The following is a 288,358-nucleotide window of genomic DNA, read 5'->3' as shown; positions in this document are numbered from 1 at the left end:
TGTATTGTTTTTTTAATTTATTGTCTCAATAAACCCTGTACTCAAAGAACGCATATATTGAATGATGTTGTAATATCAAAAATCTGTAATGTCAGCAAGAAAGAGTGTAATGTTAAGAAAAAAGAAAAATAAATCAAAACCTATGAAGTTATTATCAGCTCAAAGGCCCACAACCGTTGACAAATGATAGGGCCTTTAGGAAACTTCTTTTACCACAACACCAAGTAGTACACTACTTGTTGTATTGTTGAGGATATGTGGAAGAGAAAAACCAACTAGTAGGTTTAAGTTGTTGTCAATGTTGTATTTTTATTTCGATAAGGTGGTAGGTTCACTGGTATTCTTACTAAATAAAATTTAATAAATTAGTGCATAAAAGGATATGTACATACACACAAACATACACACATATGTCAATGATGAGGGTATTGAAGACACAATAATTAAGATTCGTTAAGAGAAAAAGGAAATAAATCAATTGAAAAGGAGAGCAGCATCTTTAAAAAGGACAGTATTAGTGTTCTGTGCAAAGATGAACATGATTGTCTCTGTCATTAAAATGGAATTTCTGATATCAATGGGTTATGGAATCTCAGGGCAACTTAACCCAAAAAGTTGCATTTAACTACCAGAAGTAAGATAAACATGGTTACTATAATAGGCAGTATCTATGTATCTGTAGTTAAAATATTTCACACAGGAATCATCAGAAATGACAAAATTATTATGGGAAACTTTAGTCCAGAGCAGTTGGACAGCACATTAAAGCACTGGCTCTTTGTGTAACCCAAACCAAATTCCATTTATAGGGAAGCCTGAATTGAGTCATCGTGATCAAAAGTGATATCTTCTCAATCAATTCCTTTGCTAAGTTAGAACAGAGATCTAAAATCAATTAATCAGAGGGAGAAGGTAATCTTTGAAAGGACCATTGATGTCTCAAGCCAAGTCATCTCATAATTATTTCTAAAGGGGGCCAATGTAATTTATTTGTAAACTATGCCACTGGAGAAAGAGAATTGTCTGTAATATTGGAGAATAAGAGGATAGTGACTCTAGATAATTCTTGTCACTTTTGTGCAGATAAATGTAGTCCTATGCTCAGTATGGGGACTTATGGGAATTACGTAGAAAACAGATTTGAGTTAAAGACATTTCCAAAAGGCTCAACAATTTTATTTAATATTTATTTCCTTGGAACCAAAATGTATAACTGTAATAGTTGCACTTAAAACTTGGCTGGAAAAAATACAAGGTGCTTTAATTATTTTGGGGGGAGGGAGCTACAGACACTACTCCCAATCTCTACTATAGAACAGAAACTATATTTCTCCTTGATATTCAGATAGTTATCTCAGCTGGTATAATAATTCTTTTATTTTTCTGCTAATTTGATGTTATGATGAGTCTCAATAGGCATGATGTAGGTCTTTATGTCATGATCGATGTCTAATTCAAACTTTAGTATATCTTTATTTCAACATACCATCGTGTCCTGGTCATGGAAATAAACAAAAATGACAGATACTATGCTAAGTTTACATTTAGAGTACCTAGATATCCCAGTTTTCCAAGGACTAGTCATCTCTAGTACATTACCCCGCAATCTATCTAATTTAACATTTGTCCTGGATTTTTCAATTTATGAAAGTTTTATTAATAGTAACATAAACATAATTATAAATGAGCTTAAGACTATAACTTCAATAAAATAAAAACAATAAAAGTTTTACAGAATTAAAAACATACTGAGAGTTGAATATTTAAAACAAATCTACAAACATCAACTTAAAGAAAATGGACCAAGATTGTGGTGTAATAATTACTTTTATTTTAGACTCCTGGTTGAGTTTTGAGTATTTATGGTCTAGGATGGTCTACATTGCAGAAAACAGAAAATACGGCAACTTCAGGAATATATAGTAGTCTACTTTGATGAGATAATTAAATTAAATTAGAAAAAAAAAGAAGTTATATACAATTCGAGGGGATATTTGTATTCAAGAAAGATGGTGCAAAATTTTAGCCACAGTTGGAAGTTAATTGAAGCACAAAGTACAACTGTCAACACAGAGTTAGGAAAAGTTTGGCTCTCTGTTCATGTTATGGAAGCATGGGATTAAAGATTTAAGAGCATCTATATATGTCATTCTTTGCATGAACTCTGGCATTCTTGAAATGGGTTGTGGCAATGATGAGTTTCTGTTAAAATTTTTAGGAGCAGAGAATATTTATATGAAAAAGTTAGATTATTAATGATAGATTATTAAAAGTTAAATTATTAAAGTTAGATTATTATTAATACAAGTTATAATTGATATAATGGTTTGAGTGCCTATGTGATTTACTGGGGATAAGATATATTTGAGTTACATTATATATCTTTATTTTCAAATAATTTTATCACACTTATTTTTTAAATTACATTAACAACATTTATATTATGAAACATATATATATTCAAGAATAACTTATGGATGAACCTTCTGAGTGGTAGATTAAGATATGACACTATTTTAGAAATGAGGTAGCCATATATATAGATATATATTCACTCCGAAATATAAACAGAAGGAAATACATGCTAAGCAAAGCAGGATTATTAATACAGAAAGTGTTAAAGTAGGAGAAGAAAGTCCCTCAAATAATACCAAACTGCTACACAAATACTTAAAATAATATTTTCACTTCCACAAGAAGTTTCCTATTATATGGCCATTTAGGCATACAGTAGTCTATTTAGACTGGATAATTAAACTTGTAAGTTGAAAAGAGAAAAAAAAGACATAAACAATCTTGGGAAATAAATATTTGTATTTTCTATAGGTTCAAAGAACCTTTGTCATTGTGAGCCAACCAGTTCTTATTCCTCTTTCTTCCAGTAGAGAAATGTTTTTCTTCTGGGAAACCATCCCATTCCCTACTCTCAGTCTTCACTGAGATTGAGGTTAAATCTTCCACTAGAGTAATAGGCATTTGAATCAAGAATAGATCAGCAGCATCTCATAATTCCTTGGCCTCACTGACTGGTTCAGGAAAGAGAGCAATTTATTGAATCTACCAATTAAATTTATTGATAATAGTAAAATGCACAAAATTTACCATAAAGTTGAAATTGATCTCTCATTCTAGCCACCTCTCTTGTGCTTTATAACTCCTTTTTTTCTCTTTAACTAACCAGTCTAATTTTAGCGGCATTTGAGAAATATATTGTAGATTTTGTTCCCATTCAAGACATGCTGTGTTGGATGTCTTTTCTCTCACTCTGTAACCGTTGATACTTACTGTCCCTTAAAGCAATACCTCTTATCTAAGCACAAGGCTTTTTGCCAACTTTGATATGAATATTTTGACATTTCAATTAAATGTTTCTCAGGTTCTTAATATATGGATTACAAATATTAATTTTCTAAGTTCTTGAGGTTTTTCTTCATTTTTCTCATTTCATGAAAAAAGCTAAAAACAGATAAGTCAAAACTTACTTTTCTAGATCACAATAAAATCATTTTTACTTTTGCAGTTTAGTAGAAATCTAACATTTTACCTATTTTAAAATATTAGTATGGTTATTTTTATAGCTTTATTATGTTTTTCTATTTTTCTCAACATTTATAGTTTTATTTCAGTTCAAACTTTATAGCAGTTCTTCTTTCTCTCTTATTTATTACTTATATTATAGAAACATATATATCTATTTATAGTGGTTTTACAATGTTTTTTAAAATTGTTCTACTGTAGGCCTATTATTTTCTATTCTCATTTTTTTCCTTTACCTCACTACTATTTTCTCTTTTCTATTATTTTCTACTTAGAAGAACATAAGTATATTAAATCAAGTGTATGCATTGTGATAAAATGAGAAAATCCCCACATTATTTTATGCATTCGTTTATTAACTGATAATAGTAGAGTCTCTTTTACTATGCTCTTTGTGTCCTTGGCCGCTGGGCAAATTCTTTTACAAGATATACAGTTGGAAGTCAGGTTGGTTGATGAATTTTGTTTCTACATTGGTTCTTAGTGTCTGACAAAATTTATTGGCCCAAGATGGAATTTATACATTCTTGGTCTACCTGAGTTGTGTAAACACTAAGTATATCATGGAAATGGAAAGCTACAATATGAAATCTGCCCTGGAAATAGGGTTCTTTCTGTCTCTATAAATGTTCTGTGTAGTAACTATATACCTTGAAATAGAAATCTGTGCTTCTGCCACAAGGTAGAAATTTGAAATATGTAGAAAATAAAAAGTAATTGAAGAAAATTTTGGCATGTGACAAAATGTAGAATCATGAAAAGAAGAATATAACAATTGTCAGTTCAGTACTGTTTTTACATCTCTTAATTGTTAATATAACATGAGTTAAGAATTAATATTTGTGTTTCCTAGACATTCTATATGCTGTGGCAGAGCAAACCATAACATATACCAATCCAGCTAATTAATTCTACTAATAAAAATATCTTTCAGATTTTGGCAATAAGCTAATTAAAAACTTGATTTTCAGTGTTATTGTACAAATTTATCTGTTTTCATCATCATGTGGTATTTCAGTCACTTCCATTTGGAAGAAACTTGCATCAGGTCCCAAAAGCCAGGTGACATTTCAAAACTGAAATCTCACTGATTAAAACAAAAGAACAAACAAACAAAAATGGAACAAAGCAGAGAAAAACAAAACCTTCTAGTTCAATGTAATGTAAATTCAACTCAGGTTAACATAAATTATAGTCAATCAATACTTATTGTTCCCCAACTCAACAGAACTCAGAGTAGTTTAATACCAATTTGTGCATAAAATACATACTTATATTCATACATCCTAATAAGATAAAAAGGAATATCATATGATTAGACACATTATTTACTTTCTTGTCTTTCTTTCAGGAAATTTCCTTCCTTCCTTCCTTCCTTTTTTCTTTATTTTTACTGGCAAAGTCCATTATTATTTTATCTTCCCACAATGCCTTCTCTGAAAGATCCTTTTCTCATAATCTTGCTGAGTATCCTGTGGGCAACTTGACACAATTTCCTGACAAACGCTGTTTAACCTAAAGATGAATGTTTAACTCAAAACGGAAACAAAAGACACTTGTTGCCAAAAGCTACCATTAATAATAAGCACTTTGAGAGACATGCATGGATGTGACCATAGAGCTAGAAAAGAAGCAGATTAAGAAAGACAGCAGAGGGCGCAAGTCAAGTAGCCTCAAAGATAAAGAGACAGAAGTGAGAGAACACTAATTTTAGTTTCTGAAGTTCTCCAGGTCCTTGAATCACTATATCATAAAGCCAGACTGAACTATTGCTCTTGGATTATTTGTGACACTAAGGTCATTGTTCCAACACATTTTCTATTTCTCTTAAACTCACTTGAGTGAGTTTTGGTTTCTGGTAAACAAAGAACTTCATAGAAAGGCAATAACAGTATTTTTATAAATAATATTTTATTTATATAAGTATTGCACATTAATAGGAAAAAAACCTTATTCCGATTCCTTTGTATTGCTTACTGACCAGTGATTAATGATTTTTGCTCTCACTCATCTCATAACACTCCATGTTCGTCAACTTAGCACTCCCACTACGCAGTGTTGTCTACTTTAAGATGTCACTCTCATATATATTTTGCTATAAAATATTCATTTTAATTTTTTATATAATAATGTAAATTTAGAATGTATCTAAAGTAAATTTATGAAATGAATAAATTGAGCTTCGATAAGTGATCTTTGTTTTCATATATTTTATTTGAATACCTGTATTTATATTATAATCAAAATTTGCAATACATTTTTATAACTTAAACTATTGTGAAAAAAATCAAAATTCTACTCAATAGTGTTTTACTGCTGAGAAAACATGAGATCAAATTGTTTCCGTTTGGGGATTATGAAAAAGTTTTTCATTTATTTATGTAGGATAGTAGCTCAAGAGAAGCCGGGCTTATATGATGGAGGGTTGGGAAAATGAAGGGGAATGAAAATTAAAGGTTGATTGTGGGCACATTGCTTATACTTTATAAAAATTATTACATATTACATTTTATCTCTAAAATATCATGCATGTTCATTTCTTTCAACCTTAAGCTATCATTTCACACATGAATAAACTGAGCTTTAGAAAATGTAATTTACTTTATATAGATGACAGAATTCATTATTAACAGAACACAGTCTATCCTTTGTCCAGGGTTTTTTACTTTGTAATTTTATTGTAACCTGAACAAAATAAATAAATCATATTTCTACTTTCCACATTTTCCTGTCCATAATGTTACAATCTATTATTAATTTTATGTGTCCGTGACTTATAGTTTTCATGTAGTATAGAAAAAAAGTTGCCTTGTGATTCATCATGCAGTGCATGAAAATGAAAATATTTTATCATATTTGTATTATTTATTATTTTGTTATTACTATAAAGTCAGGAAAAATGTATCTACAGCACTTTAATACTATTGAAAAGCTAAAAATCATCACAATAGAAAAGATAATTATGTATTCTTGCTATATGATACTAACAGAATATCATTTTGGAATTACAAGGCACAGAGAACATATAAGTATAAGTATCAAATTGTTCAGTTCCTAGAAGTTTATTGCGTTTTTGCAAGCATCAAATCAATATGTTTCTTCTTTCAAATCTACTAATTTATGGTAATCTCTATTGCTAGCAGGCTTTCAGAATATCTTTACATACTAAATGTATTTAAATAATATTAGAACAAAGTTATTTCATCATTAAAGTAAGGGACTTTTTAAATAACAAAAATAAAGTACTTTTCTTTTTTTCTAGTAAGTGCAGTTTAAAATATTTCTTAAGATATAATCCTTCAAGAGGGAAAATGGATTCAATGTTCAAATGAAAAGAAACATGGTGAAATTCAAGCTCTTAAATTCTCAGAGCTCAAGATAGTTTATAGTTTACATGGAAGAAAGTGTATCATTTCTTCATTTTCAATGACCATTATTCTTTTGTAATTAGTCCAGAAGCTGTGTATATTTCCAAAGATTGTGACTCTCTGGCAAAAAAAAAAAAAAAAAAAAAAGAAAGAAAGAAAAAGAAAGAAAGAAAGAAAAGAAAAAAAAGAGAAAGAAAAAAAAAAAAGAAAGAAAAGAAAAGAAAGAAAAGAAAAGAAAAGAAAAGAAAAGAAAAGAAAAAAGAAAAGAAAAGAAAAGGAATTAAAGGAAGGACCTGACCCTTGGCAACATGTCATTGTCATAGCATTCTTTAGTGTTGGCTCAGATGGATTTCTTTATTGCCCAAATCTCAGCTTAGTTTCTTCTCAGCCAAATGTAAAATTCACATTTTGACATTCTCCAGTGGGAATCCTGATTGTGGCAAATAAAAAAGAATGTACTGGAAGTTTCCTCCCGGATTAAAGAGTTTCCTTGGTATGCAGATTCTGACAATCTCATCTCTCCATCTACTTCAGGACCACGGGAAGATATACTTTGGTTACAGGATGAAAGAGGGATAAGTGATTGATTGATTGATTGATTGATTGACAGAAAGAAGGACATAAATTAATATAGTATAAATATAACTAAAGCCAGAGGTTTTGTTGTTAAAAAAAAATTCAGCTTAGAAAATATGTAGATATTAATCAACTCAAGAGATTTTTACCTAGATTTTCTAAGGTAAATGATGATGCTCTTTAGAACCAAGTTACCTCATTTCCATTACCTCCAATATCAGTTCATCTAAGTATATAAGTTTTCCCCCTGATCACAGTATAGTGTAAAATCACAAAGGGATTTTTATTGCTAGTTTATCCTGTGTAAATAAATAAGTAATTAAGAGAGGCCCACAATACGGCAGGCATCATGGGAAGCAAAGAAAGACATGTTCAGTCACTAATTTTGAGCAGCAATAATGCAGTTAAGTTCTGAAGCATAAAGTAAAATAAATATATTCTGAGTAGTCCAGACGATCTCCTGTTCTCCCTGCTTATATAATAAGACTAAAGAGCTATACAGAGACTATAAATTCACAAAGATTCAGCATTATTTTCTTCCCATGAAATTTTTCCACAAATATGGGCCATAACTGATCACTGAGGACAAATAAGTTATGACGATCATGAGTTTTAAATGGCTTAACATAAATTACAAAAGGATAATTTTATTTCAAATTAAAAGATAACTTAAAAGGTTAGAAGAGTATAGCTCTCTTCTCATGAAAAAGTTTTTTGTTTTTTTTTTCTTTGATAGTCAATAAAGTGGTGTTTTTAGAGCGCAGCAACAATTTTTCATTTATTTCTGATTATTATTAAAAATCATGATTTTTAAATTTCTGAAGTAAATTAATTTATAGGGACAGTTTTTCGTATTTGAGTACTCTTGCTCAATTATATTACTGAGTACTCAGAATTTCCCTAAGGTCGTACCCATTTTACATCTTGCTGATATTCATTCAGGATGTTAGTAAGAGACTTAGGTGGGATGTGAGGATGGAAGCTAAGTTGGAGAGGTGATACAGTCAGAATCTACACATCAAGAAATATGACTTTGAAGGCTTTACTAAGAAACTTCAAAATTATTCCCATATTCCTCTCAAAAGAATTAGTGTTTATTTGTCTTCTATACAAAGGAAAGAGAGACAGAAACATTATTACAATCAACGAAGAACAGGAAAACTTGTAGGTGACCAAAAAGGCTCTTACCTTTTTAAATTCACTTCATTGTCTGAACTCAGTTAACCTAGAAGATGAAAAGGGGGTGAAATGTGTGTCACAGATACAGACAATACACTACCCTCCAAGCTGAGGAAAGGAGAGAAATAATAAAATAAAAGACTGCACTCCTTTCATCAATTCTCACTGTTGGAGAGAAGGAATCATATTTAAAATTTATATGAGATTAGAGTTTATAACTAGAATCAACTGAGATTTTTGACATAACTAACAACACCTGAAAAATCATGGTATTTTCTTGAAATATTGTAAGATTCTTCTACACAATAAGGAAGCAAAAGTACTCATAACAGAGATGGGGTAAGTTTGGAAAAATAAAAATGTTTTTGTTTGTGTGTCTAGCCCAAAAATTCAGACAGTTCAATAAATTGCTATAAAATTATTCCAAAAGAAATTCAGTGAACGATTTTCTGTTTTAAATCCACAGATATTTGAAATGAATTATGTACATTCTTTGAACTAGGTTTTAAAAATATTGTTTCTTCATTCATGGAGACAGTTTAATATAAGGGGCATTTAATTAGAAGTTGAAAAACTTGCATTCTAACTATAGTTTTTTCAAGTAACTGTGTGCTCTTTGATAACATTCGACCTTCCTTAGTCTCAGTTTCCATATCTTAAAAAAATAAGAATATTTAGTGTAAGACATTTTTATTGTTAATATTTTATAATTCAAAATAATTTATCTAATGGATAGCTAATGATGTTGGAGAAATAAAAACAGTAAGTAATTATAAAAGTAATGATCATTAATTTTAATTATATAGTTTTATTAATTTTTTTATAAATAGGGATAAGAAAACATAGTTTAAAATTTATGGAAATTCAAGTTAATCACTAAATATTTTGTTTGGTTAATGTATAGATATTGCCTCTCTAGTTACAGAAAAAAAAAAGAAATATAAAATAATTTCTCACATAAAAAGAAGAAATTATAACTACCTAAGCATAATTGAGAAATCCAAAAAACATATTTGAGTTAGTAAATATTATAAGTCATATCATCAACAAGCAGATTGAGATTACTTCAAAATAGGTTGTATGACAACAGATATAAAAATTTGTGAATAAAATACTTTAGAGTAATTATAGAAGGCATCAAAGGAGATAAAGATCTGTGATAATTTGATATAGACTAAGATGAGTAAAGTAAAACATTCCAAGAACAAAAGCATGAAGTTAGGAAGCTAGAGATATGCTAAGTGAGTGTCTTTTTCTTATTGTTTAATAGCTTGGGCAGTTCTGGTCCCAGTCATGATGGAAAAATAGGTGTCAGGACTTGCCCTTCTATCATAAACAAAGATAACACCAACCACATTATATAAAACAACTGTTTTAGGCCTCAGATAAGGAACATATCAGGTCTGCTATTCCTTTGATATACCAAACACATAAACTGAGACACTTGGAGTGTGGTTTTCTGCCTCACGCAACAGCCCAGGGAAATGGAATCCTGGCGGAGATCAGCTATTTCACTGGCAGAAGAAACATCATATTAGAGTTTGGGAGTCTGGAGATGGTTCGAATTTGCAAATCAGGGTTCTAGAGAAAAGAGAGCAAACAGAAGAACAGTACCAGACAGAAATCTGCATAGAAGTCTGTGTAACTGTTGGGCCAAATTCCTAGCTGTGTATATACAGAGTGAGACACTGAGGCCTCACAGCTCATGGAGGACTGTGAGACAAGTGGACATTCTATAGTTCACACTGTCCTGGGAGACATGGCAGTTTCAACCTTCCAGTGTTTAGAGATCTCACTAAATCTCGCTGAAGCAGATGAGATTACAAAAAGGCGATGCCTTTGAAGGGAGTTAATCTTGCTACATATGTATGTTATTATTTCATTGTTAACTAAATAATTTTAACAAAATTCTGACTTTTTAAAAATGCATTGGGAGTCGTTTCTTCATTTTTTCAATTTCATCAGTGACTTAGATGTCAATCAATCTTTGTCTTTTTTGAAATACCTTGAGGATAGTATATGAACATTTGAAAATCCTCACTTTACTTTAAATTCAGATATCTTTTTTAAAAAATGTAATGTTGCTCAAAAAATTATCTTTTTTCTTAAACATTTTGCTGTGTATACATTTTACCAAATCTACAGTATTGTTGTCATTTATCTGTTATCTCTATTTGCACTAAATTAGTGATTTATTTGTATCTTGGCTGTAAGGCAAAGAAGTCTTATATATACTTCTTTGCCTTACAGCCAAGATACAAATTTGCAGCATCTCCACACACCAGTGTACCAAACTGTAGATTAAATCAACATTATGATTTTACTTTAATCGGCCCTGGATCTATTCTTAAAATATAATTATTATTTGCAGCTTTTATCTTAATCCTTGGGTTTGAAAAATGGATTCTGTCCTTATTTACAAACCGAGCTTATATCTGCACCCTTAGCAGAACCTCCTTTGCCTTCCACCTGTTACCAACCCTCACACCTAAAGTCAGTAAGTAAATTTGGCAAATTTTATTCCACACTTTAATACTCCTCTCTACAAAGTTTTCTGAGAACAAGAAATAGCATACAAGTTAAGGAGTTTGGTCACTTTTATAGTGTTATGAGCTGTGTGAGCATGCATCTAAAAATTCTCTCAACAGTAATTCCTTTTTCTAGTCTTCTCAAGTTGTGAACCATTTCACTTTGTCTATGTAGACATAATTCAAATTAAGTAAAACTTTGCTTCTTTGTGATAAAGATATGCATCTATTTTTGACAATAAAATGAACACAATACTTCATACCTACAATTTAACTTGAAATTGGAATATAATTCCATAGAATTGTATATGAATAAATTTTGGAACACAATGTATCTTTAGGGAATAGTATGTTTTCTTCCAATATAAAATTGAAGTACCAAGAATGGATGCAAAATGTTGTAAAATTTGTAGTCTCTTTTCTATATCTTATTTTTCTCTAATAGAATGTCAGCAATTTTCTTTAACTCATCTTTGTACCACCAGCATGTAGTCCAGAACCTAAGCAAAAAGAAAAAGAGCGAATATTTGTTAGGAATTGTACAGGGCAATGAATAAAGTGCTCTGGAAGTAACTTTAACTAGATGTAGGCTTTAAGAAAATTACTTAATCTTATTTTGTGTCAAATTTATCACCTGTAAAACAATAATAATAATAGAACCTCTACCAGTAGTTTAGAGAAAATGTAAAGAATTTACCAAAGTGATTGCTGAGCAGAGAGTTTGGCATATAGAAAGTCCCCAAAATATATACCGATTATACTACACTTAATATAATACTAAAAATTTTACATATATTATTTTATTTGCTTTTTACAACTTTTACATAAGACATAGGACCAGAAATTAACTAGAGAAGGCTGACCCTAAAGCCTGTGGTATAATAACTATATTACATCCCAGTTTACTGTAACTGGCAGATTAAATGATTTAATAGATACAAACTTATAAGATTTCTTATGATGTAAAACAGAATCCATTTATTCCAACACCATCTACTTATTTAATATCCGCTACTTTGAAAGTACAGGACCCATGGAGACAAATGTGATTAAAATTTACTGTGGAAGATGCAAATCCATAAAACATAAAGCTGCCAAACAAAACTTTTCTTTTCTAGGATTCTGGTTGAGAGAGGGTATATACAAAGCCAAAGCAATATCAATGTATCAGTTTTATTTATTTATTTATTTTACAGCAGAAAACAAAAGCTTTATTAGGAGAGATAGTACCCTTCCAGATGTGGAAGCAAGCCTGAGCAAGAGAAGAGTGGCTCAAAGGCCCTATCACTTTTATTAATGGCCATCTAGTAAGAACAGAATTAGAGAATGAAGTTGAGGCTATTAACTTCCACTTTAAAATCAAATCACATGTCTAGTTGCAGTTAAATAAGATCATGGTGGATCCAAGTATCTCCAGAAGGATGTCCCCGAATGGAAGAGAAGCAGGGCCAAAACACCTCCTGTATAAAATGTTAAAGAAAGTAAGAAAAACACTTTCTGGGAACTATCACCCTAAAAAATGGTAAATGTGCATTATTTAAATTGTATGTTTCGCTAATCTATGGGAAGCAAAAGTGAAGAATGCATAAGGAAAACAGACATAATTCCCCTAATGGTACTCTCAATGAGAAAAGTGGCGACATCTGAACTTCTACAGAAATGTGAAAGGGAGAAATTAACATCCATCTTACAACATTCTGATAAGCTTTCAATTACTTTTTCAGGAAGGGCTGCTATATAAGGTATCAGATGAAGGAGAGATCTTGGTGAACTGTGGTGAAGTAAACTGGCTCTGTAGTGTACACTGGAAATTGATTTGAAATACACACATTAGGATAAAAGGGGAGAATATCAAAGTATAAATAAATCTAACATGTTTAGAATAGAAATGGTAAGATTAATTTGGTTTAACAACTTCTTTATGTGAGAAGCAGTTGGAAAAAATAGTACACATAGCAGTCATTTTGGACCAGGCCTCCAATGTCAAAATAAGGAAATTATTTGTATGCAATATAATAACCGTAAAGATTTTGCAGGGACACATGACATATGGGAAAAAATATACATATGTGTTAATCTGACAAAATTAGGAACACAGAAAGGAGAAATTGGGGACAGAAGGATTACTTAAGGATCTATTGGAAAAACACAAGTCCATGATATACACCTTACAAATATGAGATTTGATATGGGTTTCAAATAATCATGTATTTAGAAAATTGATAATAAATAAAACAGATATGAAAAGTGAAAACTAAAATGGAATAGTTTCTTAACACAAAGATTAATTATTTATCTTAAATATAAAGAAAACTTTAATATTATTAAAAAATACATTTTAGTATTTTTCCAGTGTGTTATTAATTGAACAAGATCTTCAGAAAGTCAGGAGAATTCTGGAAAAATCAAAATATGTTATCAGTGACAGTAGCAAGGTTGTCTATATATTATCATTTATTCTCTAATCATCTTTATCCAGTTGGTTGTCTGATTAGACGAATGAGAGGACATCTGCTTCATTGTTTAATGATCATCATCTTCTTTTCCAGTTTGCAAAAAAACACAAAAACAAAACAAAACAAAACCTAGTGGGCATTATGTTAAGTGAAATATGGTGTCAGATAGGTACTAGACTTATTGGAGTAATCACTTCATAAGTTCTACAAATGTCTAACCACTATGTTGTATGCCTGAAACTAATATAACAGAGTAAAATATTTAAGGAAATCAAAGAAAATATTTTTAAAAAATGTGAGTTAGGCAGGAATTTTGTATTCACCTAAACCGATTGTCAAAGATAAGGTACACAGATAAATTGCTATGAACATATAAATTATAAGAAAGATATCAAAGTGTGGAGGGGGAATTGTAAATTAAAATATACCTTAAAAATAACAGCTAAAATCTCTAGAGTTTAGTTTCACATTCAAATAGTAAAACTATCAAAAATATAAGAATTGATTAAAAAAGACAGAGTGGTGATTACTTATATAGAAAGGGAAGTATATGATATTGAGACAGGTTATAGGTAAGCTCCTCACAAATGGTTGACAAAGTTTTATTTCTTGAAGTGATATTGATTAGGCTAGTATTCACTTGATAAAAATCTAATAAACTATATTTTACTTTGTATATTTTTTCCAGATGTGTGCTTTATCAATAATAAAAAATTAATATCCAGTAATATATTACTATGTCAGTGATTATATATAATAACCTTATTAATTAATTAAAAATCAACATCTAAAGAAGATTTTTTGTACTTGTACATAATGTAAAAGCTAGAGCTATTTTATCACTCTAATTATTTGAGTTAGGAAATATTCCATTAAACATTTTAAAAATCTTGCATATATAAAATTTTAAAGCATATTTTTATTAACTATAAATTTTTTTCTGTAATTTAACATTATTTCTAAGTGTACCTTTTATGCATTGACTGAGTATTAAATTATTCACCATGAATACAATTTCTATGATAGAATATTTTGGTTTGGGGCTAGCTATCATCCTTAATTCCTTTTTGGAAATACTTTCTGTCTTTCCACTCTCACATAAACAAGGAGGGCCTTTTTCCCTGGCACCAACTAAATGTGATATACATTTAGCTAAGCCAAGAACCCAGTATCTCTAGCCAGTGTTTTTATTAGAAGAATACCAAATGACAGAGTCTTAGTAAATTTAAACTGAACTAGCTACTGGTCACCATGGTTATTTCAGGAATAGACATATTACCCACTTCGCAAGCAAAATAAACCATGAAAATTATATAATATGCTAAAATAGAAACTCTCTAGCTTTGCTAGTTTTATGTTTAGGAAGATTTACAATTGAGACTGAGGGCAACAATTTATTTGATGCTAGAGAAAAGCCAACATGAACAGAAGCACGAGATAAAGGAAAAGAACTGTTTCTGATGACAGTGTTTGACATCTAAATTAAGACAGAACTGAAGACATTGCAATTCTTAGATTTATATTTGAATATGATTATTCTTTTTTTTTTTTTGCTTAAATCAATTTGAGTTGAATTTTGTGACAAATTCGCTAAATTTGCCATATTCCATCCAAATAATGACATGTCCAAATAACATAATTGTTTGTTATGACACTTCTCCTTCATTGTGTTTGAACATATCAGGGAAAATTGATAAAAAAAAAAAAACATTTACATATAATATTGTACAAATACTGTAGTAGATAAATAAAATTTGACAAAAATCATTGCTACAGTTAGAATCCTACATACTTATTTATTCAAAAAGTGTTATGGTCTTTACTGTGTGTAGAGAGCTGTAGGTATGAAACATGTGATCCATGTGAGACCAATCTAACCTGAAGGAATATAACAGGAAGAGATATAAAGTTGAAGAAAATAAAATTCTTGTTTTCAAGAAACTTGTGAATACACACACACACACACTATGAAAACATAAATTTGTAATTGTTACTTGCCTACCTCCTTTATTCAACTATCTCATCTTTTCATCTTCTGCTACTACCATGAAGACACCCTAAAATCCAATTTCTATGTATCGTTCAGGTATGGCACCATATGTCGTTGGTTGGGTTCTCAAGAAGCAGAACTTGAGATGAAAATTTTTTTCAAATGATTTAAAGGGACACTCTCAGAAGAAGTGAAGTGAATGAAACAAGATAGATCAAGGGGAGAAAAGCTAAGCAAGAATGAGTTCTTAGCTAGGGCCTAATTAGCTTACACCATCTGGAAGTTATGGAGCACGATGTTTACCATAAAGTTACTCTTCCCAGGTAGCAACAAATCCATACCCTATATGTTACTCAGCCATGGGCAGAGGAGGTTTATCTAGCTCCACCAGTGAGGGTGGGAATAGCTTCCAGGGGTAAACATTTAGTAAGTCGCAGGGGCTAATTCACTGAGAAAAGGACAGCTGAGCTTCAAGTTGCCATTACCCAACTTTTGCAGCAACTAGGGATGGATATCGTGACCAAAATGGATCTAGCAAGGTACCACCGGTGTCCACTTCTCCATATCCATCCAGTTTAATATGGTCGTAGGCATGTTATTTCTCCCTGCTTAGGCTAGATATCAAAGTGTGCTGTGCCTGAGAAAGGTGACCACTACTCACTTGTTGCTTATAAAACACTTTAATTATGCCTCTATGATCACTTATCACAGTGCAATATAATAAACTTGCTTACAGATATGTCAACCTCAGTCTGAGAATTATTAAAGATAATAATTAAGACTAATTAATCTTTGTGTCCTCAGTGCCAATTACAGTGATGTAATCATATGTGATTATCAATTGCACGTAGGTTAATTTTGAATTGTTCGGAAGAGCCGACAAAATGACAAAGACAAAGCTGAAATTTTGGATACATAGACGAGCTGACAAAGAATGCTTTAGAGCTGAGTTAAGAGTAAGTAAACTATTGATTAGATAGGTGACCTCAAAGTACTTTCAACTCTCTAAGCCTCCTATTTTTAATGTAAAAAAGAGAGATAATAAATATTGCTATGGTCCAGTTTTCAGGACTAATTGAGATAATGTACATAAAAAGCATAGCACAGTGACCAATAAATTTTTGAAAAGTGTTGAACGTGTGCTAGGTATCATTTAATTTTCATTACCGAGGATTTTACTGAAATTCATAATGATTGCAAAAATTTTTTAAATGTCAAAATTCATGCTGAAATTTAAGTTTATTTTTAAAGAGTCAACAGAAAAAGGGTAAAAAATGTTTGAACCAAATTTGATGTTTTCTGTATCTGTGCTTTATTAGATATACAAACTCATGGCACATGATAGAATGTGTTATAGATGTTGCTGCTTTTCCTGCAGTTACTGGTATCATTTTTATATATACCCTCTTATTGCTGGGGATAGAATTTATCCTGGCTGAAGTCAGTTTACTACATTAATGTCATCATGTTATTGGTCCCCAAAGGAAAATTTCATGTTTTAATCTCAAATAGCTCTATCAGTTTATAAAAAATATTTAAGGAGTGACAGAAAACATGAAAAAGAAAGTACATTGCATAATAAAGCCCTAACTCCAGCAGCTTTCTTAATTAATTCAATTTCTTTAATCAATTTTCCCACAAGATTGTGCTCACTACAGCAATGTTTCACTCTGCTAGAAGATTAGCAAAACCATCAGATTATTCCTGAGATGGTTTTTTGATTGTTGTTAGAACCTAAAAATATGGTTTCAAGAAATAAGTTCCCTCTCCTAAATTATTCTAAGAACATTTAAGATATTAATTATTATAATATATTCATTTTCTTCTGAAATCTGAACAAAGAAACACCACCAGAAATTTAAACGTCTAATTACAGACAAACCGATTTTATCACACTTTGTCTTTTAGACCTATTTTCATATGCTGTATTTTTTCTCTACAGCTTCTTAATCAAAATTTTGAAATATTTTGGATTAAAGGTTTGATTAATATGTATAATTCAGAGAATGTTAAAGACTGCCTAGTTTTCCATTTTCATTAAATGCTATAAATGAATTAAAAATAGAGTAAAAATGTGTTGAATTAAACTACAGTTGGTTGGTCTAAAGTACTATAAAGTGTATGTGTGTGTGTGTGTGTGTGTGTGTGTGTGTGTGTGTGTGTGTGTGTGTCCTCGATCAGATACAAGGAATCTAGAAATACCACTATCAATTGAACTTGAAAAAAATGCATGTCTTCTTGTTTGGTCTATGCATCATATCTTACTCCCCCTTTGATTGTTGCTGTATATCCAGTACATAGAGGAGAACTTGGCTCTCATAAGTTGTTCATTGAATACTTGTTGACTGATTGACTCACAGACGACCTAATACAACGTTTTCATGTAAATAAAAACTGAAATTGTCAATGAACCATTCACATTTTTTTTATTTAATCTACCTGTTTGTCCATGTAGATTTTCAAAATCCATTGCTTAATACCCCTTTGTTTAATACCCTGTATCATGTCAATATTTATTTTGGCCTTTTGCAAACTTTATCATAGCAAAAAAAAAATTTGGTTCATTCATTCATTTATTCATTCACTCTGCTCACAAGTACCTATTGAATAGTTATTAGTTGCCTAACACTATGCTAAATGCTGGGGGAAAGATTACATAATTCTAAATATTTGCAATAAAAACAGAGAAATATCAAACCATTAACTAGTAATCTTCGCAATTTAAAAATTAATACAGGCAATTTGGGTGAACTAATTGACAACTCTCATTACATAATCACATATACTGAAGTATTAATATCATAATCCTGCCTTCAAAATGCAACAAAGAGCAGAGTAGATGCAGTAGAACAGCTTCAGAGTGCTTATTCCCATGCTTATATCTCCCTTACATGATTCAATCATATTAAGCACTCTAAAACAACAAGTATTGAAAGATATTTTTGAAGGCCCAATTTTTACATGTGGGCACAATTAAAGTACTAAATTTACCAATTTTGCCTTTCCTATAATTTCCTTTCAATTCTCAAGATTCATATTTTTTTTTTTATCTACCCTTTCAAGTTATTTCTGAGTACTTTTTATTTCCCTGGCTCTGTTCTGAGATATATTTCCCAGATCCATTGTTAACAAGATCTACAAATTTTTTGCTGTCAGTCTCCTTATATTTTGAGAAGACAAAATAAAGTTAAAATGGAACAATTTCAGGTCAAAATAAATACCATGGAGAAAAACGCAATTCAAACAGTTGATGTTACAGGATGGTGGAAAGGCTACTTAGATAGCAAGGATGACTTTGGTGAGGAGCTAACATTTGACCAAAGGCGTAAATAATGTGAGTGGGAGCATTATTTGCTGGGAATATAATGTGCATAGGTCTTAAGGTAGAAATGAACTGAAATAAAATAGAGGAAAAATGCCCATGAGCGAGAGAAGGGAGACTTAGGGAGGACAAGAGCTAGATACAAAAGAGTTCTTTTGGTTGTTATTAGACCTTCATTTATTCACTTTCCATAAACTAGGCAAGCACCAAATATATAATATTCTTCCCCCTTTAAAAAATCATTCCCAGTATTTGTTTCCTTAAACATCAAGCTTGTTTCTAAATAGTACTAAAATACTTGCATGTAAATTAAGGGCTTCTTTTTCACTGGTCTGATTAGCTCCAAGGCCAGTCAGAGGAATAAGTCTAAAGTCTAAAGTTATTCCTGGATCAAGAAACTTCTTTTCCTTAGAGATTTAAAATTTAGTAATATATATATATATATATATATATATATATATATATATATATATAAGTATTTATCTGGATAGATTATCCTAAGCAATGTAAAGTTATATATAAACAACTCACTTTAAAATAAAATGTCTTGCCCATTCGATACCTATAGTAAGATAATGTGGTTTTATTTATTTATTTTTATTCTTTACTTTTTTGCAAGAGGAGAAAATTATTAAATATTTTTTAGGGAAATTCTCTAATCTTATAATGTCCTTTTCCAGCCTCCAAGTTAGATGTTCACAATGGAACTTTATAGAATATTCTGTTGCATAAAGAAAAGCATTTCTATCTCTTTGACCACTTTCACATTGGACAACTATTAGTTAATTATGTAAATAGAGTCCTTTTACTGAATACTAACAAACCAGAATATCTTTGAGGACCCTATCATGCATGGCTTTAATGCTGATATTATAAGATTAAATTCAAACAGAAAAAAGGAAAAAAAACTTCCATGTGGAAATGAAGACATCTCATCCCCTACCAACCCCTGCCTTCCTTTCTTAGAATATTTAGACACTTGTAAATGTAAGTTCTTTCTCTGTGAAATGTGTGTGTGTGTGTGTGTGTGTGTGTGTGTGTGTGTGTGTGTGTATGCGCGTGCGTGTGTGTTTAAAGCTGAGTTTTAGGACCCAGGAATGTCTTTCTGAAGGACCTGGGCGCTATATCTTTGGAACGTAATCATTAAGGTAGATAGCACCCCTATCTCTCACTTTCTGACAGAACTTAGAAGCCTAGCTTCAGTGGACACCTTGTTTCAAATTAAAAAACTACCTTCTGTCATAAAGATAAAAGTTTGTTCTTCCCTTGGATAAAGCTACTTAGCTAATACAGATGATAACCCTTATTACCAGGTAAAGTTAGACTAAACTATATGTGATCAACGATGCTGTCAAGACCTCTTGTTTGAGGACTGGTTATTATTTACATTGAGAACGTGTTTATGATAGGTTTATCTGCTTGTCTATATAAAAAGGTGAAATTTCTTTCTGTTTTTGCAGTCTCTTAGTGGATTACCTGTGATGCACATCCCATTCTTGTTTAATGCTTATTCAATAACAAAACTTATTTCTTTCTCTTCTAACTTGGTGGAGAGGTTGTCCCAACAATTCATAGACTGGAGATCCTGAGCCAGGACTGAGATTTGGGAGTGGGGCGGTATTTGCTTGGGATTGATAAAATGGGAGCCAGTAGACATTCAAAGAAAAAAATGTCATCAAAGTGGAAGAAAGATATTATAAGAGTGTATATCTGAAGTTGCAAGTGCAAGATTCAAAAACTTTGAAGTAAATCAGAGATAAATAATGGATTCCAAATTGTGATTTGAAGACTTAATGTAGATTTTTAAAGATGCCATAGTGTGGGAGCTATGATTTCAGCTGTAACTAAGAGTATTACTATTATTCAGTCATGCTTGAGGATTTGCTGGAATCTCGCACCTAAGTAAATGAAAAAAAAAATCGTATTTTTTTTCCTCCTGGTATAAAGCCCTTTCTACATATTCACATTATAGAGTACGTGGGGAAGGACATTTCAGCAAAATTCAAAGATTGGTTTCCAAGTAACACTTGATATACCCAACAAGCAAAATTATATTTAAAAAAATCTTTGAATTAGTAATTTTATTTTTTAAATAATACAAAAAATTAAGATAAATTCAGTGAACATAGACTCAGGGGAAAAGAAAAACTTTGCTGTCATTGTCCTCCCTGACTTAATGCTAACAAAGGGCAGGCAAGCAATCATTCGGGTACACTGAACACGTAATTAGTATTTTTCTTGCCATTTCTTCTTTTCTATAAAGAGACTTAAACCTTAAGTCTCTTTAATTAATGACCTTTAGGAACTTTCACTCAATTAATGTTAAGATCAGCACATAATTTTGGGGGAGGTGATTATTACCTGATTTTATATCAGAAAAATAAGCTTATGTTCAAGGTTTATATAGATAGGATTCTAAGGGATTTTTTTTTTGTCTGTTGTTTTGTTTTGTTTTGTTTTTCTTTGTGTTTTTTTTTTTTTTTTAAGAAAGAAAACCTTTACACTATAATATTTCAACTAGCTATCTATCTTTATTGACAAGAAACTAGCCAATCTGGGAAGATCAACAAAGACAGAATGAACAAGCAGGTCAAAGAATAAACAGGATTTGTGGTCCAACAGAAGAGAGAATGTGTGTACCACTCTGACTGATGCTCCCTGATATAGAAGTGGGCACAAATTCCAAGGTGTGTGCTTGTGTGTGTGTGTGTGTGTGTGTGTGCACGCGCGTGTTTCTTTTCTTAGTAAGAAGCTAAGCTCTAATGGTCCTTTTTCATAGTAGTGGTGGGAGACTGGGATTTTTTTGCGATTTATAATCAAATGTATGAAAAGAGATATAATTAAAAAAGAAAAGTGAATTTTATTTTTATGTTTGTCTGTGTGCATATGTATATAGTACTTATTTTCTTGTAAGTCAAAAATTCAAAGTTGCTTTTTTATCCATTCTCATTACAATTACTTATATATTCACTTTGCATGCTAAAGAAACAATTTAAATTTCTAACATCTTATGAAATAAAAAAAAATTCAAATTGCTCTAAATGACCTTGATTTTTTTATAATGTGAATATCTTTATATATATGTTCAATTACCTTATTTTGCATAAATATGACATAATTAAACTTTATTGGTTGTAATTTATACCATGGTTAATCACAGCTGAAAGACCATGCTTGCATTCTACACAGTGCTTTAAAATAAAATGCCTTTCCAAACAAATAAATATTCAGTATTAATAATTGCACTTGGAAGCGCTTTTATCCAAAACTACTTGTATGATTATTTTAGAAATAGTCAATGTTTGTAAGTGGCCTTTAAACAGATAAATTACTTTCTATAATAGCAAACCATTTACTTAGTGGAATGGAAAAGATTTGAGAAAGAATTCTTTACCAATAAATGCAAATTTTGTATGTAAATTTGTATATTACTAAAAATGTTTTTCTTTTTAGATATTTGACCTCTTTAGTTTTTTATATGAATATTTTAAAATGCAAAGTAACTTAATAGCAAACACTTTGACATCTGAAACACTTAAATTATGTAAATAATATAGATGATCATCACATTTCAGTGAAGTGTAAATTTGCCATTTGACAATGTACCTATTTCTAAAGAAAATGATATCATGAAGAAGTATCCAAAACGGTGTTACTCATAACTCAACCATGGGTTTGGTCTGATGGGCTTTATAAGTATGTATTGTGGTCTCTCAAATTCTGCCTTATCTCCTTTGGCTCTTTGTAAACAAGATGTTGAAACTCCCAGTAAAGTTCAAGTGTCTATGGTTTAAGATTGGTCCATATTTAAAGAAACTTATCTGGACTGAATCAGAATATATAGTCATCTTATATTTAATACTCAGCTTATTTTTAAAAAGAATTGTAAAGATGGCCAAAGAGTGAAGATAGCATAGAAAGTTCTTGGTTGGGATGGCTCTGACCATCACCCTTCTTATCCCATGTGGCCTGGAACAGAGCTGTTCGCCTACACTTACCTGGTTTTTAGAGTGGCATCCAGACTTCTGGCTAATATCAGCAAGACTGATGTGAAATCTCTCTAATTGAGCTACGGATTTGTTTGCTAAGCATGCATTCTCATGTCACGTCCTTTGATAAAAAGAAAGTAAAAGTTTTCTTACTCTATTTTTAGAGAGTGTACACATTCGAAGCTGTGCCAGGGCAAGGTATCTTGAACTGGAATGTCTTTCTCAACCCATCACCTGGTCTGAGCTCACCTCTCAGTAGAGTAACTATTCAGTTCAAGGAATTCCCTGTTCTCTGCTTTAACCTTTCTGTTCCATCATCACTGATAAGTCTTTTACTGCTTTGTCATTAGTAGCTTGGTCAACTTGTATCTTGGACAATAATAACATGAAATCTCTGTGCTTGTGAAGAAGGACATAGAAGTATACTCTCACTTAACCATTTAAATTATGAATACCTTGAACACTAAAGCAGAATTTTATAGTTTATATAATCTAGACCAGCCATTCATAAACTATTCCTAAGAGATATTTCTGGATGAAAATTTTAAATTCAAATGAATCATTTATTTAAAATTTCAAAAAAAAAATCTATCTGATTTCTCCAACTTGACTATATACACTATTGAAACAAACACTTATATCTTTTTGATTTGTTTGAATTGACTACCTCAATTTTTAAATACAGGAGATAATAAATATGTGTTGGTTGACAGGTTCATAGATATACCTGTGTTTTGATCATATTCGGCATATTAATTGCAGAGTTTTATTATTTTATTATTCTGATTAATGTATTTAATTGTGGATTTATAACATATGAACCTAATACAAACAGATAAAAGAAGTACAATAAAAAGTTTCCTCATTCTACTCATCCAGAGTCTATGCACCCCTCCCTATTATCATTCTTTCTGCTTGTGTACAAAGATATTCTAGAATAAACTAAATATTCTACTCATATTATTTTTTACCTAAATAGTAGCATATAGCATATTTTCTTAAATTTTATCTACTTGCTTCTGATATATTTCTTGCATTCCATGTTAGCACATACAGAGTTTAGAGATGCTTCATTTTACTTTTACTAGCTGTATAATATTTATTTTTGCATTTTGTGTGTGTGTGTGTGTGTGTGTGTGTTAGAGAGAGAGAGAGAGAGAAGTGAATTAAACAAACAGAATCCCCACTATCAGGGAGCTAGCAATCCAATTGGGAGAGACAGTCACATAGTAAATACATACTGTATTTGATAGTAATAAGTAATATTCAGGAAAAACCAGAATGGTAAGAAGACTGTTCAGAGACAGGTGTGAAAGTGGATTTGCTAGGTTCTACCAGAGAACTACTGATAGTCTCACTGAGAATATGACATTTGGCAGAGATCCATAAAGAATGAGGAAGTGAGTTGTCCGACCATCTGGGGCTTCCCCAGAAATGGAAAAAGTAGGTACAAAGAATTATAAATGTTCAGACTACATCCAGGAGAGGAGAATAACTGGGACACAAGGAAGAAGAGGAAGATTCTGGGGTATCAGGTATAAGAAAACACTGAAGTCAAATCAGATAGGCTTTTTAGTTTATTTTATTATAACGGCTTTTACACTGAGGGATAAGAGAAGAAATAAAGTCATGTGTAGGTTTATATTAGGGGAGTATCTTAATCTGACTGGATATTCACAGGGACAATATGTGTCCTGTGTTATGTATAAAATATATAAGGGCAAGGACAGAAGCAGAGAGAGTAGGTGAAAGGCAATTTCATAAATCCAGATGAGAAATGACGGTGGCTTAATGGGTGGTAACCATAGAGATAGGGAGAATTAATAGGTTATTATCTGTATATATTTTGCAATCAAAACTAACAAGAAATAACTATGAATGAGATGTAGCATATGAGAAATAAAAAAAGTGTTAAGGATGAGGCTACAATCTCTGGCTAGAGTAACTGAAAGGATGGAGTAGTGAGGGAGATAAGAAGTTGTGGGTTCTGTAAAGTTTGAGATGACTATTAGTTACTTATATAAACTAAGTAAAATGCTGTAGTGAAGGCATGAATGTGGAGAGAGACTACAAAGTGAATAGAATATAAATCATCTGTGGTTTGAGGCATAGAAGTAATGAGCTAAAAAGAATATAGACATTGGAAAAGAAAATGATTGAAATCAAGATTATTAGAGAGTGTAGTAATTGACAATGAACAGTTTAACTAAGTCATTACTGTAGAAGCAGGTATTTGTGGCAAGGGGATGTAACGCCAATGGAGAAGTCAAAAACTGAAAAAAGAGGGATTTAGAGAAATTTTGAAATCAATAAAACATAAAATAATCAATTTAAAATTAAATAATTTAGATTAATCATATAGGTCCATCTATAATTCTAGCTAAAAATATAATTGATATGTACTGAATACAAATATATATTGAATACAAATATATATTGAACTCTAAATGTAGTTAAGGGACAAATACCACTATAGTTTTTAGAAAAGTAGTGTTTTCTGAAAATTAAAGTACAAAGACAGCCTATTTATCCATTCATTCATTTATTTATTTACTTTATTCCCCCCTCTTTAGGATGTCATTTTCACGTTTGGCATTATGCAAGCACATACTTGTCGTTTCTATCTGAAGAATAGCAGCTCCAATTTACTCCTATAACCCACTATGGTTATAGTACCTGAGACTTAAAAAAAAATTATAGAAGACACTTGTTTATATGAAGACTTCTGTTTTTATTGATGTCTATCAATTAATACAACATTTTATCTTTCAGGATTGCTACTCATCAAAAGTCAATTTAATAATCTCCATAATATTGTCATTACCCAAACTTCTGGGTACTATTAATTTTACTCCCTTTATTATTGCTTTTAAAATATTCAGGTTGAACTCCCCACTGGTGATCACTTTTTTGCATCTATTTATACACATGCATGCACACCCAAATTTTGCCCACTGACTCTACCCTTCTTAAGTTTTAGTATGATGTTCCTGTATGATAAAGATCCGTTGTCTTTCTATCAAATTATACAGTAATTTGCTATTGCTACTGTAACAAATGAATACATACCTAAAGGCTTAAAACAAGACTTATTTATTACCTCCCAGTTCTCTAAGCCACAAGTCCTGGTTTGTTCAGTGGCTCTGCTTATTTTTCTGTTCATTTTACAAGAGTGAAGACTGAAACGAAGTATCAATGTTGACAGACTGGGCTCTTATCAGGAGGCTTTGACAAGAATTTGATTCCAAATTCATTCAGGTTGTTGGCAAAATCCAGTTCCTTAAAGGAGTATTAATAAGGTCCTCATTATCTTGCTGGCTGTCAGCCTTGAGGTACCCTCTCTGCTCCTGGGTGCCTCTTTATGGTCCTTGCAAGTGGCCCTTTGTACTTGGAATCTCTCAGGCTTCCACTTTGGCTGTATCTCTTTTGCCGCTAGTTGGAGAAAGTTCTCTGTGCTTGAGATTAGCCTGGGCACCTGGATAATCCTAACAATTTAGCTTCAGTTGTCACAATTCCCCCTTTGTTCCTCATGCTCCCACTTCCCTTTGATAAGGACACTGTCGTTTTAGGCCCACCCATATAGTTCAGAATAATCTTTCTATCTCAAGATCCTTAACTTATTTGTTGATCACATCTGCAATGTCCCTTTAGCCAAGTAAGGTAAATATTCACAGGATCTGGGTCTTATTGTGAACATATTTAACGGACCATAATACTCTCTCCCATGGAGTCTACACAAGAATGATTTGTAAAGATAGCCATTTGGCATTTTATGACATAGTGACTAGTAACACAGTCTCTAGAATCAGATTTTTAAGTTCAACTTCTATTGTTATTATTTAGTAGCTGAATTACTTTCTGTTATACTTACGCTGTCTGGGCCTCAAATCCCAGCATATTATAATTTATAAAATTTATTTAAATAATTTTAAAAATATAGCATAGTTGTTATTATTATCCAGAAGCTGAAAAATTTTTAATTTTACAGCCTAGATTTAAGAATATTTATTTTAAAAAATGCTTAATGTATACTACCTACATTGAGGTATTAAAAGGAAAAAATAATCCTTCCAGAATTACTTCTTAGAAATTCACCACTAATTATTTGGTTTCTCTTACAATGGCCGTGTATTTGAAAATTTTTATGTTTGCTCTAATTTCTAACATACAGTATAATCTTAATTCAAAATTCTGTGTTTTTCACTATATTCCTTTTTTAAGATATTTTTGTGGCGCTCTTGTCGCTTATTGATCTTTATGTCATTATAGTCAAACCCTGAAATTGATTTTTATTAATAGGTGAATTGAATAGTAGGTGTCTCCATATCCCTATGATATATATTAAATAAAACATGACATTATCGTTCTTATCCAGAAACTGGAAAAGACTATTTCAATGTGGCATTATGTATTATAATAGTGGGAAAGTTTTAAATCTCAAATGGTCATCAGTTTTTTTTTTGCATACATTACAAAAACAAAATCAAAGAGGTTAAAATTTCCTAGGTATAGAATATAATCCATAATTTTCCTCAGTGATTTTGTGGCTGCATTTGTGGACTTTGCCCAACTTCAAATGGAGATACAGAAAATTTCTTAGTCTAAACAGAGTACAAGTAGTTTAATGAAAAAAAGCATACTTTGAATAATTCAACACACACGGAAATAGGTGTTATTTGTTGGGCTCCCTCCAACACCCAATCTGTATCAATTATTCTCTTTTCCAAATTTGTATATCTTGGATAAAAATATAATAAAATTTGAGTGTGCAGATGGAACACAGATTTTGTAAATTGTAATACAAAAGTTATAACAATAAAAGTTTGTGCCAACCTAATACTTATTCTCTGGTAATCTATTAGCTGTTACATACAATGTCGTACTTTTGAACAAACCTAATGAACTTAAATAAAAATATCATAGTGACTATTTTTTACTGAAACACCACTGTCATGTCTCTGACAGATAGACTCTGAGCTTCCTAAGGGCCGGAGCTTTGCTTTAGAACTTTTCTTTCGAGTAAACAAATGCAATGCTTGACTACTTGACTGAGGAAGGTTTATGAATAATAGACAAATGAATGTTAGCTCTCTACAATTATTCTGCTTGGGGGACTGTGGTTTAAGCTGGGAATTTTTGATTTAGGCCCACAGCTTCAGCAAAAAAAAACGAAAACAAAAACAAAAAAACACCAGATTTCTGAACTGAATATAAATGCTCTCTTTGAAAGATGCAACAATGTAATTTGTTTAGGTGTTGAGATTCAAATCCGCAATGATAAAATATTTTCAAAACTTACGTATAAAATCCTCAACTAAATCTGCCATTACATTATCATTCCCAATATAAAATTCACTTGAAGGAACATATTTACTTCCATGATCTCTCCTAAAAATCCTAAGATTGCAGTTATACATCAAGATTTGTATCCTTTGTAAAGACTATCTAGGAGGCGAAAGTACTTTTACTGAAATGCAAATCAATATAGTTAAAGACTCTACGACAGATTTAATTATTATTAAATTCATTTATGCATGCTATATAACAAATATGATAGGTTATACAGGTTTTTTGAAGCCTTAATTCTTTTAAGAGATGCTACTAAACACATTCTTTGGTTTATTATTTTCCTTCATAATTTCTCTCTTTGCTTTATTATGTGTAACAGACTTTCCAACATAAAGATCAGAAAAACAACTATATATTTTTTCTTTTGTTATTTATATTTGTTATCTGTAATCTCACCTTTGACTTTATTTTTGACTTTACTCTTTCTCTCACAGCAACATTTGCCAATTATTCTTGGTTATATCTCAGAATATACTCAGACACTACCAATTCTCATCACTTTCACTGCTAGTTCTATAGCTCGAACCCCTAACATCATTCAAATACACTATTTCGTAAGCCTTCTCCCCTGGTCTTCCTCCTTTTACCCTTCTGTGTACAGTCAATTCTCAACAAAACAGATAGGGTAATTGTTTTAAAACATGACACTGTAATATTTACCTGCCAAAGCCATATCATGGCTTCTCATTTCACTTAAAGTAGAACTAGAAGTTTATACCATGACCCAAGAGTCATAACATGACCTAACCCCGCTCTGTTTCTTGGAATATTCCTCTCTGACCCAGGTTTATGTCACTAGTCTGTTCTCCACAGCCCCTGTCAACAGAATGAGGCTCTGATCCCCAAGTGTCTATCACAGAAAACAGTTTGATACAGGTGGGAGAACCTCGAAAACTTTCCATAAAGTGGAAAAGGTAACGTTGGATTACAAAATCTTTACTGTGTATCAATTTTTGTGCATGAGGTGCGGCCATATGACTATCTCCAGTGAAATGCATGTTATTGCCTGCAGAGTCCCTAAGAGACTCACTCCCAGAAGAGCTCTGACAAAATCTTTCTTTTTCTTTTGGCTGGAATCAAAGAATAACAAGGAGAATTGATTGCACATTAAGAAATATTATGTAAGCATTAAATGACCTTCTATTGTGTTGGATCATTGAAATTTGAGGATCAATTTGTTGCCACAATTTTGACTATTGTTTTGTTTTTTGTCTGTCTTATATTTGCCATTCCTATTTTGTTAGTATTAATTTGCTAATTTGCTTAAGTTTTCTTTTTAGTAGCATGGTGGCAGGCTTTTCTTTTTTCAATCTAGTCTGAGAGGATCTTTTAGAGGAAGATCTTATTTATTTCTACTCATAAAAATCATTATAATTGATTATTTAAACATTGAATTTTCTATACATTTTCTCTTTATTTACCTTTTAATTTGGGGGGAGGGGTTTTTTTGTTTGCTATTCATTAAGATTTTTTTTCTGATGTGTAATATTTACCAATTTTCCATGACACTAATATTTACCTCTCTCTGTATTGAATGGTAATAGGATATGCCACTCCAAAATGTAACTGTAGGAGTTCAGGACATGCTGCTCTAAAATGTGCCACTTTGGTATATCAATTATTTTGAGCTGTAGGAACTTGAAAAGCAGCAAATATGGCGAGAGGCTTTCTCTGAACACTTCTTTTCTGTCTAAAAACATATCCTCCCAAAGGAATTAAATTGTCACCCAGGGGAAAGAAGAGGAGACCCGAAGTCCACACCACACCCAGACAAACTTCATCAGAAACTATCATAATTTCTCCCCTCTATTCTTCTAAAGACCCATTCATCTTTCCTAAAAGTCACTCTCCCCTAAAAGACCTGTATCCTCTCTCCCCTTTCCAGATGAAGATAATATTTAAGCTTAAATCCTAAGCCACTTTAGAAAATTACTCATTTTTCCTTGAGTATCTACCATGTATACATGGGGAATATATGTTAATAAACATGTCTATTTTTCTCTTGTTAAGCTGTCTTTTATTACAGAGGTCTCAGCATTGTATCTGTATAGTATTGATTCACAAATTTTTACTATATCTGAAAACAGGTACTATTATTTTTAAGATACATTATTTCCTTCTCTATAGGATTCTCTATCTCCTTTGGCATGATGGCCATTTAGAATATGGTCCTTAAAATACTTGTAATTCTCTACTCTTCCTCTCCTCATCAACAAGACTTTGAAGTGATTTTATTTGTCATCATTTGCCTTAAAGTCTTATGGTTTTGCTGAGAAGATTTAGTATTTTTAAGTGTTTACTATGGTTGGATTTTTTTTTTTCCTGTAGAAGGTCAAATAGTAAACTTTTCAGGTTCGGGAGACATACTGTCTCTGTCACCACTACTTACTTGTGCTGTTACAATGCAAAAACAACCATAAACAACACATAAATTACTGGACATGGCTTTATCTACAAAAATAAGCACTAGAAAGGATTAATTTTCTGACCCCTGGTCCAGATTAGTAATAGAATTTGTCCTATACAATATCTTTTTATTTTCAAAACTTCTTATTTAGAATTTAAATCACACATTTCCAGTCTATCATTTTTCATTCAGATTCATTATAAAATTCTTTCACAATTTTGTTTCTATGTCCCCTTTTTAAAATTTCAGTACTGGGATTTTTATTTGAATTCAATCATATCTATAATATTTTCCTCACTTAAGATAAGTATGTAAAATATCACTGGATTTTTGGATAGTGAAATATCTATTTTTTTCTTACTTATCAATTAAACTGTGGGTAGGTATAGAATGATTCGCAATTCTTTTCTCTGCATTTGCCGTCGCCCTGACCTCTAGCATTAGTCATGCCACTGACATATCCAATGACAGTCTGACTTCTTTTTTTTGTTAGGTAACTTCTTTCTTCATGGTTACTTATAAGATTTTCTATTTAACCTACAAATTCAAGATCTTTATCACCATTTGTCTTTTCTAATCAATCCTGCCTAAAAAAAAAATGATAATTTTGTTACTTATGATAATATTGTCTCTTCCTCAGTAAATTTATTTTTTCCCTTTAGAAATAACAGTCATTCACTTTATAGGTCTGTGTCTGTCCACTAATTCTCTTATCTTCATCACGATCTCCAACTCAACAATTTTACTCTGTGTTTCAAAAATTTTCCCATTTGATTTCCACAGCCATCAATATCTCAACGTTGCCACGTTCTTCTTCAATTTATGTACTAATTTGAACAATTATTTTTAAATTTATTATTTCTAGAAGGTTTTTGTGATTTTCTTATATGTTTTATTCCTAGTAGTGGTTTATTATTTCTTGTTCAAAATGTCATCAGTGTTGAACATATGTTTTAACTGGAAGCCAGCGCTTCTTGCTTCTTAAATTCTATGTATTCTTTTTTTTTTTTTCTATTCTGTAATGGCTGAACATGATGCAAATTATTTTCATGCAATAAAAGAAATTCCTTGGCCCTTCCCAGTCTTATTGTTATGCTGAGTAGGGTCTGAGTGTGAACCTACTTTGCAAAAGCTTGGAGCAGTTTCTTCATGCATAAATTTCTTCATGCATAAATATACTTCTGGGTGATGGCAGTTTTCATTATTTGATTGTGGTAATGGTTTTTTGAATGTATCCATACATCAAAACTTACTAAACTGTACAACTGTATGCTTTATATATATATGTCATTATATTATACATGAATAAAGGTTTTTTGTTTTTGTATTTTCAAAAAATACAGTTACAGCATCTTTTACACTAATAAGGAATGGCAGGAGATTTCTGTGTTAACCAGGAGATTTATCTTGATAATAATGAGGTATGATTTAAATATGGCAAGAAGTGTTGCTCAGTAGCAGTGAAACCAATAGTCAACCCTTTATACTGGCCATTGCCATTTAGAACATCAACACATGTGAGTTATTTATTAAGCCACGGGGTGAAGATGTATAAAATGAAGTGTGTCTATGTGAATGTGAATGTGTGTGTGTTTGTGGGGGGGGGGGGGTGCATGTGTCCGCTGTGAAAGTTAGAGTTTACCCTGGTTTATGTGAAGAAAGCATTTGAGAAGACTCTGTTGATCTTAACATCTATGAGAACCTATTGATTCAGAGCCTTTACCCTTCTACGATCATGACAGAGAACATCTAGTTCTATTCTCAGCATAGCCACATTCCTGCTTGCCTTACCTCCCTAATATATCTCCCTGCCTCTCCATCTCATGGAGGGGATTCGCTATGTAACATTTTGATTAATTGAATTGAATTGAATTGAATTGTTGTCTCTTTCTTAAGGTTATTGCAATATTAGCTGCATTGTGCTTTTAACTCTCATAATACAATGCTTTATATGTACTAGTCGATAACACTTCTGTTTTTAAAATAAAAATGGTAACACCTGATTTATGTTTTTAAATATTGTTCATTATATAAAACAAATATGAGATTAAAAGAAAAAGTGATTTTAAAACTGTAAAACAAAATTTAAGTGTAAGTATATTATAAAATAAAATATATATATAGATATTGTAAAGCATTGATATAATAAGCAATATGAAATTAGATTATAAAACACAAGACTAATATTTGCATATTGTTTGTACCAATTTATTGGAACGTTGTGCTAATTTATATTTTTTTCGAAGAAAAAGAATCTCTTGAACAACTAAAGATATAAAAAATATTATTAAGGAAAAGTCATATATTATATAAAAATTGTATTTTAAAATATATTTCAAAAATAAAACAATAAAAATAACTTTTAAAGGGTCAAAAATACTTTTAAAAATCTTGCTAATGTTTTTTACATCTTTTCAAGTCAGGAGAAAAACAGCACACATAGTTTTAAGTTACATTCATTTTCTAGAAACAGGTAATGCATTACCTATAATCTCTCTCTTGCCTGTCAAGACAAGTCACACTGCTTTTAACATAAGCAAAGAGATCTATCCATAGCTATTAATTTTTATCCCTTAAGTATTCACAAAGAAAAATGTTTTTCCTAATAACTCACAGATTAATCCTATATTGAATTGCTATTTCCTACTAGCCTTATGAAATTTTATGGTTTTAAAAAATGGAACAATTTCAACCACTTGAAAGAAAATCATATAGTTTAAGGTGAAAATACATCATCTCTATACAGATTTTGTTACCTTTTTCACTCAAAAAAATAACTTTTCATGTTAAGACAATGATGAAAAATAGTGCCAATACACCTGCAAGAGGTCAGAGACAAAACATAAAAACAAAAAACAAAAAAAACCTTTTATCTATTTTTCTATGTTCTGAAATAAAAAACATAGTTATAATTCAGTGTTTTCTTTCACATGATAGGAACAATCATGTTACTGTATTTCTTTTTATCATCTCTAAAGTATTTAAATGAGTCAAACGTTAACTAGATTAAGGAAAATAAAATGAACTTTCAGTTATCTAAATAGAGGTGAATGTGACAATTAAAATGAAAAAAGTTGGTATGAAACAGAATGTTACAGGATTTTAAATGAAAATTCTAAAGTTTCTACTGTGTAGAAACTTATTTCATTTTATTCAACATGGTTCCATTGAACTGCATATTTTAGAGAAAAATGTATCTAAATCTATATTTATATCTGTATCTATTCATCTCTATATATCTATCAAAAGAATATTTTAATGGTTTTCATGTTTTTTTGTTTTTCTTTTTTTTGAATAGACTCCCCTTTTGTTACAGAAAACACTTATGATAGTTATGTAATATACTCTTAGAAATATCACTATTTTTAATATTGTTTAACTTTTAAACTGTCTTCTAGTATTTTAATCCTACAACATTTTTGGTGTCCACCAGATCTTTTCTCCAAGTTCTTCAGGTATTTGGAATATTTATACAGCACATCTTCAAGAATGGAACAGTTTGAAAGAAGTGATATAATAAGCTAATAAAAAAACCTCTAGAAGATACTTAGAGATGAAATTAATGCGAAGTGTATATAAACTGCTGACACCAATTAATTTGCTTCCTTGTTGTGGATCTTGATGTATGTCATTTTCTCTTCAAACTTTCGAATCACTCAAACTAACATATGAATATGAGTATATATATATGTATTTATTTGTGTGTATGTGCACGCACATATGAACATACATATCCATAATGGCTACAAAAAAAGCTACCTTGTATATTTAAAAATTTTGAATAAAACTTGTTTTGTAGACAAAGAAAGTTTTATTAAGCTTGTGCACAGGAAATCAGCACTATGAAAAGAAAAAAAATGGGCAGTCCCAGAATAAAGCATTTTAAACATTTTATTTTCACTATCTTGAAGCATTTTAGTACTCTTAATGGTATTATTGAAGAAGAGAACCCCAGGGAGGGTGTGTTAACATGAGAATCTCTCTTCAATATATCCTAACATGATTTTGGTATGTGCAATAAAGAGCACATATTTTTACTATGGATACCAGTTACCTCCACTCCAAAACTGCCTATCTGTCATTGCTCTCAAAGTGTCAACATTTTCTTATGGACAAAGAAAGGGAAAGAGGGAGCTAAAAAAACAGTTTTATTGTACCAAGATTTTGTGAAGAAGAATGCTTACAAACTCAACAGGCAAGAGTTTGGCGAGGCAACAAAAATGACATACAAAAATGAACATATGCTAAAACAAAAATGAACAAAATAAAAACCAAGCAAACTTTCATGTGTTGGATATTGCCTGTGAACCCAATACTTTAGTTATCTTTTTTTGGATTACATAGTATATGATAACGAGGCACATAAATAAATTGTGCACTAGATTAAATTTCACCTTAAAAGTGTCAGGAGTCTTGTTTAGCTTTAGTGGCCATGCTATAAGTTTAGTGCTTTCCAATTGCAAGGAAGGTTATCCTATTCTTTTATTCTTTTCTCTAATATTGTGCTTATAGTATTGTATCTCATGAAAGCTTTTTTCTTTCTTTTTGAACTGTATTTCTTGCTCATATGTTCCCTGAGTTGAAAGTTATTAAAGCTTCACTTAAATAAATGTATTGTTCTTGACAGATATTTGAAGGGCATATTAAAGCACAAACATAATGGTATATTTAAACTTGGTGAGCTTAGCTATCTGCTTTTCCTTACTTTTCTCTTTCTTGGCACTCCCAGTTTTTTGTTTTATTTTGTTTTCATTTTTTTAATTGGCATTCATTATACTTAATGTCAGGGGACTTGCACATTGCATTCCATAGGTTTCTCTTATCCCCTACTAAAGAAGATATATTTGTGTTTTCCAATTAACCTGTGGTAATTAATATATTTTAAATGTTCATTCTTGTTTACATATGAATATTGGCTAAAACACCGTTGATGATTTTCATCAACATTAACCTATTAAATATATCTGGTTCATAAATAATAGGCAAAATAGAATGTGAACATGAAAAGATCTTCAAATCATCTAATCCACGGTTTTACAAATCCTCTTCCATGGTGCCCTAAAGTATTTCAGATGTAAAAGTTCCAATTAGGCAGTCCCTGAAAATAGACTTTTTGTGTTTCTGTAGTTTAAAAACTGGGGAATAAACCCTTTGATATCCTCTGATTTTCTTATTTTATTATTGAGAAAGCTGAAGACTTCAGAACTTCATAAATTATTGACTTTTGCCTCATTTGCAGCCACTTATTAGCATAAATTTTACCTCAATGTACAGTCACAAAAATAATAAAAGAATAAATATTAATATTTTTATGTAGAGCAAATTGCATTGTAGCGTATTTTCAAGCTCCAAGTAAGCAGATATGTTTAATTTTTTGAAGAAATAATTATATTTCAACTTTATTTTTATGTGTATAAAGTTGAAGCATTTACGTGCATAATTGTTACTAAAAGCCAAAATATATATTCATCGAAGCAAATGTATTTTTCACTTTATTTTGAATCAAATCAAAAGTTTCCTGCTGCAGCATTCAAGTTTACATTACATACAGAGCAGTATTCAGGGATCAGCCAACAGAAATTAAGAGATAGTCTCTGAATATATGTATATACAGTGTAAAATGTCCATTAGTGCTAAAATAACATTTATCTGGTAAATAAGGGATAACATCAAGACCTGGTCAGTCACAAGAATTAGTAAGAATTATGTACTGTAACTCTGATTTCTACCTATCGACTTTTATAATTTTCACCAGCCTCATACTATACATCATTTTCTTTCAAATTTTGAGTTATAATTCATGTGAATACATTAACATGTGTTTATGTCCATGTGTTATAATTGATACAAAGAAGCTACCAAGCATAGTTAAAGATTTTGTATGAAGTTCTTTTTAACATGGTTCAAAAAATATTTGGTTGTCATGACTGGTTATTACAACACAAATCATGTGTTGGCCTATAGCTGTTAAAATCCCTAGCTGCTGAATGTCCTAGAAATTAAATTATATTTTTCTTTTTCTGCACTTTACAGAATTTGAGGCTGATCTCTGAGGTTAAATCACTTTTTTGACCTTAAAGATCTTTCAAGAAGTATTCATAAGAAGCTGTCTCTGGAGCCTTCCACTTTAAGGTAACAAATGATCTGAACTCTATAGCTAGTGAAAAACAAAAAAAGCAGGAAAAGGTTTAGCTAATAGAATTTATGCTCACATGAATGAGAGTCTTTTTTACCAAATGTTTGGCCTTCGTTCATTTTTTAAATTTATAATAATGCCATAATTTTGTACCAAAATAAAATATAATAGTCCATAGCACTTTAATATCTTGGAAAAACTTATCATTGTACTTAAAATAGTAGCCATAGTAATTAGGGGAAATCTCTCTCCCCTACTTATGATTTTCATGAAAAGAGGTTTTCTTTTAACATCTACGATGTTGAGTCCCAACATTCACTCCTCTGGACAAAGACGGCCCGAGTTCTCTGTTAAGTGAGCAGCAGCGATTACATTATTAATTGGTTTGAACTAATTTATCACGTTCTGCATGCAGGATGAATGTGTCTCTTTATCATTTTCCCCTACAAGATACATTTAGGAAGTAGTTAATAGTTCTGCTCAACAACATCAATTTTTCTTTTGGTATTTTCTAAAAATTGCACTAGAAGTATAGTGATCATACTTTTTTTCTCTCACACTAGGCAATTTCAAAATTAAGTTTTATCCTTAATGTAGGTGATATTATGGTTCTCTATTAGTTGTTCTTTCTTAATTTTTAATTAATTCTATATTTGATCGTGGCAGTGGTATACTTCCTTTTCATTGGGCCCAAACATAGACATTTATTATAATAATAAAATGCTTAATTCTTCATAAGTTTATGGTAAACTTTAAATTCATAAACCTATTCCCATTTACTCTTAAGAAAACTGAATAAAGAGTTTATATTTGCTAAACTTTTATTTATCTTTTCTTAGTAAGGAATAGTTAAAAGGTGAATATCATGGTTAATACTCTGTCATTTCTATTTTTTTTTCTTTTTACACGTAATGCCTGTTCTTATTGTAGACTTATGTAAGAACAAAAATCATGGAAAGTTCTAAGAGAATTCAGGGATGCATATTACATACCAAAAAATAATGTGAAGTTAGTAAATTGAGCAATATATAAGGTAAGTTTTTGTGATGCAAATACAATCTACATTTATAAATGTAATTATGCATATAAATGTATACCAAAAAATGTTCATTATTATTATGTTAGAGTAACAAATATGGTATTATAAAAATCTGCTGAGAAATTCTAAAAGCTTCACAAATCCTATTTATTTGCTTTAAGAGAATTCGCATGGAGCAGCAAACTATTTTTACTAAAACATCTACTAAGTCAGTTTCCTGAAGGTTGTTTGGTGAAATGACTGATAGTGATCAAGGATATACGCCTGGCATATTGTGTATTTTTAATCTGGTATAAGTAGAATAAAAATCACATATGTGCATATAGGTTTATGTATGTGTGTCTGTGTGTATTGCATACAGAATGAGACCATTCTATCAAAACTGCTTGACATTTAAAATTAAGATTTCAGGGTGCAGATAATTAGAGTAAAAAAATAGTGACAACGATAAGCTACACTGAGCATCTTTTCAAACGTCTGTTAACCATCTGTATTTTTTCTTTGGAGAAGTATCTGTTCAGGTCTTCAGCCCATTTTTTAACTGGATTGTTTGTTTTTTTGTTGTTGAGTTGTATAAGTTCTTTATAAATTTTTGGATATTAACCACTTATCAGATGTATCATTAGCAAATATCTTCTCCCAAATGGTTGGTTGCCTTTTCGTTTTGTTAATGGTTTCCTTTGCTATACAAAACCTTTTTAGTTTAATATAGTACTATTTGTTTATTTTTTCTTTTGTTTCCCTTGGCCAAAAAGATATATCTGAAAAAAAATTCCTGTTAGTAATATCAGAGAACTTAGTGCTTATGTTTTCTTCTAAAAATTTTATGATTTAGGGTCTTATATTTAAATCTTTAATCCATTTTGAGTCTATTCTTGTATACAGTGTAAGAAGATAGTCCAACTTATTTTTTGCATATATCTGTCCAATTTTCCCAACACCCTTTATTGAAGAGACTATCTTTACCCATTATATATTCTTACCTTTTTTGTCATATATTAAGTGAGCGGATAGGCATGAATTTATTTCTGGGCTCTCTATTCTATTCCATTGATCAATATATCTGTTTTTATGCAAGTACCATGCTGTTTTGATTACTGTAATCTTGTAATATAGTTTGATATTAGATAGTATAATACCTCCAATTTTGTTCTTTCTCAAGATTGCCATGACTATTCGGTGTTTTTTATGGCCCCATATAAATTTTGGATTATATGTTCTAGCTCTCTGAAAAATGCCATTGGTATTTTGATAGGGATTGTAGTGAATCTATAGATTGCTTTGGGTAGTATGACCATTTTAACAATGTTGATTCTTCCTACTTATGAACAGGGTATATACTTCCATTTATTTGTATCTTCTTCAATTTATTTTTTCAATGACTTATAATTTTCTGAAAACAGGTTGCAGTATGGAGGTTCCTCAAAAAAATTAAAAATGGATATGCCTTTTGACCCAGTAATTGCTCTTCTGGGTATTTACCAAAGAAAGCTGAAACAATAATTCTTAAAGTTCTGTGCACTCCAATATTCATGGCAACACAATTTACAATAGCCAAGATATGAAAGCAACCTAAATGTCCATCAACAGATGATTGGATAAAGAAATTATGGTTCACATATACAATGGAATATTACTCATCCATTTAAAAAAAAAATGAAATCCTACCATTTGCAATGACATAGATGGACCTAGAAGTTATTTTGCTGAGTCAAATAAGTCAGACAGAGAAAGATAAATAACATATGGTTTAACTTATATGCAGTATCTAAGGAACAAAAAGAACAAACTAATCAAAAACAAACTCACAAATATAGTGGACAATTTGGTGATGGATAGAGAGGAGGAAGGTTGGGAGGCTGGGAGAATGGGGTGAAGGGTTAAAGAAGTATAAATTAGTAGTTGATCGTTGGACATGGGGAGCATGGCAGAAGAAATGCAGTTAACATTAATATGATGGCTAAGTGGAGGGCCAGGGGTGGGAAGAAGCAATTGGGGGGATTATTTTATGAACATTATAGATGTCTAACATACTTGAAACTAATTAAAATAAAAAAATATTTAATTTTTTTAAAAAAGAAAGTATTGGAAAAAGTAAATGAAGCAAGTTACCAAAGCCACATATTTTGTAGTCCCATTTATACAAAATGTGCAGAATAGGTCAATCTATAGAAAAAGAAGTAAATTAGTAGTTGCCTAGGGCTGGTGTGGCAGGGCAGTTTGGGGGAATGGGAAAAAGTTATGACTTCTAATAAGTATGAAGTTTATTTTGGGGGGTGATGAAAATGTTTTTAAATTAGATCATGGAGATGGCTTCACAACTCTGTGATTTTTTAAAATTTGAATTGTACACTTCAAATGGATGAATTATATAGTACATGAATTATGTTTCAATACAACTAATTAGAAAAGAAAGAAAAAGACAAAATAAAACTTTTGAGCTCCACCAGGATTTAAAAAAAAAAAAAATAGCGACAGTGATTTTTTTAAAATGGTGATTTTAACTATAGAGCACTAAACTAACAATACTGCTGCTGCTACTACTACTACTACTACTACTACTACTACTAATAATAATAATAATAATAATAACAACAATAAAACAAAAGGTATCAAAGCGAGCTCTCTTTTGAGGGCAACATGATGTTTTGTTATTCACTGATATTGAGTTGGACAACTGTCAGTGTGACTACCACTGGCCTTCCATAAGTATTTATGAACCTAAGCATTTTATTTTAGTTCAGAGTACATCATTGAGGCTCAATATTTTTCCCAAAATGGTTTTGCTCAATGTGTATAAATTCATTAGACTAGGGATTAGTATTCAATTCCCCATTATGAGGGGGCAAAAACTAACAAAAGGAGGCAAAAATTTTCTCAGCATGCCCAACCTTTGGTGATTGTGCTTACTCTCTAGATAGCTTCATGTGGCCACAACTCCCCAGTGCATTTTGGAGGTGTTGTATAGATAGATAACCGTTTGTCCTTGAGGTACCCATGTTTCGTTCTTAGCTGTAATATGCCAATCAATTTGGATTGCTTATGTAAAAAACATAGAAATTGTTTTGAGAAATCAGGTATCAACATTGCTATCTAATTTATCATCCATTTTGGGAAACCCAGGATTTCAGCTTTTAATGTTTTTATATTTTATATCTGAATTGATCATGAGTCACGGAAACCAAAATAAGACCATGGAACCATACCTGTTTTGTTCATTTTGTAAAGTTAAGAAAGTATTCATTGGCGTTTATTCATTCCCAAAATGTCTGTTTATCATAGGTTTATTATCATTAAAATTTCTTATTCTAGGAAAACATTGACATAGCAAATATCTAAACTGCTTTAATGACATGGGAAACCATGTCCCTTAAAGAAAAATGGTTTCTAAATCTATGTAATCTAGTATAGTAAGATATTGAAATGAAATATTGAACAGAAGCACAATAAACAAAATATTTTGATGTGAAGTACTAGAGACAATAAGCAGTATTCCAGTATATTTTATTTTATTTTTATTATTAAAATTCCTAAAGCTAGCTGGGTTTAAGTTCTAGTAAAAGGTATGAATGAGGAACTGGAATGGTATACATTCTGGGAAAAGTTCTTAAAGGGAATGGTCATGCTCATTTCCTTCTTTTTTTTCTTGCTGAATTTGCACATGCTTACTCCCTATAAGCCCCCCCCCATGGCCAGAAAGCCCAAGAGCACTTTGGAGGTGTGACACAGTTGTCATTTCAGATTCACAGGTGATTATAGCCCAAGCCAATGATGTGTAGATGATGTAGTAGAGAGCTAGAAGAAACTTAGATCTTTAATGAATCATAAAAGTTGACTAACGACCTTGTGACATTTTTCAAGAGATATACCACAGTTTTAAACCACCATTTAATGCTTCTGGGAGATTTGTAGCTGTTACTGCATTTTCTTACAGCTAAGTTTCATTTGTAAACTCTCAATCAGTCTTTGTCTCTGCCTCTTTCTGTCTCTCTCTAACTCTTTCTTCTATTACACATTTCTTTAGCCCTGACATATATTTAGAGTAATCTCTCTCTCCTACTTTTTTCTGAACTCTTTTTTCCAAGATTCTGTGGTTGAGTAAGCGATCAGAAAATTTTTCAAAACATGTCTTGACAACTCTTTTTTACCACTTCATCAAAAGAACTAATTCATGTCTTGGAAACTAATTTTAAAAGCTAATTTTAGTAAATTTATTACCACCTGGAGATTATACACACACACACACACACACACACACACACACACACACAGATAACATTATAACATTTAAATGATCCTTCTGTTCATTAAAATTAAAGGTCAAGTTAAATAGTGTGACTGTTTCAGACAAAGTGGGTTATATTAGTAGCAAAGAGAATTAAACACCTCTCAAATTTCAACATGCAGGTGGCTGTCTCTTCTGCCATGTGCAAGTCTAGAACTCCTACAAAATAGGTGCTAATTAATAACTTTGCAATGTTAAATATTTTGTGAAAATATACATCATTTGACTTTTACCTCAGGAACAGATGCCATTACTCTACAAGTATTGAATTCTCATATTCCACACATGCAGCACTGACTGGTGCTGAGTGAAAAGTCAAAGAGAACAGGTCCCCATCTGACAGCCTCAGAAAACTCAGTTTGCTTGACAAAGGAGGTAGTTCTAACATAAATAGCTCCGAGCTATGCTTTGGAAGGGATATTTTCCTTAGATGGCTCTGTAGACACCTCTGTGACAAGCTGTTATATCTTTTACAAATCTGCCAGCTACTTTTTATGAGCTTTAGTTCCTCTTTATGACTATAATAAAGGAGAGTAGCAGCCATGTGTGTATCCAATGGTCCCCAAAGCAAGCATCCTTATACAAAAAAATGTAATGAGATCTTTGGATGTTCCTTCCCTTCTGCTGGCTGGTCTCTATCTTAAATCTTCTTTCCAAACCATTCTATTGTGACTGTAATAAAATACTATGTGTGAAGTGTGTTTGACAGTTCCGTCATTAAACTAATAATTTCCAAAATAGTATGTCCACTATCAAAAAGAACATGCAAATCAATAAGGAAATTAAAACTTCCAGTAATCTAAACAGCATCATTTGAGAGACACTTTGTGATAAGTTTACTTACAAATATATTTACACTGCAATGAAATCATATATTTTCAACAGTTATTTATAAATGTTCTATGTATAAATTTGAGACTGTAACCATTTTTAAAGGACATAGGTAAAAAACACGTGTATGAAAATGTCATCAACTCATATTTTAGATTATTGCAATAGATTCATAAATTTGTACCTCCTTTAATTCTACACCTGCATAGATGGCATTACAGAATTTTAATCTCTCATATTTATTTACCAAGTTAAACTTTAACAATAAAAATGTTTATGAAAAAACAATGACAAAATTTATTAATGTGCTTCATAGACACTACTATGACTGGTTCTAAAAATTAGTGTAGTTATTTTAAAAAGTGTATACTTATGAATACACAAATAAATAAATTTTTCCATATTTAATGGACTAAATTTACCTATTTTATTTCTCTTGTCTCTAGAAAACTCAAAGCTAACTTATCCTCTTATATTTTGCCAACATGCAAGAATTTATAATGAAAATACTGAACTCTATCCTTATCCCTGATCAATTTTATATTTTAATTTTATATCCCTTTCTTACAATTAATTATTTATATATTTTCCTAATTTTTTAAAATTATAACACACACAGTAAATGCATTTTCATAGTCATTACAATTTTTTCTTTTTTCAGAATTAGGTGTTGGTGTAAAGCAAATGAACACACAGGCATTCGATGCATCTTAACTAGATTTCTTTTTTTTTTTTACTTTAGATCAGTACTATGGTTTTTATTTTTCTCTCTACATATGTCAACATCTTTCATAAAATAAACTAAAAGCAATGATTGATATAGAAGTTCTTCTATGCCTTCCCAGTTCTCTATTACTACTTCCAGCTTGGTGCATCCTTTATACTCCAATATCATCAAACTGCTTTTACATCCTCATACGTGGAGAATTTTTGCCTCCTTGTTGCACCCTCTACCTATAATGTTTATCCGCTTGTCTTTATCTTCCAGAGTTATACTTTAAGGCTTAATTCAGAGATCATTTTTTCTACTAATTTTGTTTTTGATCTTCTCTCAAGTACAGGTTCTTGAGTAAATTGAGTGTTTTTCTGCAGTGCTCTTACCTCTACATAGTAAGTCCTTCCACATCATCAGATACTTAAATATTGACTTCTACATGGTCTTATCACCATTACCTAAAAGTCAGTTTTGTTAACTTCCCTATCTTTTCTCTATCTGCTGTTTTTATTTAGAAGGTTAATCTCTTCTCTGTACTTTCCTTCATTTTAATTGCCATGCTGGTCTCATGAGCCATCTTCGGCGTGAGATTTTTCTGACCCTTCATTCCTCGGAACCACCATAGTCGTTACTCTTATGCCACTCATTTGGTGTTCTGCATATGTTGCATGCTATTGTTGTTAAGTGTTGTTAATTGCTTTGAAAGCATGTTTTGCATCTTCAAGTAGTTTGAAATTTTAAAGCACTGGCTCTTAATCAGAGCTGAGCTCTGGGTGTCTTGAAGACCTATGAATCTTTTAAAATTATACATGAGAAAATAGGTATATGTATATTTACATCTACAATTTCTTTTTCAAAAGGGCAGCATCTAAAAATCTTTATTAATCTAACAAAGGGATCCATGTCTAAAAGCCATCCATCTAAAAGCTTAAGAATCATGGTTTGCACTTTTTCTTCCTCCATCAGTCATACAAATGAAATGTACTTACTAAATATTTGTGGTTAATTCTTCAAGTCCAAGAATCTCAGTTTGGACTCTTAAGGAACCACTTGTTAGGAGTGGAATGAAACCAGAGATGGACCAAGATTAATAAAAAATCCAATAAGCATGAGTTAGCTTGAATCGATATTTGTCTTGTCTCCTAATAAGTCGTATTAATCATATCATTCTTTTAAGAATATTTTTAACATTTTATTTTATCACAAGACAGAAGGTACAAATAAATATTTTGTAAAATGTTTATGTATAATTTCATGATTAATAAAGAGAAAACAATGTAAATGCCGTGAAGATCAAGATATAGAAAGTTGCCTGTTCCCAAGAAGTCTCTTAGAAGACCCTCTACATAGAAATTCCCTCTTATTTCTCCTAGAGAGAATATATATTCTAAATCTAGATACATTAAAGTAGAAATAAATAAAAACCAAGTTATGTTATCATCATAGATAAGGAGATTCCTTTTGAGATGTAATTCTTGAGGCACCTCTCATGTTTCTGCATGTTTTCCATGTGGAGTCATAACCTTATTCCTGGCATATCTTTTCAAGGATATTTGTATTATAAATAAGCCTTGGAAAATAGAGATGGAGTAGCTCCCTCCTGAGCAAACAAAAATTTATTTACTGTCTAGCATAATAAAGATCATGTCTTCCTTTTGAGCAAATGCTAGTTGGGCTTATTGTTCAGTAAAACATGTTTCCTAGACCAGTATTTGAAAAACTTCAGGAGGCTAACTCAATAGTTTACTGTAGAATACGATTTTAGACCCTTCACAGTTCTTGACAATTCCATTTCATAAAGTTATTAATGCTCCATAAATTTATATGTAGATTCAATGTAATCCCAATATCATAAAAGATTTTTATCAAACTTGACAGATTTGTTCATATATAATATAATTAACATTCTTATATAATTTACATATATATTAAAAAAGACAAGAATAGTCAAGATATTTCTGGAGAAAAAAGTTAGACAGAGATTATCTACAAGTTATAACTTTCATATTGTTAAAGTAATTAACACAATGTGTAAATGGTGCAGGCATTGGAAAACAGCTATTGGAACAGCAAAGAGAGCCCCCAATAGATTCAACTTGATACATGAGAACCCCCAATAGATTCAACTTGATACATGAGAGATATGTTAGGACAGATAAATGAGGAAAGAACAGAATTTTAATAAATGGGAATAATACGACTTCACATCAACATAAAGATGATACTGTGTCCTACACCATACAATTTCCAAAAATTAATTCCAGCCTTATTAATGATATAAATGTGAATTCAAAAAAAATGTAGCTAATATCATCTTGAAGTTATTTGGAGTTTGTATGTTTAAAACAACATACAAAGCATAAGCCATAAAGGAAATATTTATAAATACAGCTACTTGAAAATAAGGGTTTTGTTCGTCAAAAGACATTATTGAAGGGTTGAAAACAACCCACTAAATAGAAGGTATTTGAAACTTTATGTATATATTGTGTTTTCAATCTCTCCATCTATGCATACATATGTACATATCTACAACCTCTTCACACATACGTGTGTATAAGAATACAAGATACAATTCAAATTAATAAGAATAGAAAAAGAAAAATGAAAAACAGTTTTTAATAAATACTTCAAGAGGGGCTAAGACATGGCCAACAAATATTTCAGACAAGGTTCAAGACTGAATAAATTTTTAAAAATCTGAGTAATAATGAATGTTGTGAGTTATACCATGTGGAATGATGAAACTCTCCCACTTGGCTGAAGAGAGTATAAAATGGCACAGCGACTTTGGAAAACAGTTTGGCAATGTTGACAATCCAATATGATATAACGAAGCAATTCCAATTCAAGATATGTACCCTGAATAAACTCTAGCTATCTTGCACATATGCACCAAGGTGTCAGAACTGTTTATAGCAACATTGTTTATAAAAGCCTCAAACTGAAAGTAACTCAAAATTTCCATCAACAGTAGCATGGAGAAATAAATTTGTATATATATAAAGTAATACTTTATACTAATGGAGCTGAATGAAATACAGTTGCACACATGAATGTACCTCACAAATATATGTTTTAGAGAAATAAGCAAGTGCAGAATACATAATAGACAAGTTCATGTATATAAAGAAAAGAAAAACCCAAAAGTAAATGTTGTTTTTTTGCCATATGAGTATATATATATTATATATATATATGGATAAATATAGATGTATAAACATATATAGAGATAGATATATAGATATAATAAACATCTGAGACAATAGCCAATACCTGTAAAAAAGAAATATCATTGCCAAATAGAAATGTCATTGATGAGCATCTTTGTTCCATTCCTGATCTCAAAGAAAAGGTTTATATCACAATTTATATGATATTTGTATATGATATTTGTTGTTGGCTTCTGGAAATTTCAGGTTATAGAAGTTCAGTTTTATTTCTAACTTGCTAGAAATATTTCTAATTATGAATATATATATTGCAGTTAACGAAAATCTTTTCTGCATTTTATGTGACAGATATATTTTTTCCATTCTATATCTGAGATGTATTACAATAATTGATTTTGTAACATAAAAATTAATTCATTATTAGTGAAATTAACCAACTGGGCTATATTTTTTCCAGTTTGATAAATTTTAATCAAATTTTTATTTATGTTTTTGAATTAGAATTGCCTATACTTTACAATTCTGTATTGTCATACATTGTTGGTAAAAAGGTTATTTAAGCTTCATAAAATGACTTGTAATGTATTCCCTACATTTCTGCACACTGTGAGAGTTTATATAATAGATATCTTCTTTTTCCTTCAGTATTCTTAGAGTTCACACAAAAATTTTGTAACCCTGAAATTATCTTTGTGGTAAATATTTTTCATTTTGTTGTCCTTTTATTAATATAAATGTTTATAATAGAATTATTTATTAATTATGTCGGTTAGATGAATATAATTTTATTGTATTAGTTATAAGATTTTGTACATTTTCTTTTTCATCTTTTATTCTTGTCTATTTAAAGTTAATTTTATTTCATTAATAACAAATAGTTGATAATATAGTTGTTTTACTTTTTGCAGCATCTGTACCTAACGTCTCATTTTCGTCCTGTATTGGTTATATATGTCTCTATTACCAGGTATTGATCAAACTTTTTACAAATTTATCAACTTTTTTTGTTGTTTGAAAATAGTAAGAAAATATGTAAAAGATTTGTGTGCACTTGATTTGTTTTATTATTTTTTGCTATATTATACACTTATTTTTACCATTTTTAGTTTATTTTGAATTTTTTGAGCATCTTGAGTCACATTATTTTTAACACAGTGATTTTTAGTCTTTCTAATCTGCAATATGTATATTACATGTGGAAAAATTTCTGTTAAGTATAGATTTAATTGAATTTCAAAAGTTTGTCATTCATTTAAAAATATTTTTAAATTTTCAATGTGATTTCTTCCTGGACTCTTTTTCTATTTAGAAGTGTTTTTTAATCTTCTGAAGTCTTATCTAGATATCTATAAGTATTATTTTTGACTTGTTTTTCAGATTATAAAGACTGTTAAAATTTCCCTTTATGATTATGAATTTGTCTATATGTCTTTTTGCTTCTGTCATTTTGATGTTTATGTATAGAGGCAGCGTTAATAAATCATATTAATTTAGAATCACAATATATTTGATCACTAAAAAGGGACTCTATATCTAGTTAATATTGTTTAACATAAAGTCTTACTGTCTTTTAATATAGCACTTTACTCTTACACATTATATACATATATATTAGTTATGTTTTATATGATCATGAAATAATTGTGTTCTATTTTTAACAACTTTTGTCTCAACTGAAAACTTCAATGCCTTTATTTTTAATACATTTACTGATGTGCTTAAGTCAAATCTACTACATACTTTTTGTTTATGTTCTGTATACTGTTTCTTTTTCTATACCTTTTATATTATTTTTATCATTCTACTCTTTTATCATTATATTTTCCACCAGTTTGAAATATTTCTTAAGAAATTACAACATTAATATTGAATCTATAGAAGTCTAATTTTAATGAATTTATTACTCTTTTCCTGGGCCCCTCTCAAAAAAAAATTTTGATAAATTAAGCCCAATATAATGCCTACCTCAAAGTAATTTATATTTTATAGTTATTTTAGATTATAGTTTGATCTTGTTTATTTTAACAATACATTATTTTCACATATCTACAGTTTTAGAGTTAAAAATACTCTCCCTTCCTCCCTCTTCCCCCACCCTTTAATTATTTCTTTTTTTTTTTTCCCTAAATCTCCAAACTTCTTTGTGGAAATACTTTCCTTCTGGTAAAGGTACCTTCTTCATATCTTTATCTTTAGTTAGTTTCTGCCTTTGTTAAATTTTCCTCAGCTCTTGAAAAATTAAATGTTTACTTAAGTAATCTTAAAATTCATAATTTTTTCACTATAGAATTTAAGTGTGGTATTTATATTTTTGCAGCATGTCGATGGTATTATTTGTCTATATTCTGACTTTCATTGCTTCTGAAAAGTTAATTATTCCCTTTAATGTATGTGATTTTCCTCTGAATATATCTGCATCTTTTACTTTCTCTATTTCTCATTTTTGCTTTTATATGTCTTAATGTTTATTTTTTCTTAATTCAATTCTTTTTTTTTTTTGGATTTATTGAATTTCTTGAATCTACTGACTAGTATCTTTAATCAGTTTTGGAAAATTCTCTTAGTCAACAACTCTTCCAATATCACTCTTGCCCCATTTTTCTCATCTCTTTTAACTGTTGTTAAACTTATATAATTCCTATGTATTCTCTTTGCTCTATTATTTACTTTGAAGCATTGAACTCTGAGACAGAAGGACCTTTCCTACTCTTTACAAATTCTGAGTAGTCTTGATACTTTAAACCTCACTTAATTATTCCCTATGAGTTAGAAATTAGAGGGGTGGAAGACTGATACAGTGGTTCCACAAAACTCAAACCTAGTGATATAGTGGCTGGGAAACATTGACACAAATTATGAGAGTGAACAAACCACAGATGGTTTTACAGGTGCAGTCCAGGTGGGCCTTAGCAGATGATTTCAACTGTATGAATCGTAGCTCTTATTTTGTGGGCTGCAGCTGATATTGTAGGTTCAACTAAAGTAGTAAATTACCAGGAGGCATCATTAACTTGCAATTAAAATTCATTTCCAAACAGGTAGCTGTTCACCTAAAGATTTTTTTCCAAACATGGCCAAAAATCAGGTGCTTCAAAGTGTGCTCTATAACATACCAGTTGTGCACAATTCCTGAAGCCATTGGTAATCAGATTTGTGAGATCTGCAAGGCAGAGATAAAATTATCTACCTTTCCCTAGTTTTACACAGAAGCAAATGCTATAATTCCAAACTACGAAAACAGAACATAGACATTCTGCCCTTGAGATAAAGGATAAGTCCTTGTTAAGTGTGGCCTATACAGAGTGTTTTCATTCAAAGAGGAAGGCATGAAAAGGAGAAAAAAAAAGAGTAACTTTAAAGTTGAGAAACCTGACTAAAACTGTTTCATACCAGTGTTCAAGGTTAGCATCAACAGTGATAAGTCGTGATGATAGTATATATTCTTCCTATGGTATTGAAGAAGATGTCATCTTTTCTTTGTGGCCTTCCTCCCCAAAACCCATAACCGCAGTTTACTCATGAAGTAAGTATCAAGTAAATCCCAAGTCAGAGACGTACTATAAAATACCTGACCAGTACTTCTCAAAACTTACAGGTCATCAAAAGTAAAATTCTAAGCAACTGTCACAGCTAGGTGGAGTCTAAGGAGACACAGTGACTCAACATGTCGTATTCTGGATTGGACTTGGACGGGAAACAAACATCAGGAAAATCTAAGAAAATCTGACTAAGGTAAGGACTTTAGTGAGTAAACTATCAATCTTGGTTCATTAATTGTGACAAACTTTCTCATGTAGGATAATAGGGGAAATCGGGTATGGAATATATGGAAATTATCTGTACTATCTTTGTAATTTTTCTTTAAAACTATTCTTAAAAAAAAAAAAAAAGGCGGGCGAGAGAGAGATTTTTTAAAAAGACTATTATGGGTGTGGATTGGAGCTTGAGATTCTGCATTTCTAATAAGCTCCTGATGCCACTTATGTGACTGGTTCTGCTCACATTAGACTAATGTCATTGTTTGTGGAGTGGTCCGCAGGCCAGCAGGTTCAGTATCACCTGAACTCGTTAGACATGCAAATTTTCCTACTCAGAAAGTACTGAGTTGGGGTCCAGCAGTCTATTTTAGAGCAAGCACCTCCCTGGACTCTGACCCTCTAACCTGGAGACCACACACAGCTTTTCTTCTTGACTCTCAGCCATCATGCAAGGGTTCTGCGCCCACCATCAGAGATGACTTCTTCACCAGCACCATTGTGCTGTTCCTGATTAATAGGATCTCTATTATCTACTAATAGCTTCTTTCTTGACTTTTACTTCCTTAGCTTGACCAAACAGGAATATTTATATTTAAAATAAACCCTCCTTTTTTGATACTATCGTGGTTCTCTAACCATTTCTAAATGATACACTCAAGTTTCCTTTAATCCACATGTAAGGGATATTTTTGTATAAGATGAGGTAAAGATATAGTTTATCTTTTTTTATAAAGAATATATAATTGACCAGCATAACTCATCTAATGTAATATGTATGTGTCTTTCTATATTATTTTACATTGCTAATTTTCATCCCTGGAAATATTCTAAACTGTCTGAATTAATACACTTTGTAATTTGTGATTATGATACATGTTGATATTTAATAGGGTATGTCATACAACCTTGTTTTTCAGTAATGTCTTTACTTTTGGTCTGTTGCAATGCATATATATTTTGAAATAAGCTGCATTTACATTTTTATGATATTAAGTCTTCTCACCCATGTGCATAGCATATAACTCAATTTAAAGCTTCTGTATTGTTGCTTCTATTTTGATCTTATATCCAAAAAACTTGCTGAATTATCTTATCCCTATTTGCTAGTCTCTACTAGTAGAATATAATAAGATCTGAAAATAATGAGAGTTTATATGTCTTTCCAATCTCTCTATGTTTCTTTCTCATTATTTTTTTCTGTCCTCATTCTAATCCTACGGTAGGCATCTTTAGGCCATTTCTAATTTTGGAGGAAAAGCCTTTACTACAATGTTACTGTAGATACCTTTCATCATTTTAAGGATATTTCTTTCTCTTACTAGTCAGCTTTTTTGTAAATATTAATGTGTGTTGATTTTGATCAAATATCTACTCTGCCTTTCAGTTTTATCAGCAGTCTAAAAGAAAAAAATGGAGAGAATGTGAATATGTAATATGCAAAGATACCATAGCCTCGAGTGTGCCCCACCAAAGACTGCCCTCCATGAAAGTGATCATTGTCTCTTCTCTATGTCTCAAATTATTTTTTTCTATATCCTTTCTCTTTGTGTGTTGCATTCCAGATGATTTGTTGAGATATATATTTCACTTAACCAGTTCCAGCTTTGATTACTGTTATTCACTTTATTGAATTACAATTCCAAGATCTGTTTTCTCATTTCTAGAAGACCAACTTCTTCTTTTTCAGGTTTGCCTAATCATCTTGATCTCTGTAACTTGTCCACAATGTCAATTCCTATATTCTATAAGTTCACCTTGTTTTTATCTTATTTACATTATAGTTGTAATATCTGAAGAACTCAGACTCTAATTCTTCTGTTTCTACCCCTAATCTTATTCTTTGGAAATTTTAAGAGGCCTGCATTAAGATTATATTCATCCAAACAGTGTTTGCCTTTGTTATTGTAAGTCATCAGAGGGTTAGAACAATCTGGAACCTTTTACAATTATTTTATTTGATTGGGGTTTAAGTCGTTGGTGCATGAGAGTAATGTCCACATTTCTCTAATGATTGAATTTAACCTTCAAGGTCATAAGAGCTGGGGATTAAGTGGGTTTTCTCTTTTCTTCTCTATCTTGAGGGAAACACTGGTATTCTAACCCAAAAGTTCCTCATGAGGGTTGTTCAAAGTCTTAAGCTGAGAATTGCTTATGAAGACAGAAAACCTAATTTACATCTTACCCTAAGCTATTTTCTACATGTAATCATCTTCCTATTGTAGAGTATATATATTGATTATACATCAACTGACTTTGATTTCTAGAATTCTGATTGAAATAGAATTCAACCAGGCCAAGGAAATCTAAATATTTTGCCCCCTTTCACACCTAAATAATAAAAATGATGATAAACATCAAGATTTTCCTTTAGAGTCATAGATAAGGATGAGCCAAATCTCTTCTGACTATTTTGTTACCAAAAGCAAACAGAATCTTTACCAATATTCAAAGAGAAGATTTTCTTTTTTAGAGAACATTTTTGTGGTTTTAGCTTTGGGATAAATAACTGCTGAAAATCTCTCCAAATGGATGGTAGCATAGATATATGAAATACATCACAGCTATATTGTATGTTTTGTTGTTATATTTATGTCTGTCTGTAATAGATGCTGTTAGGCTTAAAGCATGAATCTTTAGGTAAAGATTAGGTGAGCTCCAATTCATCCTCCCTGTGACTCAGTTGTCGGCTGCTGTCATTAGCAGTTACAGGTATCCTCCACTGTTTGAAAGTTTGCTTTACACCAGTATGTTTTTACAAAAGATCTGTATTTTTACCTGTTTTCACTAACGAAGAGAAATCTGAAGAGGATTTTCACTTGTACAAAAAATAGATGGAAATTGAAAATAGTGTTCAGGGTCTGTTTTGCCAGAGACATCATAGAATCAGCATGCACCCTGAGTGATGAGAGTGGTACCCTCAAGCTCCTTACCACGGGACTATACTCAGCATCTCAGCACCAAGCAGCCATAGCTTTGAACTGTATCTGTGAGAATCTGTTGTTTTTCTCTCTCTCTCTCTCTCTCTCTCTCTATTTATTCTGTTCATCTTTTAGCAAGATATGTCCTAAGGTAATTGCTTCTTCACTTTACACCATTTTGGTTTACGGGAGATTTCATAGGAATGCTTTACTTTCAGATTGAGGGAGGAGCAAGACCTGTGTTTTCATCTGCTGATCAGGCACACAGCAAAAGGGTGTATCCAGGAGGGTTAGAAAGACTGGCATAGACCACTATCCTGATTAGATGATATAATTTCTAGTGAAGCCCAGGTGGCTTACTCCTTCACGGGTATTTTTACTGTGTATAATAACAGGGTCTTTTAAAGAACTTAAATCATTTGTCTATATTGTTGATGTTTTTCAGATATTGACTCTGTAACAGATGTACCTAAATTTTCTCTCTACTAAAAATTTCTAACTTTCCTACTTAGGAACTTTGATTTTGGTCATTACGTAGGCTATTTAGGAAACAATGACAATATTACTATGGACTCTCAACGTGAAAACATCTACTTTCTGTCATTTATACATTCATCAAAATCTTTGCCTAACTGATGATACCCTTTGTGTTCAGGGCTCTTGTGTGCTTGTTAATTTTTCCATGTGTTTACTGAATTGCAATTTATTTTGAGTGGAAGAGTACTCAATATATTTAATTTGTAAACAAAAAGTTCATAGTAAACTCACTTTGGTAGAGCTTCTTCATCATTTTATCCATAGAAAAGCTATTTGATGCATACAGTCAGCATTAAAATCATTATTAGACAAATGAGTAAGTAACTGAGTATAATGTCTCATATTTGTTTCAGAGGGCTGGTACAAACTTAGGGTGACCATAAACCCCAGTTTGTCTAGAAAAATCTTATTTTACATCTGCTGTCCTAGATATAATTATTTAATTATTATCAATAGCATCACTTTTCATTTTTGATTATTTATATAGACTAATTTACATAATATTTGCTCTCATTCTTTGAGGAGAACATTAGATTCTGCTAAGGGTCTAAGTGACTGGTAAAAAGAGAAGACTATGACTTCTACTACTTACATGGTATAGGAGTGCTATTTTTTTTGAACAACCATCTATGTAGTAAAATTATGCTTAGGATTTTCTAAATTTTTCTAGTATTGTTAATGCAATGATAGCAGTATGTTTTCAATTACATTAAAAAGTGTTGCAACAAATAACAAAAGTGGGAATGTGTTAATTTTTGATATGATAAAGGGGTTATTTCCTTTCCATAAGAACTAAGCCTAGATGTAGCTATTATGGAAGGAACTCGGAATTAAACTCAGTCAAATCAGTATAAAACAATTAATGAGGACAGACTTTTGTACTTTATTTGTGTGTGTGTGTGTGTGTGTGTGTGTGTGTGTGTGTGTGTGGAATTTAAAGCAGAGTAGTCTATATTCACATTTGGCATATTTTTTATGTCACTTGCAATATTTTGTGATACTTTATGTGGTTGGTATTTGTCACTTTACAATCCTCTCTAATGTGGCTGTGTATTCTTTCTTGTAAGTAGATCCTATTATGACCATTTGCAGACCTTTTTGAGGGCAAAATTAAGTTTACACAGCTAGTCACCAGATACTTTCAGGTCACAGGAAGCAATTTCATGAGGGCGAAAGTGGGACTCCCTTCATATGTTGCTTTCCCAAAAGGTGGTTGCAGGCATAGAAACTGACTTAGAGTTATACTTGGATGCAAGAAATAGTGAAGCCCAAAATAAGCTTTAACAAAATAAAAGCTTATTTCTCTCTCATGTAAATAAAGAAGAGCAGAAGTTGGCAGGCGGAGGCTGAGATTGTAGCTCTCACTGCTCAGGAACACAGGATCTTGCCAGTTCCTCATCCTGACGCTCTAGAGAGTGAGTTCTATTACTATGCTCTAGGATGGTGCTGGGGATTCTATTATGTCATCTGTGTACGAAAAAGGAAAAGGAGTAATGGGTCATGTATAACAACCAAATATTGTAATGAGCACATAAGCTTGGCCATATCACTACACCTTCACAGAGAGGGAGACTAAGAAGTCTTGGGTAGTCATTTGCCTTTTTAAAAAGCGGGATGTCCTAAAGAAAAGAGGGAGAAGAGAACTTAATGTAGATAACTAGCAGTCCCCACCACCGTTTATAGACCACATGGTTTCATAGAACAATAAGGTGAGGAAAACTGGCAGGAACCTCATTTTGGCTATCTGGCAGTCCTTGAGCTATAAAAGTAAAACCTTCTGCCTTCTTGACATGTGGCGGAGAATCTGTTTCCGTCTTACTTTCTTTTTAACTCTTTTCCATCCTTTTTTCCGGAATACTATTGGAATGTGATACCTTTGTTATAGCAAGTAACAGACTCCATCTAGCTCACCTCATGAAGTACTAGGAGAAACAGTGTCATTTCCTCTACTTTTTGTCTCCAAATAATGAACACAATAAGGAAAGGACCCATTTGCAAATTTCAGATATAACCCAAAGTATAAAAAGAGTCACTGATATGGATAATTTCAAAAGTTTACGTAAGTCATAAGGCAAATTATGAAGGTTATGAAGATTATCAACCAAACTTAATTCTGGATTTGTTATTATTGGTGTTTTGCAGTTTTGAATAAATAAGAATTTAAAAACACACAGAATGAATACTTGGTATAATTCAAATGAAATTCATACACCAAATGAATATAAAAAACCATAAATAATTAAGAAAATAAAATATAAAAACAATGACAAAAGCATATTTATGTTAATTTGATGCTGTACTTTTATTCTATAATAGTCACAGCATAACTGCTAAAACGTTTATGACCAGTTCCCTAAACTGAAGATTATATCTTCACTACTACATTTCATGAAAAAAAGTTATTTTGTGTACCTAAATTCAAGCTCATATTTACAAATGAATGCCTTACTCATGGATATGGGTGATGGTGTGTGCCTACTTGCTGACTGGCCCTGCAATAATTCACACTCCCCAGCTTTTATAGTACAGCTGCAAAGTCAGTGGGGAGTCATTCAATTATTTGTGATTTTACACATCTGTCAGTTAAATCTTAACATTAAATGCAAAATTGTACACAGAGGGACATTATGGGGATTTGTGACTCTCCCTGGAGGATGTTGGATCTATATACCAACAAAAGATTCATAAGTGTATCTTTCCATCTGTAAGAGAAATATAGTCCTTTTCCACTAATGCTTATGCTAGCTAAGAATTTTTCTAAACAGAAGGAGGTTCTATAACCATGAATAAACTGAAAATGGATCCTGCAGATTAATTTGGCATCTTCATTAGAAAATATGAGATTTCTGAATGCAGTGTGGAATCACAATGGTTACCATTCTTTAACTTTAAAAGGTTTACATGGTCAGAGGAAATAAAATGTAGATTGAACATTCATCACACCCAAATGAATTTGAGTAAAAGGTTTCAAAGTGAGCTGAGCATGTCAGAGAATTGAGGGCATAAAAATAAACACACCTCACTGATCATACAAAAATATTTATTAATGTGATTCTTGTGCTATCATCTCAACTTTAGAGAGAATAGTTAATTGCTTGTTATCACTTAAAAGCTTTAAGTCTCATATACTATAAAATTTTGTTTTCTGTATAATTATAAAAAATATAAATTATTTAGTTATGATAAAATTTTAATACTTTCAGATTACAATCAGCTTGAAAGGATGCCTGGTTTTCAATATTAAAATTTAAGTTTTTAAATAGTTTTGATATATTGACTCTTCTTTCATATTTAATTCACTTTTATCTTTAATTTCTTTGTATCATGTGATAAAAATTTCAGGGACCAGAAGAATTTGATTAACATTCTAGCCTTCTGCTTAGTAAATTTGTCCTTTGATTAGTAGTTTACCTCATAGGATCAATTTCTTCATCTAAATTTCAAAAGTAATTATCTATCTATCTATCATCTATCTACCTGTCATCTATATCTAGCTATGTATCTATAGACAGAGAGAGTGAGAGATTTGTTGAAAGAAGTACATCGACTCATGTGATCATAGAGGCTGACAAATTCCAAGATCTGAAGGGTGAATTGACAAGCTAGAGACACAGGAGAGCCCATGAGTAGCTCCAGTCCAAATCCAAAGGCCTCAGAAGTTTCAGTCTGAAAGCTGGCAGGTAAGGGACCCAAGAGGAGCATATATTTCAGTCTGGTTTAAGGGCCAGAAAGACCATTTCTCAGCTGAAACAGTTAGCAGGAAGAGTTCATTTTTGTTTGCAAAAAGGTCAGCTTTTTTAATCTTTTCAGGCCTTCAAATATTTAGATGAAAATCACCTACATTAGGGAGGGCAATCTTTTTAACCCAGTTGTCTGTCAATTCAAATGTTTATCTTATCTTAAGATATCCCTTATAGACACAACCAGAGTAATAGTTGATCAAATATCCAGACATTTTATAGCTCAGTCATATTGACACATAAAATTAACTATCCCCCAATTCCTGGGTCAAAGAGGAAATAGAAACCAAAATTGCAGATCTTCTTGAAAATAAATATCTATAAGAATTCTGATTTAACAATGAATGAATACAGCTAAATTAAGTATTAGAAAAATTTAAAAATTAAATATCTATAACAATGAAAATGAAAAGTGAATTGAACACCTAATTGCTTGGTAAGAGAAAAAGAGATTTCATATGCGCACACTCACAAAAACTATATAAACTAAACCAAACAGAATTAAACTAACCACAATACTAAAATATAATTAAACATTATTAAGAACTAATAAATTAATCCAAAGTGAACTTACTTATTTGAAATGACAACACAATAAACAACCAGTAGAGAGATAAAGTTGACTCTCTCTCTCTCTCTCTCTATATATATATATATATAATGTCGGAGGCCATTTTGAGGAAAACAAAATTGTTTGTTAAGCAGGATGTTTTTGCAAAGATGGCCAGCCGTGCAGTCTGCTGACTCCGGAGGAAGTGCACTTGGTGTGGGGGCTGGAAATGGAATGTTTTTTGGATAGCTACGGAGTTTCCGTGATTGGTTGTTACTTAGAGGTGTTTTGCTTCTTACCCACTCAGTAGGGTATAAGTATGTGTTGCAAAATAATCTCAAGGCTGCAGCAGTATTGACTGTATGCCCTCCCGAAGAACTTTTCTGTCTTCTTTTTTTTTCCTTAGGCTTCACCCCCTCTTTCAGGTGCTGTTTGATCTCTGCTGGCGGGCTCCGGCATAATTATATATGATTATATATATATATATATATATATATATATATATATATATAGAGAGAGAGAGAGAGAGAGAGAGAGAGAGAGAGAGAGAGAGAGAGAGAGAGAGAGAGAGAGAGAGAGGGAGAAAGAGCGTGAATACAGACATTTAGAAACAGCAAAAGTTACCTCAAATACAGCATTTTGTATACTCTATGCAAATATATTTGACAATCTAGATAAAATGAATAATTTTCTAGCAAAATACAATTTATCAAAATGAATTCAGCATGAAAGATGTGAAGTCTGAACAGACCAATTACCATAGAATAAAAAAAAATAGTTTAAAAGATCGCTCCAGTAAATTTTAAAAATTGAAGAAATGATTTAAGTTCTTTTCCTCTATCTACCTTCCCCTTTCCCCCTCCCCACTGCCCTGTGGTAACCACTAGTCCATTGTCCATGTCCACAAGTCTCTGTTTGTTTGTCCTGTTCATTTGTTGCTTTTAGGTTTATATTTCACATATAAGTGATATCATGTGATTTTCAACTTTTTCTGTCTGGCTTATTTTGCTTGGTATGATTATTTCAAGGTCCATCCATGTTGGTGCAAATGATGGTATTTCATCTCTTCTTATGGCTGAGTAATATTTCATTGTATATATGTATCACAGCTTCTTTAGCCAATCATCTATTGTAGGACACGTCGGTTGCTTTTATGTCCTAGCCACTGTGCATAATGCTGCTATGAACATTGGTGTGCAAATATCTTTTCAGATATTAGTTTTCAAGTGTTTGGGGTAATTATCCAGTAGAGAGATTGCTGGATCACATGCAAAATCAATTCTTCAAGGTTTTTGAAGAATCTCTATACTGTTTTCCATAGTAGTCATACCAATTTGCAGTCCCACCAGCAGTGTATGAAGGTTCTTATTTCTCCTCATCCTCTCCAGCATTTATTACATGTCCTGTTGATTATAGCTATTGTAACAGGTGTGAAATGGTATCTCATTGTGGTTTTGATTTGCATTTCCCTAATAGCTAACCGTGTTGAGCATCTTTTCAAATATTTACTGGCTATTCGTATGTCCTTTAGGGAGAAGTGTTTGTTCAGGACCTCTGCCCATTTTTGATCAGATAGTTTGTCTTTAAGGAGAGCAAGTCCCCAGGTATGGCTCCTGGACCACGGGATGCAGTACAACTTGACACCTGTTAGAAATGCAGCTTATTGGGCCATCCCACAGCCTGCTGATCAGAAACTCTGGAGGTAGAATCCCGCCATCTGTTTTCACTAGCCCCGAGGCAATTGTCTTGTACGTTAAAGTTTTAGAACCACCGATTTAGGGGAATGGGTAAAAGGAAGAAAACCTGGTGTTACCTGCCAGCCTCCATGGTAGTTCATGTTTGTTCCCTAGTGGAAGGATGGACACAGGGTTGTTTTGGGGGAGAATTAAGGGACTTACTTCTGCCCGAAAGTCCTCGAGTATAGTGCTGTCTGGAGTCAGAGAATTCCAATCTCACCAAAGGCTGAGAATTGCATTCCTGGCCATATAAATGTTCATAGGAGTTGGGCTCAGAATGAAGTCGCCAAGCTGCATTTGTTGTTTATCAAAGCATTGTTATTGAGTAATATAAGTTCTTTGTTTATTTTGGATATTAGGCCCTTATCAGAGGTGTTGCTTGCAAATAAACATATTGATAGATAGATGATAGATAGATAATACATGATACATGATAGATACATGATAGATAGGTAGACAGACAGATAGATAGATAATGGATGGATGGATGGACAGATGGATGGACAGACATACAGGGATATGTGTGTGGGTATACAATTGCTTATGGGTTTTGATTCTATAGATAACCCTAATGCAAATTGTTTATACTAGAGTTTATTTTTAATTCCAGGTGTAAGGAGCTTTCTATTTTATAATTTTTGGAGGGAAATGTTTGCTTTTATTGTAATGTGATCATAGTATTTATATTATCTCAATCACACACACAGACACATAAACACACATATTCTTACTGTTTCTATTAACCATACTATTTTGGGGTAAAGGAGGAAACAATCTGTTTTGGCTTGAAAGACATGTAACTCTCCTACCAGTCATGAATGTTTCCTATTTGTCTTTTCATCTATTGTGACTTCTGTTTTTTAGAAAAGTTGTTGCTAAGGTGCGCAACTAATAGCACTAAACTATTTGCCTACATTGAACTGTTAAATCAGAGAAAAATAAACTTTTGTTTTCTTGAGAGCACATTTAAAAAAATAAAGTAATGACAACAGCTCTTAGGATACTTGTGAACAGTGAATGAGAAAACACACACATATATGTATGTGTGTGTGTATATATATGTTTACCCTATTGATAAATAAACTGCTAGATTTATTCCTTTTTTTAGTTAATATTAGCATAATTTATGGTAATATATTGGAATTTTTTCATGATCAAACTGTGTCTCATACAGAGGTATAACATCAATTGCCCTTTATTCCAAAATAAAATAATCTATCTGTAAAAATGCAAGAATTTAATACATTTATAATATAATTACATTATAATTATATATAATTCCTTCACCTCCCAAGTAACATATATATATGTGTGTTATATATTATATATGTATATATGATTCTTACTAAAGAAAACACTAAATTCAAAACATTTCTGGGTGGTAGTAGAAATTTTATAACACAAGAGTACTTCTAATAATGAAAAATTCTTTCTTTTTTTTATTACCTATTCAAAACTTTTATAACCCAATCCAATTCCAAACGAGATTGAATTTTGCAGTACAATTTTCTAGTTATGTATGAAAGTCCTTATAATCTGTCGAATGGTGGTCCTGAACCTTTTCCCAGTTCACTGTTGTATCTCTATTACATGGGAGATGAAAGAAAATCAGGTTAAGTTTGGCACTGATTCCCGTGAATCAGATTTGACAATTCATCTTTTATATTATTTTGGGTTAGCACTGTGTCCAAGACTGACTTTCAGACCCATGAAATATAATACCAAAGCACTTTTTTAAGGCAAGAAAAAAAGAAGGAATTGAAAAACAGGATGAGAACTTGATGTCAAGATGGTTGCCTTCTTATCCTTGTTAGAAAAAAATTCAAAGCTTTGGGTCAAATTATAGAGGGCAAATCTTATCAATGGAGTTTAATGGAAATAGATCCGAGAGAACTGAGAAGTGGATGGATATGCAACATATGACAAAGGAGAGTAGTGTGAAAATGTATTCTCTGGCAGCTGTTAGTTGAACTGGTAAAAACTAGACCCCTAAAAGAAGAGAAAGAGTAGTGTAAGAAAAACAATAAAATTGGTTTTCTAACCACTGGAAAACTTCATTTTTTCTTGTCCACCTGAGCAGAGTCACTAAAAGTAATTCAATTATGACCACTGTTTATTTTTTTAAAAATATACAGGTAATTGAAGACCAAGAGCATATTTCTATTAAATCATGAAGGCACTCATTTAAAGAGTTAAGACATTTTCAAGAGAAATATTTGCAGAAGCCTTATCATGGGAAAACATTAATAATTCTAGATACTGCTAATAAATTATATTATTTTTTAAAACACTTTCTTGTGGGATGACAAATGATGGGCTATGTTGAGTGGATGCAGAGATTTTGCAGACTTATTTTCAGAGAGCCATACATCCTTACCAACCCACGGATGAAATATACCTTCCAAAGTACAGATGATTCTAGACAGTCTTTATGATGCTACATGGACACATCAAATTCAATGTAATTGATGTAAACTTGGAATCTTATGTGTCTTTGTTATAGGAATAAAGATAAAAATTTAGGAAGTAGTCAAAAGATGACAAAAAAAAGAAAATAGGATTTTTACTGAGGAGTGAAATTCTGCTATCAAAATTTGTGAGATGGAACAGACACTTTAACATCACCTCCACATTTAAAACATGAGAAACTTTTTTTCTATCAATTTTAATCTACAGAAACCCAAATCAAATTAAGAGAATCATTATTTAGAACAGAAATACTGGAACATAGGCTAAATCCCACCTCTCCCCCCCAATTAAAACCAATGTATTTGAGACAGATTGACTGAGAAGTCAAAGTATGTTCTTCCAATCTCTAATGGGAGCTCTTAGACTAGATGGAAAGAATTAGGTCAATTAGTCTTAAAAAAACTAAGGCCAAGTGTTATGCACAATTAGGTTGAAAAAACTGGACTAATTGGATTACTGTAATAGAGTATTGTACCCCTCAGCAATGCCAGGAGTGTACTTTAACTGTCACCCAGGAAGGCCTATTGATATTCTAAATAGCATAGAAAAAAAATGTCTTTTAAGATCAGAATTACTAAATGAGGAATGGGAGTGGTCATTTATGAAAACACTACAGTAAGCCTCAATTAGGGCAAGACATCTCTGGACAATGTAGTCTTTATCAAGTGGCATGGGCAACACAGATTAAAAGGGAGTTCAATTTCTCTATTGAGCAACTGGTTGTAATTGGGCAGAGAAAGAAACAAGGCCAAGTTTTTACAGGGATTGATGAATAGTGATAAATATGCCATCTGAAAGTCAGTGTCTATAAAAACTTGTGATAGATATCTGGAATATGATTATGTTCACAAACTACTATAATCTATAATTATTGATCAAAAGCATCTTATCTCCACCCAGTCACTGGGAATATACAGTTAGTGATCAAAGGTAATTTCTATTGAGAAGAAATAAGAATGACACTAATTTTAATTGATTTATGGTGTGTGAAATAACAGTTTCATTATTCTCCTATATGCATGCCTTAGAACAAAAGAGTAATAATTTCATTGCTAGAATTAAATGGAAATCAAATTTAGGTAGATAATAACCAACAGGACCAGAGAATATTTCTGGAAGTTGATTTGAAGCCTCTAATTAATGTAATATCTGTAGAGAATCATTAGCAAGAAAAAAAAGTTTAAGTGGCCTTAGAAAGATTATATCTTATTACAATCTTACAAATGCTTGAATGAGTATGATGAAAAAACAAGAAACAAAAACAAAGTAATCGAGCTTGAAATACACTGTTAATAGGCCTCAGAAGAAATATAGTTGCTATCAGCATGCTTAGTAGTAATAATTCATGAGCCACTTTGCATGCTTCAAATCCACATGGTTTTTAGGGTGTTAAAGACTTATTCTTTTGAATGAAATGCTGAATGAACTGTTTTAAGACAAATTATGACAGACAGCTGAGACATATATGTCTCAGGATATATTGATGCACATCAGAGAGTATGTTGAGAAGAAAAGAATTACCCATAGATTCCTGCCCACTCTGGTCAAATCTCTTTGGAAATATGTTATTAACAGCTATTTAATAAATGCACCAATGGCATTTGCTAACACAAAGTGCCTAGTTTGTCATTACTTATGACAAACAATGCTATAATCTATAGATGTGTGTGTGTGGGGGGGCGGTATTTGCAGAGCTCCCTGCGAAATGTCACACAAGCTATTGATTTAAGAAATGAATATGTTTCATTATGAAAATAGCTACCTTTGATGCAATCAATGATGGCATATGTTGCTTAAAACCTCATATATGAAATCCGAACCTCAGTATTTCCTAATGAGGTAAGTATGAAAAAGGTCTGTTGTGTAGGCTCATTTTTCCTTCACCTTCTGACTAATCCTGTCTTTGAAATCATACAGTTTGGCATTGCATTTTGCAAGTGACTTGATGATTTCAAATTTTATGTTATCTCGGTTAATAATTTCTTAAAGGCAGTATACATTCAATCTGAATGCACAAATTTTAAATAATTTTATTTTTCTTTCTTCTTTAAGAGAGGAAGGAGAAACTACCATTGCTAAAGGAAAGCATGAAAGATGACACCTCAGATCTAAGTTCAAATCTTGACCTTTCCCATTTAAGTTCATGACTTTTTTGTTTCCTCAGAGGAAAGAATGGTGTTTAAGAGACTTACTGAAATGGCTAAACAAACATATAATTTACTGAGTCTATTTTCTTTTTGCTTTTTTATGATTGTGCGATGAGAGATGAGATCATTTTCCCAAAGACTAAAAAGAAATATAAGAATCAACATTAAAAACCAAAAGAATATTTGACCCAAAATAGAGCATTTTAACCTAATTTCTGTCATTTGTCAGCATCCAAGCCACTTTTCTTCTTTGTGAGGTTTTAGAATCTTGGTTCACAAAATTTCTCTGCATCCCTACCCCCCTGTGGCATCAATTTCCATGTGGACAAATTGTTTAACATTCTGGTCTCTAAATTTGTTTAGCTCATCAACCAAATTATAATTAACTATCTATCTACTTCTCCTAAACCCTTAATCTCATGGCTGTATTTTTAGACTGGTTATCATAACAACACAATTTGTGAAATACGAAGTTGAAGTATTTCACAATTTGAAACCTCCTCTTATATTTTTTAGTCACTTAAGTTAATACAGTTTCTGTCTCTTAGCTGTAATTCCAAAACTGTGAAAGCAAAAGATATTTTCATAAGTTCTCTGCTAAAACTTATTCGGTGGTAAAACCTGACCTGATTGACTTTATTTATCTTATTTTATAGTCATCATTTCTCTCACTGCATGTAACTATGCATATTTTTAGATGGAGAAAAATAAATATCATTGATTATAGAGTCATACCTCAATCTCTATTGGAGATGTTACACAATAAAGACCATGTTAACTTAAATCTATAATATGCTGAATTAGAAAGATACTTGGTCCCAAGGGTTTCAGGTAAATGACTATATACCAAGAATCCAACAATTATTTGAATTCACCAAGACAAAGAATCCCTATATTCAGCCAATTTTTGTTTTACTGTCACCAACCACCATCTTTCATCTGTTCCTCGATACCTGTTTAGAATAACAAGTTCAACATTATAATGAAAAAGCTGCGAATACAGCAAAATTTTCTTATTTTATTGACAAAACAAAACAAACAACAACAATCCCTTTGCATTTTTCCTTCTTGTGTATCCACATTTGAAATTACATGACCAGTTTAAAAATATTTGGTGCGGGAAATTTGCCATTGTGATGAATGTAAATAAATTGGTCTTTATCGTGTAGCATGTCACTCACCTTCGCCCCAGTCACTCTTATGTGATTACTAGATGATCATACACTAATCCATTATTGAGATAATTGAAAGACTCAGGTAGGAAGTCCCACACTTTTGCCCCTCCAAATCCTTAAGTTTGTCCTCAATTTCTCTCTCTCATTCAATTATAATATTCTTATAACATATATTAACCTGAAATTATCTATCTTTATTTCAGCCAAATTAGAAGCTCCAATGAAGGAAGAAATAACTTCTGTCTTTCTTATTCCCTCTGGTATCCCCAGGTGTAAAATAGTCTTTGTCACTTAGTATGTGTTTGAAAAAATCAATAACCCAACTTATTCTTGAAAATCTATTTTATCGTAATTTACTAAAAATTGACTTTTAGTTGTAGGTGAATGAGTCTAATTTAAAAGAACAAGAAAGATTTTTTTCCCATGCCAATAATTTTAAAATAGATGCCTTCCATTTTGCTTATTATTAAAGAATAATTGGCACTTGATAAAAGAAGTGGTATTTACTTTTCTTGGAAGAATTTTTGTTTGGATTTTATTAAATTATCTGAAGCAGCATAGCATTTTCAGCATGTAAACATAAAAAAAATGGATGCATCTCTCATGCTAGATTAAAATGCTCTTCTTAATGTGTTTAACACTTTATAAGTGCCAGCTCTCGAATTTGGTTCTCTCTGTGTGACCAAATAGTTAACCACTATTTATCTGAGAAATTCAATTAATCTAATATGTTCTTTTCTCTTGAATCATTTGTTTTAGATTAAACGCTTCAAGAGTAATAACAAAATCATCAAGTACTTTTAGCACATTATATTAGGCACAGGGTCTTTCCACAGCTCATTGTTGTGATTATGTTTATTAAAAAAAGATTTAAAAGGAAGAGGAAGAGTAAAAGAAAAAAAGATGAAGATGAGGAATGATGAAGATGACAAAGAAGCTAAAGGCGTGCAGTCTTCAGTTCTAGCTTCTGTACTATAAAACTAGAATCATGAAGTTTTATCTCGCAACCACTCTTTACATGTTATTCCTGGAAAATGTGAACCTTAAAGCACATTTTAGGAGGTTTGTTATCTTTCCCTAGACACTGAATTAAGGCCCAGGACTGCATAAATCTGCCACCCAGGGCTCCAGATTTCCTTTAATGCCTTTCCTCCGAGTCGGTATTTTACATTTTTTGCTCATGCTCTCTCTTCAGATACCTTTGCTATTCTTATTATTGATTTGTACTTTAGATTCTAGTACGATTTTCCCCCATTCTATAATAAGACTGTGTTTCCCTCAATAACTTTAAGCCTTATTCTACAATGGAGCCTCAGAGTAAAACTGTTCTAAATACTTTGTCCAAGCCTAGGGAAATGAAAGGGAAATTGAAGATTCAAAAGTCTCTCCCCATTCACACATAATAGGTTTCTTGACCAAAGGATGGCAAGGTTGGGAATTTATTTTTTTATAATAAGCTATTGCATAGTAAGGGATCATGTGGAAAATATGCTGCTGCAACACAAAATTATATGCTCATTTATTGAAACAATTAAGAAGTTGAAGAAACTGTACAGTGGTACTGCAAATCTCCCTTATCAATTTCTAGCCATAATCAGCCGCAGAAGCAGTTATAACATTTAATATAATGATTTCCTGTAATTCACTCTATCTTGAAATCCTCCCTGGAAGCACTCGCACTTTTCTCAGAGTCCAGTGATTGGGCCAACTCAGACCTTCACCACATTTTGTTACTCTGAATTACATAATGTGCAAAGCATCTGTGTCTTCACTGTGTTGTATGTCCTTTGAGATCAGTTGAGTCTTTTATCTTAAAGAGGGACAACATTTGTAGGTCGGTTAAATCATCACAACTCATTTGAGATTTTCACACTTAGCTAACTCTTCTCACATATTTCTAGGCAGAAGACCATCTGCCACGAGACATGTTAGAGGTTTATTGAGATCTCAAGAAGGCTTACAAGTGATATAATAAAATTAGTCCATTGTAAATTAATACAAAGGCAGGGGAGTATGAACAAATGTAACATATTTAACTATTATGTGCTCAACCCTTCATGTAAGCTCACTGAAGTGATTTAACTTTATAAAATAGGTATTATATTATTAGTAATGAATGAATTGACTCTCAGAGAGTTAAAGTCAAGATCGAAGTTCAAGTCTTTACATTTCTTCTGGGTGTATCCAGTAGTCATTTGAGGTAAAGTTTGAGAATAAATTCACTCATAGAAAATATATATTAAGCCAGTAAAGTTACTTAAAGAAAATTATGATCACTAACACAGCACTTTAAATTGCTAAAATTGTGGGTTAAATTATAAAAATTTAATTACCAAAAATATTAAAGTAGCACTGTTATCTGTAGAACTATTTAAAAATGAGCTAAAGTCAACATGTCATATTCTTTATAAAAAAGGAAATAAACATCTTGTGTCTAATGTGTCTAATAGATAATATCAATTGACCCCCAAATGCTCAAACTAAATAGTTCATGAAAGCTGAGTAAACTGGACTGGATAATGTCAGACTCAGGTGGACCTCTGTTTATATTTCCTTAGATATATTTTTAAAAACACATATTTTTATTCTTCATTTATTAACACTTTAAAATCAATGTAGCTGGTCATTCACAAAATCTTCTGTAGCAAGATACAACTTCTGGAACTTCTAAAACGTAGTTAAGTGGAAAAAATAGATGCTAATACTAAATCTAAAATGTCAGGAACCACATTTCCTCCTTATTTTCCCCAAATCTATGTCTCTTATTTGCATTCTTAACACTAAATACCTTCCGTTGCCATTGACAATTGTTTAAATAGAAATTCTACAATGATCATTGCAGAATGTGTATTCACGGTCTGTTCATCAAATGATTCTCTACAACAGTAGACCTCATTTAAAAAGCCACTGTAAAATGAACAGCTTTTTTAAAAAAACTATGGTTAAAAAGTAGTTTTAGGTTGAAATATATTAAAATTAGATATAAGAGGTATATACATTTATTATGCCCAATTAGTTTTATGTTAATTTACAACATTGCAAGCATAGAATTCAATCTAGATTAGATGCAGGATGAGTTAATTATCTTTATTGTCACTTCAGAATGATACTAAAATAAAACACAGTAAAAAAAACACACACACAGAAACATACTGACTATGTCATATATTAATTCTTTCTACTATATATTTTATATGTAATTCAGAAAGAAAGAAAATTATCCCACAAAAAAATGAAAATGTGTGCCCTGTGACCAATAAAACTCTATCATTATGTATGTAAATCTAAATAAATGTTGACACTATAAAACTGAAATGTCCCCATTAATCATAACTATAAGATAAAATTAAAGAAGTGAATAATTATATACATTTGTAAGAGACAGAAAAGGAACATTTTTAGATATAGTATTGTGAGGTCATTTAATCATTTGGAAAGAGGGTAGAGAAATCTATTCACATCAAATTTTGATAAAATAGATATAATAATTTTAATAATAACTACTTAGAAAGTACAGAGTAGTTATAAATTGTAAAATGCTAAGATAAATGTTAATAAACATGTAACTATATACAACAAATGAGAAAATAAAATAATATAAAATGCAAAATAATATGGGAGAAATAAATCTTAATATATAATTTTCATATTGGTAAAAATGAAAATCACTTAAAACTAAATGATAATGTGAATACTACTGATATAGAGTAGTATACATGGTGATTAGAGAAATATTTTTACTTTTAAAAACTCTTATAAGAAAGAAAAATTTATTGCACCTGAGTGATTTACATTTGCAAAGCAAGCAGGCTGAAGTATTAATGAAATAAGAATCCAATTTAAAAAGGAAGAAAAAAAGATAGGTTAAACTTAAACAAAGAAATAAGAAAACTTAAAAAAAATTATTGAAAAATACCTGAAATAACAAGCAAATATATAGAGATGATCAACAAAACCAATGATTGTTCTTTGAGATAAAAAGAGCAACCAGTGTTCGTGAACAATAATTTTCTGATGGTATTGTCATATTGTTTTTCTGCTAATATTTTGACTCATATGTGATAATAACATTTCATATTTTTCCATGACTCATGCTGTACAATTTATAAAAATGTGGTCCAATCCTTCATATGTTCTTCCTTTTTACCCACCTTCTGAATCAAAGTCATAACTTCCCTCACTTTTCTTCTGGTGAGATGCATCAAGGAAAGAAGTATGTAATGTTAGGAATAAAAGCATGAATATAAACAGATATATTGTGGCTTATAAAACTTTAGTCATTAAAATAATCTAGTATTAGCATAAATATTGAGAGATCAATGAATGAAATAGAATGAAGAATCAAATTCAGTCTTTATATATGACAAGTTAAAGTTTGGACAGTTCCACAAATAGTACTGAAAAAAATTGTCAATAATATAGAGCCAAATATCTCACAGTCCCAAGTAATACATTTAGAAGTTTTTAAATGTGTATAGTTTTTACATGTATTAAAGATCTATATTTAAAAAAGAAACCTTTTAAAAATTTTTATAAGAACAGTTAGGCATTATCTTTATTTGTGAAGATTATGAAAAATTTGTTAAATATGACATAAAAGCAAAAACAAGAAATAAATTGATAAATTTGATTACATCGATATTGTAATTATCTGCACTTCATAAGATATTTCAACATTATCTTATGTCGATATGTAGATATCTCAAAGATAAACTACATTACCATTCATGAAACAGGGAAAATCTGTAAGTCAAAAAGAAAAACCCAAACAATTCCACTCTTGTATATATGCCTAAGAGAAAAATCTCACACAAAGCAAGAACAATCACTATTTACAAAAATAAAATTTCGGAGAAGAGACTAATATCCACATAGTTTTTGTATATTGACATAAGGAATAACCATCTACAATGAAGATGAACGACCTGAAGCTACACATATCAACATGTTAATTAGTGTTAGTTAATCAATGTTAAATTTAAAAAGCAGGTTGAAAAAGACATACAAGTAAGATTTATACAAAGAATGAAATGTAAAACATGGTTAGGCTATGAATATAAATAAAAAGAGTGAATTTTCAAAAAGTTACAGGAATGAAATAAAGCAAAAATGAACAGTGGTAACATTAGAAGGAAAAAGAGATGCTGTCAGTCCAAGAAAATAGAAGTTTCAAATGTACATATTTAGTTTTAATTTTAAATGAATATTCATGCCTTAATATTTAATTGAATTATTATTCATAATATTTGAATATCTAAAATATTACATCATGAATTTTGAATTGGACTAATTATATCTTCTCAGATTATTGTGAGGATTAGTGCTACAAAGGTACACATGAAGCACAATATCTGATATGAATACTTTCTCTGTTCTCAAAATTATTATCAATATATGTTAACTTCTGTCTTTTTAATAGTAGTCATCATAATGAGTGTAAAGTGGTTTCTCATTGTAATTTTAATTTGCATTTTCTAATAATTAGTGATGTTGATCATTTCTTCATGTACCTAATGGTCATTTTTCTTCCTTTGAGAAATATCCTCTGTTGTCTATTGTTTTGTTTTAAGAAATATCTATTCAAGTCATTTGATAATTTTCTAATTGGGTTATTATTATTTTGCTTTTACATTGTATGAGTTTCTTATATTAACTTCATATATTTGGATATTAACTCCTTATCAAATATATCATTTATCATTTGCAAATAATTTTCTCTCAGTCTATAGGTTGTCTTTTCATTTTATTGTTTCCCTTGCTGTCAAGAAGCTTTTAAGTTTGATGGAATCTCATTTTTCTATTTTCATTTTTGTTGCTTATACTTTTGATATTTTCACCAAAACTTCTTTGCCAAAACCAATGGCAAAAAGATTTTTGTCCTTATGTTCTTCTAGTTATTTTACAGTTCTGGGTCTTAGATTAAAATGTTTAATCCATTTTGAATTAATTTTTGTATGCAATATGAAATAAGGTTCCAATTTCATTCATTTGCATTTGAATAACCAGTTTCCCTAGCACCACTTATGAAGAAAGAGACTATTTTTTTCCCATTGTGTGTCTTTGATAAAGATCAATTAATCATAAATACCTGGATTTATTTTTTGGGCTCTCTATTTTTTTTCTGTTGATCTACATGCCAACTTTTAAACTGGTATGTTGTTCAAACTACATAGTTTTGTAGTATATTTTGAGATCAGGTAGTATGATACCTCCAGCTTTGTTCTTTATACTCAAAATTGCTTTGGCTATTTGTGGTCATTTATGATTGATAGTTAATTTTATGGGCCAAATTGCCTGGTCCATGGGGTGCCTAGATATTTGGAGAACTAATATTCTAGGTTTCTAGGTATTTCTGTGAGGGTGTTTGTTTGTTTGTTTGTTTGTTATGAGATTAACTTTTAATTCAATAGATTGAGTAAAGCAAATTGCCCTCTCTAATATAAGTCTCGTTCAATCTGTGGAAGGACCAAATGCAACAAAAATGGTGACCTATTCTTGAATAAAAAAGAATTCCACTGCTCTCACTACATTTGAACCAGGACATTCCCCCTCCCCGCCTTCTTCAAACTTGAACTGAAATACTGGCTCTTTCCTGTGTCTTGACCCTTAATGGAAACACACTATTAGCTCTCTTGAGTCTTCAGTTTACCTACTTAATTTACAAACCTTGGGACTTGTCAGACTCCAAAATTACATGAGTTAATTCCTTATAATAAATCTTTCTGTTTTCCTTGTAACTAATAAATTATGGGTACATAGTGTTTCTCACAAAGAATAAGAATTTTGACTAATTAAGTCGATTAGGAATTACATTGTGATCCACTCTAGCTTGACTATGAATATATTTATAAAATAAATTGGTGATCTATTCTATATAAATTTCCAATTTATTTTTTTTTTTGTTTTGTGACCATATTTTTTGAAGAACATTATAACAAAGCTGTTTCTTAAAGAAAAACAAAACTAAACATTCTCTCTCTTCTTTGACTTAAAAAAAAACTAATAATTTTATAACATTCTCCTTAGCCAGATAGGACTAATGATTTTTAACAGCTAATGCATTTAAGAAATTTTAGATAACATTTTATTTCTACATTGTATTGTGTTAACAAAATAAAATAAAATAATTATTTTTTTGAAATAATTATGTATCCACAAGATACTGCAAAGAAACGTCCCCATTTACATTTCACTCGTCACCCAACTTCCCCCTCTTAACATATTGCATAACTGTAGTACAATGTCACAACCAGGAAACTGACTTTGTTGTAACCCGCAGAATTTATTCAAATGTACTACTTATAAATAGACTCATCTTTGTCCATAGCACTTTTGTGCACGAGTGTTCACATGTGTGTGTAGCTCTATTCAGTTTAATCATATGTGTAGTTTCATGCTATCTCTTTATAGCTACACCTATCGCCTTTCCCTCAAATCTCTAATCTGGCAACTACTGATCTGATAATCTGCTTTTCATCACTGTAAGTATGTTATTTCACAAATGTTCAGTAAATGGGATCATACAGTATGTGTCCTTCTGAAATTGGTTTTTTACACGAAGTATAATTTTCTTCAGATTCATCTAAGTTGTGTATATCAATGTTTTCATTTTTTTGCAAAATTTTTAGTATTTTTTTTGCTGAATATTAACCAGAAAATTCAAAGGCAGAATAATTGAAATTATCCAGTTCGAAGAACAAAAAGATAAAAGAATGATGAAAAGTGAATAGAGCCTAAGTATGATAGGATGTCATTAAAAAGGCTTAGGTGTGTATTGCAGGATTGTCATAAAGTGAAGGGATAGAAAATAGCAGAAAAAAATAGAAGATTAATGGCTACAAGCTTCTCAAATTTGAAAAAAAATGTGAGTCTACACATCTAAAATGTTCAATGAACTCCAAATAAACTCAACACAGAGGCCCACGCCAAGACACACATTGTAATTCAACATTGAAAGACAAAGACAGGAAATTTTGAAAGCATCAAGGAAGAAGCAGGTCACCACATACAAGAGATCATCAATAAGATAATAGTCTATTGTTTATCAGAAACCATGGAAGCTAAATGCAATGGAATATAATGCTTAAAATGTTAAAAGAAAACAAACAAACAAACAAGAACTGTACTTCAAAAACCAGGCAGAATTGAATATATTTCAGATTAACAAATGTTGATAGAATTAATACTAGTACACCTGTTATATAAGACTGGAAATGGAGTCCTTCAGGCTGAAATAAAAGGACACTACACAGTAATTTGAGGTCATAGGAAGAAATAAATATGTCCAATAAAGGTAAATGTGTGGGCAAGAAAATATCTAATATATATATGTATGTGTATATATATAATATATAGAATGTATATGTATATATATAATATATATACATATACATATATATATAAGAAGGCAATCAAAATGGTTCACTATTAAAGAAAAAGCTAAACACAAAATATGACAGTAAAGGAAGAATGAGGGATGGAAAAGCTAAGAGTTATACAAAAAATAAATAGCAAAATAGCAGAAGAATGTCCTTATCAGTAATTATTTGATTTATAAAAGTATTAATTTCTCCATTTAAAAAGTAAAAATAGAATGGATTAATAAAAAAGATACAACTACAAAACTTACTTTAGATACAAAGACATAAGTAGGTTGAAAGTTAAAGTATGAAAAAAGATATTAATACTAATACTAATAGTAACCAAAGAGAGGTAAGGTAGCTATAGTGATAAGAACAAAAGACATTCTGAGTCTAAAATTGAAACAAGAAAAAAAAACGATATTATATATTTGTGAAAGTGTCAATTTATTAAGAAGATATAACAATTTTAAACATATATTCACTAACCATCATAACTCCAAAATATATGCAGAAAACACTGACAGACTCAAAGACATAAATAGATAGTTCAATAATAATTGAAGACAAATACACCACTTTCAGTAATGGAAAGATAATCTGGACAGAAGAAAAATATGGGAATAGAAGAGTTGAACAACATTATAAACCAATTAGGTATGACACATAAATATAGACTGTCCACCCAGCAACAGCAGAATACATATTTTTTTAAGTGTGTATAAAAGATTCTCCAAGATAGACTATATGTTCTACCATAAAACAGGTCTTAATAAATTTTAAAAGACTGAAATGATATAAAATATATTTCCCAAACATAATGAAATATAACTAAAAATCAATTATGGCAATATTATATTATTTAAAATTTTAAATATGCAAAATTACTCTCTGATGATACAAATCAGAACCTTAAATACCTTTGAAGATAATAACTTCAAGGAATCACAATGAAGACTTCTGGGATTCTCACGGTGTTCTATTTCTTCATTCGAAATACATACTGCATTCACTTTGTATAAATTCACTGAGCTGTACACTCATAATCTGTAAAATGTTTGAATATGTTTTATCCTGGAATACAAGAGTTTAAAAAGGGATGGAAACATTAGACTTCAGTCTCACATAAAAATATATTCTAAATGAAAGATTAGCAAATAAAAATCAATATACTACAAAATAATTTCATGATTAAATATTTTTCATGTAAGCTTAATTTAAAATTTTGAGATGCAAATATCAGTCACCAAACAAATTAAAATAATTAAAATAAAACAATTAAACCCTATCTGCATCAAAGGCAAAATTTAAAAAGTCAGTGAATTAAAGGGTTAAATGTGGCAGATAAAGTTTAATAATTTCAGAAGAATGTTTAGGAAAACATAACACCTTGGGGGAAATAGTAGAATTTCTCAAACAAGACAATATGCTAATCTTAAAAGAAAAGGTTTGTAAATACAACCATAGTATAATAAACAATATCTATTTATCAATAATATATCAGGAAGAAATTAAAAGGTAAGTTTCAATCTGAGATAAATTAGTTGTAAAATAACTAATAAAGAATTATTTTTTCAGAAAAAAGTATTATCTTAAAAACAAACAAAAATGAGGAAAAAAATGTAACTGACTAATGGGAAAAAATGGAACTAAGAAATGAAAGTTTTCAGGTCAATTTTACAAGTGCAAACAACATAATTTTCTTCACACACACCAAAGTTCAAGCATATTTTTTAAAAGAAATAGATTCAAGATGAAGTTTAATCTGGCAGCCATCCATGATCTGTAATTGGCAGTATGGGGTATGGACTAAAAACCACTTTATCAAGCATTAGGAGATTAAATGGTTTAATTCTGAGCTGATAATTGGGACACTGGATTTCAGCATTCTAAGAGGAAATAGCAGTTACAACATAAAGTGGAATGAGAAAAAAAATAAGGGCAAGTACAATTACAACACAGGCAAAAGCTGAGACCAAAACTGTAATGTGTTTCTAACTCCTAAATTTTCATTATGTGCAGGGCTCCAAGAAATGGAGTAATTGCTTAAGACGACAACCAATAATTCACAGGAACATGATTCTAAATCAAATCTATCCAACAGTGGAGACCTTGCTTTTTCATATGAAATACCAATAGAGGACAGAAATCTGATTCTGACTTTTGGTGTGTTTTGACTTGGTCTCACCTTAAAGACTCAGATGTAGAAGTTTTCTCTTAAGATTCTAAAATAAAAATACTTGACAAGTTAGACAAAAAGCATATATCTCATTACCTCATAGCAAATGTCAGAGTTAATGATGCCTTGTTGGATGTTTTCTTATAAGTAACTATTTCCTACCTAATTTTAGCATACTTCAAATGTTCTGTTATTTTGTGAATTGTGACAATTCAATTGTCTAATAATTTCAGAAAACATATACTCTCTGTGAATGTGTAGAAAGTAACATATGAATATATATGGAGAGTAATATATAGCGCTTCTCTATCTGCTCTATATGTTATATACTCTATACTCTTAACTATTCTGTTTATAATCTATATTATACTCTATATATTAATATATAAATATTATATTTATGACAGTTGAAGGAGATACTCATGATAAGATTTCATGACTGTATAAACCTTTCTCTTCCTATAATTCTAATTAATATCTTACTTCCTAAGCATATGAGAAACTGTGTGACAAAAAGTTAATGTTATAAATTTGTTATTTTCATACAATCCGTTTCTTTTTCACTATGAAGAAAATTGAATCTATTTTTTTATCATAACATCTATTTAGCCTTTCATTTTAAAAGAGTAGTAATTCTCTAAACAGTTTTATTAAGATAAAGGTTAAACTGCTGAAAATAACACAACGTCTTAAATTAGTTTGGTTATTTCATGTGCATGGAACAAAGAGGCTAGGAAGGTGAGACAACTTTGCTCTGTGATATTTTCTTTCATGGATTTGTTTTCTTCCCATTTTATCCTCCAATATTCTCGCAGATGTTGTCTTCATCGGCATGGTTGATGTTACACTTCTACCACAAAAGATGAACATTTCAGTCTGCAAATGAGAAAAGAGAGGAAGACCAGGGTAATAAATATGCTTTTTAAAAAAATCCCACACTTTCGTTCATATTTTATTGATAAGAACTTATATACAGAACCATACATGGCTGTAAATGTGAGAATGAGAAAAGCAGTAACCAGCTCTGCAGCCAAGTGCCCAGAAAAAAAGAACAGAATGGATTTTGGCAAGGGGAAACTAGCAGACTGCCAGAGTCCCTCCTTTCTACCTGAGCAGTCTTTTTCCAACAAATTGAACTCATTCTCTTAACAAAGCACAAAGTCCAACTTTCTGTCCTATGGCCTCATCTAGCTCAAAGTCCAGAATCTGACGCTAATGAACATGTCTATCCATATGTTAAGTTGTGAGTTCCACAACCTGGCTACTTATGAACTAATAGAAAATAATCTGCGCTCTATACCAACCCTTACCATACACAGACATATTCGAGTATGCCCCAACAATTTATAAAGCAGAAGCAAGAAAATAAAGGAAGACTTACATAACATATACCTAAATATTTAAAAACATAAATAAAGCAAATGATTGTTAAATGCAATAGCTTCTATCTGCCTGATCTGTCAAATTTAGAATTCTCAGACTCATTTTTTCATCTTAGAATGTGTCAATACAGAGAGAAATGCCCCCAGCTCCTAATCCTTAGCCACGCACCTTCCTTTTCTTCACATCCTTCTCTTTGGTCAATTGTGTGGAACTTTAGCCTGCAAATCCAAACTACATCCACACCTCCCATGAACACCTCCCCCTTAGTTCTTGGGCTTAAACCAAGGCCAACAGTGGAGTTGGCAACTCTTAGGAAGATAATGTGGATAAAAAATCTGTGAAAAACCTGGGAGTCAATGGTTTATTGTTTGGAAAGGGCATTCTGGAGCCCCAGAAACTAAGGACATGGCCCAGAAGCGGAGCACAAGATCCGGATGTGCATTGCTGCCACTTGGCCTGTAGAATCTTACACTGATGATTGAGGCAGGCAGGAGTAGAGGTGCCAAAGCATAGAGCCCAGCAGAAAAGCCCCTCTTGCCTGAGTCTCAAGTTGTTAATGGGAATAATATATGATAGTGGAGCTGCAATGAAATAGTTCCTACTAAAAAATTTATTCAGAAAATAGAAACAAGTCAGTCTGTCCATAATAATGATGAAATCCTGGGAAGAAATGACAAAGTTTGGCTTTGTGAAAATTAAATAAATTCATTGCTTAGACTCATTATTATCTGTGAGGAAAATCACCTTTTCTTCAGTCTTTCTTGGCATTTAGCTTTGCCTTTTGAGAGTTTCTTCATTGTGTCCAAAATTTTCTGTGGCTACCTCTAAAGTAAGAATCTATAGTCTCCTTTTAGGTTGCATAGTTTCACAGATTACTTTTTTCAGTTTCAGTTTTAGGAGCCTGAAAAGTGTTTTAGAAATAAACAGATTTTTGCAGACCAATCTTTTGATTTCTTTGTAATTATTCCTGTAAAAATTTATTAGGCTCCTGGTCTATTTGCTTCACTTCAGTACCAGTAGGTGAGGGATAAATCACAGTGTTCTTTTATGAATATTGTTCCTAAGTTTGACTTAAGATTTTCTTCTATGTGCCCATTTCTCCCTAAGTCACTGTAATAGAAGCAACTTGAAGAACTCTTAATACAGTAGACTGGAGTGAAAGACAACACTCATACTCTTATAATTGCCTCAAGTTTAGATACCTTTCCTTAGCTGAATCATAATCAGAAGCCTTGATAAATGTTCAGAATGACATTTTTATTTTCATATATTTGAGGAATACAAAAACAAGTTGGATTTTCCAACCCTGCAAAGCCCTATATTTCTGGACCTTCTCTTTAGTTTTATTTTGAAAGTTAAGTCAAATCTTGCCTGAGGTTATTTCTTTACTGTAATAATTTGCATTATACAGCAAGAATAAGGCAATACACATTCACATTACAGCTCTTTACAACCATTTCCCCAGAGTTACAGGCTCAGTAGCCACATGTTCTGGTTTGAAGATTATCAAAAACAACAGCCTATCAACTATGGTGACATGTTGGGTCACCAGCCTTCCAAACTTTATGGGTACATACTTTCAGACCACCAACCCAACACCACATATTTGGTTTTTACTTGCAATACTAATTTCTGCTTAATTTTGACTAAAGTTTAGGCTGCAATAGCAAGAAATCTCTAAATACAATGGCATAAATAAAATAATTATAATTTCTAGTTTCACCAAGCAGCTGGATGCTGTCATATGGCCAGGGAGGATTAGAGAATGTATTTGGAATAACAACTGGCATGGTCACTTTAGCTTTAAAATCTGAAATGACACTATCACTCCAGAAAGTATTCTATAAAGGTCAATGATGATCTGATGATTAAGTCAAATACCTCTCAATATTGACTTAATCATCAGATCATCATTGACCTTTACAGAATATTGCCTAAATACCTTCCTTAAACTCCTTCTCCACTCTTTCATTCCTCCTTCTTATGGCACCACAGTATTGAGCAATAACCTTCAAACCTTGAACACCTGTTCTCTTTTAATTCATCAGAGATTCAATTCTTTAACTCTTTTCTTTTTCACAACTTTTGCCCTCACTTTTGCCAACTCTAGATCTCCTTGGCTGTCTGTTTCCTATTCTATGTTTTATGGTCAATCTTTAATTTTTGTCTCTACTTCCTAGATTTCTCTACCAAGCTCCACTCCCCACCTCTGTCTGCAGATGTCTCCACACTCTAGCCTCACTTTTCTAGTTTAACTTTTCACTTTTCCTCCGATACCATTTGAAGAACACCATTTACTCATCATAGTTCAGACTCTGTGCCATCGCTCATGGTATCTCTTTATTTTGCACAAAATCTCGTTTGTTTTACTGTCTCTTTTTCTCAGCCCCAGATACATTCTTCGATGCTTATGTCAAACGTTAAAAATAAAATGTTCATAGGAATTCAGTCTTATACAAAGATTCTATCCACATGGCTTTATATTTTCTTATGAAAGTCTGACTTAAACCAAAGTTTTTGTATACTCTCCTCCTCTAATCCATTCTCCCATAAAATGTACTGTGAAATATTAGAATTTCTCTGACATCCAGGCATCTGCTCTTTTGAGTTGCATAATCCTCTTCCCTGCTTTTGTCTTCCTAGTAAATACTTTCAAATCCCTCTCAATATGATGCTGATACCTATGAAGAGACACCAGTGGAGACTTCAAGGAGGTCAGGCCCCACTTCCTTTATGTCCCTATAATTTCAGTGTTTACAAGAGCAATGTACAAGTTTGTTATATGTATCATATTTTTAAGTTGTTAGCACAATTCATAAAAATTAAATCGTAAAAGAAAATCATTTTGGAACTGTTCTAAATTGCTTTTGTAGACCATGAAAAGTACATACAGGTAGACTAAATCATTCAATATAATTGCCTATGATATCAAGTATCAGTTTCAAGACTTGCTTTTATTTTCTCAGTTTCTCCATCTTATCTTGTTTAGTCATTCTCTCAGGCGATGTCTCATCATCAGTCTTATTTGTCTATTTGTTAGCTCTTTTGTTTAATTTAATGACTAAATTGCTCTATAGATTTTTTCATTTTACAGAGTTTTAAATATGTCTCATCTTTTTATGATGTCTTTTCCCCCACAGTTTCTAGTCCAGTTTTCACTTTGCACACTTTAAACATGCTTATTTTAAAATCTCTTTCATAGATCCCTATTATCTCTAGTTCTTAATCAATTATTTAATATGTATTATGGAGGTTATTTTCTGTTGTAGCTGAGAACTTGGGAATGAAAAGACTCCCTATATAATATTCTATTTATGTTTTGTACTCATAAGTGTTGTCTAAATTCAGACCACTTTTTAAAATTAATTTTTGACCTGAAGTTTCTACAACTCATTGGTGTTTTATAAGCATTCTGCTTCCTTACTTCATATCTGAGATATTGGGATAAAAATCTATAGTCTCATTTCAAAAATGAGTCAGCATTTCCTCAAATCTGATTGATGGAAGATGCTCAGTTCTGTTCCCTAGTGCTGAATGTGAGGATCTAGGGCACAGCCATCTTTATTTTGGGGACTTTTGTGTGTATCACCTTTTGATATCCACTGAAACGCTTAGCCTTAACTCCCACTTGCAGTTCTGCTTCATCCTCTTTTTACTTATAACGTGGAATTGCACCATAGATGTATAGTCTACATGTCTTTTAGGTGTATAATCTCTTTTTGTGTGTTTAGATAAGAGAGAAGAGTCTTAAACATAATCTCAAAGCGTCATAGAGATTTCAAGCCCTGGGGTCTTTAAATATTTTATTTGATTTAGCACTCACAGCAATTGCTGGATCAAGTATATTTAATTCTCTTATAAATGAAAAAGCCAAAGCTTAGGTTAATAAAATGTGTCCAAATTCACACAGAGCATAATTTCGAATCTAAGTCTTATTAACAAAAAAAACTCATTTATAATGACAGAAATAGTTATAAGTTTTTTATGTTTGCTTTCACTTCAGAGTTCCTTTAGGAATTCCACATGATGAGAAAGATAATGACAATAATAATAACACAATAATGTGTTCCACAAATATTTGAATACCTCCCATATGCAGACATTGTCTGAGGTGTGGAGGACACAGTGTTTTTTAGGAGAAAAAATGAACACTAAAAATTACTCATACTGTGGTGCTTTAGTAAATGTTATAATGAGTTGTAAATCAATGCTAATAGAAGAAAATAGTCAATGGGAATGAACTGATGTCTATAAACTTTATTTAGGTAGGAAAGTCAAGAAAGTCTTTGAAGAGCAGATGTGGAAGATGATGGCTATCTGAAGGCATAGAGGGAAGAGAAAGGTCTTGCTGACACTGGAAAATACATGTAGGAAGAAGTATATCATGAGCCAGAAGATGACCAAAGAAGACTGAAGAGTCTGCAGCCAAGTAGAAGGGAAATAGCTGGAGAAAGAAGCTAAAGAAATAGGCAGAGGACAGATCATGGAGGCCTTGGCAAGGAATTCAGATTTTGTAATAATGCATATAAAGCCATTAAAATGTTGAAGCAAGGGCATTAAATATGATCTAAATTACATTCTTAGAAAATTATTTTTCTGTTCTGTATGGAATGAATAGAGGAGAAACAACAATAGGATTGGCAAGACCAAAGAGGGGGTTGGTACAGTTATTTAAGTGAAACAAATGGGTGACTTAGACTTGGAGATAGAGATAAAAGGGCATATTTGAGTTATATTTTGATGATATAACTGGTAAGACAAATACTAATATTGTTATAAAGCTGAACTTAATGGTGCGCAGTGTGTTAAAAAAAAAAAAAGTATCCCTTTCTCACCCCTCATTTTAATTACTCTCTGTGAGATCTTGCCTTCCTGCCCCTAATAATGTATTTAGATGGAAAATCATTCTTAGTTACTTTTACATATTAGAAAACTCATTTTTACATATTAAAATAAAAGCCCAGCTAAGATTATTCTCAGAATTATAACTTATCTAATTTAAGCATGCCCCCATCTCCAGCTCCAGTCTGTTCGTCCTGAGAATTCTGCAGCAGGGGAGAACAGTGTGTTGCCACTTGTCCTTCCACTGCTTCTCCCTCACTTGGCTGTGCTGCATCCCGCTCTTCTGGGTGGGAAATGGGGAGGCCAGCGAGACAGTGCGGTGAGACAGGAGTTTGGCCTGACTGGTGTTTTTGTAACCTAGCAACGAAGTCCTCTGCATGGTGAATATACTTACATGTTCTTTTTGCTCTTTCAGGAGATACATTGAGACATTTTGGAGGTAAAATTCCTCTGTCACCAGAGACCAACAACATTGCCATTTACTTGTAAATGTGTTGCCTTTTCAAATTAAGCAATGCAGACACAGCTTTTGTTTCTTCTCTAGATACAGAAACCCAGTAAAGCATCGTCCTTGCAACATAGCCAGTCTGCTCTGCCAGCACATTTGAGTCTAGAACGTTGAGACTTTTCCAAACAAAAGAAGACACAAGTCACATCTGTTTTTGCATTGATCAAACTCTCCAGGGGTACAGACCATATGCTCACTAAACCCCTTACAGCGTACTTCTGTTTAATAGAAATCTAGACAAGCCAAGAATTGTCTAAAAAAGCATCGGACTGAAGTCGACATGTCAATTGCTTCCTAGTATACTTCCTCTTCCTGTCTCATCCATTTTCTTGAAAGTCTCTGAGTTAGTCTTAAAATTAGAGAAAATCCTCCATTACTATAGGTAGCGAAGAGAGGTAAAATGCAGAAGATTCTGACAAGTCTTTTCAAGTCTCTCAATCCACTGAAATTTTAGTTTTCTCTACATAAACTTAGAGATTGTGATGAGTTAAGGATAGCAGGACATTTTAAAGCAAATACTGAAATATATATTTCTTCTAGTACTTTTTACTTTTGTTCATCTCTTACACCTATATTCTCAGTTTAGAGACTATAAAATAATCAGAAATAGATTTAAAAACTTTATTTAAATTATTATTTAATCCTCAAATAACTCTAGTTATTAGGATTATGTTTCTTATTTTTCAGAAAGGGAAAATAACACACAAGAAGTGTGAGTTACTTATGTATGTTACATACCTAATATGTAGTAAGCAAGGATAGAATCAGGTTAGTCAAATTTTCTGATAAGAAACTGATAATGCAGAATTCTACAAATTTGAATTGAAACATTACTATGACTTCTCTGGATTATGATGACTTACTTTTTAAAAAATATCTTTTTTGCTTAAAATATATGTTCTCAATATGAATTTTTATTTTACTATGTATATTACTCATACAAAATTAAAAATTGAAACCTATGAGGGTTTTTTTTTGTTGTTTATGTATTAATGTTTTTTGTTTGTTGGTTTATATATTGAATCTTCTGTGAAGATGAACTGTTTCTAACTTAAGGGGTATTCTTTTCCGTAATCTTCTATGTACTTTCTTCTAAGTAGAATCCAAAAGAGGCAATTTTTTTTAAAGCTTTGACGAGTGTACTTAATAACATTCCAAACTACAATTTAATTTTATCTTATCCTCCAAAAGAAGAAAATATAATTTAATACTTATTTGCTTAAATATTTTAGAATTTTTCTCCAAAGAAAATAAAGTATAAATAAATGATCTTTTATAGAAGTTATCTGCAGTCCAGGTTCATCTAGTATTGCTTTTTGTTTCTTTTCTGAAGAAAGCTGAAATTTAATTCTAAAAGTCTGTATAATGTCCAATCTAAGGAAAAAGGGGGTAGGGGGGAGTAAATCCAGCCATTATACATTCTTTGTCTGTTCATAAGAATGCAATGTTCTAATCTGAAATACTCACCACCCACTCTCACATGTCACTAGAAAAAAAAGTCTGCTGTACTGCTAGAGAAATACTTGTACTGCTAACAAACAATCAGAAGTCCTAGACAAAGAAAAATATAATCTATCCCCTATTTGACCACCTGTGTTTTATTTTCATTCAATCGTCTTATTTAAAAAGGTAAATAGTTTGAAGTATTTATGTTTCGCAATTCCTAAATAGTGATGAACAAAAAGGTGTTAGTTTAATGCTTTATATTGAGGATATTTTTTCTCTCAGAAAAGGACTTAAATATCCTCATATACACAAAATTAGAGGAAGTTATATTTTAGGAACCAACGAAGACTTATAGTCACTAGGTCTCTGTAAAATTTCCAGCCCTGCCATTTAATAACCAAAGGTACGTTAGCAACATAAAATCTTTTAGAGCTGTAATGCCTTCATTTGTATAAGGGAGATAGCAATAGTTATCTCTCAGGTTTATTACAAGTACAAAATCATAACATTTTTGCAATTGCTTTGCAAACTATAAAGAATTTGGCATTATTAAAATATTTGAAGAAAGTAAATTATGTAATTTTTGATGTTTTAATTATTCCTGGGTACTGAAGTACCATTTTGTGTCCTAAACCAGCAGTATACTGAGTGATACTTTAGTGGTCTATCTTCAGGAAATAACTTTCATATGGGTATTACCCAGTTGCATATAATGAAATGTGATATATAATCGAGCATTACACATTTAACTTATCATCTGGGAAATTGGAATTGTCAGTCCCTGAGAAAATAATTAAAACCCATACTTCCACAGAAATATATTGAAATTCATTTCTTGGATAGAAGATACATGTGGGAGGGGAAAAAAAGATAAAATTGCTTTCTCTTTCCTTTATGTTCAAGAATAAAATCTAATTCCTGGAAGAATACAGTATAATGTCTAAGGAACAACACAGTAAACAAAACTGTGGATGATGTGCTTAAAAATGTTATTTCAGCCGCAATTAGAAAATAGGAGAACATTATGAAAAATGTTCTGAAAAGTAAGTTTAAGTTCTAAAATGACAACAAAAAAGCTCTACTTAAAAGTATGATACTTAATGATTTACTCATACAAAGGACCCTAAGTCTTTTGAGATTACTTTGTAGAGTTCTAACCAAAAGTGAGTTCTCTGAATAACTAAATATGCTTATGTTCTGTCATAACTCCCACGATGAGTTGTCTTTCTCCCAGGATCAATAACAGCATAAAAGTGAAGGAGTCATGGTGAATTAAAGCATGTCTGGCTTTTTCCCCAGTTCTACTACAAGTTAGTTAGGTATGGCTACAAAGAAGTATGTTGTGTTGCCTCTTGTCTTTCAGTACTTTTACTGTAATTTACATTATTAAAATATAAATATATTAACATATATCATATATAAATTAATTTTGTTTCATATAAGTAATTTGACTATTAAATTTTTAAAAAGTAGTTAGTTTTGCAATTCTTTTTTTTTTCTCCCTTTTTAATTTTCCTGCCTCCACACTTCCACCACTGACCTACGGATGTTGCCATTTCCTTAAGAGCTGGATTTTTGAAGGTGGGATGTCTCCTCACACATGCTTGTGGTGTGCACTCGGGGCCTGATACCCCCGGCACACTCGGGGGCCTGGTGCACCTGGGGTATGGTCTGTGGCTCCACCTAGGGCATGAACCCAGGACTTTCTGTGTATAAAGCAGACGTGCTAACCACTACACTAGGGAGACACCCCCAGTTTTGAAATTCTTGATTGGTTTAAACATAGCCTTTAAAAAAGCTTCTGGTCAAGATGGTGGAGTACCTAAATGTTTGCTCACTTCCTCTCATGACCACTTTAAAGTTTCAGCTAAACTACAGAACAACCATCATTGAGAACTGCCTGAAGTCTAGCTGAATAGAAGTCCTATAACTAAGGATAAGCAGAAAAAGCAACTTGAGACTAGTAGGAGAGGCCAAGATGAAGAACAGGTTGGTCCCACACCCATGTGTGGCAGTAAAAATCATGAAGGATATCTCTGTTGAGAAGGTATTCCATGAGGATCGAGAGGTCCCAGCTCCACAGCTGGCTTTCCAGCCCAGGATTCCAGTGCTGGAAAAAGAAGTCCCCAAAACATCTGACTGTGAAAACCAGTGGAGATTGTGGTTGTATGTGACAGAGGACTGCTTGAGTCCTAGGTGTTCTTTTTTAAGGGCCCATGCATGGACTTACTTGCCAACAAACTCTCTTGCTCTGAGCTCCAGCTGTGGAGCAGTAGCTCAAAAGTTTCCAGAGACACATGGTGAGTAACTAAATTGTCTGGCTCCAAGATGAGAGCTGGAGGGACAGAAGCTGGCAGCAGAGCTGGCAGAAACCATTATTACTTTGCTGAACTCTCCCCTCAACCAGCCTGCAAGAGTCTCCACCAACCTAGCTAACACCATTCTCCAACCCCAGTCATTCCCTGAGACCCCACCCCACCCAACTTGTGGTCCTATCAAAGCTGCTTGCAGTGGTCTTTCCCGACAAATAGCCTGACTTAGTTTATGCTGCAGACTTAACTAAAATCTTTCAAAAGCTCACAAATCCCAAACAAGCAGCATCTATAACATTGTTTGTCAACTGTAATTGAAAAATAAAAAAATACATATTTAATAAAATATATAAACACAGCTCATAGCTAAATTTAATCAAACTATTAGGTTTCTTTGCTTATTAGTTTGTTTTTGTACACATTTTGTATTTCAAACCAAGTAACTTTCACTCAGGACTATTAATCAGGTTATCTAGAAAAACAAATGTTACATTAAAAAGTTGAGACCATCTATTCAAAAAATTAAGGGTTATCCTATAACTAATATCTTGGCATCCATATATCTAGATTTAAAGTTTGTATAATAATTACAAGTAACCACTGAACAGTAAGGATCAAACAGATACTCAATTTATAATGGAAGGGTACATTGTCTCATAAGCTTTTAACTTCTCCTACTTAATTATTGAATCTTTTCAAATGCTCTCAATTGGAAAGGGAGAAAAACAATTATATGATTTTACTCATAGCACTAATTACTTTACACTTGTCTTCTGTATTCAAGCACACACACAAATACAACACACACACACAAATACAACACACACACAAAAGCAAAGTTCTATCATCAAGCTACTCTCCCATTTCTTCTTCTCTTTACCATTGACATTCATAGCAGCTTCCATTTTCACAGTCATACCATTAACAGAAATTTTACTTTTTTTGCAATGTGGATTTTACATTTTCTACTTTAATAGAAAAAAAAATTAAAAAGCTTAACAAGCTTCTCATAAGCAAATAAGATTCTCTGTCCTCATTCTTCCACTCTGTGCATTTTTGTTGAATGTCTTTGCCATTTGACTTCTTCTATAACACAATACAGTCCTGATTTCCAACCTACTTTTTGTGGCATTTTTAAAAAGTATGAATTTTTATATTAGTTTTAGCTTCATAGCAAAATTGAGAGGCAGTTACAGAGATGCCCCATATACTCTATTCCCCCACTTGCATAGCTTCTACTATTATCAACATGTCCCACCAGAGTGGTATGTTTGTTACAATTGCTGAACATACACTGACACATCATCATCACCCAAAGTCCATAGTTTGCATTAGAGTTCACTGATGGTATTGTACATTCTGTAGGTTTGGACAAATGTGTAGTGACATGCAGCCACCGTCAGAGAATCATACAAAGTAGTTTCACTGGCCTAAATGTCCTCTGTTCTGCATATCTTCCTCCTCCAATCCCTGATAACAACTAAGTTTTTTATTGTCTCTATAGATTTACCTTTTTCAGAATGTCATGTAGTTGGAATAACCATTCTAAAATGACTTCTTTCACTTAGTACACATTTAAGGTTTCTCCATGTCTTTTCATGGTTAGATCATTTCTTTTTCATGGTACATAATATCATATTGTCTGGATATACCAGTTTATCTATTCACCTACTGAAGGACATCTTAGTTATTTTCAAGTTTTGATAATTACAAATAAACTGATTAAGCATTAATATGCAAGTTATTCTTTGAGCATTTGTTTTCAAAGACTTCAGGTAAAAACCAAGAAATGATTACTGTATCGTGTGCTGAGTATGTTTAGTTTTATAAAAACAATCTATTCTTCTGAATTCTATTTCTTTACATCCTTTCCCAGTTTCATTCTTGATATTCCTTCCATTTCTATTGAATAAATAATATAATGATTTATAACAGTATTTTTCCAGATCATATCATGCTAGTATAAATATATGGGTAACGATAAAAATTCTTCCAAATAGTCTTTAGGCTAATCTCCTAGGTGTGAGATCTCTGAAACACTGGTTTCCCAAGGTTATGAATTATCTCTCAAGATCCTTTGAGGTAAGAGTCTCTTCTCTCTCCTTAGGGTCCTTAGATATCTTGCTGTAGATATCTGAGTTGTTCTCCCAAATATAAAAATGTGTCTCCTGCACGCCTCACTCTAAAGCAAAAAGGGTTACATGAAAATTACTCTGTCTTATCTTAGTTTCTAATTTTTTCTGATCATGCTGATACCAAAGATCTACTTATGGATTTTATTTCCTATAATTTTTATGACTAAATAACTTACTACCCTTAAGAACATAATACACAGCCTAAGTTATAATATGAGCTCTACCACTTACTGGCTATGTAACCTAGGGGTAGGGAGGGAATTTTTTCAAAGTGTTTCTAGAAGAAGTAATTAAATTAATACTTTTCTAGACTGTTTAGGACAGTGTTATGAGTTGAATTGTGCCTCCTTCAAAAATATGTTGAAGTTCGAACTCTGAATTCCTGGAATGTGACCTTATTTGGAAAAAGAATTTTGCGGATTTTATTACATTAAAATAAATTCATTATATGAGCCTTAATTCCAATATCATTAGTTTACTTATTAAACAAAATAAAACAAAACAAACAAACCAAAAAAAAAAAAAACACTGATTTTTTTAATACAGCCCAGAAAGAATGGCATATGAAGACACAGAGATACACAGACACATAGGGAAGACGACCATGGGAAGACAGAGGCACAGATTAGAGTTATCCTGCCAGAGCCAAGAAATGCCTAGGGGTACCAGAAGCTGAAGAGGCAAATATCCTTCCCAAGAGGCTTCAGAGGAAGCAGGACTTTGTCAATTACTTGATTTCAGATCTCTACTCTCCAGAACTGTGAAAAAATACATTTCTTTTGTCTTAAGCCACCCAATTTGCAGAACTTTATAATGACATCCCTAGGAAACTAATATAGTAGCCTCATCATGGAATATTGTTCATCTTTCTCTAAACTATATTTCTCTAAAGCATTTTATCCAAAATTGTCCAACAGAGAATAAAAAGATGATCTTCCTACCTATGTAATAAATCTGGCCTTTATTTTCTTTCTTTTCTTTCCTTATTTTTTTTAACCTTTTCTTAATGTCTAGACCTATTTTGTATTTTGATAAATGTGTTTTAAAGGCTATATCATGCCTCATTAGGAAGTCCAATACAGTAGTCTGAGCATTTCTTTTTACTGCACCATCTCGAGGGCTGAATGGTACACCTGGACTATGTCTATTTTTATGGTGAGATCTCCCATCACCATTATATTTCTTAATAGGTTTAGATATAATACTCAAGTTCACCTGTTGTTTCAGTCTCATAACTGAGAGCTAAATGTCAGGTCCAAATTGTTTAGTCATTGCATTTTCAGAATGTTCATCATCATTATTCAAAGAAAACATTATCCAATTTACCCTGGTGCCAGAATTCTCACTGTTGCCACTCTCAGTTCCCTAAGTATTTTTCACCGAGTGTCCTCCGCTACAGCTTTATTAAAGTCCGAACAATAAATGAATCCTCAGCCTGATTTGCTTGCTTCCATGTCTTTGTTCATTCTGTTCCATTTTTCTCTATTACAAATATTCAAATCTCTGTCTATCTGATTAATCTTATCTGCCATCACATTTTACATTTTATATTACTCTAATTTTTCTTTTTATTATGACTAATGGTCTAGAAATTTCTGCATTACAACATGACCACTAAGTCCCCCATTTACAATTAGATAAAGCATACTGGCCCCTCTCTCAGTGGTACTTCATTTCCGCCAGCTGCAATGGTTTGCCACTCCGAAGGAAGAGTATTTGATGTCTTTACCTTTGCAAATTAATGGTTTGATTCCCTGGAGGATAGAAGAGAGAATTCGGTGAAGATTTTGAGTAGGGACTTCTCTTCACTTCCTCAAGTTAGCACCACAAGAAAAGTTTTCTCAGCTTCTCTGTGACTGTCCCTGTGAATCCCTGACAAGAGAGTGTTACTCCTGCTATCTGGCCCTAAGTGGCTTCTCATTCTTATGCTAGCCAACTTTTACCAATTTAACACTTTTAAGCTATATCTTCTTATTGGCTCATTTGGTCTGGAGGAATAAGCTATAAGTAAGCAAATTCTTGGTCTTCTCTCTCCCCAGGCTTCAGATTATTTGATTACACCATAATTGTATTGTTCTAATGTTTTCAGAAAAAATAGTTATATAGTTTGTTCAGCTTTTTATTGTCCTTCTATCAGCAGTATTCCTTCTGGCTCCATATTTCTCTGAGCTGGAATCCAGAACTTGTCTGAAATGTCTTTTTAAAAAAATACATAAAATTTGTTTAAAAATTTCTTTGCATAAACCATTCCATATGCAATTATTAACATAGGGGATTTTTCTTTTTCTTTCCCAATGCTTATGTAGTGGAATAATCCATAGCTCTTCCTCCTACTTTTAAAGATAATGTTTTAATGTCCTAAGGATTCTTGAGACATTATCCTTGGGGGAAAACTAGTATTCTCCATTTATCTAGAAAACCTCAAAGAGATCTTTGTTTGTTTATCTTAATTAGGTCAGTGTCAATGATTTTTGAGATAAGGTTGACTATTAGGGGAGAAATTAGTTTTTTTTTTTTTTTGAATACTTTTAGTTTGTATATGATTGTCATTAGACATTTGCATTTTCCTCTTTTAGGTTTAAACTCCTTTGAGAAAACATGTGACCTGATTTTTTAATTCTTTACTATGAAGTATCTTCTTTATATTAGATATTAAATAGTTATTGAATTTATTTAATTTGAGCACTTAGGAACTGTTACCAAGAAATTATGTGCTGAGTATAGCAGATCACACTGCAAGTATTAAAAAAAAAAACAATATTCAATGTTATTTATGATATTAAAATAAGGTTATCATTACATGGACACCTAACACAAAATATCCACAAAGAAAATAAAAAATATATCTAAGCTACTCTCATTCTTCTACTGTCTTCTCAAAAATTGATCAAATTTTGGTGGACATAGATTATCAGAAAAAAAAAAAAAGTTGAGTGCTGTTCACTTTGGGTCAAATAAACTTAGTAGGAGCACAATAAAGAGATTACAGTCAACCAAAAGGCAGCTCACAGTCAGGTTGTTAATCATAAGCATAAACGTTAATAATAAATAAGAGAAAAGACTAAAGGGACAGATGGAGTGTTGATAGAAGCAAATTTGACTTAATTTCCATCAGAATTAGTTTTATTCCTATTTAAACAGTTGAATGAATACAACTTTCATGAAATTTGTATAAAGTCTTCCACTGTTCTACTTCCTTTCTTTCCCTAAATATAGTAATGAAACAGATTTGGAAAACAATAATAACCGATTTCATTGTTTGTGGAACTCTGTGGTGATGGTACATACACATAGTAATGGAGGTGGGAGGGAACAAAGATGGTTCCAGAAAGATCTATATTTAGATAAGTAATATGGATATTTTGTACCGAATGCAAAAAAAAATATTGCCCTATTAAACCAACTTTCATGGTATTCTATGATCATACTTCTTTCCTCAATACTGGTTCCTTTCCTCCCAAGCTATTTCTTTAAATGAGAAAGATCAAGACAGATAACTTGCATACACTGAAATTAAGCAAGTAATTCTTCTTGTCTTGAGGATTTCCCAGCTAAGTTCCTTGGTGACTTCGCTATTTTTATTATTTTTTTTATAATGTGCTAGCTACAATTTGTATTTGTGTATCTATTAGGAAAAATTCTCTTTGACAATTTATAACACTACATATGCTTTAGATCTTTATAGCTTCAAATTTTTTATATGGTTAAATATCCATATTTCTGTGGCCAAGAGAAAGTGAGAAAAATTAATAAACTCCAGTTTGAAGAAAAAAATATAGTTATTGGAGCAGAATGACACCTACAGTATAACTGAAATTAGTTGGAAACTCTCAAAGATAGATCAAAGAGGGTCTGGGGGATTAGCGTCAACTTAAATGCGAAGAATATAATCCCATGTGTGAAAACATGAAGTATGCTATTCAAGAAATGTATCAATTGAATTCATTTAGTCTCAGCATGAGAATCAAAGGAATATATATATATATAATATATATATTGTTCCTGGATATATGTGTGTGTGTGTGTGTGTGTGTTTCAGTCTTCTTGGACATGCCCATGTTTGTTTTTATCATCTTTTTAACACTAAAAGTTCCATGCTGATGGTAGCCTGGACACTGTCATTTGATTCTTTAGGTCACTGAGCATCTTAGCACTTGGTCTTACCTAAGGTATTTTGTTGAAACTCTTGCAAGTAGGTTTTACAAATCAAAATCCACAAATATGTAGTAAGCCATATCGGCATCATCATCTTAAGTAAAATCTGATACATTCTCAATATCTTTTGGATATTAGCTTTAAAAACACATTTTGCTAAAGAAAATGGTCTCCATATTAAATTCTATTAATTAAATCAAAATGTAATGCAACTAATAGACTTATTTTTTAAACAGTACTACACCCTTAATACTCATGCCTGAGCATTAATACTGAGCTTTGATCTTGTCAAGACTTCACGGGTTAGTCTTCCCAGAGTATCTATGTATACTTAATCATCATTGTACAGCTTCTATGCAACACCAATTTGCATCTTAAAAAGTTCGTTCCTCTCCCTCTAATGTTCTTTCCAATATCTGAACATTTATTTTTGCTTTATATTTTTTTTCAGCCCATACTTTTTACCTACTTTCTTGAGGCCCTATATTAAATAATGTTGGTGTAGCACAACTTTGCTCTTCAAATCATTTTACCGAGTAATGGTATACGATTGTCACTATTTTGTTTTTGTTTAACAGATGAAGAAAGTAGAAACCAGAAATAATAAATGTCATTTATTGAACAATTATTCATTCATTCAAATTAAATTCACCCTATTTTGTTGACAAATGTTTACCTGACAAGTATATCGTGTCTTTTACCTTAGTTTTCCTGTGTGCAATTATATTATATTCCCAACTAGAAACTTATCAAATACTAGAAACCAAGATCAAGACTTGTGTTTGCTTTCCACACTTTCATCTAATAATTTTTTATGTTCTCAATAAATATTTGCTGATGGGCTGAAGAATAATTTTAATATAATCTAACATAAAATTTAGGTTACTGGTTTCTAGTATTTGATATTTCTAGTTTTGATATTTATATTTATATTTTTTATATTTCTTACTCCCTGACATTCTTCTTCCATGCCTAACCAGTTACCTGAAACATAAGAGTTTCACAATATTTTGTGAATACAAGCTTTTACAAAACTTTATACACGATAACAAAATATGAAAAGTTCTAAAAACCCAGTATTTAAAAAAATATTTGGCTTATTTGTAAACAGAACATGAACTGGAATAACATGTTTTATAATTGTGATTTATCTCTTTTAGTGAGACTTGAAAAACTTTTTGGCATTCAATTATGGGATTCTGCCTCAAGACCTCCTTGGAGTATTACATAATACTTGGTATCTCTACTGCAGTACCACTGTTTCGCATTACATATAAAAAGTAAAAGTAAATATAAGCAACTTAAATAAATAATGAAATAAAATTTCTGAATAAAATAAGTTATATTATTGTTACATATATATAAAATATATATCTATATACATAAATTATATGTTGCACTTCAAAATCCATGTGGTCTAGAGTAGAAGATAAAAATTTGTGTTCTTTCTTTATGAATGAGTCATAAATTACAACCTGCCCAAATAGATCTTCTTTGAATTTTCTTCAGGCATTGAAACACTCTCTATATCACTTCTCTGATAGTTCACAGCTTCCACTTTCAAATCCAGAGTTAATCGTAAGGCAGGTCCAGAAAGCATAGAACATTCTGAGCAAAAGGACTGTTGAAGGCAAAACTACAGATATTTTAAAAATTGTCTTCTAAGCCAACTTCTAGGCCACTTCAGCAGTGCACAAACTTAAGCTGATCATTCACTGACTCCTCTTTACCTGAGAAACACAGAGACACGCTGGGAAAAGCATTTTACTTCAGTTCAGTGGGCTTCAGCCTGAAGCTGGGGTGTGAACAAAAAGGTGACTTTATACAGATAGTCAGTGTTTGTCGTGATCATCTTCCTTGTCATTGTCACATTTTCATTGTCCTGATATTTGTTCTACATAAGAACATGCACCAACTTTTTATTTAACAGTTTATACATTTTAATATCTTATCTAAATAAAGTATTTTAGATTTTAGAAAATGGGCCAAATTCTATTAGTAAACATTAATTAATATTGTAACATATCTTTCATAAAGCATGCCCTTTAAATCAGACTCATATAATATCCTTATAATGAAATTGTATTAATCTAAAAAACATTTGTATTTCCTTTCCTGTCATCAGTGACAACTTTTAGAAAACTATCTCTAATGCATCTTGTCTGTACATAAATTGTCTAGATCAGGTACTGTTTTTCCCCCTTACGTAATAGAATTTGAAGATTTTATTTTCTTTTAGCAAGTTACAACTACAAGTTTTCTTTAAAAAAGAGAAAAAAACATGCTGAAAGTTGGAAACTCCCTACCTCATTTTTTTTTAAATTAAGTTTATTGAGGTTAATATTGGTTAATTCAATTACATAATTCTCAGGTGTACATTATCATTTGACATCTGCATATTCTATTATGTGTTTACCACTCAAAGTCCAATTTCCTTCAGCTACCATATATTTAATCCCCTTTACCCACTTCACCCTCCCCCTAAACCCTATATTTGACCCTCTTTATCCTATCTAACTCCCCCCTTTCCCCTAACCCATTAGTAACCTCTAGTCTATAGTCCTCACGGAGTCTGTTACCAAAACGAATCAAGAACCACAGCATGTGAGACCCCTGGAAATTAAAGACATTAAAAGTTTATTTAGTAAATTTGCACAAGATAAAGAAAACAAAAAAAATTAATAGATAAATAAGAGAAAAACAGAACTTCGGTTCTTTAAAAAATTAAACTTGAGAATTCAATTTCTTTTACCTCTTAGTGTCTTAAGTTTCGATCATCTCTTTCATTTTTACAGGACAAAAACAGCAGTTTTCCTTAAATTGCTAAGTTCTATCTAGTTCAATACATTTTCTACCTTAGGCTTTTCTTGAGCATTTTATGATTACAAAGTTATAAAAAAGAGTATAAAAAGAGACTTTTTACTTCTTGGCTAGATGAAAACACTAAGTCATCACACTCCAGCTTATTGTCGACCTTTAGCAAAGATGAACAAACAGCAATTGTCTCCTGTGATCCAAGCTAACACCTTCTGAAGATTTCCAGGGTCAACTAAAGAGCACCTCATTCCCTTTCCATATTCCATCATATGTAGGCCTGAAATTTAACTTAAATTTGATCTAAATAATTCCAACCAAGTACATGAAAACCCAGAAAAACCTTCCCAGACCTTTTGTTTGTTTGTTTTTTTGTTTGTTTGTTTTGGAAGGAAGGGTTCTTTCTTTCTTTCTGTTTTTTTAGTAGGTGATAATGTTGCAAAATCTGAATTGGAAAGTTGAAATAATTTTTTTTTGAACATTCACTATTTGAAAGCATATTAAAGAACTGAAATAATATATTGATTAGTAATGTCACTGTTTTAATGCTATTACAGATAAAAATAATGCAACATAGGATATGACAAAGGAAATATAATGTGCAAGCCAAATTGATTAGATGTGCTAGAGTAACGTTTAGTAACGTGAAGGTTGTTCCATGTAACATGTTAAGAAAGCATGCTATAATTTCAGATAATATATCTTGCTATGTAACTATATATGAATTTATGCAGTCATTTCTAATTGTCTGTCTACCAATTAGACCATGAGCTTTATAAGAGCAAGAACTGCATTTGAGTACTCAAAATTTTATCAGCACAATTTCTAACACTGCAGAGTACACAGACAATAAATGTTTCTTCAATAAATAAAATAGTCCTGATAATTTGATCAAATTGTTAAAGGATCCATAAATTTTATATATCAAAAACATTTTAAAAATAGAGTAATTTATTTTGATAAAGATAAGGAAAAGGTAAGAAAGAATCCATGGCAGTTTGCAGATGTTTGAAGTTATTTTCTGTAAAAGGTGAGTAGATCTATAGCCTCTTTTGGTGGGCAGCACTGTGAAAAAGAACTGGAAGTTCCAGAAAGCTAAACATTAGGTAAACATGAAGGAAAACTTTTCTAAAAAGTAGAAGCATTTACAATATAACAGGTTGGCAAGTGATGTATATTAAGCTTTCTAATATAGACTTAAGCAGAGAAAGAACAGTCACCAATTTATGCTGAAGAATTTTCCATTTGGATTAAATCACTTCTAAGATCATTTATGGCATTAGGATTTTGTAATTAGTTGATATCATCTAGTGCAAAACAAAAAAAATAGAATTATTGTAATTCACTTAATTTTTTAAATCAAACTGATATATTCAATGAACTAAGTATTTTGTAAAATTATGTACCATATTTTTAAGAAAATATTTTATATTTAAAATAATTATCTAGAGTTGAAAACACTTCACAGCTGTGAAAATCAATTAGTAAATCCAACTGTAATTACATGTTTAGTTAAAATAAGAAATCTCACCTTGATAGTGTTCAAATTCAGTAGTGAATTGCAAATCTTTGAGTTTCACGTCAGCTCTCTCTCGCCTTTCAGACAAGTGTCCTGAACTCAGTCAACAGTTTCTACCACAATGTTTAATATGTTTGCTAATTGATTCTTTTCATCTATTTATTCTTTTACGCTGGTGATATTTCGACACTATATCAATGCTCCTTACATTTGAATAAAAACTAATTGACAATAATGCTTGTGTATGCAGCTGTTCTGAAGGAGCTGCAGCAACCTCTTGTCATCATTCTTATGTGTCCTTCTGGAACTCATATTTCCAAGATATATTTTGTCCTGCCTCCGCCAATCAGATTTATAATCTGATAGAGCCTTGTTTCAAACTGACAACCTAATTTCAGAGAGATGATGATAGATTATGCCTTTCATATTTCCAGATCAAGTAAATTTTCATAAAAATGCATATAGAAGTTTTGGTGATGGTAGTAGGATTGTGGGAGTGTAGTAAATCATATTGCTATTGACCAAATAGGTCCGTGCCCTTTCCTCAGAGAACCTGGAGGAAACACATATCTCTATGCCACAGAATTTAAGCATTTTCATGTGACTTAATTTCAATAGTGTGTAAATAGACGTGGACTTTGTCAGCCAAAGCAGGCGTTTTAAGAACCAGCACAAGGTTCCTATGTCCCTCTGCCATAGACTTGCAATGTTCTAACCAGAGGCTATTCTGTCAGTGCTGGGTCTAAAGTGAAGAACACACGCAGCTACTGCTCAGACGGTAGTCAACCTGAAATGAGTACTGTGGGAAAATTGTCCTTTGTTGTGACTGGCCACTGAGTTTCAGGGGTTGTTTGTTAACAGCATGTCCTAATTTATGCTGATTGATGCAGAGGCATAAAACTCGAGACTCTTTCCATCCTAGAAGTATGACAAAAATTATAAACAAATTGCATCTGGCATTGAAAACAATGTGGAGAAAGCAAAGTGAGTAGAAGAAGATTCTATTTGGACAATCTGAAAGGGAAGTGCCAGGTCGAATCCGAAGGAATTCGACTTCAGCTAAATCAAAAGTAATTTTCCAGCAGTAATATAAAATGTGTAATTTCTTTCAATGCAAAATTGGAACTTTATCTGCTAACTTATGTGGTTTAACTAGAGAAGAGAACATGTTGCTATAGATAAAGATGTTAGGATGAAGTTTTTGGCTTTGGGAACAGAAAGGAAGTGACAGCTTTTAAGGACAGGAACAGGAAGAAATAACAGAATGTTGAAATGTGTTGGATGAACAGCCTGGATGTGGGAGAAAAAAAGAGTAAGGTTTGTTAGTGATGCCAAGGTAAAGTGATTGAAAAAATGAACATGCCACCAAATGGTGAGGAAAAGAAAAAGAACACAGATAAGGAGAGGCAGATGAACACAAGAAAGGAACAGGATGGCAGATAACTTTTGCTTGGGTGCAAGCACTTGACTTAATGAGTTTGTTACTGTAATTAACGTGTCCATGGTGTTCCTTCTCTCCTCTGTATATAGAAAAGAAGAAAAATATGGTATCACTTTGGAAGCATTTATTTTACTAGTTGTGTTGTTACAATAGCATAGCACTTGAAAGAATTTCATGTATGTATATAAGAAATTAGCTTATGAATAAGCAGGGATATTTCTAAAATTACTGAAATATTAAGAAAATATCAATCTTCATTATTTTGGGGGGCACCATCTCTAAAACATAGTAAAAATGAGGTAAATTGAATTTTCCTTCGTGGTTCCTCAAATGAATATAATAGTCTATATTTCTATTTAAAGTTAAACATAAATGTTGTTTCAATGGAGATAATAATAGCCAGATAAGTAAAATAGCAGCCAGAGGGGGGAAAGAGAGGCTAGAATATTTTTTTATGACTATGATTTGATGACTAATACATAAAAAATATACTAAATTACAATTAATACAATTTAAATAGTTGAATGGGTAAATAAAAAGTCGATAATTCTATATAAAGATGTTTTTAATAAATTTATAGTATGTTTTAATTTAAAATATATTTAAGAGAAGATTTAATAATTATACAGCTCCCCTTGCAATGGCATTGAACAATAGCTGGGATTACTAGTGGTGATCCTTAGGTATTAAATATGGCAGACATAACTTAAAGTGCGTACATATTGCTTTCTTCTTGTTCTAGTACATCAAAACTGTATGACTTTTTTTTTCACTTTAGGCATATTTACATAGGCATTGATAAACTACAAATTCTAATCCTTTTCTTAACTAGCTCCCTCTTTGTTTCAAAAGATTATTAAGCAGTGTTAAAAAAAATATCTTTCTTCTCTGTGGAAATGAAAAGTCCAGAGGATTTTCACTAAGTCACTAATGTGAACATCAGTAATAAATTTTTATGACAGTACTTGGAGCTATTTAACAAATTAGTTATCTTTTGTATCTGTGTATGTATGTATAGTTACAATTTGATACATGCCAACCCAAAACACTTCCTATGGCTGCTAAACTATATTGTAAAGATTGATAAATCTTGCTGCCACACAATTTTAAGACAATTTTTAATAATTGATAAATTATGGTTAAACATTTGAGTTAAACATGCTGATTATTTTAACTCATACATTTAGTTAACAATCCATTAATGACTCATCACTGGCGAATTGAATTAAATTTTCTGTATTCCAAAAGATAATATATTGAGACCATTATGAGTTAGTAGAAACTAAACTATACTTTAAAATTCATATTATAATTAATAGTAGTAAGTAAAAATGCATATGGTAAAGATGAGAGCCTTTCCATTTTGTTGTATTTATAATCATAAGCTATTTGCATAACTTTAATCACATGACTCATTAATTATATAAACAAATTTTAGCAAAAATTATTTGACACTTTTACTACAGATATATTATACATATTTAAAAAGGCTTTGATAATGATCGCAGACTTGTATCTGGCAAATGTTCAAAAAAATTTTTTTTGAATTAAGAAAAGAGATTAAACAAAATAACATACGAGAAGTAATTTACTGTACAACATTACATGTATATATGTCTGCATGCATTTTATATTACTATATATTGAAATTTATAAATCATAACAATGATACTATAAAGTTGTATTGGTACTAAAGAGGTTTAATTAAAAAATTATTTTGCAATTAGGAGACCATGAAACATTTCAGATATATTCAATATTCCCTTATGAAAATCTAGTAAACAATTAGACAAAAAATATATTCATATATTTTTTTGTATCAATCATTTAAATTAAATATCATGCATTACTTCAGGCAGTATTTAATTAACAATCAAATCACAACCAAATATAAGAAAAAAATATCAAAAAACATACTTTCTTTAAAATGAGAGGAAGAGTATAACAAAACCAAGATATTATCATTTAGTTATTTAGTTGGAGTCACTATAGATAAAAACAAAGTCGATAATTCTATATAAAGATGTTGTTAATATTTTAACAATTATGTCAATTCATTCTTACCACTGCATTAGTTACTCAGTTCTCCAATTCTCCCCTCAGTTGTGGCCAAGGAAGATCTTGGAAAAGAAAAGTGTTTCCTAGAGAGGAGAGCCCAAGACTGTATAATATTGAACTGGAGATCTGCTTCTAAACATTAAAAAAGGAAGCATAAACGAGTACATTATCTAAACACAGGCCAGAAAGAACTGAAAACATTTGCCTAGCAAAATTTCAGAATTGCTATAAATCACTGAGGTCTATGAGATTCAAATTCTTTCCATTTTCATATGTTACATTTCCACTATTTATGTTACACCTTCTTTTGGTGTATTTTTTATTTCATAGGTATCCAGATTAAGAAAAGCAAAATTCGCACTTAAAATTATTAAGTGTGAATTTAATAATCCTGGAATTCCAATTTACAGCTGTAAATAGAAGAGACATTTAGTGGGTCCTGGAGAAGATGTCATGTATTTTGCATACAGAATTAAAGTGGATATTTATGAACAAGGTTAAGCTGTAATAGAGTAAATTAGTCTTCAAAAATATCCACTCCCTTCTCTTTAGGAAAAATCTGTTTTCCTGAAATTATTATTTTCCAGTTAACAAGGTAATTTCATTTGTCCAATGAAGTGTCTATAGAAGTGACATAAGCAGAAATCTTAAATGAAGTTTGCAGTTTGGCTTGCCGTCTTGGGTTATCTGCCGTCAAAAAAGACCATGTTGCGTGAAGCTTTGACCTCTTAAGCCTAAACACACTTGACAAAAACTTGACCTCATATCTCAAAGTCACGTAACTGGAGCCAAGTCCTGCCAAGACCAGCCAAGCCATGAAGGTTTGCTAAATAGCATTATTGTGTTAATAGCTGAATTAAGCTGAAAGATTTTGTTCCTCCATGAAGTGTAGTATATTCAATGGTAAATCTAGGGTAATGCCTAAAAACTCCTGAATTAAACTTCTACTATCTTTAGTTAAAAATAAACAGACTCATTTTGTGGACATATTTCCCTTAAAGAACATCCTGTGATGAAAAATGTATTATTGTTATAATTTTAATGGATTAATTTACTTGTCATTCAAAATAATGTTTTGTTGATATTATCTAAAGAAGTTATAGCATCATGATTAAAAGGCAATGATAAGTTTGTGGAACACAGTAAAGTTACATTAGAATATGTGGTTACTGTAGCTTATTTATAATATGAAAGCATAGATTCTATAATTTAACAGAGCATTGTAACAGATGGAAACTGTAATACAATTGTTTTTAACATTGGCTTACAGTGTTCATTTTTGAACATATTAAATACTGTTGTGATTTCTAGCTGCAATTTTTTAAAAATTTAAATAGCAATTATTTGTTTTATCTCTTACAAAAATAACTCTTAATTTACTTCATGAAAAATAGTCCATCAATACAATGTTCTCATTTATATCCTATCTAAATTTTGTACCGGCTGCATTTAGATCATATATCTAAAGTATATTAAAATGGTATCTCAAATAAATAAGATCTCTTCTTAAAGTATAGTTGAAATAAGGCTCATTAGGTTATAGCACTGAAAGGGACCTTCCCGATTCAATAAAGATTCACTGAGAAACATGAGCCTCATCTGTGAAAGAGCATTTTTGTAGCCCCTAATTAGTGTAAAATTTGGAAACTCAAAGGCAGAAGAAATAGAAATAGTGGCTAACATTACATTTTAGCATAGTTGGAGTTAAACTGAATATAGGAAGAATTCAATAAGTAATATGCTATGGAGCCAGATTTTACAGAGCCTAAAGATCCATGCTAAATAGTATTGCTTTATTGGCATGGAAAAAACATTTAAGTTTTCTGCAAGGAACTAAAATCATCAGAATTGTACATTTGGCAAAGTAAATGATACATTTGTGGATAAAAATTGGATGCAAAGTGACCAGATAGAAATTGATCACTATACAGGAGGAACCGAAGAAAGCTTAGTGGTATTGGCAGTGCAAAAGAGGAATAACAAATTATGGTATTTGATTGATTTAGCAGCACTTGCCATTGAGAGTGAAGAGAAGAGAAATTTTGGATGAAATCGAGATCTCCAGTGGCTTTATTCGCCAAGGCAAGACACGATGTTGGGATGTGGATGCAAAAGAATGTAACTGAACAATTACTATATTTGTCTATTTCTCAAACATCTATAATGCAAGTAAATTATATTGTAAAAAATTATGCAGCCTTTAGAAACATTTTATTGATGTTTTTAAGTATCCAAAAGCATTTAATTCACCCTAACATCCTTTAAAAATGAATTCAGCCCTATTGTAATTGATTACAATTTATAATTAAGTGTAGTACTCATACACTGATTGTTTTAAATAATATTTAAATTCTTTTAGACAGAAACAACTTTTACAATTTTGATTTCACATTTGAACTATACATCTTTAAATTAAATATTTAAATGTAAAAAGCTTTCTCTTAAAAATTGTTTCAGATAGACTCTATTAATATTACATTTCAATTTGATCAATTTTCATGCTCTTGAACTAAATCCATTTCAAAGACATGCATCTATGTGCGGAAGAAAGGTTAGGCTAAGAGGTGTAATAATTTCTTCCTCCATTTATAGCTATGTGAAGGATTATCTCTCTACTAGCTGAAGACATGTGCTAAATAATAAACAATAAACTGAATTGGTTATTATTTAATACATTTAGTTTTTTGTTGTTGATTGTATTTGGGTTTGGTTTTGGTTGATTTTTACCAGATGACTCTTCTTTCTCTATTTGATATTAGGAGCAGATGAAAATAATCTGTTTACTGTCTCCCATTATGCTAATGTTCACCTAATAATTGTTAAAGAGCTGGGGGGAAAAAACTAACAAAAAAAAATCTGTATAGTTAGTATAGTTGAATTTATAAGGATGAAAGATATGTAAGGGGAGATGGATAAATAAATTTGTACATATATATATATTTTAGTAATATGACTACAATCAAAGATTAAGATTTCTACTCATTATCAAAGAGTACAGTTGAATCAGGCACCTACAGTTGACCATGCTTCTTTAAAATGAATATATTGTAATACAATCACTAGTGACCAGCTTATGAATCTAAATATCAATGTACTCTACTTTCCACCAATCAAAAAAAAAATAGTATTTGTTAGTGAGAACACACACATCCAATTATAAAGTAGTAACATCAAATCAAAAAAGATTAATTTAATGACCTTTGGGAGTATAGTGATTATAACACTACATAAAGGAAACTTTTGGGCAATGAAAATTTTCTCAATCTGTATGGTTCTATGGGTATATTCACTTTGAGACAATCCATGGATATGTCCACTAATAAGCTGGGTATGTTTGAGGTTTTATGTTTTACTTTAACAAAACATTTCCTTAAAATGAATTTAATAATATTGTGGCTTTGGGAAAGCCTGAAAAACATACCCATAATGATGACATGACAGCTACTGCATGTAAGGTACTCCTCTCAAAACATTGCATGACATATATAATCCTCATATTGATCCTATGAAAAAGTTCCAATCATTACCTAATTTTATAGATAAGAAAACTGATGTATAGACAGCTTATATAACTTGCCCAAGATTATACACCAAATGAGCGAGGTTTGGAACCTGAACTTTGTAGTTTCAAATTGTCAGTGCTATTTTCCCTCTCATATAATAGTATATATTCTTCTTTAGATTACAAATTTTAAACATATTTTAATAATCTCTGTGATTATACTCTCTTCTTATTGTTTAATCCCAGGAATAGTCAATTCTTTGTAGATGACTAGACTTTAATAACAAAAAAAAAAAACTCATGTAAAAAGCTTCCTTCCTTGAAACACATTTCAATTATTTACAATTCTCAGCAATTTTTTTTCATGGTCAAACATATCATCTTTAACTTTTTACTTCCTCATATTTATCCTTTGTATTTTGCACCTGGATGATATCTCTGTCTCTCTGTCTCTCTGTCTGTCTGTCTATCTGTCCATCTGTCTGTCTCTCTCTCTCCCCGCACTCAGCTCTCCCCCTAAGTACTAATAGTATTGAACTTTTTCTATTGACCTAAGACCAGTGAGTAAGATGTTAACCATCAGGTATCAATAACATGATAATTGCCTTGATCACTGGTAAAATATCCTTGTCATACAGCAATCACTGCATTTTTGCTGTTGTTTTGCTCACCGATAAGGGACTTGATTCTGAAAATGTCATCTCCTCATTATCAAATTTTCTTCCTCAACTCTGCCATTTTCATCAGTAGTTAAAAGTGACTAAGTATTTCCTAACTTAAGAAAACTCTTTCTTTTCTAATGTCTTTCATTTGCCACTCAAGATTCATTCTAAAATCTTTTCTGCTCTGCTCTCTACCCTGAGAGCCTGAAAAAGTATGCCCTAAATCAAGGGACACACTTGAACTTTGGTTTCCAAAGAGGAACCCACGAGGAAATGAAAGAAAGGGATAAATGTAAATTTGAGATATTTATTCCCTGGTTTCTTTCTTGAGGAATTGTTCTCTACTGCTGTTCTCCCCTTCCAATCCTACTGGATTTATCTTAATTTGAGAACATGATCTGTTCCCTGATTGGTCATTGACTTCTGTAGTAATCGGTAGTTGTAAAGTTTCTGAAAAACAGTTCCAAAAAGAGGGTATCTGAGATTGGATTATTTACCTAATTTCACTGGGATAACATCCTTAACAAAGAAAAATGGGAAATGGGTAATCTGCGGCATTTGATGGCATCATGGTTGGTAAAATTATCATCCTTTTGAGATAGGAAGTAACAAAGATGCATGGAAAGGAATTAGGAGAGCAAATGTTGATGGCACTTAATTGTTAGGACAATGATAATCACTTCTAATTACCTACAGGAAAGTGGATCAATGAAATCTTGGATCTGTAAATCTGTGTTCCTTGAATCTATGAAAAAACTCAGTCCTGCTTTTTGTTTTGAGGGTCTATTTCATAAAAACTTTCCCAATGAGAATTACTATATCAGTCAATGTCCCAACAGTAAATGTGGCGTACTACTCCTTAAATCTCCTGGAATTATATACCAACATACATATGAAGTCACCCAACTTCTGGCATCTCTGAAAATTATACATTAAAAAAGTAGAATAAAAAGCTTTGAATAGAATATGTTCACACCTAAGTAGGATAAAGTAGATAAAATTGTACTATTAGTTCCATTGTACCAAAACAAAAGCACATAAAATTGTGTGTATCATACTCTTGAGATGCGAGAGAACCGTGGAAGCAAAGAAGACTGGATTAACTGACACTCCAGAGAGTAACGAACCCTTCTTAAATTAGCCGAATCTCCATGCTCTCATAAACCAACTTCAAAAATTATAAATTCATAAATAATATTTTGTTGATTTCCCTTTTAGCCTAGCCATAATATAAAAAATATGTCACTATACCTTTTTATTTTAATATGCATCTCAAAAAGGTAAGAGTTTTTATTGAAAAGATAAGAGCAATACCACTATCACCTTAAAAAAATTCCTTTTTTAATATCATCAAATACCCAGTCAGTGTCAAAAACTACAATAGTCTCATAAGATTTAGTTTGCTTACTTAATTGGCTTCTTTGAATAAAATGAGGTCTACAAATTACACTTAAATAATATGTCTCACTGTATCTTGCTTGATGTGTTTCTCACCCCCTCTCCTTGTAATATAAATCTCATTATATTACTGATCTACTTTAAAATCCTCCATAGTATATCATTATAATTAGAATACAATCCAAAACTCTACCCATGGTGTGCAAGAAACCAGTCTCCTGATTTCAGCTTGCATTCTCCAGTACTTTAATATAACTAGCTGCACCATTTTTTTTTCATTTTTTTCCTTTTTCCCTTTCTCCCTTCATCTCCTCCTTTCTTTCTTCTCCCTCTGCCTCCCTCCTTCTCTTCACTCCTCTCTCCCTCTTTCCCTCTCTCTTTCTCTCCCTTTCTCTCCTTATTCTTTCTTTCTTTCTTTCTTTTCTTTTCTCTTCTTTTTTTTAAATCAAAACAACACAACTTTCCTATCTTAGAATTCTGATGGTTTGAAATCCAAAATTGGTTCCACTGCCCTAAAACCAAGTCTTTGGCAGAGCTGTTTCCTTCTGGAGGCTGTGAGAGAAGAATTCTGTTCCTTACATTTTTCAGCTTCTCTTGGCTGCCTGTATTCCTTGGCTGTGGCCCCTTCTTCCTTCTTCAAAATGAATCACTCCAATCTCTCCTCCTGTCATCACATTGCCCTCTTATCATCTGTACTCAAATCTCCCTCTGCATCCCTCTTATAAGGACATTTGTGATTACATTTAGGGCTCTCTTTCCTTTGAATATGTCACCCTCTGTCCTAAACTTTATTATCTGCTCTATCTAGAATGCTTTCTCTCCCAGATAAATAGGATACATGCATAGATCTTTCTCATTACTCAGGTCGCAGTCCAAATACCACTTCACTGGAGAAGTTACTTCCCACTTTCATCACATCATTTTAATTCCCTTTGTATCTATTAGCATTTTCTGGATTTTTTAAATGAAGTGAAGGGCTTAAACTTTTAAAAATATTTTAAAATTACATTTGGAATACAATATTAAAATTAGATTTAGGTTTATAATATGGTGATTAACTTTTGTATAATTTACAAAGTGATCACTCTGATAAATCTAGTACCCATCTGACACCATACATAGTTATTACAATATATTTTTATGTTATACTTTACTTCATCATGACTACTTTATAACTGCAAATTTGTACTTCTTAATCCCTTTCCCTTTTTCACACATCCCTAATCCCCCTTCCATCTGGCAACCATCAAAATGTCCTCTGTATTTATAAACTTCTTTTCTTTTTGTTTATTTTGTTCTATAGATTCTACATGTAAGTGAAATCATATGGTATTTGTCTTTTTGTGACTGACTTACTGAACTCAGGACCATATCCTCCTAGGTCTATTCATGTTGCTGCACATGGCAAGATTTCATTCATTTTTATGGCTGAGTAATATTCCATTGTATATATGTACCACCTCTTCTTTACCCATTCAAACATTGATGAATACCCAGGTTGCCTTTGTATCTTGGTTATCGTAAATAATCCTGCAATGAACATATAGATTCACATGTCCCTTCAGAGTAGTATTTCGGATTTCTTTGGATAAATACTCAGCATGGGATAACTGGGTTCTTCTTTATCTCCATTTTGTTTAGTTCCTTTTCTAGAGCCTTGTTCTGGTCTTTTATTTGGGACATATTTCTTTGTCTCCCCATTTTGGCTGCCTCCCTGTGTCCTTTCTATGTTTTAGGTAGGGCTTCTACGTCTCCTGGTCTTACTAGAACGGCCTTAGTAGTAGGTGTCCTGTGGGTCCCAGTGGTGCAGTCTTCATTGGCCACCTAAGCCAGTTGTTTCAGATGTGTCCCTTTTATGAGTTTCATTTTCTGGAATTTTTAATCTATGTATATATTAGTTTTCTTCTCCATCTTTGGCAATGAAAAGCTAAACACAGAGAAAATAGAAACCTTCTCTGTTTAGTTCCTCAGTGTTTTAACAGCTTTTGGATAAAGACCTGGCATCCAGTAACCTCTCAATAAAAGCTAGTTGAACGACTTAATTAATAAATACATAAAAACAATTCTTCTTTAAGAACTTAAATACTGTTTATAATATGGCTTCTAGGGGACAAGGAGTTATATCTCCCAGTGTAACAACTTTAAAAAAGCATTGGAGATTCAGGTCTTTGAGACATACAATATACTACTGTATATTTTTTAGTTAAACTTTTATTTCTAGGGTTGACAACCCAAGCTTCAAAAAATATTAAACTAAAAACATATTTTTGGCACAAAATCAAATTGTAAAGAATAAAACAATGAACTGAGGCAATTCAAACTTCTTTATAAATTCATCCTGAATAATAAGTGTTACTTCAAATATCTTCTATATTTGCTATTACAATAAGAATGTAACACATATATTACATTTACTTTCAAAAAGTCTCTTTAAGAAATACTTTACAAATTACATTCAGCAATAAATTAACTGCAATAGATAATCTAACCATCATTTCCAAATTCTCTAACAAAAATAAATTTCTATTCAGTGAGAAATAAAAAGACTTATTAAAAAGTTTCCAAGTCACTTGTTAGAGATTCACATTTGGAAAAAAACTTTTAAGAGAAAGGAGGAAAATATACTGTCTGTTCTTTATATTCCAGTGCATACTAAATATTTCAGAGAGGGAAATGACTTTAGAAATTTCATTCAGAATAAGCTCTGAGTGATCAAAACATCACTGATAATTAAATAATTTTTAAAATATATAATATTTTAATTTTACATGCCAGGAATCCCATCACTGTTGTTTAATTTAAAGCAACACCTTCAGAGAGTAGTGAGTATAGAATAGCATTCTATAGATAGAGAATCATTAAGGATTAGATTCAGGCTATGATTTGTACTAGATATGTGAACTTGTGCAAGATCTTGCATAGCTTCTCTGGACTTCAGTTTCCCTCTCTGTAAAGTGAGAACAATAATATTGTCTACTTCATAGGATTGTTTAGAGGATCAAATAAGTTCTTATACATAAAGTACTAAGGACGAAAACTATGTATCTCTAGACTTCTGTGTTTTATTACATTTGTTTTTTCAAATCTTTTACATTTGTGCATAAACTGAGTTTTTCATTTTTACTCTAAAGGTGAAGATTAAATGTCGATGTTGTCTGGTGCAAAATTATTTTGAATTCCATTGTCATCATTAATATGTAGGGTAATAGAATATATTTTTAGATAGGGCTATTGAAATCACTTATAAGCTATTTTTAACATTATCAGCATTATTTTATATTTACAACACTGAAGATTAGATAAAATATGATAGATAAAATCTACAAATTCGCATAATTATTTTATGCTAAGGTGTTTAAGCATAGACTAACTTTATTAAGAATTTATATTATTTTGAAAAAATAAGTGATAGATTTGTAGAGATAAAAATAGTTTAGCACATTGTAGAAAATCATCTAACTCTACTTTTGGATCAAATTAATAAAATAATAGAATTTATTCATATTTCTATACATTGAGCAAACATATCCTGATAACCTGAAAATAATATTGTATGATTCCAATAGGACACTCAAAATAGACATAAAAGCAAAACATTTTTTAAAAAAACAATTATCATCATATTCCATTTTGGACTATTAGGTCTTCAGAGTTCCATTAGAAATGCACTCATTTTACTTGCTAATTTTATTTTGAGTTTCTAAAATCTCATTTTGAACCTCAAAATCACATTAAACAGACATTTCAGCATACTTTACTTTTCCCCCAGTGCATAGAATTTCGAAGAGTGAGGAGATCCAAAAAAGAAGGAGAAAAAACTACACAATAATTTAATAATATTTTTGAATATGAGAACTTTTTAATACAATTAGAACCATAAATTCATATATGTTTATTTGTCAACCCTTTTTCTATTCTTCTAACACTGTAATATACCATCATCTTGTGTATACCTATCTAAATTTTTCTGTTTGTTTATGTAACATTTATTCCAGTTTAGTCTACTTTGCATTCTGCTTTTCATCATACCCTTGCTCAAGTTAATATTCTCTATTCATAACTTCAAATTAAATAGGCATTATTTCTCATGCTTTCATACCTTCCAAATCTTGTTCCCATTCTAATTATATTTTTATTATTTTTCAATTAAAATTCTCTTCTAAGAGGCCATTTTTCTTACTAAGGCCCATCTTTAACAATTTTTCTTAGCTTTTTATTTTTTTTTTCTTCTTTTTTTAGGCCTTATGTTAATATTCTTTGGTGGTTATCTGAATAAGTCTTCCCCCCTTTTTAGGCTTATGTTTTACTTTGTTCTTTGAACTCTCATCATATGAGCTCTCTCCTTATGATTCTGAAAAGACTATAAGGAACACATCCATGGAAAAAGTCTTAGCCAGGGATAAGAGCCTAAGCAAGGTGATGATTGCAGTTACAGGTCAGGCCAATATGACAATGGTGCCAGGGCCTAATTATGTGAGGAAGAATACAAGTTGGGTAAGAGCACTTTGACATAAGATCTACTTCTTAGCAAAACTTAAGTATACAATATAGTATCAGTCATTGGTACTATGCTGTACAGTTATTTCACATTTTGACACAATTTAAAAATTCCAGGATTTCATACTGTCACTAGCAACTTAAGGATCTTGGACTATATTATAAACCAGTTTCATAAAAGAAATGCCTTGTTGGCTAACTACCACTGTATAATTTGATAAGGTTAGAAAAGGCTAGCCATACATTGTTTAATAATAAATTAGGCCAATTGTAATAAATGGTCTGTCAGTAATTATTTTTAGTCTAAACCCATTTTGTTGCTTAGGAGGTCTGGTTAATTTTGGAAAAATAGTTAAATAAATAAAGAGTTCATATAATTAGGCACTAAAAGACAGGAGTAAAAAAAAAAAGATCTTTTAACAACTCATAATCGATGAGAATGAAATTGCAAAACAAGAAAACAATTTTATATTAAAAATAATCACTAAAAGATACATTGACAATATAACAGAGAAGAAATTTCTAATTAGTACACAATTTAGTTTTTTATGCATTTCCCAAATCCATATATTTTGATAACACTGCTAATTAATAAGCATAAGATACAGCCAAAACATTTCTATTTGGTATTTCATCTCATTCTTAAGCAGGAAATGTGATTATAGAATGTTTATGCACATTACATTCAAATTTTCTCCTGAAAGAGCTAATAAAAAAAGTTATAGGATGTAGAAATTAATTTATGGATGATTCTGAAGGCAGAAAAATTCTACATTAACCTTGCTTGAAGGAAAACCCAATGTTCTTATTTATTAAGGCTTCCAGCTGTGCTCAAGTAGAATGTAGATGTTCCTCTTCTTTTAAATGAGGATTCAGTGCAAACATCTTTTAAAAGTTTTTGGATTTATTTATTATTCTATTTCTCAAAAGAAAAGAGGAAGTGTATAGTTGATATAAAGTATTTTTCTCTCAACATCTAACAGATGACATTCAAAAATTTTCATCAACAGGTTTCAGTTATCCCATGTTCCTTCCAAATACATAAGACAATTAGTACCTATGAAATCAAGGCAGCAGCCTAAGATATAATGTGTGGGAAATTTTTAATTTTGTAATTTAATTTTCTCCTTGGTAGATTAGGATAACAACCTATTCTACCAAGGAACATGTTTGTCAAAAGAATGTCACCCTCAAAAAACAGTGTTTTATATAATAGAAGTTGATGAAGAGTTCTACATTTGGGTTTCTACTATATTTATCATAATGAAATGCAGGCTCTGGTTTAAAATACTATCATGTCTTTATGGTAAGAAAAAGAAAAGAAAATCTCCTAGACAGTGATTAATAAAATGGTGGAAATTTAATAAAATCTGCATTTGTTTTTTTTTGGTTTTTTTTTGTTTTATGAAAAAAAGGAGCCTCTATGTTACTTCTATCTTCATTAATGTATTAAAAATATATTTATGTATAACTTAGTGTTGTGAGAAACTCTGAATATAAAGCAGAAAACAGTATAATAGGATCCCTATCGTCCAAAGCATGTACTATACTCAGTATGCCACTGCTAGGCATAATTTAAAAATTGTCACATTTATGGAATATAATTTTGTAAATATATATGTATATATATTCTAACTTATAAGTCTAAATAAAAATGTAACCCATAGGCAATTGCCAGGGCTGATAAGTAATTTAACCATAATTACAACAAAAAAAGTAAGTAAGCAAATATTATTTAATTACAATTCGAGATATGAAATATGAGCAAAATGAATAGGAGAAAGATGTGGAGAAAAATTGCAGAAGAAAAGTTAAGAGTAAGAGATGAGCTAAAGTCTGAGGAGGTAACTTTAAAACTGACTATTTTATCTTAACAGCTATATTGAGATATAATCGATATAGAATACATCGTACATATTTACTATATACAATTTCATGAGTTTGAGCATATACATATACAAGGATAAAAAAACAGTCACGGAAAATCTGTAAAAAGAACTTACCAGGAAAGAAAAACCTCTTGTGTGAAGGCCTTAAGACAGGAAGGCAGTGGCTATATTTGAGAAAATGAAAAGTGGCCAGACCAGCTAGAACTAACTGGCAGAGAGAAGAATGGTGAAATCGTAGCTTTTGTAGATAAGTAGGAGCTCCAACAGAGAGGGTCATTTAAATGAGTATAAATTTTAATAAAATACCCTGAAAAATCATTGGAAAAATTTAAGTGAAGTGATATGATCCAATTTTTTTTTACAGGCAATTATGTATATCATGTAGAGAAAAGATTGGAGGGGTACATTAGAAAAAAAAGGTGACATGTTAAGGGAAAAATGCAGTAATCAAGACAATATTGACTGATTTATGCAAGATTTGTGGCAGTGATATTTAGAGAAATGGAAAGAAACAATGACAAATGTATACAACTTTTCTAGATATTGTATATAGAGCAATGAAGAGCAAAGAGCCAGGTATAATCTCAATTTGGGGGCTTAGGCAACTAGGTGGATTTGGTACCAATTACAGAGGTTAAGATGACTGACGCTGTTAAAGGTGATGTTAAATGGTTGAGAAGAATAGCAAACATTGGTTTTGGCAATGTTCATGTATGCATCTGAGGCTTTTAACGAGTGAAGTTTCCATGGAAGATTTTAGCAAAGGTTGTTGGACAAAGGAAAAGAAAAAATGGAAAGTTCTTAAGCTGATCAAGAAAAACAGCAAAATTTAGTAGCTGGAGGAGTATTTGGAGTGAAGGTAAATGTTTTAATTTTTTTTTCCCGCCTAGGTTCATATATGATGATGGTGATTTGATAGTGATGATAATTATAATGATGGTGATGGTGATGGTAATGTGATGACTATGATTATGTAATTGTTCATATTGTGATGGTAGTTTTTCTTGTTTAAAATAGGAAACAACATATAATCGAAATCAAATCCTCATTTTCTCCCTCTTGAGAGAATCTTGTCCGTCTTATTCTTCACCTTCACTAAATAATTATCAGCATTGTTCAAAAATTCAAGAGAATTGTATTTTTAAATATTTTAGAGCTATTTAGGAAGTTACTGAATATAGCTTTTATATAGGTCTCTGTTCTCATTTTATAATTTAATTGTAAATCTCTAATTTAGCAATAATCATTTAAAAATTGAAATGTCAATATCATTGGCATTAAAAATGTGTTTCATTTATGGAACAAATTTTAAAATATATTCTAACTTACAAAAACAGAAATGAAAATGTGATCCACAGGAAATCTTCAATGCTGATAGGTAATTTTGCCATAATTAGAACTGTTTTTCTTGTTTATTTAATATCACGGTTACTTAGAAAATAGTTAGCAGAATATGCATCTTATATAAAGTAGGGAATTGAATCTTTTGTTTTGAGGTACAGTTTGTCTAAATGAGGGACCATCTATTCATATTGAATGAAATGTAATCTGGCAAGTAGGGGCAGCCTTTGAATCATTATGTTGTGTATTAACATAGCAAAAGGTTTAAGTTCAAGTTCAAGATCCAAAAACAGTGGTGTGCCTGCGATTTTCATTAAAATTATGAGAAGTCTATGTTAAATGCTTATCTGTCTAGGTCTTTTGCGATATCCCAATATCACTATTGTGAGTCTTGTTAAACATTAAACAGCAAGATTAAATTAGCTATATGCTCACATATTGGAATTCGTCACATGTTCGGCTATGTACTCATTGTAGAGCTTTTTCATTTCTGTGTAGTTAGTGGCTTTTGTTGTTTCATTTTGTTTTGTTTTCTAGTCTAAAAATAATTGAAAATATGTATTTTGAAAAAGAATATTGACCAAGACAGCCTTATTGTTTCCCCTCAGTTTGGCTTTGAGTTAGCCAATTTTTTCTGGATATAGGTCCCAGATATCCCTTTTCCTAGATAAAGCACTTAATTTAGAAAAGTTCCAATTATTCATTTGTTCTCTGCTCCTTTGAGAGGTAAATTTTATTCCAGGCTCTTACTCATTTTGGAATTTAAGAATGTCTAACTGTGGATTTGAGAGCTGTCTCTTTGAATCTAATCACCAAGAAACACAGCAACCAAATTTCCCAGTCTTTGTGGGAGGGTAGGAGACTAACTTTCATAAGCTCTTATTAGAGAACACAGATGGCTTAATCACATTGACCAATCTCCTCCAGTACTTTTCCTCTAGTTCACCCCCAGTGCTTAAAAAATCTCTTTTTATTTCAGTGGAGTTAAATTCATTCTCTTTTTCACATTACAGTAGTCTCAAATAAAGTCTCATTTTCTGTTTAATTCTGCTGCAGATTTTCTTTGACAATATACATAACATATTCTATACAGACATTATTTTTAGGAATCCCACAGTTTGAGACAATATACTTTCCTTCCATACATATCCCAGAATACCTAGAATTATTCTATCTTTTTAATTTAGATTTTTTTTTTTGATTAAGGCAAAGAAAAAATGTACTATCCTTAAAGGCATATAGTATATTTATATTTTACTTTTATGAAAAATAGTATCTGTCTGTTATAAATATACCTTGGAAATTTAATTAATGCCATTTTAATTCATAAAATAATGAATGAATGACCAAGGCGCTAAATAAGTAAATATATACAGAAATGAATGTAGTTAAATGTCATTATGTACCGGAGCTTCAGTTTTTAACCAACTTCGTATAATGTTTTTGGGTATTCTAATTCTTTCTTTCTTTTTTTTCTCTTCCTCCCTGTTTTTACTAGAGTAGATTTTAATGTCCTTGAAAACCAGAATTATATCTTATATTTTTGTAACCCTTTTGGCAGGGAATAGATATTCAACAGTTGAATGGTTGTTGTAATGAACTATTAGCTACTGAAATCAAATATGTTTATCTCCTTTGCCTGCATTTTTATTATAAATAAATTTATTTTTATTATAAACAAAACTAGGTATGTTACACAGTATTGAATTATAGTAATTATCAATAAGATTAGGTGTTAACCCTTGAAATTCTGAAATAGTAAGTCATTTATTAGAAGACATTGTTTAAGAATATTTGTACTACTATTAATAATAACTAACCATAATATAGTGTATAATACTGCCAGGCACTCTTCTAATTGCTGTATATCAATCAACTTATTTAATCTTAACAACAAACCTGAGATATAAATATTATTATTGTATTTTACAGATGAAGAAACTAAAGCCCAGAGTCTGATATACCTTGTCCAATTTCGCACAGAAAGTGACAGAGCCAGAACTTGAAATAAAATTCTCTGTTTCAAAATCTGTGATTTTATTCAATTTAATTTCAGATTAAGATACTGAATATTTAGTTTTTAAATTTACTTCTCTCGAGACATTTAAACAATTTACCCTGACCCTAATCCACTGAAAATAATAAATGGAGCCTTTTTTTAGGTGGGAAATCAGGAAAATGTGCCAGCACAACAAATAACACTACAAAACACTGATTCCACCAGATTGAAGGAAAGTACACAAGAGCCACCAAGCGCTCCTTTTGTTGAGAAAATTCCAGTAGCTTTAGGGAAAATACACAGCAGGAAACTTGTTCAAGGGCCCGTGACCGCCCTAATGCTGTTGGTGTGAGTGCTGGAAATAGAGGGCTAAGTGGAAACACAAACACAAAATCTCTTTTGTTGCTATGGATCAAAAATATTTGATTGGCTATATTGGGAGTAAAAGTACAGTCCCAGCTGCACAACTAACTTCTCTTCTCACACCTTGGTCAACAACACCAAAATATAGGCCAGACTCAGTTATGAGGGGTTCACACAAGGAGACACTGCAAATAAAGTACTGGCCCCAGAACAACAACGTCATTAAAAGCATAAAGAAAACAACAAGCAAACAAATCTGCAGATAAATGCAGTTTTCCTACTAGAATACATCAGATTTCTAATCACCAGGCTGTTGAAATTTATATCATATTGCAACTCAGTTTAATATCTAAGAGGATGATTCTAAAACAACCTGATAGATGATGATAAATTGCAAGTTCATACTGCCTCATGAGCAAAGGCCAAGTCTCTTTCCCAACTTGAATAAATATAATATAAAGTTAAAACAGTAAATTACACGTAAGTGGCCCACACATTTCATTAGCTATCAGGGAAATGTAAATCAAAGAGACAATGAGATACAACTTCACACCTGTTAAAATTGCTATTATCAACAAAACAAGTAACAACAAGTTTTGGAGAGTTTGTGGGGAAAAGAAAACCTCATATGTTGCTGGTGGGAATGTAAATTGGTACAGCCACTATGCGAAATAATTAAGAATATAATTACCATGTGACCAAGCAATCCCTTTTCTGGGTATCTATCCAGAAAAGCTGAAAACTTTTATCTGTAAAGATATGTTTATCTTTACAGATTTGCATCCAATGTTCATAGCAGCATTATACATGGTAGGCAAGACATGGAAACAACCAAAGTGCTCTTTGATAGATGATTGGATAAAGGAGAGGCAGTACACATATATAATGGAATATTACTCAGCCATAAGAAAAGATTAAATACTGCCAATTGCAGCATGAATGGATCCTGAGATTATGATGCTAAGCAAAATAAGTCAGACAGAAAAAGATGAGAACCATATTATTTCAGTCCTACATGGGATGTAAGACCAAAAGCAACAAACAAACAGAAACACAAAATGAACACAAAGAGACTCATGGACATAGACAACAGTTTAGTGGTTACTAGAGAAAGAGGCAGGGGGAGGTAGATAAGGGTGAAGGGGGTCAGATATATGTTGATGTAAGGAAATTTAACTTCGAGGGTTGAACATACAATATAATATATATATATGTATATATATATATGAAACATATTATTGAATTGTGTACTGGAAACCTATATAATTTTATTAACCAATTTCATCCTAATAAGTTTAATTTTTTTTAAAAAGTAAATGACATAGATGGAAATTTCAAGACAGACCAAGGGTCAGATAATTTGAGGTTTCATATTTCTTCTTCAATTTTGAATGCATAACTTTAATGAAGATATCAGAAATCTACCATTCAACCTGCTACAGAAAACATACGCTCTCACAATCAGTTTCTATATGCTACTAAAGTGAAAAAACTACAGGTTCAAAATGGTGTCACTTGTGTTTAAGCTCATAATACCAAACCTATATTTAATATCTGACCTAATTGCTATTTCTATCTCTACCAAAAATATAATCTTAATTAATCAGTCTGGAAATTTCTATTCAACACCAATCAAGTAATTTCTCATGGGTGGGCCCCCTCCCATGAAATAACAGGTGATCTTCATGATAAAAACAAATAAACAAGGAAACAAACAAACAAAAGACCCTGAAGTTACCTTCATCCCCAAAGAAGATGTCTGATCTAAAAATAATCATTTATTTTCTTTTGTTAATATCTCCCTTGCCCCACTCTTCTTATAAAAACCTTCTATTTCGTACAAGGACTCTCAGCTACCTTGTAATTGCTAGATAACAGGCTGCCCCATTGATGAGTCACTTAATAAAACCAATTAGATCTTCAAATTTATTCAGTTGAATTTTGTTTTTTAACAATGCTCTCCTTTAAACATAACTTTCAATAGTTAAGAACATTAAATAGTGAGCCTATTTCCTATGTATTTTGTGCTTATGTTTGGTTAAAAACTAGCATGTTGACTTATTTTATAAAAAGCTTCTTAAAATGTCATATTTATGACACCTGTGTGGTTATATCTGAGTATGCCAGATATTGTAAAGAAAGTGTCTTGCTGACTAGGTCACATTTTTTTTCCAACAGGATTATCATAACAAGGCTCTTGGACAAACCACATGAGTAAAATCACTTTTCCTTGAGAATGTCATCAGAGTAACCTAAGTTGCTTTTGTTTTAGATTTATAAGTATCCCAATGCTATCCAGAAAGCAAACTAGTCATTGTCAATACCACAATGCTTTAGACAATTTTTCTAAATTCCTACCTTTATAGAATACTCATTTCTCTTACCAATGGCTGTAGTAATTTAAAGTTTCTCACCGTTTACTACATTTTTTTTTACATTTTAGTACATTGGATATTAGTAAAAGGATTAAAATACTGTAATAATTCTGATTTTCAAAATAATTTGCACAAAGAAATTCAAAAGCAATTGCAAAAATATAGGCAATAAATTGTATGATGCTAACCACATCGACAGAAATAAAAACAGGATAAGACTAACTTAAAGATCAATATTGCTTTGGTACTATAAATTCTCTTGTGTTCACTAAAATTTTGCATAAGTAGAGCCAGATAGGTGATAAAGTAATCAGGGGAGATCATTTCATAAACTATCTAAATGTTGAACCAATATACTATATACTTGAAACTAATAATAAAATAAAATGCTTAAATACATAAATAAATATGCATGATTCTGAATACCTAGTTTTTCTATTAATTGTAATTTAATATATGCGTGTTTCTATAATAAAGCAATGATATTTATTAAAACAAAAATGTTCTGCATGACTTTAAAATTAATCTTATTTTTAATGTAAACTTATTGAAATATGACAAAATAAGTATAAATTATGTGTACAGTTCAAGGAATTTTCATAAAGTTAATACAACTGTATAACTAATAGCCAAGTCTAGAAATAAATTATTAACATCACAAATTGTTCTCTGTGTTCCATTCCAATCACAAAGCCTCTCATCTTGAACTCAAGCACTTTAGATGAATTTTACTTTTGTTTTAACTTAATGTAAATGGCATCTAAAGTATGTACTCTTTAGTATCTGACTTACTCTGCTCAACATTTGAGAAATTCTTTCATGTTGATTTGTGTAATCTTTATTCACTGATTCTCATTGCTCGATAGAACACCGTTATTACACACTATCCTTATTCTACAGTAAATAAGCATTTTATGTTGTTTCAACTTTTAAATATTATGGATTGAGCTGTTTTGAATGTCTTGAATACATCTTTTATTGAATTTATATTAAATAAACATTAGAGAGTATGATTTCTGGATCAAAGTGAATCTGCATATTTTGCTTTATTAGATATTTACCAAATAGTTTTTAAAGCGAGTGCCACAATTTATACTAGTTGTTCCACATGCTTAACAATACTTGCAATTTTCTAACTTTTTCTACATATTTATTATGATGAATGTGCAGTAGTAGCATAACTTGTGGTTTTAATTTGCATTTCTCTGATGAAAATGAAATCGAGAGATTTTCATATGTTTACTGACCATTTTGAAACCCTCTTTATAAAGTGCCTGTTCAAGGTTTTTGTCTACTTTCAGTTAACTGATCTGCTTATTTCTAACTGATTCTTGTTCATAGATGCCGGTGTTCTGGTGAAATTCCCTGCTTTTTCCTTTCTTTTCTGTAACATATTTATCAAAGCTATTTTAAAGTGCTTGTCAGCTATTTCCAACATGTGAATCACTGCAGATCTGAATTTACTGTGGTTTTCTCTTTATTTTGCTCATACTTTTTTTGTTGTTGTTATATTTAGTAATTCTACTTGACACTGTGACAAGAATTGACACTGTGTTTTTGAAATCTCCAGATGATGTCTTCCTCGATAGATGATTAAGCCTCCTCTTTCCTAGGTAGAGTGGAGGCTGATCACATTAAGCTAAATAGAGGCAATGCTCAGTCCACATGTATAGAAAACCCAGAAAAGATGTGAACAACTGATTGGCCAGGATTTTTAAACTCCAAGCCTAGTGACTAATAGGTCCCTTCCCTAGACTGAAACCTAACTTTATAATTTTCCCACCATATTAAGAGAACTCTGCCTGATTTGCGAACTCGGCTTAGATATTAGGTTTCTTTCCTATAAAAACCCAGATTGGCACATACCCTGTGTGCTGGAGCCCAAGTTCTCACCAAAGCTCTCTGTCCACTGCCAATTGTTTTCTGCCAATACAGAGGTCCAGTTCTCTGGCACTTGTTCATGCTCAGAAATAGTAAAATCCTCCAGAATAAAAGTGGGTGCAGATGCCAGCTGAACTATCTGAAGTTATTTCATTTTTTTAGCCCCTTCAGATCTCATTGTTACTGCAGAGTCTGATACCTTCAAAGAGATGTTTTCTCTATTTTATCAGACTTGTCTAATTTTCTGTGGTTGGAATATTGACCTCATGCAAACTATTGCATCCCATTGAAAAGGAGAAATTCTTAATCACAATGCAGTTAAATATATATGTATATATGTATATATGCATATATACATATATATTTACATAGGTATGTATTCATATAATTATATAAATAGATATAAATAAAAATGTATTGGACTAATTAAAATTACATTTAAACCAATATTTGGGCTTCAAGACCTTAAGAATGTAGAGAGAAATGGACATATGTGAAATACAGAGGCTTACAGTTGAAGTTTTTTCATGTACAAACTTGAAATAATATATAATCTATGTTAAATAAATACCTTGTTATGTGGTATACACTAATATAGATTCTGCTTGCCTTCTGCAATAAAACAATGAATATTCTTTCTATTACAATATTTCTTAATCTCAACCAGCAATTCCTGTTTGTGAGAACAGATCCAAAATTGGGAGAAAAATGAAAAAAAATTATTTGGCTTACCATAATTAGTGAAGAAAAACAGAAGGAAGGAACAAGAATGAAATTAAATTCTAAAGGTAGGATGAAATAGAAATGTATACAGGTAAAGTGGGAGAAAGAGAAAGAAAAGTAAATAAACCTATGGAATTAAAAATAAATTTGGCTAAAAAAAGGAAGAAAAAAAAGAAGCTATCTTCATTCAATGATTGTTTTTCTATGTTGTTAAATAAACTTTATAAATTTATGTTTTAATTTTTATGTTAGCTTGAAACTGGCAATGAACAAACATCTTGTGTTTTTTTTCACTCCACATTTTAAAGTTCTGTTTTATCCTTTACTTATACTTTCTTGTACCTTTATTTTTTTCTGATAAAATTCTCTGCATTCCTAGGTTTTTTGTTTTGTTTTGTTTGTTCGTTTGCTTTCAGGAATGGTAATATTCTCAGATGTTGTGCGCCACTTATTTCTTCTGCCTGACCATTAATAAATATATTATTGAACACTGTCTACAAATTATTTTAGGCTTAGGGCAGGGAAAGTATGTCCTACCTTATCTTACAAATTGCAACCTACACAAGTCTCACAATGTGCTTAATTTTCTACAAAGTCACCATTTGATTTTATTTGTTTCCCTAAAGGAATACTGCCTACGTATTTATAGCAAACTGTAGGCTGTAAGACTTAGAAACAAAATTCCTTGTTCTTCTTAATCAAAATGCTCTTAGGCAGACATTAAAGCATATTGCCTTTGCTTTATAATCTATCACTTATTTGTATTGTGAAAAAGTCTCCTCAGCAGTTACTGTTTTGATGCACTTAATTTACCAATATTAAAACTCATAATATATATCTCTATAAATGTAATATACTTAAACTGAAGTTTGATAATAAATATTATATTCCGAAGTTTTACATCAGAAACATAACTATTTAAAACATGTTTGTGTTTAGTATACTATTGTTTTCCATAAACCCATTATAATATTAATTCTTTACTATGATTATCATTGTCATGCATGATTTGGTATCAATAATAAATATACGCAAAAGCTATTCACAATTTTACAGCCAAAACACCCATATTCACACATGATAAAAGTAACTATTTAAATTTATTAATATTTTCATACAATGTTTTATGAAAAGAAATGTGCATACCATTTCAGAGTCAATATCTTCATTTTCTGTTGTTTATAGATATTATAAGGTAAATTAAATAAGTAGAAGAAAATTTCTTGACTTAAGGAACCCCACACTTTGACACGTGACACAGTTATATGCAATTAATTAAAGACCATCAGTTTAAGTTTTCAGATATTCCTAATTTACAGATACATTTTATAAGTTTAAAGACAGTGAGCTCTTGGAAAATATTATGATTTTATTTTCTACTTCTAGGAAGAAATTTCACTATGTCCTAGAATATTTAATGATAAAGCACACATTTTTACTAGCATAATAAACATAGTCTACAAACCTGAAAATTCCTGAATGTTGAGTTTCAGAACCTGTTTTAAAAACACTTTCCTTATATAAGAATATTCTTTCTTTGACATTGTAAAAATGGTTTTCTACAGCTAAAGTTGCATTATGAGTCATTAGGATGAGTACAGAATCTGCTTAGTGAAGTCCTTATACATAGAAACAACATTTACATCTGCATATATGATGCATAATGACAATTTTTAACAAACAATTCTAATTTTCTCCTAGAAGCGAAACAAAGAATTTCAAAAAAATAAAATAAAAAATAACAAGATAAAAACTATCTGGTATGCTTTTTCATTTTTTATTGGCTCTTGAAATGCACTACATTTAGTTTATGACTCAAAGTAGAAATTTCCTGATTGTTTTGCAAAGCTGTCCTGTTAGATATTTGTCACAGAACTAACCCAACCTTAACCCTTCAACAGAAAAGTTCTAATTAGTTTTTGACTATTCTAGTGTATTGAGTTGAATAAAAATAATACATGCCCACGAAGAACCTCAGATTGATACTTTTTTAGAATTAGGATGTTTGCAAATGTAGTTAGTTAAGAATCTTGAGATTAAATCATTTTAAATTTAGGGTGGGCCATGAATTCAATGACTGATAGCCTTATAAAAAGGAGAGGACACAGAGATACAAAGAGGGAACAAAGCTATGTGAAAGTGGAGGCAGAAATTAGTTATGGGGCCACAAACCAAGAAATGCCACAGTTCTACAGAACATGAAAAAGGCAAGGAAATATTCTTCCTTAGTGTGTTCTAAGGGAGTATGGCTGACACCTTGATTTCAGGTTCCTATCCTCCAGACCTGTGACAGCACAAATTTCTGTTTTGTTTTATTTTTATTATTATTTATTATTATTTATGCCTACAGCACCTGGTCTTCCTCACAAGTACTAACCAGGCCCAACCCTGCTTAGCTGCCGAGATCAGACATCGAGCTTGTTCAGGGTGGCATGGCTGTAGATTATGGACCATGGCTCCACGGGGGTGTGGACCCAGGATTTCTGCATGTAAAGCATACATGCTAACTGCTACACTGTGGAATTATGTCCATTTTTTCTACTGTTTTAAGCCACCTAGTTTGCTTTATTTTGTTTTGGCAGCCCTAGGAAACTAATACACCTGGTACTGATTGTGCTGAAGGGTAGGCTCACAAGAGACATGCTGAAGAGTTATTTTATTAGTGTTATTGCAGAAACTTATCCAGCCTGTGTGTAATAGATGAGGAAACTGTCATGGACAAAGAGAAAACAGAGCCTGCTTGTAGATGTCAGGGCTAATACCAGTTGGACCAAAAAACAATATATGGAATTGTATAATTATGTATTCAACTCGGAAGAGTCATAAGATAGTTTTAGGAATCTAGTATACACCAGACAATGTTCTGGGAAGTAAGGATACGAAAGACATAAATAAATAAATAAACAAACAAACAAACAAATAAATAAGTAAGAAGTAAGTGAGTAAGTAAATAGATAGATAGATAGATAGATAGATAGATAGATAGATAGATAGACAGACAGATAATAAATACCAAAAGTAGTCTCTGCATTTAATTTGATTTCAATCTATCCAAAAAAAGGTCCGGGGGGAACAATATCTAGTTCATATATGTTATTAACTGCTCTGAAAACAGTAAGCATAAGGTATTATTGGACTATATCAAAGTCTATGCCATACGGGACAATGGTTTTCAACCTTAAAACAGTGGTATTACCTAGAAAACTATAAAAAAATATAAACTAATTTCTTCTAAGAGAAGCTGATTTAACTGGTTTTGTTGATTGTTTGCTTGTTTGTTTTTTGTTTTTAATTTTCCCAGTTTTTTCATATGACAGAACCTTGAAATTTTCTTGGAGAGCTGGATTTCAGGATTGGTGCTCTTCTTACCCCATGGTAATAGGGTGAAAAAATGGGTCTCTTCCTTCACAATACTGAATAGATTGTGTCTGAATATGTTGTAGATTGGCTAGTAGCTGCTCCCACAACCAGGTTGGCATTGACTGGCCTGGCAGTATGCCATGGTTGCACCCAAAGAAAACTCAGTTATATGATGTGGATGAGTAACCTGTCCTCTCACATACAAACAAAACTAAACTCAAATGCCAACCTACTTATGGCTAGGAATCTCACATGTTTCTAGTTTCATTAAGTATCCAGGATAAGTCATCTATCTTTTATTAGTCATATCTTGGTCCTTGAGTTTAGTTCTTAGTTTATTAATGTTTTCACCATTCCTGACATAGATTATGTTATACTAGATTTATAATACACACCACTTTATTCGATCTAATTGGAAAACATCTTTATGTGAAACAGTTTTTGAAAATTATTGCACCTCATCCTCTGTCTCTATTTTTCTCTCTTTCATGCGTATGCATATGCACACACACAAACACACACACACACCACTTGTTACAAAGTTTTATTAGGAAATAAATTTAAAAAGAAATGTTAAATAACCTAAGCCAAATATTGGGTGATAATCTGCTAAAAGGTGCTGGATCTCACAGATATATTTATTCCAAAGCTCATTGAGATTTTTTCTTGAGCATGAAAAACCTAGTTGTCATTTTCATTAAATCCATTAGCTCCTTGAGATGTACCAGCTTCCTTCTTGAAGTTTTAATAATTTCTCTAAATGTAATTGAAAGAACTGATCTTGGAATTTACCAAGAATTCTCTTCTGGGCCTATCTCATCTTCAAAAATAGCTCAGACACAGTTTATAAGCTTGGGAATATTGTTTCAGTCTGCAACTTTGAAGATTCAAAGGCCAAACAGGAGTAAATGTTTCCATATCTCTTATGTGTTTCTCCAACTTATCTTTCCATATTTCCAGAAGCAGAACAAATGACCTAATTATGCTAGCATTTGCCATCTGATTTCACTTTTCATGACAGCTTTTCCTACTTTCTCTAAAACATATCATATCACCATTATCAACTTTTCTGTGAAGTGACTATTCCATGTACTAGGTACTCTTTTTAAATCTCTTTCTTATAATATTCCATGATCAGCATACAGTTGTCATTTGACAGACATTAGTTCCTGCTCCCTTCATTTGATTGAATCAGAAAATTCTGGGGATTGGTAAAATGAGTTTTAAGAAGTAAATTGATATCAAATTATGAATAAAATTTAGTACCAGAGCTATTTCAACCTGATGCTATAGGGGAAAATGTTACCATGGGGTTTCTGCAGTATGTGTGTAAGTACTATAAAGCAGCACATACGAAATTGCCTTGAAGCCAGGAAATTATTAGTAACATTGTCAAAGTAAATCAGGCATGAGCTAATGAGCCCAGATCCAGCTTAATGAAAATAAAAATAAAGAAGAATGTTTGACCCTGAGAGTAGTTTGGAAGTAAAAATCAACAGAAATGACTGAATGACTTACTAGCATGAAAGGCAATTTCAAATTTTAAAGTTAGGAAAAATGAGGAGATGAGTAAAGTCAGAGTTAGACACCATAAACACGAAGAATAGTGAATTTTAGAGCCTCTATAAAGTTAGAGTTAAAATTCCTCAGATTGTAGAGAAACATTCAAGTATACATCTTCTTAAAGTGATTATATGCACAAAAGCGAACTAAATTTGGTTGTTACAGGTGTTACAATTAAAATTATGTGAATGTAGCTCACTAGTTTTCAAGGAAAAATCTAGAACTCAGCTTTTTGGAATACTCACGTTAAAACCAAAATAGAAGGGAAAGAGGAAGAAAGTTTGAGGACAAAAACGAATTTAAAGTTTTCTATCAATGTTCAAAATTTCAGAAGGGGAAAGGAAGAGACAGGCGCAGAGAATCACTGACCATGTGGCTTTTTCTCCAAAGATCAATGAAAACATTTAGAGTAGGATCTGTGTGCATTAAAGGAAGAGAGTGGGAAGAAAATGGGCACAACTGTGTAACTTCACTAAAAATTGATAGTTACAGAGAAAAAAACTACATTACAGAAAATAGCAAGATAAAATGGCCTCATGCTCAGTTTTGCTTGACACTTGGAATTCTTGAAGATTTCTTGAGTCAAGCAATTGTACCGAATGTTATTAGTAAATCTATGAATAGCTAATTATTATTAACTAGATATTAAGTCTTATAAATGATATGAAATACTACATTGTTCTCTCCATTAAGCATCAGCCAACCTAGGCAGAATTTGTAATCCAAATTATTTTAGTACACATGTGCCCTCTGCTTAGTCAGTGTCTTTTCAAGAATCAGAATGCTCAGGCGATATCTTGGACCAAGACACCATCAGTTCTCTCCTGGTTTACTCAGGGTCCTACTAATTGATCTCCTTACTTCTCTGCCCATCTTCAATTTAATATCAACAAAGTAGCCTAAGTGAGCTTTTAAAAATATACTTTAGATTATGTCATTCCGTTGCTCAAAACCTTACAAAGGCTTGTTTCGCTCAGAATAAAAGTCAAAGTCAAAAATGATTTACAATTTTTAACCTCATTTCACTCTCCAATTCTAACCACACTAGCCAATATGTTGTTCTTCTAATATGTCAGAGAGGTTCCTGTCGTAGGCCTGGAAAAAATGTTATTATCCTAATATCTTCATGGCTAACTCTCATTTTTCATGCAAGACCTATACTAGTATCAATTTCTCAGTGAGTCCTTCCCTAAGCATCATATTTAAAGTATCCACCCCCCTATATCCCAAATCCCTGTACTATCAAAGGATTTTCTTCTACTCTATTCTTTATTATTTTATGCAAATTATTTATTACTTTCTAAATATTATAGACTTATTTTTATGTTTATTATTTATATTCTGATTTCCTAAACTGATCTCCCTAGCTCCGTGAGAATAGGAATCTTTGTTTCTTTTTCACTGATGTGCCTATAGCAGAGTATCTGGCTTATTTTTGATGTTCATTAAATATTGGCTGCATGTCGTCTTCGAACTGTTAGTGAATAGCAGTTTATCCCATTTGTATAGAGTCCTTTGTCTCAATTGTTCCCACCACTCTTCAGTAGCGATAGTATTAGACAGAACTAGGTAAGCTAAAGAAAATAGCATAGAAAATTATTCCTCTTTAATTAATATTCCTATGGTGGTATTTGTCACTTTCTTTGATTTTATTTTCATCATTTGTTTGTTCATGAAACATAAAGATAAGGCTTGATTCCGAAGGCAAATGTATATTCCTACCATATTTGGAAGAACCTCCCAGAAAATAAAGACAACACAAAGAGAGGTGCAAGCTGAGGGCCTGGGGGAGAGCAAAGTGGACATAGATCTCTAATAATACCTTTGTAATGACTGGGTGGAATTTTGCCACAGTCTAATCTACCTCTTTACAAACCGCTTATAAGAACCAATACATAAATTCACATTTTTTTACTCAAAACAATTTAATTTGGGTTTCTGGAAATCATGTCCAATAAATCGCTGTCTAACTGTGGAGAGTAGGGAAGTTTTATTTGCTTTGCTGCTGTTGTTTTATCAGTCTTTCTGATAATCAGTCATAATGTGTCTAGAAAGTTCATTTTTCTGAAAGTATAAATAGATTGTGATAAATCATGTCTAATTGATTCTATATTCCCTGTAAACTTTAGGATGACCCAAAAAGCTCATTAAAATAGTTTTATATGCTGTTTACATACTTCAAAATCAAAACTTCTTCTTGATCTGGAACATCGGAATCTGAGGTTTCTAATCTCATTTACATCCCTTTGATCATCCATCAGCTTTTCCTCATCATTTTCATTTTAAAAACTAGCTCATCTCTACTCATTTTATGTCTATAAACATGCCTGTGGCCACCTTTTTCCAGTACTCTGGAAGATATACTTTTCCCCTCAACTTTGACTTTTTAAATTCACCTTTTTTTTTGCTCTGAAGTATTATGAACATATCTCAACTTCCTATTTTCTAAATTGTGCAAGAGGTTTTTTGTACAAATATATATTACACTAAATCTCATGCTTGCCTTCTCATTTATCACAGATTTGTTTTTAGCTCCCAATCCATTTCATGATCCAGTTTAAAATGCCTATCTCTCTGAAATATAAGAGACCTGCAATCTCATTTAATTTCACTCCCTATTTATCTGCTTCTTTGCACTATGTTTTAACTATTACTTTATAAGACATTTTCTGACCCTCTAATGATTACTTTCTGTGTCTTGTTTAATCAGCATTCTGTGTCACTTAAAACTCAAGGTAAAATATTTTTTTCTGTATCTCTTAAAAATTTCCCTTTTACACAGTTTTAATTATAGCATGCTTTATAGATTTAAAACTCTATGAAGTACACATATTCTATAATTTACACAATTGTAATACTATTTGTTAGCATAGTTGCATTTTAAATGGAAACTTAAACATTTCACCTCAGGGATTGTTTACATTAACAACAGAGAAGACACTGGTATTAACAAAAGTATCATTTCCACACCTTAATCAATATTATTCATGTGCTTTTGTCTTTGATAGTACTGATTGCATTAATTCACAAGGAAATCAGCACATCTAACTTGCTATTACTTGCTGAAATAGCTTTACAAATAGATTGCCTTTTGCATATTCATTTTCTATAAAATATGTTCGGATTTATAAGATTACTCTAAAGTAAAAAGAGAAAACTAGATAGTATAATTATGATATTGTTACAAACTTAAATACATATGCGTGCTTATAAATGGATTTTTGTTAACCAAACATAATTTTTCTATTAAATGTCAATCTTAAGAGAATCTAATATCTATTAGTATTTATAGTAATAGGTTTGGTGTTGGGAGGCTTAGTTCCAGTAAGGGATGCAGCACATCCTAACATCACATGATGTTGAAGAGATGCTGCTAAAGGAGAGAAATAGGTGGTAAAAAATGTGAGAGAAGAATTTAGAAATATGACTTCATTACCCTATGCTTCTTGAAAGTAGAACAGATTATTTTGATTTCCAAAGTTTCATGGAATAATTGACATGTAGGTCCCATAATAAAGTCAAGAAAAATGACTGCTGAATACTGAAACCTCGTACTGCATCTACCTCTCTGTCCTTTCAGAATGCTGGAAGCTATACTTAACTGAAACAGTATTCTATTCAAAAATTGATCAGTTAAGAAGAAAGACCCAGATGTGGTGAAATAAGAAGTTACCGACTAAGCACCCTACTCAGATCAGCCTACAGTGAATTCCAAGTTTACCATCCTTCACTTGGTGTTTAGAATTGAATATCAGGTTTTAAAAAATATTTTCACTTTTAAATATAAGCTGACAATCAAGAATTATCAGACATATGAGGAAAGCCTCCAACCTCACAGAAATAGAACAAAATAAACAAAAGAAATTAATTGGTGAAAACAGAAATTATACAGGAATTAACAATGGTTGTTAATATCTTCAGAAATATAAGAAAAGATAATGCAATCTTGATGCCATAATATAAGAAATAGTTCAAGAATTAAAAAGAATTATTTGTATTTAAAACACGATACTAGAAGAAAAAACAATAAAAGCATTAATAAAGTTTAAATACTAAAAAAATGAGCAAAAAAAGATGATGAATATGGAATTAAAATTAATTATGTTAGAAGATTACATGAGGAAATCCTGAATACAGAATTTAGCACTTCCAAAAAGAGATTACAGAGAAAATAGATGGGAAATAATCATAAGCAAATTTTCCAAAACCACAATTGATTAAAATAAACTAACAAGTTAAGTTGCAAAAGGCACATGATTATGTAATATCAAAGCTTTATGTACAATGAAAAGATTTAAGAAGTTTCTGGAGAAAAAAAATAAAGATAACAGAAAGATCAGATCAGAATGACTTGAAATTCTCAATAGTGACTCTGGAAACAAAAAAATAATGGAGCAATATCTAATACACTATGATGGAAAATTATTTCCAACCAAAAAAATTATATACCCAGATCAGGTATGGTGTAGAATAAGAATATTTTCAGACATTCAAGATCTCAGTAAATTATTCTCTCATGAAGCAATTTTAAATATGTTATTGGAAGATGTGTTCTTCAAGTAAGAGAGTAAACCAACAAAGATAAAAAAAAAAAAAAGATGGAAACAAAATAGATCAAGAATAATAGAAAAGTGGATGAAATTCCCAGGAAAATGGTGAACTGAGAGACCAGGCTGACCACTTTGCACCAGATATGGAGGACAACCAGTTCAGGTGGAAAAATGTGACACAGAAGAAAGTTAATATGAAGGCTTTCTAAGATCTTCAATGCTATTACATTTTTATACTGAGGACAAAACATTCAGGTAAGTCAGGCCAAGAATTTTTTCTGCACTTGCTTGTGTTGACTTCCCAGTAATTAAGTCCTGATCTCATGATCCCTTAAGGTATCTAATTTTATCCTACAGAAGTGTGTGCTTCTTCTTTCTCCTGGGAGTTGAAGGTAGGCCATGGTGCATAATACAGTAAAACTCATTTCCACTGATCGCGTGTTTCCATTCATGAAAAGCATAAAAAAAAAAAAAAAAAAAAAAATGGTTCAAACTATAGTCCTACCTAATGTTCTGAGGCCCACTTTTTTTTTTCTTTTTAACTACAAGAGTATCTAGTTCCTACCATGTTTAAGGCTCCATTGTGCATAATTTTGGGAAAATTAACTTTTCTAATTTCATACAGGTTCAACTCTGAAATGAGGATAATTGCAGCTCGTAATGCATAAGATTTTGTATTATTTAGATGAAATGAGGTTACCATTGACCCTTAACAACACGAGTTTGAACTGCATGTGTCCACTCATACACAGACTTTTTCCAACAAATATACAGTGAGACTTTCATATACCTAGGGGGTTTTATGAATTCGAACAATCACAGTACTGAAAAAGTATGTTTGATCCACAGTTAGGAATCTGCAGATGCAAAGGACCAACTATATGAATCGATCTATAGCATTTTATATAAGGGATTTGAACATCCATGGTCTTTGATATCCACGAGGGTCATGTAACCAATCCCCTATTAATACCAAGGGAGGACTGTAGTTGTTTTAGGGAGACAAAAGTTATATGCAGATTTTCTGCTGTGCAAGAGGTCTGCATGCCTAACCCCTACATTGTTCATGGGTCAACCACACACACACACACACACACACACACACACACACATACACACACACACACACACATCTCATACCTGATAGTGCACAATACCATTGGGTATTATTTTTATCATTATATATCAAATGAACAAAAAAACCCTTGATCTTAACATTTTTCTCCTTAAAATACTTCCAGGTTTCATCTAAAACTACCCCCACTCCCACCTCATTAAACACAACCTCTTCAGAATATCATGTAAGAACCTTCATTCTGTGGACTTTAATATTTCTCCAAAGTCTTCTCCATGACCTCATCCATGACTCATAGGAAAGGCCATATTCATTTTTCCTAGAATGTCATTACTTTCCTTTCCATTCCCTTAAGGAGCAACTGTGAAATACCGCTATTTACAAACATCTCTCTCACACTCATATGAACATAAGTTAGATGAGATATATACAAGAGTTTTCATATGCTCTGTGCAAAATCCTAATCCTATTTATTAGTACCTATTATAACTATTTTTGCCAACAAATAGAGCTTCCTAAACCCTGGAATATTATGTTGTTCTTTGTAATTTTCCCTATTTTCATATTTAATTGATTTCAATATGTATTTGTTTCCTGTGTCTTTTGTTCCAGACTCTCTTCCACTTGTTAATTAAAAAAAAAAAAATTTTTCATTTGTTGTGAAAAATGTATTCAAGCATTTAAAAAAATAGAAACAGTACTCTTCAATGTCCTTTGCTTCTACTTCCTATCTCATTGGTTACAGTTCAAATCTTATACCTAGAGCGGAATACATCCAACTCCAAAAACCGGCCCATTAATCCCTTCTGTATTCCTTTACGTCACATTGAAATGAGTACAGATAAAATAGGTAAAAACTTTAAATCTCAGAGTGTACCACTTGCTTTTGGCTTCAAAACAGTACATCTGGATTTGCTAGTGTACTCTAAAGATTCTATTTCATACTCTCAGATCTCTTTTGACAAGGTTTTTGTGGGGAATTACAATCTCTAAATAAACATATCACAATTTCTTACCTATTAACAAACATATGAATAAACTTGGGGTCTTATTAAAATGTAGATTCTGAATTAGTAAATCTTAGTGAGGCTGAAGTTCTGAATTTCTAACTAGTTCCAGGTGACAGGCTGATAGTCTGCAGACAGGAGCTTAAATAGTAAGGATGTACTGGAGAGGTCAGAGATTTGGTGTATAATAGTGGTGGTGCTGATGAGGGTGGAATGCTACTCTGGATGCCTCCAAAGGCAAGTTTTTATCATTGGAGCTACAGAACTCCAATATTCTGATGCTGAAAATATACATTCGTTTTAGCCAATAGAGACAACATTGAAGTATTACAAGTCTCAATATTTTTAAGCAAACTAAAGTGTTCTGTTCTATAATATGAACATAATTATTATTAACCCACTTTTAAGCACTAGTTTTATGCTTACTAAATCCTATGCACTGTTTTGTAAGTACTTTATATATATTTCTGATTCGATTCTATTAATACCTTTAATTTGCAGATCAAGAAACTGAGCCATGAATATGCTAAGTAACTTGCTTCAATATCAGTAAGATAGCGAAACTGTGATTTAAGTCTAATAAGTCTGACTACTTTGCTGATACTTTTAACAAAGTTCTAGAAATTTTAGAATTTAGAGTCAAAATATGGGTAGGACTATAAGAAAAGAGAGCCTTAACCCAACCATACAAGCCAAATTTGTATTATGAATTTAATTAACTCTAACAACTGTTGTTAATCAATTTTGGTTTTATTGTTTTCACCTCTGAACTTGAAGATCTTTACCATTTTAAAACTGGAAGTTCAAGCTGGTTATTTCAGAGATATTAGCCATACAGCATTAAATCAGAAGTCTTATGAATTATTTGGAAACTTCTTTTCATGTTGGGTGTTAAAACAGCATAATCTCATTTTGTGTCAATCCTCTGGATTTATTTTAGAATCGTAACCTATTTAGAATCGCTTTTTGTTTTCTTGGTTTCTAAATGTCAGTTTTAAGGGCCCTAAAATTCTCGATACTTGCCAAAATAAGGGTTTTTGGTTTTCACTTTGGCAAAAAATTATACAATTAAAAATGAAAATGCACATTTGATTTTCTCTTAAACATGTTTTCTAAGAAAAGGCAAAATATTATATTTTGCATCAATAAAAATATAGAACCGTAAGAGGGTAAGTGCTGTCTTATTACATCCTTCAGCTGGTGAGACATTACCTAAAGTATTATGTTCTATTGGGAACGCATACTTTCAAAGGGTCATTAGAAAACTTAAAATTTCCAGAAAATGTGTCAAAGATTACAAGAGAATTGGAAACCTGTCACATTAAAAGTATTTAAAAGAACACACAATCTTTATAGTGAAGATATAAATGAGACAGCAAGCCAATTTCAAATTTTTGAAGTATAGTTAACATGTGAAAGAATTGTTTTTTGTGTGGCCTCAGAATAACAGAATAGGAATGAATGCCTGAAAGCAGAAGGTTGTCTTATTTATGACTGAGAAAGACAGCAATGCCCCGCAAATTAAAGCTGCAAAAAGCATTCATATTTGAATCAATTTAGCCATTTAATGATTCATTTACTCTTCCATGAACCATGAACATTTTCTGAAGCTTTCTCTGTGTTAGATATTTTATTGCCCCAACGAGGAAAAATTAAAAAGATGTTTAAGATTTAAGTAGCAGATTGTTTTTCCAAGGTGGCAGCAAACAAATCCCCTGTCGTATGTGCTTTTTTAGCATGACATTGACAATTCTCCTCTTTGAAATGCAGGCTCTACAGGCCCTCCTCTTGAATCTTTGGACTACACAGGAAGTGACAGAATATGACTTCCAAAGCTAGGTCATATATAAGATTCACGTTTCTATTGGTTCTCTTGGGCTGCTTATCCTTGAAACTCAGCCACGATGGTGTGAGGAAGCCCAGGTCATATGCAGATGTGTGAGAGGGAAAGCCTTTGAGATCATTACAGACCCAGCCACCATCTGATTCATACCACAAGCAAGACTCTGAGTGAGAACCACCCAAATAAGATCAGTCCCCAGAACCATGAGAGAAAAGTAAAACAATTACTGTTGCTTTAATCCATTAATTTTCTAGTGATTTTTTAAATGTAGAATAACTGGCACAATCCACATTAATTCCTTATAAAATAAGTTTTACCTAACTAGTAATATCTAATTTAGCCCTGTGAATATGTATTTTTGGACCCAGATGGACCCAGACACCTTTTTTAAGTTCTTTGATGACATGAAAACGAATTGCTTCCAAAAACTATTTCTAAAATGCTTCAGAAAGTTTTATAATTTTGACATTTTTTTCTTTTGTCCATAGTTTTCTTTTAAACTTCACCATTATTGTTTGGGGTGTCCTTTATCTTTTGAAGCAATTTTGCAGGAGATATTTGTTGTACTTCTTAGTGTCACTATATAACCTAAGTAACTTTCCTGTAAACATCAGCAATTGCATACTGTAATCCACAACTATTGATTACTTTATACTGCTTTATGTACTATACTTTTCTTTTGTATTGATTCTTGCCTTTTTATTTCTAATATACTTTGATATGATTTAGACTTAATTTCTTTCTTATCCCATACTCTGAATTGCCTTGCTACATATTAGCTAGCACTCAAAAACTTCAAATCATAAATATGAATAAAATGATAACATAAATGAAATGTTTATAACTCATTAAATATAGTTATTAAATAGTGCTTTATATTCAAAATATTTGAAAACTTATTTTAAAAGCAACATATATAACTCAAACCAAATAATAGATGTTGATTTTATGGTAAAAATGAGGTGACCAAAATATTTGAGGCCAAAAAGATTTAATATCTCGTAACATTTATGAAATAATGTTGCAATTCATTGGCTATGCATTTTTAAAACTATGTAAATATAGAACATTGAGACCATATTGTTTCTACTCCCCCTGGAAAACATAACTGTTAATCATAATGTATCTGATATTCTAAATATATTCTTTCTTTCGTATAATAATATACCAGAGAAAGAAAGGGCACTAAAAGTTGTACAAAGATATTTATAATCTGCTCTTCTCTACAGACTCACCCCAATGAAAATACAATTCAGAATTGTGATAAGGCCACAATATTAGAATAAAGCTCACTTAAACTTCAAGAAAACTCCTTCGGTAACTAGAATACTAAAATTCAGATATGCCTGAAGTGAAATGGTCTTAAGGTTAGGCATATAAAACAAATATTGAAGTCTAGTTAGAAAGGTTCAAATAAAAACTATGAAAAATATCTTGCCATATTTCATTTCTCTACAGCAATAGTTTTCAACCATTTCTTATGTATGCATGGATCAAATGAGGGAAGTTTTAGTACTAATGCATAGGCCCTGCCCCCAAAGATTCTGTTGCATTTGGTCTAAGTTGAGCCTGGGCATCAATATAATTTTTTTAAAAATATCCCATGTGGTTTTAATATGAACCCAGAGCTGAGAATTACATTTTTAAATTATTATTGTTTCCCAAATTATAGCCCATGAAAATGGGATTCTAAATTTATTGTGAAAAGAAGAAAAGAGTAAATTCTATTTATTAATTAAGAAAATTCTGCTTCTAATGTCACAAGTCTTCCTTCCATTCCCTTCTTTGCCATGACTTCACTAAGAATAAAGTGTATGTATTTCCTCATGTCATTGATTTTGAGTTCTGCTTCATGAGCACAACATACACCACATTCAAGCAGAGGTTTTTTATTAGCCTATGTGGCTTAGCATGGCCTCTTGTCTCCTGTCATTCATCATGAAAGGAGCCTTCCCTGCAATAGATTCTGCCCTTTTATCCAGGTCCCAGAAAGAGTGATGCTTGAAGCAACTATACTTACATCCAGCTGACTCTCAGATCTGTGAGTGAGAGATACATTTATTATTGCAAACCATTACAAATTAGCCTTTTAAAAAAAATGTAGCATTATTTTAGCAATAGCCAACCAGCACAAACTTAAACAGAGTTTCTAACTAAAAATTCTTAAAACTGTGCAAAAACTAGCATTTATTATGACTCTTTCAAGAGAGGTCAACTTTATGCAAGTTTGCAAACTTCTGTTCGTTACAGAACTTTTTATTTTAGGAGTCATCTCAAGTAACTTTTAATGGCAAAGTTTACTTGCCATAAAAAATGCATAATGAACAGTTAGCAAAATATTGTGTAAAACTATAAGAGACTTTTGATATAAACTAAAAAATTACCAATTAACAATAAGGCATTTCTAGTCTAATTATAAATAAAAATAATAATAACTAGACAAAGTCAGGGGGGCAAATTGAATACTTGGTAGAGCTGAAGGCTATGGAAATTTGTGTAACCCATATCTTGGGTTGTTAGTTAAAACTATAAAAAATAAATAAAGATGTAATCTAAGTTTTCAAAAATAACTCTATTAAGGACTCTTTTACATGTCATGTAATTCACTCATTTCAAGTGTATAAATCAATGATATTTTTCATAAACTTACCAAATTACGCAACCATCATCATAAATCAGCTTCGGAATATTTTCTTCACTTCGATGTGTCCCTTATGCTGTTGATTTTCTCTCTTCCATCCAGTCAATCACCAAAACACTTTCTTCCTCTAAAGATTTGCCCTTTCTGAGAATTTAAAATAAATGGAATAATATAATATATGATTTCTTATATCTGGCTTCTTTCATTGTGCATATTTACAGTATGTATGCATACTGTGTTTTTTAATAGTCGAATATTCTATTGTTTGGTCATAATACATTTTGTTTATCCATTCAACAGCTGATGGACAATTGGGTTATTTTTCATTTTCTGGCTATTACGAATAGTGCCTATAAGAACATCTATGTGCAAGTCTTTGTATGAATATGTTTTTTTTTTTCTCTTGGGTTGATACCTAGAAGTAAATTTCTGGGTGAAGAAGTAATTTAACTTCATGGAGTTTTAGTCCATTAGAAAAGACAAACACCATACACAGAAAGTGTTATGATAATGGCTATGATAAAGCGTTATGACAATGGCATACAATAAATTTTATGGAAGCAAAGCTGCAGGTTCGAGGAAGAAGTAATACCTGAGTTGAAAGCATATGGGTAAATAAAAATTATTAAAGGAAATAGGGTAGAGAGAGTTTTCTAAATCAGCAAAGACAGGAAGAGTTAAAGGCGCAATTTGTGAAACATGACGAAAGCCATAAAGTAAAGCAAGAGACACGCTGAAGGATCAGGTTATGGAAGTGGGGCTGCTGCTCATGATTATGCAGTTTGTCCTGCAATTGCTTCATCCGTTGCAAAGAAGCAACTTGTTTTAAGCTCCAAGATGCTAACTGGTAAGCCTGCTGTCTACTTGGGGTAACTTTTTAAAATCATCTTTTGGGAGCTAAGAGATATGTTTTTAAAAATTTGCACAAGCAATTATACAATACAGTGGTGCATGGAAGGTCTTATATATTACTGAAAGGACTTTGGGTGTTCCGGTTTAGTGTTTTCCACATTTACTCAAGTCTAGTAATACATATGAAATGAATATGCTCACATGATAAACTAAGATAAACATGCAGCTTCTCCTGGCTTGGGGCACTACAGAAGACATGGACCCCTTGCTGTCACCCTGAGAGGGAAGGACATCAACATCTAAGCATACTTGTAATTCCTTCATGAAGCACAGTAAAACAAAGAAGATGTAATTATCAATAGGTTTTACAAAGCATATCTTACCAACTGAGTAGCATATTCTGTTAAAGCAGCTTGGCCACAGGCAAGAAGACAAGCTTGAAGTTGGCAAGACATGAGGGGAGAAGAAAAATCAGGAAGTTGATTCCTTAATCCAGGAAAAGCATGATAAATGCCTATACCTGACAGCAGGTGTAAGAAAGAAAAATAGAGACTGAATTTAGCACTATTTAGGAGACAAAATTGGCATGGACTAATGAAGAAAAAGAAAGAGTCTAGAATGACTCCTACTTTATTTTATTTGGTAAGCTAAATTCAAGATGGATATTGTCACTAAGATATAAAATGGAGGAGGAAAAATACATTAAACAAGATAGTTCGGATGATAAATGTTACGATCTATAGTAAAAGAACAATTGCGTATGTCATAACCTGACTTGAATTATTAATAATTTTATGTGCAATGGCAATGGAAGAATTTTCAAACATCAAAAACTAATTCATGAAGTGTTAGCAAGGTGGCAGAATAGGTGTTTTCTACCCAAATCCTCCCCATAGAACACTGATTTTTGACAACCACCCATGGAGAAGAACCTGGGAGTCCAGTAGAGAAGTTCCAGCACACAGTGCAACATAAAATTTGAAAACAAATGCATTAGGGTGCATAAGAACAGTTTCACTTTATCTGCTTACATTTCCCCATGGCAGCACAGCTCAGTGCCACGAGAGAGACCCCTTCAGCCCATGATTTATCCTCAGGGCTGGGGAGGTGGGGCATGCACAGTGATAGCATAGGGAGTGCTGGCTTCCCCAGGCCTGTGAAACACTGCTGAAGAGGTTCACCTTTATCTCACCTCACCCAGAATACTGATGTGATCGGCATGACTGAGGGAATGGAAGAGGTTGGGAGGACAGTAACCAGAACTCAGAATTTATCAAAGGGCCACGGATCTTACTAACCACTATGCAGACTCCATCAGGAAGCCTTCACACAAGCAGCTGGGGATACCTTGCTTGCATCTCTTGCCCAAATGGCCATGAGCACCCCAGTGCTCCACCTGCCTCCCTTGCCTCCCCCATGGTTGGGTCCACATGCACAGTGGGAGCGAGCCTTTACAGACAGCCTGGGAGCACACACAGAAAGCCAGCCCAATCTGCAGGATTGGGAGAAAGAAACTCCAAAAACCAAAAAGGAGTAAGAAGTGGTGAAATTTCCACAAAGTTTTTCTGTTTCTTAAACTCTGTCTTTCACCAAACTCACCTGACCATAATGTGTTGCTTGGCCAAAAAAGCACTTACCAGTTAACAAGAGCCATTTTTCTAAGAAAACAGTAAAAATGAATCCTTACTACATTATTCTAAAGATAATCTTGAAGAAATAGGTGGAAATAGTAAAATTTATTTTGAAAAATAAGTGCTATTAAGGATTTATATGTTCTCACTAGTTTTAAAATACATGTAGTGGAATGAATAATTCTTTTGAAATATTAAATGATTTATTTTTGTCTCAGGTATGGATATGACAGGAAAATCATTAAACATTAAACAAGTCTCTGCTTTTCAATTTCCAAAAGCCAAAGCTATCAGTGTCCAGATGTCAAGGCTGATATAAAAGCAATGCTTGTGTAGCAGGTGACAAGGAGGTGTGCTATTTTACCCCATTCCTATCCGTATGCCTTTGAGACTGTGTAAACCCCTTGAACATAGCAACTGCACTGAAGAATGAAAAAAGAAATCTTGGGTTTACTGAAATAAATGAGTCTGGAAAAATAAGGTATTAAAATAGAAATGCAGTCCAGGAAAAAAAAAATGAAGTAGTAGAGGAAAGAATAATTATTGGTGCAAATGATTTATTTTAACAGTCTTTCACCAAAACAGCACCCATGCTGTTAATAAAAGCTCTTCCTTGGCAATGGATCTTCTTCTTATAGCTCACTTCCATCCCAGGTTAGAAACTAAGGCCCATTTTGGAGAGCTGGGCCTCACTCATCACCTCTCCTTAGCAAGAGTGGGATCTTCCTGCACCAGAACACCTGGTGAGAGTTTTTGCACTCCAAGGAAGCTCCTATGCTGGGTGTTTTCATCAGGCATGCCTGTTACTTCTCCAGGGGGCTTCCTAGGCAGAAGACTGAAAACTTCTCAGCTCCTGTTTCATCACTGAAATAGGTTTTTCTTCATGCGTAGCAATAGCTGAGTATTTATCATGAAGGATGGAGACTGGTCACAAGGAGTAGGAGAAAACTTCAAAAAAATAATTTTGTTTACCTCCTATGTAGTGAGCACCCAAGAAGAGATTATGGAAAGGAGCTTCCAGGAATATTTTATTTTAAAGTATCATGAATTCCTGTATTTCCTCTTGACTCCCACTCAACACTAATAGTTCATCTCATTCTTCCAAAAGCAAGAGAAACAATGAGACTTTTTGCTAGAAAAGTGACTTTCCCTGTCTCACCCTACCTCATCCCTCTTCACATCTAAATGATACCAATTCTTATGGATTCAGTGTCTCACGTTGCTCTCGAATTCATCACATATTAATTCCCATTGCTCTACATTAAGCCCGAGCTGTCACTTAGGCTGTTGAAAAGGCCTTTTAGTGTTCTTTCCCCACTACTTTCCAACCATCCTTCGCAATATAACCACGATTTTCCTTACAGCAAAATCTGAAACACATTGCTTTTCTTCCTAAGTCTAGTTGGATATTTATTAATAATTCAATATATAAAATATTTTAAAAAGAAAAACTGCAAATCTATTATTTAATAAATAAATAAACATGAAAAATATAATGAAATATGTAAAAGACTTCTATAAGAAAAATTATAAAAAGCATTTAGTGCTAGTAAAGAAAACCTAAATAAAGAGAGAAAGATCTCTCTTTTTCAAGGATTGCAAAAATCAATATCATAAAGACTGAACATGTTTCGCAATCTATATATACATGCCAAGGGCTCAAATCATGAAAATATAAAAAATTCCTGCAATGCAGTGAGAAATAGAAAAAAGATATTAAAGAAATTTAGGCAAGATACCTGAATAGGCATGCCTTACTAAGGTTTCCCAAAAGCTTAACAAGTATAAGAAAAAGTGGACAATTTATTTGTAATTGTGAAAATATAAATTAAAATCGTGATGATGTACAATATACATTTATCAGAATTGCTTCTATTTAAAAGACTGTTAAAGAGTATGGTGAAATAGAAGCTCTCATAAACTTCTCCTGAGTGCATAACAGTGACACTTTGAAAAAACAGTGTTACCTTGTCTACTTAAGCATAGATGTACTCTAAGACCTAGCAATTTTACTCCTGAATGTATGTGTATGTATCCTACTGCAAGCACATATACACCAAAAGACATGTATAAAATTATTCACAGCAGTGTTATTTACAGTGTTATTTACAATAGCCCCAAATAGTGTTATTTACAATAGCCCCAAATAGTGTTATTTACAATAGACCTAAATTTAAATAGCCCAAATGTTTGTCAGTAGCAGAATGGATGCATTTTGTTTTCTTTATCCAATCTAACAATATTATTTAGCAAAGAAAATTAATGAAGTACAGCTATAGGCTCAAACACAATGTTGAGTGAAAAAAGCCAGAAACACAATAATACATACTATACGATTCCTCTTGTTTAAGATTCAAAAAACAGACAAAAGTGGACTACAGAGTTAGAGATCAAAATAAAGAATATAGGCAGAAGCAGGAAGGGGGTAGGAATTTGGAAAAGGCCCGAAGTCTCTGGGGTGTTGACAATATTCTATTTCTTTATATGTTGTAGTCACACAAGTGATTTCTTTGTTTTGGTTTATTGGACTGTACATATATGCTTTCGCCACATTTTTACTTACATACTTCAATTAAAAAGTTAAAAAATAAGAAAATGCAGTTAGACAACAGACAATAATATTTATATAGTCCCACAAACATGAGTTTGAGTATTAAGACTTATATGTGCCACAGATATGAAATGGCTGCAATAATTTTTCCTCACTCAATTCTATTCCCTCCTGTTAAATGATAACAGTAATTTTAGATAATACTTGTTGAGCACTTACAGTGAGTAAAAGCACTATTCCAAAAACTTTATATTCACTCATTTAAAGCTCACCTCGGTCTAATGAAGTTGCAAGTATTAGCCCCTTAATAGATTAGAAAACGAAGGTACATTATGTAACTTCAGGGTAAAAACCTAATTAGAATCACAGTCAGAGCTGTATCCTGGCAATTTGCCTCAAGGTTAAGTTTACTTAACCGCTATACTGTTCCCTTATGTACATCTCCTAATCATCTCTCTAGAAGCAGAAAAGAGAAAAGTGAGCACTTTTTTTTTTTTTTTTTAATTCTCAAATTTTAATTCAGAGGGAAGCTAACTGGTTGAGGTGAGAAGCATATAATACGTGAAATGTTTCACTGGGCTAGAAAACCCTCTCCAACCACAGGGAGTGTAAGTGGCAGAAACTAAATAAACATATCTCTCTGACTGGGAGGTCAAAAATGAAAAAGACCCTGAAAATGAGCAAATTGTCTAGAACAACATGCAACTCAAAGGAAGGCCTGTAAAGTATTTTTACTGAAGTTGAATCAGAATCACAGCAGGAACAACATCTAAATTTCACCCCAGCACATGGTGTTAAGTAAGGTTCTTGCTACCGAAATTTTAAGAGATAATTCTTATGCTTTTAGAAGTATAATTGAATATTGAAAATATTTTTTTTAAAAAAAACCTTCCAACTAATTTTATGGGCCTAGCAGAACAGTAAGCAAGATAGAGAATCCAAAATAAAATATGATTTTTTTTTTACTATAATAAACACACAGTTCACAATGCCCCCACAATCACATACAAAAGTCCTTTATGATAAGTAATACTGTAAACGAGTTAAACTACATATAAATGTAGAGTTCTTGCAAGTACTATAGTATATAAAATAAAGACTTCGTATGTATTAAATATAAAGAACAACAACAAATAATTTCAAAGAAAATTTAAAAAATTTAAAAGAGCCACAGATACGCATGCAAGTTTAAAAATATATAAACAGAAGTAAAATATGTGAAAATGTGTTCAATCTTAGTAGAAACAGTAATTAAAACAATAATAATAATGACCATATTGGTAAAAATTTGAAAGCTTGATAATATTCATATCATCAAGAGTATAGAAATTGGAACTCTCATAATATCTTGAAAGGAGTATAAACTCTTCTAGCCTCCAGAAGACAATTTGGTAGTACTATGAAAACTATAAAGTCCTTAAATGTAACTTTTTTACTTTTAGAAATCCATCCTAAAGATTTATTCCTGTGTACACTATGATATATAGTATACATCAGGAAAGTCTGGTGGCACCTTATATAAGACTTAGGTCTAAGTGTAGTACATAAGGTGAATATTGAGTAATAAGAGTATTATTTGTGAAAATATCACGGAAGTTTTCATTTAAAGGCTTACACAGCATTTCTCAGCCAGTCCAGCAGAAACTGAATTTCCTTTGGCTTTTAACATATGGTTTCACATCTACTTGGTCACCAAACGAATTTAGTGCTCTTGAATTTAGAAGCTGTATGATACTAACAACTCTTATCTACAAAGAACAGAATCCTACTTATCATTATGGTAATATTCTCTTACTATTAGAGAAAAGTAGAATTGAGATCCAATGACGGGATAAACAATCCATATGCAAATGTATATGCACATCAAAGCATATGTAAATAATTAGGTAGACAGCATTACCTATAATATTTAAATTAATTCTGACTTTATTATTAACTTGTTTTGTGTTCAAACAGCCCTCACCCCATATATAACTAAATATTAAAAATTATGAATTACCTAAATAAAATGTTACTGAATTATTTTCGATTAATTTTAATTTAATTATTATTACATCATTACCATTAAAATTGTGAGGCAGATAAAAGTAATCTTTTAGAATTATACATACTCAAAAAGAAAACTTACCTCACCTTATCATTTAGGGACCAAAACAAACTTCAATTCGGGATGTAGAGTATGATTTCATTTATGTAAACACAAGTCCCAAAGCCCAAATCGAACAGCCAGGATAAAAGCTTAGCCAATGATTTGGAACTGTTAGCTCTCTGATGGTAACTGAGATTAGACAAGTTCACCATAACATTTTTTTCACCATAGCTATATACCTCATTCTTGTATATGTACTCATTCCTCTCATTCCTTTAGTAATCTCATCTCATCTCATTGGTTTAAATGTTAAATGTTAAGATTTTCTATTTATATCTCTAATACAGTCCTCTACGCTAAGCTGTAGACCTCTCTACCTAAATGTCTATTGGAGACCTTTCACATGGCTGACTAATATGTCCTTCAAACTTAACATGTTAAAAAACAAACTCAGGGGTTTCCTCTCAAAACTTCATCACCTGTAGTCTTCTCCCTGCCAGTATATCAAAATTATGTTTCATTTCCAAAGGAAAAAAAATTTGGAAATAGCTGGGTTTTATCTCTTTCTCATTCTCCATTTACTGTCAATAATTTCTACTTCTAGCCTGATTTTAAAAGAATTGTAGATTCCTTGACTTTTCTGCTTTTTTGGGGTGTGCCATTTTATTCATTCTCCTTACTCTACATACTATGAATGTCTTTCAGTTCTTGTTTATCTTCCTTACTTTAGAACTCTCAACTAATTATTATTTGGGATTGTAATGTCTTCCTTTACACCAGAATTGATTGGGTATCCACTCTCATAGCAGTCTGTGCTTCACATTAAAAAAAAAAAAAATCCACTTCAATTATTTGTTTCATATCTGCATTCCTTGTTTCGCTATAAATTCTAACAGTGAAGATCATATCATTTATAATGATCACCATTTCCAGCATATATAGTCAGCTTTCAATAATTTCTTCAATTAATTCTTTCATTGTAACACATATATATATATAACATATATATATATAACTGCATCACATATTTATAATGACATATACAGTCTTTCATGCCTTCTAATCTATTATATAATTTATCTATTTTATATGTTTTAAAAATTAATAATCCATCTCCCTGCATTAGAATATTGGATATCTATGGACAGTGGGTTTTGGGTGTTTTGATCATATATGAATTCAAGCAGCCAAAATAAGAATATGCTCAGTCCAAAACAAAAAATTTACCAAATACACAAGAACCCAGCCAAATTACATTATGTTAACTTTATAGAATCCCTATATTCTTGAAATATTTTAACATATTGTGATTTTCAACTAGAATTATCTTTTCTCTCCATTTGCAAATCTCCTAAACTTTGTAACATTCCAGACTCAAATCAAAAACACCATGTACATGATATCCTGTTTAATTTACTTAACTGTAAGTAATCCTTTCTGAACTTCTATAATAACACATTATTAACATTCACTACATTTCCTATACAAGACATAAAATAATTTTGATCTAAAAGAGCTTATAACAAAACTAGGGAGTAGGGATCAGAAAATAATGGGAAAAGCATAAGTAAGAGAATGGCACACAGTATCAGATAATGGAAGTAGAATCAGGAAAGGGGTAAGGTCAGAAAGAACACTACTGCTTGAGTAGGCCCTGGAGCCAACTTGATTATAAGTAATTGAAAAAAGTCAAGTGAATGATTTTCTTCCTAAATTTATTCTCCTCTTTTTCCAGAGAAATAGACTTTTATTTAGACATTTGAACAACCAGCTAAAATCCGTCTTTCCTCCTTCACCTCTGGCTGAGTATACACATGTGCCTTAAGTTTGGGTCAATAGTGTGCAAGTAAGGATGTTATGTACATCTACAACTCCAACTTAAACTCTTTTTTTCTAAGTTAATCATTTTCCCCTACCCATGGGGTGGAATGAAGATGTGGAAGCAACTCAATTTTGACCGTGTACATGAAGTTACTAACTGTTGATTATTGAGTGTCTTTGGAGAGCAAAGCTCCCCAATAGCCTAGACTGAAAAAAAAAATATTATATTAGAAATAGATTTTACTTATTTAACATGGTATAATTTTTTAGGTCTTTGTTGTTGGTGGTGTTGTTGTTGGTTGTTGTTTTTGTTTCAGAAGGTGAAGTCTCACTTTAACTAATATAAGAAGTGATATCCAAATTAGAAAATGCAGAGAAAATAGAACCATGCATGACAGATTCAAAGAAAATGAGAGAAAAGTATTTTACTAGGTTCAGAAGAAATGGTTTTAAAAAGCAACCTTCACCCTACTCCACCTACTTTGGCAAGTTAAACCTTAACAGATTTTCAGATCTCAGATCAAGCATCACGTACTTGGAAAAAGTCTTTCCTGCCTTCTTTTCTTCTAAGTTTAATCAGTGTCATTAGCTAGCATCCCGTCATTCCATATCCCAGCTTGATTTTATGTCTCCGTCACATGGTTATTTCTTTTTTATATCTCCTAATTAATTGGCAAAATATTTATTTTCTTCCTTTTTTGCAAAAACATTAAAACTATTAAAACTATTTTCCTATTTTCCAGTGCTAAATTCAACCTTGTATCTATCTGATTTAGAAAGGTATTGATGGTGAACCCAAGGGATTATTTTACCTTTCCAGATCCATCTAATTTCTGTTTACGCACTTTTGGTCATTCACAGAGCCTCCTTACCTCTCCCACAAAGGGGAAGTAAGCATGCTTAAGTCTTCCCCTTACAAGTCCTTAATACAGAAATACATTATACCTTAATTATTACTAATTGTAGTGAAAAAAATATCATTAAAAAATACACACAAGAATTATTTTAATTGCTATATGCTATGTAGTTCTTATATTCCTTTCCTATATTAAACTGAATTTTAATAGTTTACAGGATCGATGTTCAATGTATTTTGTAGTAAATTTCATATTTAATAACTTGAACATAGTTGGAATTAGAGATTTTACTTCATGAATATTTTTGGGAATAGTAAAATATATATAATAACATGTTGATTTCTCCTATTGCAAGATTTGTTTATTGAACACAATTTAATAGCAATGTCTAATTTGCATGATAATAAACATATGAAACTCTAAGAAAATATTGTAGTGACAATCTGTAACCCTAGATTATTGGCTTTAGAGCCTTCCTCTATGCAACTTTTTAGCTCTTATGTAACTTCTAACCACAAGATTTGTGGGAAAACAAATCAGGCTCTGTGCCTGTTGACCTAAGGACAGATACAAGCCCGTGTTCCTGGAGTTCTACAAAAGCATATTGTAATGCAACTAAGAGTTTATTTTATTTATTTTTTATTTTTTATTTTTTATTTTAATTTTAATTTTTAAAACTTACAGTTGACATTCAATATTATACTAGTTTCAGGTGTACAGCATAGTGATTAGACATTTATATAATTTACAAAGTAATCCCCACAATAAGTCCAGTACTCACCTGCCATCATATGTAGTTATTACAACATAATTGACTATATTCCCTATTCTGTACATCCCCATGGTTATTTTGTAACTGTCAATTTGTACTCCTTAAAATCTTCACCTTTTTCACCAATTCCCCCAACTCTCCTCCTATCTGGCAACCATCAGTTTGTTTTAAGAGCTTATTTTAAAATTACATAATTTTATCCCTACATTGTGCATTATATTAAAAGTGACAGTTTTATAGTTGTTTACAATTCAAATAGAGCAAATTCATAAGAAAATATAGTCTGAAAGTTTCAATAAGTAAGTATGCAGTTATATTTCAAAATTTTCAAACATAGGCTTATTTATCTCATTCTGAAACCAATAAACTTATTTATGTGGAATGGTAATGTTATTTTTTTAGGGAAACCAACTAAACTACCATTTAGGCATTATATATGACTATATGACTTGCTACTCTAACTATAATAACATTTTTATTTTTTATCAAAACTCCCAAAAGCTTCATGACAACTAATATTAAAGCCATTGAAGCAAAGTTTATATAATTTTGGAGTGGATTTTTAATAAATCAGTAGTGATTTTCCATCTTTTTATCTACAGGTCTAACATCTTTTAAAGGATTTAATTATTTGGAGTCCTAAAGCTACAACCCTTTCCCATATATCTATTTCTTTCCATTGTTTCATTAAAAAAATAATAAAGTCATCCTTACATTCCATGTGAAATAACATTTTCTCTTCTTCCCAATCCAAATATACTACCACCCTGGTTCCAGAAAATTGTATAAAAAGTGACTAACATACAATTGGATTCTTTCTCTAGGGAGTTTGGAATGGAGACAAAACAATGCCCAGTACTTTAGTTATGCATGATTGATCTGTAAAGCGAATACACCCTCTCTCACACTGAGATTCCCACTTTGGGTTGCTTTGATTTTTCACATGGTAATTTTAGGCGGCTTATACAGAAATGGGATGGCAACTCATGCACACAGAGAAAGAGAAGAATCTAAGAGCTTAACAGAAAGACAGAAGTGTCTTTTTAGCCATTGAGAAAACTATATATACTTTATGAAATTAAATTCCATTTTCTAAAGTAAATGTACATTTAGTGAAAATAAAGGTTTTTTATATTTGTGTGAACCTTTTTAATGTCTGGATTAATAAAAGACATCTGAATTTTCCACTGTTTCTACACTCAGTCTGTTGGGATCTGTTGTTTTTTGTTGAAGTGTATGGGGAAGACACAGCCTTCTACAAATGCATATTTGATAAAAGGGAACATCTCCTAAACCCACGGAAAGGATCTCAGGGTCCTCTGAGATGCCTCACACCACATTTTGAAAAATGGTGAGGAACAACACAAATTATAAATAATGAATGCAAAATACTCTTAAAGAACAATTAAAGTATACAAATTTAGAGGGAGAGGCTATCCACATTAACCTTGTGAGTCAAATCAATATTATTTTCAGTTTGAAAATGAAGGATGTGAGGTCTATGAGCCTAAATCAAGTGTTCACGGCCATTGAAAGAAAGGAACCTGGCCTAGTTGTTTTCTGCTTGTTTGTTTTCTAGAGAATATATGATGGTGAAAAGTGATTGGACTTTCCAAGACTGGGTGTGACTCCATGTCAACTGCTAATTGTATGACCTTAGTTACTTAAATTATCATCATTTAAGCTCAGTTTGCTAACAAGCAATGGGAGAAATTTCAATAGGTCTGAAAAAACTTACACCACTTGTTGAGTGTAGGAACTAATATATGATACAACCTTAATACATTGTTTAGGACATGGTGAATGCTTAGTAAACGGCAGGTGTTATTTTATAAAATAATATTTATCTGCACATTTAAGTACTTTTCAGTATATAACACCTCCTGAAAAGAGGACTAGAGATTCAAAAAATGGAAAAGATAATCTCTATAATTTATATTTGTGAACGCCACTTCTGTCAATTTATCCAAAGAAAATGAAAACACTAGCTTGAAAAAAATTTTTAATGCAGCATTATTTACAACAGCCAAGACACAGAAGCACCCTACGTGTCCATCGATGGATTAGTGGTTAAAGAAAACGTGGTATATATATATACATATATATATATATATATATATATATATATATATATATATATACACACACACACAATAGAATATTATTCAACCACAGGAAAGAAGGAAATCTTGCCATTTGCAATAACTTTGAGGCTATTATGCTAAATTAAGTAAGTCAAACAGGGAAAGACAAATACCCTATGATTTCACTTACCTGTGGAATATAAAAGCAAAACAAACAAACAATCCAAACTCATAGATACAAAGGACAGATTGGAGATTACCAGAGGTGAGTGAAAGTTGTCCAAAGGTACAAACTTGTAGTTATAAAATAAATAAGTTATTGAGATGTAATGCACAATGTGGTAACTATAATTAATGATATTGTGTTATATATTTGAAAGTTGTTAAGAGAGAATATCTTAAAAGTTCTCATAAGAAAAAATGTGTAACTGTGTAATGATGGATGTTAAGTAGACTTACTGTGGTGATCATTTCACAATATATACAAATATTTAATCATTGTGAAAAAAAAATCATTGTGTCAGACACCTGAAACTAAGATGATATATGTCAATTGCATATCAATAAAGAACAAAATCTTGAATTATTTTCTTGTTCATTTTACTCACTATTTTAATCTAATTCCTGAGACTTATAGAGTTAATACTTTACAAAAAATGACTTTGCAAATTAAAAATTTTCAATATTGTACTTTTTGATTTTGATTGATGTTTAGATCTATTTGAGAACAAGGCTCCATAAAAGAGTCTTTTACATCAGTTGTATATTTTGTTTTTTTATTCATCTCCACAGAGTGATTACAACTCAAAGCAGATATTACATTAGCGGGAAAAAATAAATTGGCATTTTCTGTTGATAAGAATAACACATTTTGTCTGTTTAATAATTTTGATTTTCACATTATTTTTCTGTTCTGAAACTCTAAATTCATAAAAATAATCTGCATTTCACATAATGCTAACGATTTAAAGGTTACAAGTTTTAGAAAGTACCGTTCAACTAAAAATGCATTTTAATTTTTAAAAACTATCTTAAATACCAAAGAAAGTGTTTTAATGTTGAATTTATTTATTAAATCTTATACTACCTTATTCAATAAACTTCAGCTTATATACATGTAATAAATAAAAGGAAAATAGCCATCTCAAACTAAGATGAAGGCGGAAAGTGTTAATATTTTTTAAATGACTTCGTAAAGAAATGAGGTATTAAATTTCGTAATTAAAATTTATTCTTAAGATCCTAAAAAGTTGAATCAAAGAGTAAAACCTAGTTATAAATATATCACAATGTATTTGATTTGAAATTCTGAGGAATTCAACAATTCTAATCATAATTGTTAATTGCAGATATTAAGCCTGTATATTAAAGATTTTTATTATATTGCATATTCTCAGCAAAAAAAAGTGTAATAAAACACAGAAAACTATCTACATAAGGAATTAATACAAGCATGATGACATGCAAGAATATTATTCACCCACTGTCCACTAAAATTCTAACATTTAAGATGGCTTGGCCATTTATACTTCAGTAAGGAAAATCACATTGAATAATTTCTTAAATGAGATGGTACCTGTGGGGGCCCAGCACAGCCTGCCCTCAGATATTACACAATAGCGTATTGATTATTTTGAACTAAAATCCCCTGAGAAGCCGCAAAACCAGAACGAGCTCTCTGACTCTGCTCTGTCCCCCTAAAAGCAGGAAATATACCCCCACAATAGATATCCACCACACTTCTGCAGGACTGAGAGATCAAGAGACTTACAAAATCCAGAGTAGAAAAAGTGAGTAAACAAAGTTTCTTACACTTTTACTAATTTACTGCCCAAGCCCCCATTTTGTTTAGATTCCTAACTAATGAATAGTCAAACCTGCTTAGATCCCTTTCTAAAAAGCTCTGAATTTCTGTGTCTTAGCCAATTTCTTACAAATTTATTGTTTCTTTATCTAAAAACTATAAAGAGTTGCCTAGTTTGCATTTCTTTCAGCCTCATTTTATGAGCTAAGCATCATACTGTGATTCTTCTATGTACATGCAATTTTTAAATTAATTCAGTCTTGTGTCAATTTTTTCATTTTATAACTAGTCTAGCCATAAAAACTAAAGCGTTGAGTGAGGGAATTCTTTTTTGGCCCCAACTCTTCCACTGAGGCTGGTAGAAAATCATAGGAATGAGAGAAAGTGTGAGTAACTTTGATTATAATAATAATATTTCATGGAACTGATTTCTGCTCAGAAAGAACATGATCAAGTGGAATACTCTTTTAGAAAGAGGGAAGCTAGATGGGGAAGAAGGAGGCTGTGGGATTTTGGAATATTGCACAAGGCATTAATTTTCCTTCAGTTTTTCTTCTTTCCCCTAAAACTAACACAGAATGAAGGTGGTTGAGAATTTATATTTTATAATCTATCATTTTATTACAGCCTTAGAGGAATCATTTTTAGATCAAATTTCTTTGATCTCTTAGAGGTATACGTATTACCTTCACTTTAGAAAACTTAGTTACTTATTTCTGAATGGTATTTTTTTCCTCTTAAAGACACTATGATATTAAAAAGTATCTATGTATCTTTCTGAAACACCACACGGTTAATTGAAAATAAAGAGCCGATATTTAAAAATTAATGAACTCTCTGAGCATTTGAAATAACCAACTCAAGCCCTAATATTTAAGATTCTCCTCAGCACCTAAATGGCAAAATCAAACAGAGTAGGGATGATCTGTCCTATTTTGTATCTCCAGCACAGCACAAATTGCTTGACAGTAAATGTTCCATGTTGATAACTATTATCACATGTTAAAAGACTGATGAGAAAGAATAGTAGTACATCCACCTTGTTGTCAGAGCAACAGAACAAAATAATTTAAAGTGTTAAATTCATTTCTCCTAGATTGTGTCCTCATTAAAAGAATTTTCTAGGGGTGGTACATAATTTCTGTTTGACAGCAAATTGCTTACCTTTTTAAGGCACTAATATGTTTGGCTTACAAGAAACATTTTCTTTTCTTTCTTTAGTATATATATGAGTGTATGTGTTTTTGTTTTTTTCTATCGAGTTCTAAAAAATTTCTTGATTGTCAAATGTTGAGATAACAGGAGCTCATAAAAATGTATTGATGAATGACATAGCTTTAACAATTTCAACCATATATTCACAAACAATCTTAATTTAGTAAATTTTCTTCTTTTATTTTATATAAATATGAAAGTGAAAAAAAATATGTATGATTCCGAGAACAGTTTCTCAAGGCTGAAGAGCTGACAGGCCACTTTTCAGTTAGAAAAATATCCTAGGTATTTCTTCAATTCAAATTATGTTATAATATTAATTAATGCTTAAAAACAAAAATCTTGGGATAAACTCCAAGTTATTTTGGGGATTTATAACTATAAAATCAAAGGGAATTTACAAATTAACTACAAACACAATTACACAACCCATAAAATTAAAATTAACCACATAATTTTAAGGTGATGAATCATGATATGTTGCTAAGTTAATTTCCACATTCAATTTGAATATGATATATTCCTATAGTAAAAATTTATTTTGAATTTCACAAGCCTGCCCAACCCTGAGCCATGCAATATTTCAATTTCTGTTTTTCTCACTTTAACATGCTTACCAAACCTTCGTTTCTGTAGTGTCCTATGGATATAATTTGGACAGATACACATTATATGCAACTTTTATATCTCATTCTTTGTATTAACTTGTATCATTTAAAGTAGCTTAGAGCTAATGAAATCACAAACCCAAAGGTAAACAATATATAAAATAACAGACCTGTATTTGGTCATATAAATGGCACAAAATATGCTGATATAAAATTATAATTAAATTATGATCAAAATGAAAAGATTAAAATAAAAATGCTGGTAGAGAATTTGTAGGATCTAAAAAATATACTCACAGACCTTTATATGTCTGGAGTAGTAAGTTTAAGAAACACTGTGTGGTAGACATGGAGAAAAATATTATTCAGAACCATTTTAGTTGTTAGGAATCATTTTAATTTTACCAGAGAACATTTATGAGTTGATTAATTAAACATCTGATCTACTTTTTTTTTTCCAGAAAAGAATGGTGAAATTATAATTTTGGACCCAAGTCATAAAACATAATTTATTTTACCCCATAATGTAGCTGAAAACTCTTCATTTTTAATAAAGATAGTAGAAATTACTTCAGCAAAGTCATTATTTTATTTTCAGTATATGAATATAAATCATGTAAAATTCTTTACAGTAGTTTCTCAATATTACAATAATAGAATTATATAAAAGCTCAAGAGTAATATTTGACTAGATATTTCTAAAATTAATGCTGAATACAGGTGCTAAAGGAAAAATAGCTTTAATTATTGAAGGAAAAGATTTGGAACTTGTATGGAAATGGTGAAGGGACTCTGGTTACAGTTGGGGCCTTAAAATATTTACCTTATTAGTTCTTGATTACTCCTAATTTACTTCAAGACCTTTAAGTCTCTTTTTCCTTAGTGGTAACATCTCCCTAGCACTAGCCTCAGGCTCATATTGATCATTTAGTTCCTATTCTAACCAAAAAAGGGAGAAATAGTATACGTTATTTTTTGCTTAGTCATTTACTCAAAACACTAGAGAAAATTTGCTCTTTCAGACATTTCAAATATTTCTGTTTACATAATGAGTGATGTTTTCTTAATATCAAAAGTAAAATATGTTTCTTATAAAAGTGTTAGTTAATACAATCATAACATTAAATTAATGGAATTCTACCATTAATGGATTATATTATCTCAATCTTACCATATACCGCAAATTATACCAAGATCAAAATCTCAATGTTTTATGCAAGTGTAAATCTTTTCTATCTGACTGTAACCTATATTTCCACAGGTCATGAAATTCCACAGTTCATTTTCCAAACTATTTTAAAAATTAAGTCACATTTGTAGTAAGGACACATTTTTTACTGGCTTTTGTTCTCAGGAGCTCTGCAGGAAGTGTGTAACTTTTCAAACCTCCTCCCTATTTTTTTTGTTTTGTTTGTTTTGTTTTTTTGCTTTTACTCTGTTTTTTGTTTGTTTGTTTGTTTTAACTCAGGAGACATTTCCACAAGCTCACAAATATGTTCAAGAAACTACTGTCTCAAGTATTATGTGCTTCATATACACTGTGCTTCTGAGCAGTGCTACATCTGCTCAACTCTTATTGCTTTTTCTGCATGTACCATATTTTCAAGGCAAAGTATAATTTTATGGAGAAGTCACTGCTTCTTCTAGACACAGCCACTGCTTACATTAAGGGTAATCACACAAGTTATTCTTATCACCATGGCTGTCTCTGACAATGTGAAATTTTACCTGAATCCTATGCCTCTATAAAACAGTGATTGTTAAACAAAACAAAACAAAACAAAACAAAACAAAACAAAAAAACATATATATATATATATATATATGCCTTACTGCAAAGAATCACTTTTTTATATGACTTAGATAAGACTCACAGATATCCCCCTTGTTTACTCATGAGAAGCCAAACATAGATCCTCCAAATTTTTATTCATTGCGCTATAAAAAATTAGCTGGTGAGCAGTCACCCATGCTTGGTTGATGGACTTACACGCCTATGTATTAATTTCTCTCAAAAAGTATTCTTTGGGATTAGAACTGAAAGTTTTGCACTGAATTCAAATTTTTAGAACTATATCTACTATGTATTTCTCAGCATTTTTGATATATACTATTCTTAAGGTGAGGGGAGATATCAATAAAATTTAGTAATTTATAGTTCTTTCAAGTTCTATATCCAAACGGCTATTTTGAATAAGTGGCATTCTAAAAGGAAAGAGAAAAATATTTTTAAAAAAACAAGGGTGAAGGATCTTTTTATCTTTTTCACTGCCATAGCTTTAATTTCTCAAAAGGATGAGGCATATTCAATAGTCAATATCTATTTGAATGAACTAAGGAAACCACTATGTAAAATAATAATATGTTTCAGAAAAGAAAAAGACATCAATTCTAAGTTACAACTGAGAACATATTAACTCACCTAGTGTTAGGCTTTCTATGTCGTGGAAGAGACAGAGACAGAGACAGACAGAGATAGACAGAGACAGAAAGAGGCAGAGAGATAGAGATGAAGCAGAGAGACAGAGACAGAAAGACGAAGACAGACAGACAGACAAAGCTATAGACAAATGACTTTGTCTACAGACAGATAGACAGATCTATCTGGTCAAGATTAAGGCTGTAAAAGCCAAACCAACCAAATTTAATAATGCGTAGTCTTTGAATCTCGGTAGAACAAATTGACTATAAAAGTCACTTTTTAATATTAAAATATTCTCAAATATAGAATTGATATTAAATAATATAGATAATTTGTCTCAATTGTGTTAGCTGTGATATGGTATTATGCTAAAAGAGAAGAATTTTTTTTTTGTACAGGAGATGCATGCTTGAGGGATTTAGGAAGTGTCAAGGTATCTATAATTCATTTAAAAATGTAAAACAAAATAGTATAGCTATTGAAGTAAATATAGACAGTAGTAACATTTGCTGAAATCAGATTTTGGAGATGCACCTGATCATTGTACTATTATTTATATTTTTCTGAATGTGCAAAAATATTCATGCTTATAATGAGAGAGAAGAGAAAATATTTTAAAACATTAAAAAAATTAAAAATTTATATTCCTTTCTCAAACCCATTTCGGAAAGAAAAGACATTTAAAAAGTTCCTTTAACAAATGTGAAACTTCTGATAGAGGCTTAAGTGTCATTCTAGACTCTTTACCGAAGGAAACACCAAAATACTTTAGCCTATTCACAATATACAAAAATTAGTTTTAGTAAAACCCAGAAATATTTAATATTCTTTGACTAGCAAATATTTTATAAATTCACTATATCTTTATCATAAAATTTGATGTTATAGGTATGTGTATGTGAAAGAAACTTTGATCATTTTCTTAGGATAAGTTCCTACAAATAGAATTATTAGGACAAAGATCTGAACATTTTGAAAGTTCTTAATTAAGATTACTAAATTCCTTTCTAGAAAATAAAGACATTATCGTAAACTGTAATCATCATAATGGTTATCATTTATGCAATTTCCTCTATGTAGGCATTACATTCATGTCTAATTTTCTTATTCTATACAATAGCTTCATTAAGTAGATATTATTACCCCAATTTAACAGAATGAAAAACTGAAGCTTAAATAGTTTTGGTTATTTGCAACTGCATAGAGAAAAGAAATTATATAAATCCATCTGTGTTCATTCTTTGCACCGAAATATTCCTTTTAACATTGCTTAGAATTTTCATATACACCTTTCCAATAATGGATCTTATATTTTTTAAAAGCTAATATGACAGGTGAAAATTATACCTCATTTTTTAATGGTTGGGCATTCTATTTACCAATTATATTTCTTCATAATTGTCTTTTCCTGCCTTAAACACATGCTCTACTTGGACTTCTACCTGGTTCTTAGGAGTTTATAATTACAACATTTAGGTTAATATTATTAGACTTCTACTTGACTTATGAGCTGAAAATATTTCTTTGTCTCTACTCTAAATTGAAAAAAAGTCATACATCTTTTAATGAAATAGGAGCTGTTCACCTAAATTAAAATTTAAATAGAAAACCATAAGGAAAATTAACTCTGGATAATTCATGTAAAAAGAAAATGTAGAAAAAGACTCATTTTGTGAATGGAAATTAAATTTGATTTAAATTACTGGGTTTTTAGTCTAAATAATAATTTTATAACCATCCATTGCATATGTTTGTGTAGATTGTTAATACTTATTTTAGAGCAACTTCACAAAATATATTCCAGTTATCTTAATCTCCTAATCCTTTTCTATTTGTTTCATGGTTTTATCTCTTTGTAACAAAAATGGAAAAAGTACAGATGAACAAATTGATAATATATTTGGTCAATGCAACTATTTTGAAAAACTTGATTGCAAAACAGCCTATTTTTCTGTTAAAGGAGTTTTAGAAATGCAGCTGGCTGGCTGTACAGAATGTGTAGGTCAAACTTGGCATCAATTTGTGCATACTTTAATTAAGGGGATTAATATAGCGTCCTGCTACGTAATCTTTTCTTTAAAGTATTATAGCTATATATTTTTAAGATAAAACTGCACTCAACCAACCAGTTAACCGTAATGTACAAACTAGATATGACTTCTTTTTTAGCATTTCGACCATGTTCGAGCACAACTATAACTGTAAAAATTAGTTGTATGGATGCAACATGAAATATCTAAGCAACTTACTTAAACACATCTATATTTAATAAATGTCCCCTCACTGACTTTCACAATATATCAAATACTAATCTTATACATACGTTTTTACATAAGCAATATGAAGTCTACAAATATGTGGGCAAAATGAAATAAAAGTGAAAGTAATGATTGAGCTAAATTAGAAACTGCTCCTGGTTTCAGGGTAAATATTTCAAAGGTTTGAATCATGTAGATTTGTTCCTTTCTTTGAGAGATGACAACAGAGAGTGAATAGTAACCTAAGCCATATTTATTATGAAAACATACCTGAAAAGATTTGTAGTATTGCCAAAGAGCTTTCTGGAAATAGTCATCATTACACAGCTTTTATAAGAGAGAACTAAAACAGCATAACCAAATGAATAGCATCCTCAGTTTAATGCTATCATTGTTGTATATTTAGATAGAGTCTTCTCATAAATTTTCAGAGAATATAAAATAAATCATATAAAATATAAATGATAACTCAAATAGGTTAATCTTATTTCATATTATCCTCCAAACTTAATAGAAACTATTTTTTCTAACATAATACCTCTGATCTGCAAGACTTATCCTTTAAAAAAGGTTCAGTTGCAGTCAAATAGTAATAAATGTTCTTAGAATATTTTAACATCTCAGCCTAGAAAACCGCATCCCACTAGACTCATCATTCAATTGAGTAATAAATTCTCTTAGGAGAATTTGTAAGGAGAGTCAGGATGAGGGTTATTCTTTTCTTTAACATTATTCATATTTTTGCAAAAGTGAACTTCTGGCCTTCTTTTGGTCAATTTTATTACTCTTTAGGTGGGTTGTAATGAATCCCTTGCTTCACACACTCGATTTGTAAAGAGAGATATAGAGTTCACTTCAGAAGAGAAAAGTACGTAAATCTTGATGAGGTCTGAAAATAAAAGAAATGACTAAAAAAATTAAATCTACCAGAATTTAGTTTTGTTTCATTATACACTGCATGCATGTCTTTTTAACTTGTGAGAAATAGATTTAGGGGTATCCTAAAATAAAATTTCAAAACAATATTTATTGTATGCAATTATTTCCTCAGAGTGGAAGAAAATAGGACTTACAACAATCTCGCTTGTTTTATGTCAAGAGAGTCTATGAAACAATTTGAGTTCATGTTGTTTATTAATTATTAAAACTCATGCTTTTTGCAACAACATTATTAAAACATGAAAGAAAGGACACAGAAGAATTCTGTGCATGTGGTTATTGTACTTATGACAGAATCTCAACCTATTTTTCAACCTGTTACTGGGCTGTAGTCAAAGGTAAGGAACAGTGGCACTTACTGGGTACTATAAGCCTTAACTTGCCCTTTTACACCTCCAGCACCTTGAAAATCCATCATTCTACTCATATCTAAATCCCATCTGTCAAAAATCTGTATCCCTCACAGCTCTGATTCCACAGGACATAATTTTTTCTCTTAAATCTAGTAAAACTGTGAAAAATTTGGAATATAAAAGGCAGCTGACTTTTATAGATGATACCAATATTTGCTACAAAAGCAAATTAATATAATATGGAGATCATATATTTTTGTGTTCTAACCAATCTGGAATCCTAATTACTGTTCCTCTACTTACTAGTCTGTGACTTCGTGTGTCACTATATTTGTATTAGACCCTGTTAAGATATCTACAGGTTGTGATTAACAACCTTTATTCTCTAGGTTTTCTGAAATTTTTATATCTGCATTATTTCACTACTGAAACTATATTTGGTTTCTACATAGAACATCCAAATCCTCAACAAGCTATTTTCTAGAGCCAGAGAATAAAAAGAGTGGTAGTGAGAAGATACAGACAGGTAATACACAAACTGTATTATTAACTATGGCTTTGGTCCAAGGCCCAGTGGTTTCATAAATTGGGTTAAACTGTATGAAGCTTTCAGAATTTCTTTTGCCTCAACCACTGAGTTTCTTGGCCCTTTTTCCACATTCTTTGCTCTAATCATGGTTCTTTGAATACTATGACTCTAACGGTGAAGAGACAACAAAACGAGCTGTTCCTAAGGAAGAACTCGCCAAAGACAAAAGGGAAAAATCGATGCTTCCCTAAAATCTAGAAACTCAGACTCAGTGATATGTTCTCAGTCTTCTTAGGCAGGGTCCTTCTTTGTTGTGTTATACAGCCAGCAGTATGTTCTTGGAGAGAAGTTCACAAAGAGGAAACTCTGAAATAACACACCCAATGGTCATGAATTAAATTTTTGAAGAGTTCCAAATTTGTGCAAAGTGCAAAAGTTATAATGAGGTATGATAGATTTCCACAATGAATATGCAAATTAGGACAATTTAAAATTGCGGTAAATCTTATTGAATAAGTAAATGGATTTTGTGGGACAGAATAATGAGATCTGTATGGTGGATAGTCAGTATAATCTTCTCTGAGGAAGAAAGATTTAAACAGAGATATAAAGGGGGAGGAGAACAGGGAGGTGGAAACATCAAACAGAATAAATTTAATCATGAACTTTCTAGTTTGTTAATCAAATACAGATGGTTCCTAGCTTAATGATGGTTCAACTTAATGATTTTTCAATTTTACAATGTTACAAAAGCCATATACATTCAGTAGAAACCAGCTAGGCTAACCTATGATATTTGATGTGTTAGGTGTACTAAATGCATTTTCGAGTTACTATATTTTCAACTTATGATGGGTTTATTAGCAGGTAACGCCATCATAAATCGAGGAGCTTCTGTAATATCCCTCCATTATTCTTCCTAATGAGCACACCTAATTCTCTAGTAAGAGAAAAGGAAAACAGCCTTATAGCATCTGTCTTCTTTTTCCCTATCATCCTTTTAGGGTTTCTGCCTCCCAATTGGCTTTCTGTAGTTTTTAAATTAACAGTCACTTTGCTGGTCTTCATTTTTCTGCATTAATTTCTTCTTCAGTGATTTTTGATAATCCGAGTTTCCCAAGGCAAGTTTATAGTTTTTGATATTTGAACTAAAAGAAAGCATTTATATACTAATGACCCCCAATTTAAAACCCTGTACATGAGTTTTTCTATGAGTTTTAGATCAATTTAACCAACTTTCAACTTGTTATTCCCACTCAGCTTTCAAAGAATCATCAGAATATTAACATGTAAGAAAATAAATTATAGTTTTCAATTCCACCCTACAAGAAAATAGATTCTCTTTTTCTCAGTAATCATATCAATATATACTTACTTACTCAATTCAAAAATCTAATTTCTAGTGTTATAGGTAACATCTTGCCCAAGCCACCACCTAACATTCCCTGGATTTTTTTAATTGCCTTGTAACATGGGCTTCTGCTTCCACTCTTGCCCACCTTTTTCATCTATTCACCCCAAAGTATCAAACTTATGATTTGAAATAAAAATTAGATTATGTCATTTGTTGAAGAAACAACCAGTTTTCCAGCAACTTTATTAATAATTGAATCACTAGAGTTGAGTTACGCAGATTGCTGTCCAGCTAAAAACTACGTGTTCCATCTTTTCGTGCAGTTTAATATGTCATATGACTAAGTATTGTCTAATTAGAGGGGAACTGAAGTGATGTATGCACTGAGAAGAAATCTGACAAACACTCCCCTGGCCTTTCATACTAGCAGAGAGGCAGTGTCTTCTACAGTAGCCCAGAGATGAAAGCTACTTTTTAAAAACCAGAGTCTCAGTACCAGACTGGCTCTCTTATCCCTAGACTGTTGTAATGAGACAAAACACACACATAGTTTAGTCTGAATTCTAACTGTGGCAGGTTGCATTTTCTTAAAAAGACGTATCAGATCTATCTTAGTTTAGGCCTGTGGCATTATTTGTAGAAATTACTATTAACATACTCTGAACTAGTTTTCTTTATTTTTCCTGGTATCTGACCTATTTTGGACATTGTTACAATAATAATCTACCTAATAATCAAATCTTGATCAGGCTACTGGAGCTAGATAGAATTTTTCAATGATCCCCCACAAAATATTGAATTGTTAATTGATTTTTAATCACTGTCTCTCTACTAGAATGCAAACGCTTTGAAAGCAAACTCTCTCTTCGATCTTCTACGCGAGTATATGATACTAAAAAAAAAGCTAAAAAAAGTTTATTAAAACAATATTTAAAATGTAGAGAGTATACAAATAAACTTGTTTTTTATAAACTGTAGAAATTGAAAGCAGTAACCTGATTGATGTTTAAAATACATTTTAGTTCATTTTTTTGGCAATATCCAGAGTAAAATAAAACTTAAAATGAAGGGCTAACATGAATTCAAAATGATCATCTTTAAAGGACTTCCTTTAAATATATTTGTAAATAAGCAGAGAGCATACCAAATGCTGGTTACCCCAAAATTAAAAACCTTACTATTATTTAAATTTTGAAATCTATAATAATATTTATCAAACATTGCAATAACCATCATTATCAAAATAAGTTAGGTAAGAGAGCTCTGCTTATAAAAAAATTTAAAAATAACAGCAATCTAATAGTTATGAAAGTCAGTCAGTAAAGGCCTTAATAGTACTTAAAAATAAACCATTCTATTAATTTAAGAAAAACCCAACTAATATCACTCATTTTGAAATGTTGGTTTTAAAACAATTTGTTATCTTAATTTAAAACATTTAAATTGCCTACTTGCTTTTATTTAATATAAATTTAAAGAGACAATGATTTCTTGTTTTATTTTTTCTTGGTTTATTCCTTTGCTTCTTCCTGCCTTTCTTTCTTACTTTTGTTCTTTAATAATAAAAAAATACTCTATCTAGATTTCTCATTATATTAATGGCAACTTTTAATAATGAATAAGCATTGATCATGAAAATAAAGGATAATTTATCTGCTTATTTCTTTAGATTAAGACAAAAATTAAAATTATTTTTTGAAAACCAACTCAGTTAACATTGAAGTGCTCTGTGCATTTAGCAAACTTTAATTTTATTACACATAAGTACAGTATAATAAAAAGATTAATTTAGCTATACAAATTCAGGAAAGACAAGAAAATGATATAATGTCAATTTTAGTAACATATTAAGACTAACAAATGCTCCAGGAATTAAATTAATTTTATACATTAAAATGAGTAAATTAATAAAGTAATAATATTTTATATAAAATACTCAACATTAGGCTTTAGGGTAACTCTAAGTAAGATTGTATGTAAAATTATTTAGAAAAAGAACTAAAATTTATTAACTTAGCAATAACTAAGTAGATAGTAATTAAACTAGGTTGTCTAAGAATATAACCCTTTATCTAATTTTAATATTTTTGACATCAATAGGAGTCTTTTTAAAATACTCATTTAATGCTCAATTTCAGTTAAGATCAGCACATATAAAACATCAGTTTTTCTCATTTGAGAAAGGCTATTAGTAATCTTTCCTATATAATTAATTTTTCAGTTGTTGCCAAGGTAATGATTAACTTAGTTTTATTCTACCTTAGTTCTTTCAAATCTACATTCTTCTTTATAAAAATTAGGAAGAAGAAACAAAAGAGAGACTATTATTTAAAAATACTGTGATTAGTGTCTGTTATATGCTAAAGGCATTATACAATATGTAGCCTCTAGGATAATATCAGTACTACCTTAAACCTCTGTACCACCAATTGGATGATTTCAAGATGTGGTAATTTTAAACATGTATATTTATATGTATTTGTATAGTTTATATAAGCAATTTATGTGTCTATACATTCGTGTACCTTTTGAAGAAGTATATGGTTCTATATTTAGCTTTTTGTTTCTAAATGAGAAATTTAGGAACTCTCAAACTCCTGAACTTAGTGTTATTTCTACAAGTTTCTTAAAGTATGCAAACGTACAAAATCATGAAGAGCACAGGTCTTCTGTTGCTAGCCCATGAGACCATAGAGACGAAGTTCTAACAAGACTTGTCACAGAAAAAAAAAGTAAATTTTCCCTAAATGTTAAAGAGTGAAGTTAGATAAGAGAAACACGTATTCATGAGCAGAAGTGAGGAAGTAGGAAAGTGGAAAGTACATTTACACAGGGTTTAGTACATTAGTTTGTTGGATTTATATATGTAAGTAGTTGAAAGAAATTGTGGGCATTAATGACAGATGATGTAAGCACCCCACAAAGACAAATTCAGAAAATAATTTGAAATTTATCCATTGGTCAAACCACAGATGATAAGGTTTTTGAGCCCAAAAGTTGTATGATCAAAATCTTGCTTTGGAGGATCCATCTGAAAGTAATATATTGGATAGATAAAGAAAAGTTTCGAGGCAAATAAATCTGATACAAGTTTACTGCAATTCTCTGGATGAAAGGTAATAGGCCCCTTGAGGCTGGTTGTGGCAACAGTAATAGAAAGGAAGAGACTGATTAGAGATATTATACAAAATAAATTGAGTGAGCTGCATGAACAATTGAAAATAGAAGTAGAAAGAAAAGTTACATGTATCCATGATGGTATTTAGGTGTGTATTTGAGGTCAGGAATGGCAGGAAACTTTGGCTCCTTATAATAACCATCAGCTTTCACAAGCCATCCTAAGTACTAATAATATTAATAATACTCCTAAATAATAACATAATATTAATTTATTTTTTCTTAGTTTTATATAAAGTAAAAAAAAAATCCTGTCAAATTTGTATCACCTTCCAGTGTTTTAAAAATAACATATAAAGTGGTTGCTATGAAACATTTAAGAATAATTTCCTATCCATGTTTCTCCTTCCTCCAACATCACTGGTCCACTCTTTCTAGTGCCTTACTATATATAAATCTGAAGTATCACAAATCAGGAATAAGGCTAAAAAACTGAGATTAGTGCTAATAATAACAACAGGACAATTACAGTCCCAAGGGACTTGTGTCAAAGGAAACATAGAATTATTTTAAATGTGTATAGAGCTCAAGATGATGAGATAGAAAAATGTCCCACAAGCAGTTAGAGACACAGAACTGAAGCTCAATGTGAAATCAGAGGTGAACTAAGCAATTAATGAAAAGATTAAGGGCATAAACTAAATTCAGGGCACCAAAGTGAGAAGTGACAGGGGAACAAATAATAGCAAACAGAGGATAAAATTCAGTCAAGGAAGCATGAAGAAAACCTTGTTGATATAAAATATGATAAGCTTCCAAGACGAAAATTTCAAAATGGCGAAATGTTAATCAATATCAAATGCTGCAAAGTCAAGGAAATGGTAATGGCACTCACTATGCCTATGTTCAATAGATGTTAATTGCATATGTTGAATTCATGAGCTCTTACAAATAATTTTTTAAAATAACTTTCAGTAAAAGAGGACAGACAGGCTTATGTAGTAAAATAAGAGTCCTCGAGGTCAAGGATATTGCTTTGCATTATAACTGTAGAATTAATTACTTTGGTGACTTGAGCTTGTAGAAGTTCATCAGTAATTGTAGATAATAGTAATAAATGAGGAAAATAGAAAGTATCTTTTTTATTTTATAGAAAACTACCCTTACTAAATAACTACTATGCACCAGTACTGTATTAGATGTTTTAAATGCATCCATTTATTTAATTCTCATCAGTTTCTAAAATATTTTACAGTTAAGGAAAAATGAGTTTACATACTAAAAGTAATAGTTCAAAATTACAAAGATTATAAATATTACATGTATTACACATTTATAATGGTAAGGAATTAAAATATAATACATTTGTTAAAATATTATATATAAATATTAAATATATAAGTTATATATTCTGGATTCATTAGAAAACTGAGAGACAGAGAGAGAGAGAGAGAGCAATTACAACTCTAAATTTGTTAGTAGCCAGGTAAAGATGCTATTTAACTTGAAAACTATTTGTGAACACTTATAACCAATGTAAATAATGAATAATATAAAAGAAGTTAAGCATATTTGACATCAAACACCTTATAAATTAATAATAATTAAGCAACTGTACAATTATAATATAATATAAAATGAGATGCATTCCAAAAGAAATTCAAAATGCAATGGTTATTTAAAAGACAAAGAAGCTACATCTAGCTAAATAATCAAAAAAGAATAAAGGAGGGTGAAAAGATTGATACGATCATTGAAAATTACATAGGATTCATAGTGAAAAATAAAGGGGAAAACCTGTAGGTGGAGAGGACATGTATGTTTTCCAGGACCAATCAATAATCCTTTTGGCTGTAGAGCATAATTTGTATAAGAGACACTGGGATAAAAGCCTGGAAAAAAAGTTGAGTCCATATTTTGGTTTGGCTTATATTTTAGTAAGGGGAAATATACAAAACAATATTTATAAATATAAAAATTGGATGATTTAAAACAGTGATGAGGTCTATAAATGAAGAAAGGATAATTTTAAATGAGTTCAATGAAGGAAAATGTTGAAGCTTGACTTGGGAGGATATAGTAGGCTAATTAGATAGGGTGGTTTAGAGAAAACCTTTCTGAGGATTTAAGATTTGTCTAAGACTTGACTGATAAGAACTAGAAAGTTGAATAAATAGCCAATATTAATGAATCATTCTTTCAAATGTACCTTTTAATGAGGTTTAGGTTATTTCATAATTCAATTTTAAATGTGAGAAAGCTAATATGTCTTTTTCTACAACACATTTAACACTTCATACACTTCTGTGACTTTAAAGTCTAAATGGAAAGATAAGAATAAACAGAGGATGCCTTGCTGTGCAGCTAGGTAATTTTTTATACAAACTGGGATACTTGAGCGGGAAAGAGGGCGCTATTAATAGTTTAGTTAGGAAAACCGATATAACAGGGACTAAATCTGAAAACACAGGACTTATGTTTACCCTATGATGTTAGAGTACACATAATCACCCCAGGTTGAAGCCTAGAGGGGAGTCAGAAAAAGTTTCAGGAGGGAAATGACATCTACACTGCACAAAAAGATACACTGACATTTAATCAGAGAAAAAGTGAGTAGAATAGAAAACATGTTCCCAGATCCTGCCTCCAAACTTTTCAAGGATCAGCAGGTGCAAAAGCCTAAAAGTAAAAGAAAGCATCACTAGATCAAGTCATGGCGTAGAGTTTGGCAAAGGGCAGGTGGCAAGAGGGGACATAAACTAGGCAGACAAGCAAAGAAATAAACTGCTTTCTCAGATAAGGGATAAGAATATCTCTCACAGTGATCAAACGATCTCCGAGAAGTCACACAGGTCACAGGGAGCTGACTAAAAACTACAAGTTTATGTGTCCTGGCCAAGGATCTTTTTCATATACTGTGAGAATCGCGTTTCTCAAGTTTGTGTCCCAACCAACTGTTAAAAATAAAATGTCACATTTTATGTTGAAATTCTGAAGATTGTCATATAACATACTCACTTGAGTGTTATCTTGTAAAAACATGTTAATAATTGTTCAGAGTATGTAGCAAGTAAATGAGTTTCAGTTTTTAAGAAATCTTCAGTTAATCATACCATTTAACACTGTAGTATTAGTATCCATGATTTATAAACTTTGTGGGGTTTTTTAAATAATAAGTACTTTAGATATTGATAAACCGTCTCCAGAGTTTTGTCAAAATTTTTAGAGTTCTGAAGCTTAAAGTAGTTGCTGACCGCATCAATACCTTGGGGCATTCAGTTAAAACACTGCAGTAATTAAGAAGAGCAAGCTGTCGATGAAGTCAGCTCTGATTAACCCAAGGGATCCTAGAAGGGTAAAGCCTGGATTTAGATAAAATTGTTTTATGAAGTGGGCAAATTTGATGAACATAACCCCCTTTATTTTGTCTTTATACGCTTTTGCCAGCCATTTGGCAACCCTATCTAATCCACCTTATATGTACACCTTGTGCCATCCAATTACCTGACAGCTCTCTTTTGAGTAGGGAGATTTTTCACTTTCTGTGTCCCCAGAAGCCAAATTTATAATATCTAAAAAATCTAAAATGCCCCATAATATTATTGTGATATAAACAATGGCAAGGAGGTCTAGGAAAATATATTTAACAGAGGTTTTTGGAAAGCAATAACAATATAAATTATTATTATTATTATTATTATTATTATTGTCCTATAATCTAAGATATTGGGGAAAATATCTAGAGGCAATGGACTTTTTGACTTTTTAAATTCCACCATTCACCTTTACAGCAATAGTTCTTCACTTATTTATTTTTTATTCAGTAACACTGGCATGACAGTCTTCACTTAGTGAGAAAAAGCAGAAGTGTTGCGGCAACTACACACTATGGAGCATTTCCAATTGGCATCTCTCCCTCATTAATAAAGGAGGAAATTAAGGTTCCATGGGTGGTTTCATGCAATGGATATGTCTTAAGATGTCCAGCTTTCTGAATGATTACCCAGCTAAGAAAGTTTATCCAACAGGAAATCTAAAAAAAGAAATTCTATCAGCCTTAAGTAAAAAATTTTAACCATTAAATGATGTAATATTTAGCATAAATATTATAAGCACATTTAATAAGAGCAGAAAGACAGAAACAAAACCTGCACCTGGAACTGTAGCAAGCAGCTTTCCCCATAGTACACCACAAAACCTAACAACAGCTGACTCTCTGGCCTCTCAGGAAAACCCACTGTAGGAGGTGCTCTAACTCTTACTGATTTCAGGAGACCTCTGAAGCTATACCTCTGAATGACAGTAGTTCAACTCCATCCAGGCACCTGGCAGCAAATGAACTCACTGCATCTTTTAACAGCCAATTAAATGTTATTTGATTAAATATTTATCTCTGTTTTGGCTATGAAAAAAAAGTCAAAACCATTCTGATATCTGCTTTAGGTTCAGAAAATAAACAATTTGCCTGATGTTCCATACATGGTCCGTATACAGTAAAGGAGCCAAAATCCTCGAACTCAAACTGCTACTTGCTTTTTAATATATCCAATTACTCTTTATTAGAGTCAGGCATTTTCTGTGTTCTGAAGTTTTAATTCCATTTCTCTCTATTCAGGATACCTAGATTTTATTAGAAATGGAATTTCTATTTCTAACAGATTCCATGTCTTCTATAAGCTTTATAATTTTTGACATCTCTCTGGACTCAGTTTTACTTTCTATAAAATATAATGATTGAACTATGTATATCATTTGCATCTTAAAATTTTCATATTCCTATCTTTCCTTTTCTTCATTGTGTCAGTGGATTTTCAAAATACCCACATTGGCCTCTCCATACAACTATTGATCTAAAAAAATACAGGGAAACAGGGAGCATCTTAAACGGCACAGAGGGCAGTCAGTACAATCCAGATCAGGAAAGTGATCCAAATTCTTTATCGGATATTTTGAAAGGAAAAGACCAGCCAGATGTGAGAGACACGGAAGGTGGGGAGAAAGAGAGAAAGCAGACAGTTCGGTAGGATAAGGAACATGTAGATTAAAAGAGGCTTAAAGCATGTAAACAAATTGTTATATGTAAACATTCTCATTTGAAAACAACGATAAAAATTTGTGGAAAAATTTGAAATTTGGTTATTAAAGTATTGCTCCTTTTAAGTGTAAAATAGTTTTGTTATACTTTAAAAAAATAAATTTTTATCTTAGTGATGGATGCTCAATTATTCATGAGTGAAATACAGTGTTTTGTGATATTTACCACAATATAAATCTAAAGACTGTATGGGTAAGGGAATGGATAAAAAATAATTATTAAGATATGAAAATTATGAAAGGCTATAAGTTACATACTTAAATTTTTCAATAGTAAATATTAAAATGTGCTTATATCATTAAAAGTAAACATTGTTGATAAAGATAAGATATAAAATTTATGCCCTAAACATAATTTCGATCTGGTTTAATAAATGGTGAATCTGATTTATATATGTAAAACTGACAGCTTAAAAGACAATGTCTTTTGGCACAAACAATGCATTCATATAAGTAGTCAGCATTTTGAGGGGTTCATATGCGAAACATACCTTTTTATAAATCCTGTTTATTTATCCCTTTATTAACTTGTTTTATTCATACTTTACTCCTCTTTTGAAGAGGCCAAATAATTTTTTACTGCCTTTAGAATATGATCAAAAACTACCACCACTTCAAGATATAAGTCATGATCACAGATTGACATTTAACCAAAACAAGGAAGGCTACATTCTTTCATTTACATTCATTCAATAAAAATTTATAGATCTCTGGGGACCTGCATATTTGTTAGTACAAAAATGAGAACTGGGTTTCATTTTTATTACTTAAATTCTGGCATAGTTTCCAGAAATAACTTTCAAGAGAAAGTGAAAACTTTCTGTTTGTGAATAATTAATATAAAGCTTCATTTTTATTTAAAAAAATCCATCAAAAAAGATATTTTTCTAATTTAATGTATTAACAGATTTATTTACACATTACATCTTAATATGATTTCTTATGCATTAAATCAAAAATAATGCGAGTCAACATACGGTAAATGAAAATATGCCATTGATACCAATTTCTTGTTCTGGTAATAACATTTTTGTGGCAATAATATATTTTCAAATTTTAAAAAAAATGTTGCTTTACTAAATTTTTAAAAATTATATATTCAATACAAAACTTTCAAAATTATAAATTTTAATTAATCTAGATTTTTGTGAAATATTTTGTCATGTAATTCTAAAAATTTTGTATTAATGTTATTGCTCATATTAATGGTAAGACTTGATGATATTCATGTTGAAAAATGTATTATGGACACATGTATACTAATTTATAAAAATCAAGTCAGGTTAATGTTGCAACAGTCCTTTGGATTGCACCTGCTTGTCTAAAAGCATAATTATGATGGAAGATGTTTATAATTTATGTGAAACTTATCATGAAAGCAAAATTACTCACTTTTTTCTCTTGTAATTTACATGTGTTTCTTATGCAGTTGGAAACCTCAAGAGTTTTCAAAGAGGTATTGCTTCTTGCTCAGGAATACAATATTAATCATAAGATTTTTATATTATTGACATACACTATGAGCTAAGATTTTAATTAAAGCATAGAAATAAATTGAGAAGACAGATGCTTATAAGTCTGTACAATTTTACAAAAATTCTTAATCCAAAGAAACTTTAAATTGAGCCCAAGTTAAATCATAGAAAATATATCAAGTAATACCATGCATTTAGAATTATTTCAAAATTATTAACATTTATTACTTTAAAAAATTCCCAAATCTAGCTGTCACTGTATTCCAATACTGATTTTTAGGTCCAAACTGTATTTTAAAATAAGCCTTACATGTTAGAATCTACTAAGAGTAACCTCTAAGATCCACCTATTTAAGACTTTTTTGTACAACATCAAGGTTCATTGTCATGGCTGTTGCCAAAACATTAAATTCTCAAAATGGTTACTTGTTTGTCATGATTTGTTTCACGCCAATATCTGATGTGATTGCTTAGTATCATCTAATTAGCAAAGAGAAAAACACATTAGGTTTAAACGATGGACAGAGCTTTGGGGCTAGAATATAAAGGAATAAGGTGTGAGCCCTGACACCATTATTAGACAAATCATTCAATCTCCCTGAGTCTCCAGTTTTCTCTTTTGTGAAATGGTGATAAACATATTTAATATTCATAGCTTGTCCTCTGAATTATTGAATTTTCATTCAACAAGTATTTTTTGATCCTTTATCATTAGCTGCTTATATATGATACTTGATTTTGGAGACAGAATTTTCACTCGACTTTAAAATTCAAAGAATTTATGTTAGAATAAGGCACTAAGACAAATAAATCATTATGTCTTGGTGTGACAAGTGCAATCATAGAGGTACACACAGTTTCTGTAAAGCAAAGGAAAGACAGATGTAAATTTTATGAAAGGGTCAATGAAAGACTTTCCAGGGTTACTTATCATTTTTAGTTTTGAAGGACATTTTAGCGGAAGATTTAGCTAGGTTAAGATGTGGAGAAAAGGCACAGACAAAGCTGAAAAGTATGTGAAAAGACATGAAAACCTTTTCTTCAGAGCCTAAGTATTAATTCCTTGCCTAGATTCAACTTACATATTTTTAACAATTCTAAAACACACATTTTTACATTTTTCCCACCATGGAATAAGGGTGCATTTTACAGTCAATGGTGTCTTATGATCACTACAAGTCAAATGACTAGTTTTAAAAAGTTGTGTAAAAACGTTCACTGATTTCTTCTTTTAAAGTCAAGCAAGAGCCAAGATCAGTATTAGGTTTGGCGAAATACAGATGGAGATGGAGATAGAAATGAGAGAGGGAAAGCGGGAGGGAAATGAGAGGGAGAGAGGGAGGAAGGGAAAAAGATATATGTTGTCTCACTATGAATTTCTATGAATCATCTGCTACATTTCTCTTGTTCCTTCTTATTTACAATGGTTACTTTTTAGCTACCATCCACAAATAATTTTTAACATTTCCTGATCAACTTGTATGCTATTTTCATCTTAAAGTACTTATGAATAAGAATTTATTGTACCCTCAACAAAGTAACATGTTTCTCTGCAAAATAAATCACACATTAATTTAAAATACAAAGTAAAAATCTGTTTTTTCCAGAATGATGACTTATAAGTACATGTATAATCAACAATTGACACATCCCCTAATGCTCGCCGAGAATCAAATGCTAGATGATTTCAATCCTGTTAAAAGTAAGGGCTCTTCTTTCCCAAAATACTCAACCCCAGAATTTCTTCTACATTAAATTTGTAGCAGAATAAAGCAGAGTGCAGAATACTCTGGTTCTTCTATTCATTAATTATTGAAACATTTTTCTTACGATTAGAAATGTCTAATCAAAATTTTCTTAACTCACAATCTTCTCAAAAGTATTGGCTTTTTTCATATTAGTTGAACTATGAGTACATAATTCCATATTTTAAATTCCATTTAAAATATTTATTTTTGTATATGTTTCTCCAATAGAATGTAAGCTTCTTGAAGGTGAGATGTTATCCTTCTTGATGTCATGTTTTTCTGAAAACTGACAAAGGACGTCACACATGTTAAGAGATTGGTAAATGATTAATAAATATTTAAGTACATTAGAGAATTCAATTTTTGAAAGTATAGAAACACAAGAAGTGTTACTTGATAAAGAGCATATTAGGAATTGAGAGAGTCCTAAATTAATACTGAGAATGAAGATATTTTTATTTACTTCACAAAAACATTTAATAGTATGTATCTAATCAAATTACCTAACATTAAAGATATCTAAACGTATCTGACTGAAATGTAGGTAGTAATCAAATATGAATATACTAAAATTTAAAAATTTTACAAACTTTAATTATTTAGAAAGGAGTAAAATAAAACAAAATTAGAAAAATAGCACAAGAACCATTAATATGTAGATTGTTCTCATGAACAATTATAAATAAAATCTACTTGTATTATTCACATAACATATTTTAAAAGATAAAGAAATGATGTGATCATTTAATATTTTTATTGAAAAAAATGAAATAATTCTACATGGAATAATGAAGTACTTTTAATGGGGCAGGGGAGGGGGTGGTAGGGTATCTATAAGTATCATCAGATGTTTCTGTATAATTTACCCTTAAAAGCAAATGTAAGAAATGAGGTCAGATTAAGGGTAAACTGTGGGGTTTCGAGAATGTAAGAAATGGGGACAGATTAAGGGTAATCTGTGGGGTTTTGAGAATGAGCCTAGGAGCTTCATATTAAAATTGGACAAGACAAAAATTAAAATCTTCTTAGGGCATCATCTTCTAAGTTAGGAAGTATCTATTTTTAGGACTCTCAGATTAGAAAGATTAAATATTTGTCATTCCTAAAGCAACTAATTTTTGAGTGTATCTTGAATTTGACCAGTGAATTTACCCATATTTACTTCTATTATAATCATTTTTGCTACTAAATTGCATTACTTTTGCTAATACAAGTGCAATAGATTGTTTTAAAATAATAATAATGCATTTGCCTACTAACTAAGCTTCCTTTTAAAGTGTAAATTTCTTTATATAGTCTGCATGTGTTGGCAGCCACCCAGCTCTTATTTTGTATCACACAATCGAAAGAGTTTTAAAACAAACAAACAAACAAAAACTCATTTCAGAGTGTTTTATTTCAGGAAAACATTCATCAGACTCTCCTAAACATTTCATACTGGAAACTTAGGAATTGTGGAGGACAGAGACTTGGGAATCACTTATTGCTATTAGCAGACAAAGAAGAATTTCTAGAACTAATTGCTCTAACAGCTGCCAGAGGTTTCTGCAGTCTTTTAAACTAGCACCTGTCTAGTCAACCAATCAGGATTTACACAGCCATATATTTCTAAAGGGTTTATTCCGCCATGAGCCCTCTGAATGTCTAAAGGAGTCCTTGAGCCTTCAAAACTATAGCTACTGTGTCCCCAGGCTCCTCCTCTTGAGCTTTAATGGTCAGCTACGGCTTGCCTAGTCAACTAATCAGAATTTACACAGCTATACTTTTCTAAAGGGTTTCTTCCCCCAGGAGCCATCTGGATGATTGAAGGAGTCCTTGGGCCCCCAAAGCTACAGATACTGTGGCCCCCGGCTTTTCTTCTTTAGAGTGTTCAATCTCTCAGCTCTGGGTTATTCTGCCTTCTGTAAAAACATAGCTGGGAGTGTAAGAAGTACAATTTTAAACAGCAAAATAAAAGCAAACACATATCTTTCGACTCAGGTTTATAAAACAGCAAAGAATAGACAAAAGGGTTTAGGGACTATGCCTAAACATGACATCTAAATAGCTCCCTATCATATGGCCTCGGTACACATTATCAAAGCAACAAATATTTTATAAACATCTATACCTCCAAAAGGCAAAAAAAAAAAAAAAAAAAAAAACTGAATCATTTGATTTCTCTCAACAAAAAGTGTATATTAACTAACATTTAAATATAATAAAAATATTTGAAATGATGGACAATGTAGCAGATCATAACCTCTATGTGAAAGTCAGTCAACAAGTATCCTAGCTGCTGAGAGATATAAATATTAGTATCATCAAGGAAATTTCAGGTAGTGAGAAAAGTTTATTTGCATACATGTAGTAACAGTCTTTTGAAATTGGCAGCAAACCAAAAAAAAAATCACTGTGTTCAGGATAACATTCGTGGTGAGTGCATTTATTATGCTCTGATATTTGAAAATTAGAGTCTCTACATACAGTATATACATGTATCATCTCACTCACTTTCTGCTAGTGTGTGTGTGTGTCTCTGTGTGTGTGTGTGTGTGTGTGTGTGTGTGTAAACTCCACCTCCACAGCTATGAGAGCAAAGTTATTATACAGATTGCTGTCATGGAAAAATAGTATCTCTAGGTCAAATGCACCAAAATTAATCTTCGCGGGATTTTTTCAAGAAAGAATAAGATTTTTTCCTTAAATGTGACTTTCAAGGTCATAATCTTGAGCTTCAAAATTGCATTTTAATAAAAGTACTTCTTTAATAGGGCATCTAAAAAATAAACATATTAAATAACAGAATATAAAGTTAGTAAAGTTGTGTGTTTAAAATATAAACTCAGAGATGGCAAAAATCATTCAAATATATAAGCAAAAATATATGTATATAAAGTAGCAATGAAAACATAACATTTCTGGCATATTTGCAAACATACTGACAAAAATTAATAGTTCAGCAGAGTAATAATTTTAATTAATGGTATGCATATATAATGTTCTATCTGCATGGTAAACTAAGTAATTTACACTAAAGTTTAATATTCCTAGTAACTTACATTGGCTGTCTTGTATTTTTCTATAAAATTAACCTTTAGTTTCAAATCTAACTATTAACTATTGTATTATAGATTTATTTTAAATGTATATAAATTATATATTCATTATGAAAACTGTTATAAAAATTGCTTTATAATTTTTTTTAGTGTGTCAAAGTATATTGCATATTCAAACCTGACTTAACTTCCCATACAATTTCATTACAAGTTTTCATTATTTTTGATGTTATAAACTCATATACAAAACTGTAGTTTCTCCTCTATTCTGTCTCCCAGAACTTTTGGAACAACATACATGCATGAGTTTTAGAAAATTAATCATAAAAAGTGCAGTCTGGAAAGCGCTCCCATTTCCTTATTCCAGTAGCCGAAAAGAGTTGGTGAAATCTGGAAGCCGGCAACCATTTAGTCTGTGGTGGACTCTTGGTGCTGTAAATCCATAACTAATCAGAATCTGCTGATAATGAATGCAACTTACCCTGAACAATGTCTATTCTGGGAAGAAAAAAAAACTGGGCTGCAGTCCTATGTGGCCTCTAACTCTTTGTTTCACAGCATAGACTCAAACTATGCAGATGCCTGTAAAAACTAACAACATAACAACAAAACAGCAATAAAAGCTAATACTTATTTAGTGTTTATAATTTACCAAGAAGTGTGTTAAACCTTTTGTATTAATTATCTAATTTAATCCTCACAACATAAATAAATTAACCAATATTTTAAGCAGTCACTGAAAGGCAGAGATGGACTTGGGATCCTAGGGATTGTTTATTACCTTCCACTTTTAATTCACATTTATTATCACACATAATAAAAAGCTAAAATGTAATGAAAAGGAGCCATACCTCTGTGTTTAAAAACATTTAATTAATCATATATTTTAATAAAGAATTATAAATTTAAAAAACAATGAAAAATATGTCCGTTTAAACCTATTTTTTCCTAAACAATGATTTGAAAGGGGATAAAAGCTATGTACTTCCAATTTTGTTAGATCTCCTTAAATAAAATACTAAAGCTGTATGCTATTTGAAGAACCATTCTGCATTTTAAGTATGTCTTCCTTTAAAATGTTATTGAATTCACCAACAAAAAATCAAAAACATGAACTCCTTACAGTGCATTAGTTGATATCAGAAATATACAGATTTGAATCCTTAATGTAAGCAAGAGTACCCTAAGCATACATAACTAACATGCATAAATTAATGTGCATGTAACTAGAATTATAGCACACTTTCATCACGGGCCAACTTTGTTTATCCCCATAAAGTTAACTACTGAAAACTGGTTTTTTTTCATGTCATTGAACACAAATGGTAAGACAACAATTTAATAGCTTACCTACTGCTCATCTAGTGTGACAAAGTTCATCAATAAGCCAAGTGGACTTTTTATGATAGTCCATTCAGTATATGATGTTCTTATGCAAATTTCATGAAATGCTGCTAGAGTAGCATGGAATCTGCGGTTGTTAGCGCTGTGTTTTTATTCTGTGCTTTTCAGAATAAGTCAATTATTAAGTTAATTCACACTTATGTTCAATCCAATTGGAGGGCCTATCTGACTTTCCAATAACCAGAGATGCACTTTGGTTAAAACATTCATACTATCTGGGTCCTTTAAATTAAAATGTAGTGTTCCATGATTTCTATGGCCACTGCCACTTTAAAAGTTAAATCCAATTAAGTTTTCCATTTTTATTTGTTATATTATTTCTCATATCCACAATTCTAAAAACATACTCAAAACTGACATTTTAAAAAGCTTCTAATTGATTTTACTTTTAGATGTGATTTTTAAAAATTTTTTCCTTAAGGTAAATCTTCAAAAATTCACTAAGTTTTAAGAACCAGATCTTTATATTTAGGAACTATTGATCTGCTAAGTGACTCAACAATGAAAAACCATTACATTTACAAACGGGTTTCTTCATTCAACCATAAAGTTGAATAGTTGATAAGCTAATTTGCTTACCTCCATTTGGATCTCAACTAATTATTACATAAACAAAGATTTATAACCTTTAAATTTTTTCAGATACTTTCTAAAAGTATATTAAGCTGTAAAAATAACGTGATTCGACATCTGAATGATTTGTTATTTCCAAATGGGCATAAAGAGTATATGGCTAAACATTTTTAGCAAGTAATTGTTTGTACTGAAAAGAACCTGATGATAAATTGGGATAGAGTATTCCAAATTGAAAATTTTGTTTTCAAATGTAGCTTGCTTTGCTATTACTTTGCTCAGTCATATTACACATTTCAGGAAACAAAAATCGGTCTATTCACTTTATCAATTATAAATGAAAACACAAAATACCTGTTCATGAGTGCATTTCTTTATCATGTGTGCTTTACCACATTCCCATCCATTACTGCTTTGTAAAGTTTGGTTTATCCTGCAATTTCTATGATCTTAAATCTTATGCACCGCTGCTAGTAGGTGTTAGCAGATGTTTGCCTACAAGAAGTTCATTGACAGTTTATTGCAGCAAGAGTTCTTTCTCTGGTAGTGAAAATCAGCTGCAAAAGCCCTGCAGGTTAAATAATGCAGGACAATGATGCTTCATCTGTGAATACATAATTATTTATTATCAGTCTGGCAGGGATTCATCATTCTTCTGTGATATTTTTTCCATGGAAGAACTAGTTATCAAATTCTAGTTTCCACAGATTTTTGTCAATGTACTGGAAGGACTGCAGCTGTACTATGAGTCTCACGGACATTTAACTTCTGACAGCTGTGAATGCTTCTTTGTGAATGCAGACATTGCTCTTTGACAAAGTTTCTGGAAGAACTCCAAGATGCATTCTCAAGTTCTGCTGCAGGCTCTCTGAGTGCATATTAGGAGAAGGTGGTCAGAAACGTCATGAATTGCTAAAGTGGACAGATACTTGTATTCTTTCTTTTCACACACATACTTCAGCATAGTCATAAATAGATAGTGATAATCAATGATGAATCTAATATTTATAAATGTAGACTAGAGATTCATAAGTGTGTCCGATCATTCCATGTATAATTGTACTTACCTTGAGGAAATAAATATTGATATACCAAACACTCAAATATTTTTAAAAGTTTTATGGAGATCCCCTGTTGCATTCCTAATGAAATTGGACTATTTAAATGGATAATCAATAAGGTTAAGACCATATGTTTAAACATAATAAACCAAAATGTAGATACTTGGAGTAGATGTTAGTTATTTATGATTAACATCTTTATAACTAAAGTGATTTATCAATTATTAAGAAATATGGTCATGAGATTATCTAATTGTGTGTATTCTTTGGAAAAAATGAAAATATCTCATGCTATTTCAACATTAAATTTTATCATCTGTAAGGAAAAATAATACCTCATGAAGTTGTAATAACTCCATAAAAGAATGAGACAATTTAATAAAATAGCTAGCATATAGTAAATGATTACATGTTGTATGTATGCACGCGTTTTACTTACCTTTAATTATACATGATGTATAAATTGCCTGCTGATGCTCATGTTAACTGTGGCTGGTAAATCACATTAAAAATTGAAAAATATTATCAAATAGATTCCTATCCTTTGTGAAAAATCAAAGTAGGCCTCCCTCTCTATATGTACTATTCTAAATATTACTATTACAATGCTATAATGAAATACTTTTAAATATAAAAATACCTAGAAATAAATTCATGAGTATCTTCATACCAGTAAGTGGCAGTATATTCATTGATCGAAGTCTATCTGCACAGAAGTCATTACTTACTTAATACAGCATTTAAGGATGTAAATTGATTGTATGATGAATCGTGCATCTCACATTGGTGATTTAAATTCAAATTGATAATTTGTTCATTGGGATATGTATCAACCAATTAAAATTGCAGCATACATTGTAATATGCCATATGAAAAAAAACTATGAATCTAGTATCACTTATAAAAACTCCATTAGATTAATGGAATGTTTTAATCACAAGGTAAAAAATGCATCATATAATATTAAACAAAAACTGAGCTGCCAGAGACTTGTTTTTCACAGAAGGTACACCATTCACAAGTTAGCATTGGGTTGCCAATATTTGTTTAAATAAAGATAACTTTACATTTCAGGATAAAACAAATAACTTAAAGTCTATAATTTAAGAATAATAATTATGTTGTTTTTCTTCCAAGGAAATTATATTTTAATGCTTATCTTTTGATTAACCAGTGTGGTCATCATATGGCCCATTGAAGAGAAAACACAGTAACTTCTTTATATATAAAATATGTGATCTATCTAGAGAGGTGTCTTTATAAATGCAACTGATGCAAAGCCAGAGTTCAGAATAGAATTGAGGTCTCTGAGAGTCACTCTACTAGTCTGGATCGGGTGGCTTCCTACTTATTTTGAAGTTAAGCCCTTAAGCAATCGATGCTCCTTTTGAAGATTAATGATTTTGCCCATAAAAGAAGTGTAATAGTGAAATCATAGGTCAATTTTACTACTAATATTTAAGATACATTGATTAAAAACAAACAAAACTTAATCTCAAAAATTATAATAATTTGTTGTAAGTGGGACAGGTTACAAAGCTATTGCATCTTTGTTTAAAATATATAAATATGATTCTATTTAAACTGAGATTTATTCAGATCTTCATGGAAATAAGAGGCTATATTTGCATTTTATAAATTAATTAATTACAATTTGCTGTTCAAACTCTGCCCACTCTAATTGTACAAAATATCACTAAATTTCAACATAGAATTTTGTATTCAAATAGAGGAAATGCAAGAGTTCAAGAGCAATTTTGTTACTAACTGCTAGACTTCTCAGCACTAAATGCCTATTCTAGATTATTCTTGAAGCAAAGTATCCTTTAGGACTTTCTTTCTCAATTCCACTAGCATTCCACTGTGTGATCTGGAATAAAGCACTTTGAAAGGGAACACTTCATCATACATAAAAAGGCACTCATCTTCTAATAAAAGTCTATTGATAATAAAATAATCTACCTTTCTTTCTTGACAAGGTTGTAATGAGGATGTAGTAAGGAATTTTGAAATGACTGTAAAATGCCTTGAAATCTTTAAAAGAATAGTAGATGCCCTCAACCAAATGCAATGTAAAAGAATCAGCTAGAGACCCTCAGGTGAATGTAAATCAGGCCCCTTGCCAAATGTGAATCGTAACTGTCCTTATTTATTGAAGGTGTCGTAATCACCATCATTACTTACAACTACAGCTGTTCATAGTCATTGAATTTTCAAAGTATTCCAAAAATTACACAAGAAATACAATTTCAGCCTGCCAGGGATTTATATTCTAAATCTGTACTGTCCTATATGAATGATAGCCTCTAGCCACATGTGACTATATAAATACATTAAATTTTTTAATTTAAATTTAATCTATGTCACACCAGACACATTTCAATTGCTCAATATTTATATGCAGCTAATGGCTATCAAATTGGACAACATAGATTTAGATTACTTACACCATTACAGAAAGTTCTTGAGAGCACTCATCTCAAGAATTGGCTAAATACACTATAAAAACATTATTCAAGTATTCAATGTATTCAATAGCATTTTTATATACTATATTTACTTTGGTTGGACTGGGAATGCAGGTGATTTTTCAAAAAGATAAAATGTCTCTGAAATCATCTAACTACCCTGTCATGAATCAACTAATTATTTTATCTCAAACATAACAGGGTTTAACACAATATTGGTCCTAAATAAATATTTGTTGCATGAATAAATTCATAAATGGGCAAGTATTTTTTCTGTACACAGAGTTTTTTTGGAGCTCATTTTTCTCACTACCGAGGGGTAACAAACACAATAAAATTCTTTTCTCAATATAGAATAATAATCTAGGCTGGAAGAAAATGATAGCTTTAAGCAGGAAGTAGGATACTGTGCTAGATCAAATGCTAGATAATACAAGAGAACATTTAAGATGAGCAAGTTTAATGTTGGTCAAAGTGGATAGGGAAGATTTTCCAATGAAAAGAATATTTACGATGAATTCTCAAGAATAATGGATAAAAGGAAAGTGAACAACCATTTAGATGAAAGTGTAGTTCAAACCAAAGTTTTAAGGAATTTGATAAATAATGGGCATCTCCTGTTGAATGAAGAATTCCAGTTGATATAAAAGTTGAATAAAGTATGGTCAATTTAGGCTTTCTCATATAAGCAATAGTCCTTCTGAAAATTTTGTGATGAAACTATCTTAGATGATGAATTGATTTTCTTTGAAAAACCAGAAAGAATACAGATAATACAGGCATAACGATGTCTATTTGGACTTGTTTCCTAACAATGACTAAAGATATGCAAGAACCAAGAACTAGTAGATTCTAAGAGACAAATCATAACTTATAGAAATATTCATAAAAAACTTAAATCTATCTATATAAGGAAACTACCTTTTTTCCAGTGGAATGTGCATATTTCAGTGGCAGCAGCCTTTATTCTAACAGGCCCTGATGATAGTTTGTATATTTAAAATATGTCACAATTACACACTCACTCATTTTCCTACAGATAAAAGTAAAGATCTGCTGCTGACGGTTTCAAGTATAATCACTTATCTTCTCTAGAGAACTACTTTGATCTTCCCCTTCACCCACCATTGCATTAAGAAAACTAATGTTATCACTCTACAGCATGGTTCTACATAGTGAACATAATGGAAGCTACCTTCTATTAATTATTATTCCAATAATTAATATGGGTAGCTAAAATTAAATGTCACATATAAGAGCTATGAAGAGAACCCATTTAACTAACTTGCATTCATATATTTAGAAAGATATTCAGTGTCTCCATTGATAGCAATGTGTCATAAAAATAAAATAGTTTTGAGAACCACGGGAAAGAGATAGATTTAGTAAAGTCGTCTTTAACACTTCATCACCTCTCCTATATTTCGTCCAAGTAATATCTTTATTTTTCAAGTACATATTTTTTCTTTTTATTGAAACGTGTAAATTGAAATTTTCAAATAGTAAAATATAGAAAACATAGTGAAAAATAAATCCCCTTTCTATTGAAAATCCCCATCTTTCTCCAAGAAGTAACCACCATTACTTAATTTGTGTATCCTTCCAAAATAATTTCCTTCTCCCCTCTCACTTCCTCTCAATAGATTATAGGTAGGTAGGTAGGTAGGTAGATAGATAGATAGATAGATAGATAGATAGATAGATAGATAGATAGATAGATAGATGATAGATAGACAAAGGTATAGATATAGGTGATATACATATAGATGTATCTCTATATAATTCTGAATAATGACAGAACCATATTCCTACATGCACTGATATTAAAGACAGAAGAGTATTCCAAGGTATAGATGGCAGTGTACCACATTTCATTTAGTCATATATGGAGGATCTTAGTCATTTACAAACGCAAACCACTATTACAATGAATATCTTCTTTCATATTGCTTTGTAGATTTTATTTTGGTAGACCTGAAATTTTACTTTCTGAAATTTTAAATTTTGGTAGATATTTCCAATTGGTTTAACAAAGAGGATGTTTTAATACACAATTCTAGCAGAATATTAGAGTATATTTACAAGGAACTGTGTGAGGCAAGGAAGAAAATTGTCTATTTTGTGGAGATTTTTTTCTTATGCCTTTGAGAGTATGTTTTTAAGCTTGTAAATAATTAATTAAGTCTATAAAAAATGAACATTTTTTGGCGAATAATCTTAGTTTAGCCAGCCATTTTGAATTTGATAAACATCACTGCATGATATATTTGATCATTGTAATTACAAACATATCAGACTGATCAAAAAATGTTATACGATTAATTAATTTAGAAATTACATAAAGAAGCAATCAAATAATGACTCATGTTTTACCCTCTAGGAGATAAGTTTCTACTGTTAAGGATATATGGTATATATAATTTCAATTTCAAAGACATAAAAAATAAAATGTAATACTTAAAATTAATATTTAATAAATATGTACATAAAGTTCTTAGCTATTACTATCATAAAAATAATCAAATAGAGTTAATTTGAGAGGAATCTGGAATCTAGCTCTATGATTTTATAATATTACCTTAGCAGGCTAACAAAAAAGAAATTCAAGGTCTACTAGCTTTAGATTTCAATCATGTTGATTAGTTCTTATGAAACCTAAAAATTATTGCCAAAAAAATCCTTATTTATAATGTTTGTTAGGTTGCTTTATGAGAAACTGTAATACTTGACTAAGCATTTTAATATTCTAAAGAAACCACACACTGATACATGAGTGTGATATTTTAAGAAATGCATCTAACATAAGAATTCTTCCAAAAAGTCCATAAAACACTAAAACAACAATTCCAGGAAATAATAAATATGAATTCACATATTTCAATTTCAAATGACAAGTATGTTAATTGTGGTTTTAATTTAATTTTAATATACAGTTATTAAATTATGCCCACAATTTACACTAATTATAGCCAAATATATTATCTTATATGAAATATGTTTATAATGGTACTACATCATGAGCTAATTATAATATGCATAAGTATATTCATAAACATTTGGACAAAGATTATCAGCATTTCACATCCAACTCAATTAAATAATGTTTAATTTAGTATTAATGACTTTCATATTGGAAAGATCTGTTTAATCAATTATTTCATATTCCCATTTCCAAATGTGTTTATGTAATCATGTACATTCATTTGAGTATTGTGGGGAAGAATGTAGACATCTACGACTGTATACTGTTTAGTACAAAATGAAACATAGATACATTTGTTCTTGTGCTTTAAGCTTTGACTCAAATTTGGTCACTCATATATGATTCGTGTATTTCATTTCTAGTCAATAGTCAACATTCAAAGATACAGGAGTCTACAGACTGATAAATGAGGCTTTTTCTTATTTCTATAATGTTTTCCCTCCCGAGTTCTTCTGTGTTCTCTTCATGTCACAGAATTTTCTCAAAATTCACTTTCCTGCATAGCAGCTTATAGAGACACCTAGTGGAAAATTGTAAATGGTGGCTTCTCAGGCTATTCTTAATATTGAGTTAATGATAGAAAGTTGCCTTCATTTATTTATTTGAACCACAAGAGGTAAAGTAGAATATTTTTGGTGTCAGTGTTTCTAACAAAACTATAACCTTAATTAATTGCAAACATGTTTAATACTCTTAGCTAGACAAAATTTATTGTAATCAGGATAACATTTAAAATAAAAATAATACAAGGCCTTAAACTGAACTAAAATTTGATATTGGTTGCAATTGCGAAGATTTAAGAAAGTAATAAAATAATAAAATAAAATAGCCATACTTAACTATTTTGATAAGTCCAATAATTAAGTCATTTTATACCCTTTCAGAACTTCTATAGGTTATTAACATTGAAAATTATGTCTGTTATAGAATTTTATATTTATATGGCAGAAGTTTCTAACTAATTAACATGTACTTTTAAAATTATGATACTTTAACACTTCTATTTTATACTTTAAAAGTAAATTTTCTAAAATATTTAAATTGGGTTAGACAATGACTAAACTCAAAATACAATAACAAGACTTTTGTGGGTGCAGTTTAAGTTGTCTGTTTATACAATGTACATATAGCAAATGGCTATTATTCCTAGGCCAAATGTTTCTGAATTTAACAGAAAGTTCTATTATGATTTTATTTTCATTATCTGATATTACAGATTATTTTTTTCTCTCATACATTTCCCAAATTTAAACAAAATAGTTTCCAAAGTATGTATGCCGTAAGTAAAAAATATTTGCAAAACAGATTTAGAGAAAATCTCAAGAAATACTGCAAAACCTCAGGAGACAAATATTCGCCACCTCTAGAAAACTCCTTTTAATTCAACATATTTAGAGAATGTCGGAACATGTATGTTTGTTGCTATATATATCAGAACCTATTTTAATCCTGTATTTAATCAGGATGTTATCACTACAATATTATCCCAAACATTACGAAGAAGGAGACAGTACCAATCATGCTTAAGTTGATTTCAAAATATACTACATAATTAATTCTAAAACAAAATGGATTTAAAAAATTAAGTAGTAAAACTACCCAGTTATCTAAGGAACAGGTACATGTGCACTCAGCCTGCATTGGGCCACTTATTATGATTAACTTTTTTTTCTGTACCTGGGATGCACTGACGGTCTAATACTACAAACACTGGAAATATGCTTCCTGAATGTAAAGACCTCCTTCTGGGGAGAGCAGTTTCTGGTTTCACGAAAAGAGACAGGAATACTTACTGTAGAGATGACTCTAGTGGAGTTTAGCAGGTGACTCTTCAAGAAACTCGCTTTCTATCGATAATGCATGTATTTAGGGGTTTCCAGCTTTTTAGTACACACCAAATGTATTCAGAAATAGTCTCTCTGAAAGTCGTTCACATTCCTTTGTATCGCCCAGATATACCTATAAAACGTAATTCTTAAAAAAAAAAAAAAAAAAAAAGCGCCCTTGTTTGCAGCTAGGATGAACCACTCCCTCTTTCATGGTCCTTTACAGTAAGTACGGGAGACAGCAACCGGGCTGTATTATTATAAATAGTAGGAGAAAGGCAGGAGATCAGCACAGGGCTGAAATCAACCTGTCCCTGACCACCATCAAGCCTGGCGCTTGTCGGGGTTATTTCCACTCCTCCCTTTTTCAATCCGAGGATTGCACGGTCCCACGTTCGTGTTACGCACATGGTGCAAGACTCCTCTGTCTCCCCTGAGTGTGATATCCAAGGGGGGCTCGGGTTGCGCCGCCTGAGCCCAGCCTGGGACGCCTTCGCCCTCGGCTGCCATCTATCGGCCACAGAGCTCCCGCTTCGCCCCGGGCCCATCATGTCTGCTGCAGCTTGGCTCGCACCAGCGGCGCGACAATAAACAAGTGCACTGGACTGGGCCCTGCATCCGCACCGGAGGAGATGCCTCAGACCCCTGCGATGCTAACTGGCTTGCCACCTCCTCAGCGCCCAGGAGGGACGACGCGACTTTCTCTGAGTTTTTTAGAGTCTCCGGGATGCCGGGACACGCCACAGGCGTAGAACATTGTTCCTGCCCCCCCAGATCCCCCAAAGGATGTCGAAGATAGAGAGTTCCAAATAATGACGATCGTGCGGCGCATCTAGGGAAGGGATTAAAAATAAATAAATCTGCGAACACCGGGAGCGATGAAACAGACAAGAGGATCCGAGAGCCGTACAGATATTAATTAGGGGCTGCGGCGGCGGCAGCAGAGGGCTCGGTGAGGGGACAGCGGCGGCGGGATCCCGGCGCGGGGGTCGCCGCTGCGCAGGGGCGGAGGACCGTACAGGAGCCGCAGCCGCCGCGGGAGCCGCCAAAGGGCCGGTGCCACCTTCGCCCGCCCCCTCACTACCATGTACAGTGTGCGCTGCAAGAAGAAGGCGGGCGATGCATGCACACCCCCGCGCCCCGCTCCCTCTGGCTCGTCCCCGGGCGTGCGCCACTGACCAGGGGGAAATGTGGTGAAGACTGCGAGGAGAGCCGAGGGGGGAGGGGAGGGCAGGGCCGGCCGGCGCGAACCCAGGCCGAAGGGTGCGAGGAACCGGAGGCTGCTAGAGGGGGCGGCGGCTGCTGCTGGCTTGGAGAAAGTTGCCACCTCTGCAGATGGCAACTGTAAGTACCCGCCTGGGGGGTGCGGCGAAGGGTGCTGGGGACCCTGCGATCGCGCAGCGGCGCGGGTGGGAGCGAGTGTGCGAGTGAGCGTGAGTGTGAGCGGGTGCGAGCGCTCGGCTGGGCTGACCGTCACGTTGGCAGGGCCGGCGGTGCCAGGCAGCCTTCTCCGCGTCCCCCTCCTCCAACGGCTCCCTCCCTGCCCCGCCCGGTTCCTGCTCGCTGCCCCTACCGCGAGGCGCCTCCACAGCGGGTCCTCCGCCGCCCCCTCCCCCTCTCCTCTCAGCCCGTCGCTCTCGGTCGCCCCCTCTCCCCCACAACGCCGCTGCCCGCTCCGACTACTGCGGAGAGCGCCGGGGAGAGCCGTTTGGGAAGCCCCGCAACCCGCGGTCGCCACCGCGGCGGCGGCCCGGGGCTGGTGGCGTCCGGGCGCCTTTCCTCTGGCCGCTGGGACCGCACAGGTCGCCGCCTCCTCACCCTACTTGGGCTTCAGAAACCTGGAGCACACCCCAAAGAGGTATTTTTTTAAGAGTGGCTACAATGAGTGGGCCTTGGAGATGTGAGACGGGGTAAGTCGGCCGTTTACTTTGCAAAGAGGCTCCTGTGTGTGTGTCTGTGCGTGTGGCGGCGGGGTGGCTTTCTTCCCCTCTCCTCCCTCCTCTCCTTCCTCCCCTTTCCCATCCTTCGCTTTAGGGCGGGGTGGGGGAGGGGGAAACCTCGCGTCTTGGTACTCCGGGCGCTCTGCCTGGGCCGCTGTAGGAGCAGCTGTGCCCGGAGCCGCGGGTCCGGCCTGGGTGCTGGGATCCAGTCCGCACGGCCCCAAGCTGCTTAATGGGGATGTGCAGGGCGATAATCAAGGGTCCGAATTCTTTGTGGGAAAACAAATACAGTTCCCCTGTTTTCCAAAAAAAAAAAAAAAAAAAAAAAAAAATCCGATCATCTGGGAATGTGCAACGCACCCGCGAATATACATCAGAGGTGCGTTTCTGAGTCAGATTGTCCGCCTTCTTCGGCTCATTCAACTTTATTTTGTCAAATTTTCGGGCTTCTTTGATGGCAAGGAGGAGGGGAAAGGGAGTGGAGTGAGAGGAAGCTCCTCGACCCTGGCTAACCAGAACTGAATTAAAGTTGTAAACGCTCGAGTTTAATACCGGCTGGACACAATTTGCAATGGGCTGTCAGAGGGGTGGGGGGTGAATGGGGGCGGGGAACTGCAGGGAGGGAGGGGGAGGGGATCCAATTTCGGCTGAATGGATCTGCAGATTTGATCCAGCGGAGAACTGAAATTTCAAGGTAAACATTTTGCTTTCATAGAGGCTGTTTTTGACGCTTTCAGCAGGTAGATGTTTGCCCGTTGAGTTAGCAGGTCGGGGATACTTGTGAGGTTTATACACTGTGATTCAGATTCGTCTCGACACGTCTAGATGGCCACACGTGAATGATTCACAGGCACACTTGCCTATGTGCGTGCGAATGCGGGGGCTCTTAATAAGACGGGCTGGATTTGGCTGGGGATCAAGATCGCAGTCTCCAGGCTTGAACCCGTGACTTAGAAACGTCTTGGCTTTAGTTTAGGGTTGAGATTCGACATCAAACTTCGGTGGTGGTGAGGTAAAGGCTGCCTGACCGGAGAAAAAGGCATCGGTTCCCTGAGCCCAGCATTTCTACCAACTGTTCCCTCCCTCCTTCCTCCTCCCCCCCCCCCCCCAACCAACGCAACGCGCACTCACACACATTCACACACTCGCTCCATTTATGTGCTTTCCTTTGAGTGCGGTTGTCGACCCGAAGTAGGAAGTCGAAGGAAGCCTTTAAGGGGACAAAAAGAAAGCAAGAAAGAAAAGGGGGAGGGGTCAGATCAATCCCTTGGGGAAATGAAATTCGAACGTTAAAGCACTGACCTATGCCACTTGCTGTTCTCCCTTTCGACCTTTTTATTTTTCCTCTTAATCAACCCAAGCGCCTTTTCCCAAGGGGAAAAGGGAGTGGGGTGGGGAAACAAACCATTGACAATTAAATGTAATAAGCAACTTCAAAGATAGGGATGCTGCCGCGGTGGCAGTTCAGCCCAAATCTTGCTAATTCAGTAGGGTGAGTTTTGCATACCGTGGCAAACAGACGTGTCGTCCGTGGTAAGAGAGGTTTTGACGCTGGTCTTCGCTTTACTTTTAGCTGATTCGGGGTAAGCAGTTGGAACGTCCTCTTTCCTCTTTAAACTCTAGGTGTTCCGGGATTGCAGATGCCTTAGCAGAGTTCTTTGTAATCCATCGTGTACAACTATTTCGGTGGCTTAAAGATGCGTTTTGGTGGCGTCTCTGACATGATCAATGAGAAGTGGACACAGGGCGCTCTCCGGGAAGCTATGCTAAGTGGCTCCGTGCATGCAATTAGGATGCTGATGTGCTTAATAGCCTTGGTAGTGAAGTCCACCATCAAAGCGAACATGCTCTCCTTGTTTTCCACTCAAAGCTCCTGAAGACAATTGTGATTTAAGAGCTTCTTTTGACTCCTTTTGATGCATTATCTTACATCCTTTTTGCCTCTGAAAAGTATTCTTTAGGTTCCCACCTTGACATTTGGAGAAATGGTTTAAAATAGCCCAAGTATTGTGGTTCCTTGCTTTTCTGTGAAAATGGGAGACCTTCACCGTGAACTGTTAACTGAAGAGATTCTGAAAGAAAGACAGAGGGGCTGGGAATAGGTGAGGTGGGGAACCTTGTAAAATGGTGCTTCTTTTCTCTTAAATTAGAACCATGAAACTGAACTGACAGCCATTTTATGTATATTTATGAATTGGTTTTGAAAAGGGGGGAGCAAGAAAAGCACTAAAATGAGACTTTTTCTAACCTGCCCTTATCTCGTAAAGAGCAGCATTTTCTGTTGTACACATTAGGAAGTGAAATCAACATTTTAGTCAAAGTGAATATCAGATTTTAATAAAGTCTGGAGAGTGTTGATGTTTTGTGATGGGGGTGGGGGGGTGTTATACAAAGCCCCTCCTTCTGGATTTCAGAGAAATAGTATTAGAGAAAAGAGAGACTTTCTGACTGATCTCTTGATTTTTTGTCATATTCTGTTGTTTCCTTTTTTCCTTTCTCCCTTGCAGGAGGTAAAATGCACACTTGCTGCCCCCCAGTAACTTTGGAACAGGACCTTCACAGAAAAATGCATAGCTGGATGCTGCAGACTCTAGCGTTTGCTCTAACATCTCTCGTCCTTTCGTGTGCAGAAACCATCGATTATTATGGGGAAATCTGTGACAATGCATGCCCTTGTGAGGAAAAGGACGGCATTTTAACTGTGAGCTGTGAAAATCGAGGGATCATCAGCCTCTCTGAAATCAGCCCTCCCCGTTTCCCAGTCTACCACCTCTTGTTGTCTGGAAACCTTTTGAACCGTCTCTATCCCAATGAGTTTGTCAATTACACTGGGGCTTCGATTTTGCATCTGGGTAGCAACGTTATCCAGGACATTGAGACCGGGGCTTTCCATGGGCTGAGGGGTTTAAGGAGATTGCATTTGAACAATAATAAACTGGAACTTCTGCGTGATGATATATTCCTTGGTTTAGAGAGCCTGGAGTACCTACAGGTCGATTATAATTACATCAGTGTCATTGAACCCAATGCTTTTGGCAAACTGCATTTGTTGCAGGTGCTTATCCTCAATGACAATCTCTTGTCCAGTTTACCCAACAACCTTTTCCGTTTTGTGCCCTTAACGCACTTGGACCTGCGGGGGAACAGGCTGAAACTTCTGCCCTATGTGGGGCTGTTGCAGCACATGGATAAAGTTGTGGAGTTACAGCTGGAGGAAAACCCCTGGAATTGCTCCTGTGAGCTGATCTCTCTGAAGGATTGGTTGGACAGCATCTCCTACTCGGCCCTGGTGGGTGATGTGGTTTGTGAGACCCCCTTCCGCTTACACGGCCGGGACTTGGACGAGGTGTCCAAGCAGGAACTTTGCCCCAGAAAACTTATTTCAGACTATGAGATGAGGCCGCAGACACCTTTGAGCACCACGGGGTATTTACACACCACCCCAGCGTCGGTGAATTCCGTGGCCACTTCTTCCTCTGCTGTTTACAAACCCCCCTTGAAACCCCCTAAGGGGACCCGCCAACCCAACAAGCCCAGGGTGCGCCCCACCTCTCGGCAGCCATCCAAGGAATTGGGCTACAGCAACTATGGCCCCAGCATCGCCTACCAGACCAAATCTCCGGTGCCTTTGGAGTGCCCCACCGAGTGCTCTTGCAACCTGCAAATCTCAGATTTGGGCCTCAACGTCAACTGCCAGGAGCGCAAGATCGAGAGCATCGCAGAGCTGCAGCCCAAGCCCTACAACCCCAAGAAAATGTATCTGACAGAGAATTACATCGCTGTGGTGCGCAGGAGCGACTTCCTGGAGGCCACCGGGCTCGACCTCCTTCACCTGGGCAACAACCGCATCTCCATGATCCAGGACCACGCCTTTGGGGATCTCACCAACCTGAGGCGCCTCTACCTAAATGGCAACAGGATTGAGAGGCTGAGTCCAGAGTTGTTCTATGGCCTGCAGAGCCTGCAGTATCTCTTTCTCCAATACAATCTCATTCGCGAGATTCAGTCTGGGACTTTCGATCCGGTCCCAAACCTCCAGCTGCTATTCTTGAATAACAACCTACTGCAGACCATGCCCTCAGGCGTCTTCTCAGGCCTGACCCTCCTCAGGCTGAACTTGAGGAGTAACCACTTCACCTCCTTGCCAGTGAGTGGAGTTCTGGACCAGCTGAAGTCACTCATCCAAATCGACCTTCACGACAACCCTTGGGATTGTACCTGCGACGTGGTGGGCATGAAGCTGTGGGTGGAGCAGCTCAAAGTGGGTGTCTTGGTGGACGAGGTCATCTGCAAGGCGCCCAAGAAGTTCGCTGAGACAGACATGCGCTCCATTAAGGCGGAGCTGCTATGCCCAGATTACTCGGACGTGGTAGTTTCCACGCCCACGCCCTCCTCCATCCAGGTCCCCGCGAGGACCAGCGCTGTGACGCCCGCCGTCCGGCTGAACAGCACTGGGGCCCCCGCCGGCTTGGGTGCGGGCGGCGGTGCGTCATCGGTTCCCTTGTCGGTGCTGATCCTCAGCCTGCTGCTGGTTTTCATCATGTCAGTCTTCGTGGCTGCCGGGCTTTTCGTGTTGGTTATGAAGCGCAGGAAGAAGAACCAGAGCGATCACACCAGCACAAACAATTCCGACGTAAGCTCCTTCAACATGCAGTACAGCGTGTACAGCGGCGGCGGCGGCGCGGGCGGCCACCCGCACGCGCACGTGCACCACCGCGGGCCCGCGCTGCCCAAGGTGAAGACGCCCGCGGGCCACGTGTATGAGTACATCCCCCATCCACTGGGCCACATGTGCAAAAACCCCATCTACCGCTCCCGGGAGGGCAACTCGGTGGAGGATTACAAAGACCTGCACGAGCTCAAGGTCACCTACAGCAGCAACCACCACCTGCAGCAGCAGCCGGCGCCGCCGCCGCCGCCGCCGCCGCAGCCCCAGCAGCAGCCCCCGCCGCAGCTGCAGCTGCAGCCGGGGGAGGAGGAGAGGCGAGAGAGCCACCACTTGCGGAGCCCCGCCTATAGCGTCAGCACCATCGAGCCCCGGGAGGATCTACTGTCGCCGGTTCAGGATGCCGACCGCTTTTACAGGGGCATTTTAGAACCGGACAAACACTGCTCCACCACCCCCGCCGGCAATAGCCTCCCGGAATATCCTAAATTCCCATGCAGCCCTGCAGCTTACACTTTCTCCCCTAACTATGACCTGAGACGCCCCCATCAGTATTTGCACCCGGGGGCAGGGGACAGCAGGCTGCGGGAACCGGTGCTTTACAGCCCCCCCAGTGCTGTCTTTGTAGAACCCAACCGGAACGAGTATCTGGAGTTAAAAGCAAAACTAAACGTTGAGCCGGACTACCTCGAAGTGCTGGAAAAACAGACCACATTCAGCCAGTTCTAAAAGCAAAGAAACTCCTTTGGAGCTTTTGCATTTAAGACAAACAAGCAAGCAGATACACACGGTGAACCCTTTTTGATTAATTGTGTTGTTTCAACGTTTAGAGTGAAGTGCCTTGGCACGAGATTCTCAGTTTCCGCGGAAGATACTGAAAGGGTGTGCAATTTCCTTTTAATTTTACACGTGGGGAAACATTTGTGTAAACTGGGCACATCACTTTTTCTTGCGTGTGGGGGAGAAGAGAAGGGCTTTTTGGAAGCAATTGTCTACGCGGGTGACTTAAAGGTCGCAGTCATTTTTGTAGTGGTTGGAAGTGCTAAGAATGGTGGAAAATGGCAGCGCATAGATTCCACTCTTCCTCTTTTGCTCCCTTCTCCCCTCCACTTCTCCCCCTTTAAGCCATGGGTGGGTCTAGATGGCTTTCGTGGCAAGATCAGCACACCCCAACTTTAATAGAAAGTTAATTCCCTTCCTTTCCCCCATTCTCCTCCTCCCGTCTTTCCTCTCTCTGCCTCTTTGCCTCCCTCCTCATTCTTTAATTTCTTTTTAAAGAATGTGTTTGTATGCATTCTGGACATTTGAATTAAAAACAAAAGTATTGTGATCTCTAAAAGGATCACCATAGATGCGGACAAATCATTAAAATTACAGAGCTATATGATCCATAATTGATTAGTCAAAATAACTTATTGATGAAATATACAAATATTTTATTGTAGCACCTATTTTTATATGCGCATTTAGCATTTCTCTTTCATTCACTATTTAGCCTATGATTTCACAGAGGTGTCACACTATTTCAGGAGCTGCATTTCCAAAACTGAAGTGCTATCTGGAAGACATTTTAAATAATTAAAACTATGGAGAATTTAACAGCAAAATTTTAAAGCCAATGCAACCCACCCAATTGGATCATTAATTTAAAAAAATATATGTATCTCAATGTATAAAAGAAATGAATTTGGGCAATTAATTGGGCCATTCGAATGAGAATCGTGTGCAAGTTTCTGGTTTTATTAGAGAAGATTTAAAAGTATTTTTATTAGTCAACCAAAATTATGTATTGATTTGACTACTATTGTAGCCGATTTTTGATTGTTTAACCAAACCCAGTTGCATTTGTACAGATCCACGTGTACTAGCACCTCAGAAGACCAAATGATGGACTGTACAAATCTCTATATAATGTCTTTATCCCTCTGGGCAGCAAGCAATGATGATAACCACAAACAGGATCTCTGTAAGATGGGGCTACTGTTGTTACAGTCTTATATGTATCCCAGCACATGTAATTTTTTAAATAGTTTCTGAATAAACACTTGATAACTATGTCAAATATGAGGGATTGAAGTAATGATTACTTAAAGTACAAAAGAATTAGCTATGTGTGATTGACTGAATCTCCATTATTAACAATTTAGGACATAGCAGGTAATTCATTCCTAATAGAAAAATGTTTCCCCTGTCAGATTAAAAATATATATACATATATGATTATTCCTATATGTTGGTTCAGGGAATTATGTTTTTCTAAATATGTCATTTAAGGTGTTTATTAATGAAATTTTAATTGTATACTTTTTCTTACTGAAATATTCATCTAATACATGGAGCATGGTAAGTAATATATTGCATATTCATTTTTTCTCCTAATATTATATATTTTGTCATGTCGATATTATTTATTCAGTCTACAAATTTCCATAGTTTCCGTATTTTCACTTGTGTAAAACTACCTTCAACAATTGTGATGGATTCTTTATCTCAAGTTGATCTATATCTTAAACATTCAAAATGTTGGTAAGAATGAGCTGTTCACCTCTGAATAAGGTTTGCCAGTGAATTTAGGTTACTATTTAAGGGTAGGAAACGTCCGAATTAATCTGAAAATTAAAGAGCCATGTTCTTCATTGCTGTTGGTGGGTCTTCCCATAATCTCACCTGACATGTGTACAATATCAAGGGCTGTTCATGAACTTTATGTTTAAGGAACACTTTCCATGGCATTCTGCCACAAAGAGGCAGCATTCACCCATGAGTAAATTGGAAGTAACTGCTCGAATTCAGGTGAACAGGTGGCAATAGTTTCCCTGAGGAATTAAAAAAGTATATATATAGTAATGCTATATTAGCTAAGTGAAGTAAACTATCCCCATTCTGTGCAACATTTTCCCTTCCAATTTTTTTTTAAAGGGAAAAGAACAAGAGTAATAATGCCATGTGATAACGTCATGAAAAATTAAAAATGTTTTGCTTACTTTTCATCTACCTCCTCCATATTAGATCCAGGATTAGAAAAGAAAAATAAATACTATCATTTGATTTCACAATTGGGGTTGTTATTAATTTCTCTTCACAATGGGAGTTATTTTTCTTTTAAACATGTCAAAATCACTTTCTCTATATATGTAGATATGGTGGTGTTGTATAAATTATAAAAGAATAGTGAAAAGTGGAAGCTTCCATGTAACTAAGTTTTATTTCCTAATTGATGCATAACATGTGGGAGATAAGAATTACATGAAATTAAAGATGTAGTTCTGGACAATATAAATAGCTTCCAAAGAAAGTTAATTGTTGTACTTTTCAAAAATTTACAAACTAACAATTTGAACTAGCACTATTGCACATAATTTGTCACATATACTCTCTTTAGGTGGCTCATTTATACCTTCACTCTTCCTAAGGCGTACAACATTTTTTAGATCTCAAAAATAACGATTATGTGGTATATGAAAACAGGTTATTTCTAAGTTCTAAATTATATTTTCCCAGCTATTAAGAGGATAAAAGCGAACTCATAATTTCTCTAATAAACTTGAAAATTTTTTGACATGTAGAATCATGAAACTGGATAGAATTAAAAATGAATTATTTTTCTCTTGTACGTTTTCCTGTCAATACAGTAACATATACAATAGAACATAAGTTGTGTGGTTTTCAATATTTAATTTTTGTTTTTTTCTGGTTGTTTGATAAATAATTAAATTGAGTATGTCAGTGGTATATGATTGAATTAAGGGACTCTGCAAATTTTCTCCATAGAATTTTGGAGAACAACAATATGTAATGTTTCAGGCATCAATTAAAATTTGGATGCAAACTAAGCTTACTTTTTGTGCTTGTTCTATTTGATATGTTGCATAATTGCATACAAATATATTTCCAAGTAGATACTACAAAATCTTATTTTTATCTATGTATGATTATAATGTAAATACTTGAATTATCTCAGAGAAAGTATATTCTATGTAAATGTGGGTAATTTGTATCCTAATATTCTAAATCATTTACAGCTAAACTATTGATTGAAGTTATGAGTTAATCAACTTTAATATAAATGTCATACTTGGAACACACCTTTTGTTTAGGCAAGATTATCACCTTTACATATTCGAAGTGGAAAGTTTTGATTAATGTCCTGGGTATCCTAGTCTGTCCCACTATTGTTCCCTCAACCTCAATAGGAAAATCAAACTAGTGTGTAATGAAAACATTCATACATAGTGTGGAAAAGTTTAGAATTGAAGACCTTAATCTAATATACCAGTTTCTTTTACCTTATATTGTTAATTCTATTTTTGTTACTAAGTTATGTTGTTAGCAAATTATTTAAATTAAATGTGTAATTTTCTTTCCACACTCTTAATTTTTTGACTCTCTTCCTTTTTTCTTACATCTTACTTCCTCCCTCCTTTCCTCTTCTTATTCTTTTCTCTTCATTATTTTTCAGTAGAGGAAGGGAAAGTGTGAGAATAGTTCAGTCTCTATGTGAAATGCCAAAAACTACTTAAAGAGCTCAATAGATTGCTTCCAAGGTCAGGTGACTCCAAATTAGGGAGAATAAAGCAGACCACAAATATGTTTCTAATCCATTCAGAAATGTGCACTTGTACATTTCAGATGGCTCTAAATTAAGATATTTCCAGAGGAGGCAAAGTATTTGGTATAACTAATTTTAAGAATAAATTTTAGACTGAGAAAGAGGAACTAAAAACAGCAAAAGAACTGATTTAAATGGTAGAACACAGGAACATTTAATTAATTGACTTTCAAAGGAAATAAAAGGTTGCGAAAGCAGTAATTAAACTGTTATTAAATTAACTATCTAATTTATGGATAATGTTCTCCAAATCCTTTGAAGTTCTCTACTTTGTGAAATACAAACATATGACAATAAAATCAAAGTAGTTGGATGGCCAATAGTCATGTGCATAAAAATAATTATCTAACATCTATATTCAAAAGAATCTTATTAATATTGCATTTGATGGCTGTGCTTTTTATCATTAATTTAAATTAATTTAATATCTTTCTACAAATATATAAATATCTATCACTATATGTAGCAAGTATATGGCATAGAAAATCCATATTATCAAAGAGAAGATTGCATACTTAATTTTCATCTACCTCTCTTTATATTTCAATTTTTATAGTTATTTTAAATCATATTTTTATGTTCTATGGTTTAGACATGTTAGAGTGAGGAAAAGAGAAGAATTTTATGCATTATGTTTGATCGTAATAATAATATAATACCCTTTTCTTCCTCTGTTTAGAGTAGAGCATTTGGCTTATAAGACACAGGTCAAATATTTCTCATGATAACTGAAATAGTATTATAAAATGAATAGCATTTGTACCCATTTTTTAAAAGAACTACATTTAACCTTAATTCAGTTTAAGAGCGATTTAAATTGTTTCTTATTAAAAAAATTTTGAAGATCAAAACAAATATTTCATAGAGAATTGGTGTAATGCAAATAAGAAGTGATTTGACCTTCTCATTTTCTATTTATGTCAAAATGAAAATGTAATGATACATTGAATAATGCCAAGTATATCAGATATATTTTATTAGACTTTAGAAAAGTCATTTTATAGAAGAGAAGTAATATTAATAGTGATTTGTTCAATGGAAGTCTTCCAAAGAGTTTTTTTTTGCTTAATTAGGTCTCTTTCAGTGATCATGAAAGAATATTACGTATTTCTAGTATAAAATAAACATAAATATGTTTCAAAACTTCATGTTTCTAAAACTAGGTTACGAAACAATGTTTTCAAGGTTTTTTTTATTTAACATGCAGAAATTAAATTGTGGCTTTATTGAAGACATTAATATCTTAGTCTATTTTCGACAAACTTCTTTGTGGATCATTACATATTCAGAAATATTTTAACATATTACAAAATAAACTCAATTCACATTAAATTATAATCCTTCAGTATTGAATCATATATATTCAAGTAGCAAAATTTGGTTACATTTCAGCATTCTGGAATACACGTATTTTAGCTTTTCTTGCAAATTTATTTCTACCACAAGTAAAAATTTGTACCATTTCTAACATTTTTTTTTAAGAATCTTATTATGTGACTCATTAAAAACAAAACCTAATATTGGGTAATGAAGCCAAAATTTGTGTATATTTTCAATTTGTAATTAGGTATGGGCCTATTTAAATAAAACATGAAGGGTGGCAGTAACCCCATGTTACTTTAGTAAGCAAAATTCTTTGTCAGATACTACAATAGAGACTTTGACCAGAATGCTTTCTTTATGAGAGGTCCATCAGGCTCATGTAGACTAAAAATTTTAATATTAAATGTCAAATTTACATGTAAAATACTTAATTATACATATATTTTATCTGTAATGATATATCTATATAAACTACCTGTACAAAAATCATGCTTTTTAACATTACAATAGAATATTCTTGCTGTGTTTAAGTACAAAGTCAAAAGGGTGTTTCACTTCTGACAATCCTAATAATCAAAATTTATAATTATCTAGTTTATTTACATACTGATTTTAATATCGACTTTATCTCCGCTCCTAAGTAAAAAGTTTTCAGTACATGTTTTTCGTTATATTACAGAACTCTATCCTTGCTAAAGTACTCTTAAAGTATACAAATATACATTGTTTTCATGCTTTTCTTTTGTTTTGACATTTAGGTAGCAAATATTAAAATAAACAGTTATTAATTAGCACTTGTTAAATTGCAAATCAAATTTTGTTTTACTGAAACAGATCCTTCAACTTTATATTTATCCCCAAATTTTTAAAACTAGTTAATAAATATTTACATAGGTGCATTCAAATGTGAACATTCAAAAATTAGCCATATATGTCAGAGAATATTCAAAATCATTTACCCTACTGCTATTTACATTCATTATAAGTACAATTGTACTTTTGTTTCTCACTATGATTAAAGACCCTTATGTTTTAGATGAAAATTGGGTATCTCATTAGAAATTTTAATAAGAAAAAGGTAAAAGACGAATATTGAGTATTTTGATTCTAAATTTAAAATATCTCCAAAGCAAACAGTGTTATATATACTGAAAACCATTTACAAAGTGTCCTTGTGTAAAATTATACATTTTATGAAATGGCTACCTCCATATGGCTTGAATAATTTTTTTTAAATTTTAATTTAACCATGAACTCTTGTTTTTATTTAAGAATATTTATCTGGGGGAAGCACCTGAGTCACCTTGTCCTATTATGGTTTTGGCTTACACTTTCATTTAAAAGCCCTGTGCCTGATTTTAAACATAGTGAAGAAACATCTCTATTATTATGTTTGATTCCTGAAACTCAAATTATTTCCCTTCACCAAAAAATTGATAAGAAAAAGTTGGTCTGTTTCCCCTCAGGTTGTTAAATTTAAAAATATGATTATCTCACATCATTCCTAGTGTGACAATCCAACTACTATGTAAGCATGACAATGTGTGAGGATGTGGATATAGACTTGTCACTCATTAATAATCATCTTTAATATATAGTATCTAAATATAAAGGTGAAAATTTCTTTGAATGTTGATGTACCTAAAATTATACACTTTGATTAACTGGGCAGCTCCTATAATTTACAAAATGCCTCTACTGTATGCTTTATAACACTAAAGCAATGTTCACCAAGTGGTGAGCCACAGCTAAATCCTAAAAATTCTGTTTTATTTGAATAGAACAATTTTGTTTCCTTTTTGAAAAAAAGGAAATGAATTTGAATGCGTTTAGGCTGGATAAGCATCTTCTATATTGTCTTAACCTAGCAGCTTCATATAATATCATATTATCTCCTGGACCTTGAGGGCTTTGAGCTTTCAACCATGTTTAAATAAGATTTGTTCTTCCAATATTAAAATGTATGTATCATAATCATGTGTTTTTAGGCATTGTTCTCTAGAAGTTCCCAGTTTATTAATACTTTATATATATTTGAAGTAGCAGATTCTATGTAGGTTTGTATTATAAAGAAATCAAAGTAAATATAGAAGAAAATAAGAATGAATAATTTTACGACCAGAGAAAACTGATTTACTTTAATTGAATATTCTATTAGAATTGTAATTGTACATGTTAAATATTTACAGTGACTTGGAGTCTTCCAGAGCAGATTTTGCAAACTATCCTGATTCCAACAGGCCCTTGGACATCCTAAGGGAGTGTGAATAGTAACTTAAGAAGTATGTTATTACAGAGCGAAAATTATAATCACAGTTAACAATAGAAGCTTTTCCCAAAATTTTTAACTGAAGATATACTTGAAAATAGTGAAAAAGGTCAATTCAATGAAAACGTATCAAATGTCAAATATCTTGAGAATTATTTCCAGAATGGAAGTTGTAACTTGGAAAATCTGATCCAATAAACGTAGGACCAAAATTTTTTTTAAAGGGGGAGACAGAATTGTCAAAACTATTTTTTTCAGAGTATTAGAATAAAATAATGAGTAGAGGAAATACATTCTTCAATATTGTTGATTATGCTAGTAATAAGTTGTTTGTAATTTGATGTAATATCTAAAGGAAGTAAGATAGAATGTAATGAGATTCCCAAACTCTCCAAATCTGTTCATTTTCTTTTACAATACTTTAACCTTTTTTTTTTGAGACTGAACACATATATTTTATAAAGAAATTTTGGATTTTATTTCTATTATTTTTCTAACAACGTGAATTAGACTTGCTATATAAATATGCTGTCAGTTGGATATTTATTTTTACTCCTGATTTGGTTTGGCGGTCATGTAATGTTAACTTTTTCCTTTATTGAAAGTTGTTTAATAAGCTAGGTATGAAATAACAAAATAATAGTTCTATGTTATTTGCTGTCACTTTATAACAAATGGCAGCCTTTAACAACATGGCAGAAGGATGATTCTAAAATTCTAAATTATGTTTCTTTTTTCATTACACACAATGTTTCATTTGGCAAGTTTTCCTGTGCGTGCCTGCCTTATTTTCAATTTTTAAAAATTAATACAATGCACAATCAAATGAAAAGCTTAAAAATGTAGATTTCCATTTTCTCTGCAGGGAGTATGTCAGTTGTAATTCGAAAATTAACAACATGACAATTAATTACTGTTATTTACACTATATACCTATGAAAGGTATGATTATATCTTCCAGATGAAAACATATCTCTATGTATGTGTGTATATGTGTATATCTATATCCAGATATCCTAGTTTGAATTGCATTTTTCACTTTCTTCATTAGCAGTTTGTTGTTTACAAAATTAAATGATCATTTTCAATACTTCACAGTAAATTTAAAGATACAACTTTGAAAAGGAAGGAACTTAGTGTAGTATTACTGACTTTATTATACATTCTTATTCTATGAAATTATTACATTGAGCTTTTAGTATATTTCAAAAAAAAATATAAGAATTTATTTCTCAAAAAAATTGAGTGCTATTTCTAAATTAATGGTAATTTTCTCCTAAATTTGCTTATCTTATTTGCATATAACACATTTTGAAATTATGTATGAGGTAATTTTCATTATTTTGGCTTGAATTCAAACAATCTTAGGCATAATTATTTTATTAGATAAGAGGTAATATTAAATATCATACAAAAATGTATCAACAATCTACTATATGTAATATTTAAGGATCTTTCACTTATTTTTTCCGAGTTAATTATTGAAGGTAGAATAAATATGTGATATATTATTCATTATTTTAATATTCTAAAATTAACAACTACTCTGTTATTCAATTATTAACAATGTAGGTAGTACTAATTTTCTTTTATCTAATAGTATAAATTTGTTAATTCAATAATGAAATCATTTCCATTCTTAATATTTTCAAATATCACTACAACTACTATTTATTAGTCTCAGTAATGATCTGAGTTCCCCCTTAAATGATTAAAAAAATCTTTATAGATTGTTATAAATAAAGAACTCTAATGTTTAGAGTTTAAAATGTTAACAATGACAAATTATAAATATAATAATTAAATCATTTTTATTAAGAAAAATTCAAGTACATAAAACGTATCGAAAGATATCAAAATTGTAGCAAGCTGACATTGATATCTAATAAAAAGGTCTTAATATTATCTTACAACATATTGTTCTATACAAATATGTTTTTATTTGGTGCAATGGATAATTAATTCGGAAGTATTTTGATTATTATTTTTATTTACAATTAACTTGCCAAAATTCAACTAAATAAAGGTGTAGTAGGAAAAAGAGATATTTGAGATAATGGCTGTTATTGTAAGATCCTAAAACTATACCTTGCACTCAGTAGTCACTCTCCTAATGAATTAACAAATATGCATTCATAAATATCTACAGACTAAGGTGAATTCGGTGTATATTTGTGGTCTATCACATCATTTACTTTGAAATAAACTTCAAGAAAGTCCGAAATATCAATAGAATATTAGGAGACTGTTTACTACCTTGTCATGCACATTTACATTTGAAACCCATTGGGGATGCTACTAGTGAATTTAAAATATATTAAAAAAAAAAACAGGAATATTTTTCAAATGATTCCATTCTTAATCCACTTTAAAAAAATCAATAGTTTAGGAAAAATGGAAATAAATCTTGAGCATTTAGACATTAAACTTATTCCAATTTTAAATTTAAATTGTTAATTTTGTTTCATTGGTACAATTGGCTAAGTTTTAAAAATAATTTTTAAAAAGTAACAATTGCTGTTTTTCACTTACATTACTACTGTTCAGAGAGCCTGCCTTTCTTAAGACCCTGGTGAAACGTTCAGGAATTTCAAAGATATGCTCCTGATGTTTTAAGCCTGATGAGGTGTTTATCTTTTTAGAAAGCTTTTCTGGGCATTGTGTGCTTTCCCCTGGGTATGAGATAATCAGTTCATCCTTTTAATGAGAATGTTACTTGGAGGGAAAAAGTAATCCAGAAGGAATAATACATTCTCCAGGGCAGTTTCTTACACAAGGACACATTTTTCTCTGGGGCCAGCTCATGTATATTTCAGTGAGAGAGTTTTAATATTTTAAAATATCGCTGCATTTAATTACAAAGTACTGTGACTATAGGAAAGAGTATTTTTTTAAAATATATGTTGACATTTTTCTAGGCTTTTTCATACATCAATTATAATTTAGGAAATGTTATGTTAAAATTTTAGCTGTCTTCATATTTGAGGTATGATAAAATAGATTATGATTAATATATACTTTATGTATTTTGTTAAACTTAGAGAATAGGCTTAAATAAAGTGGTTTAGATTTTCACTTATGAACCCCAAACAGCACAGTTTTAGAAGTCTTTAAGCTGTTTTGATACCAAAATATAAATTTTTTCTTCCCATCTAACCTTTTCATTTTAACCTTTATAAACACATGAAGGATGAAGTAATTACTTCTTGAGGTCATTTCAGATATTTTGGAGAGTTTGTGAGTTGAAAATGTGAGTTTTTTGACATTGTAACCGCATGGTTTAATTTCTCAACATATTTAATATTCATATATTTCAAAATTCTGCTCAGTCACTATGATTGTCCACTAAAGATTAATAGAATATAATTGCATTACTTTTTGAATTTTAAATACTTAGTGATTTTATCTTTTACAAACTCATAATTTCTTTTCCAAAATAATCAATTATATATTAAATAAGTAATATTAAAATTTTATATATGTTAATATTGTGCTTTGTAAAATAATACTTTCAAAGCTACCAAATATAGTAGATAATTCTTTGTTTTATAAAGTACATCAGTATTCTCAATTTTTTCAATAGAAATCTGATGGTAAATATGAAAGTTTATTTTATGAATACTAACCCTATTAATTATGATGAGGGATAAAAATAAAAGAAACATCTTTTCAAAATTTTTAGCATAATCAAAATGAAAGTTAGTTTTTTGTATTTGGGGAAGATATTTTTCTCCTACTCTTTTTATTCATTTAATAATACTAAGTCAGTTTCCTGCTATTAATATTAATATATTCATTAAAATTGCTTAATTTAAATTGTATTTGTTATGTGAAAATAAAATCACTATTTTTATTAAAAATAAAAATAACACTGAGTAATAAATAAATTTTATTTAGCTATTTGTGCATTCAAAGGACATTTAAACTAAAATTAATTCAGATCAGTTACTTTTGTAATGAATTTCATAAGTTAGAAATGTAAAACCTATTATATGTGTTGGATGTTAGAGCCATCCAACATATCTAGACATCATATGCTCAAACATAGTGAATACTTTTAAATAGAAAAAAAGAATCATCTTTCAATAATTCGAATCTCTTTAGACATCTGAACTGTGATTTTATACACAATACTAACATTCAGATTTCTGGTTATATGTGTTTAAAAATGGAAATGTGGATACTTACGCATGATTTAAATACTCAATAGTTTAAATTACATTTTTATTCGATGAATTGGAGAAAAAAATGACATACTAATTTTGGTGACTAATTGAGAAAATCTAAGATCATAATATTGATAAAATATTACATCATATTATATAATATAATTGTGCACATTTTCGTAAAGTAACTTGAAAATTATAACCACATATATACAGTGGCAAAATTGAATGTATATATATTAAAGTTAAACAATGTATAGATATTTTATTCAAATTTTATATGGTTATGTTTTTATTTGCAAATATTTTTTAAATAAAATTACATTAAAAGTCTGTTATATATGGTATGTCTAACACTAAAGGCTATATTACTTATAATGCCAGAGAATGAAGACAAACATAGTTTAAAGAAAATAGTACTTTTTATTTAAAAGTAACTAGAAAAAATAAATTTGTGTAGCAAATCTTAACCTGTCCGATCTCTAGATATTTTGCATGGTGATTCAGTTAGAAGTATGTATTTTCACGTATTCTTTGTATTCGCTTATTTCAACTAATGCCATTATCTGGTGTACATGACAATCATTTTAAAATGTTATTTTAAAATAGCAAAAAAAGCAAAATACATTATACATTTATGTATACTCTGCATCACAGCTATGACCAATTTGTAAATATTTCGGAAGAGTAATGTTTGGTTTATTTTTCCATACATATAATATATATTAATTTTCTCTCCATTTGAAAATCTGTGAAAATCTCCCATGTGGGGTAAAATGTGGCTATAATGAATCAAAAGAAAATAAGAATATGGTTATGATGAAACTAAGACAATTTTTAAAATGATAAACTTTAAATTACATTTAAGGATTCTGAATTTAGTATCTATCAGGTAGTAAATACATAAATATGATAATCATATTAGATTTTTGTATAAATAATTTTAAACAAATTTTAACCCTATTACATCTTAATCTGTGCAACATTGCTATTAGATTCATTTTTGAAATACTGGATGTATTGGACAAAAATTCCATTTGAAGTGATTTTCTTCAAACAAATCATGTTATTGCTGCTGCAATGTTTTCCCCATAGAATTATGTAGGTCTCATCATTTGGAACTGTTGTTGCACAAGATGTATGGGTGTTGTGTGTGTGTGTGCACGCACGAGTATGTGTGTGTGTATGTAATATATATTTTTTCATATTTGGGTAGTGCCAGTGTTTTATAACTATATATTAACTAGGATTATGGTTCGGAGGTCTCACATTTTCCCCTTTAATTTAGAATTTTGGTATAAAAGTCTCTATATAATGAATTACATGAACTATATTCATGTGTTTACATTATTGTTGCCACACATTTCATAGTATATTATTATGGTTTCTATTGTTTTAATTAAATGTAATTCATAGATCTTTAAAGTATTTACCGCTGTATCAAGACTAACTTATTCCTTTCATGGACTGTATATAAAATAGCATTTTTATTTTATTTTTTAAATAATGCAATGAGGCAGATAGAATTGGTAACTAAATCAAATAGAATATAAGGATATGGCATCTGTCTATATATAGAAATCAAAGATACTTTAAAATGATTATCAACTTACACTCTGACAACTTTAATTCAATGAAGTGCTGTGCATTGTGATTACTCTTTAAGTAATTGATTTATATTACTCTGGATTTTGAAAAATGTTTATATTTACATTTTTCTTGTTGCTCACAACCTTAGTAATTGGCTCAATCTTGTTGTATTTAACCTAGGAAAACTGTGAAACAGATAAACAATGTCTCCCTTAACAATCTCATTCTATGTTGGCTTTCTTTTTAACCTGCAGTTCATTAAGAGAGTTACAATCATGTTGTTTCCAATTTATTTCTTTTGAAAGTGTTAATTCGTTCATGACATGTATTTCGTGAGAACTATATTACGATGAAGGTGCTTCAGAGATCAAAAAGGATTTTAAAGCTATTAAACATATTCCTACCTATGGAATCCCAGATTCTGTGACAATAGTGATAGTGGAAAATGTGGGACAGGAAATCAAGTTCAGTGCCAAAGACAGAAACTATGCAGGGGGTGAGTGGGAAGCTTGCCAGTTAGGTAAAACATATAGCCACCAAAGAGAATAATTCAGCTACCTTTTTGTGGTTTGTATTTTCCATCTTGAGTAAAAAAAATAAATAAAATAAAATAAAATAAAATAAAGTTGGAGGTACAGATGAGACTTAAGACAAGGCATTTTGAGCACCAAGTCTAATTATTTTGAACTACTATCTGTCAATACTTTTTCTAAAAACTTTGTTTTAAACTGTGTTTGCCACATTTTTCATGTGGACAAACGAGAAAAATGAAATGTATGTACAATAGTTACCAGTTTCTCCACACATACAACAAAATTTATTCTGATATATACAACATTTTAAAAATTGTCAAAGATACATAGCAATTATGCATATTTACTTAATAAATTACAAACTTGGATGAAATATATTTTGTTACTATACTCCTCAATTGCAAATATAATTCTAATTTAAATAGCTTCTTAAGTAAAAGCACAACTCTTCAAATAGTAATAGGATTCTGTGATTCTTTCCTGAATAAAGCAGAAAACTTTGGGGCTTATTTTTTCCATGTGAAATCTAAACCACAAATATGCTTTCAGTCTTACAATTGAGATTTTTAAAAATAAAACTCAAACTCAGTGCATTATTTCCTATAAGATCATCTAAGTGATAAAATGATTAGGTAATCCTTATATTTTAAGTATTTCAAAATCATTAGTATCTTTAAAATATCTTAAAATGCTCCAATAAATAGCAGATAAAAAAGAATTTGCATAGTCAGCAATTGTAAATTGGTGCAATAAACTTATCTTTTGTGTCTGCAAATATAACAACAAGCAAACGGTGTTTCCTTTCAGTGTGTTTTTTAAGTTATGATATGTGTATATGTGTTTGTGTTATGAAGTTTTACAAGAGAGGTTGCGTTTTTCATTCAGTTTTTGTTTGTTTCTTTTTTATATTTTATAAGCCATTTTCATGAGAACATGCTGAAAATTTGAAGGGGCAGCAGAATCTTTTAATAATCTTTTTATCCCTAATGCCAAGATTTATGAAACAGAATCTCCATTGATCATGTTCTCAAGACAGAATATGGTCCACTAATGTAGCATTGGTAGGCTGTACCTTGTTAACTGTGCATATGCTTGTTATCCGATTTGTGGGATGGTAAACAAGATATTAGCAATATCCACTCATTTTCAAATTTCATTGTCAAATATACAAATATTTTAAGTAATAGTTTTGGACCAGAAAAGATTTAATAAGAGTCTCAGTGAATAAATATAGCAATGCATATCCACCTTAATCGGATTTTTAAAAATCTTTTTTTTATCCTCTTTACAAATAATAACAGTGTATAACTAGATGTTATGTAATTGAGAATAAGACAAAAAAGCAAAACCATGTGAAATACTGACCTCTTACTGTGAATTAGTCTCCCTTTTCTCCTTGTTTTTCCTGGTTTGATATATTACTTTATTATTATTTTTTTTATTTTTTAATTTCAGTTGGCATATGATATTAGTTTCAGGTGTACCACACAGTGATTAGAAATTTATACAACTTACAAAATGATCATCTTGATAAAGCTAGTACCCATCTGACATTATACATAGTTCTTACAATATTATTGACTATATTTCTAATACTATACATCCCTATAACGTTTTTGTAACTACTAACTTGTTAATTGATATCTTTCTAATGTGTCACAGCAGAATTATTTTTTATAGTCTTTCTTAGAATTATTTACTTGCATATTTCTTTTTTCTACTATTTATCTAAAAGAGAAATGGTTTTATTATTGAAGTATGAAAAAATACTTCTTATTACATAATTCCAGATCATTATTTTTTTACTTTATTCTTTATGTGGATAATGATTCATTGTATAAAATATAGGTCTTTTTTTCCCTGTTTTGCATTCCAGTGCCCTACTTGCTATGTACTATTTTAGTTTTTCCTTTCCTTAATATTTTGTTTAAGTTAGAGTCCATTTTTATTACAGGAGTTTTATGATGATTTCAAAGTCCTTATTGAGTTAAATAATAAGAAAATCATTTTTCGTAATCAAGAATTTTTTTTAAAAATTACTTTATTTTTATTCATGCGAATGTCTTTGTGTAAAACTAAAATTTTGAAAATTGAGGAAATTTTATTCTTCATTTAATTTACTTGAATACTCTTGAAGCTTGAAATAATACTTAGAGAAATAATATAAAAAGTATCATATACAAGGAAAAGTTGCACTATGTGTTATGTACAAATAATTTATTTGTGTGCTTTTTCTCCTGGGTTCTTTTCTGTTATTTTATTCCTCTAACCTCCTAAAGTTAGTTAAGTTTGAATTACAAATAGCTATTTGTTTCTGTAATTGAATTTTAAAGCTACACTTACCTGCGAACTGCTTAAGACAATTTTAATAACCTGAGTCACTCGAAGATTTTAATATGAAATAGCTACTAAAGAAGAGTCACCACAGTTCAGTGTTTCTGGAAGTTGATCTTTTTCCTACTTGTGCACTTGAAATTTCCTGCTCCCCTCACTCTCCATTCTCAAGAATGCTGCGTAGGATTCTTCTTTCACCCACAACACACTCACTGACTCTTTGGGTTGATACGAGGTGTTCCACTGGGGATAAAATGGAGTTAGCGGAATTAAACAAAGAGTAAAGAGAAAGAGCTGGAGAAGGGAACGCTTTCCACCATTGTTTTCGTCAGCGCTAGGACTCCGTACATGCCGGGACCTTTTCACTGCCTGCATCATTTCTTCATTCACAGTTCCTAGAAAGTGCAAGTTTGAGAGCAAAGCTTTGGGCCTAGTTTATGTGATGATATTTCTTTAATACTTCTTCCTGACGTGTAGATAGTTTTTGTCAATTTATTTGTTTTTAGTCTATGAGTTTGGAACTTAGTGTTTGTGTGAATGTGTGTGTGTTGCTTGTTTCTACTATTCCCTGTCTATATACAAAAAGAGACTGCTAGGTGAAGAAGAAAAAGTAATATTTAACTCTATTTCTGTTTATCTAAAACTACCAATGATAGCTAGATGGATGGATGGATGGATGGATGGATGGATGGATGGATGGATGGATGGATAGATAGATAGATAGATAGATAGATAGATAGATAGATAGATAGATAGATAATGATAGATGATACACAGATAGATGATAGATAAATGTACTGCTGATATGTTTTAGGCTGGGAAGACACTGCGGAGTTGTAACTCTATTCTCTTATTTGGTACATTAGTGGGGAAAGAAACCCTGATTAGCCGTAAAGAATAATGTCAGGGGAAAGCATTAGGAAAAGGAAATAAATTGGGTGACTATAAGTCTCATTTTATTTCTACTACTTGGAGCTACTGATCTAACCCTGGTCCCTGAGCTGAATATTTATCTACAGGATTTTCATCTACACTCCTTAGTATTCACTCAATTGAACTTACCTTGAATTTCTTCTGCAGTCTTTGAAAGGCATAATTACTTTCTCAGAATTGGAGAAATCGTTGTGCTTTTATATTTGGAGAAGGCAGAAGTTAATAACCTGTGATCTGGCTGGAAATACGTTCCTTGTAACTTAGACTTTTGAATTATTTTGAACATTGTCATATATGGTTGTCTGTAATGTTCACACAGTATAATAAATACATAAGGGACATTACTGAATAGATTAACTTGGTTGACAGTTATAGAAGCATGTTTTTATAGTTTGATTTTATCAGAAAAAAATTAAATTCAAAAAGGGATTATGGATGACAATGTTTTAAAATAATTCAGTTGTAAATTCATTGTTGTATATTTCTTATCCAGTTCACAACTTTGCATTTAATCCAATTTATTAGCAACATAAATATATAAAAATATATGTATATAGAATTAAAACTGCTAATATTTTTTGAGTATTTGAAATGCTGAGGTTTTTGAAAATTTTATTGGTGACCAGGTAATGCAAATGATATATTTAAGAATGTATATTATCAAAGATACGCTATCATTGTTAAAAGGCATAGCCACAACATATTCTGCAGCTGTAGGTAGATTCATTTTGGATACTTGCAGTGGGTACCTTTATCTTTTTAAAAGTGTACTATGAACAATTTGTGTGAATTTTGTTTGGTTCAGACTAATACATCTAAGTAATTAAAAATATCATATTTCTTAGAATAGCTTTTTAAAATACCAACTTAATTTTTAAATGAAAGATATATTATTAGGCATTCATTAAAACAAGCCTCTGCTTCATCAGTCCTTAAGGAACGCTCATGGACTCGGACATTTCTAGTTAGGGAACAGCGACTTCATTTGGACATCCTTACCATCTAATGACAGTCAAGTCACCAATAAGGCAAACTACCTTAATTACAGCTGGATTGCGAGTGGATTTCTAATTGTTTAATAATGCTATGAAATTATATTGTTTCTATCATGTGTGTCAGAATTTTTATATGAACATTTTTCATCCTGATTTGGAGCAGAATATTCATACCTATGACATGACAGCAGCAGACAGGTTTTGATGACAAAAAGGAATAGCTGCATTTGCGAAAAATCACTGTATGAAGACCACAAGGCTAAGGAAAAAGTGGCAGAGAGTGAAATGCTTTCTGAAAATGAGAAGACAGCCACCAAAGTGTAACAAACTATGTAAAGCAGTAAACCATACATGTGACAATTTAAGTGACTGTCATTCTGACCATTTTCAGAAGAAGCAATATGATAATACAATTATAAGGTATGTTTTGTTCTTCTTACTGTTAAGAATATGCAGGTTTTCATATTTAGTTGGGAGGTGAGGTCGTTGTGGGGTAAAAAAGTAATAAGGGACATTATTATATTTGTCACTTCTTGAAAACTGACAGTTGTTCTTGTAGAAGTTGGCCAATTTTGGTTGACCTTTTAATACAGTCACCAGATTCTATATTATTTTTTTTTAATAAGCAAATAAGTAAACAGGTCTTATCTAATTAGATTAATGCTCATTAATTGGTATCACAGAGATACTCTTACAAGCAATGCATATTAAAAAACAAAATAGAATGAGTTGTTACTCTTAATATACTAGCTATCTGGATAGAGAAACATAGAGAAAAATAGATAATTTCAATATACCAGAATATAAATTTATAATTCATTATCACTTTAATTTTTGGAATTTGGCCAAATTTTTTATTTTAAAATATTAATCAAATATTGATTTGAAGATTGATTATTTTGAATTATTCTTATTCTAGTGATTCTGTTAATTATATTTATACCTGTACATATTATTGAAAACATACTATATTGAAATCTCTAAATTTTTATTCTATCTCCTATTAAAATTTATCTTTACTAAAAATTTGAGTAGCTTCATTAGTGCTACTATTAAAATCATCAAAGAAAACTTTATTTATTTAGTTAGTTAGTTAGTTGAATTCATCATCTTAGGAGTCATCATTCTTGTGTTTATTTTAATATTTTCCAGTTGTTCATAAAGAATTCAATTGATTGAGAATGTGGTGTGTTTGGTACTCAAAAAGTGATTATTAAAATCATAAGCGATCATAGTAATTGTTAACTAGACCTCACACTAAGTTAACTACTATCTGGGAATCAGCTAATTATCCAAGCAAAAGAAATTAGTGTCTGCGCAACACCACATTTTTCTTTCTCTTCTCCTTCTTCATACACTAAGCAACTGTAAATAATTAGTTGATTCTAGTTACAGAAACAGTTTACAACCAAATAAGACGGCAATTGATGGGTCAGGCTTAATAAAAGTGATTTACTTAACATTTTGCTGTAGCTAAACCATTGAAACTGAAGATATTCTGGGTTCTTTGTAATGTTTTGTTTTCAATATCATATATCTCTAACTTGAGCTACCTGAATATAGTGGATATATATTTTTTAAATAAAATTTAACAAAAAGGTATCTGTTGGTCAAAATATATGGTTATACTAGTCAAAACCTGAGAAAAACTGAATTTTCTGTAAATTCAGACAGATTTAGCCTAATTCTGAATGAAAATTCACAATGGTTAAAATTTGAGTAACTTGAGGAATCTTAGTTAATAATAGGTGATGAACAGTTTAAATTAACAAAATCAACAATGTTAGACTTGTTCTCTCAGTATTTGGTATTCTAGAGAGAGATGAACTTTATATGTAAAATATTCAATATTACAATTTTGACTGAACTCTTAAATACATTTTTTGAGAAATATAAGTTAGCAGGAACTGTGTTAAATTATCTTATTTGATAGCTTGTATTCAAAATTGTGTTATGTTTATAAGTGTAGACTACAATATTATTGTAGATATAATTAGAACACTTTGCTTTCTTTTGCCAAAAAATGTTCATTCTTTTAATTCTCTGAAAATACTACACATTAACACATTTTTGGCAGTGAAAATCAGTAGAGTAACATAAAGTGATATTGCAGCAAGCTGAATTTTTATATTTATTAATATTTGTCCATACTAAGTCTTATTTCCTTTGGATTTGGACAATTTCTTTTTATGAGATAAAAGAAAATGTGTCATAAAGTTAATTTCTACAACTAAATTGCAGGATTGTTGGTCCCTGAAAAATAAGATTCTTTTAATAAGAAATTACCTATAGTAGAAAAGCCTTAAGGCTTTCATTGTAGCTAATTTTGGAAAAGTCAGCACTGAGGAAAATGATTTGGGGACAGCAATATATATAATGGAATATAATATAGCTTACTTATTTTTCCTGGATTAAAATAATATATCCCTTCCTAAGAAGGGGAAACCTGAAGAAGAAATATAAAAAAAATTGCAACAAATTTATTTTTATTTATAAGCATCTAGATTCCAAATTTTATGTAGATTTGTGCTTGAAATCTTTAGGTTTTACTTTAATACCCAGCATTTGTTAATTATGATGTACATCGGAAATAAACATTGATATAAATCAATACCTTTGACAAAAATGTATTATATATTTAATACGAGTCAGGCACTGTCAATATACCCATGAAATATCCTAGCATAGTGTCTTTGCTGCTAGTGCACAGCCATTATTTCTCAAACTGTAGTCTACATGTGGATACAAGTGCCTTGTAGATTTCTACATGCATAATCTCTCCAAAGTTATCTACTTTTACTTTGCAGTGGGAAAATGAATAAGAGGAAAGTTAAAATTTTTGAGATCGCCCAGTATGTGATAAAGTCAGAATTCAGAGGTGATTCTCCCTATCTCCAAATTCTTTTTTCTCATCCAATAAATGCTAAAATCTAAAAATACGTAGAAAGGTAGATATATGGGGAAAAAATGTACGAGATCTCTTTTAGAAACATAAAGGGAGTTTGTAAGAATACAAATGGGGAAGAAATAATATTTTGGGGGTTAGAAAAGGTAGGGAAGAGGTGGTATCTTCAAATGCTTCAAAATGTTAAAATTTTGACAGGGAAAAGTGGGAAATTCTGAGGTACAGTAACAGGAAAAGTGTGAAAAATGTAAATCTCAGGGACAGACTTGTTTAACATTAGTGTTAGCAACAGTACAGTGGTGCAATATGCAGAACATTCTGGAAAACCAAACTATTTTAAAAAATGAAGAGCCTTAAAGCAATGTTGGGGAATTTCCAGACAATCGAGGAGCAATTAAATGCTTTTGAGCAGGGTTCTCACATAATTAAAATTTTCTTTTAGAAAGAACAACTTTGTAGTAGAGAGTAGACTGGTTAAAAAAGGAGAAACATTGAAAAAAAGAACACTGCTTGGGTAGGCATTTTAGTAACCCAAGTGTGAAATGGAGAAAGAGAGAAGAGAGTAAAAAAGGAAATGAGACAGCATTTAACAAAGACAGTATAAAGAAAGAATTGTCAATTGCAGCCAATAGAGTGCATTTGTTAGAACTAAAAGTTCAAGAACGTAGAACATTTTTTTTTCTCTTGTATTCCTAGCAACTCAGATAAAAATCTGGCACAACGGAGGCAATCAGGAAATATTTTTGAATTAATAAATACAGTGGGTGAAGGCCAGAAACTAGACAAATATAAATGAACTTAGATGACAATGTTTGTCACAAGGGAGTGAGCTGTTTTTGAAAAATAGTTTTATGTTTCCGAATTTTGATGTCAGTAATAGTCCTCTCATCACTCCTATTGCTGATTAACCTTTAAAACTGCCTTTGACTCTTGTCGGTTATGTATATCTCCACCAAAGATAAAGAATGGATAGTGGTAAATGTTTTTCTGTGTTATTTTTATAGTTTTTACATAATTAACTATTAACTGAAATATTTCATCACTGTGAATTTCAGATCAGCACAGAGAATTTTTAAAATACCTCTTGGATATGCTTGTAGTCAGACAGCTGCTATAGACACAGAACTGATCTTTGCATACATATTCTTTCCTATAATGAAGAAAAGCAGATTAAAAAATAAATATTTTCCAATGAGAGGAAAATTCACTTAAAAAGTTTAATATAAAGTCCACTTGGATATATCACTTTTGCTTTTTGTGTGCGAAGTACATGTCCTTACAGAAAGTGCACATTACATTTTGTTATTCCCCATAGTTAGCTTAATTACTTGAATCTGCCAGTCTTCTGGTATTAGCCTGAAAGGGATTCCAACTTTTCACACAGAAGAAATTCCTTCTAAATTTTTCTAAGTCTGCGAAAAATGTTGACATACAACCTTGGGTTTGTATGATTCCTTTAGTGCTCTTTTGTGACGTATGGATTTAATGATTTTATTCCACAGAAAAATTCAGGTAACATAATCCATGTTTTTCTAGTAATATAATAGAATTTCTGCATCAAATTTTCAAATACTAATTTCCTAGAGCATATTTTGTAGTCTATATTCATTGGGTCTTTACTTCAACTGTTCCTTTTCCAGATGAGGAAAAGGACACACAGTGGTATCATTTTTTCATGGTGCCAAAAGTGAGATTTTTCTTGCAAGGTGCTCTTTCGCGTTTCTATTATTCCTGAAGCACTCCTTAATCTTTTGTGCAACTTGTGTGTTACAAGTGAAATGACAGTGGGATTAGGATTCAGCACCTGAAAATGAAGATATCTCTGCAAGGACATTATGATTTCTTGTAGGAAATATTGCTATAATAGCTATGCTCTAGCTAGCTGGCCCCATTTTAGCTCCTCACTTGGAGTACAGCCACATTTGCAATGTTTCTTTTCTAAGTGTATGTATAGATGTGCCCCTAGGCACTCATCCTGGGAGAAGAAGCAAAATTAAAAATGGAATATAAATTTTCCCAGGTTTCTATTTGAGCCTCAAATGGAGGCAGAAAAGACAGCAAACTTTGGAATGATTAGAAATGCTTAAATGCTGAATTTCTGGAACATCAACTTATATAATATGAAGTACAATGTTAAATGTTGTCATAGTTCTTGAGAAGAAAAATAATTATGAGCTAAAAGGTTTTCATTTTGATTGAAGAAATCAGTGGTTTGGTACATAGAATAAAGAGGATTGGAAATACAGGAGAAATATTTGTTTGACTAAACACCTCCAGTTCAAGGTCATCAAGTCTACTTTGTGCTTTGGCTATAATCCTAATGTTTCATCACTCTTCTCCTTTCTCTTCCATGTATCTTTTTCTTCAACCCATCAGTTGAATTTATGTTTCTACAATTGTTTTAACAATGTCCCTGCTAATGTCACTAGTAATGGCCTATTTTACTTTGGTAAACAAGGTTTTTATTTAGTGGACTTTCCTGCTGCATTTGACAAAATTACTCCCGTGTTTCATAAACATGTCTGGCTAGCTTCCAACAACCTCTTATGATTCATCTCACATCTGTTTGATCATTTCTTCTATTTCATGTTGAATATAATTTGTCTCATTCCCCTTTAATATTGGTGTTCTCTAGATGTCTAAATTTATTCCTCTAATCTTTCTTTTCTTTCCAACTTAATGGTTCTAAAACTTAGATATGCTTTTAAGTCCTTTAGGGAGCTTGTTAAAACTTGAGATGCTTTGGAGACCCCTAACCCTATCATGTCATTCTGATTCAGTCTGGTCTGCAGACTCCACCATGTAAAGGAGAATGCTATATATACTCTCTGGTATATATAGATTGCTACTGTCGAAAATTTCTGAGGAGAAAGGTAAAACAGAACCCACTCATACTAAATAATTTTGTTCACCCTTCTCTTTCCTCATATGCTGCCGTTTTATCTTTTGTATATTTCTAAAAATTATTTTCTTTTATCACCGTTAATACTATTTAAATTTAAGCCATCAATTTGTTTTTTTTTAATTGCGGTAAAATATATATAACATAATTTTGCCATTTTAATTACCTTTAAATATACAGTTCACTGACATTAAATACATTTACGTTGTTGGGCAATCATCAGCAGAATCCATTTTAGAACATTTTTCATCTTTCCCAAATTTAAACTCTACACCGATTAAATATAAATCTCTATTCTCTTTTTCCCCCAACCTCTGAAAATTACCATTTTATTTTCTGTCTCTATAAATTTGATTACTCCAGGTACCTCATATAAGTGGAATCATACAGTATTTGTCTTTTTGTGACTAGCTCTTTCACTTAGCACAATGTCGTCTAAGTTCATTCTTGCTATAGCATGTGTCAGTATTTCCTTCCTTTTTAGGAATGGATATTTCATTATATACATAATGGAATATGTTATATACATATGTGTATGTATATAATATTCCATCATAAATATAATAAAATATGTATACACACACATATATATGTATATGTATATATAAACATATTTTGTTTTTCTATCAACGGACACTTGGTTTGCTTCCATCTTTTAGCTATGGTGAATAATGCTAATAAAACTGTGGATATACAAATATCTCTTTAGGCCCCTACTTTCATTTTTGGGGGTACATACCCAGAAGTGGGATCGATATGGTAATCGTTTTTAATTTTTTTTGTTTTAGGAAATGCCATACTATTTTCTATATTAGCTGCACCATTTTACATTCCCACCAGTAATGCACAAGGAATCTAATTTCTTCACATTCTCTCCAACATGTTATTTTTCTTGTTTTGTTTTTACTTTTTTTTTTGATAATAACGATCTTAAAGGATGTGATGTCTTATATCATTGTGGTTTTAATTTGAATTTTTATAATAATATTGTTGAATATATTTTCATATATTTATTGGTCATATGTATTTTTTTGAAGAAATGTCTGTTCAAGTCCTTTGTCCATTTTTATACACATATTTTTTAAACATTAAGTTTTAGAAGTTCTTTATATATTCTAGATACTAATTCCTTATTCAATATATGTTTTGAAAATATTTTTTCCCACTCCTTGGGTTGCCTTTTTACCCGTTGTAGTGTACTATCATGTACAATTTTTAAAAACTTCTATGTAATCGAGTTTATCTACATTGTTGTTGCCTGTGCTTTTGGTGCCATATCCAAAAAGTAATTGACAAATCCAATGCCATGAAGCTTTCCCTCATGTTTTCTTTCAAGAGTTTTACAGTTTTAGTTGCTATATTTAGGTCTTTTATTCTTTTGAGTTTCTTTTTGTATATAGTATCAGGTAAGGATTCCACTTCATTATTTTTTCGACATTTTGTTGTAATGTTGTCAACCTCCTTCATTCTCCTACATTTTTATTAGAGTTAATTTGTAAAAATTATAAATCTGATCATGATTAAGTACCTTCTGCTATATCTCATTTTCCTATGAGAAAAAGGCTACAATCCTTATGATTGTAAATAAAATTTTCAGTATTCTAGCCCTGGCTGCCCCCTCGCACAGTGTTGACATATAATATGCAGTTTATTGTTTCTCTACTTTGATAATACTGTTCCTTTCCCTAGAATGTCAACTCTCTCTTCTAGTTCATACCTCAGGCCGAAGTCCTTTCTTATAACACATCTCTATCTAAGTTTTCATACTCAAATTAATGTGCACTATTAATGTGCACCAGTAAATCTTATGCTAACTTCTTACAATGACTTTATCAGTTGCTGTATAATATTTGCTACTTCTCCTGTTAGACCATGAACTTTCCTAGGGAGAGAATTATGTTTTATTCATCTTTATATCTCCTGTGCCTTAGCATAGTGTTAGGCTTAATATTAAATTAGTGGCTGATTAGGTAGAAACTTGAGGAGAATTTAGTCTTTGAGATGAACTAAGGTAAAGGAGGTTAGAAAAGGAGGTAATAGAGAAACTATTTGTAGGGTAAGACTGTCTTAGGAAGAGCAACATTTAAGAATAAAGGAGCATTTGAGAGTAGTTCAGAGCCAGTAAGTGAGGAACTGGATAAAGGCAAAATAATAGATATATATGTGGGATCAAAGATTTGAGGAGGGTGATCTGATGGAGGTCAAGAACATCTAGGAAAGTTAAGTATTTCTGTCTGGGCTAAATGCCAAGTAGGAAAATATGTTCAAAAAGAGGCATAGCTATCACTCTATAAGAAACAAAAGTTGCTGTCAGCAGTAGTTGGTCAGCAGTAGCCACCATAGATATATTACCTATAGAGAATAAAATTACAACCATAAGGAAAAAAATAAATCCTGACTCAGCCTTCAAAGTATCCAGAAGATAGGGCTCACTGCCATTTGGCCACTCATCACCCATTTGGGTTGAAAATCATTTGTTAATACACACATTAGGATTAAGATAATAGGGAAAAAGGAACTCCGTAATGGAGATTCTTGATTTTTCAGGTGATTTAACCACTACTAATCTCAGGCTATGATTATTTTGAATAAATCTCTCTGTTCCGGAAACTCTGAACCAAATATTCTGCTGATAAACCAATTTAAATATAATGCCAAAATTCAGATTATATATATATATATTTATATTTATATATAAATATATTTTTATATATATGCACATATATATTTCTAATTTATTGAAATGACAGTCATTTTGTGTTGCTTTGTTTATGCTGAGACTTCAAATAATTATCTACTTCATTTCAGATGTTTTATAATATAATACATACTACTTTTGATTTGTGTTTTTATTTTTGATTTTTAAATTTTACGTGGTTATATCTAAGAATATAATCTCCTTTTGTATCTTTCTTAACTGATAAATGTATATTTTTTCCTTTGTATTTGGAATCAGGAACGGAATAGAACCCACGGTTATTTATTACACATATAATCTGGTTCTAAAACTAATTAAAGTTCTATAAATTATAAAAAATTACACTATAGCCTTCATCATAAATTTTATTTGAACAATAAAATCACATAAATTAATATTATTGCATATTAGGTCAACTATTTACTCTTCCTTGACTTGTCAAATCCTATAAAACTTCAAGAAGTACCATTCCTCATTAGACTACCTCCTGTGTACTTGGCTTCTGACTTGGAATATTTCCAGAAAATCACGTTCATCTATCACTAGTCTTCTAAGAACACAGAACTATAGCACTAATGTTTTCAACATATTTATAACAATAATATAATAATATGAGTATATCTGCATGTCCTTTAATTTTTAATTTCAATCTGCAATATTTCCTTAAAAAGTATTTGTTTTAATTGTAAATCACAGCTCATATTTTAAAGACTGCTTATGCATTTATGCTTCTTTTTTTTCCCATGAGCATTATTTGGCTCATGTAATGTGTCATGCAATGTATTATGAATTAGAAAAGGAAATAAATGGTTATTTGAGAACCTAGGAAGCTTACCTATTAATATTATGAGAGATATATGCAAAAAACTCAAACTTTTTTTGTCTTTTTGGTTAATAACATAGAAACCAAGTCTACTGGGGGTAAAGGAAAAAGGAGAGAGAAGAAGATGAAAGGAACTTTGTGGAATAACTGTCATCCGAGCTATTAAATAAATGGTAATCTTAGTAGTTTGGGACTTTCGTAAGAATTTTGTGCTTTCTACAATTTTAATCTCTTGCTCTTGGCTCTCCTCCTTTGTCTCAGTTTTGGAGACATAGATGGTATTCTTTTAGTCTCTTTATTTCCAGGCTGAAAAATTAAATAATCATTTTAGTGTCTTAACATTGAGTAGTCTATGTATTGAATGATTTTAATTGTTTTCTTTAAAATTCTTTTAAATATGTATTATTTTTAGTTTTGTCTAAGAATGCATTGTTAAGCATGTTCAGATTTTAAGATGTCAGTTGAAGAAACAGATATTACAATCAAATACAATGAAAGAATAGAAGCTGTTATAAGCTGCCTGATCTCTACAGGTGGATGATCCTGGAAAGTCTGGGCCAACTGTAATCAGCCACATCCACATCTCTCTGATTTCTGTGCTTGGCTATTCAACATAAATTTCATTGTGATGCTTTTCATATGATATCCTGAAGTTTAATCATGTTATTTATTTTATGTTTTATGTTTTTAGCATATTATTTATGTATCAATGAGGAACATTGAATGATGTTATTCAAAACTAACATACATTACATGCCAGGATATGTTAATTTAGTTTTATGTGCAGATGACAGAGTGAAAAAAGAGTATTAGAATTTTAAGAATGCTGTATTATTAAGCAAATTTATCATATATTTTTTTATTTCTTACAGGTAAGTGACCTAACAGGCTTTGAGCATTTCTCATATGCTAGAAATCAAGCTATATGCCTTGCAAAACTATTTCATTTTATCCTTACAAAAACACCTGGTAAATCATCTATTATCTTTATTTTGTAAAAGAGGAAAGCGAGGCTTAGAGGAGTTAAGCAGCTAGAGAATCAAGGTCATAATGTAAAATAAGTTTATTTGGTTATAAACCCCATAATGATTCTGCTATATAACACCCAATTAGAAACTTTATGTTTCTGATTAATATGAACCCACTAAACATACTATATACATATATGAGAAATTTTTTAAATTAAATTTTTAGATTTAAATAAATTGAGAATAATTCTGAAATTGTAGTAAATGGAAACTTCCACTTTTGTTCAGGAAAACCTTACCTATGTATTTTGCAGTATCTAGTTCATAATACAAACTCAATAAACATTGAAACAGAATATCAATTCTAATTAACCAGCCTCCAGAATCTGGAAGAGGCAAGGAAGTAATTCCCTCCTGGAACTTCTGGCAGGAACTGGCTCTATCAAAAATTCGATTTTAGCCCATTAACATCTTTTGAACTTCCAATGAACTGTAAGAGAATAAATGTGTGTTGTTTTGTTACAGCAGCCATAGGAAATTAATACATATTGAAAATATTATTTCATTTATAATAGTTTTCTGATGTTAAATATTGGATAGTCTTTGCAGACTCCAATTTTTCTTTTTTTTTTTTAATAATTAAAGTAGATGGGATTGAAAACTAAATCAAACTGTAAAAGATAACTAGGAAGTTTTATATTTAACTAATGCTATTGTCAAAGACTAATTGTGCTGCCTCAAGTACCAATCCTAAAGTTTAGAGGTAACTTAAGTAGAATTATTCGTTGGAATAGTTGCCCAGTACATTGAAGAATTAACTGAGATGTTTTATATATAACTTTTATTTATTAGAAGGACTCCAAAAAGGATCCTGGGAACTACAGACCATATGTTTAAAATTTTACTGGAAAACCTTCAAGAATATATAAAGTAATTGAATGGAAACATAAAAATTAACAGAATTAAGCATGGTTTCATAAGAATGAATTGTTTTTAATTAAATAAAATTCTTTGAAAAGATACAATAACATGTATACATTTAGTATCATATGATAATATAATTTCAATTCAAAATTTTTGTTTTTCAGCAATGTTTTTAAAAGCTGCTTCACCATGTAAGTGAGAAAAAAATTTTAATTTGTTTTCAAAATGGAAAACTTATAGTAAGGAAGGAAATAGAGGTTGTTATGCAATATGGAATAGTCAGATTTTCACGATGTGTAGACTACTCACACAATATCTATGAAATAAATATATAATGGAATTTTCAAATTTGAAGACAAATTGTAGTGAAACAACAAATCAATAGGTCAAAATATAAAGAAAAAAAGAAAGAAAGAAAGAAAGAAAGAAAGAAAGAAACAAAGAAACAAAGAAACAAAGAAAGAAACAAAGAAAGAAACAAAGAAAGAAACAAAGAAAGAAAGAAACAAAGAAAGGCAGAGGAAATTCTACCAGGCAATACGTAAAGTATCAGAAATGTTATAATTTAAATAAATTCTTTACTATAACTTAGTTATTAATTAAACTGACTTGAAAAACATTAGAAGGTGTAAAGAGAAGCAGTCTCTCAGATACATGAAACCCATTTATAAGTCGGAAGGCAGCAAAGATTTTTTTTTTTTTATAAAGGGTAAAGACTGGTTAAATGTATTAGAGATTCACTAAACTAAACAGAAGAAAAATACTCAAGTCTACAAATATTGCTATTATTATATGTGCATATACATATACAAAATAAGTCTCAAAGAAAAGGCCCAAGTGTTTATTGAGAAGAATGTATTTCAATTTACAAACTATACCACCATTAATTTTGTATTTAACTTACTACGATTTGTATTTTATTTCTGTGTTCATAGTAAGTGATTTGGAGATATTGATATCTTTTATATGACAAATTCAAATGATTAATACAAAGAGCTGCATCTTGAAAAGATTACATGACAAAATACCTCATCAATTTTCTTAAAGAACTAGGCATTAATTCAAACTGAAAGAGTTAAAAAAAGGAAGAAAATTAAAAAAGGTGGTGCCAGAGGAGCTTCTTGATAATCCACTCAATCATCTTTAATTTCCCTGTGGGATCATATTAAAAATAAGATATCCAAATTCAAGAAGGGTAATTTGTATTAGGTAAAAGTTTTGTTAATAAGGTCGTCTGTCATCCATTCAACATTCTTCAAACAATTGTCATAAGTTGGTTAACATTAGTAAGGGGTATGAAAGCAGCAATTTAGGAATTGAACATCTTGCTAAGTTATAATGCACCATAAAATCACATTCAACAGTAACACATTTTTGAATTTTTAATATTTAAAGTATATTTATACTATATTATAACAAAATGTATTTAGGGAATAATACCTAAAAAGAATTTGAGAAACATCAGCATGAATAATTTGTTTATTCTTCTATGAGGAAAACTAGTGACAAATATCTAAGATTTATTTGTAAGTGAGATTTAATTGTCTATATTTTTTCAAAAGGTAAAATCTAAGAATGATTAAAACACATTCACTCAACAAATATGTAGGCCTCACTTGTAATACACTAAGCACTTTACTAAATATGAGGAATTAGAAACTAATAAATAACCAAAAACATAGTTTTTAATCCTAGGATCTCAATATAGTAAGGATCTTAGAGTCTATTAATATATCAACATATCTTATAATAATAATTAATGTATTACTATCTGTATTTCTTGCCTATTGAATGGCATGTTTTTATTAAAGTGCATGCTAATAAACTTGAAAACATTTAAAGCACTTTTAAACATAAGTACTAATTTGGTTAATAGTTGTTTGCAAAATGCTGAACACCAGACTAAGCATTTAAATTCACTATACTGTTGTAACTTATTAAGAAAATATCCCAATAACAAAAAGAGCTATTATTATTCTCATTTACCATTAAACAGTAAATAATTTTCTCAATTTCACAAAGAAATTAATTGGCAGAGCCGATGCTGGAATCCACATCTGCCAAATGTTCTGCTTTTAAATACTGCATTATATTAACATCAATTTTTTTGTTGTTTTTATCATCCTGCCTACATAATTATTTACTTTATATGGCTACCTTTTGAAACATAAAATTTTATTTTATATATATGAAGGAAATAGAATTGATGAACTGCCAATAAGGTTTATGCCAAAAATTATTTTCTCCCCAAGTGTGCCTTTTCCTGGGTCATCAGGGAGCATTCTCCTTGTGATCAAGGGGATAAGTTGGAAGTGGTTTGCCTCATGTATATTGAGGGTAATTATTCTGTCAACGGCTATTGAACAGTGAAAAATTAACCATACTAGAGATCAAATATAAGACTTTAGTTATATTAACATCGTACCATAGTCTACAGGATTTTTTTAGTATAAATATTCACTATAAATGAAGAAGTAAAGAATTGCTTCCAAAGGTAGCTTAATTTGATTTTATTTGAATCATAAAATGTATATATTTTAGGATATTCGAAAAGTTATCAGATCACTTAATAAAACAAGAAATAAGTGTATAGGGTACACATTACAGAGCATTATTATCCATAGGTCATTATTTTCCATATACCTCCATTGTAGTCTTTGATAGTATTTTTTAAATGCCAGAAAGATACATTTTGAGGATTTGCATAACATTTGCATCGGATATCTATATAAAAGAAAGTTTGGTACATTTTCAAAGCTCTTAAAATTTGAATTCGTTTAAATAGTATGTTTTATTCAAGACCGTAAGGTTAGCTGAAAAAAATGTTTTAAAAATTCAGGTATTTTTAGTGATTTAATATTCAAGGCTTAAAATTAAATGTTCAGTTTAAATGCTTTATACTCCATAGAGATTTTTATAATCTATACATTGCTTATTATGTTTCTGCATTGCATAAGACAATCATAAAGAAAACAACATGAATACATCTTGGTCTTGTATAGCCAAATAATTCACAGTTTTGCTAGAAAGTATTTGTGCCTCTAAACAGTCAATGAATTATAAAAGTTTTCCTTAGTCTGTTAGAGAACCATCATAATGAAGGTTTCCAAATCTTTTAATTTTATTTCGAATAGTTGATTTGAACCACTTTGAATGGAATCAAGTTTTATAATTTACTACCTACTCTATTAGATAATATTTGTGATTCTCCTTCCTTAAAAGTTCAAGAAGTTTTCTTTATTTTCAGTGTCACTCCCTAAATTATGTTTTTTCTTCTTAGCCAGTTTTTTGGGCTCCTGGAATTTACGTGAAGTATTTATAAATTCTGTCATGACTTGTCTGTCTCTTCCCACACCTGTCACTTGTCTGATTAAGTGAACAGATGACTTTGTCTTTCCCATTACCTTCTAGAACACCATCAAATTCTCCTAGAATAACCTAGTGGGTTTGCAACAATCTTAACCATGTACTGCTCTGCACTCAGCTATTTTCCTCCAATTTTCTCCTTTACCACCTATTTTCATTTGTATGTTCTCTGTGTGGAGTCTATTCTTTCCAGAAAGACATTACTTACTCTCTGAAAATGTCTCAGGTCTTAATAATTTAAAAGCCTTCATTTTTTTCTAAAATTGAAACTTTGAAACTAAGAGCAAAAAAATAAGATTCTCTTGAAAAACAATATTTTATTACCAATTCACAGGAGAAAAGGAAAGAGAGAAAGAGGGAATTTAGGGCAGAGAAATTTTTTCCATGATTTGATATAAAAACGAAAGAACGAAGATCTCAAATATATATGTGTGTATGTGTGTGTGTATTCATTTACTATTGCTGGTTCTTGTTTTATTTACTTTTATCTGTCTGTCTATCTATCATCTATCATCTATATCATCTATCAATCTGTATCTAATCAGCTTTTTGAAAAAGAATGCAAGTCAATCAACAAAACGTAAGAAATACACTGCTCTAATTGGAAGCAAAGTTATATATAATAGTAACATACTTCTTCGAATATACATTTATTATTTATTTATTCTATGATTTTTTTTCAGTTTACAATACATTTTCTCTCTCCTAGTGTTTTTAAGAATTTTATCATAAACCAAGTAAAAAGTAGTTAAGTAAAAAGTCATTAAGTAATTGAGTAAACAAAATCACAGAAGCAGATCAGCCAGAATTTAGAATTTATGTTTGCTATGGGATTATTTATATTTAACTTTGATGCAGTCTTCACAAGTAATGACATAAATCAAAGTGAAGAAAGTTACACACATGATATTCTCAAATAGCTTTTATAAACAAGATACAAATATATAAATTTGTAATAGGCACTAGTAGAATAAAATCATTTTAAAACTAGGAACTTACTTTCTAATGATTTTACCATTTTTATTGGCTTAATTTATCAAAACAATATAAATTTACATTTAAATATTGTATTAATTTTACATGTAATATGAGACTATGAAGAATGATTTTCTCATGGGATGTAAAGTATAGCATAGGGAATATAGTCATAATATTGTCATGTTTATGGTGTCAGTTAGGTACTAGATTTATTGGGGTGATGACTCCATGTTGTATAAATGTCTAATCACTATGTTATACACCTGAAACTAATATAATATTGTATGAGAATTATAACCAAAAAATAAAAAGAATTATAAACAACTATTTTATGTAATTAAACTTATAATCTTATAACTACTTTTTCATATGGATAAATGTTATGTAATAATAATAATTTTATAAAGTTTGTTGAAATTGTATATGAAAAAAGTAAATATTTGACCAGATTTAGAAATACATGTGCTTTTAAAAACTACATTATATTCATATTTATACCAAGAACTTTTCTAAAGCATTTAACTAAACTATCAATGCTAACTATGGTCTGCAATTAGAAAACATAGTATGCATTTTGAATTGCTCACAATCTACTGAAAAAAATTTTTATATTAATTCCGCTATGACATTGACTCTCTTCTATCAGTTTCCATAACATAAATCACCTGATTTTATCTAAGCTAAATGTTTTTTGGCATAAGATCAATTGCCAAAGGAATTGGCAAAGATTATACTTCTTTTTGCCAAGGCAAAAAGAAATAGGATACAAATAAGTAGGGAAAGAAGATGAAATACTGATAGGTTTCAGTCATATGAGAATACTCACAATTTATATGGCCACTGATATGGTAACAGATGGCTGAAGTGTATACTGAAAATCTATGGGTATCAGCAATGCATAATGCTGAGTATTTGTGAGCTAAATATTTTTGGCATCAAGGTCAATTGCTTCTGTTGATCCCTTATATTAATGTGTTGCTATTTCATCTGAAAAATGATGGATGTTCACATCAGGAGCTCCTCTGACTGGGAAAGAGAAAACTGAGATACCAGGTGTTAGAGTAGCCAATTAAAGCAACAAATCAGAAATGAAAGAGTTAAGCCTTTGATCACTTACTGAAATGGTATAAACAAGACTCTAAAACTGGGAAAGTGCCAACTCCCACTGCTCCATTTTTCTCCGTGGAATGGCATATAGGTTTAGGGTCAGATGGATTAGCAGAGATGTGGGGGGCTCATCTCACTGTTGAGGGAGTCCTAAACAAAAGACTTCAACATTTTACAGAACCTGAGGTCAAGACAGGGGTTGGTGTCAGTGGAGGAGGGCTAAGAGTGGAAAAGTACTAGTTACTGAGTAAGAATAGGAAAAAGTATCTTCAGGATTTCCCCTCCTTCCCACATAAGGAGGCCTTAGCAGAGGAGACCAGAAAAAACCTCTGCCCAAGGCCTCAGATAAAGAAAATGAAGAATGAAGTCATAAGGCCTAAGAAGGCAAATATGCCAGGAGCATGACTTCTGAAGGACCTGAGTCCTTGACTGCATCTTCCCTGAAAGACTGCAAATGAAATAGCTGTGCACCAAGCCTGGTGTGGGGAGGGCAGCTTTTCTCCCTGAGGCCTGACACGTAAATGCTTTATAATTGCCCACATTTGGGTCTGAAAAATCACACGAGTGTTTTTAACCAGGATCCAAATTCCTCAGTTTGCATTGTGAAACCCAATTCATTAATTGTAATAATTATTATTGCGTATCACTGTTAGCACTATAGAAGAATGTGGTTAATAACATGCTTTAGAAACATTCAAATAATTTTTTACCAATGTGGGCCAAGACTCAATTCTCACAGATAAAAAAAAAAAAAAAGAGCAACTAAATAGAAAGTTAAAGATATCAAGTAAGTTGCATATTTTTATGTTCCTGGATACATCCTGTCTTTCAATATGCTGGAAAATCTAGGACTCTCAGTAATTACTACACAGTTTTCGAGAAACAGACGAGGGAAGGAGGAGGGTAAGGAAACACACCAAGGGGATATGAAAGTGGATTAGAAAGGCTGCTTAGTGGTAATATTAAGGTTATGTAACAAATTATTTCAAGTTTATCTGAAGGGAGGACAGAAAGAGCCATGGCATGCTAGATTAGATGGGACTTATTCCAAGGATAAATGATAGTGCAGAGGCTCTGTAAAAATAAATTTCAAATGAGTGCCCCTGAATATAAGGAATGTATTATAGAATTGCTTTTGTCCCCCTTTTATAATAACTTTATGAGGCCCAGGGGAAATTCATTAAACACAAGTTCAATTGTTTATTTCTTATGCTAGGTTCTTGGCTATTTTATACTTGAGCCATAGGTGTAGAATTAGTTATCCAGACATAAAAATCCTACAGAATGAGAATAATTATAAATGTTTATTATATGTGCATGTTTATAATTATATATCCTAGTTTTGATAGTTCCAAACATGGTTGATTTAAAAAGAACATGGGGCTTCTGGCTCCTGCTGGTGGGATGCGGATTCTAGGAGAAAAGAGCCAACAAGGCTGCCAAGGCATTCTTTGAGGCAGGCCAACACAAATTTGAATGATGAACTTCGTGTAGAGGGAATAGGGGCATGGAAATAGTTTGTAACAGGCAATGCAATTTAACCCCACTTGGGAGGACATTGCCCACCTGCATCCCACCGTTGCCTAGGTGAATGACTCAGGGTCAGGAAGTGTCTCATGATCCCTGGAGACTCTCCACTGACAGATGTGACTAAGTTACAGAGAAAAGACAACCCAAATTAGATGAGCCTGAGGGAATTAAAAAAAAATATGTCTCCACAGAAAATCAGGGAAAAATATGGATTAATTTTGCATTATATTTATAATAATCGGATAATACATTTAGCCTCATTGACTGTAATCTAAATGTATATATAAAATTATTTGAAACCATGTTTTATAAAATAATTTAAATGTTTTGAAATGAATAGAATATATATATATATTTTTTTTATAAGTACTTTATACTATGAAAGTGAATCTTTATGTAATGGTCTCAGAAAGTACAATTTTAACATATTTAGTCTTTGTCAGATCAGCCTTATGAATAACTTCAGGAAATGAACACTGATATCTCATAGATTTATATACTTAAACACACTTAAGTATTCTTACCAAGAGTCTTGGTCCTGTTCACCATCTCTACAAAACTGTGCTTGTAATATAATTTTATCTTTTATCTCTTTCTCTATTTTGCTTTCTTTTTGTACCCTATATTAGACAAATTCAAGTATATCAGGTATGTATTAATCAGTGGTTTGAAATATTTTTTGAAGAATTTACTTATATAATATATAAAGAGCTTTCTAAGTGTAAGATACCTGAAATGATATATGGAAAATTGTATGCAATTATATTACAAAAGTTTCAGGATTGGCTCTAAACCTGAATATAACAGATGTAGCAGATATATCAAAATAGATTTCAAATTAATAAATGACCTAAATATTAATGTAAAATTATTAAAATAACAGAGGGACACAACATGAGTATTATTTTAGTTTTTCTAAGCATGACTCCAAAAGCAAATGGCATGAAGATAAACTGCATATAAATAGAAACATATTTCAATCTATCTGAGAAATAGTAAACTAAATTTAAAAGCAAATCAAAAATCACTTGATTTGAACACACATTAAAAGTAAAGTGGGTATGCCCTCAATATGTAAAAAATTCTGCAAATCAGTAAAAAATGAGCATCCCAATAACAAAATACATGTTATATGAATAAGCTATTCCTAAAGAGGACTATATAAAACAGTATCAAAACAAATTGCTCAACAAAAGTAAAACAAACAATAGAGACAGCATTTCTTCTTCCTATTATAGTACCAGATATTAAATATATATGTATAATATATATATAATAATAATGTATACTATATAAAACCATATGCTGGGTATGATTCAGGTAAAGGCTCATATTCAAATATAGGCATCAAAATTTGAATACCAATATAAGCAAAAAAAAAAAAAGGTTGCATAGGTTGCATATTTTTGTATGTTCAATTTTAAGACTATGTTATAAAATATAAATAAAATGGGTGCAAAAGCTTAATTCTTAATATTTTTTTCTATCAATATTACTATGTAGCAAAGAACTGGAAGTATCTTGAACAAATTTGGGGGTAATTTGTTAAATAGTGGTATTTCAAAATCATATTTTTAAATGGTGTAGTGGGTTAATACATTTTACATGGAGTATTTTAACTTATTTTACATCTATTTTGAGTTAAAAACATGACAAGAAAGTATCATAACTTTTTATGTAAATATGACACACACAGAATATTGATAGTGTTTTTATGGGCTTATGCTGATTTTGCTTTTTTAATTCTTTGTTTTACAGTTTTTCTATGACATTGCAATTTAATTTTTAAACTCTAGATATTTGATAACTATTAAATGACATAGGAAGTGGTTAATATATGACAACTCACTACACTAATTATATTCAGTATATACATAGAGTCACAAAGAACACTCATAATATTACTATTCAACGGAAAAGTGAAGATGAGTCTGCTACAAGTGTTAGCCATCTGGCTCAAACAATTATAAATATTAATTTCAACAGCTAGTTTTCAAATGTGACACTTGCTTTGAGTGTGCCAATGGGAGAGAAATAAATAAACAAACAAACAAACCTGTTAAGATAAATTATAAATATAAAAAATAAATTATTTTGTTGAAATAAACTAAATGAGATACTATAATTTCTATATATATGTTTTAAGTATTAATCATATTTTACCATTAAAATATTTTGTTGATATTTCAAATTTTGTATAGGATATTATGTGCAAAATTTTTATTAATGAATCAAAAAGAAAAATAACTCAAGTGCTTATTTAAGAAAAAAACACTACATGGCATAATAAAAGTTTAAATATTATTTCTTATTTTACTTTTGGTCTACTTGTCATGATCAGGAATATTTCAAATAAAATATTCATTCATTTATTCATTCATTTATACCAAAACTCCAATTAAGAGAATACACATATTTCTTTTCTGGCTATTTATTCTGAAGTAATGTAAACATGCCGTTCCCTATCTGATTGATGAATGAATAAAAATCCAAATATGGCTAGGAGAATCCCTGTTTATATCTGTTGGAGTAGTCTGAACCATATGATTTAGCATTTATCCTTTTTGTTTCCACTTTTAATTGTCTTAGTATTAAAAATTGTACTAAAATAAGCCAAGCTGGGTTTGGTAGCACCCCACTTTGCAAAACTAGCTTCTTTCATAGTCTTTTCTAGGAGTCTCAACTGAAAATTTAGCTGTATATGTAGGATTACCTGGGACCATAATTCTTTCTATATATGACTCTTTCAAGTGAAATGTTACCAACACTTCTCTTTAAAATATGGGCTATTTTGTTGCTCACTGGTAAAACAAAGTATGGATATGTAGAAAGAAAAAAAAATTAGGGGTATTAGTTTTTCAATCAAACATAAATAAATCAATGTAAATAAATATCTTTAACACATAAATATTTCATAGTAATATTTTATTTTTAAAACTTGTTAGATTTTCAAAACTTTGCTGGTTGATGATAAATTATATAGTCAACCTACCTATTACCACCATCATAAAAGCACTGTCTTCTTATTGTACCTGAAGTTCTGTGTAAAAAATTTCTCATAAATCTCTAAATACTCTCCAATAATTAAATGTCAAAATTTCTTTAACTCTTTGTATTATCAAGCTATATAAATTTATTGGCATTATGTTACATGTAATTAAAAGTCAAAATTACTTACTTATTCACATTCTTCTAATTTACTTTTATAAATTTAAAATATAAATTGTTTTTTTTAATAACTTTTTATATTACTTGGCCAATACACTAAATGTTTTGTGTTGTCTGTTCTTTTGTATGATGGATGAAAGTGTACTGAGCTCACTATTTTCTTTTTTCTTTCTTTCTTTTTTTTTTTTTTTTGCATGTCTTTAAATACTGGGGTAGAATCAAGATACCTCATCTTTCAATTGTGTTTTTATGTAAAAATGTTCTTATTAAATTTGCTATCATTAATTTATCTTTTCACCATTCATTGCAAATGAGCACTGAGGTGATTAAAAGACAGGTGGCAAGGACAAGAGAAAAAAATAAAACAAAACAGAAAACAGGTAATGATTTCACCAAACAGATCTTTTTTACATTTTCAGAAGGACTTTGCTCTAAATATGATGTTCCTTTTGAAGCAAATGATAGAGCAATTTAGAAAAGCAATTCAAATGAATTCCTATGACCTCTAACTGGCTTTAAAGATCTAATTCAAATAGGAAAGACTTAAAGAGAAACAATATAGAGCCTTCAAACCTTTGCACTAAAAAAAATTGATGCTCTGGAAAATCTAGAATTGATGATAATCTGATGTATAAGATGTATGCTTAATATATTTGCCATAGATCCATGCAGGATATTGAAAAGACACTGCAAAAGCATCACCATGGGTGGAGAAGGAAGAAGAGATAGAAAATGAGTAGCATCATTTTGTAAGAATTTAAGTTTTGGAATGACTTCAAGGAAAGCAAAATTAGCAAGCTATTATAGTAACTGGGCCTAGTTTAAACAAAAAATCTTCCCATGGCAAGCTCTGCATCTGAGTAAAATGAATATTAGTTACATACTATATTTTCTATTATTTTTGTTACTAAGTTACTATTGTCATCTTCCTTCATTTTGGAAAAGCACTGAAAGTTGAATTTCTACATTGGGGTACCAGTATTTCTGTACAAATCCCAATAGTAATTAAAGGTTGCTCTTTTCCTCTTCTCAAAATATGTTTTGGAAATTACATCTCATTTAGAAAAAATACTTTCTTTTTTATATATTAGTTATATTTAGTTTTGTTTCTCAAAAATAAAATAAAATAAAATTAAATTAAATTAAATTAAATTAAATTAATAAAATAAAAGACACATTCTCTAAAGGTTAAAGCCATTGTTCTGAATACTCTTTAGCTCAAGATGGATTTTTTAAATAGGACTTCTAGAAAACCTTCATATACTTTTCTTTCTAAATTGCCTTCTATTTAGGGAAGGTTTCAAATATTCAGTCAGATGTCCATTTTCTCTCTTCACTTTCTAGGCCTATCTCCATGTCTGCATTTTCTCATTGGATTATAATTGTTTTTGTCTTCTGCACTGAAACAGTATTGATTCAATCATTCTTCTTTTCTTTTTTTTCCCCTCCCTCCTATGCTCTCTTCCTTCCATCTGTCCTTCTTTCCTTTCTTCCATTTTCCTTCTTTCATTCTTTTAACATATATTAAGTGCCGCCTATGAAACACTGTGCTAAAACTCTGAATAGTAGAAAACCTTATAAACCTCACAACCTAGAGTTTTTATCTACTTGAATTGTAAACATCAAGGTAATTTTTTTTTGTAAAACATCTCTTTTTAGCCAAAACTCCCATGAAGATTATCTTGTACTTAAGTATAATCTTTTCTTTTTCTTTGGAGGAGAATTCAGTAATGTGTGGATCTTTTAAAAGAACTTTTAAGTTTTACTTTTAAATTATTTTTCTCTTATTCAATTAGTGATGGAATTGTGAAAAAATAAAAATTTTTATTCTTAAAAATTAAACTGAGCTTTATTATACATATATGTCCCTAGGATATACTGGCTATGATAATATAAATATTCTAGGAAATATTTATTGTGGAACACAATATTATTTAATGAATAATTTTTTCTTTTGACTTTCATTATATGCTTCGATGAAAAAAGTTAATTGCTGGATTCAAAACATCACAGATTAAAAATACATAAAAATAATTATTTAATGGAAAACAATCATCAAAATATTAACAGTGTATCTCAATATACTAGTAATGTTAAAACATTATCATCACTGACTTACACTAAATTATGTTGAAATGAATACAATAAAAAAATTTCAGCAGTAGTTCTCTAGTGAAGAAACATATATCCATATAGTGATATGTATGCATATAAAATGCCTTCTTAGGTAAGATAACCAGCATTTTTCTCTGTTACTTTTGCCTTAAAATTCACAAACAAGGTGACATTAATTGTAAGTACAATTTAGTTGTAGTTTATAACAAAGACAAACACTTTTCTCATAATTTTTTAAACTACTTAGAGGTATCTTTATCTTTCAAATATACACAATATCTCTGCTCACACAATCCCCATCCACATACTCAAAGAAAGGGAAATTGGTATAGAGAATGATGATAATTTCAATTCACAATCTTACTTGGCAGTGGGTGAACTTCCTTAAGATATGAAAGGCATGTAGTTCAGCATTTTTCTATCTGAACCCAATTAACAAATTAGGAGAAGTTGTTTGCTTTGACCATCCAAATTTTAATCCAACGATGTGTATAATGACAGACTAGCATGAGGGATTTTTTACACATTCAACTGTTGGTTTCTAAAATCCACCTATATCTGAGTCTAATACATTTTTAGAGAGTTGATACACATTAAATATACTTCATATAATAAAAAAATGTTGACTATATTAATGAAAAAATATACTAACTTCTATCATGTCAAACAATAAAAAAGCAACCTGAACAGATAAACTGAGTAATGGCAAAAGCTATGTGCAATAGAAACATCTGAGCTATTTCTACATAAAGTAGCAAAATAATATAAAAGGTTTTGAAGATACTGAGTTCCTCAAATAAACAAGCAAAGACAAATAGTCTGGGAAGAATTGGGAAAAAAAAAATGTAAACATTTCTCCAAAGCTGTGAGGGTAGTTTTTTTTTTCTTTTTAAGGCAAGTTCTTATAATTTTCAAGAGAAAAGCACCTTCTATACTACATATATTGATCTACAGCATGAAAATGATTTCTGTGGTCCCAAAGAATTTTATAACATTACTATAACCCTATAGACTAATATTTGTGTATATATATATGTATATATATACATATATATGTATTATGCACATATGTATATATGAATATTTAATACATATATTTGTATAAAGGAAATTAAATGGTATCTAAACTTAAGAATTATTGCTTGCCTTAGTAGAATTAAAATATAGACATAATATTCTATCAAATTCTAATCTACCAATTGTTTCAATACAAATAAAATACATGTATGACTGTAAGAAAAAGTAAAGTGAAGTATTCATCATCTGCACTGCTGAATGCAGTGTAATTGAACATTTTTGGAGAGCTATTTGTTTAAATTCATTAAATTTAAAAATGTGAATAAGTTTTGAACGAGCAAATTCAGTTCTAGAAATCGCTCTAATGATCTACATACAGAGGGCTATATGTAAAAGCGTATTAGTTGCAGTATAATTTGTAGTGAAAATAATGAAACATTAATTAAATTTTTATCAATTCAAAATTGATTAATTTTATCTCTATAAATTGAAATGCGTACAGCTAATTTAAAATTAAAGTGCAAGAAGTACAAATTAGTAGTTGACAGTTGGGCATGGGGAGCATGGAAGACGGAATGCAGTTAGCATTAATATAATGGCTAAATGGAGGGCCAGGGGAGGAAGGGAGAATTGGGGGATTGTTTTATGAATATTATAGATGTCTAATCAATGTACTGTATACTTGGAATTAATTTAAATAAATAAATTTATTTTTAAATGAACATAAAAGATAAATAAAAATTAAATTAAAGTGCATATTTTTAAATATATAAGCATATATATAAATATGTGTATATACAATATATTTGTGAATATTCATTATTTACCAATATATACAACTTTTCCAAGTCAGAGTTTATAAAATATAAGCTGAAAATCACTACATATTATAAAATATTCTTCTTATAAATTGTTAAAATAATATATTAAATATAGATTGACTTTTAGTGGGAAATATTGGTTACTTTTATAATTATTAAAAAGGCAATAACAGATTTTATAACTTTGATTTAGCAACCCCCTTTTTAGATATCAATTACAAGAAAATAGGCAGAAATTCACAATAAAGATTCATGTTCAAAGTACTCAGTGTTATTTTTAATTGCAAAAAATGGGATCCAGGTAAGATCTTTAATACAAGAGAACAATTAATAAATTATGGATCACTCAAATAATATATTAACTATTGTAAATACTTTAGAATATAATTAATGATCTTCGAATTTGCATACAATATAATTTAGTGAACAAAGAAAAGCTAAAACTAATAAAACATGGTCACAATTCTTGCTTTAAAATATTGCCTATATACGCATATTAAAATTGATGATAAATTAAGAGAAAAGAATGAAAATGACAAATTAGTTTATTGGGAAAATAAGCTATTTCTCCAAGAAATAGACAGGTTAAGACAATAGAGAAATGAAGAAGAAAACAGTGGTTATGCAAATCAGAGTCACCTTCCTGGAACCTGAACATTATAGAGATGCTGAGAGGTTAAGTAAGAGCTCCTAGACAAATTAGTGTTTTTAGAGTCAGAAATACAGTGAACATCAGGACATTTCAAAGTTCCCCACCCCCCCACCCCGACCCACGTCTTTGTCTAGGTGTCCTAAACTCTCACCTTCCTATGACCCTGAAGAAAATCTTCGATACAATTACAAATATAATGACATACTTGGTATGACTAAATTTGGTGATGGCCAGGATTATGATTTGAGCTGCCATGTGTGTACGTATGTTGTGTGAGTGGGGAAGTGATTAAATTCCATAGGTAGATATAGAAGAGTGAGGTAGTCATGTGGGAATTAAAAAAAAAAAATCATAAGAATTTATAAAATTTGAGGAAGGACATTGAATTCTCTCTTCTGGTGAAATTAGAAATTTGAGGCATATTAAATTTAATTTCCCAGGGCATGTAAATCCCAGAGCAACATTTGAGCAGAGAGAAAATATTTATAATATACATTTTTACTAAGTACTAAATCCTTTTTGTAATTCTTTACACCCTGGCATATTGGACTATAGTGATTGATAAGATTGTAAATGGAATTTCTACTTGGAGTCAAGTAGGCTGATGGTTTAGATATGTACTGGATTAAACTTTATCTCTTGATCTAATTAGAGACAGCTAGCATAAGGATTTACTTAAATCTTATAAAATGTCAGTGTTTTCAGATGTTAGGTAGCCATTAATGTTTACCTAGAGTGTTAGTTTGCTAGGGCTGCCAAAATAAAATACCACAGACTGGGTAGCTTAATTAAATAACAGAAATGTATTTCTCACAGTTCTAGAGGCTAAAAGTCTGAGATCAAGGGGCTAGTAGGTTTGGTTTCTCCTGAGGCCTCTCTCCTTGGCCACCTTCTTACTGTGTCCTCACGTGGCCTTTCCACTGTGCATGTGCATGTCTTGTGTTTTCCTTTTTTCATAAGGACGTACCAATTGTACTGGATTAGGACCCCATTCTTATAAACTCATTTAATCTAAATCACCTCTTTAAAGCCTCTGTCTCCAAATATAGCCACATTCTAAGGCATTCAGGGTAAAGACTACAACATATGAATTTGAAGGGAAAACAATTTAGTCCATGACACCTATAAAAATACATTGGAATACAGGAATTTTATTTAATAAGAACAGAAAGATAAAGATGATTACTGCAAACTGGCATCAAAATGAAACTGTGCAAACCCTTAATTTGCAAGGTTGATGGCTGCTCTTTATTTTGATTAATTTATGACTCCATTAAGTCCTTACATCCAAAAATTAGTTCATTAAATTTTCATCAAATGAAGTATAAGTATGCATTGTTTCAAAATCTTCATTAAAAAAATATTAAAAGTAAATCTGCCAATTCGTTTTCTAATTAAGACGATGTGAAGAAAAAGCTAATAATAAATATAAGTATAATATTCCTTTGGAGAAGCTCCTCAAAGAGCTTGAGAATGATTTTGATTGGTGTGCAGCAGGACATTGGATCAAGCCCCTACCAGAAATAAAGGGGTTAACTATTCCGGAAATGACAAGACCATCTGGGAAAACACCTGAAAGAACAGGTAAGGTCCTCTGAATAGGCAGCTTTCCAAATGAGAAGTGAAAGAAAAATAGGAATTAGCTCATAGAAGAGAGTGAGAAGTGTTTCTAAAAAGATTATCAGATTACTACCTTAAATTGACAAAACAAATTGCCTGTTAAAGCAAAGCATTATTTTTCCATTGCAAAGAAAAATATTGATTTTTATCCTTTTGATTTAAGTAAAGAGAATAACACGTCCCCACCCCATCCCCCCCCCCCTCCGCCCCCACAACCCCTCCTGTTTTACGTCATTTAAAAACCTGCAGTTTGGAGTCCACATTGTTTCAATTATGACCTAACTAGTTTGATTCTAATTTTTTTTGTGTGCTTTTTATAACATATTATTAAATAAATGAGATTGATATATAAAAATATATTAATCTCTTGTGTTTCCCTAGTGCTATGTATCATTAAACTTTTAATATCAATATTAAGGGATTAAAATATTTGAAATTAAAGCACAATTGCTACTGATCCAGGGAACACATAACCTCTGACAGCTCATTAGTTTGACAGTATGTTAGGCTGGAGAATATCTTGTGTGCATCAAATCTGTGAGCAAACTCAAGTGCTTTCTTTTTGAATAATGTGTCATGGATAGTTAACTATTTATTAAATTTAGCATATTGGTGCAGCTAAACCAATTCATTGGATACCTTGAATGTCAATTATATTAAGGTCATGGAGCTACAGAACATGGCCAGGAGCATGGTAGGCAGTGGTTGGGAGTGGATTGGTCGTTCACAAGGAACCAGAGTTTCATTAGTTTTTTTAGGCTTCTCCCTGCCGGCCCCCCCCCCCACACACACACAAAAAGAAGATCCATTTCTTCAACATAAATACACTCCAAAGGGGGGGATGATATTTTTTTCTTTTGCTTCAGTAACCATTGGCGCATTTATAAAAGTAATTGGATCATTTCCAATAAGCTACCTGCCTCAAATCTTTTTAACCTATACAAGTAAGATTAATATTGGACTCAAGCAATGCATTACAATTTTCTCATTACTGCATGGTCTATCAAGAGGTAGCCTCTGGCACAATAATAATGCAGTTTGTCTTCAGGGCATCTCTGATGGCTGCCTCATTGACTCATTGACAAACTTTATAGCCCACACCCCCCAAAGTACAAACAATCTTCTGTCCCTCATTTTTGGCCTACGCCTGAGGTTTAAAATCTCAGAGATTCAATGTGACATCAGAGTTGGTGTGTGTGTGATGGTAGTACAATATCCTAGAGCAGTAAATATATTTATTGTGTTTGGGAAGTTTACATGCACAGAAGTCAAGGAGATACTAGATTTTTGGATATAGGTGTTACTATATTGACTCAGTTTCAAACTGAGTTACCCTTTTTCTTGTTGTTGATAAGAATCCTGTTTTAAAAAGATAATTGTAGACGGGATTGCCTCTAAGAGTTGATCTAGCTTTCCAGAAACCTTTCTGAGTTATCCTGTTTCCTTTGCTATTTGAGCCCACTTGGCTGAGGCCTGTGTTTTAAATTAGTGCCAAACATAGCAATGGACTGTAGATCATGGGTATCACTGTGGACATTATAAATTAGTATACGTTTACTGGTGGTCCTAATTATATGGGAACTTTCCATATGCTTGGAATAGACCCCAAATTTGTGAAGAAGCCTGGAATGTCTTGGCTTTAAGAACCTCTAATGCACTTGTAACACTGTTGATGTAGTCTCTTCCATATGAGTCATACTGGGGATTGGGGTACATTTAAAGAAGGAAACACAATGAGTTAAGTTAATTAATAAATAAATAAATACATAAGTGAATAAAATAAATTTATATTTTTTATTTCAGTCTCTTATAGGAAATCAAAGGGATGTAATTCATAACCCCTGGAAATATTTTATATTTAGTTTCCTCTTCTCTCAGAATCTGTTATACCCTCCATTCTCTTAAGGCTCTAATTTTTCAGCCTTCCTCCATAATAAATATTCAAATCTGGTAACCCAATCCAGTGCCTGACTTTCTTTTTCCCTTCCTCCCTTCTCTTTGCTTTGGTTCAGCCTGTTATTCCTTCTCTCATGTCTGAGTATTATCTTGGCTCATTCTATGATTTGCATCAGGGATAAGTGGATATGGCAGACTCTCCTGGGTAGAAGTAATGAATTTAGGGATAGGTTAGGATTTGCATGAACACTTGTTACCCATTAATTAACAACTTGAAGGAAGAGGGCATTTTTTGTTTTGCCCCTAGTTTTATTGAAATATCATTGGCATAGAACATTGTATAAGTTTAAGTTGTACATTATGATGATTTACTGTACATACATGCTGCAAAATGATTAAAGGCTATATTTTCTTAATCTATTTTTCTTTTGGGCACAATGAATACAAGAATTTTAAAGGTAGAAAAAAACTATTCTGTGTGAAAATACATGTAGGTCTTTAGTCTTGAAAATAACATAAATCATCATTTTTCTAAAAGAGGACTTATTTATGGAAAAATTGGAGATTTTAGAGAATGTAAATACAGATGTGAAAGGAAAATAAGAAATATACTAAAGGAAAAATAACAACAATGAAAGATAGTCTAGTGTTTTAACTATGGGGTTGGAAAGAGGCAGATATTTAATTGTAATTTGTGAGCCTAATATTAACAGCATGTTCAGAGAAGATTCTGGGGCGAAAAAGCTATTAAACATAGCCAGATGAGGTTAGAAAGCTCCTGGGAGACCAAGTGACTGAGACTGTCAGTAAAATAAAGCCATGAAAATGTCTAGGTAATTTTCTTACTATGGAAATTGTCTATAACATTCTGAGTAGGATGGGATTTATTGAGAATCAATCAGCCATGCTGTCTGAATACAGAGATTCTAACATTTTAGATATAACTTTAGTTTCATTATAGCCTATAAGAAAAAAAAATTAAAACACTACCACAGTGAACGCAGACATCAATTGAAAGGTGTATCACTAATTACTGGGGGGAAAAAAAAGAGTGACTTAAAGAAGAGAAATAAATTTAAGAAATAAAAACAAAACAAAACAAAAAGATTAGATTATTTCCACATACCTTAAAAGTAGGTAGACTCCTTAAAAAGCTCAGGTATGCTGTTTCTCATACTTATACTCCAGATGATGGCCACTTATTGTAGTTCTTATAATTTTATTATTAGTATTGGTGTTTTTATTAGTTTCAGTCTTCTTGAAACTTATGGCTACAGAGGAATGAGAATACTCAATTTGTAGAAACTACTTTGTATATAAGTTTGGCAAGATTCTCATCAATCGAGTTAATTATATTATTCGAGAACTAATTAAAATAAGTGTAATTAAAGATTTTGCCAATAGGTTAAGATATTCAATAGTCAGAAAGTTTCCAGATGTGCCAGAGACTTAAGCCTGTTTATGACACAGAAAGTTAATGGGGTGAGTACTGAAATATATATTTGGATAGTCAGCCATCCAACAGACAGGACATCTCTAGGCCCCAGAAAAATTTAAAATAAAACAGGTATTGTATAGTTATTATTATTCACAATTCACTTTCTATAAAAAAGAAATTATATTCGCTCCCATTTTCATGAGACTTATGATGTCCCTATGCTCTGTAGAAATAATACACTTTCTCAATGTGTTTACATTGGTTTTGACCTTGTGCCTGAATTTTATCAAAGGGATATGAGTATACGGGAATCATGTCACTTACAATCAAAAATTTCTAGAGCCATTTTCCTTTTCCATGAGAATGAGAGGCTCCAAACAGAAGCTTCTCCTTCAGCACAAGACAAGAAATGAGGCAGAGCCACAAACGCCAAGCCACAGGTACTGGCATTATAACGTGAGTGAAAAATACTATATGTCATTATAAGGCTTAATGTAAGATGTAATGTAAGCCAGTGAAGATATTGAGTCTTTTTTTTTTACTAGAACAAAGCTAGCTAATACAAGTAACCTTCAAATGATTGATAAATATGAGCAGATTAATTGCAGTTAAAAGAAAATAAGGTAAATAAAACTTCTTTTAAATTTTGCACAGATGTAATATTACAAAATGAAAATCTAATGATACATAGATGCTTATGAATGGATATAATGAGCCTACAAAGTTGCCAAATCTATTAGCCCTTAATAAAACAACCTAAAAATATCCACAAATGTGGAATCCTAGCCAATGTTTCTTACTCTCCTGAACTGAAAATTGGTTCTACTCCATATCATTGAGGGAATGATGTCAGTGCAATGTTGTGTCACATTGAAAATAAGCAAAGGACGTAAAGAATTTCATTAGAAATCTTATCTAGTTACATAGACATTTTCAAAAACAGAGCTGTCGTTAGTTCATTGAGAGCTTTGATGATTTCTTGTTAATACTTATTAGCCAGAAATTAAAGGAAGATACAAAATAACCATCCATATTTTGAAGGTATTTAAGAAAAATAATTGCCCTTCCAACTTGTAGTAGCCCATCTTCCTCAATGAGAAAATAAGCTTGACTTCAGATGTGCAATGTACTAAGTTTGGCTAATTTTTGGTAACAATAAGCCATGGAGAGAAAAGCATCAGCTAATATGGAAATTAGTTAAGAGGACTATAGCTGTATTTTTGCTTGGCCTCATTAACATCTGATGTAACTTTTAACCTTCATACAATAGTAATTACCAATATTATGATCATTGTAATTAAGTGTATGAGAGGGAAGACAGAGACCTGTGGTATACGTCTGCTGAAGGCTTGGCTGTGTGAAAATGAAATGTAGGTAGTAAAAGACTCATTGCTTATTTTAGGGAGCATCATAAACCTTGAACTTGATTGATGGTGGTGTTGGTAGTAGCAGCAAACTTTGGAACTAATGTTATTACTGATCTTTTTAATGGCTTAATCTGGGTAAATTTTTAGAAAGACAAATCTGTAATAACTATTGCCTAGTGAAGATATCTATATGAAACTATTAGAGAAGGCTATTGTCTGGCCAGGGGGCTGTGATCACATGAGAATATTTGCACCCTACTGTAAATTCAATTTATGTCATCTATGAGTAGGAAAACTTAGCCAGGTTTTGTAGAGGATAAATAGATAGATGGCAAAATGTGCTGATGGGGGTTCAAAATTTGATAAGAACATAAGGATTTTAGAAGTTAGTGTCATTAAAATTCCCAGGAAGGAAATTGTGGATCTCTGGAATATAGCAGGCTTGGAAATTATGTGAAGAGGCTGAGTTAGGTGTCCTTCAATACTTTGGTCTTAAATGAAAACTGCTCCTGATTACTATAGAAGTTTCTATGAATCAAGGGGTAAAGTGCTATTCTTATTTGGGGAATAATCAGTTTCTAGCCTAAGATAGGTTGAACATAAGGAGTGTTGATACAGGATATAACTTCAAAATCACAACAAAATACAAGGTGTAAAAGATATGAGTAATGTTGAGACAAGTGTGTGGACAAGGGAACATTCACAGGGCAGCTTTCTGATTGCATGAGAAAGCTTAACATTCCCAGGTTTGTTAATACAATCTTCTCTCACTAGCTGTAATTAATTCTGACCTTGCATTTAAAAGGGGTTAAACATTTGGTGACAGAAGGAAATTTAACTTTGAATGGTGAACACACAATCTAGTATATAGACAACAAACTGTTGAATTGTACACTTGAAACTTATTTGATTTTATTAATCACTGTCACCCCCAATAATTTTTAATAAAAAAATAGTAGAGCCCACAAATGTGCCTCCAACTGGGCTAGTAGAAATCAATAATTAATATCCAGTTCTTTACAAGGGAAAAGTCATGTGATCTAGATATACATTGTTAGATCCAAAATATTTCCAGATTTGGAGATAACTGTAGAAAATGAAACCTTTAAATATTTGTATTAATGGCTTATGAGGCTGGGCCAGGTGTGCAGATAATCTGAATTGGGACTTTATATACCCTATGCAACTTATTTATTTTCAGCAAAAAATTAGAGGAGCTGAGCCAAGAGATTCCGGGACTCTCGTAACAATAAATTGGACCATCTTAAAGAGGAAGAAGCATGTATCTAGTTATATCATTTTAATTTTTATGCTGATATGAGACCTAGAAGAAATCATGCTATTCACCTTAAAGTCTTTTGGAAATCCCTACCACACCCCTTTTGTTCTTTATATATTCGCAAGTCACAGAGTCTTATGAAGAAATATGTCCTAAAGTTATTCAACTCAATTTCTAATACACATGTGAATATGGATCAGATGTATGAGTGGGTATGACATAATATAAATGGTGATTTAACTTTCCTAGGTGATGGCATACACACTAAAATATAGATTTTTAGGGAATTTGCCTCAAACCCAGGTGGCAAAGAGAAATTTTTCCAAGTTATATGTGGCTACAAAAGATGTCCATACAAGATCAGTTAAAGCCATAAAAAAAAGGTCTATTTTTGTACTTGTGTAACATCAGGGACTGTAACATCCCTTGAAGAGCTTTTGAATCCACTGAGCTGACAATTATTATCTCAGAAAACGTATATCTTATTTACTGAAGATATATATAACATAAACATAATAAATATTACTTGAATCAAAATAATACATATTCAAAAACTATAGCAAAACTATTTTATAAACAGGCCAAATAAAAATTGCCCATAGCCTTTTGGGAGACTAACATAAATTCAATATAAACTGATGATTTTGTAAGCCATAGATAGAGTGCTGTTTCCCCTTCCTTCCTTCCTTCCTTCCTTCCTTCCTTCCTTCCTTCCTTCCTTCCTTCTTTCCTTCCTTCCTTCTCCCTCTCTTCCTCACTCTCTTCCTTTGTTTCTTCCTTCTTATCTACCTATCTCACATTTTCTACACCAGCCTATGATTTCCTGCCATCCTCTTTCCTTTTCTGTCCATTGAGTTTTATTTTACTTTGATTTGTTATAAAATGGTAAACAATGAGGGGTAACTCTGGGATTACTGTCTTATCAAAGGGACCCCAAATCTTCAAAACAGTTTAACATCTTTATGTCATTCATTACCTACATCTAGAGATAGAATGGTGCTATTGACCTGAAACTGAACCTCTGAGGTTCTGAAACCTGCTGAGATTTTCCTGTTCTTTTGACATGTATGTGTCCCTAAACTATTTTCAAATAAAGCAAATTAAGGTTTAATGGTATTTCACCATGGAGAGTTTGAGAGGAATATTCACTATGGTACTTTAATTTTAACATCAGGGAAGTTCATTAAAATATAAAAGAATCAGCTCTTTCCTTTCATACTTTAGTATGTTACCCAATAAATTCCATGGATATACTACTTTATTGTTTGCTGCAGGAAAATATTTTATTAAATGTCCCTAATATGATAGAGTAATGCAAGTTCTGTGACCTGAGAGTACTCAGTCAACTGATCTTTCTCAAATTCATGCATAAGACTAAAATCGATGAAGGTTACTTTAATTTATAAAATTATTTTAGGCATTGTATTTAATAAATTAAAAGTAACATAGTTTAATTAGTTTTTGTCTTTCATCTTCTAAATTTCATGGCATTTCTTTACCCATTAATATGAAATTATACTTAGTCTAGTGTGTTGAGTCCAGAGTGGTAGTTTCTAAAACTATGAGGAAAAAAAAAAAATGACCTTAATACATCTTGCTAGAATGGTGGATTTATGCCCTTTTAAATTTGAGGAATTTAATACAAACACCATTTTGCTGTCAAAAAGTATAGTCTAATGGAAGAGCCAGTTATTAAAAATAATATGATAAGTGCTAGCAAGGACAAATACAGTGTGCTATAAATGAAAAATCTAACTTAGTCTAGATAAATGTCCTCAGCAGTTTTCTGAAAATAGAAACTTTGATCTTTTCATTGAGACCTAAAAGGTGAGTGGTTAAATGACAAAAAGACAGAATGCTTTGGGCAGAAGGAACTGTGTGTGATAGCCTAAGACAGGGAGAAGCATTGTTCACTAGAAGAAATGAAGGAAGATCACAGCGAAAATAGAGTAAGAGAATGTTAATAAAACAAGCTTGAGAGTGAGGCAGAGATCAGATAAAGATGGGTCTTGTTGTTCAAGTTAAAAGAGGGGAAGCCAGTGAAAGATTATAAACAACAAAAAAAAGACATTTGGATTTGCATTATTAAATGATCAATTTTCTTATACTGTAAAGAAGGATTTGCAGGGTGAAAGGAAGTAGAACAAGTCAGTCAGAAGGAGGTTGTTGCACTAATTTCGGGAACAGATGATGAAACCTTGGATTAGGATCCTAGTAGAGAAGATGCAGAGGGATGCAAAGTCTGAGAACTATTTATTTAGAAGGTAAAATCAATAGAACATCAGACTTCACTGATTTGAAGGACAAAGAGAGAGGAGAGTGTCTTAAAGAACTCCCAAGTTTCCAGCTGGTGCAATTGTTCATATATGGTTATCGTTCATTCAGATGGAAGCCAGTAGAGGAAGACACTATAAATTCACTGTTGAATATAAAGACATACAAATAGGCAGCTGAGAATATGGGGCTAGAATTCAAATGAGAGGGCTGAGATGTAGACAAATATTTATATATTTAAAATTAGGGTTTACCTAACAATTGAAGCCATGTCTGCTTGGTAAGAGTAATGCTAGAAGAGTATGATGTCAAATAAAACAAGGCAATATGGCATAGTTTTTATTATTACTTGTTAATATTGTTTAATTTAGAGGTAGTGGTCTATATTAATACAAATGTAATATAAAATGCTTCTGAAATATCAGAAAAGGTGAAGAATGAAAAATATTCTTGGAACTTAATAATCAGTAATTGTGAAAGAAAGCTGGGTAGAGGGGTCAGTAAGACAGGATGAAATGAAGTGAAGACTAGGAGTGTGATGAAGAAATTCTGTGAAGAAGTTGGGCTTTGAAAACAAGAATAAGGAGTGGTCGCTGGATAGGAAACTAGGTTTGAAGGACAGATTTCTTGTATTTTATTTTATTTTATTTTATTTTATTTTATTTTATTTTATTTTATTTTATTTTATTTTTTAGATTTTTGGAGGTTAGAAAGGTTCTAGCCAGTTTCAACGACAATGGAAAAGTTAAAGTGATTAAGTAGAATGGAATACATGGAAAAAAGGGTGGTGATCAATCCTAAAGTTAATCAGGCCAAGAGGAGGCAAGAGTGGCTGAAATGCAGAACCTCTTTGTTCCTGAAACAGAGTAATAGAAGTAGCTGCATATCTTAAGAAGAAAACACCCCAAGTCTTTTCGAAATGTTCACATATTAGTTCACTTAATCCATTGCCATATGAATACTAAACACAACTGATGTCCCCATTTTATAGATAAGAGATTAAGTAAATTACCAAAAGCCAATTTTATACAAGGCAGGTCCAGGAATCAAACCTATAAACCCTAACCCCCGGGTTAAGTTATTTAACTACTGTCCTATACTATCTCTCCATGTAGTCTTAAGATTTTCTGGTTTATTTCTGAGAACACTAAGAAAAGGCTCTCTCATGACCTCTGTTGTTTTTCATAAAGACTAATTTAATCTTAATAATAAAACATATATGATTATTACAGCATTTTAAATAAAGAACCAAAAGTTTAGGAGGATGAGAAATGACCTCAGATTTATATATAGTAAATGGTAAAGACCAAATTTAAACCCAGATCTGTCTCAGTTTAAAACCATTGACCTTTTCCCTTGCCAAGATGAATGATTTTCAGATTTCCATTGTTAAAAAGCTGCTATTCTGCTGATCAGTTACTCCAAGACTGATCTCTCGACCCCTCTTTAGAAGAAAGCTTTTCTTTCTCTCATTTTTCTTTTTCTTTTTCTCCTCTAGAGCCTACTATGGTAATTCAAATTTGTTGCCCTCTTCAGTGCTCCAATAGTACCCCATACTGACTTCAATCACAGCATACTTCTTTGTACTATAATCATCTGTTTAATTATGGAATAGGATAACTGTTAACACTTTTATATATATATATATATATATATATATATATATATATATATATATATATATAAATGAGAAAGTCTACCAGCTGCTAAAAAGTAGCCTTGCTGAAAGTAACCTGGAGCAAATCTAGTATATTTATCAAACATTACTTATTTTGGTGTCTCAGATTTATGAAGGCATTGGATAAATTGTGTATGGAGCCCTGTGGCTTAAAAAAAAAAAAAAAAAGTAGGAAGGTTGCTTTGAATTATTGCACTGAGATCCAATGTTAGAGCCACTTTTTGGTGGGAAAAGGGTACCATGTCCAATGTTCTTCAGTAGAGCAAGTACACCCCAGGAGATCCATGGGGTGGGTGGGGTACTCTGAACCAGTGGGAGTTCTCGTGTGGATCTTATCTTCCATCTAAGGTTGGAACACTTTTAAGGCTCATGAGTTATATTTGTCAGGTATTGGCTGAACATGAGGAAAGCACTGAAAAATATTTCAATGAGTCCTTACCTGTGGGCACTATTGTGGTTCTGGGTACCACAGCTGCAATGAACAGACTTCATTTTCTTCCCGGTGCAGGACAAGGTCTAGCAAATGTGCACTCTTTGATGGTGAGAAACAGTGACAAACCTCTAGTTCTCTTAGCCTGGCATTGAAAGCCACATCCTTATTCCCCATCTACCAACTAACTCAAGTTTCTTGAACTAGCCATCTCAAAACATCTTAAGAACTGAATATCGAATCTATCTATGGAGAAGCATGAGTGAGGGGTTAATTGGGGAAAAAGGATCATGATCAATTTGTTTCTACATAGTCAAGCAATGCAAAAATTTGTCCTTTGCTAACTCCTACTCCAGTGTGAAAAGACACTGTTCATTTACTTTTGCCACTCTGGTATTGCAAATGTCCAGTCAAAGTGGAACTTAATCAGAAAACCAGGAAGAAGTATAGCATATGTATTTTTCCCTTTGGTCATAGGCTCAGATAAATTTGGCTCTAAATAATTGTAATAGCTAATTGTTTGATGGTATTCATAGCACTATACTAGGAATGTTATAGAATTATTTCATTTAATATGTAAATAACTCTGAGATAGGTACTGTTATTTTGTTTAAAACTGAGACTTAGGCAGTAAATTATATAGCCAACATCATATAATTAGTAATTGACAAAATTGGTATTAAATTAGGATTGAAATGCAAGTAGTTCTTTTGCAGTGTAAAGTAAACTTTCGTTCACTATCAATTTTTAAGCATAAAAGCCTTGTATTTTCTCATAGGTAAACTATATATGATATATAAAGTAATGATGAGTAAAGTAATTAACAGTAAAATTTTAACATTTATTAAGAACTGTGATTTTTGAAAACATAACAGTAACTCTGATAACCTATTTTTAATTTTGCATCAGTAATTTTGAAAGACACAATGGTTATAAACTGTGTAATTTGAAATTTGATCTTAACAGATAATGAATAAACAACATTTTTTGAGTTTTTCTGAAGGGGTACAGCATTATTTAACTTGTTCCATGGCCTCTCATTTTCTAGACTATACACATAGAAGTGGAGGAATTGAAGAAATAAAAGTTGTACAATAACAAGAATTTTCACAAGTTAAAACAGGATAATAAAATATTTTTTGTTAGGATCTGAAGATGTTTTATGTCCCCAAATTCAAGATACAATTTTTTTTTGGGGGGGGGGCATTATTTAAGTCATAACATGATCAAATTTGTATTTAAGTCTTTCTTTTAAAAATGTGAATAAATTAAAAATGATGTCATGATCTTTGGATCTGTGGTTTCCCCTTATCATATGGCCACTACATAAGTGTTTATTTAGACAGAATGTGCTCTTTACCATTTGCAAAATATTATAAGGTATTTTTTCTTCACTCTTCCAGCATATTTCCTGAATACAAGTAGTTTAGAGCTGATGATATAATATGTGATATGATATCCAATGGGTTTTGTCTTGTTATGTTTTGTTTCTTGGTGTTGGGGAAGAGGAATAATGGTTATTGTGGGTGTGCAAACAGAACAAATTACCTTTTAATTAGTTTTGACTCCTGGAGATTATTTTAAAGTGTTATTATCATCCTCAAAGTATTTTATAGAATATATTTTACTATTTCTCACCCCATCCAATCCCCACACTCAGATATTACAAACTATCAAATGTGAAGTATAAAACAAGTAATAATTCTCAGTATATATTAAACTTCTTTTTATGCAATTCTAATTATTTTTGGTATTTCTACCATCTTGAAGTTATCATCGAAGTAGCAGAAACTTTGCTCATTACCAATGTATCTATCAGGGTAAAAATTAAAGATATAATTTATGATCCTTCTTAAATTTTATTTATAATTATATTCAACATTTATTTAATTCTTTTATTTTTTTCTCTTTATTTTTCAATACAATGTCTCCCTTGATCACTTTTTCTTATAACTGGAGCCTTTTATATATTTAAAACATTTCAGAAAACAGTCTTTATTACAACTCAATTAAACTAAAGGGAAGACAAAGTACAAAATTTAAAGCATTTTCAGTGTACGTGTTGGCTTCATCCTGACCTTAACTCAATGTATCTTTTTAAAACATATATGTTTTATGCCTGGATCTCATGTATTCTCAGAGCTGAAAGTATGCATAACATAAACATAGAGTGATATAGACTCATGTCAGAGAACCTGTTAGAGATGAGATTGAAATTTTACACATTCATTAGTTATTTTACTATGGGCAAATTACTTACACTCCCTAGATTTATCTCAGTTCTGTTATCTGCAACATGAGAATACTAGTAACTACCTCATAAGTTTGCTTGACATTAAGAGAAATGGCAAATGTAAAGCACCTTGAACATTGTGTTTTCTGTAAATGATTAATAAAATCGGCACCATTATTGTCCATACAAAGTCTCAACAACTGTTCTTTCTATCTTACCAATACAAACCTGCTAAGAACATTATCTTTAGCAGTAATCCCTTTTATACCATATTATAACATATAAATTAGCTTTGTACAGTTTGTTTTCACACCAAAAGCCAAGTTTTAGCTATCTTTCTTAAAACTCTAGGACTTTGAGTTAGCACGTATCTCCAGACCTACAGTTTACACATCTATAAAGTTGGGAAAGTAATCATGCTTAACAGGACCACTGTGACTGGTTTTAAAAGTAAATTGAAAAGCATGATATAAATGTTTCATCTATTGTCAGTTTTGTATAAAATTACCACTTTACTATGTTATCAAAATGGAGTTCAAACGATAGATAGAGCTAGACTTATCCAGAAATATTGAAAAAAACATAAATACCTAGTTAACTAGCAAGCATAAATTAATAGGACAGTAGAATCTATCCACCAATAACTGAGATTTTGATCAGGTGTTATTCTAGTAGGCATAAAACAATTCAGCATTATAACAAACTATGCATGTTTATCTATATAATTATGAACATTTCAAGGTTAATTCCTCCAAAATGACATTTAATCTCATATTATTTTTTAAATGTATAAATAATTACCAAATAAATAGGACACGCATTAGATCCTTGCCCCACTTTGCATATCAGGCTTGGAACCTTGAGTCACTGATGTATACATTAATCTAATATAAATAAATATAAGGCTTATTTAAAAAATAAGTGCTCTTTTTTTTTTAAATATTCAACAGCACATCAAGTCATTTTTATTATAGGCTGAGAATTTTGGGAACATACCATCTTTCCTAAAAATGAAGAAATCAAATTTGCATAATGAGTATAAGAGCTTTAACTATCTTCCATTTGTATGTATATATATTTAAATAGCAGTTCAGAAAATCCTTCAACAATTCCACAATAGCATTTCTAAGGTATATACATACTCTGTAATCTATGAAGATAAATTGTGATTGATCCAGGAATTAAATGCAGAAATATCTGGCAAACAATTGTGAAAAATAATTATATATTTACAGTGATTTTATTAATCTGGTTAACATTTTTTATTGAGCAAGAATAGAGTTTTCTGAGTTTCAATAAGAAATATATTCAAATATAGTTTATATATAAACTAGTATAAACACTGAGAATCAAGGAGATTTTAGGAAAAAAAAATGGAAAGCCAACTGAAGAGTGTAAAAATAAGAGCAAGACAGTATATAGAAATAAAAGAAAAGAGATTTAGTCCTAGATGGCTTATAAAATTAGGTCAATTCATTTGTTAATTGCTTTTTCTTTTAAAAGGTCTTTTGAGAGAGTTTAATATAATAGTTATTTTAAGAATAAAATATCTTTCTTCTCCCATTCTCAGATTTGATCATTAAAATTTTTACTACCAAGGGAAACTAAAACCATATTACACTTTGAGTCAATTAAATTATATGAATAAATTATTTATCTGTAACAAAGAGCTCATATGTTTCTAGGGATAACAATGATCAAGTTAAGGAATTTTAAAATAAAACTTGATTTGGAATGTATATTTTATGTTATTTACTTTCTCTTGTTTTTCGGTTATCTACATGGGATTATTAGTAGAATAAATAGATTCATAAACAGAATGAGTTGTTTTAGAATTTAATATAACATGCTTAATTGACATGCTGAAGGAAAATATTAATATTCTACTAAAATTGTTAAGAATAAACATGGCGATAACCATAAGGAAGCAAATGTAGATGTTTATATTGGCAACTTCTCAAAGATAACATATATAACACCATTGAGTATTAAAGATATAAAGTCTACTGTGAAAATTCATATTGTATTATCATTATAATGAAGATGTAAAAATATTGAAAATAATTAAATCTATATATTGTATATATGTTTAAGGATACTAAATTGTAATTCATATTGTGTCATTAGTAACATATCTGCTTTAAGTTGCTCATCACCGCTAGTATTTAATCAACATGCTAGGAGAGACTCTCCTTTGCCTTTTGTTGCATACCCCAATCACATCAATTAGGACCTGCCTCTAAGTCAATACTCAATAAGTAGTAATTGATAAATAACATTCCAATTGTTACAAAATTGAACAAAAAATGTATGGAATATGAAATATGAAAAAGTTAATTGTTAAAATTATTTGCTAGTATTAATTAAAACTTTAATAAACTTGTATACATATTTTATAATATATGTGTGTGTTTATTTATTTATTTATTTGTTTTAATTTTAGCCATATTATAGTACATAGAGAATGCATTTGGAATTAAAATAGGATTTATTATTGATCTTAGGCTTGTCTCATTTTGATCTGTATCTCTTTTTTGGCTCTCATTACCCCTTTAATAGTAGATAATAAAAGATAACATTATTATTTTTATCATAAAGGTGGCTTCTCTTGTTATTTGGGTCTTTTCAGTGACATATGTTGTACTGTCTAAATGAAAATGAATTGTCTTTTTACTGGAACTGTCAAAAACAAAGTTGGGAAACATATGATTTTGTCCTGGATATGCTGTAGAGAGGATGCATACATCAATTATAAAATGGTATAAAACAGTAGTTTTCAAATTGCATTCTTTGAATTTTAGGGATTCTTTTCTGGTTGCCAAGGGTTTTCTTTGGGAATAAAGAAAGAGCCAAGCAGACAGTGCCCCAGGGCCTGCATTTATGTTTAGAGCAGGGCAAATTGACTTTAAATACTTTATGTATTAAGCTTCCATAAAGGATTTATCCTGAGGAAAGTAGTACATGGTTATTTAAGCTTAATAGCTGCTATATTAAAGACCCTTTGAGGTCCTTTTTAACTTTCAGCTTCCATAATTCCATAGATATACAAAATAAAGATATCACTCAGTTGCATACATAATCTGTTATCTCTTCCTCCTTTGAGTATATATTCCCTTCCCTGCAGGAGCATTTTATTACCACTCTCCTGTGAACTGTAGAAAACATAAGGCTTGAGAACACTGTGAATTTGGAAGTATTTTGGAGAATATCTTTTTAGCTATATTCAAGAACATTAAATATGTACAGTAGACTATGTATAAGAATGTTACCTTAAATGAATATAGTCTACAGTAAAACATAGAAATATGTATGCATATATTGGACAATAAAGAAAAAGATATCCTAAAAGGGTATATATAATACCAAATTAATAAAAGGTAAAGTAATTATACAATGCCATGCATTTTTAATGATTTGTTTTTGAACAATCTTAAAATCATACAAAAGTTCCAAGTACAACATAAAGATTGCAGGGTATTTTCTGAAACATTAAAGTGTACTTTAAGTGTACATTGCTAATCTTTCACCCCTAAATTCTTTAATATGTATCTCCTATAAGTAGGTAAGCACTCCCACAAAATCACAATAAAAGAGTCAAAACCTGAAAATTAAAATTGATACTTTATAGCCATTTCTTCCTTAGATCTCACTCTAGTTTTGTCAATTATCCTTGTATTGTTCTTTGTAGCAAATTGTCAGGTTCAGAATCACCCACGGCATTCACTTGTTATGACTCTCTAGTTTCCTTCAAACTAGAATACTTCTCAGTATTGCCTTGGCTTTCATAATTTTCAAATTTTGGTGTATAAGAAAAGAATTATTTAGAGTTTTAATCAAAGTTTGTCTGATGCTTCCTCATGATTATTTACATAGGTTATGCATCTTTGCCAAGAATATCACAGAAGCTATGCTGAGCTCTCTTTGCAATTTATTAGGTAGCATATGACTTCTATTTTTCCTGATACTGATGATGATCAGTTTGATCAATTGATTAAGATGGTGTCTGTAAGAGTTCTCCTTAAATTGACAATTATTTTGTAGACAGGTACATTCAATAAATGTGAATAGCCAAATCCCTTCTCAAACAATTGAGTCAATTCATTCATTTATATCAATATGGATTCATGATTATCTATTTTATTCAATGAGTTAAAATCAATTAATACTATTTGGCCAGGATGAGAGCCCCTTGAAGTTACTTCTTTAACTTTCATCTCCTATGATCTCTCCGTTCAAGTTCCAACACCCAGATCTGGTAATCTACTCTCATTCTCTGTGCCTCCCCAGCTCAGACCCACCAGTATACATGCCTTCACTGCCACGTACCATTTATAGTTTTAGAGCTGAATTGCTTAGAATGGTAAAGGAAAAAAAATGGTTAAGAAAGAACAATGTTTTTTATTTTTGTAATTAAAAAATGCTATTTTGTTGCTGATTTAGAAAGTTAAAATACTTTTAAAAAAGTTTTCAGATGTTTCAAATGTTCCTTAACAAAACAATTAATGTGATGGTGGTGGTGGTATGTGGGTGTATGCATGTGCAATTTTCCTGAAGGAAGTGTGTCACAATTACAAATGTTTTCCTTTTAAGATTTATAGAGAACTAAAATTTGAACTAATTAGAAAAAAACACTGTGTAGCCAGGTCTAAAATATTAACCATATACCTACTGCTCCTATGATAATAGAACCATATTCCCACTCACACTCTAAAAACATTAGAATCATCTTTTAATCATCTTCCTCCCTTTTCTCCCACAAAATTCCATCAGTTTCATGTTTGCAGTATTTTTTTACATTTCTTTATATTTTCGTTTACTTTATATGTTCTCTTTCTGAGCATCCACACTTTCCCCTGGTTTGCTACAATGTCACAAAAGGTATCTTCCTACCACAGTCTTTATACCTTTATTTTATATTGTGCTGCCAAACTAATTGTCTCCTGCTTTTTATTACTAGGAAAATAAAAACATACAGCAATGACTAGGATCTTTTTTCTAAGCTACCTTTTCAATCTTGCCTTTCTTGCCCTTCTCTTGCAAAATTGGTCGCTCCAACTCAAGTAAAGTCTTGTTGTTCATTTTGGAAACCCTTGGATTTCCAAGACTGTACATTTTCATCTTCTTTCCCACATGGCATTATTCTTTCATACTCCACTTGCTAAATTAGTTACCTACAAGGGAACTTCCATAAGACTGTCAGTCATTTTCTCAACAGAAACTTTCAGCCTAGAAGGGTTTGGCACAAAGTTTTCAAAGTGATGAAAACCCAGGACCTACAACCAAGATTACTCCACCCAGCAAAGTTATAGAATTGAAGGACAGATAAAGAGCTTCCCAGACATGAAATGCCAAAGAAATTTGTCATCACCAAGCCAGTATTATAGGAAATATTGGGAGGAACTTCTTAAGAAGAAAAAATATGTATCAAAATATGAATAAAAAATGGCAATAACTATATATCTATCAACAAGTACTTCAAGTAAAAAAAATTGAATGCTCCAATCAAAAGAGAGGGTGGTCGAATGGATAAGAAAACAAGACCTTTACATATGCTGCCTACAAGAAACTCACTTCAGACTAAAAAATGCACAGAGACTAAAAGTAAAAGGATGGAAAAAGATATTTCATGATGGACCAAAGGATACAGTGCTGAGTAGCATAGTCAGATAAAGATAAATGCCATATGATTTTATGTTCATGTGGAATATAAAGAACAAAATAAACCATAAATCCAGAAACAAACATATAGCTAGAGAGAACATTTTGAGAGTTACCAGATGGGAGGGGGGTTGGGGTGGTAGATGAAAAAGTGAAAAAGTATTAAGAAGTACAAAATAATCATGGAGATATAAAGGAGAGCATAAAGAATATAGTCAACAATATTGTAATGACAATATAGGGTGTCCGATGGTTACTAGATTTATTGGGGTGATCACTTTGTGAGATATAAAGATGTCTAATCACCATGTTATGCACCTGAAACTAATATAATATTGTATGCCAATCATAATTAGAAAGTAAAAAATATTATAAAATATATTTTACTTGCTAAGATCTTCCCTAACATTTCAACATTTAAAGTTTTGGCCAAATGCAACCTCCTGTATTAAATGTTACTTGAGTCTCTGAAGTAGAATTATGTCCAACAACTACTTCCTAACCAAATAACAAACGTTGTTTTCCATCACGTATTTTATTTTTTAATTTATTAACCACTTCATATTTGCAATGTGCCAAACAGTATTCTAAGTGCTTTACAAGTACTAATTTAATTCCCAAAACAACCCTATGAGATAAGTACTATTGTTACTCTAATTTTAAAGATTAGGAATTTAATCTACAGAGTTTATAAACAATTCAAATCTACACAGTTTAACCCTTTATAAGTACATAAATGGAAAACCTAAATATCAGTCATTTTCCTTCAGAGAATCCGGCTCATTGCATTGCATTTATAAGGCATTCTATAAATACTTGTTTAATAAACAAAAGCACTAATATTTATTGAACATATATTATGGAGAAGTACTATTACAATTTAATTTGCATTTATCAATTTATTTAGTCCTTTAGTAACCTACATGACATGTACTAGTACACTGTATAACATTCTAAATATAAAAAAGTGATCTCTGTAACTTATTTTTCACTACCTGCACCTGGAAGTACAGACTGGGAATGTTTGACTATGTGATCTTGAAGTCATCTGACAGTTTGAATAGATTGTCTCAGTTCAGGCTGGAAACAGCACAGCTGAAAATTTGGGAAATGCTGGCTTTATTTATCAATGTGGTAACTAAATTCCAAAGAGGTTGCCTAAATTGCCCAAGATCACATATTTATAATAAATACAGCTTGGATTTTAACTCTCAAATCTGAATTTCCTTTTGCCCCTTCAACTCCCACATTTGCTCCATGAAAGAATAAACAAATGGAGAAAGAAATTGTGCTCTCACAATATAGTTTGCCTGCGGGAAACTAAAATCAGAGCATGAGCAATGAATGCATTATCGATCAAGAAAAACATTCCATCATGTTCACATATAAAAAGTGGGGTCCTCACAGAGTGCAAAAATGTTAAACTATCTTGCCTCCACACACTGAACATCAGATAAATATCAAATAGGCAAGTGGCCCATTTCTACAAGAAGCTGGAACAAATATTTTATATACTGAACCTATTAGTAGTTGTAAAGGAATAAAAATAAATTATATCCAAAATAATAATGGAAGTAGCTGTGAAGATGTGATTGGATATATCATCTAAATTCTCAAAATTTTATCTTACAAGTTAATGTAATTGGTGAACAGAGAATGCCTGTGTACCGCCTCAAAGATAGTCTTTGGAAAAAGAAATGCATACCCAGCCAAATCAATTTAATTGTTCAAGAGTGAGAAAAGAAACTAAACAAATAATTCTGCCAAAAATAATAGACTCAAGTTGTAAACTTGATAAACTTTATAGCTATCATAGTCAAAAAACTAAAATTAAGGTTACGGCCTAGAGATTTTAAGAATACAATATCGACATTTTACACATATTAAATATGATTTAACACATCATAAATAGTAGTTAGTTTTAGCATCTATTACACCCAAATCAGAGGTTTATGCTACATTAACGTTAAAAACGCTTTTTTCTATGGAAGTAAATCTCCGCGAGGGGTGAAAGCATTCAGAATCAGTTATTGTGTATTATATCTCCAATGAAAAGAGATTGGCATTAAACTTTTTTCTACCTATCCACCTTTTAAAAAAACTGTTAGTGTTCGTTTGGGACAGAAGCCTTCCTTTACCCTGAATAATCTTCCTGTCTAATTTAACTTAGGTTCTTCTATCCCTGTTCACATGACCTATTTTATAAAATGAGAGTGTTTCCTAATTGTTTTTTTGTTGCCAAAACTTACTGTGTTGATCATTTTATGCCTATATTATAATGTACATGAGCAAAAAAGTCCATTATTTTTCAATAGATGGAATTTAAAAAGTCAAATATGTGAACATTTAAATGCTCTTTCAAATGTATTTTTAAACGTATTCTAATCAAGTGCATAACAGTATTTTCAACACACTCTACAATGAGATATAAGCACATTTTTACTTTTGAAGATCTATTGAATAAAAAATTATATATTGATTTTTTAAAAATTCTGTATCTAGATTATGAATTAAGTTAAATATTTTAAAAATGTTTTTTATCAAAATATATTTCTTTTTGGGGGAAATACCTGCGTATTTAATCTTCTTTTGGATTACTTGTCTTTTTCATTTCTCAAGCCGCCTTTATAATTTCTAGATATTTCTATTTTTTAATAAAAAAATAAGATTTACTGAAAGTTCATTTTTAGAAGGACATGGGCCATACTAAGGAAGGCTACAGCCCTGTGGAATTTGGGAGGTAAAAAGGTAAAAGATAAAAGAGAGAGTCTGCTCCTAGGGAAGAATGGTTTTACAGAGACAGGAGCTGTAACCTAGATATTTCTATTTTTAATTTACATATTACACTTACTTTTTCTTTTTAATTTTTATAATAGACAATTTTATTTTGTGAAAGAAGTGAAGTTTTGTCCTTTCCCTTCTAATATTTATGCTTTTTAGTAATTGTTCTTATTGTATTGCTGTGTATGGTAAATTACTGGGTGTATCTGCTTGTAACCATAATGTCAAAGAAGCACACCTTATAGAGTGTGTAGTTAGTATGTTTTTGGATAAAAAGGAGACATTATATAATAGGAAAAGGTTGTTTTTCAAAAAGTGATATAATTTCTCAAGAGTGTTGTAGAGAAATATCTTTTACTAAATAGTTATTATATGAGGTAAGTCTGCAATCTAACATTTTGCAGTTTGTGAAATTCACCTTTCCCCAAATCCTGCAAATTTTATGTATAAAATTTGGAAAATTCATTTTCAAAATAGAATATTAGTATGAAGTATTAGTTCTTAACAATTTTTTTTTAAATGACATTTAGAATTCTAATAGTTTTCTGGGTCCAGGTATTAAATTAGCTTGAACGTTACATTAAAAAGTTTGCATCAAACTTTCAACTATGTGTTTATTTCAAATTCAGTTAATGTCAGAAAGTCAGACAGATGTCTGATTTTTAAAAAGTTTTTAGAGTAACTAGTTGGTGCCTCTAATAATCTCTAATTTTGATGAATAAATTAGTTATTTTCATATTATTGTTATAGACTCTTAAATTTTTACATATTTTAGTACTTTAATAATAATCAGTTATTTTTTGTTTAAATTATATCATTTTAGGAAAGCTGGAGCTCCTTCCAATTGGCTCCTGTGTCCTATGGACACAACTCTTGTGGTTTTATAGCTTTCTTACCTGCTGGAATGCATACACACACACACACACACACACACACACACACACACACACACACACACACACACCCGGGATTCTCTTGTATATTCTTTGAACCAGATTTAACCAGGTGGATTTAATCACTTCCTCAAAGATCCCCAGTTTCTTTTGAAAATGAGATTTAGAATCCATAATTTGGGTTTTGAGGGACCAGGAAGGCTCATTTACTGTTTTTTTTTACTGCATAGACATAGAAAAGGTGTTTAAAAGAAAAAGTAAGCACAAGTTTGTTATGTTATTTCTAGTTAAAATGTAAGAATTAAAAAACATAGCTTCATTTCTATAGGACCACAGGATAAATGAGTTTATTGGTACTACTTTGTTGTCAGATTTTTGAAAATAATGACAACAATAACCAAAGGAAACAATGACAATTGGGAGTATAGTTTGCTGACTACAGCACAAATTGTCCATTGCTTTTATTTCTATTCTGAGAAATCAATCCAACCTTATAAAAAGTACTCTACTATTATGTTAATTCTAGATATTCCTTAGGTTAAACCCAAACTTCTCATATAATTAAGAGAAAATTAAAAAGCAAATTTTCAAGGATAACCTTATCTAGTATATATTTTCAATATCAAAAGATAAAATATATTTTTCCAGTAATATACCTAAAGATTATGTTATTTTTCATATATGTTTAATGTGCTTTTCAAATCTTTAAGCTACTGAATTCTTTATCATGATAAAATTTTATGTAAAAGTTCAATATACAAGTGAATAAAAGCGGAACTACTCTAATTGGGGAGGTTTTTATGTAAATTTTGTTTAAATAAAGTTGCCTAGAACCCTTACCACTCAGAGAATCATGTTACTAAAATCACTTTAAATAGAAAACTACAATAAAAAATAAGCCTTTGGCTTTCCAATTACGATGACTGTGGCCTGACTTGTTCATTATATTTTCTAGCTCTGTAAAGCAAAGAAAAACAATTTATCTATCAGGGGCATGGCTTACTTACGTGTAATTTGAGGATCTCCAAAAATCGAAAACACAATAAAATCATGGTTTTTAAAGTATTTTATATATATTGTAAGTTACATATAAATGAAAATTATAATGTTTATGTACGGAATTCTAATTTTCATTAACTACATGCCCTAATTTTAATCCTGATCTTCCAGGACTAAGAATCTTCCCTTATTTTTCTTCTAAAGAAATCTTATAGGATTGTCATACACACTCAGTTCCCAATTAGTCTAAAAAAATTTTCACTATCCAGGGCATGTATCTTTTAGGTGAATATATGAGGAATTACTTATAAAAGATGTCCATTCTCATCACTGACTAAATCATTCCATGTGAGTTGTATAGTCAGATGCAGTACTGTATCTCTTGATATTTTAGGACCTCAGATATTTCATATATTCCTATAAGCTCATAACATCTCTAATATCTTATGCAGCAGGCAGCATATGCATAAGCTATTAAGAAAACTCTGACCCACAAAATAATTTTATCTTCAAACATGATTTAAATCTTTGATAGAGGATATATTCTGCATAAGATAATAGAACTAATGAAGCTTCTTTTAGGATAATTTAGTTTACAAGGTGATCTCACATTACAGACATTGAAGAAAGACATTTTAGGGAGGCGTCCTTGTCAGTGTTATTTTAACTACATCAATGATATAGGATAGATGTGTAAATGTTTGGTTAATAAATACATCTAGACATAATCTGGATATTGGTTCCTAGTCACACTTTTATGTCTAATGTCCTCTTTGCTTGTTAGCACAAATTTGTTGAATTCAGAAAAGCTGGAAGTAAAATTACTCTAAGTAGAAGTTTAAAGAGATTTTTCTGGATGTTATATTTTAGAAAGGTAAGAATGAGGGATTACAAACTGAAAGGTCAACACACATGAGTCCTACTTGACAGAATATTTAGCATAACTACATTTAAGTACAGATAATTTAAATTATTTTATTACTAAAAATACTTCTAACACTTAAACAGCATGGTATTATTTAATAGCTATTCATTCCCAAAGAGGAAGTATGTATAGAATATTTAAGTAATGAAGTCAGGACATTATAAATGCAAATATAGTATTTTTAAAGAAGACGATGTAGAAGTCTGTTTTGACATTTGATATAAAAACAAATAGCTACTTTATAATGTTATTTATCTCATAATATCTCTTGGAAGTCTTGTGCCTTAAAATGAAGTCTTATGTTAAGTTATAATATAATCCCAAGATTAAAATTATTTTGTTTGTACATACCTGTTTCTACAATATACTATTATTGTTACAAATGTTTTAGAAGGTAGCAGGAAAAAAAGTTTTGTAGTAATTTATGTAATTAAGAAAATAAATGCTTAACCTGGAATCAATATAGTTTATTTACTTTTAAAATGAAAACATAACTTTATTTTCATGTTTATTTTTGAATATCAGGATTCATTTTTTTGTTAATTGTTAAATTTGTTAAGTAACTATACAACCTTGTAAACACTTGATATAAACCCATTAAATAACACAACAGTACTTTTGATAATAATATAACAATGGTAAAAATAATACAAAAGGATAAATATTATTAAACTTATCATAATTTATTACAGTCTTTCTTTTGACCATATCTGATGCCAGGTAAACATTAAGGGAATAATGAGTAATCACATGTGTAGAAGAAAAAGTGTGTGAATAGAAAGGGGACTCTCTAATAAACAGGAAATTTCTACTTTAGCAGATAAATAGCATGTATCTGAAAGGAGGAAAATAAACTATCTTGGTTGCTAAGAGCAACCATAAATGCTACTTCTTCAAGCATGACATTGTATTGGAAGATTCATGTCTCTGCTTCTGCTATTTATCTATCTGCAAGTGATTAAGATGATGCTATTTTAAGTCAGGTGTTCACATAACTGTCAGCAATCATGAGTTGTGGAGCAGAGAGCATAAGCACATTGGCTTAAATTCTGTACCTTATGTGATGCCCAAGGCAAAAAAGTAAAAGAGTGAAGGCTGGGAACATAAAGAAATGGAGGCCTCTTATCAAGTGTAATGTCGCCCTTGTCAGGTAAGGCCGACATTTGCTGGAATGTAACAGGACGCCCATCTGTTTTGGTCAAAACACAGTTGATGTGCAATGGAAAATTACCTGAGATTAACTTGACAAATTTGTTTTGCAGTTATTTGCCCTGGTACCCTACCTATATAAGATTTGCAAAGTAAGTTACAGATGTAAAAATAAATCAGGTTAAAGTTATAGTAAAAAAATTTATAAAAATTTGTACAGATATTACTATGACTACTAAAATTTTGTAATGTTTGGCTACAGATGATTTTAAATGATATTTACAATTTATGTTAGATAATACTCCGTGGCATATAAACATTTATAACTATAATTTTATTTTTTCCTGCTTTATTAGGTATAATTGAAAAATAAAATATACATACTTAAAACATATGATGCCATGTTTTGATATACACATACATTATAAAATGATTACCACAATCAAACTGATTAACATGTCCATCTCCTTGCATAGTTATCCTTTTAGTTTTTTGTAGTGGGAACAATTAAGATTTACTTTCTTAGCAAATTTCAAGTATACACTACAGTATTATTAACTATTGTTCTCATGCTATACGTTATAGCTCCAGAACTTACTCATCCTGCAGAAGGGCAACTTGATGTCACTTAACAAACCTCTCTCCATTTTCCACACACCCCAGCCCCTGGCAATCACCATTTTACTCCCTGCTTCGAACTGTTCAACTTTTTTAGATTCCACATGTAAGTGAAACAATGCTACAACTATAATTTTAAATCCTAAGCATTTAATGAAGTTGCTCTTATAGAAGCTATGATGTTGATCTGTGCTTAAAGAAAACAACTACCAATTTTAGTTTTCTAATGAATTCACGGTTATTGGAAAAACAAAGTCCCATTATAATTTTGGCATCTAGTATTTTCTATTCGTACAAAAAGTTTGAGGTTATACAACGGAATGGTAATTGTCTGTAGACTGTACTTTCCATTCTACCACTAGAATGTGAATAATTTAAAGCAGGACCCCTTTTCATCTTCGTTTCGCTATCACCATGCTACAAGTCAATGCTTTTAGACAACATGTTTTAATTTGTAGTGCTGCAGTTACATTGCTATAATATAGACATCAAAATAACTTCCAAAAATAACTTGATTCCTTGTTCACTATAATCTAAAAAGCAATTCAGAATTCTTAATATAAAAAAAAAAAGATATAAGGAATGCAGAAAGGGAATTACTCAGATAAAGAATAAAGCTTAGACAGTCTGTATTAGCATAAATAAACTTAACATCAAAGCCATCATCACTTTGCTTTGCACCTGCAAACAGATAAGTTGCCAGCAGACCACTGAGCACAGGTGTTGTAGATGCTCTATTCACCTGAGACCCCTAAACAGAATAAACTGCTAAATTTACTTCATGAAGAATCTGAGCGGATCTTTATGAAGCTCTTGACAGTAAACTTTTCTACATTCCTAAAAGCAATTAGTTCAAATTCAGTCCCACTGTTTGTGCCAATGAGACATAAAAAAAAAAAGTCTGTGATATTACTTGGTACATCACAATCAATGGAACTGTCCTCAGAAAGCTGATGCAAGAAGAAAATTATAAAATAATGTTCTGTACTTATTAATAAAAGAGGTGGCTATATCTGGTCCCAGTGAAACATAGTGAATTGATTTTCTTTAACAAGCTCAGCAGGCAACTCTGGTCTTCGAACAATGAAACAAATGCTTATATTAGAGCAGAGCCTTGGAGAGGTAATTTTGAAAAGTGTGGCTTCTCAGGAACCACACTCAGATTCTTTTTGAATAGGTCTGTTTGGGGCCCCAAATATGAACACTTGACAACCCTAGAACCCCAGGTGTTTTTGAGCAGTTAACCTATAAATTGAACTTTTCTTTTCTTTTTCTTTCTTTCTTTCTTTCTTTCTTTCTTTCTTTCTTTCTTTCTTTCTTTCTTTCTTTCTTTCTTTCTTTCTTTCTTTCTTTCTTTCTTTCTGTCTCTCTCTCTCTCTCTCTCTCTCTCTCTCTCTCTCTCTCTCTCTCTCTCTCTCCCTCCCTCCCTCCCTCCCTCCCTCCCTCCCTTCCTTCCTTCCTTCCTTCCTTCCTCTCTCTCTCTCTTTCTTTCTAGACAATGACAAGGGTGCGTTTTAGGACTTAAAGGTTGAATGGTGTAGGATGAATCTAATTAATCTTATTAAAAGTAAGGTTTACTAAAGTATTATATACACCAATAAAAATTAACCTCTTTAAGAGTCCAGCTGAATGAGTTGTATAACCACCAACTTTAAAAATATATAGAATGGTTTCATCACACCTAAAACTTGTCCCCTGTCTCTTTGCTTGAATCTATTGACATAAAGATGTTTTTAATAGTCATCTATTATTTTTAAAATATGTAGAATCTATAGTAATGTCCCATTTTTGTATTTCTGATAATAGTAATTTTTGTCCTCTCAATTTTGTTTCTAATAAATCTAGTTTGAGCTTTATCAACTTATTCATTATAACAAAATTTTGATCCAGTTAATTTCTTCTGTTGTTTTCTGATTTATATTATGTTGATTTTAAATAAATGTTTTATTTCATAACAGTTTCAGATTTAAAGAAATATTTCAAAGTAAGTATTGCGAGTTCCCATATATTACAGATTCAGTTTTCCTTATTATTAATACTTACCTTAGTATGGTACACTTATCATAATAAATGAACAAATATTGATACATTATTATTAACTAAAGTTCAAATTTCATCACTTTTTATGATTCAGGAGCTCATCTAAGATATTGCATTATATTTAGTTGACATGTCTCCTTAACTCTTGGCTGTGACGGTTTCTCAGATTTTCCTTGTTTTTGATGACCTTGACAGTTTGGAAGAGTATTGCTCTGCTCAGCTATTTTGTATAATGTTCCTCAATTAGCATTTGTCTGACAATTTTCCCCATGAATAGACTAGGGTTATGGGTTGTTGGGAGGAAGATCACTGAGGTTAAGTGCCATTTTTATCACATCACAGCAAGGGAACCTCACTTATCACTGTTAATGTTGACCTTGATCACATAGCTGAGGTGGTGTTTGTCAAGTCCCTCAACTGTAAAGTTAATTGCCAGCCTTCTCCCCTCCAACATATACCATACCGTACTCTTTGGGAGAAAGTCACTATATGCAGCCCACACATAAGCAGTGAAAATTTATGCTTCCCCTCATTGAGGAGTGAATATTTACATAAATTATTTATAGCTTGTGCTGGGTTTAATAGTGGCCCTTCCAAATTCCTGTCTTTCTCAGAACCTCAGATTGTGCCCTTATTTGGAAACAGGGACATTCCAGTTGTAATTTAGTTAAGATGAGGTCATACGAGAGTAGTCATCCAATATGAGAAGAGACACAGAGACAGAGACACACAGAGGGAGCACAAACATGTGATGATGGAGAGAGAGGTTGGAGTGACGCATCTACAAATAAGAATCTCTGATTGCTTGCAACCACCAGAAACTAGGAAGATGCAAGGGCAGATTCTTTCTAAAACCTTCAGAGAATGCATGATCCTGCCAACAGGATTGTGAGAAAATACTTTTCTGTTGTGTTAAGCCACGCAGTTCATTGTGCTTTTCGCTACGGCAGCCCTAGCAAATTAATAGAGTTCTTCTGAATGAAAATTTGCCTCTTCTCTCATGTTTATATATTTATTAAATTGTTTATTTTTAAATGAGCTCCCCAAATGATACAGTGGTGGCCAAGGTTTTTCAGTGACTGAAAGTAAGGAGTTTGATGGTGAAAAAATGTCTGCCCTTCACCCGGTGGCAGATAGTATTTTTTTGTTGGAAAGAAGAGTCCTATAATTTGTACATGTAAGTACATGTACAAGTTCTCTCAGATAACCTGCCCTGAACCCAAACATTCCCACATGCATCTGGTGGAAGCCCATGGAAAAAGTGTAACAAGTACTTGAAGACTGTTGTATCTGTAGCTAAAGGGTCATAAACACAACTATCCAAACCACCAGCATCTAAAACAACATCTAAGTCATCACATTAGCCCATACTTGGCCTTTAAACTTTTGTTAATTTTTTTGTTATGTTTGTTTTCTCCTTCCCCACATTTATGGCTGCCACCCACCGGCTTTCAAAGACAAAACATGTCTGTGTGCCCTGTGTCTCCTATGAGAGACTTGTCAGCCTTTGGGTTATGCTTTTATAGATTATCTGTTTTTTTTCTCATCGTTAGAGCAGGGTCGATCTTGTCTTGTGGCTTTAAACATCTTAAATGGAAATGGAATCCGATGCAGACAGAACTCTAACAAATACTTTTCTTAAATGGCTTGAAGGAATTGAGTACACTGAAGAAAGTCGTGAAGTTCCATTTCTGTCAGTGGTTATGTATGTGAAAACTTTAGATAATTTCAGATATATTACACACTAGCTTAGAATGGTGGGTTAACTGATGAACTAATATATATGAAATTACCTGTTTCAGAAATGTAGTGGAACAATCTAAATTGTATCATTAGGCCACTTTCAGAAGCTCTAGTACCTGAGGGATCAATGTTTCAAATAAAAGGAAAGTCAGGGGTGGGAGGGAGGGACTGAAAATAAACTTCAAAATCACAGATATTTTCCTAGCAATAAGCATTATATATCTGTCTCCATTTTAAATGATGTTTATATTCAAAATATACATAGATTAAAGAAGTTTATAATCAGAAAGCACTTTTTAATAGCTTCCCTTCCTTTTTTTCTAGCCTATCTTTATCATGGAATAATATTTACAGTCTCTTTATTCTCTGCAGGGAATTCCAAATCATTAACACTAATACATTAATTTTAAGGAGAAAGGATCACTGAAATGTTTATTGAGATATAATAAAACTTTCCTGAAGCTAAAAAGCAAAGATGACTATCATTTATGAATAAAGTACCCTCTAGGCCCCAATGCTGACCAGAGATGAAATATTTCATGCAATAAGTAAACAGAATGCTTATAACAACTGTAGGTCTTTAACATTTTTGTGCACATGTACTCAGAGTTGTTGAAAGGTTTTAGTAATTGAAAAAAAAATGCATATACAATTTTTTATTCTCTCAACAGACTGATAAAACAAAAACTTAAGTGAGCTAATAATAATGAAATGAAGCCGAGCCAAGAAGAATTTAAACTCCACATAAAGAGAAAAAAAAAAGACAGTAAACAGATTTATTGAAGTATGCCATTGTTTCCCTATAGGGTATTAAATACCTGAGCTGAATAATTTTAAAAGGGCCCAGGGAAACACAAACATACCAAAACATAACTTTAAGCCATGTGCTAGAAGGACTTACCTGCACTAACTGGCAAACCATCTAAACTTTACTTACCTTCAGTATTTTGAAAAGCCATGATTACAAATATAAGTTTCATATATTTAGAAAGTAAATTGTAGGATTAAAGAGTTAAAACTATATAAGATGTGAAGAAATGCTTAATACATTTACGTATCATATTGGAAAGGAAAAGTCTTTTTATACCAGTGCACAAAAACTGCATCATCATGAAAAAGTGTGGTAAACTTCACTAATTTAGATTCGAATTATTCTCAATAGTTAATGTCCACAACAGGAAGTAATTAGAGAATATAATAAATATGGCATTCAAAATGATCAATAGGAGCCCATATTTACTGGACAATTATTACATGCCAAATGCTCTTCTACCTACTTTACAAATATTAGTGCATTGAAATTGACTAACAACCAAATAAAGTACATAATATTTCTGTCTTCACTATATAAATGTACTAACTCCTGGTTAGATATATGGACCTGTCGGTGTTCTCAAGGCCATTGGGTATTCATACGGTGTAATAACATCAAAACCTAGGCCTGAGTACCTTAAATTAGAGCTTTTTGGATTTTAGTGTGCATTTGGATCAACCAGGGATCTTGTTAAAATGCAAATTATAATTCTGCATGTCTGGATTGGGGCTCTGGAGTTTGTATTACTAATAAGCTCCCAGATGATACTGATATTGCCTCTCCAAAAAAAGTACACAATGACTAGTAAGGCTACAGAGTACAACTTTTTATTTCTAAAGTATACTACTTCACAATGGATATCAACTGAATCGATCAAAAATAAATATGGAATAATTATGGAGTGGTGAGACTCCATTGTGCGTTTATGTGTGATGAATGGATGGTGAGGCTGGAATCAGGAATTCTGTATAGCAGGGGTCACCAACCCCCTGGCCATGAACCAGTACCAGTACCAGTCCTTGGTCCGTTAGGAACGGGCCACACTGCAGCAGCAGGAGAACCAGAGAAGTTCATTGGTATTTGCAGCTGTTCCCCAGCGCTAACATCGCAACCTCAGCTCCACCTCAGATTATCAGGCATTAGATTCTCATAGGAGCATCTCAGATTATCAGGCATTAGATTCTCATAGATGCCAAAAGGGTTGGGAATTGCTGCTGAATAAGATGAGAGCTTAAATTGGTAAAACGATTTTGGAGACACTATAGCAAAAGCTTCCAAAATTTAAAGCACAAAAATGCAAAACTCCTTTGTATCCATTTATATGTCTATACATTTATTATAAAAACAGATTCTTATATGTACCTAAATATATATAGTTTAAAGTATTGATGGCAACATTATTTGTAGTAGCCAGAAATGGAATTTTCCAAAATATTTAACAGTAGGAAACATGTTAAATAAAATAGAATAAATCTATCCAATTAAATATTGAACCACAATTTAAAACGCCATTTATAAAAATGGCCTTATTAGAAAAGAACTCCGTTTGGTTTGTAAGCCAAGTGTAGGTAAGGACTGTCCTAGGCATGTCTGTAACAGTTGTACAGATGAAGCATGCCTTTTACATAGTGGGTGTTTAAAACCCAGTAATTTGTGGTTTCCTGAATAAATGTATGCCTCCCAAGATACACTACTGAAAACTTATAATAATATTTATAGATTTTTTGGAGAAAGTCTATACATTTTGGATAGAGCTAGAATTGTACTACTATTTTTACTTTCATCTATGATTTGATTATCTAATGTTTGCAAAATAAGGTTTTCTAGTACTTGGAAAATAAAATTAATTAAAATATACAAAATGGAGCATAAGAAATGTCAATAAGTTAGCATGTCTTTCCTCAGATTCCAATCTCTTTCTTTTTTGTGGTTCAAAAAATGAACATAAAATTTAGTGTCTTAACCATCTTTAAGTGTATAATTCATCAGTGTTAATATTTGCACGTATTTGTGAAAGACATCTCCAGAAATTTTTCCTCCTTTAAATCTGTACTCTAGACCCATTAAACAACAACTACAGTCTCTTTTAAAAGAAGGGCTTCAAGCTACTATATTGTATCAAAGACAAATTTCCTTCTTTCACATATTTTATTTATACATTTAAGTTTGCACAGTCAAAATTAGCCTCAAGGCTTTCCCTTTGTCATCTTTTTTGGAGTCCACTTTGTTTAATGCTGTTCCCCACAATATAAGTATAGACCAAGAAAGCTAAATGTTATTAAATTGATTTAGACTACTATTTAGATCTGCATATCAATTTTACAATATTAAATACATACCGCAGAAATTGTGTGGCAACTGGGGGATTAAAAAGGGAGATACAACCAAAATAAAATGTTCTACTATGTTTTATAAATCTGTTTGAGTGTGCTCATAGAAAGGGCTACTTTTATTTTTCAATTCTGCAAAATTTAGTTGTAAGTAAAACAGAAACTGCTTAAAATCTGGCAGAGGCTAAATTATTAATCCAGATCCTAGGAGTCTATAATACAATTCATATATCAACTACCATGCTTTTTTTCAGTTTTTGATTATGTAAACACATCTACTTCCAGAGACTGAGCCAAGTACTTCTTTATTCTTTTTAGACTTCCAACTATTTACTGGGATATATGAGTATTGAGGTGTTCAAAATACATCCTAAAGTCCTGATTTATGTCCTTAAACATTTGAATCCTGCACTTTTATATTCTCCTGAGATGAGTTCACCACCAGATAATTTCAAGAAAGTCTCTCCAGGCTAAACGCTATCACATGATATGGCGATATGGTCAGTACTCATGTATAACTAGAACTGCTTCTCCATTCATTCTATTTTAAATCTGTCAAATTCCTTTTTTTTGTGAAATGAAATACAACTGCAATAGAGGTATACTTTTCACAGAGGAGACCTTCGGCAGGGAGCAGGGGATGTGTAATAGGTCGAGAAGATTAATTAATGGCATGGTCTTGAGTGAGGGCATGGGATGTCAGATATACCTGTGGCCAAATTGGTTGACTTCACAGAGATCTCTTATTGATAATCAGGGTCCTGTTTTTCAGATAGGGTGCTATGGGTGAGGGCTATCTGTAACATTCTCCACAGTAGTTGCTCAAATTAACCTTGAAATTCTTTTCATATTTTCTTAAATTTGTAATCTGCCTTATAGTGTACCAATTATTTGATCAGTGACTTGTATAATCGGCAGATAAGCTATAGATTTCTAAAACCTAAATGTCAGATATAAAAGAAAGGCAGCTGAATTTTAACTTTATTCCAAATTTTTAACAATATAAATAAATCTGAAATCTTTATATTGAAATAGTAAAGTGACACAGAAAATTATCTGGAATAACATGGTCATAAGTCAATATGAAAGATTTGTAACTAAAGTAATAGAAAAAATAAAGTTTCAAATCAGCAAAAATAAATTGAGTTTGCAAACTAAAGATGAATTAGATTAACCAATCATAGGAGTATACTTTCACAGTACACATTAAAAGTAGTAATTCTCCAGGTGTGATCTAGGGTCCAAAATCATCAGCATGACAGGGGAAACTAAAAATACAAATGATAAGGCCATTTGCAGACCAACTCAATCCAATGACAGAAGTTGCCCACCAGTTTCTTTTAAAGACCCTGCCAGGAGATTCTACTGCTTCGGTTTGCAAATTATAGCTATAAACCATAGCATAAGATACAGTACATCATTCACCATTCTTTCGTCAGTGCAAGTAATCTTAAAATAAAAGGAGAAAAAAATTCCGCTGTCTAAATTAGACATTACCTTTTGTAGAACTAGTACAGTTTTAAGTGATATTTAATTTAGTCTTTGTCTCAACTTTTTATAGCTCGACTGGTAGCATTGATAATAGTGCAATGGACTTTACTACATATTCATATATACTCTTAAATTGAGTATTCAATGATCATGGCTTGTCAAGGTTAATTGTGACACCAGTAATTTCTATTTCAATTCTCAGCACTTGTGAGGCTGCAGGTGTGGCTGGTGTCTGACAGCACTCTGAGTGCAGAGGGCCCTTCTCCCTCTAGCTGAGCCCAAGATGCTGGCAGCACAGGTGCAGAAAGAGGTCGTTCTGCGAAGCTAATTTCAAGTACCTTTGTGAGGGAGTGATTCTTTCCACAAAGTGTCTAATTATGAATACTATGGAATTATTAATACTCTTTTTTCTTCTAACTGTTACCTTCCCTCTAATCTTGTGACCATATAAAGCCCCAGTACTGCTGATTGGAACTTGACATGAGGAATCTTAATGGTTCAGAGGAAATGTATCATTTGAACTAAAATATCCATGAAATTGATGTAAAAGCTGTCTTGAGGGTGGGCAATTTCAGGCAAATGAGAATGTGAAAATAATTTTTGTTATAGTACAACTCCAATAGGATTTATGTAGTAGATCTAGAGTAGGATTTGAGAAGGTTACATGAAAAATTATTTTCTAACATCAGACACAGGCTGCCCGATTACCATTCAAGGCTTAGAACAGGCAGTGGTGGTATTTATTAAGTGGGTGTGTGCAAGATTGTGGTGTATGGGTGGGATTTTTTTTTTTTTTTTTTTGCGTGCATGCATGCATACATGTTTATACACTCACAGCATTAATAATGCTCACTTTTTTATGATACACACTTTCAGACTTTCTCACTAACATCTCACTAGCACTTACAGTGGCAATTGTATGTTTGCCTAGTGTTATTATTCTCACAGTTTAGTTTGGAGTACATATTATGAATTTGCGAAATGGCCAGATGGGATTAGATTTACTGAACTTTTAAGAAGATATAGACCAGAGTGAAGTCACTTATGCAATAATTAAACTGACATTATTTTCATATTACAACACAGGCATTTCATTGAAATATAGGATCAACCATTCACTTGTTGAATTCAAAGACATATTATGTCTTGCTATTCAAAGTGTAGTCTGGGGACCAGCAGCATCAGTAGGATCTGAAAGCTTATCAGAAATGCATAATCTCGGGAACCTCCCCAGACTAAAGTGGAATTTGTATTCTAACAAGATTCCAAATGATCAGTATATTCAGCAGAATTTCAAGTGCACAATACTGGGGAAAAATCAATAACACTTGATTTATCCAGTATATTGTTTTTTGCCACCAAAAATGAACATGCTTTTTGACTTACTGAGGGTTTTAGCAGCCGCTTTGGGACTTAAAATGCGCAGAAATTATCTTGCCATCAGTATAAATCTCACAGATCTAAACATCTCTTATACACATATAACCAAACCATTGTTTTGTTTTGCGTGTTTTTAAAGCAAATCATAATAGAATATATTTCTGGAAAGAGGATAATGTTCTAAAAAATTAATGTTGAAAGAAATTCAAGATATACAGATATAAATTTCTAAATTAAAAAATAAAGATTGAATAACAAAATGAAGGAAAATATTTGTACCAAATATGATAAATTCAAAATTTCCACTAAATAAGCAAAAGACATGTTAATCCATTGGTTTTTTTTTTATCTATTGTACTAGGACTCCTTTAATAGTTATTTAACATTGAACATATTAATTTTTCTGTTCTTTAATTTCCTCATCTATAAAATGGGGACAATAATAATTCCATTATAAGACCATTATAAAGAGTACATAAATTATATATATAAAATATTTAGAAGAATGTTGGACACATAATAAACACTCAATAATTATTTACTCTTTTGATGTTAGGCACAGATGTTGGGCCACTGGTTGCATGGAGTCTTTAATCATAGGCTCCAGAGAAATTCACTTGCCACCCCTGAGTTTAGCCATAGCTCAGCCAAGTTCAGCCAGGGCAGCAGAAGGCATAGCAACAACATCCATAGCAACAATGATCAGTATTATGCCATCCTTCACCAAAGAGGTAGAGCAAATCCTAGAATATTTGCTGATGGCATTAAAGACAAAGCATGAAAGAAGTAGAACTTTCTCAAGGATGTCTTTTTTTTTCTCTCCTAAAGGGAATTTACAGAAAGTATGATGTACTTAAGAAATCTAGCCAGAGGGGATAAGCTTCATTCGGTATTCTGGCCACACTGAGTTTGGCTTATCTTTTGATTTTTAAAATAGAGAGTTTTTATTTAGGATCAGTTTTCTAGAAGGTTTACTTAAGATTCAAACTTCTAGAAATACGATTATTTTAGCATAAGTATATACGTTGTTTAAATGTAATAACAGAAAAAAATTTACAGACTGGATCTTCCTTGAAAAAGCAATTTTAGATAATGTTTCACAGAGATTTTAAATCAGTGTAACACTGCTTCTTAAAAAAGAAAATGAGAAAGAGAAGAAAACGCAACTAAAAATGACTCTGAAAATGAGGGCACTTTTTAAAATTTGCCATGTGGAAAGTGAAAATAATTTATGGAATATCCAAGGCAGTCTATAAATAGGGTGTGTAATAATAACAATGGTGATCACAGAAACAAATGTATTGTATATTGGGCTTTTGTGAAGTGCAAATGATTACATGCATTGCTTCTGATTGTAACAGCAAACTACAAAATAGTTATTATTGTTACCAGGTAGTATTATTTCTATTTTAAGAATGAGGAATATAATGTTCAGAAAAGTTACATAACTTGCCCCAGGTCTCAGACAGTATACTACCAAAAGATAATTAGATTGATTGCTCCCATTATTCTACATCAATATTTTCCATAAGCTAGCCAGAGAAACTTTCCACTGAAAAAATAACATTTCTGCTTTTCCCCCAAACAATATCGTTGCACTAATTCTTATATCAATATCCAGAACCTCCACTGTACTGGTACAGAGTAAGTAAACATTCAACCCAGGTGTGTATGTATGACTCTGAAATCTTTACACTTAAAAATTTATTCTCCTAAAATTGGCCATAGTAGGTAGTGGTCACTGATGACACTCTCGTTTGTTAGACAACCGTTTTCATAGAGAAAATAAAACGTCTCTTTCTGTTAGTATCGCCTATACCCCAGGGCAGGGATATGTGTAACAGCATTAATTGTTTCTACTCATCAGAGATGATGTGATGTTCTTCCAGTTTTCTTCTGAAAAAATCTGGCTCTCTGGTATATAAATAGTTGGTGTTTGATATAGACTTGCTATTGATTAAAAGACACGGTCAAGTTTCTACCCTTAAAGGTAAACAAGGCTGCTGAGAAAGGGATTTCCCTTTCCCAAAATTAAATAAATGGAAGGTAATGGTGGAAAATTTATCTTTATTCTTAATTTTAACACAATTTCTTTCTCTCACAGGAAACAAGGGAAAGTTGAGCCCATTACTCTTGAATAAGTTCTCACATTTGCAAAATATGAGCCACCACATTTCCATTTGCATCAGAACAGTTAAATATTTGTCTCTAAGTCCTCGTAAGACAAAGTTCATGACAGCCATTTTGCTAAATCTATAGTTTTTATCCAAATCATTTTCTATCTGGTCTCACTTATTGATCCGTGACTTTTCTAAGTAAATTTATTTTTCTTTAAAGTTTTCTGATTTAACTATTATTTTTTGCAGACTGTTTCTTTTTTTTTTTTTTTTTTAGGTTCGAACCCCAGATTTGGCAAAGTTCAGAACCCAGAACTTCCAATTCACCTGAAAGCAGAAGAAAACGGGAAGGCAGAAGAAAACGAGATGTGTTACCAAAAACGGGATGTTACCAAACATAAACTGCATAGTATCCACAGCATGTAGTGAACACTTACTGAAAGTAAGATACCTGTACAGGAAGACACAGAAAGAAGATATATAGCTAACATTTATGGAAACTACTTTGAAACCTCAATACGTGTCTCTAGAACAATAATACCTTGGGATTAACACTCCTGTGTCGATTTCTAGAAGGTGTCACTGTGAGACCCAGAGAAGCTGGTTTTGGTGCTTTGCCACAGGGGACAGAGTTCTGCCAGATAGGCACATGCACTGTGGGATACACAGCAGTGTTGTGTTGTGTTGTGTTCGTGCTCGGTCCCTGTGTGCAGCATGCTGGGCAAGGGCTGAGGATGTGCTCTTGATGAGGAAGCATGCCTGTAAGATAAATATGACTCAACTTGCAGATGTACTGGAACAAAAGAAATGAAAGACATACAAAAGAAAAGCTTGATAGATTTGACTACATTATAAATTTTAAAAAAATAGAGTTAATAAATAAATAAATAAATCTGGAATATACTGAACTTCGCTTGTAGTAAAAAAAAAAAAAAAAATGGAATAAAATAACAGTGGAGTCCTCATTAGAAAAGACCAAAAGAAAAAAAGTGCTAGCAACAGATAGTAAACAGGCATTTTCCTATATTATTATTGAGAATGGAAGAAACATGATAAATACATTTGAAGGAGAAATTTTTTGTCTTATCTTTCTTAAACTTAAAATGTCTATGATTTTGATATAGTAATATCATTTATCAAAATTTGCCACAGAGACCATTAAAATATGTTGAATACATGGCTAATTTTCATGCCAATATATCAAAGTATTCAAAATCACAATTTTAAAGAATACATAAGGATGTGGGAGAATAATTATAATTACTATTAATTAAAAACAAATACTTTGCAAGACATAATGCACCTTATAAGGTCAATTATGTAATTATACTAAAACTTAGCACCAAATATAAAAAGTAATTATGTCATGATGATGGAATTATAATTTAATTTTTTCCTTAACATTTTTATCAAATCCATATAGGTGAATGTCTCTAATGTACAGAAAGTTATATAATTAAGTACATAAATTTCTTTAAATGAATCTCCTAACTCAATTTCTGATATTTACATTATTTTTACATCTGTAAGACAACAGCTATGCTGTATAAGATAACCATGTTATCTTTTATAATTTGTATGGGAATTGATTCTGATATTTGAAAACAATTTGAGAGTATTAACTAGATTATTGACTACGTCATATTTTTAACCCCAAATCCAGGTGGTGTGATTCTGCTTTGACTATAATGTCATGGTCGTTGGGCTGTCAAAAGAGAATATTCCCAGGATCATGTGGTTTTTCTTACATACCATGGTAGCAGTGAGAATGAGCTCTGTAAACTTTCAACTTTTAATCTATAATTTTCTTAAATAATTCTTTTCAAATTTTAATTATATTGTCAATTCTGGATGCATACTATTTTCTTCAAGTCCATGACCTCCCTCCCAGAGCACTGTCTTTCTGCTTTAATTCTTATCCTAGAAATTTCTTTCACTAATCTCCAGGTTTGAAATCATTATTGACTGGATCTCAGGATTTTTCCTTGACTTGTTCATCATTTCTTCTGAGGCATATACTCAACTATTTTCCAAAGAAAGGATATACCATAAATAAATTTCCCAGTTTTGAAGTTAGTAATGCCTTTGTTGTGACTTAGATATTATTGATAATCTGTCAGAGTTTTCATTTCTAGGTAAAAAATACTTTTCCCTCATAACTCGGAAGTTCTTGCTTCATTGTCTTCTAATACAGTATTCATTACAATATTGCTGATAAGAATTATGAGACCCATTTGTTTTCTTTACCTTCTGGATAATCTTCTCTATGAATTCTCTTATAAACTTTTCTATATTATTTACATACTAAATTTCATAGCATTATATAAATATATAAATTTTGTGCATGTATGTGGTTGGTAATAGATCTGTTTTTCTTTAGCTTTTAGTAATTTTTATTTCTTTCATAATTTCCTGTCTTTCTTTTTCTTTGTTTTCCATTTCTAAAATATTTTTAGCTTGTTTCAATATCCTGAGTTTATCCTCTATCTATTATTCTCATTCCACCTCCATTCTCAGTTTAGTTTTTATTTTGTCAATATAGAAAATGTAGCTTCTATTTATTTATTCCATAGCTGATCTGATATTTCTCATGAACCTCATGCCTCTGGTAAGAAAGCAGATATTTCAGTAACAATATCACAATTGTTTCCTTTTAAAACAGTCTATTCATAGTTCGACTCTCTACCAGTGGTGGTTTAAATAGTTTCTTTTATATAAATGAGTCTCTTTTAGATTGTGTTCCTTTTTCTCAAAAAAATGACAGTTGTGTATATGTGGGGTCTTACTGTCTCTGTGTTGTGGTTCAGAGTATAGATTCATAAATGTCTTCTGTGCTGTTTTCTACTGTGAAGGGCTGGTCTGGTATAAGTACAGGACAAAAACCCACTGCCATTAGACAGGTCTAGCTAACTGTTTCTCCCAAGTTTTCATTCTTTATCTGTGTAATTTCTCTGACACCTTGGCAGGATGGGCGGGGCCCTGATGTGGAAGCCAACATTCTTCAGTGAACCCATGAGTTTCTCCATGTTATTTCAATGGCAACAGGAATTTGTCCTATATGCTCAGCTTCCCCAGTGCATGTCTAGTTGCATTTAAAACTTATGCTTTGCTGGGATTAGGACCAAATGGACAAAATGACAATGAAGTAGAGTTATCATCATCTCCCTTCCTCTTTGAGGTCAAAAAGGAACAGTCTATTTTACTTCTTTCTCCTAAGTCCGGTCTCATGATCCAGTCTAGTGGCATGTAAATTCAGGAGAGAAATTAGCCCTGTGATAGAGAAGTACAAATCAGGAGGCATTTCAAGAATATTATATTTACTATTAGACTTTTCGGTAAACCCTAAGGAACACTTTCAGCTTCCCCTCTTTAATTTAGAACTTATTAAGAAATAAAAACAAAGGAATCAGATAGGTGGGGAGAAAATGGCATCACTATTACTGATAAAGGTATTTAGTCAATGTAGCTTTAAGGATATGACCCCTCGAATTTGAAATAATTCATTTTAGGATTAAACAGACTGACCTACCGATATTGGCAAAGCTGAACAAAAATGGCCTTCTTGACTGGGGAAAGCTTACCCTCTGAAAGAGGGGAAAGTAGGTATAAAGTAAGTATAAAAGAACTTGGAGTGTTCTGAACCAGTCAAGCAAATGTGTCACTTCTCTGTCCTTGGCTAGAGAAAGAGGAGGGAGCAGAGTGGAGCTAGATGTGTTCTTTCCATACATTTACTCCTTCATTCCAAGGTAGAAATTTCTTTCTTTTTCTTTTCTTTCTTTCTTTCATTTTCTTTCTTTTTTTCCTTTTTTTTTTTTTAATATGAGGCATGGGAAATAAATGTCCTTCCCTAATAATTTCCAGATTTTTTTTTCTTGTGAGGCTAAAAAATTAATTCTATGATCAGTCCTGATTGTAGCTGCTCACTTTCGTAGAGGAGAGGGATGATTGATCAGGCTAACCCTGTTTTGAACTTCATGATGCCACTCCCCAAATGCCAGGTGGCTTCTGTATTAGTCCTCAGGGATTCACTGGCACGAAGTTAGCTTCTACCCCAGAGGGTTTTGAAATGAGTTAGAACCTTTCATTTCAGATCACAAGTATCAGCATCACCTGGGGGCTTGTTAGAAATGCAAAATTTCAGACCCAGTCCAAATCTACTTAATCTATGCTTAACAGGATCCCAAAGTGATTCATATGTACATTAAAGCTGGAGAAGCATTGGTTCAGAACAAGTCATTAATTAAATTACCTCAAAGGCTTTGTTAAACCCTAAACTGAATTCTTCCTCCCAATTAGCACAAATTACCCACATTTGCTATCTTCGATGTACCTCACTAGAGATGATGGGATAAAATCAAATAGTATTGGATGAAATAATTGATGAAATTAAATAATAGCTACAGATAGCAGTCACACATTTTCTATATTTGACTTTAAGTTCCCTTCCATTCTGGAGTTCGAAAGAAAATATTATAATCCAAACACTGAATCCTGAGTGTGAATATAAAACTTGAAAATATATCAAAGTCTAGAGTTTTTGCCAAAGAAAAATAAAAGAAAAAAGTGAATTCTAAAAATTAGACTCTGGTATGGCGAGCTAAAGTCGCTTTCTGATACACACACAGGCAGATAAGCCACTCTGAAGGCTGGGCAGTGGATAGCTTGCAGTTGCTGGTGCCAGTCCTGTCATCATCCCCTTATTCATACTGTCTCCTCACTCAGGAAGTGATATTTGAGGCATATGTGCCTTTTAGCAATGTGTGAAAGTTTGCACTGATGGCGGCCCCGTTCCCAGATCTTGAGATCTCTTTCTTTCCTGTGTTATTGGGCATTGCACAGAAAAAGGAAGAAAAGCCTCCTTGTGACCAATATATCTTCACCATACTTCAAGGTCCTGGCCATCTTTCTTCTTCCATCTTTTGAACAATTTAAATCTTGAGTAGCATTTCGTTCTGCCCTCTCTTTCTCTGCAGTAGGAAGCCATGCCTTCATCTACTTTTTCTTTCTTTTATTGCTATACTTTGAGAAAGTCTCAGCTAAATTTTTAGGAATTTAATCAGAGTTTACTTTCCCCCCCACATATAGGGAAGCAATTCTGCTAGGTATAAAAACATTCTTCCTTTTCCTTGGGGGCATCAGACATTTGAATTTCCTAATAAATTCTCCAGAGTTTTTTTTTTTTTTTTTTTTTTTTTTTTAAGAGATGCCTTGGTTAGATAAAGCAAATAAATGAAAAAATTGGGGGTGTTAAAAAATTAATAAATATTCAAAGAAATATTCTATATTGTTATGTTTCTCATATTTATATTTCCACCGTTCTGTTTAAGACCAAATGAAGAGTTCTGATTCAAAAGAATGGGCCTGTTACTAAAAATTAGTACCCTAAAATATTTTTCTCTTAATCATTAATTTAGTTAAAAACTACATAAGACTAACAAAATGTGGGACATCTGATTTGGCACTATAAAGCTCAAACTTTGGTCACTCTCTAGACTTCTTACTGAAAATTTAACTGCCTTTGCAATTATAAGTTCTGATCTGAGGTAATGGCTGAGAAACACAAGAAAAATAGGAAAAATGAAACCTCAATTTAATGACTTAAAGGATAGTTTAATTAATTTTTCTTGTTTTAACTCGGCAAAAAAATAGATATCAAAATCTCTTTTTGTTCAATATAACTTAGCCGCTAGATGAAATCTGTGTCAGTTTAAGTGGAGTCATGTTTAGTCATGAGGGATCATTCCATGCTTTAGGTCAGATCAGTGTCAACTGCAGAGAACTCTATTCTTGCTTAATAAAGTCTGTACACATAATAAGACAAAAGCCCATTAAAACACAGCATTGAACCTCTAGAAACAGTGAATCCCCAATGGATAAGCCACTGTGGAAGCCTGAATTCCAAATGCCATATGACCTTTAATCTCTAAGGTATTTCATTAGTATTATGCCAGAAATTTCAATTATATTTTGTCCTCAAATATCAGTTCTTATATATTCTCAAGCCTTTACATTAAACCATAGGATACTGAGCTCTTCTGGTTCTAATAAAAAACATCCCTTCTACTTTTCTCAAATTTGGAATGAGACATAGAATGGAAAAATGAAAGGTGAAATGCTAGATTAATTATTGATCACACTGAGTATCAAAGAAAGAGATCTCAAGATCTAAGTAGAGAACGGGACAGTAGTTAATTTGGCAAAATGTACTTGCATATCCTTCACCCTAGAATTAGGTATACTTAGTCATGAAATCTCTAGTGCCCTTGGGCACCTGCACACCTCTGTAGGACAAGAGCGAGACTCTCTAAACTTACTCAATGGAGCAGGAGAGGACACACACATGTCTTGCCCAGCAGCTCAGTACAAAGGAAACCTAGGAAGCACTGAGTCAATCACACACATTTCTTTTCTCAAATGCATTCATCAGATGTATTCTCCCATATATTTATGTCTTAGGACTGAGAATAAAGGCACTCCTTTCTATGAAGGCAAGAGCAAAGGGGAATAAACACACTCACTATATTATGTAAATGCGAATAGAAGAAATGGTTTCTGCATTCAGTCGATTATTCTTTTCATCTACTTTATAGCCAGTTATTTTGAAAAATAATTGGAATGAATAAATATTGTCCTCTCCAAAACATGAAAATATTTATTATTCTTGTTTTGGTAATTTCAATCAATTCTCATTGATTATTGTTTTAGTTTGTGCTCACTGAGTGAAGAATTGAGTGATTTTTGATAGGCCAGCTAGATTACTGAGAAAATTTGTGTTTATCTAAATGAGATTGGAAAGGGGAATTTTCTTAATGAGGTCAAAAAGATATGGTTCCAGTCCCAGCTCTAGTACTTGACTTTGGGCAAATAAAAATCTTTTTGTGCTTTTTAATTTCAATTATTTAAAATGAATATTAAGACTTTATATAAGATTATTGTTATGATTAAATGATAAAATACATGTAACTTGCATAAGATACTACCTAACATATTACTTAGGTAAAGTTGGTGCTTCCATTATTAATAATTACCATCATCATTAAAGACACAAAGTTGCTTCTTATGTTTAAATGTCAATATTTTCATATATCATATGCATAAAAACTGATAATTATTAAAACAATGACATAATTATCTTCTTTTAAAATCTATACAAGTTATTTTTCTGTTTACATTTTGCTATTTATCAATATTGTTATTAATCACTGACCTGCCCTCCAAGGAGAGTATTTCTGTCTGTATTTCTCTATCTAGGCAGGTAAGTGATGATAGTTAAAATAGATCTCACTATATTTTTTTGTCTATTAAATCTTTGCAAAAAACATATAATCATTCTGCCAGTATTCTTCAGGGCAGCTGTGAACCCAGGGGCACATGGTGCTGTGACAGAATGTGTGTCTCTGTGTCTCTTTGAGGAGGCAACGATAACTGTATAGATGAAAATAGGGCAAGAGATTTAAAAGAAAGCACAATCTAATCATGGTAAAAACAAGTAAACTGTTTTAAAAGGATAACTAGAGGATGATAATCTTAGTATTTCCTAGTTCTCCTATGGAAACCAGAGACAAAATTTCCAAAAGTTATTTACTAAACTGCCCATTAGTTTGACTATTATTAGGCAACCTTAGTTTGGGTACATCTACCTGAAGACATGAGGGGACAGATGAAGTAAGAATTTGAGAGTAGGATGTAAAGAGAATTCTGAAAATTTCTTCCAGATACAAGATTACAAAACACGATGATTTTTGTCACTGCATGCAGCTCAGATATCCTTGAGCAAATATTAGCTGTAGAAGATAGTGACGCAATGACTTCTGTGATTATTTTGAATCTGTGGTAAAATCAAAGGTGTTGTACTTTGTAGTGAACAGGTAAACTCAACACTCTTTCAGGCACTCATGTTTGCTGCACAAATAAATATTAGCCAAAAAAATGGAGAAACTCCTTCAGAAATATCTGCGTGTCTTCTAGGAACATATACTTGGAAATTTGTGCATTACTAAATAAATAAAAAAAAGAAAAGATGACTCCAACTATCCTTAAAAATGTATAGTATTTCACATTTTTAAGTAAAATATAAAATTTACTTGAATAAGTACATATATTTATTGTTAATTTGAGAGATTTCAGAGATCAAAGGACATAAAGATAACATTCTTTTTTTTTTTTTTTGCTACTTTTATCACACTTTTAAAGAAGCTAGCAGGGCTACTTGTCTCTCATTATATCTGCCAATGATAGCTTACAATGGGAATAACGGTGGCCTACCAAAAGTTATATTAGTGTTATTTTTCAAAATCGAGATAAAAAAATGCAGATGCAAAGACAGTACACACATTTATAGAAAAACCTCCGTTATGTATAGGCATTTTGTTTGAAGAGGTTTGAATCCAATTATAATATTCTAAGCTTCTTATAGAATTCCATCAGAAAAAAATTAAACCTCTGTCAAAAATCCTCGTAAAGCAAAGCATTTGGATGAGACATCATGAAATAATTGTATTGTGATTAGAATTCTCTTTAATGGACCCTTTTCTAAGTTTGCCCTTTCACTGAAGGTACATACTATTTTTGCCATTATTTGGTGATATATTAGGAAATGTAAGTCTTGACTTGGTGTTAGTCAAAGTTTACAGTTCCAAGACTTACCTAATTTTGTTTAAAATTAGATTTCAAATACTCAGATGCAGATGACAAAGCATGTTGATAACATTGCCCTTTAGCTCTAGTTATTGTGCTAAGGAAATAAATCATCAAAAAAGCAATTACTTTGGATAGAGAAAAATACACTGAAATCTAGTTTGTTACCTCTTGTACAAAAGCGCGTTATAAAAAAACTAAAACTATTAAAAATCATATAAGAAAACAATTTCTAGTATACTAGGTGATCTTAAAATATGACATATATGGAATGTATGTTTTAGTCAAAATATTTTTATTTTCTAGCAGAATATTTTGATAGTATGACAGAGAGGCTACTATTTGTTAATTTATTGTATAAGATTTTGTATAAATAAACGAAGCCATAATTGAGAAAGTTATCTGTAATCCATGGATTTACATGAGAAATTTTTTCAATGGTTAAGAACAGTGGGGTGGCAACCAAAAAAAATTATTTTTTGATTCATTTATGTACTTGCTATTAACCAAATATCTATTTTGAGATTGTTATAAATTTTCTACATCAATAAGACTGGCCCAATTTTAGGTTAAAGTTGACATATAACAATGATGCCTAGAAAAGTTTTAGTTAAAAACCAGGGAATGTGGCTGACTCTAGGTCCATTCCAAAGGCCGTGTAGCCTACTTTGGGCTGGACCACCAGCACGCTGGGACCAGGGAAGTCAGGCTGTCAACTCTGATTATACTGAACAACCAGGGAATGCTGGAGTAATTCCTGCAGTACTGCCCAAGGCAGGATATAAGCCTGTGGCTGGCTGGTCTCTTAATCGTCCTGGCTACCAAACTCTGGATAATATTTCAAATGTGTTCCTTAGGGTTTGGACAAAGTGAACCTCCAGAATTACAGTGAAGTTAATAGGCATCTGAGCCCCTGAAATAAATTCTTGTTGGAATGAGGAAACTATAAGTATACAAAGAAGCTCTCTAGTTTACAATAGCAGCCTCTCCTCAAAGTGGCTTTTTTTTTCGTGGGGGGGGGGGGGCTGGATTTTTTTAAAAAACAAATCAAGGACAAGAGAGCCCTGCTCGAGAACTCAGGATTAAAACATTGATATAGAACAAAATGTAATGGACCAAATATTCTGAAATGAATCTATCTGACTCTAACATTTACAATTTAAAGGTTCATCAGAGAGTTGATTGCCACTACACACAGTTCATTCTCAGGATGCTCTCTGATCTTCATGTCAGCCTTCTGTAGATCAGTAAATTTAGGACTACCTTTTTATCTCTGCTTCACAATGTCCAAGATTAGAGGCTTTTACTTTCCCTTATGAGGCTCCTCTTACAGGAAGACCATATATGTCATAATTTGTGACAACAAAATCCTCAAAGCAAATGGGAAGATAATTTGAAGGAAAATCATAATGAAATACGTTTTCTTTAATAGTGACTTCTGAAGTATTTTATCTGACAAAGAGGGCATCTGAAAAAGAAATTAGTTATGATAATTATGATCATTAACTATAGTAAAGATAAATTATTTTAAACAATTTCATTTACTCATGGAATCTTAAAGACAGCCTTAAGGAGTACAGAATTCTACAGTAACAGTAAGATGAAAAAAGGCATAAATCACAGGAGTAGTCTTAATGTCATGTTCAAACGAATCTAAAGAATATGAACATATAGGTAAACAGTAATATGTTTTTTACCTGGAAATAGAGTTGTGTCAAACTTCAATGTCACAGATATAGATGACAAGAAAAGCTGTTTTGATGAATCCCATTTCACTCAGTGAACATTTAAAAAAAAAATTCCATGGCAAAAATAATTAGTGTTTTTATTATTCTTGAGAGTGCATATAATCATATTTGTCTTTTTGTTTCAGCACATTATTGCGTTCTTAAAACAAGGAATCACCTTTTAAATAAATATTTTTATGTATCAGCATATCAGTTGTAATGTAGTTTTAATAAAAAATAGTGATCTTTGAAGACAATGTATGGGAAGTAAATACCCTTGATTATTAAAGAAATTCTCTACTTACTAAGAACTTGTAAGGAAACTGCTGTCTTGATTAATAATGTGAGATTTAAATGAGAATGGTGTGAAATGCAATGAAACAACAGTATAATTAATAATATAATGTGAATAAAAATATGTAGATGTTTTATTAAGTGAAGGAAATGTAAAACCATACAGCAGTAGAGTTTAAAATTAATTTTGAGATAAAGATTTATTCATCAGATAAAAATTAACATTTTAAGGGCACTGAAAGAGAGAATTCATGTTTGCCAGGTGATTCTGATTATTATTAGAAAAAAAGAAAAAAATCTTCGAAAATGCGTTCCATACAAAAGTCATAGAAACTAGGCTGTGTTATCTTTTCTAAAGCAACATGTGCACTTAATATTTTTAAGCATATTTTAATTGTTTAAATATTTAAAATTAGCAAGTACTTAGTTTTAAAAGTCTAGTATTATTCTGAGCAGCAGTAAATTGGGGATACAACATATACCAGGACTTCAATAGGAACTCTTTTCTTTTATATTTTGATTTTGTGTGCACCAGGGGAAATGTATTAATATTATTTT

General features: G+C 31.8%; 1 protein-coding gene and 1 long non-coding RNA gene across 3 annotated transcripts; one reads left to right on the top strand and one right to left on the bottom strand.

The window, feature by feature from the left end:
• Window positions 1-76,785: 76,785 nt before the first annotated feature.
• LOC107519699 lies at window positions 76,786-187,181 on the bottom strand. The gene is made up of 3 exons (XR_001599148.2): window positions 186,625-187,181; window positions 137,741-137,875; window positions 76,786-77,325 (listed from the first exon to the last, which is right to left on the bottom strand). It is a non-coding gene; the product is annotated as an uncharacterized LOC107519699 (long non-coding RNA).
• SLITRK5 (SLIT and NTRK like family member 5) lies at window positions 187,143-195,325 on the top strand. Of its 2 annotated transcripts, none has more exons than XM_016162627.2 (2): window positions 187,143-188,001; window positions 191,105-195,325. In XM_016162627.2, the coding sequence occupies exon 2, from the start codon at window positions 191,113-191,115 to the stop codon at window positions 193,990-193,992; it is 2,880 nt and encodes a 959-aa protein (XP_016018113.2). In that variant the 5' UTR covers window positions 187,143-188,001; window positions 191,105-191,112; the 3' UTR covers window positions 193,993-195,325. The 2 variants fall into 2 exon arrangements, with proteins under 2 accessions (XP_016018113.2, XP_036084770.1); XM_036228877.1 differs by lacking the exon at window positions 187,143-188,001 and adding an exon at window positions 188,106-188,567.
• The last annotated feature ends 93,033 nt before the right edge of the window (window positions 195,326-288,358 follow it).

Source organism: Rousettus aegyptiacus, unplaced genomic scaffold (genome assembly GCF_014176215.1).
Source record: "Rousettus aegyptiacus isolate mRouAeg1 unplaced genomic scaffold, mRouAeg1.p scaffold_m13_p_11, whole genome shotgun sequence".
Lineage (NCBI taxonomy): Eukaryota > Metazoa > Chordata > Mammalia > Chiroptera > Pteropodidae > Rousettus > Rousettus aegyptiacus.
Note: the sequence above shows the minus strand (reverse complement) of the source record. Positions and strands in the feature narration are given on the sequence as shown.

What these genes read in the sequence shown, in the direction of transcription:
- SLITRK5 (XM_016162627.2), top strand. Translation starts at nt 191,113, where the DNA reads ATGCACACTTGCTGCCCCCCAGTAACTTTGGAACAGGACCTTCACAGA.